We start from the raw sequence: 288,358 nt of genomic DNA, 5'->3' as shown, positions 1-288,358 counted from the left end.
TCTGTGCCCTCGTGGACAGGAGGAGTCTGTGAACACTGTACCAAGCTGACCTTACCTGCTCCTCGTCACGTCTTAGTAACCAGTGACCATACCGTATCTTGATGGCTCTACGTATTTGACGTCTGGTGGCAGCGAGGTGCGGTATTCATCACAGTTTCTATTTTTGAAAGCATTCTTTCTGCTCAGAATATATTATGTAGAGGAAGTTAAGACAAGCCACTTCCTAATGTATTGTTATTGCCCATATTGCTTCCTTTGCTGGCTGGATTAATTTTTCCATCACATTATACACTGCGTGTTTCTATGGTTACATCAGCAGATTTGCACCTATGACACTGACTGACCTGTTACATGTGCGCCTGGCAGCTGAAGGCTTCTGTGTTGGTCCCATGTTCATATGTGCCCGCACTGCTGAGAAAAATGATGTTTTAATTAGGGTTGTCCCGATACCGATACTAGTATCGGTATCGGGACCGATTCCGAGTTTTCTCGGCGGTACTCAGCCGCCGATACCCCGCCCCGATACATAAATAGAATACTATGGGCGTAACTATGGGCGGGGCCCGGTGCAGTCACTGTACTCTTACACCGGGCCCCGCCGCTCACCGAAGTATTTATAAACGTGAATCCTTATCCTGTTGTTAAGTTGAACTAACGCTGCCCTCTCCCATGTCCCCCCTGTATCCCCACAGCACTTACTTAAGCTTCCATAGCAGGCAGAGCAGACGGCAGCAGTAACGTCACTCACTGACGTCGCGCGTCTGCTCCGCCCACTTTATGAGTGAAGCAGGCGGAGCAGGCGCGCGACGTCAGTGAGTGACGTTACTGGTGCCGTCCGCTCTGCCTGCTATGGAAGCTTAAGTAAGTGCTGTGGAGATACAGGGGAACATGGGAGAGCGCAGCGTTAGTTCAACTTAACAACAGGATAAGGATTCACGTTTATAAATACTTCGGTGAGCGGCGGGGCCCGGTGTATTGGGGGACACTGTTATGAGGGGGATCTGTGGATGACATATAGCAGTGTCATCCACAGATCCTCCCCATAACAGTTCCATCCACAGATCCCCTATAACAGCACCATCCACAGATCCCCCACCAAATAACAATGCCATCCTCAGATATCCCACCCCATAGCAGTACCATCCACAGATCCCCATAACAGTGCCATCCACAGATCCCCCATAACAGTGCCATCCACAGATCCCCCATAACAGTGCCATCCACAGATCCCCCATAACAGTGCCATCCACAGATCCCCCATAACAGCACCATCCACAGATCCCCATAACAGTGCCATCCACAGATCCCCCATAACAGTGCCATCCACAGATCCCCCATAACAGTGCCATCCACAGATCCCCATAACAGTGCCATCCACAGATCCCCCATAACAGCACCATCCACAGATCCCCATAACAGCGCCATCCACAGATCCCCCATAACAGTGCCATCCACAGATCCCCCATAACAGTGCCATCCACAGATCCCCATAACAGTGCCATCCACAGATCCCCCATAACAGTGCCATCCACAGATCCCCCATAACAGTGCCATCCACAGATCCCCATAACAGTGCCATCCACAGATCCCCTATAACAGTGCCATCCACAGATCCCCCACATGACAGTGCGTCATCCACAGATCCCCCAAAACGGTCACATGACATTTAAAAAAAGTATCGGTATTCGGTATCGGTGACTACTTGAAAAAAAGTATCGGTACTTGTACTCGGTCCTAAAAAAGTGGTATCGGGACAACCCTAGTTTTAATATATGCAAATGAGCCTCTAAGAGCAACGGGGGCGTTACTGTTACACCTAGAGGCTCCGCTCTCTTTGCAACTGCCATGCCCTTTGCACTTTGATTGACAGCCAGGCAGTGAAAATGTCATCATGCTTGGCCTTGTCAATCAAAGTGGAGAGGGTAGGGCAGTTGCAGAAAGAGCATATCCTCTTGGAGATTCATTTGCATATAGTAAACCAGCATTTTTCTCAGCAATGCGGACACATATGAACATGGGACCAACACAGATGTCTTCAGCTGCCAAGTCCACATATAACAGGTCAGCCAGTGTCATAGGTACAAATCTGCTGACAAATGCCCTTTATTTCATTGATTTCCACTGTTTCTTTTGGTAGTCCTGTTGCTTTTATTCAAGACATCTACTTTGTACGGGGTTTGCCTATATTTTCTTTTTAACATGCAGGGTGTGGGGATTTGCTCTGGTAGACAGGGTGTGGGAACGCGGTACAGAGGCAAATTACCAGTTCTTAAATCAAACTTCCGTGTTTATTCACACATAAAGCAAAAACAAAACTTCACTTTGCAGTCACACACAATGGAAAGTCCACATAGCAAAAATCACCTTGTTGGCAGTTCTGCCTCGAGCAGTCCATAGAAGGCTTTTAGGGGGCCCGTTTCCCTTACAGACGGGTCTCAGCCCTCCAGCACAGCACAAGCCTCAGATCCCAGCACACACAACTCCTGAGCATCAATGTCAGACTGAGGTAATCCTCACCTGGCAGTGCTGGCTGGTTTTTAAGCCTGGCAAAACCCAACCTGGAACATGGGGAGTAGTCACCCACCCAGAACTTTGACTACTCCCAGTAAGAGCTGTCCCGAATGGATCAGCTATACAGCCATACTAAGTATTAAAGAGGACCTTTCACCTGTATAAACTATATGAACCGAGTATGCTGCCATATATAGCGGCGCCCGGGGATCTCACTGCACCTACTATTATCCCCGGGCGCCGCTCCGTTCTCCCGTTATAGGCTCCGGTACCTTTGCTCCTTAAGTTATAGTAGGCGGGTCTTCCCTTGTCCTGTGGGCGTCTCCTTCTCCTAGGCTGCAGCGCTGGCCAATCTCAGCGCACAGCTCACAGCCTGAGAGGTTTTTTTCTCCCAGACTGTGAGCTGTGCGCTGCGATTGGCCAGCGCTGCAGCCTAGGAGAAGGAGACGCCCACAGGACAAGGGAAGACCCGCCTACTATAACTTAAGGAGCAAAGGTACCGGAGCCTATAACGGGAGAACGGAGCGGCGCCCGGGGATAATAGTAGGTGCAGTGAGATCCCCGGGCGCCGCTCTATATGGCAGCATACTCAGTTCACATAGTTTATACAGGTGAAAGGTCCTCTTTAAGGTGTCAAACAGCAACTGCTGCTGACACATAAAATATGGCTCTTACTCCACCGAGACCAGGAACCTCGGTGACACGTACCTTACATAATACATAAGGCTGAAAAAATACATTTGTCCATCCAGTTCGGCCTGTCATCCTGCAAGGTAGAAGCGAATTTTCCCCACTTTAGGGGAGTAAAAAATTCCTTTGCGACTCCAATCAGGCAATCAGAATAACTCCCTGGATCAACGACCCCTCTCTAGTAGCTATAGCCTGTAATATTATTACGCTCCAGAAATACATCCAGGCCCCTCTTGAATTCCTTTATTGTACTCACCATCACCACCTCCTCAGGCAGAGAGCTCCATAGTCTAACTGCTCTTACCGTAAAGAATCCTCTTCTATGTTTGTGTACAAACCTTCTTTCCTCCAGACGCAGAGGATGTCCCCTCGTCACAGTCACAGTCCTGGGGATAAATAGATGATGGGAGAGATCTCTGTACTGACCCCTGATATATTTATACATAGTAATTAGATCTCCCCTCAGTCGTCTTTTTTCTAAAGTGAATAACCCTAATTTTGATAATCTTTCAAGGTACTGTAGTTGCCCCATTCCAGTTATTACTTTAGTTGCCCTCCTCTGGACCCTCTCCAGCTCTGCTATGTCTGCTTTGTTCACAGGAGCCCAGAACTGTACACAGTACTCCATGTGTGGTCTGACTAGCAATTTGTAAAGTGGTAGGACCATGTTCTTATCACGGGCATCTATGCCCCTTTTGATGCAACCCATTATCTTATTGGCCTTGGCAGCAGCTGCCTGACACTGGTTTTTGCAGCTTAGTTTGCTGTTTATTAAAATTCCTAGATCCTTTTCCATGTCAGTGTTACCAAGTGTTTTACCATTTAGTATGTATGGGTGACTTGCATTATACCTTCCCATGTGCATAACTTTACATTTGTCAGTGTTAAACCTCATCTGCCACTTATCTGCCCAAGCCTCCAATCTATCCAGATCCCTCTGTAGTAGTATACTGTCCTCTTCAGTGTAAATTACTTTATACAGTTTAGTGTCATCTGCGAAAATTTATATTTTACTATGCCAGCCTTCTACAAGATCATTAATAAATATATTGAAGAGAATAGGGCCCAATACTGACCCCTGAGGTACCCCACTAGTGACAGTGACCCAATCTGAGTGTGTACCACTAATAATCACCCTCTGTTTTCTATCCCTCAGCCAGTTACTTACCCACATACAGACGTTTTCTCCCAGTTCGAGCATTCTCATTTTATATACTAACCTTTTATGTGGTACAGTGTCAAATGCTTTGGAGAAGTCCAGATATACGACATCCATTGATTCGCCGCTGTCAAGTCTAGAACTTACCTCCTCATACCTTCTTGATGATTCCTTGTACCTTCTTACATAAATCCCCCCTTTGTTCAACCCTGAGGGGGTGAACACATGCCATACAGTATACTCGGGACAGGGCATCCGCGTTTCCCTGCAACCGGCCTGCCCTGTGTTCCAGGGAGAACTTAAAGTTTTGTAAGGACAGGAACCACCTGGTGACTCGGGCATTTCTCTCTTTGGCCTGGCTCATCCACTTGAGAGGGGAGTGGTCAGTCACCAGGCGGAATGTTCTCCCCAAAAAATAATAGCAGAGAGATTTGAGTGCCCACTTGATAGCCAGGCACTCTCTCTCCACTATACTGTACCTGGTCTCGGCTGGGGTGAGCCTGCGGCTTAGGAAGACAACTGGATGCTCCTCCCCGTTGACTTCCTGAGACAGTACAGCACTAAGGCCTACTTCGGAGGCGTCTGTCTGCACTATGAATTCCCGCTTGAAGTCGGGCGTCACCAAAACCGGGGACCCACACAGGGCCGACTTGAAAGCGGAGAAAACCTCTTCCGCCCGGACATTCCAGTGAACCATCACTGACTTGCGTCCCTTCAATAACCCTATCAATGCAGTGGCTACAGTAGCAAAGTGGGGAATAAATCTCATGTAATAGCCTATCATACCTAGGAATAACTTTACTTGTTTAGTATTCAGTAGATAACAGGTCGGCACTACCTTTCAAAGTTTGCGGTGCACGTGTCAGTGGAATGGCGTCCAATCAAACAATGTAGTGAGAAGACCGGCACTTCGCAAGAGTTTCAATCAAGAATGCGATTTATTGGTCACATATTATTCCATAGTGACACGTTTCAGCACTAATGTGCTTTCATGTATAATGTGTATAATTACTCCTTATTCTCAGGTTAAACTGCTTAACAGTCAACATACTGGTAGGAGAGAAATCATCCACCTGATCCACAATCAACTGAGAGGCAGCTTCGTTGCCACCAAACTGAGCTTTTAAACGTAAGTTACGGAAAAAATGATGCAAGTCCGTGTCCAAGGTGAACGTATCGAAGCTACCGGTCGGGCTAAAGGATAAGCCCTTTTTCAATACTGTAGATTCATCTGGGCAGGACTGAGGCTCTTAGATGATAAATTCAATACTAAGTTTTGTCCCGTACCTGTGACCGTGTTTTCCTCGGAGCGCCTGCCTCGCCGAGGATGCCTAAAAAAGGCCCCTGGGAACCATTTGAAGCCTCGCTGCCAGAGCCAGATGATACTGAACCTGTTTGGAGGTATCTTGGACGTAACGTAGGAGTTGCAGTACCGGAAGCGTCCTGCCATCTGTAAACCCGATGTGACGTATAGTCCTCTATATCCCTGAGGTATTTCGATCTTTTGGTTTGCTCGATTTTGCTTCTTAATTCGGTACATTGTTTCTCCAGATTTTCTTGAAGAATCGTATATTCGTCGGACTTCAAGTTGTCTCTCAGTTGTTCTTTCGCCGCTGCAATATTCGCATTACATTCATTAATCGAAATGGATAAATGTTCGAGTGTGAGAACTATAAGATCCGATAAACACTTATTGAGAATATTCGCAAAGCGAGTGCAGTAATCCACTTTATCGCAAAAAAGAGTAGGTCTTAAGTTAACTCGCAGACCCCGTGGTATCTTTTGAGTGCGATGGTATTCAGCCAATGTGGCAGCATGTAATTCAAGCGAAACAAGGTGTCTTGCCTCCTTAATCAGGCTCCTGCTCTTTAGTTCGCTTGAAGAAATCTTCAAAAAATCGGAAGGAGCGATGATTTTAGACACAATATCTCGTGCCTCATCTTCTGTATAGGCAAAGGTACTCATCTAATGTTCGGATGGTATAGGTGTGCTCATTCCCGAAGCCAAATAGATTTCATTAGATAACAGGTCGGCACTACCTTTCGAAGTTTGCGGTGCACGTGTCAGTGGAATGGCGTCCAATTAAAAAATGTGGTAAGAAGACCGGCACTTCGCAAGAGTTTCAATCAAGAATGCGATTTATTACTGACCGAAATAGTTTATTGGCCTTCTCTAGTAGTCATCCAGCATCTATCAAGGAATCAATTCCGTATTCTCAATACCAGAGAGTGAAACGCATTGTCAGTTATAAAGACATGTGTCAAAAAAGATTAGATGATATGACTCATAAATTTAGAGAGAGAGGTTACCCCCCTCGAGTTATTGAGGACACAGCGAGATAAAATTGAGAACACACAGGTTGATAGAAATAAGAAAGAGACAAGGATCCCTCTAGTGATTAAGTACCATCCATGGTCCCAAAGTTTGAGGACCATTGTTAATCAACATTGGCATATACTATCTAAATCTTACCCACAGATAGGTGAGTTTCAGAGACCACCTATGATATGTTACAAACGTGCGGACAACATTAGAGACAAAATTGTTTGGGCAGATGTGGGAAGTAATAAAATAGAAAGAGGTCAGAGTACCTTGTCAGTACCTAGACAGGGCACGTTTCCCTGTCTTAACTGTGTGAATTGCTCCAGTGTTATCAAGGGTCCATGTTTCTCTCATCCCCATTCAGGTGAAAGAATTTCGATAAGGGGTACATTCACGTGTGATAGTAGATTTGTGATTTACATTCTTAAATGTCCATGTGGATTATTATATGTGGGGGAAACCTCCATGAGAATGAAGGACAGATGCACAAATCTACTATCAGAAAAGGAAATTTATTGCTTCCAATACCCTTTCATTTCCACGAAAAAAAACATAACATTTCACAGTTACGGTATCAGATTATTGAGGGAGTGTCGTTACCCCGTCGTGGGGGCGACAGAAATAAAATGTTACTTAAAAGAGAGGCCTACTGGATCCATCGTGAATACAATGTGTCTTGCTTCCTATAACGTATCCTGCCCACATAAAGTTTATAAATGTATTTTTTGCTTTTTCTCTAGCGGGATTGATTACTTTACGTATTGGATTACATCCGATTATAAAATTTCGATGATATGGCTACGATCGTCAATGAGGGGGAGGAGCTTTACTGATGACGTCAGTTCTCTTGTATTTAATTTGTCTATTTAAAGTCTGTAAGTGATGTTTGTTTGTAGTCTGATGAAAGCACATTAGTGCTGAAACGCGTCACTATGGAATAATATGTGACCAATAAATCGCATTCTTGATTGAAACTCTTGCGAAGTGCCGGTCTTCTTACTACATACTTTACTTGTTTAGTAGTGACAGGTCGGGGCCAATTTCTTATTGCCTCTATTTTGTTTACTTGTGGTTTGATCACTCCACACCCAATGACATACCCCAGGTATTTAGTCTCCTCTAACACTATCGCACATTTTATTGGGTTAGCGGTTAGTCCCACCTTCCGAAGGGAGTCCACTACAGCTTGCACTTTGGGTAGGTGACTGTCACGATCAGTGTGGGGGAAAAACACCATACTAAACACAGGAGGGAAGGGGAACAGTAACTGGGCCTGGAAACTATGGAAGAAACAGGTCACCTCCTAAACAACCCTAATCCCTAAATAGAACTTGAAGGTAGGAATATTCATATGCTGTATAACTAGGCCCTTATATCCCTATAAGGCCCTGGAATGAGGTTAGGACCAGAGACAACCCATTCCTCCCCAGATGGACGAATGGAAGTCTCTGTGTCAGGCCCAGATACAAAGAACAGGGAATATAACAAACACAAAACAATAAGAACAAACAAGACTTATCTGAAAGCAGAAAACTGGCAACTCCAGAAGAACTAAAGAGTACAACTGACCAGCTAGTTAGAAGGCAGGAAGAAAATCTATAAACTGCACCTCCAAGAGTGAGAAGCGGCTACTTATGGGAAAAGTAGTTTACCAACAAGCAAAACCTGAAGCAAGGGGTGTGGCATTCACCAAAACACAGACACAATAAGATCCACAGTGAACTTGTCAATTTAACCCACGAGTTGCCAGTCTCTCCGATCTTCTGGTACCTGCCACGGGAACGTCCGTGACAGTGACTTTCCCAATTGGTACTGTGGATGACAATATCGTCCAGTTAAGCCGAAGCGTACCGACGATGTGGATGCAGCACAATGTCCATAAGCTGTTGAAAACTGGCGGGGGCACCATGCAGACCAAAGGGTAGCACCTTGTACTGGTACAGCCCTTCAGGTGTGATGAAGGCAGTTTTCTCTTTGGCAGCCTCCATTAAGGGCACCTGCCAGTACCCCTTTGTGAGGTCCAAAACAGAAAAATACCGGGCTTGTCCGAACCTCTCGATAAGCTCATCCACCAGGGGCATGGCATACGCATCGAATTTGGAAATTTCGTTCAGTTTACGAAAATCGTTACAGAACCGGAGTGTCCCGTCCGGCTTAGGTATTAGCACTATAGGACTAGCCCACTCATTTTTAAACTCCTCAATGACGTCTAGACTCAAAATCATCTGCACTTCCTTTGCGATGGCTTGTCGCCAAGCCTCGGGAACCCGGTATAGTTTAAGCCGGACTTTCGTCTGAGGCTCAGTGACAATGTCATGCCGAATTGTGGAAGTGTGTCCAGGGAGATCCAAAAACACATCTGTGTTCCAGCTAATAAACTCCCTGGCCTTCTGAGCCTGCTTAGAGGAGAGGCTGTCAGAAATTCTTACTGTGGCAGCCGCTTCCCTTGCTTCAGACAGAGGGGCCGAAACCGCTTCCCCTAGAAAACCTGGCCGCGGGCTGTCTTCAGTACAGGTTTCCCTATCTTTCCACGGTTTGAGTATATTCACATGGTACACCTGCTCCGGCTTTCGCCTCCCTGGCTGGTGTACCTTGTAATTTACCTCTCCCATTTTTTCAAGTACCTCGTAGGGCCCCTGCCACCTGGCCAGGAACTTACTGTCCATGGTCGGCACCAGAACCAAAACCCGATCACCTGGGTTAAAGATCTGGACCCAAGCCTGCCGATTATAGATCCGACTCTGGGCTCGCTGAGCGGCCTCCATATGCTCCCTGACAAGAGGCAAAACGGTCTCTATCCGCTGTTGCATCTTGGTAACATACTCAAGGACACTTCTATGCGGAGTGGATTGCTGTTCCCACGCCTCTTTGGCTACGTCCAACAAACCGTTAGGATGTCTGCCATATAGCAATTCAAAGGGCGAGAACCCAGTAGAGGACTGGGGCACGTCTCGCACAGCGAACATGAGATAGGGCAGAAGAAGTTCCCAGTCCTTCCCATCTTTAGACACCACCCTTTTTAACATGGTTTTTAATGTTTTATTAAACCTTTCAACCAGACGTCCATAACTGTTTGATATGCAGCAACTTACAGAGCTCCCTCATGATCTTAGACATTAAAGGGGACCCCTGGTCAGTCAGAACCTCTTTAGGTAGCCCCACTTGGGAAAACATTTCCATTAGCTCCTTGGCTATCAGTTTAGCCGATGTATGTCGCAGTGGCACCGCCTCCGGGTACCGAGTGGCATAATCTAGGATGACCAGGATGTGTTGGTGTCCTCTAGCGGATTTCGGTACTGGGCCTACGAGGTCCATCGTGATTCGCTCAAACAGTACCTCGATGATTGGGAGAGGTACCAAGGGACTGCGGAAAAGGTGCTGGGGGCTAGTTGCCTGGCAGGTCAGGCAAGACTTACAGAATTCGTCCACCTCTCTAAACACACTGGGCCAGTAAAACCGTTGTAGTATCCGTTCCTGTGTTTTCTGCATTCCTAGATGCCCCCCGAGAACATGTTGGTGGGCTAACTCTATCACAAGTTTGCGATAAGCCTGGGGAACCACTAATTGTTCAATATGTTCACCCCGCAGTTGCTTTACCCGATACAACATATCCTGATAAACCACAAAACGGGGAAACACCGACTCTGCCCCTGGTTGTTGTGGTTCACAATCTACTATTAATACATTTCCCCAAGCTCAGGATAGGGTTTGGTCTCGGTGTTGTGCAGTACCAAAATTATCCCCAGAGACATTAAGGTCGGCCAGCTCAGGCCCCGGCGGCAACTCCTCTACATCTCCCACCATTACATCCAGTGCGGTTGTCCCCCCTCTTCCACCGAAGTGGCGGTCACCCCTACCGCTGGCCCTTCAGCCTCGGGTCCCCAGGGTTCTGGCCTCCCCCTGGAGCCAGGCCATTCTGCTGGGGTTACCCCTGTCTCATACGTATCAGTCACTCTTGTAGCAGGCCATAGTGCCGGGAAGTCTCTCCCTATTATAAGTTCATAGTGTGAATTTGGGGCAACTGCCACATCGTGAGTCCACCTGCCGGCCCCTGTGGTTAGAGACACCAAGGCGGTCAGATAGTCTTTTAAGTCTCCATGAATGCACATGACCCCTACTTACCGGCCAGTATACTCTGTGGACCTTACCAGGGGAGCCCTTACTAGGGACATTAGACTCCCTGAGTCCAGCAGAGCTTCCGCTGGAGTGTCTTCCATTTCCACCCGGCACAAGTGGTTTAGAGTTTCTGGAGTACCTGCTGCACACAGCTTTCTGGCATATGACGACTGATGGTAGCCATAGTTAGTATCCATGGGTTCCACCTGATGTGGACAGTTAGCTCTTACATGGACAGGCTCCTGACACCACCAGCAGACTATCGGAGCCAGGTTCGTAGGGGGTACATCCCGGGTGGGTTTGGTTGGTACAAGTCGCCGGGTCTGGGATGGTGATTCTTAGTAGCCTCGTAGCACTCCACCAGGTCCACCATTTCCAGGGCATTGCCAGGAGACACCTGGCCGATCCAGTGCTGGAGAGGAGTTGGCAGAGCCCTCTAGAACATATCAGCCAATAGTCTATCCAGCATAGCCGTGGGACTCAAAACATCAGATTGTAGCCACTTTTTCAAGAGGTGGAATAAGTCATAATACTGGGGTCTCGCAGGCTCCGCCGGCTTAAACCCCAATTGATGTACCCGCTGGTCCCGGACCAACACATTCACCCCCAGTCTTGCCAGAATCTCACCCTTTACTTTTTGGTAGTCTGCCGCTTGATCATCTGGCAAGTCGAAATACACTCGCTGGGAATCGGATGCCAGGAACGGAGCGACGACCTCAGCCCACTGGTCTCAGGGTAGCTTCTCCCTGATGGCCACTTTTTTATACATCGCCAGGTAGGTTCTGATGTCGTCTGCAGGGATCATCTTAGGAATCGCGGCACGGACTGCTTTCCGGGCATTGTGGACTTTCGGGGTTGCTCCTGCTGTCTGCAAAGCCATCACATGTTGTAGCAGCAACTGGTTGTTCTGCTGCTGCTTATTAGCCTCGCGTTGGTGCAGGTTTGTCTCTCGCTGCAGATTAGCCTCCATGAGGGCCTTCACAACAGACTCCACTTTATTGTGGGGCACTGGTTGTAATACAGCTGTTTTAATGTACGACATGCAACCGTGCCTTGAAAAATGCAGAACCCAAAAATATCAGCGTTCACGCCAGCCTCACTGCTCTTGCCCACATCCTCCAGGGTGTGCGGACGCAGTACAGAGGCAATTTACTAGTTCTTAAATCAAACTTCCGTGTTTATTCACACATAAAGCAAAAACAAAACGTCACTTTGCAGTCTTGGTGTTAGTTCACACACAATGGAAGGTCCACATAGCAAAAATCACCTTGTTGGCAGTTCTGCCTCCAGCAGTCCATAGCAGGCTTTTAGGGGGCCTGTTTCTCTTACAGACGGGTCTCAGCCCTCCAGCACGGCACAAGCCTCAGATCCCAGCACACACACCTCCTGAGCTCCACTGTCAGACTGAGGTAATCCTCACCTGGCAGTGCTGGCTGGTTTCTAGGCCTAGCAAAACCCGGCCTGGAACATAAGGAGTAGTCACCCACCCAGAACTTGGACTACTCCCAGTAAGAGCCATACTAAGCATTAAGGTGTCAAACAGCAACTGCTGCTGACACATAAAAACCATCTCTTACTCCACCGAGGCCAGGAACCTCGGTGACACGTACCTATCATCCACGATGATTCCTTGTACCTTCTTACAAGGGGTAACCTAAATATGTGTAGTCCCTTACTATCCCAGGTGCCTTCCTACCGGACACTGAGACAAAATTACACAGTTTTACTTACAGACAGTATATGGTGTCCCAAGCGTAGCTGTCAGACCCACAAGTGAGCACTCCAAGGATTTTGTTGCAGAAATTTCCACAACTGAAACTCAATTGCATTCATGTGAATGGTGCAGGAAGCACATGGATTTCTGCAAGCCCCATTCAGGTGGATGGATCGGAAAATTCTACAAAACCCGCAGTGTTTGAAGGCACCAAATACTGTCTGCTTTTTCTTCTGCAGATGCAGCTCATTGATCAGCAGACTAGTCACCAGGAGATGGACCAGGGCTTCGGAACCTATCCCTCCCAAATCCCTCTCCAGGACCCTTTCTCTGGTTTTCTCAACCAGCCAGCTCTTAGAAAGTCTCAGCGTTCCATTCCCATCTACAAATTCCCTGGAGCCTAAGACAAATATGACGAGATTCCAGGGGAAATGTGCTTTCTCTCAATTACATTACCTGTCTTCCCCGCCCATGCCACGCCCCCCCTTTTTTAAACCTGCATAAGCGGGGAGAAGTCGTAAATCCTTTCCGCCACAAATACGTCTAATTTAGGTAAATTTCTGTTTGATAAATGACCCTCTCTGTGTTTACGACTTTTTAACTGCAACTTTTTAACAACTTGTGGAATCTCTCGGATTTTAAGCCGCCTTCGCCACTTTCTTTAAAGGGGGGAGTGACAAGGGCGGGAAGGGAAATGGGCAGCCACACTGACAAATTTATCTTCATTTACGCCAGTTGGCATAAATGAAGCCAGAAATGTATGGCATCTCTCAGCTGACTTATATGTCTGTGTAAGTGCACAGAGTGCAAGAGGATGCATCAAATTTATGAAGAGGCATGCACCTCTTCTTAAATTAGGTACATACTCCAGTGTCCCAGGGGATATCAAGAAATCGCCCAGGGGATATCAAGAAATGTTGATAAATCTCCCCAAGGAGTCCAGATCTCCTTTTTTCTCCTACTGTTCGCTATTCCCCCACTGTCAGCGATCAAAGCTGCGCTGAAATAGACGAAAATAATGGAGAAGACTGACTGGGCATGCTCAGCAGTCCTGACAATGTATTTTAGCACAGCTTTAAGTGCTGACAGCGGGGGGAAGGGGGGCAGTATGGAAAGAAAAAACTGTGATCTAGAATCCTTACCTGCCGCAGTATTCATGTAGTACTGCAGATTGTAGTCCAGATCATGGTGACACGTTCCCTTTAAAGCAGAGCTGTTACCATAAAATGCAATGCAATCTGCAGGCAGCATGCTATATAGCAGGAGGAGCTGAGCAAACTGATCTATAGTTTTGTGGAAAAGGATTCAGTACATAATTCAAAAAACTGGACATTTCTGAGATTTTTATGAAGTAATTGCAAACCATAGAAACATATTTTAACAACAAAAGTATCAAATGTGGTTGAAAGAAACCTTAAGAATTAATTAGATTCACAAAACAGTTAAAGAATTATCTCCTGACATATTCAGCCATACCAGATTTCCCAAATTTGGCTTGGTCACTCAGGGGTTAATGTTTAATAAGATGTGATGCGTGGATAGTTATTTCCCACATTTTGGACATGAAAATATTTTTCTGTGTAAGTACTTTGATGGCCAAATAGAGCGGACTATTGGCTAAAACACTTTCCACATACCGGATTCTTTCTGAGAATTATTTGATGGTAAACAAGAGTTGATTTATGAGTAAAACATTTCTCATGATCTAGGCATCAATATGGTTTCTCCCCCGTGTGAATTCCCTTATGTTTCTCAAAATGAGACTTACTCCTAAAACATTTCCCACATTCTGAACCGAAAATTACTTCTCACCTGTGTGACTAATGAAATGGATACCAAGACTTGCTTTCTTGTTGAACGATTTCCCACATTCAGAACATGAATATGGCTTCTCTCCTGTGTGAATTCTCTGATGTGTAACCCGATGTGATTTAGCTATAAAACACTTTCTACATTCTAAACATGAAAATGGCTGCTCTCCTGTATGAATTCTCTGATGTGTAACATGTTGCGATTTGTACTAATTTCTGGCCGTGAAAATGACCTTTTCCTTGTGTGAATTATATTATGTCTAACAAGATATGAGTTTCGGTTAAAAGACTTCCCACATTCTGAACATGAAAATGGCTTTTCCTCTGTGTAAATTCTCTGATGTGTAACACGATGTGATATAATTGTAAAACCTTTTCCACATTCTGACCATGAATATAGCTTCTCCCCTCTGTGAGTTCTCTCATGCTTAAGAAAATATGATTTCTAGCTAAAACTTTTTCAACATTCTGAACACAAATATGGCTTCTTCCCTGTGTGAATTCTCTGATGTGTAAAAAAAATCTGATTTATGATTAAAACATTTTCCACATACTGAGCATGAATATGGCTTCTCCCCTGTGTGAATAAGCTCATGTGTAACAAGATATGATTTATGATTAAAACGTATCCCACATTCTGAACGTGAATACTGCTTCTCCCCTGAGTGAATTCTTTCATGAGCTACAAGATTTGACATTTTGTTAAAACATTTTCCACATTGTGAACATGGGAAAGACTTCTTCCCTGTTTGAGTTCTTTGATGTTCACCTCTTCTGTGACATTTATTTTGCTTAACAGTCTGGGATGAATCAGAAGATTGGAACTGATCCAAAGGATCAGATGATGGATCTTTGCAGTGAAAGGTCAATAGTACATCTGAAATAATGACATGCTCTTCATATGTATCTTGCTTGATACCATGATTATCTGCTTTAAAATGTTACGATATCAGATGTTCCTCTAAGTTCCTGGTACAGTCATCTGCCAAATATAAAACAGATTTTTTGTATTTTTAAATAGTATAACCCTAACATTATATTGATATCTTATAACATTCTTATATAAAAAGTCCACACACATTACAAGGTATGGTGAAAAATTCAATGTTGAACTGACTAACAATGCTGGGAAAGAAGATCACTAGCTACCAGTAGACCAGTAGCCATGACCAGTAGATCATAATGTGAGGTCACTAGGCTGTTCTATTGTATTTTCCACTCTTGTGTTGAAGCATCTTCATAAGTTTATCTTTCTATAGGCCTACCACCACTGTTTTCTAGTTAAATGCTTAGTGGAGAATCATGAAGGGACCAGATATGCAGCATAGTACCCTCTGTCTACCCCACATATCCAACATAGTTCTGAAGCAGTAGAAGACCATAGGGTGAATTCGCATAGGACAGTAATACCAACGTGAGATAATCTTGTAATTCTTCTTTACCTGCGCTGCCATGGACATACATTGGGAAAAGATGCATAACTTCAGGATGTGAGCACGTTGAAAAGTAATACCTAGGTCTCGTTCCCATTGTTGAAAGAACAAAGCCCTGTTCCTGTCCTATTCAATAACAACTGGTACATTTATGATAGACAACGGGGTACAGTTGAAGGTCATAGAGCAATTTATCAAGCTCAAGTTGGAAGGATATAAGGATTCTGGAAATGTACTACTGATGAATGAGCTGAATTGCTGACATTCCAGAAAGGAGAGTTTCTGGTCAGGGTTCTGAGCTTTCTAGGTATGTATTGATAGCAAAGCACCTCCAACCATGACCTGTCTGAGTGGTGAAAGAGAAGACCTTTCTCGTATCAAGTAAAAATTTGCAGACACACCCAGCTAGAATACTGGGTTGTGGAACCAAGGACTAGAGGGTCTAGAGACCCTACAGGGAAATTTCCAAGTGCGCCAATGCCCAGGAGGCCACCCAAGACCTCGACAAAAATTAATTAACGCTGGGAGCATCAGGTACTTAAGTACTTGGCTGGTGGCCACACATGCCCTCCCGAATACAATTATATTTGAATACTGCAGCAGGGTATGGGAGCCATGGCTCTGTGTCCTGCTCTTCATCCTCATATGATACAGGCCATTATATGAGGCAGTGTACAAATGGGGCTGAAGAGGCTTTTGGCCTGTACCGAAGAAGGCGGCTTGAAAATGGACTGGTCATTTTATTTTTTCTTCTGTCCTTGGCTACTTGGGGCGCATACCACTGGGGGCACTATAGTGGTCCCTGCTAGGGGCAGTCCTGGCAGCATGCTGAAGGTCTCTGTGCTGTGTCCTGCATCTCACCTCCTAAGCTCTACAATTAGAGAAAACTGGAAGACATAACGTTGCAGTAATTGATGGCCACTGTGTAAAAGAGTTGTTTTTTTTTTAATAACATACTGATTAGTGCTTTTCCCTTTAATTATTATACAGTAAGGTCCATAAATATTGGGACATCAACACAATTCTAACATTTTCGGCTCTATACACCACCATAAACAAACCGCCTCGGAGGTAGATTGCCATGTAGGGGAAGTATCACCTAAAACTATACTTTGAACACCTTCCCACTTACATAAAATATAACTTTTATTAATTACTTTAAAAAAAAATGAGCTCAGATCAAGCCCAAACCCAGAGGGTCATAGATACAAGTACAAATGGTACATTTATTATCTCAGGACAGTAACATTGATTGATTGTTTTACTGAAATTACTCACGATTTGTTGAAGTCTCAGCCTTTTGATGCAGCTGTACGACTCCTGAGAATTCCAGATGAGAATCTCTGGTAGGTGGAATCTTCAAAACACAGGTAAGGGGCCAGGAAAAAAAGATATACCTATATTCTCCCTATATGTCCCTCCCTAAGCCTCAGCCCAGGGACACCCCTTAAATGTAGGGGATCCCTGTCCTCGTGCCTAGTCTAAAAGGCGTTTCCCCAGTCACTAATACAGAGACCGGTTCATCAGGGGATTGAGAAACAAAATAACTACTTAACTGGAGTCTCTGGATAAAGACTCTCACAGTGGTGCCTACAATCAGGACCCACTGGGAGACTTGAGCTAGGATGAAGGCTTCTTAGATGTCAGGTGTCTCAATGTGCATTCAACATTGGAGCCTTATATATCACACACCTCTACTTCCCCTGCTCTTATTAGCTGCATGTCGTCCATAACCTATCCCATAGTCGCTGTAGGGCTCCAATCAGTTAAAAGGTTAACATCCTCATTCATAGTTAGGCATTGGAGACTTTTAGGTATTAATCAGGTGCATTCAAGAGCCTAAAAGCTCACAGAACGCCGCTGTGGAACGCATATGTGTTCCACAGAGCGGAAGCGTTCAACTCCTCATCCGTGCGTTCCAAAGCCATCAGGCCGGAAGTGTAGGTGCCGGATGTGTCTTTTGGAACGCAAATGCGTTCCAAGGACCGGTGTTCTGCCGAAAGTCGATAGTTTGCCGAAAGTCTATAGCGGAAGTCACGTGGCGCGCTGCGCAAGCGCACAAGCGTACTTCAGCGAAGCATTCCTGCAGCACCGCGCGTGCGCACACTTAAGGGTCTAGATTTCTTAAAGTGACAGTCATCTCCATTAAAATACAGCTCCATTAATCTACATTAATTTGTACCCTCGCGGGCTCGCTTCGCTCGCCACGCATCGGGCTCGGCCTCGCTGCGCTAGGCATTTAGTAAAACTAACTCTATGCCGCCATTGATAGTAAAGAAGGAAATAGATAGTAAAGAAAGAGATGGATAGTCTCTTTCTTTACTATCCATTTCCTTCTTTACTATCAATGGCGGCACAGAGTTAGTTTTACTAAATGCCGAGCGCAGCGAGGCCGAGCCCGATGCGTGGCGAGCGTACAAATTAATGTAGATGCTGTATTTTACTGGAGGTGACTGTCACTTTAAGACGATGATTCGGATGATTTGTGGAAGTGCACTTGCGCAGCGCACCACGTCACTTCCGCTATAGACTTTCGGCAAGCTATAGAGATCTGGCAGAACACCGGCCTGATGGCTTTGGAACGCACGGATGTGAGGAGTTGAACGCTTCTGCTCTGTGGAACACATATGCGTTCTACAGCGGCGTTCTGTGAGCTTTTAGGCTCTTGAATGCACCTGATTACATATTTAAAAGTCTCCAATGCATAACTATGAATGGGGATGTTAACCTTTTGACTGATTGGAGCCCTACAGCGACTATGGGATAGGTTATGGACGACATGCAGCTAATAACAGCAGGGGAAGTAGAGGGGTGGGATTAGAGGGGGTGTGTGATATATAAGGCGCCAATGTTGAATGAACATTGAGACACCTGACATCTAAGAAGCTTTCATCCTAGCTCAATGTCATGGTCTTACCTTCTTGCTGTTCTCCTTCGTTTGACATGTGCTGGCGGCCATCTTGGTTTCTGGGTTTCTTGTAGCCTCCCACCCTGCGGCTTCTCCTTCCCAGCTCATATTTATAGCCTAGCTCATATTTATAGGAGGTCTGTGGCTTCAGTTCCTTGCTTGGTCCTCCTGTGTTCACATGCTTCTAGACTGCTGCTGCTTCTGGTTCCTGATCCTGGTTTCGTCCGACTACCCTGCTGGTTCCTGATCCTGGTTTCGTCTGACTACCCTGCTGGTTCCTGATCCTGGCTTCGTCTGACTACCCTGCTGGTTCCTGATCCTGGCCTCGTCTGACTACCCTTCTGGTTCCTGACCTCTGGCTTCGCAAAGACTCTGCTTCGGTTTCGCCATCCGCTTGGACTTTTGCGTTACAGCTTCATTTTCAATAAAGCCTTCTTATTTTCACTTATCTCTTGTTGTACGTCTGGTTCATGGTTCCGTGACATTAGGACCAAGCCATGAATTCTGACGGTACAGGGCCATCCTCGCTACCCACGCTGGTTGCCAGACTTGATCAGCAGGATCACCTGTTGGGTCGGTTCGCTGTGGCGTTGCAAACCCTGCTTGAACGCACGGCTCATTTCGCTCCCGTTGCCGATGGGTCGTTTGTCGCTCCTGGGCCCGCTCCTACTGCCGCTCCGGTTGTTGCGCCAGAGTCTACCCCGACACCTGTTGTTGCACCTGCGGTGTTTCGGGGTATGACCGGTTCTGCCCCTCTTCCACAGCGCTTTGGGGGAGAGCCAACTCAGTGCCGAGGTTTCCTTAACCAGGTGGGCATTTATTTCGAGTTGCTGCCACATGCCTTTCCTACTGAGAGATCAAAGGTGGGCTTCTTGATCTCGCTGCTCTCGGACAAGGCCTTGGCCTGGGCCAGCCCTTTATGGGAGAACAACAATCCGGTGGTTGCCGAGTTTTCCGGTTTTGTTGCTTCTCTTCGGAAGGTATTCGATGTGCCGGCTCGTGCTGCCTCTGCTGCGAAGCTCCTTATGTCCATCAGACAGGGTTCACGATACGTAGCTGAATACGCCATTGAGTTTCGTACCCTGGCAGCAGAGGTGGGCCGGAATAATGAGGCTCTGGTCGCTGCTTTCTCTCATGGTCTCTCGGATGCCTTGAAGGATGAGGTTGCAACTAAGGACCTACCAGTGGAGCTCGAGTCTCTTATTTCTTTCCTGATTTTGATTGACACCAGACTCAGGGAGAGACCTTCCTTTAAGGAGAGCCTGCGGAGGTTTTCTAACAGATTGGCGCCTACGTTTGCTGTCCCACCCGTGCCTCCCTCTCCTCCCACGCCTCCTGGGGATGACTTGTCTGGGGGTGAACCCATGCAGCTGGGGTTTGCTCGCCTGTCCGAGGGGGAGAGGGTACTCCGGAGACGCGAGGGCCGATGCATGTACTGTGGTCTCGGAGGGCATTTTCGGTTGGCATGTCCGAACCGTCCAGGAAACGCTCGCACCTGAGATCCTGTCGGGGGCAGATCTTGGGTGGAGTCTCCTCGTCCCCGGTTTCCCGTGTTGACAAACCACTGATCACTGTTGTCCTCTCCTGGGTCGGGGGCTCGGTGACGACCCAGGCGTTGGTGGACTCTGGTGCTGGTGGTTTGTTCATTGATAATGTGTTCGCTGCCGCCAATTCCATTCCTCTGCAGGCTCGAGGTTCCCCACTGGCTCTTGAGGCGATAGATGGCAGACCCCTTCTGCCGCCACACGTGACTCATGAGACCCTTCCAGTGGGGATAGCCATTGGTGCCGTTCACAGAGAGTCGGTCTGCCTCCAGGTTATTTCGTCTCCACACTACTCGGTGGTCTTGGGGTACCCCTGGCTCCGGAAGCATAATCCGACTTTCGATTGGAGATCGGCCGAGATCCTCTCGTGGTCACCGCAGTGTGGGGCTAGTTGCATCCATGGGTCTGTCAAGTTGCTGTGTACTTCCTCGGACTCTCTGTTGCCTCCTGAATACGAGGAGTACCGGGATGTATTCGATAATGTGCGCGCGGTTGCCCTACCTCCGCACCGCCCATACGATTGTGCCATAGAGTTACAATCTGGTGCCGTTCCTCCTCGTGGCAAAGTCTATCCACTGTCGGTAGCGGAGAATGAGGCCATGGAGGAGTACGTGAGGGAGGCGCTTTCACGCGGACACATTCGCAAATCCTCGTCTCCGGCAGGGGCTGGATTTTTCTTTGTGAAAAAGAAGGGCGGTGAGTTGAGGCCTTGCATCGATTACAGGGGTCTCAATCGCATCACGATCAAGAACGCTTACCCGATACCCTTGATTTCCGAGCTGTTCGATCGCCTTAAAGGGGCCACGGTCTTTACCAAACTCGACCTGAGGGCGGCATATAACCTGGTAAGGATCAAGGCGGGCGATGAGTGGAAGACCGCGTTTAACACCAGGACCGGTCATTATGAATCCTTGGTTATGCCCTTTGGCTTGTGCAATGCGCCCGCAGTCTTTCAGGAATTCATCAACGATGTTTTCCGTGACCTGTTGCAGCAGTGTGTGGTGGTCTATTTGGATGACATCTTGGTATATTCTGAATCCATGGAGGCCCACATTCTGGATGTCAGACGAGTGTTGCAACGGTTACGAGAGAACAAGCTGTTCGGTAAGCTTGAGAAATGCGAATTTCACAGATCCCAGGTAACCTTCTTAGGTTACATCATTTCCGCTGAGGGGTTCTCCATGGATCCTGAGAAGGTTTCGGCTGTCTTACAGTGGCCCCAGCCCAGTGGTCTTCGTTCCCTGCAGCGCTTTTTGGGCTTCACCAATTATTATCGGAAGTTCATCAGGGACTTTTCCATGCTAGCCAAGCCTCTCACGGATCTGACCAGGAAGGGCAGTAATTCCCAGGTCTGGCCGCTCGAGGCCATCCGAGCTTTTGAGGCTCTAAAGTCCGCCTTTGTGTCGGCTCCGACTCTGTCGCATCCCAACCCTGGGTTGCCCTTTGTCCTCGAGGTGGACGCGTCTGAGACGGGAGTAGGCGCCCTTCTGTCTCAGTGTAGAACACCAGAGGGTCCTCTGCTTCCTTGTGGGTTTTACTCCCGGAAACTGTCTTCCGCGGAGTGCAACTATCAGATTGGTGACAGGGAGTTATTGGCCATCGTGCAGGCCCTTAAAGAATGGAGGCACTTGCTCGAGAGTTCGGTGGTTCCGGTCCTCATCCTGACGGACCACAAGAATCTGACCTACCTTTCTGAGGCCAAGAGATTGACACCACGTCAGGCCAGATGGGCTCTGTTCTTGTCACGTTTTAATTACGTGGTCTCCTACCTACCCGGTTCCAAGAACATCAGGGCGGATGCCTTATCACGGCAGTACTCCGAGCTGTCCAGGGAGGAGTCGATTCCGACTTCGGTCATACCTCCGAATCAGATCTTGGCCGCCATTCGCACCAGCCTGACCTCTCCCCTGGGTGAGCAGATTTTGGCGGCTCAATCTGGTGCTCCCTCTGGGAGACCCAACGGCAGATGTTTTGTGCCTGAGGAGTTGCGCACTCGGTTGTTGCGAACCTACCATAACTCCAAGACCGCGGGGCATCCTGGAAAGAATCAGCTGTCCTGGGCTGTTTCACGTCTGTTCTGGTGGCCTTCCCTACGTTCCGACATCGCCGCATATGTAGCGGCATGCTCCGTTTGTGCCCAGAGTAAGTCCCCTCGGCACCTTCCGTTGGGCCTTCTGCAACCCATAGCCACCGGGGAGCGCCCATGGTCACACCTGGGGATGGATTTCATTGTGGACCTCCCTGCATCCCGAGGCCATACGGTCATTCTCATGATTGTGGATCGGTTTTCCAAAATGTGCCACTGTGTTCCTCTCAAGAAGTTACCCTCTGCACAAGAGTTGGCCACGATTTTTGCCAGGGAGGTCTTCCGGTTGCACGGTTTGCCCAAGGAGATTGTGTCGGATCGGGGGAGTCAGTTTGTGTCCAGGTTCTGGCGCGCCTTTTGCTCCCAGTTGGGGATTCATCTCTCCTTCTCCTCGGCCTACCACCCTCAGTCCAATGGGGCCGCAGAACGATCCAATCAGGCCTTGGAGCAATTCCTTCGTTGCTATGTCTCCGATCACCAAGACAATTGGGTTGACCTCCTGCCTTGGGCTGAGTTTGCCAGGAACACGGCGGTGAACTCTTCCTCTGGGACGTCTCCCTTCATGGCCAATTATGGGTTCCAACCTGCCGTGTTACCGGAGGTATTCTCTCCCCAGGATATTCCGGCTGTGGAGGATCACCTTTCCGTTCTACGTGCTTCTTGGGTACTGATCCAGAAGTCCCTTGAGGTCTCTGCGCAGCGCCAGAGACTCCAGGCTGATCGCAGACGAGCGCCTGCTCCTTCCTACCAGGTCGGAGACCGTGTATGGTTGTCCACCCGCAACCTCAACCTTCGAGTGCCCACTCCCAAGCTGGCGCCTCGCTTTGTTGGTCCCTTCCGAGTGCTTCGCAGGGTTAACCCGGTAGCCTATGCCCTTGCGCTTCCTCCTGGCATGCGGATCTCCAACGTGTTTCATGTCTCCCTGTTGAAGCCACTGGTGTGTAATCGTTTCACTTCCTCGGTTCCTCGGCCTCGTCCGGTCCAAGTGGGTAATCGTAAGGAGTATGAGGTGAGCAATATCCTGGACTCACGCCTGGTCCGCGGTCGGGTGCAGTTTTTGGTCCATTGGCGTGGTTATGGTCCAGAGGAGCGTTCCTGGGTTCCCTCCGCAGATGTCCATGCTCCTGCCTTGCTCCGAGCCTTCCACGCACGCTTCCCTCAGAAACCGTTCTTTACTCCGCGGAGGAGGGGCCCTTGAGGGGGAGGTACTGTCATGGTCTTACCTTCTTGCTGTTCTCCTTCGTTTGACATGTGCTGGCGGCCATCTTGGTTTCTGGGTTTCTTGTAGCCTCCCACCCTGCGGCTTCTCCTTCCCACTGGGAGGAGCTGGATGCCTAGCTCATATTTATAGGAGGTCTGTGGCTTCAGTTCCTTGCTTGGTCCTCCTGTGTTCACATGCTTCTAGACTGCTGCTGCTTCTGGTTCCTGATCCTGGTTTCGTCCGACTACCCTGCTGGTTCCTGATCCTGGTTTCGTCCGACTACCCTGCTGGTTCCTGATCCTGGCTTCGTCTGACTACCCTGCTGGTTCCTGATCCTGGCCTCGTCTGACTACCCTTCTGGTTCCTGACCTCTGGCTTCGCAAAGACTCTGCTTCGGTTTCGCCATCCGCTTGGACTTTTGCGTTACAGCTTCATTTTCAATAAAGCCTTCTTATTTTCACTTATCTCTTGTTGTACGTCTGGTTCATGGTTCCGTGACACTCAAGTCTCCCAGTGGGTCCTGATTGTAGGCACCACTGTGAGAGTCTTTATCCAGAGACTCCAGTTAAGTAGTTATTTTGTTTCTCAATCCCCTGACGAACCGGTCTCTGTATTAGTGACTGGGGAAACGCCACGTCGGGATTTTTTGTTCTTGTATAGATTTATCACTATCATGTGGCTTTGCCTTTCTGTGGTACACTGGTAGTAAATCACTCAGCAGGTTTTATTAGCCTATTTGCCCCATGTTGTGCCTGTTTTATGTGGTTATATAGGGTAAAACAGGGATTTTTAGACTAGGCACGAGGACAGGGAACCCCTACATTTAAGGGGTGTCCCTGGGCTGAGGCTTAGGGAGGGACATATAGAGAGAATATAGGTATATATGTTTTTCCTGGCCCCTTACCTGTGTTTTGAAGATTCCACCTACCAGAGATTCTCATCTGGAATTCTCAGGAGTCGTACAGCTGCATCAAAAGGCTGAGACTTCAACAAATCGTGAGCAATCTCAGTAAAACAATCAATCAATGTTACTGTCCTGAGATAATAAATGTACCATTTGTACTTGTATCTATGACCCTCTGGGTTTGGGCTTGATCTGAGCTCATTTTTTTTAAAAAAAAGTAATTAATAAAAGCTCTATACACCACCACAATGGATTTGAAATGAAACAAACAAGATGTGCTTTACCTGCAGACTGTCAGCTTTAATTTGAGGGTATTTACATCCAAATCAGGTGAACGGTGTAGGAATTACAACAGTTTGCATATGTGCCTCCCACTTGTTAAGGAACCAAAAGTAATGGGACAATTGGCTTCTCAGCTGTTCCATGGCCAGGTGTGTGTTATTCCCTCATTATCCCAATTACAATGAGCAGATAAAAGGTCCAGAGTTCATTTCAAGTGTGCTATTTCCATTTGGAATCTGTTGCTGTCAACTCTCAAGATGAGATCCAAAGAGCTGTCACTATCAGTGAAGCAAGCCATCATTAGGCTGAAAAAACAAAACAAACCCATCAGAGAGATACCAAAAACATTAGGTGTGGCCAAAACAACTGTTTGGAACATTCTTAAAAAGAAGGAACGCATTGGTGAGCTCAGCAACTTCAAAAGACCCGGAAGACCACGGAAAACAACTGTGGTGGATGACCGAAGAATTCTTTCCCTGGTGAAGAAAACACCCTTCACAACAGTTGGCCAGATCAAGAACACTCTCCAGGAGGTAGGTGTATGTGTGTCAAAGTCAACAATCAAGAAAAGACTTCACCAAAGTGAATACAGAGGGTTCACCACAAGATGTAAACCATTGGTGAGCCTCAAAAACAGAAAGGCCAGATTAGAGTTTGCCAAATGACATCTAAAAAAGCCTTCACAGTTCTGGAACAACATCCTATGGACAGATGAGACCAAGATGAACTTGTACCAGAGTAATGGGAAGAGAAGAGTATGGAGAAGGAAAGGAACTGCTCATGATCCTAAGCATACCACCTCATCAGTGAAGCATGGTGGTGGTAGTGTCATGGCGTGGGCATGTATAGCTGCCAATGGAACTGATTCTCTTGTATTTATTGACGATGTGACTGCTGACAAAAGTAGCGGGATGAATTCTGAAGTGTTTCGGGCAATATTATCTCATATTCAGCCAAATGCTTAAGAACTCATTGCACGGCGCTTCACAGTGCAGATGGACAATGACACAAAGCATACTGCAAAAGCAACCAAAGAGTTTTTTAAGGGAAAGAAGTGGAATGTTCTGCAATGGCCAAGTCAATCCCCTGACCTGAATCCGATTGAGCATGCATTTCACTTGCTGAAGACAATACTGAAGGGAAAATGCCCCAAGAACAAGCAGGAACTGAAGACAGTTGCAGTAGAGGCCTGGCAGAGCATCACAAGGGATGAAACCCAGCGTCTGGTGATGTCTATGCGTTCCAGACTTCAGGCCGTAATTGACTGCAAAGGATTTGCAACCAAGTATTAAAAAGTGAAAGTTTGATTTATGATTATTATTCTGTCCCATTACTTTTGGTTCCTTAACAAGTGGCAGGCACATATGCAAACTGTTGTAATTCCTACACCGTTCACCTGATTTGGATGTAAATACCCTCAAATTAAAGCTGACAGTCTGCAGTGAAAGCACATCTTGTTCGTTTCATTTCAAATCCATTGTGTTGGTGTATTGAGACAAAAATGTTAGAATTGTGTCGATGTCCCAATATTTATGGTCCTGGCTGTATTAAATGGTGGCATTCGAAAGTAAAACTTGTCCCACAAAAACACAAGGCCTCATAATTAGTGTTTGGCGAGCATGCTCTGCCGAACACTAATTTTACTCGAGCACACCGCGATGCTTGAGACTCCTCCACACCGCGTTTGTTGGCTGCTACGCAGCCAATAAACGTGCACAGAGGTACTGGCACTCATTGTAATGCCGTAGCCATGTTGGTTACTGGCATTACAGGGATTGGCTGGCCGGAACGTGTCATCGGGTGCTATATAGCACCCGATTACACATGTTCGGCTCAGTCTTAGTCAGGGAGAGCTGTGCCGAAGACGGGAAAGATAGTGTAGGGAGGGAAATAGGAATAATTTTATTGAAAAAACTTGTTAGAGACCCAAAAGTCCTTTTAAGGACTATAGTTGTATCTGGCTGCAATATATATTATTAGCGCAACCTGCGATAAATTGCGTGCAATTGTTAGTGCCGCTTCTGATAGTGACACAACCTCTGCTACATCTTTTATTTTACATTTGCGCAGGCTAAATATCTGTGACATTCAGCGCAATTGTTTGGCCGCTGGTGACAGCGACATTACCAGCGCTACATCTCCTGTATAACGTTTGCACATCCTAAAATTATCTGTGACATTCAGTGTACTTTTTTCATAGACGCTGCGGACAGCGACATTATCTGTGTTACATCTCCTGTTTATCGTGTGCGCATCCTAAACATATCTGTGACATTCTGTGTACTTTATTTGCGCATACACTTACAAAGCCTGAGCTACTGTATGTGTGACATACTTGCAAGCATATATACCATTTAATATGCGCAAGGCGAGCAGTAAGGGACGGGGAAGTGGTCATGCTGCTGATGGTGCACACAGAGGCCGTGGCCCTGCGCGTGGTGAAACTGTTCCTGCTGCCAGAGCACAACAAACACACCTAGCGTTATGTCCCAGTTTGCAGGGCGGTGCAGGACACCACTCTCAAAGTCAGACCAGTGCGACCAGGTGGTCGGTTGGATTGCAGCAGATAATGCTTCCAGTCGGTTAAGCACCACCCTGTCTTCCGCCAAGTCCAGTCTCAGTAGCCAAGAGTCTGGTCAACAAAATCCTCACCCTGATACTCCTTCCACCCACCATGGAGAGTCTTGGCAAACAAGTCATCCCACACTCGGATATTCGGAGGAGCTCTTTTTTTATCGCCATTCCTTGATTTGGGCCTCTCGACAAGCCCGCTTGAAGAGGGACATGAGGAGATATTGTGCCCTGATTCCCAAACTCCAGAGCATCCACAGTCACAAGAAGATGACGGTGGGGAACGGCAATTAGTGTTTCACAAGGTGGATGATGATAATGAGACACAGTTGCCAATAAGTCAACCGCAATTAGTGTCTTAAGAGGTTCATGATGAGGATGAGACACAGTTGTCAATAACTGAGGTTGTTAGGTCAACAAGTCAGGAGAATAACCAGAGTGAAGAAGTGGAAGAGGAGGTGGTGGACGATGAAGTCACTGACCCAACCTGGGAAGGTGGCAAGCCGAGCGAGGACAGCAGTACAGAGGGGGAGGGATCCGCAGCACCACAACAGGCTGGAAGAGGCAGTGTTGTGGCAAAAGGGAGAAGGCGGGCCACACCAAACAGGACCGCAACTGTTCCCCGGAGCATCCACTTGTGGCAATCTCCCTTGCCAAGGGGTAGGTGTTCCGCAGTCTGGCGCTTTTTTGAGGAAAGTGCGGACGATAAAAAAAATTGTCATTTGCATCCTGGGCTGTATCAAAATGAGAAGGGGCATGAACACTAGCAACCTTACCACCACCAGCATGATCCGCCACATGGCATCAAAGCACCCTAACAGGTGGGCCGAACGCCTGGGTCCACAACCAATGTCCGCGGGTCACACCACTGCTTCCTCTTCCCCTATGTTACATGCTGGCCAATCCCCTGTTCAAGACGCAGGCCCGGAAGCCTCCCACCATGCACCTGGACCTTCGCAAACACCATCAGCTAGCATCCACTTCTGTGTCCCAGCGCAGTGTACAGATGTCTATACTCCAGGCCTTTGAATAAAAGCGCAAATACCCAGCCACCCACCCACAGACCATAGCACTAAATGCGCACCTTTCCAAATGGCTGGCCCTGGAAATGTTCCCATTTAGGCTTGTGGACACTGAGGCTTTCTGCAGCCTGATGGCGGTGGCCTTCCCGCGTTACTCTCTCCCCAGCCGCCAATATTTTTCATGATGTGCAGTCCCAGCCTTACACCAGCATGTGTCCCGTAACATCACCCGTGCCCTGACCAACGCAGTTATTGGGATGGTCCACTTAACGACTGACACATGGACAAGTGCTTTTGGCCAGGGACGCTACATTTACCTGACGGCACACTGGGTGAACGTTGTGGAGGCCGGGAGCGAGTCGTACCCTGGGATGGCACAGGTGCTACCGATGCCAAGGATTGCGGGCCCTACTTCCATCAGGGTTTCTGCCACCACCTACATACCTACATTAGTGGCTGCAACCACCCCCTTCTCCTCCTCCTCCACTTCCACCTCTGAATTATCATCTTGCAGGATCAGTAAGCCATCAGTCAGTAGCTGGAAGCAGTGCAGCACTGCAGTGGGGAAGCGGCAAAAGACCGTGCTTAAACTGATCTGCTTAGGTGACAAACAGCACATCGCCACAGAGCTGTGGCAGGGGATAAGGGACCAGACTGAGCTGTGGCTCTTGCCACTCAACCTAGAACCAGGCATGGTTGTGTCTGATAATGGCCGTAACTTGGTGACGGCTTTGGAGCTCGGCAAGCTCACACACATACCATCCTAGCCCTTGTGTTCAACCTAGTGGTTAAGCGGTTTCTCAAAATCTACCCCAATTTGCCTGAGCTACTGGTGAAGGTGTGCCGCGTGTGTGCCTTTCCGCAAGTCATTGACATCTTCTGCCAGTCTGGCAAAGCTGCAGCAGCGCTTGCAATTGCCAGCTCACTGACTGTTGTGCAATGTGAGCATGCGCTGGAACTCCACATGTTGGCCAGGCTTTGTGAGAAGAAGAGGGCAGTAGTGGAATACCAACTGCAACATGGTCGTCGCCTTTCCAGTCAGCTACCGCTCTTCACAAGCGACGAGTGGGCATTGATGTCTGACCTCTGCAAGGTTTTACGCAACTTTGAGGAATGAACACAGATGGTAAGTGGCGATAACGTTATTATCAGCATAACCATCCCACTTCTGTGTCTACTCAAACTCTCGCTGCTTACAATTAAGGCGGATCCTTTGCATGTGGAAGAGGTGGAAATGGGGGAAAACAGTACACAGGGTGATAGCCAGACCACCCTCAGTTCGTCTTCTCAGCACGAATTGGATGATGAGGAGGAGGAGGAGCAGGAGACGGTTGCCTCCTCTACGGAGGGTAGTAAACATGGAAGTTTTATTCCATCTGTTCAGCGTGGATGGGTAGAAGAGGAGGATAAGGATGAGGAGATTGAGAGTCATCCTCCTGATGAGGACAGCGAAGTCTTGTCTGTTGGGACTCTGGCACACATGGCTGACTTTATGTTAGGCTGCCTTTCCCGTGACCCTTGCGTTGTACGCATTTTGGCCAACACCGATTACTGGTTGTTCACCCTTCTCGATTCCCGCTACAAAGAAAACTTCTCATCTGTCATTCCTGTGGTGGAGAGGATGAGCAAAATGGTGCAATACCAGAAGGTCCTTGTGGAAAAATTGCTCCAAAAATTTCCAGCTGACAACGCTGGCGGCAGAGTACGTATTTCCTTGGCAACCGAGGAGGGGAGGGGAACACACAGCAGTTCCAACAGAGGCAGGGCAACACTCGCCAAAGCCTGGGACAGTTTTATGACACCCCGCCAGCACCCTCAACCTGATGCCTAGTGTCACAAGGAGGGAAACATTTTGGAAGATGGTGAAGGAGTATGTAGCAGACCGTGTCAGCGTCCTCAATGATCCCTCAGTGCCTTCCAACTACTGGGTGTCCAAGCTGGACACGTGGCATGAACTGGCGCTCTACGCCTTGGAGGTGCTGGCCTGCCCTGCCTCCAGCGTTTTGACAGAGCGGGTATTTAGTGCTGCTGGGGACATAATAACTGATATGCGCATCCGCCTGTCAACTGAAAATGCTGACCGGTTGACTCTTATAAAAATGAACAAGGCCTGGATTGCCCCTGACTTCTTTACTCCACCAGAGCAAAGCGGCTGAACAGAAAGGCACTCTAAATGTGGCTTTAATGGTGTATTGAAAACACTGTATTCCCATGCACCCCATCCACCATTAAAATGGTATATGGTTCAATCTCCGTTTTCTCGTCCTCCTCCTCCATAATAGCAACATGCTTATTAGGCTGCCCTCGCTCCTAATATTTTAGAGGGTCAGCTCAGCAGCGGGTTCTCACCCACAATGTTTTAGAGGGTCACCAGCAGGCCCTCACCCATAATGTTTTTGAGGGTCACCAGGAAGCCCTCTACCATAATGTTTTAGAGGGTAAGCTCACCTGCAGACCCTCACCCCTAAATTTTTAGATGGTCAACTCAGCAGTAAGCCCTCGCCCACAAAATGTTTTAGATGGTCAGCTCGGCAGCAGGCCCTTGCCCATAATGTTTTAGATGGTCAGCTCGGCAGCAGGCCCTCGCCCACAAAATCTTTTAGATGGTCAGCTCGGCAGCAGGCCCTCACCCCTAATGTTTTACATGGTCAGATCAGCAGCAGGCCCTCGCTCTAATGTGTTAGAGGGTCACCAGCAGGCCCTTGCTCCTAATGTTTTTGAGGTCACCAGCAGGCCATCAATCATAATTTTTCAAGGGTGTGTATGATGCCCTCCTTTATGTGTAATAAATGGTGTATTGGAGTGCCGGTTCCTTGTAATTTTTGGTAGCCCTTTCCCTTAGTGCATAGGCTTTATGAGTGTAGGAGTCCCACTACCTGAACAATTGTACTACAATGTGAATGAGGCCCTCCTTTATGTGATATACAGGTTGTATCGGAGTGCCTCTTCCTTGTAATTTTTTGCACTTTATATACAAGTAAATATACAGGAAAGAATGTTTCCTAACAATTTTTCCTCTAAAATCGATTTTATCTCAGTTTTTTTGCGTATTATTGTCAGTCGGTAAAAGTGGCGTACTACTCGGATAACATCGTTCCCAACAGCGACCTCGGAGTCCAAGGTGCATCCAGACACCATTTCAGTGGTGTTTCCATCAATTTCTGACCTTTTCCTATGAACCAGACACCCTCCCCTCTTCAGAGCAGGGTTCTCCCATTGATTTCCATTGTGCTCGGTAGAGCACCCGAGCATCCCGAGGTGTTCTATTCGAGCACCCGAGCACTTTGGTGCTCGACCAACACTAGTGGTTACTACTCACCTGTAGTGATGGACGAACATCTGCCGGGACAGTTCGCGAACGCGATCGCACGAACGCGATCAAATGTCCGCGAACCGCAAGTTTGCGGCGGGTCCCATTCATTTTAATGGCAGGCGAACCTGAAAAACCTTCAGCTCATATTTGCAGCCAAGAAATAATTACTAGAAGTGCACAAATAGTCCCACAACATGGACAGTGACATACCAGATGTATTATTCAAATTTGCGATCTCCATTCATTTATTTTTTTCAATGCAAAATATCGGCAATATCATTTTCACGCGCATGCGCAAATGCACTATAAAGTACCCAAATGCACTATAAAGAAAGTATATTGGTATATAACACCCCTCTTCAATCAGTTTTTTGGGAGGTGACTGGTATATCACACCAGTAGAAATTATTTGTTCCAATAACGCTTGTCCCTCTATATACATGCAGTATCGCAGCAGAACCGCACACAACTGCCGCACAATACAAATGCACCTTAATATACTGTCTAACATAGAAAGTATATTATAACATTGTACAAGGAAGACAATCCATTAGAATATACATAAAGATAAAACGTAACCTTTAATAATGTTACTATGAGGGTCCATTCACACGTCCGTAAGTGTTTTGCGGATCCACAAAACACGGACACCAGCAATGTGTATTCCGCAATTTTAGGACCGCACATCGCCGGCACTATAATAGAAAATGCCTAATCTTGTCTGCAATTGCGGACAAGAATAGGACATGTTCTATTTTTTTGAGGAAACGGAAGCACGGATGCGGATCCACAAATGCGGATGCGGACAGCACATTCCGGCCCCCTTGAAAATGAATGGGTCTGCACCCGTTACGCAAAATTGCGGAACGGATGCAGACCCATTTTGCGGATGTGTGAATGGAAAAGATATCCCTCAAAATGAAAATAAATTAAATTATTAAAGTTAAGCAAAAAGCATAAAAATGGCCCTAGTAAGCCCCTAGCCCCTAGGCCCCTGACATCCAGGTGATCACTCTATAGATCTATGTGTTTTTGACTCATTATAAAAGTATATTATAAGTATATCGCACCCCTCTGTGTATCACACATATCGATAGCACACCTATACCAGTCCTTAAAAGGACTTTTGTGGCCCTATTAGCTAGCGATTTGTGTCCCTAACAGCCTGTCCCTGCTCCACACAGCAACCTCTCCCTCCACTGGCAAAACACTGAATGTAAAATGGCGGCCAGATCAGGTTTATTTATAAGGTAGGGGGTATGTCCGTGTGCTGAAACGTCTCAATTGGCTGTCCTGTACCACCTGATGGATGTGTAATGGGTCAAAGTTCTTCACAATGTAAAAGAATTTGGCCGGCGCGAATATCTCCATATGTTCGCATGTTCAGCGAATCGCGAGCGCGCAAAGTTCGCCGCAAATCGACCACCGGGCGAACCGCAAGGCCATCTCTACTCACCTGGGCGGTTATCTGTAGGAATGTCCTCTATACTCTGCTCATCACCCCTCACATATGAGACCTTATCTCCATCTACCTGATCATCCTGTGGGACACTGTGATGTTCTTCTGACCCATCCTGAGGAAGAGGAGGACTGGGACATCTCTCCGGTGTTCTTATCTCTTCCATAACTGTAGGAAACACATCCAGTGACTGAATTCATTCCTTACATACAGATAATCAGAGGACGTGTATATATAGTTATGTCTATTACCTGGTGATGAGAGGGGCCGGTGATCCTCCATCATGACATCCTTGTACAGATCTTTGTGTCTGCAGCGTACTCAAGTTAGGTGTAGAAATGTTCCTGGGTGTTGTAGTGCAATAGACACTAACCTGAGACGGCTGACTCTCTGCAAGGGCAGGTGATGATGAGAAATGTTCGTGACGCCAGTGCCAATTAAACGGTGGCACGCCGTTTGCTGATAGCAGGAATAACTGAGGAACCACATGATGTTAAAGCAGAACTCAAACTTTAGTAGTCATCATATAGGGACAATAACGGAAACGCAGTTCCTTTGCAGACAGTAGATTTTCAATACAGTTGATGCAGGCAATATATGTATAGCAAGGTGACTTCAGAGTGTTAAACACAGGACTTGTAGTACAGGCAGCTTGCACTCTATTCCTGACTGATCCTGGAACATAGAAAATCTTCTCCAAGGCCCAATACCCTAGCTCTGGCGTATATCCTTGGTTTTATCTTTATCAAGTACCTCCTCTGTTGTCTTGAGTACCTCTTGCTTTTCTTAACATGCCTCTGTCTCTCTCTCAGGTTCCTCAGGCTCTTTAACTGAGGTGTTCCTGCTTCTGCATAGGTGAACTCAGGAGGGGAACCTTCTCTTTGAATCTGGAACCCGGTTACAGGGACAGCAATACCCTCTCCTGGTCTGCAGGCTTCCGGCCTGGACTTGACTCTGACATAGTCTAGTCTCCAACTACAACTCTAGACTGACTTTCCTTTCCCTGACTGGGCCTTATATAAACTAGGGCTCCCTAGCTCCCTCTAGTGACTAAGAGCTGGAATGACACCCCTAGCAGGCCTGTACATGCAAGTTTCACAGTAACAGGGAAATACATAGCATTACACTACATGACATTTTATAAAGATGACATATACCAACTTCCCCATAAATAAGGGGGGACGACAGCACACCAAGTGACCCTTTTGTAGTGACGGGCATTACAGTCCCCCGTACACTACATGTCCTTCTAAATACTCCCACTCCTCCATGGAGAAATAGACGGATATCCACTCAGCGGATCCTATGTTGTAGAAACCAGAATGGAGAGAAGATGAGACAATGTAAAATCCTACAAAATCCCATGTAAAATACAATTACTGGAGGTAATAAGAGGAGACATCGGAGGAGAAAATAAAGTGTAGAGCTTTAAGTTCTAGTGAAGGCAGTTCCTCCATGTTTCAGGACAAAGTATGTCCCCCTTCACATGACCCTATAGTCAATTACAGATAGTAGCGGTGATGTCAGTATAAAGCTGTAATCTGATAGATGATGTCATAGATCCAGAGCTCAGACTACCCTCGTCCTATCAAATAGGATTCAAGATTTAACACCAAATAGAGAAAGAGATCGTCTTGTGGCTATTAATATAAAGAACTCAAGGAGCAAAGTTAGCAGTCTTCAATTCATATACATCTCACCACAATAGTCTCTTCCACATGTTTAAAGGGAGTCTGTCACCACATTTGAGCCTATTAGACAGATCCAATAGCGTTATATGTGCCACCCAGAAGTTTAAAACGGTACCTTTGTTGCATATACCGGAGTCTTGTTTCAGCCAAAAATGAACTTTGTAGGTTCTGTAAATGCGCCCTCTCAAGTGCCCAGGGCGGCGTCTCAATCTTCCGAGCCCAAGACCGGACCTCCCCAACGGCTCATAACCCCGCCCTCCGTGTGCCTCTGCCCGCCCGTTTGCGCTCCTCCTCTCTCCTGCGGCGCAGTGGAAAAGGAGAGAGGAGGAGCGTAAACGGGCGGGCAGAGGCACACGGAGGGCGGGGTTATGAGCCGTTGGGGAGGTCCGGTCTTGGGCTCGGAAGATTGAGACGCCGCCCTGGGCACTTGAGAGGGCGCATTTACAGAACCTACAAAGTTCATTTTTGGCTGAAACAAGACTCCGGTATATGCAACAAAGGTACCGTTTTAAACTTCTGGGTGGCACATATAACGCTATTGGATCTGTCTAATAGGCTCAAATGTGGTGACAGACTCCCTTTAAGAAAGATACTTGCTCTCATCTTCGACCCCTTCCTGTAATTCTTCTGTCTCAAGTACAACCGAGATACTTCTACTGTTATCAAGCTGCAAGAGAATCTGCATTTTTAAGACTGAGGGAAGTTTGGGCTGAACAGCGTTTTTCTTAATTACATTGACCCGTGGATTAGCAGATGGAAGAATGATCATGGAGTGGTGGGATGTGTAAAGGGCATAGAGTGTCGACCGACTGTATCAACTAAACAGTTTGACTTTAGGCTAGTCCTTCTCCTGGTGATTACCTGATTTTCCCCCCTACATAGGGATCTCGCCTTCACTGCAGGGGACTCACCAGCTGCTACCTCTTGGAATAGTCCCGGTGTAGTTAGCTGCTCACCCACCGGGCTCAGAGACACTGACGCGAAGCACCAAATGGTCAGGCAATACTTATAGGTGGTAAACAGGCAGAGGTCAAGGCAGGCAGATTTCATGCAATTCCATGAAACAAATCCGAGGTCAGGGTTGGCAGCAAAGGGTCAGTGTGGTAGACAGGCTAAGGTCAGGGCAGGCAGGAGAGTATCAGAGTCGATTAACAGCAGTGGCGTACCTCCAATAGAGGCAGACCACGCAGCTGCTATGGGGCCCCTGGGGGAAGGGGGCCCGCAGTGGAGGATAGGCCCCGCCCACTAATTACACTTGTATGGCTACCTGAGAAAGTAAGAGGTGGAGAAGGACCTTTGGTGATGTCATCAACCATGTGACCAGTGCAGGAAGCCAATGAATAGCAGAGCAGCAGAAGTCTAAAGGACCTTTGGTGATGTCATCATGTGACCAGTGCAGAGGACTGGTGAAAGACCTGTGGCATATCCCTGTGAGGGGGCGGAGCTTCTGTGTGGTGCCTGAAGGAGAGGTTAGTGGTGTTCTGGGATAACATAACATCCTAGAAAAGCTGGGAGTTGTAGTTTTGTCGTATTATATGTTTCTCAATGTAATTTAAACGTATGCCCTAGTACAGGCTGGTAATGCTGGGAGTTGTAGTTCTCTCCTCTTATACCCTCTCTTTGGAATGTATACTGATGAGCCATAATAAGTCTGGCCATACTGGGGGTTATAGTTATTTCTTTTTAAAGCTCTTACCTGGTACAACTAGATGATGTCCTATAATCTGGACATGCTGAGAGTTGTAGTTCTCTTTTCTTAGGCTGGATTCTCATCACCGTTTAGTTTTCCGTTTTGCATGCAGGACTTTTTTCTGTCTAAAATAACGGATCTCCGACAGAAATGGCATAAATGGATGCGGAATGTGCAGAACTGACGCTTGAAATACAGGATCCGTTTTTTTTCCTTTATTTTTCTGTTTATCTGACGGATCAGAAGAACTGAAAACTAAACGGTGATATGAACCCGGCCTCTGTGTGATATCTACTTGTATCTGATCATAACAGCCTGGACATGCTGGAAATTGTAGTTCTCTCCACTTTCACCTCTCCCTGTGTTGCTCCCTAATTTCCAATAATAATCTGGTGATGATGAGACTTGTAGTTCCCTTGTCACTATTATAATGTTCTGCAGCAGCTGAGGTGTGTATTACTTGTTCACTTCTGTGCTGGTGACGGTCGCTGTTCTGCCGTCATAGGAGCACAACAACGAAAATCACCGCAGTTCCGGATCTGGCACTTCATGGACGACAACACCTGACGGATCCCGCTGACTATGATGAGATCTGTCAGGTTTCCATCTTCCAGGCTATAAAATTGTGTCCAGCATTTATGACCTGATCCACGAATGAGGCCCCAACACAGATGTGAACGAAGCTTTATATGTTCTGCAGCAGCTGAGGTATGCATTAGGAGGTTCTGACAGTTCATAAGGCAAGGGGGGCTATGGTGGCACTGGTATACTATTATGCCAGCACCACCATAGCACCCCCTGTGTGCTGCTTATAGTGGACAGTGCCCTCAGACAATGAATGGGGACAATCAAAAGCGGGTTTTTTCCCGGTATTGAGACCCTATGACGGATCTCAATATCGGAAAATAGAAACGCAAGTGTGAAAGTAGCTCCTAATGTCTACACGGCTGCAACTGCTGGGGGTATGGCAGGGGAGAAGCCAGGGCAGGTGGTGGGATGGGCCAGTGGACGGAGTTAGTGGGGCCCCATTAAGATTCTTGCTATGGGGCCCAAGGATTTCTATGTACGCCCCTGATTAACAGGCAGATATTCGGTACATGGTTAGACAATCACCAGTTAATCTAGTAAACTAGGAGCCTAAGCTCAGGCAAGGAGTGAGAAGGCAACCTAGGATTTATAGCAGAAACTGAATAGCAATTAGCAGCCGTGCAATGCACACAGGACAAGGAGAGGAGGGGAGTGGTGGTGATGGCAAAAATGGGAGTAGTAGTTCAATGAATAATGTTCTTAATAGAAGTAGCGGGGCAGCAATAGATACAGGCTTCCGATGTAAGAAGATTTATTCAGAGTGACCACTTTTGGTTTCAGTGCCTAGAGTTCTCTGTATTGTCGAAGAGCTTCAACATAATGTCACAACATACAATCTTGTAGATTATCACAGGGCACAATGATCATGAGTGATAAAGAGACTGAAGGAACCCTGAGAACGGCGCTGGAGATGATTTTTTGGACAGTTGGCAATCCAGTCACACAGAGAGTGTAAAATTCCTAACCCACTGGTTCCCAACCAGATATACTGAGAACCCTGGAGGTCTGTGACATCTACTCAGGGGTCCATCATAGATGGTGCTGTTTCATTGAGAACGGGTAGGATTTGGGTATACTGTAGAAATCCAGCTTAAAATAGAAGCCGAGGCTGGTGGAAAGATGCTGAAGGTGGACAAATAGTTTAACAACTTCTCATCAGCCCTTAGTCCGATACCACACAGCGAACTGCACTTCTTATACCCCGAGGTGGCACCATCTTGTCTTCTTAATATCAGACTGGTTAGTCAGTAACTTGAGCATCTCCACAACATATACCAGTACTGGTGAGCCACCACTCTCTTTATAATGTTCTTTTCTTCACCATCTTGCCTTCTATATAACATACCAGAGGTTACATCATGGCTCCGATCCATCTTCTTCTAATAAAACCAAATTATTTTAGACCAAACACCGTGACAAGCAGCATCTTCTTCCATGGCAGCAGTTTCTTCAGAACGCAGGCCTCTACTTCAGTTTGGAGCTTTGTCTGGCAGACCGTACAACAGACTTAACTCTATGACAAACCTCTTTCTGGTGTAGATTTAAGCCATTTTCTACTCCACATCAAAAACTGGAGTGGAAAATGATTGGTCCAGTGGTCCACTTCCCTGTCCACGCCACCACGCCTTTTCTCTCCACTTTGGAATAGTGTCATGAGCAGGGAAAAGTTGCAAATTTTACTGCACAAACGGTGTCAAGAGATTAGTGAATGTCCCCGTCATCTTTTTCATACAGCTCATTCCTATCTCAGCTAAACGAGACTCCATATCCATACATTCTTGTAGTTTCTGTGACTTTTTCCCCCAAAATGCATGCTCCTGTGAGGGCGGTTTTGTTCCATACACTATTTTTCAAGAAAATGGCGTAAATGTCAAAAAGATTTGCCATTACGTGAGTTCCTCCAATCACAGGGACTTCATAAATATGGCGTTCACCTTCACTCCAGGAGACTGGCATAAATACAGAGAGTGCTATACGACGAGGATTGTAACCCCCATGATTGATGTAAAAAATGAAAATACTATGCAGCGGGCTGTTCCCGTGCCAGGGGTCTCTCCTACAGGTGTTATGTGAGTTTTTAGAGTTTTTGTCATGACGCCAGTTGCATTTCAACAATAAGGGACTAGGTCCCCCTATGTAGAAGTTGATGGTGGAACCCAGGTGTAGGAATGCCAGAGTGGTGTAAGGGTTGCCTATAGTGTCGCTTTAGGTGCGGCTTTTGCACTTGTCACGGTGCTCCTACCTGGATATCCGGAACCCACAGCATGGTCGTCCGCAGCAGTGATAATAGGGATAACAGTTGAGGGATTTTTAGAAATGATTGGAGTCCAGACTTTTATTGAAGTAGAAACAGCTTTACTTGGCAAAAACTTTAATCAGGAATCAATCTTCCAACTTTGTCTTGGTCATCAGCAGATTTTGGCTTATCTTCTGGCAGGCAAACACGTTCAGCTTTGCTACATCTGTACTCTTTCAGCTCTACTATGTTGGCTGGATTAAATAGGAACTTTTCCTTTCTGCTGTAGGCTGCAACCTAGCTTTCTTGTAGTCTGACTCTGTCTTTATCTTGAACTGTACCTTTGTCTTTATCTCTGTCTATATTCAGGGAATCTTTCATCCTGGCACTGAAGCTCTTTACTTCTTTGAGCATCTCCACAACATGCAGGGGCTGCTCTAGTCTATCTTCTGCAGACTCGTCCAGGAGGGACGAGGGCCTGCTGCTTCCCCATACAGGGGCTACTCTCAACTTCTCTAACACCTCCCTTTCTAGGGAGGGCTGGAATGGATAGAAGGTTCCACTCCAGTGACACTAGCTCTGCCAATACTGCCGCCATCTGCTGGTAAACCAGGCACATTAAATGGTAACATAACATTTGCAAGGAAAAATAGATATACACATTGTACAGGACATGGCAATAAATATGCAGGATGACACAAGGTACACCATTAGGGATAGCGATAGGGTAAAAAGAGTGGTAATGCCCCCTTGCGGGGCATTACACATCCATCACACAGTACATGACAATTTAACCTTAAACATCTCGACCTTCGCTTGCTTTCTGACTCTCTTCTGCCACTCTCTACCATTTGTTCCCTCCAAGACCCAGATACTGCCACCACCTTATATAACACCACAATAAGTACAGCTCTGGACATTGTTGCCCTTCTCACACACAACAAAACCCGAAAAATCAACAGACAACCCGGCACACCAACCTGACCAAAAAACTCAGACAAGCTTCCAGAGCTGCTGAGCGGCGATGGAAGAAATCGCACTCTAAGGATCACTTCACCACATACAAGCAATCCCTCCTCATTTTCAAATCCTCACTCGCTGATGCAAAACAGGCCTACTTCTCATCTCTTATATCTTCCCTGGCCCACAGCCCTAAACAACTTTTTAACACTTTTAATTTACTTCTCCGTCCCACCCTCTCCTCTCATCTCAGCTGAGGACTTTGCCACATACTTCAAACAAAAGATCGTCAATATCAGAGAAAGCTTCAGTGCGCAGTCCCCACAGACCCTCTACACAACTGCTCAGTCTTCTTCTCCCAAAACCCACTTCTCCACCATTACAGAAGAAGAACTCTCCACTCTACTATCCAGATCACATCTCACCACCTGTGCACTTGACCCAATCCCATCCCACCTCATCCCTAACCTCACCTCAGTGTTTATCTCAGTCCTAACTCATCTCTTTAACCTATCACTAACCTCTGGAGTTTTCCCCTCTGGTTTTAAACATGCTACCATTACACCCTTCCTCAAAAAGCCTTCACTTGACCCATCTTCTTTGTCCAGTTATCCCCCATATCACTTCTTCAATATGCCTCAAAGCTACTTGAGCAACATGTCCATTCTGAATTGTCCTCTCATTTCTCCTCCTTCTCCCTCTTTGACTGGCTACAATATGGCTTCCGACCCCACCACTCAACTGAGACTGCCCTTACCAAAGTCACCAACGATCTACTAACAGCCAAAACCAAAAAACATTACTCTGTCCTCGTTCTCCTTGACCTGTCCCCTGCCTTTGACACTGTCCACCACTCCCTTCTGTTACAAACTCTCTCATCTCTTGGCATCACTGACCTGGCCCTCTCCTGGATCCCATCATACCTCACAGACCGGACGTTTAGTGTCTCCCACTCTCACACCACCTCGTTGTCTCATTCCCTCTCTGTTGGTGTCCCGCAAGGCTCTGTCCTAGGACCCCTACTCTTCTCTATCTACACTTTCGGCCTGGGACAGCTCATAGAGTCCCATGGCTTTCAGTATCACTTTTATGCTGAGGACACACAAATCTACCTCTCTGGTGCAGACATCACCACCTTACTATCCAGAATCCCACAATGTCTATCTTCCATATCCTCCTTCTTCTCCTCTCGCTTTCTAAAACTTAACATGGATAAAACAGAATTCATCATCTTTCCCCCATCTTGCTCAACCCCCCCAACAGACCTATCTATCACGATCAATGGCTACACACTCTCCCTGGTCACCCAAGTCCGCTGCCTTGGAGCGACCTTGGATTCTGCCCTCTCCTTCCGACCGCACATCCAAAGCCTTCCCACCACCTGCCGCCTCCAAGTCAAAAACATCTCCCGCATCCGCAGTTTCCTCTACTTTGAGTCTGCAAAAATACTTGTACATGCCCTAATCATCTCCCGCCTAGACTACTGCAACACTCTCCTCTGTGGCCTTCCCTCTAGCACTCTCGCACCCCTCAAATCTATCCTCAACTCTGCTGCCCGACTAATCCACCTCTCACCCTGTTACTCCTCTGCCTCTCCCCTCTGCCAATCCCTTCACTGGCTCCCCATTGCCCAGCGAATTCAGTTCAAAATACTAACAACTACATACAAGGCTGTCCACAACCTGTTTCCTCCCTACATCTCTGAGCTACTTTCCCGATACTTCCCCACACGCAATCTCCGATCCTCACAAGACCTCCTTCTCTTCTCTCCTCTTATCACCTCTTCCGACAATCGCTTCCAAGATTTCTCCCGTGCATCCCCAACACTCTCGAACTAGCTACCCCAACATATCAGACTCTCACCTACAGTGGAATCCTTCAAAAGAAACCCGAAAACCCACCCCTTCAGACAAGCCTACAACCAGTGACCCTGCTACCTCCATACCGCCATGACCAACTTCACCCACACCTACTGTGTCCTTCTCCCATACCATGTAGATTGTAAGCCCTCACGGGCAGGACCCTCTCTCCTTCTGTACCAGTTTGTAACTTGTCTTGTTTATGATTAGTGCAATTGTCTGTATTATGTATGTGCACCCCTTATCATATGTACAGCGCTATGGAATGAATGGCGCTTTAATAATAAATAATAATAATATTCACTACTCCAATTACTCTGCGAGATTCTCTTCAGTCTGTCAGCTCAGGGGACGTGTCCTTTCTGCTGCAGCTTTCTCCCTAGAAATGCCAAAGCTTCTAACAGAACAGACTGCAGAAGAATATTATTTGCAGTTTATGGCATTTCACAGCTTTGCAAGCGCCCGATTGCCACAATTTCGCAGTGGGGGCTTGGAGGAAAGAGGGAGCCCCCTCTGTCTAACCGCACGTATCTTTGGTCACGACATGCGGATCCCGGACCCACTGAAGTCAGACAATTTGTGGTCTGCAAAACGAAAGTGGTTGTGTAAGTGCGCCCTTAGATGGAGGCAATCAGCGGCTTGTTGGATGCGGTCCTCTCAGTATACTGAGATTACCACTACGCTCGGGTGAGGGGCTGGAGCTACACACAGGAGCGGGGCCCCCCTCAGGGATATGTGGCCCCTTATATAACTCCATCTCACAGTATAGAAATAACTCCGCTATATAGCACATAGATAACGGCCCAATGCAGGATAAAAGTCCCTCCGCTGTACACTACAGAGAGAATCCTCCCAGGAGGTCTGTGCTCGGAGGACCCCTTTAGCGACCAGGTGGTGACTCTAGATCAGAGAGCTGGTAGTGGAGGGGTTAATAACGCCTCTGCCCCAGAAATCCTGACAGACAATGGCGGTGACGGTGACACATACCTGCACTGTGGTGAACAGAGAGGAGTGGCTCCTGGTATATGTGATGTCAAAGGAAAAGGTGGAGATCTGTGGTGTAATGGGCGGGGCCTCCCAGGTACACTATATGGTGAGGGGAATGTGTAAAGCCTAGAATGTATGGGCTCATGTGAAGTTTAGGTCACGTGATTTGGGGGCAAGGCTGAGATTCTCTCAGGAGCCCATATATTCTACCTGCAATCCCACATTGTATGGAGGGAGGGGAAAGACTAGTTGCTCCAGACGGCTGCTGTAAGAGGTAAAGGAACTTACATGATGTCATGACCATGTGATCTTGTGTGGGAGGAGTCAGGCTCCAGACTTTGCTGCTGGCAGAGCTAAAGGACCTTTTTATGATGTCATGACCATGTGAGCATATGTGGGAGGAGTCAGGTTTCAGGATGTGCTGCTAGAGAAGTAAAGGACCTGTGATGATCTTATGACTAGGGATGAGCGAGTCGACTTCGGATGAAACATCCGAAGTCGATTCGCATAAAACTTCGTTCTAATACTGTACGGAGCAGAAGCTTCATACGGTATTAGAATGTATTGGCTGTGATGAGCCGAAGTTATTGCTTTGTGAAGTCTCGTAAGACTTCGGGCAATAACTTCATAAATTAATTTGTACTGTAAAAAAACATTACCCGAACTCGGGTTCGGGTCCAAGTGGTACCTTTCTAGATTAACCAGGAAAAACATACTGTAGCTTCCAGAGCACAAAGGCTCCTTCTTCAGGCTTATTACGAATAGACGACTGAGAAACAGGCACAACACTTACAAGATGTTACAGCAAGACATGTACATGTAGGAAGGGGGGGGGGGGGGGTAATTAAGATAAAAGGTGGAGCAACAAGTGTCAGTAGAGACCACAGAGATTAGGGATTGGGAGTCCACCTGAGAGAAGTGTGAATTTTGTCTAAATAGTAGGTCATAAAACCAGGGCTGAGATTCATCCATCACTTAATGACTGGAATGTAGACATAATTTTACATTCCCAACTTCTCCTCTCTCTATTATTCTTCATATTCCCTTAGAGAGTTAAACTCTTTAAGTCATCCATGGAGTGTCCTCCTCCAGAGCAAAGGATTCCCACAGTTGTATCGGCCTTTACGGTTTATCTGGAATCAGGTTCATCCTGGATCGCAGTTTCTGTCCAGTCTCCCCAATATAAATGTCTCCATTAGGGTACCTTGTATAGAGGATCATCTACAGAAGCTTCCAGATGAAATTACACAGACTTGGGCCACAGATCCCTTGATCGACCGAAACGTTGGGACTTTTTGTGGACTGTTAAAATCACTGTAAAATCTGGACATAAACAAATGTAGAAAATGATGTGAATATGAATACTAATTAAAGCAACATTGAAAAAGTATTCTGGTGTGCCATAGATCTACCTATATATTGTATTTGTGAATAAGACTTGTGCAGGTCTTGCATTTTTGGAAGTTGCCTGTCTGTGATGGTGATGAGAAGACACTCCTGATAAGGAGATTCCTCAAGTGTGATGGTTGTACGTCAGAAGAAAATATTTCATTTAGTCTTTTTCCTTTATTGAATATGGGTTGGAGGTTCGCCACAATTTTCTTTAGGATGTTCCTTTGAGGGTTGTACATGACCACTAAAACCCTGTTGGTGTCCTTCTTACTCCAAGAGGATGCTCCTTGGACTCCTCGTGGCTCTATGTATTTGTTCTTCTATGACCAAGGGATGATATCGCTGTTGTAGGAATGTATTCCTCAGTGACAGTAGATGTTTTCTGTCCTCGCTATCTGAACAAATACAGATGTGTCGTAAGGCCTGGCTGTAAATGAAGGACTTTCTAATGTGTTTTGGATGAAAGCTGTCCCATCTAGGATATCTTACTGCTGCCAATACTGCAATATTCCCAAATTGTCAATAGCAGTGTTCAGTGTGTTTTTAGAATTGGAAGGACATTTACTTATGCCTCTGTCTTTAAATTACAGAAAACAGACTTGCAATTTTGCTATATCCATTCCATAATTCATGTGACTATGTACCAAACCCTTGACTTTTCATTCAGGAAAATCGTGAGTTTACATTAGGTCCCATAATAAAATGTCTGGAAAAAGAATGAGTGCAAAATTAAAGACCCGGACCATATCCTCCCAGAGCCTAAATGTGGGTAGTAGCAGGAGCAGCCATCCAGGCAGTACTAGTAGGCCACAGTCCTCCCTGGCTTCCAAAAGGTGCAATATTATCATTGAGGGGAAAGAGGATGAGACTGTAGATTGGATAGCTCACTCATCCTCTCAGTCACAGCAATATGATGGGGAGGTCACCTATGAGTCTGACACCATGCCTTGGAGCCAGGGGTCACAGCATTCCACCTGCTCCTCCTCCTTGCAGCCCCAGAGAAGTGGGAAAACAGAGGTTTCTGCAAGTTAGCCCAGCAAGAGTTTCCTCCTTCTCCCAATCTCCTTTGCGACAGCCAAGCCGCATCCACGGGCAATACAGTGTTTTTGTCATAGTCATCATCACTTACTGCTTATCCCACTCAGAAAACAACAATCTGCTGGTGCGCAAGCTTAACTCCCAGCTGAAGAAGTTTCTGGCAGTGAAGTCGGTGCCATACCATTTAGTAGATTCTGCTGATGGTGTGCACTCAGCCTTACTGGAAGATACCTAGCCGGCACTATTTCTCCCAAAAAGCTATTCCTGCCTTGTACTCTCACGTGGCAGAAAATGTAGGCCGCTCCTTGCAACTGTTGTTGTGTGGCAAAGTGCAATCCACGGTGGCCACCTGGAGCAGCTGTTATAGGCAGGGACAGTGCATGTCTTTCACGACCCACTGGGTCAATGTTTTTGCATCAACGGTGAGGCAGCACCCTCGTGACAAGGGCAGGTCCTTTTGACCCTCAACGATTGTGTCAGGCCGTCTCCCACACCTCACACTTATCCACCTCCTCCTCCATGGATGCTCGCCCGTCCACAACAGCAGCAGGCCACAGCTTTGCTCCCACTCCCTCTTCTTCCTATCACGTGTCGCGTCAAGATCTGATCAGCCTGGACGAGAGTAGCCACACCGACGAGCAGTTGCTAAAGTATATCAAGCAGCAAACATCCCGCTGGCTGTAATCCCGTCGATTCCAACTGGGCAGGGTGGCCAGTGACAATTGCCGCAACATCCTGGTCGCCCTGAATCTAGGGGAAATAACACATGCTCCCTCACGGTGCACATCATCAACCTATTGGTGCAGTGCTTTCTAAATAAGTACACTGGCTTGCACAAGGTGCTGACAATGTCCAAAAGACTGTCCCTCTTTTCAGCCAGTCTCACGTGGTTGGGAACGCTCTCCTGGACTTGCAGCGACAGAACAACCTGCCACTAAACAGTTTAATCCGTGACGTGCCAACTCGCTGGAATTCAACACTGCACATGCTCGAGCTCGAGCGTCTGCACGAACAGCGGAAAGCCGTGAACAATTTTGTCATGCAACAGTCTGCCTCAGCAGGGAGCATGTGGGGCTTCGAGGTCAGGCAGTGGCAGCTCATCAGAGACGCCTGTTGGGTGCTGAAGCCATTAAATTTACCAGTAGGGACAACTTCTGCATGAATGATCTCATCCCACTCATATTTATCTTAGAAAAGACGCTGACGCTCATGTAGCAGGGGACGATGGTGGAAGAAGAAAAGCTAACGCATCTTGCTTCCCCTCCTAGATATTGGGGACCAACAAGGAGAACGTACCATGGAAGACGATGAGGAGCTGCCACTGGAGGAGGATGATGATAATGACACTGGCCACGACAGTGTTCCCACATGAGGTATTATTTTAATCTACAGGAACAACCCTACCAGGCTTTATGACTGGTTTAATAGGATTGATTCTGCTGACGGGTACGATTCAAAACGGAGTCAATTTCAGACTCATTTGTCGTGTAAAGATCATCAGAATATGCAAGACTGTAGGTCATAGTTCCTCCATATTTCCAGTATCTTTGCCCACAGGTGGCGCTGTTGCTCTTTCACAAAATGCAGCTATAATCACAAGTGGCGGTTTTGCAGCATTTTTCGGAGTGAATTCCTACCCCACTAAAACTCTATGGTAAGATGCCTAGTTGCCACTATTGCTCCCTGTTATCAGCCCCTGCAGGTTGGTAGTATTATCTGTGCTTCCCTAGAATGACTAGACAACCTGTCCGCTGTGCACCGACTTTCCCACCTTTATATGGGAAGAGAAGTGGCTGCTGATGCTTCTCCTTCTGATCACGTTTAATAAAACATAGAAATTCCAGTAACGACAGCAATGAGTCAAAAAAAAAATTGTACTTCGCCCAGATTTGCAGATAATTTCCTCATCGGCTTCTCCTTTTTATGCTCTGCGCTTCATCATTATAAAAATACGTGAAAATATTTCAGATTTCTGCAGCTGCTACATTGGGAAGACGCTCCACTAGGTGGCAGCATTGTACAAAAAAAGCTATTTTTTGGAAAAAGTAAGTTTCCAGGAAAGCTGTCAGATAACCAATATGACTTTAGTAACAGCTTCTGGAGGGGATGTCACCCAACTTTCCCAGCAACCTGACTGGTAATAGTTATCGCATGGCTAGGCAGATTTTCCATTGGGATTGTACACTTGTCGAGCGGGGCCCTGGGGCAGGTGTCTGGCTGGAGGAATGCTGCAGAGCTGATGCTCCACACCCTTGTCATGCTGCAAGACATGAAGGACGGAGTCTCTTGTTGATGTTTCCTTGGGTCATGTGAAGCGCAAGCGAAGCTGAATATTGTAGGGCTTTTCATGTCCAGGTGTCGAGTGTCATCCGTGTTTAAACTGCAAGCACCCGCATTGAGAACTGCACCATAGAGTCAATGGGTTTATGCTCATGGATGAAGCGGTGGTTAGGGGGAGCAGTGGAGGAGGCACACATACATTACTTATCTAATTCTAAGTTACATCCTGTATTATTCTCCAGAGCTGCACTCACTATTCTGCTGGTGGGGTCACTGTGTACATACATTACTTATCCTGTAATGATCCTGAGTTACATCCTGTATTATACTCCAGAGCTGCACTCACTATTCTGCTGGTGCAGTCACTGTGTACATACATTACTTATCCTGTACTGATTCTGAGTTACATCCTGTAATATATTCCAGAGCTGCACTCACTATTCTGCTTATGGAGTCACTGTGTACATACATTACATTACTTATCCTGCACTGATCCTGAGTTACATCCTGTATTATACTCCAGAGCTGCACTCACTATTCTGCTGGTGCAGTCACTGTGTACATACATTACATTACTTATCCTGTACTGATCCTGAGTTACATCCTGTATTATACTTCAGAGCTGCACTCACTATTCTGCTGGTGGAGTCACTGTGTACATACATTACATTACTTATCCTGTACTGATCCTAAGTTACATCCTGTATTATACTTCAGAGCTGCACTCACTATTCTACTGGCGGAGTCACTGTGTACAGACATTACATTACTTATCCTGTACTGATCCTGAGTTTTACAGCAAGACACGGAGGCTCCTATTGCTATCTCCTTCTTTACTGTCCACCAATAGCAGCAAAGAAAAATTTACATAACATGACGTAACCATAGTAACATCACCCTCCCCTCACAGTCCATATAACAGACGGCTCCTCCTATAGATCCTCCTCTTTCTTTGCTGCTGCCACCAAGATAAGTACTCATTTTGGCAGCTCCTGTGTCTATATTTTGCATTATATTTTGTTTTGCTGTTATTTGTCACCTGCTGTTAGTTCACACTTCTGCTAGCGTTTATCTTACTGCGCTTTGCTTGGGACTAGTTCCCTGCACCCATTACTTGGCTGTTTTCATTTTCCTTATGCTTTTAGGTCCGCTTTGCCTCCCCATAGGTTCTGCTTCTTGCGGTCTGTGTCTGTACCCCATTAGAGTGTTTATTGCAGGTTTTTTCCGTCTTACCCCATCGGCGCTGCGGTTTCCCGCGCTCACCTCAGTCTTCCCTATGGCCGCGTGATCTCGCGAGATCCCGGCGGCCATATTGGTACTCCTTAGGCCGTCTCCCGTTTGTTCTCGCGGGATTTCGGCGGCCATTTTTTATTTTATTTTTTTCTGCGTTCTTCCCGCCGGGTCTCGCGGGACCTCGACGGAACTTCCTGTTTCTCCGCTTCTGTCCTGCGATCCAGTCGCCTGTATCGGCGCTCCTGCATATCGGGTGACTAACCATATATTCCTCACCTTAGCTCAGTGTAGCCATTATCTAGCATCCGGTATATATATATATATAGGGATAGTTTCTTATTACCTATCATGCCTCTATCCGATCCTACCCCTGAGGCCTCTGCACCTTCATCCCCTGTGAGGGATGCCCATATTGGAGTTGACACTCAGGCAGTAGCGTTGCAGCGCTCTGTCTCGGCCGCAATCACTACTGCAATGGACTCCATGTCCTCTGTGCTGTCTCAGACGATAGCACAGGCACTGGCTGGCCACCCTGTTTCAGGGTCTGTGCAGCCTGCGGTCCCCACAGCTCAGCAACCTCCTATGAATAGTCCTGTGTCACAGGAACAATTGACTGGTGCGCCTCCGGCCACCCTTGAACACGCGCATAGATCGCGTAAGAGAGCCTTTCCGCGCCAGGCAGACGGGCGCGGCCTTGGAAATGCGCTAGAGCGCAACAATTGAGCGATTCTGACGCCGAGATTGGGTCAGATGAGGAGGCCTTTGCTGATGCAAATGCTGATTCTGAGGAAGAAACACATGCGGGGCCCAGTTCCCCCCTCTGCCCCACTCCTTCCACTTCTTAAGTGAAGGATTCCTCTGCTAGGGCCACTCCGGCTTCCTCCCTTGTTGACCATTTGGGAGAACCCATGTATGACCCTAACGCCCTCCACCATCCCATATCGGCGGAGTGGTTGCCGACGGACCATGTTGGTAAATACTTGGAACATTGGGTCCGCCGCCCCCTTAGCAAGGAGGCACGAAATAAGATGAAGGCGGAATGCCCTAGGCCCATTGTACCGAATAAGGTATGTGACACCCCTGTGGTTGATCCCAAGGTCACACAATTCCTTGCCAAGACCGGCTGGAATCCCCGTAAGGGGTTAGACTCAGCTCTGCGTAGCTGTCAGGACAAGCTCCTAGATGTCTTTGGTCCTCTGGCCAAGTTGTTTGAGATGGCTGAGAATGCCAGATCTGAGGGGTCCCCTATTGACCCAGAGGAAATGAGAGGCTGGATACAACAAGCAATTTGCATCGCTGGTAACGCAAATTCCTCTCTAGCAATTGAGAGAAGAAAGGCAATTCTATTCAAAATAGACCCGAAACTGGCCAACCTGGCCCTGACTGAATCAGGCGCAGATGCTCAGGGGCATCTCTTTGGCGACTCCTTTATTAAGGATTTGAGTCGGTTCGTAGGAGCATTCACTGCCCTAGATAAGGCCCAATCTTCTATTAGGAGAGTGTTCCAGGGACGGGTCTCCACCAGGGCCGGCAGTATTAGGGGCCGTCTGTCCGGCCGTTCCAATTTTCAAGCCCGCAACGCGGGCAGAGGCTCCTTTCATCAACGCCCCGCATTCCAGGAACAGAGGTTTCCATCCCCGTTCTTCCCTGCCAGAGGTGGACAATGGCGTGGCAGACCCTACAGAGGAAATCAGTCCTCACGACGACATTTCGGTAAGTCCTCCCCCGATGGGGGCTTCTTTGGATCATTGCATAGGGGGCAGACTCCTGCATTTTTCCCCTGCTTGGGCGGCAATAACATCCGACCCTTGGATTTTATCCACTATAGAAGGCTTCCACGTGGAACTCGTGGGTTCACCAGACCAGATTCCACCCCCTCCCACCTCCCTGCTGTCTCGCCCCGACGCCTCGCTGGTAGACCTAGAACTCACTTCCCTCTACCACAAGCGGGCGATCGAGAGGGCACCACCAGGCATGACGGGTGTCATCAGCTCTATCTTTCTGGTCCAGAAGAAAGGGGGTCAGATGCGCCCTGTCATCAATTTGCGGGCTCTGAATGCGATTGTCCGCTATCGCCACTTCAAAATGGAGGGCATCCATCTAGTCCGAGATCTCCTTATGCCGAGCGATTGGTTTGTAAAACTAGACCTCAAGGACGCTTATTTAACAGTACCTGTGTCCGCCCCATCCAGGGACTTGCTGCGTTTCCTGTGGAGGGGAGAGATCTTGAGGTTCTCTTGCCTCCCTTTCGGTCTTTCCTCAGCACCGTGGTGCTTCACGAAACGAATGCGACCAGTGGTGGCCTGGCTCCGCAGTCGTGGAGTCCGCCTCATAATATACCTGGACGACATTCTTGTCATGCACCAGTCAGCCTCGACTCTGCTGATACATCTCCGCTGGACGACGGACCTTCTATCCCGTCTAGGTTTTCTCGTCAACCACGAGAAGTTGTGCTTGGAACCATCGCAGAGGATGGAGTTTTTGGGTTTTACCGTGGATTCGGTGTCCGAATCCCTCTCTCTACCCGCAACGAAGCTGCGTTCCATACGCAAGGAACTCAGACATGCCCTGTCTATGCCTCTGCTCTCCCTACGCCATTTGGCCAGGATCATCGGTCTTCTCGCCTCGTCGATCCAAGCAGTGTTTCCAGCCCCATTACACTACAGGGCCCTTCAGCGCTTGAAGATAGCACATCTCCGCTCTGGCGCTGCATTCGCAGATACTCTGACCCTGGACCCGGAATCTCGGGAAGAGATCGCTTGGTGGATCGACAACCTGGAAGCGTGGAACGACAAGGCGATATTCGGTTTACAACCCGATTTCACTGTCGAGTCGGACGCCAGTCTTCACGGTTGGGGTGCCCACTGCAACGGGATCTCCACGGGTGGCCGGTGGTCCACAGTAGAGGCACGACTGCATATCAACGCGTTGGAACTTCTTGCCGGTTCCTTTGCCATTCGGAGTTTCACCAACGGGATGGCTCGGGCGTGCATTCGTTTGAGGATGGACAATGTGTATGCAGTGCGATACATCAACCGGTTGGGAGGTACGCGCTCGGCTACCTTGGCTCGGTTAGCGAAAGATTTCTGGTCCTTTTGTCTCTCCAGGGACGTCATGGTTCAAGCGGAATACCTCCCGGGACTCCACAACAGTCGGGCGGATTGGGCTCTCGCTACCTTACGGACAGCAGCGATTGGATGCTAGCTCCAGAGACCTTTTCCGAGTTATCCAGGAATTGGGGTCCTTTTGCTATAGACCTATTTGCCTCACGTCTGAACACCCAGCTTCCACGGTTTTTCAGCTGGCGCCCGGATCCGGCGGCAGAGGCAGTGGACGCGTTCCTTCAATCCTGGTCCGGTCCGCTGATGTATGCATTCCCGCCATTTGCTATGATCCCGAGGATGATGTTACATGTTCGTCGTCATCTGGCCGAATTGGTAGTGGTGGTCCCCTTCTGGGGGACTCAGGCTTGGTTTCCGTCACTACTGGGTCTCCTGATAGATGTGCCGTTTCTTCTCCCGAATCGGATGGATCTCCTCCAGGACCCTCGAGGATTACACCACCCGCTCCTGTTGGACGGATCTCTACGTCTGATAGCCTGCCGGATCTCAGGACGCCTGGAGAAATCGGTAATATTTCAGAGGCAACTAGACGCCTTTTGGACAACGCATGGGCTCCCGGCACCAAAAAATCTTATCGGGCAGCCTGGCGATCTTGGTCTGGTTGGTGTGTGGAACGGGACTTGGATCCCGTTTCGGCCCCTGTGACCCATCTTTTAGACTTTCTTACTTCCCTTTTCGAAGCGGGTAAAGCTTATCGGACAATTAATTTGTTCAGATCCGCTATTTCGTCTACGCATCAGGGTTTTGATGGTGTCTCTGCGGGACAGCACCCTTCCGTATCGCGTTTGCTTCGCGGTTCCCGCATGTCTCGTCCTCCCCGTCCTCGCTTTACCACGACTTGGGACGTGTCTTTGGTTTTGTCCTTTTTATCCAACTGGCCAGGTAACCCGGATCTCACCTTACGGCAGTTGTCGGCCAAATTAGTGGTTCTTTTTTGCCTGATATCCTGTAAGCGGGTCTCTGATGTTCGGGCGCTTGATCACGACGCCAGATCATTTACTCCGGAAGGGGTCACCTTCAATATATCCAGACGTACTAAGACCAACATTAGGTCGGTCTCTTACCCATCGTTTCCAGCCTCACCGGTTCTTTGTCCGGTGGCTTGTTTGAAGGAGTATGAATCCCGGACGCGTACTTACCGGTTGTCTTCGGTTCCTCAGCTTTTCTTGTCCATTCGGCATCCGTTTGGTCCTGTGTCCAGCCCTACTTTGGCGCGCTGGATGAAGTGGATTATGTCGTTAGCAGGAATTGATACTTCCACATTTACAGCTCATTCCGCTAGAGGCGCATCAGCTACCGCCTTGGCTGTTTCGGGGGCACGATTGGAGGATATTCTACGTCTTGCGGACTGGTCTTCGGCATCGACATTCAGGGAGTATTATTTTAGACCGCCTCCACATTTGTTTTCTGCTGTGATTGCTCAACTTTAAAGTTAGCAATAGGAGCCTCCGTGTCTTGCTGTAAAACTAGGTGATTTTCCTAGTCTATGACGGAAAGTCATGGTTTTATTAAAGACACGGAGGCGAGTATTGCCCACCCTGGGATTCCCTCCCTTACAATGTATTTTCTGTGGTTTTCACTCTGATTTGCATGCTATGTCTGCATAGTCGGCTTAAGATGTTTATTATGGCAGGATCGCGTATGACTGGCGATGTATTCTTCTGCCCATTGCTTAATTTGTTTATCACTTTCAGGAGGAAGTTGATTCGCTACGGGCTTCAATTGCTCTGCTCCAGTTATAGCCATGTTGGCTTTCAAGGAAGAAAGATTCCAGTGATCTCAGCTGATGATGTTCGTTCGGATGTTCCGGTGGTTCCATGCTGGTCGTTTTCCCGATTCAAGGTTCTGGTTTCGTGTTCGGTGGTTCCGGTCATGGTGTCAGGCTCGTAAAGAAAGAGGAGGATCTATAGGAGGAGCCGTCTGTTATATGGACTGTGAGGGGAGGGTGATGTTACTATGGTTACGTCATGTTATGTAAATTTTTCTTTGCTGCTGTGTGGTGGACAGTAAAGAAGGAGATAGCAATACTCGCCTCCGTGTCTTTAATAAAATCATGACTTTCCGTCATAGACTAGGAAAATCACCTAGTTACATCCTGTATTATACTCCAGAGCTGCACTCACTATTCTGCTGGTGCAGTCACTGTGTACATACATTCCATTACTGATCCTGAGTTACATCCTGTATTATGCCCAGAACTGCACTCACTATTCTTCTGGTGGAGTCGCTGTGTACATACATTACTTATCCTGTACTGATCCTGAGTTACATCCTGTATTATACTCCAGAGCTGCACTCACTATTCTGCTGGTGTAGTTACTATGTACATACAGTCATGGCCAAAAGTTTTGAGAATGACACAACTTTTAATTTTCACAAAGTTTGCTGCTAAACTGCTTTTAGATCTTTGTTTCAGTTGTTTCTGTGATGTAGTGAAATATAATTACACGCACTTCATACGTTTCAAAGGCTTTTATCGACAATTACATGACATTTATGCAAAGAGTCAGTATTTGCCGTGTTGGCCCTTCTTTTTCAGGACCTCTGCAATTCGACTGGGCATGCTCTCAATCAACTTCTGGGCCAATTCCTGACTGATATCAACCCATTCTTTCATAATCACTTCTTGGAGTTTGTCAGAATTAGTGGGTTTTTGTTTGTCCACCCGCCGCTTGAGGATTGACCACAAGTTCTCAATGGGATTAAGATCTGGGGAGTTTCCAGGCCATGGACCCAAAATGTCAACGTTTTGGCCCCCGAGCCACTTAGTTATCACTTTTGCCTTATGGCACGGTGCTCCATCGTGCTGGAAAATGCATTGTTCTTCACCAAACTGTTGCTGGATTGTTGGAAGAAGTTGCTGTTGGAGGGTGTTTTGGTACCATTCTTTATTCATATCTGTGTTTTTGGGCAAAATTGTGAGTGAGCCCACTCCCTTGGATGAGAAGCAACCCCACACATGAATGGTCTCAGGATGCTTTACTGTTGGCATGGCACAGGACTGATAGTAGCGCTCACCTTTTCTTCTCAGGACAAGCCTTTTTCCAGGTGCCCCAAACAATCGGAAAGAGGCTTCATCGGAGAATATGACTTTGCCCCAGTCCTCAGCAGTCCATTCACCAAACTTTCTGCAGAAGATCAATCTGTCCCTGATGGTTTTTTTTGAGAGAAGAGGCTTCTTTGCTGCCCTTCTTGACACCAGGCCATCTTCCAAAAGCCTCACTGTGCGTGCAGATGCGCTCACACCTGCCTGCTGCCATTCCTGAGCAAGCTCTGCACTGGTGGCACTCCGATCCCGCAGCTGAATCCTCTTTAGGAGACGATCCTGGCGCTTGCTGGACTTTCTTGGACGCCCTGAAGCCTTCTTAACAAGAATTGATCCTCTTTCCTTGAAGTTCTTGATGATCCTATAAATTGTCGATTGAGGTGCAATCTTAGTAGCCACAATATCCTTGCCTGTGAAGCCATTTTTATGCAACGCAATGATGGCTGCACGCGTTTCTTTGCAGGTCACCGTGGTTAACAATGGAAGAACAATGATTTCAAGCATCACCCTCCTTTTAACATGTCAAGTCTGCCATTTTAACCCAATCAGCCTGACATAATGATCTCCAGCCTTGTGCTCGTCAACATTCTCACCTGAGTTAACAAGACGATTACTGAAATTATCTCAGCAGGTCCTTTAATGACAGCAATGAAATGCAGTGGAAAGGTTTTTTTTGGGATTAAGTAAATTTTCATGGCAAAGAAGGACTATGCAATTCATCTGATCACTCTTCATAACATTCTGGAGTATATGCAAATTGCTATTAGAAAAACTTAAGCAGCAACTTTTTTTCCAATATTTATGTAATTCTCAAAACTTTTGGCCACGACTGTACATTCCATTACTTATCCTGCACTGATCCTGAGTTACATCCTGTATTATGCTCCAGAGCGGCACTCACTATTCTGCTGGTGCAGTCACTGTGTACTTACATTACTTATCCAGTACTGATCCGGAATTACATCCTGTATTATACTCCAGAGCTGCACTCACTCTTCTGCTGGTGCAGTCACTGTGTACATACATTACATTACTTATTCTCTACTGATCCTGAGTTATATCCTGTATTATACTCAGGGCTGCCATCAGAAATTTTGGGGCCCCTAACACAGCTCTAGTCCTGCCCCCCCCCCCCCCCCCAGACGAAAGCTAATTTTGCCGCCCCCCTTGACTCAGCCCATTGACCACACCCTTTAATCCGCCCCTTTTTGTTGGCCACCTATTTAATGATTGTTTCATGCAACATTTTACTTGACCAGCTAATTTTAGATATTTTAGATATTCTTGGTGGTCATCTATGCCATTTTGGCCTCAAAACATTACATGGCCCCCTACACTACATTACATTATTGACAACTGTAAGTTTTTACCTTGACTGGTGGTGGCCTAGGTGTGTTTATCAGCAGGTCTGCTCCAGTCACTGTTATGGGGGGATCTATGGATGGCACTGTATGGGGGATCTGTGGATGGCACTGTTATGGGGGGGGGGATCTGTGGATGGCACTGTTATGGAGGGGGATCTGTGGATGGCACTGTTATGGAGGGGGATCTGTGGATGACACGGTTATGGGGGATCTGTGGATGACACGGTTATGGGGGATCTGTGGATGACACATACCGTATATAGCATCTTATGCTATATGTGTCATCCACAGATCCACCCCATGACAGTGTCATCCACAGATCCCCCTCCATAACAGTGTTCTGTGGATGACACTATTATGGGGGATCTGTGGATGACACTGTTATGGGGGGGATCTGTGGATGGCACTGTTATGGGGGGGATCTATGGATGACACTTATGGGGGGGATCTATGGATGACACTGTTATGGAGGGGGATCTGTGGATGACACTGTTATGGAGGAGGATCTGTGGATGACACTGTTATGGAGGGGGATCTGTGGATGACACTGTTATGGAGGGGGATCTGTGGATGACACATACCGTATAAAGCATCTTATGCTATGTGTCATCCACAGATCCCCCCCATAAGTGTCATCCACAGATCCCCCCCATAAGTGTCATCCACAGATCCCCCCCATAAGTGTCATCCACAGACCCCCCCATAACAGTGCCATCCACAGTATAGATCCCCCATAACAGTGTCATCCATGGATCCCCCTCCTATAACACTCCCCGCCGCTAACAGTAGAATACATTTATAAACTGTAATACGTATCCTGCAGACAGTAACTTTAAATCAGCGCTCATCTCTTTACTAACGGAAAATGCAAATGTGATCGCACACTACATCCAGCACTCTGCCCTCCATGCTGGATGAGACATTGGTTTATATTTTGGCCAAAGCATAGTAAGCCACTCACCGCGTCAAGGCCGTCTCATGAGTGGTCCCTAACTCTTGTTCCTACCTGTTCATGGGCCATGACAGCCACATAAAATCCAGGGAATGCAGGTCAGCATGCAAGCCAAGTACACTTTGCTTGTAACCCCGTCCGGTGCCATTACAGCTTTCATCGGATCCAGGGATGCAAGTACCAACATGCATGCTGAACCCACCATATACTTCTCCTGGAGCCAGATGGCTAATGGTAGGTTCTATACAAGCAGACTCAGTTTTATACTGACTTTAAAACCAGCCTCAAGGACAGATTAACTGGTCAGGTGTGCAATGACTCCAAGGAGATCGCCACGCCTCCATATATACTACAAAGAAAAAAAAAAACAGGCAGTGAGCACCGCCCGCACTGCTTGTTACCGGAGCTGAGTCAGTGTAAGATAATAAAGATATGAGCGCTGATTTAAAGTTAACACACTGACACAAAAAAAAAAAAGGCTGGGGACCGGCAGGGCCCCCCCCTGGGTCCGGGCCCCTTACTGGGGTATCGGCTTTACCCCCCTGATGGCGGCCCTGATTATACTCCAGAGCTGCACTCACTCTTCTGCTGGTGACATCACTGTACATACATTACATTACTTATCCTGTACTGATCCTGAGTTATATCCTGTATTATACTCCAGAGCTGCACTCACTATTCTGCCGGTGGATTCACTGTGTACATACATTACATTACTTATCCTGTACTGACCCTGAGTTCTTCAAATCCACATTTCTATCGCTCTGTATATTCTGGTACCCCCTTCCCCCCACTGCGCTTTATTTTACTTTGCCATCTTATCCCGCACTTTACACGTCTTCCTCGGTCACGCTACCTGTGATATAATCCCCTGAACTGATTTCGGAGCTTTTCTCTCCTCTTTGAATTCCCCGCTGCTTTAGTATCCAGCGCTGCTCGGTGTGAGTTACACAGGGCAGAGGTCACACAATGAGCAGAACTCGTAAACGTCTGATATAGAATATGCTTGAGTTCGTCGGCAGAATATTACGTTGGGCATGTAGAGTGAGTGACGAGCCAAGAAGATGATGAGAGTTATCTACAATATTAATGAAAGAGATGATAAGTACCATTCCTGCCAATAATCTGAGTCCTAGCAGACACAAGAACTTTAATGGAATGTTTCTCATATGAATTCTTCATAAAATCTTAATGTTCATGGTGGACTCCATGCTGAGATAGTTACTGGAATTTCTCTGGGCTGTTGCCTAGCAACAGTCCGTTATTTTGGGTGACCACTGCAGATCTCCATTATCCTGTGTGTTCTGCTGTTGACACTGAGATCCTCCAAGTCTCTTCTTGCCCACATGACCAGCCATTTAAAGGGTAAAAAAAAGTCTTAGGACTGATTGGGTTACACAAAATAAATCTGACTACTGACAACCCCTTTAATTTTGCTTTATTTTTTTTTATCGGGAACCTCAAAGCACCCTAGGTTTCAGTGATGTTCTGAAGTGTCTTGATGTCTCTGGATCCTGGAGAATTAATAGGCTGTATTCTCATGAATGTAAAGTGTCTTGGTGATGTCACTGGTTTATGCTGTATTAATTGGCTGTAGTGTCATGAATATGAAGTGTCTCGGTGATATCACTGGTTCCTGTGAAGTGTCTCAGTGATGTCACCGGTTCCTGGTGTATCAATAGGCTGTGTTCTCATGAATATAAAGTGTCTCAGTGATGTCACTGGTTTATGCTGTATTAATTGGCTGTAGTGTCATGAATATGAAGTGTCTCGGTGATATCACTGGTTCCTGTGAAGTGTCTCAGTGATGTCACCGGTTCCTGGCGTATTTCTAGACTGTTTTCTTATGAAGGTGAAATATCTTGGTGATGTCACTGGTGATGTCACTATATTCTCATGAACAAGAACGGTCTTGGTGATGTAACTGGTTCCTGGTGTATTAATAGGCTGTAGTCTCATGAATATGAAGTGTCTTAGTGATGTCACTGGTTCCTGGTGTATTAATAGGCTGTATTCTCATGAATATGAAGTGTCTTGGTGATGTAACTGGTTCCTGGTGTATTAATAGGCTGTAGTCTCATGAATATGAAGTGTCTTGGTGATGTAACTGGTTCCTGGTGTATTAATAGGCTGTGTTCTCATGAATATAAAGTGTCTCAGTGATGTCACTGGTTTATGCTGTATTAATTGGCTGTAGTGTCATGAATATGAAGTGTCTCATTGATGTCACTGGTTCCTGTGAAGTGTCTCATTGATGTCACTGGTTCCTGGCGTATTACTAGACTGTTTTCCTATGAAGATGAAATATCTTGGTCATGTCACTGGTGATGTCACTATATTCTCATGAACATGAACGGTCTTGGTGATGTAACTGGTTTATGCTGTATTAATAGGCTGTATTCTCATGAATATGAAGTGTCTCATTGATGTCACTGGTTCCTGGCGTATTACTAGACTGTTTTCCTATGAAGGTGAAATATCTTGGTCATGTCACTGGTGATGTCACTATATTCTCATGAACATGAACGGTCTTGGTGATGTCACTGGTTTATGCTGTATTAATAGGCTGTATTCTCATGAATATGAAGTGTCTCATTGATGTCACTGGTTCCTGGCGTATTACTAGACTGTTTTCCTATGAAGGTGAAATATCTTGGTCATGTCACTGGTGATGTCACTATATTCTCATGAACATGAACGGTCTTGGTGTGTCACTGGTTTATGCTGTATTAATAGGCTGTATTCTCATGAATATGAAGTGTCTTAGTGATGTCACTGGTTCCTGCTTTTTCATGAATGTTGCAGGGGGAGGTCAAGTTTGCCCATGTCATTCTTCTATGTACATCAGGATTGAATTCCCCTATAAGTCACACTGTCTCAGGATGGAGTTGAAAAATAACAATTGTCATCCGTTAAGCATGACTGCAGCAGACACAGAGGGGAATTGTTAACATGTGTAACCTCGGTGCACAACAACATCTGGTGCAAGGGGAGAAGGAGACTGAACCTTCGGCTTATTGCCTCTGACATCTACCCAGAGGACTCGTGATCAGTGCACACGGGCGTCCAGCTCGTGCTTTATACAGCGAAGCTCTATGTATCGGTGATGGAGGTCATTCAGAACTGATGCAAGCTGTAAGATCCAGGATGACCGGGCAGGGAAGGGAGCTGGGATTTTGGCTCGGTCTCGGCTTGGATCACTCTCGCTGCCGCTGGACGACCTTTCACTAAGTCAGAAGTAATATTCGTTATGTTCAGAGTAATCTCCACCAAATGAAACATCTCTCATCCAGAGGAAAACGACCACTGGCACGAAATGTGATCGCCCTGTGTAAACTATACTCTGCTCCTCTCTTTTATGTGGGAACCTCTTGCCTGGTAGCGCTGTTATTTTCTTCCCCCTCCAGTTTTACATACCACAGGGGTGTGCTGTATAGAAAGCTGAAAGACATGCACACTATGGAGGCTCCATTCACGCACTCCACTGTGAAATGGAGAAGTCTTTTTTTGTTGTGGCTCCATAATTCCTTGTGTGGTTAACTTTCAAAATTCAAAATCAGAGCTTCACGAGTGCTGCCAAATGCTGGGCCTATGCAACCTATATCTTTACTGCCCTGGTAGAAGTCCTGAGGCATTAAATGAACACAATCACTTCTCTAACACTTCTCTTCCAGCCCTGACCCATCCATCTAAAACCCTGCGCTTCTACTAACACCCATCACCGCTCATCCTAATACTCCAGAACTGGTCATGACCCATCCACCCAACACCCTTTACCTCTTCTCCTAATACCCCAGCACATCTGCGACCCACCCACCTAACACCCATCACAACTGCTCCTTACATCTCAGTTCCAGCCCTGATCCCTTAACCTAAGGCTCTGCACTTTTCCTCCTAACACCCATCACCACTGCTCCTTATACCCTTCACTTCTCCTCCTCACACCCCAAAACCGGTGCTGACTCACTTACCTCCCCTCCTAACATCTCATCACCTCTCCAAACACCTTAACACTAGTCATGACCCATACACCTACCACCCTGAACTTCTCCTCCAAACAACCATCACCTCTCCACATAATACTCTAGCACTGGTCATGACTCAAACACAAAACACCCTTCAACTCTCCTCCTTACATCCCAGCACCGGCTGTGACCCATCCACCCAACACCCTGCACCAGTCCTCATGCATCCACCTAACATCCGCCATCTCTACTCCTTTCACCTCCGCTATTGCCCCAGCACCAGTCCCAACCCATAAACAACCTTGCCTCTCCTCCAAACATCCAGGAACCAACACAACCTATCCACCCTATAGTTTTCACCTATCCTAATATCTGGCACAAATCTTGATCCATCCACCTTACACCCTTCACCTCTTCTGGTAACAGTCCTGACCCATCCACCTAACACCCTTTACCTCTCCTGATAACTCCTTAGCAGCAACCCTGACCCATCCATCCAACACGCTGCAACCTGCATTGACCTCCCTACTTGACGTCCTGTCACTAACCCTGATCTCCAAAATCATTAGACCACCTTGACATCTCTGCCTTTCTACCATGCCTGACTCAACCTTTGAAGATCCTGTATTGACTCCTCCTAACATCCATCCATCCTGCAAACATCTGACACCTTGTAACATCATGGCATGTCCCTTGGCATCTCCACCCAACAGCCTTCCTTACCCATCCTCCAAAGATACTGCCATCATCCCAACCAAACCATCCAATAATTCTTACCATCCCATCATTTCCATCTTTATACCAGACTCTACCACAGCTCCCATAATAGTCACCAACGCCACTCATCTACAAAGCCCTTCACCCAACTATTCATGGTCTGCATTAAAAAGTACAACCACTAGATATCTGACCTAACTCTCCTAACAGACAGAAGGTGGAATCAAGAAGATCATGGTCTACAAGAAATTCTATTTTTCAGAATAACTCAGCTTTACTGTCCACATTTTGGCAGGCAATGTACAGGTGTATCTTGCGCCCCTGTTGGGTTGAGTCCTTATTGCTTTGTGTAAATTCTCTGTGGTTCTGACTGCACTTGCTGGTTCTGGCCCAGTCTATGTGCACATTTCCATCAAGCCAAACATTGCAGTGGAAAATGAAGACGACGGCCAAATAATTTCCAAGTGAAGTTTATATTAGAGTTGGACCCGGGTCTCTGGCTTGTGTCCCCATGCTGAGAGTGCCAATGGCTCCAACTGATCCACTGGGGCCGGATGTGATTGTGGATGGCTGCCATGTATTGTCCCCCCAAGAAAGGACCCACCACCCTGCTTTCCAGGGTTTCTTCGAGGTCCATGATTAACCATGTGATGTCCGACGGCTGCATTTCATCTCCACGTTCACTGAGCTATAAAAAGCCTCCGGCAACGTAAGAGAGAAGGAAAAATTGATGGGAAGGTTTTGGCGCGGAATATAGGATTTTATTACACGACCTGGGATTTCTGGCTCTTTCATGCTGGAGCGGGAAGCCGGATTCTGAATTCCTTCCAGTGACTCTTCTGTAATGGAAGGTAAATCAGGGGTTACAGAGGAGGTGGGGGCGCCTCCACAGAGCAGAAGCTGGAGGGAACGTGGATCCAATAAACTGGACCCAGTAATTACTTTGAATAGCTTGGTCCCGGGGGGGCCCACGGGGGCGGCTGAAGTCTATGTATGAATAGATGCTTCTATTGGTCGAAAGATCCTATAATAGCCAGAGCGTTATAAGAAGGGACTTCTGCAGAGGGAGCAGGCCTTGGTGCAGCTCACCCACCTCAGATTCCATAGAGCATAACACAGTAAACCTTATTCTTCTGATTGTTGCCATATAGTCAGGACTATAGCCCCTCGTCTTTTACATGAAGCTGCAATGCCCAAGCTGGCCACCAGGGGTGCTCTTCTACTGCTCTATGAACACGGTTTTATTGCTTCATTCCGGGAGGCAGAATTCAAGGAGCTTATTCTGAGCTCCCTGTTTCACGAGTAGAATGCCAGAACGGCAGTGAAGACTGGTACGCGGGCAGAGACATAGCAAAGAGTTTGTGGAAGGATGAAAATCTCTGCTTGGGACAGGTGGCCTATGACGCAGGGTGCTTATCTCTGGCCGTAGTAGGACATGTGGCATATAAAGGCCCCCACTCTTGTGGCCAGTAGCACCTGTTCCTCCATATACACGGGGGGCGCAATGACTTCTGCGTCACCGTTTCGTCGCCTCGTTTCATTCTACCAGATTTATAGGGGGAACAGAGTATTATTCGTGTAACAGATACAGAGGTATCGGCTTGACCCCCCAACCCTTTCCCAGATGGTGCAGGTTCCTTTCCACCGCCATCTACCCCCTTGGTGTTTGGACTGAGGGTCGTTCCCCGGCCCCCTCCCCCTACTGACCTGGAATTGGCAGCGAGGCAGCGGCGGGCGCAATCTGCCCCTCATCTGGATCCGCTTAGTCAATGAAATCCAGATGTGGCAGATCGAGTGGCCTCTTTGTTTGGATCGGCCATGTCGGATCCACTTCAAATCTCTGCTTCCCCCCTTACCCCGGCACACCGCCGACCCCAGACCTCACTGTCACTCAAAATAAGAAAGGGGGGGGGGGCGCTACTTTCTAATCCAATTACCGCCTCCAGCTGCTGAATGAAGTACCCGAAGAGCTCACATCCAGCTTTCCCTAGACCCGAAATGGCTGATCGCTCACAGAACTGCTCATGAACCAGGGAGATCAGGATGAACAGAGCTGAAGTAGCCCTGCGAGATGGAACCGTAAAACAACCAGAACGTACGTGACGCTGCGCCGTTTGTTGCAGTGTCCCAGCCAGGACAGGAGGGCCGCTCACAGAGCACTGCCTGCGCTGCTACACTGTAACAAAACCTCAGGAGGCGGTCAAGAGCAAGTGAACATTTCCATTCAATGACGGCAAGTCGCAGAAGCTTGAGTCGGCTGCCGAAGCGCTGGCCCTGGCACCTGCGCTGCCAGGAAGTGTTGTCTGAGTAATCCGGTATCAGCTAAATGGGGCCACCTGCAAATTATTACACGGAAATGATGAAAACCGGCCGAACGTTTCCTGGCGGCTAATGAGAACGCGAAGCAGGAACAGATGTGATGATGGCGGACGAAAGGCGTGCGCTGCTCTGAGGTCACCTGCAGCTGTGTAAACAAAGGCGGCCATTGTGCCTTGCTGGTGTGGTAGTACATGCTGGGAGTTGTAGTTCCACAGTAGCTGGGAACTCTTTGTACACGAACATCTTCTCTTAAAGGGCCCCCATTACCTGCAGTTTACTGTTCCTTGTCTAGGTGTGAAATGATGCGTTCCATCATCCTCCGTGCCTCCCCGGACAATACCCGGATTATCCGCACAATATGATGAGAACAGCTGGAGCGCTGTTACAATGGCAGCTGCTTTCAGGTGCATTTCCAAAGTAACACCTGCTGGAAAATGCCGATACTTGTCTGAACAGCGCCGGCCTCCTCCTCCGCTCCTTCCCTGCCTGCATTGTAATGTATAAACTGCAGGGTCATTAAAGGAGAACGCCCCTTTAAATCAGATTACAGCACCCCCGACGGCAGAGTGAAGGTACTGCACCCATATGTATCATGAGAGAAGCCATGGCCAATGTATGAAATGCTTATTAAGGACGGTGACATCATAGACCTGGAGGCTCTGATGACATCAGCTGGTCCGTACGGAGCTAGAACGTTACATGTATGATGTCATATCCGGTGAGATCGACCTACATCTCCGAGAGGAGTCATTCATATACAGCAAGCAGAGGAGTCTGCCAGCCAGAAACATCCCCTTCACATCCAGGAAAAGGGGTGGGGGAGGGAGCAGAAGAGAGATTTCTGCTGCTGCTGATGTGTTTACCTCATTGTCTAGACTAGATGCAATTGTAACAAACCCTCAGCTGTAAGAAGTATTGGATAAAACCCACCCGGACCATGCAGGATCCACAGCAGATGGTGCCATTCTAGAGAAGGGGTTAATAATCCGGTGGGGCGCCCCTGGGGCTGATGTGATGCAGATGCCGGTCCTGTTTTCAAAATCTCTGCTTGCGTCTGTGAACAGAAGCATCCCGAGGTTGGAAACTCCTCAAGACCTAATACAGCAGAGGATCTGTTACAGCTGCAGATACTTTTCTAGGAACTCAATACAGCAACATGGTTCGTTACAATGTATCAGTGCAGATAAAATGGATCAGTCTGGAGGATCGGATACAACTGTAATAAACTGTAAGAAGCGTTAGGTCTGTGGAAGAGTCCGACCCCTAAATCTATATATATAAAAAAATATATAAGTTTCCATCCACTGACAGCAATCAGAGTTCTTGAAAAAATTGCAGCAATTAAAGTCAATGATATTAGAAGGTTGTAGATCTAGAGATTATACACGGATTACGCTTTAGGGTCATGGAGGGAAACCCAGAAGAAACCTTGGCGGATGGAAGGTGCTGCAGGGACCTGATGAAGGAGCAGCGGGCGCAGTTCCGGTGGTGCCCAGCAGGTGGCACTGTACGCTCATCACAGGCCTGTAATAAAACTGTTTGCTGCACTGACAACTGCAGTGAATTACAACATGACAAGAGCTTGTGTTTTGATCCCATCTCCGCTTAGTACAGGCGGGGGACGTGTTTACAGGAGAAGTGCTGACACGTCACGTCCACAAGACAGGAGCTCGGGGCGGGCATGCTGGGAGGTGTAGTCCTGAGCAGGATACAGACTACTTACTGACAGATCAAAGACCGCATGTCCTCTTAGGACAGTTGTCACCGACCTGCGGCTCTCCAGCCAAACTACAACTCCCAGCGTGTGATGTTACAAACCTTCAGAAGCATTACAGAAGTGAATCAGGACTTTTAATCAATGGCCTATCCTTAGGATTGATGGGGTCTGACCCCACTGATCGGTGGAGCGCCGAAGCCCCTTCAATGTGTATCCGGGCTCAGCACCTTACGTCAGGATGGGTTTTCAGCCTCAAGAATGTTCCCACTCAAAGACAGCAAGCAGAGATTTTGAAGACTGTGAAGAATAGACAAAGAAGCCGGCTGCGTGAACGTACAGTTCTCTGTCCAGCGACGACCAGATCATTGCTAAAATACATTTATTGAGCATTGGTTGTTTTCACAGTAACTCTGCTTGCTTTAGAGCACCCACTCATAGTCCTCATGTACTGTGTGTGCCCGCCAGCCACCGCCTCCGCCTGTGCCCCTCCTCATGGAGCCGCTCCAGTCCTGCAGTCACCGCTCTCTGCTCCCAGTAGTGAGGAGAAGTCTGGTCACGTGGAGGTTGGATTTCTGGTATATCGTCCTTCCCATAGGCATAAGACCCTAGAAGACAAAGAGCTGCTTAGAGGGGCCCCACCACATACTGCACGACAGGGTGCCCCATCATACTGCACCAGGGGTGCCCCATCATATACTGCACCAGGGGTGCCCCATCATATACTGCACCAGGGGTGCCCCATCATATACTGCACCAGGGGTGCCCCATCATATACTGCACCAGGGGTGCCCCATCATATACTGCACCAGGGGTGCCCCATCATACTGCACCAGGGGTGCCCCATCATATACTGCACCAGGGGTGCCCCATCATATACTGCACCAGGGGTGCCCCATCATATAATGCATTAGGGGTGCCCCATCATATACTGCACCAGGGGTGCCCCATCACATACTGCACCAGGGGTGCCCCAACATATACTGCACCAGGGGTGTCCCATCATATACTGTACCTGGAGTGCCCCACCATATACTGTACCAGGGGTGCCCCAACATATACTGCACCAGGGGTGTCCCATCATATACTGTACCTGGAGTGCCCCACCATATACTGCACCAGGGGTGCCCCATCATATACTGCACCAGGGGTGCCCCATCATATACTGCACCAGGGGTGCCCCATCATATACTGCACCAGGGGTGCCCCATTATATACTGCACCAGGGGTGCCCCATCATATACTGCACCAGGGGTACCCCATCATATACTGTACCTGGAGTGCCCTATCATATACTGCACTAGGGGTGCCTCACCATATACTGTAGCCGGAGTGCCCCACCATATAGTGTACCAGGGGTGCCCCATCATATACTGCACCAGGGGTGCCCCATCATATACTGCACCAGGGTGCCCCATCATATACTGCACCAGGGTGCCCCATCATACTGCACCAGGGGTGCCCCACCACATACTGCACGACAGGGGTGCCCCATCATATACTGCACCAGGGGTGCCCCATCATATACTGCACCAGGGGTGCCCCATCATATACTGCACCAGGGGTGCCCCATCATATACTGTACCTGGAGTGCCCTATCATATACTGCACTAGGGGTGCCTCACCATATACTGTAGCCAGAGTGCCCCACCATATACTGTACCTGGGGTGCCCCACCATATACTGTACCTGGAGTGCCCCATCATATACTGCACCAGTGGTGCCCCATCATATACTTCACTAGGGGTGCCCCGCCACCTACTGTGCCGGGGTGCCCCATGGACAAACTGCACCACGGGTGCCCTACCATATACTGCACCAGGGTGGTCCCACCACAAACCGCAGCAGGGTGGCCCCACCGTATACTGCACCATGAGGGCCCAACAAAATACTTCACCAGAGATGCCCCACCATATATTGCACTAGGGTGGCCCCACCACATACTGCACCATGGGGGCCCCATCATATACCGCACCAGTGGTGCTCCATCACATACTGCACCACAAGGGCTTCATCCTCATACTATACCACAAGCCCAACTATATACCGCCCAAGGGGTGCCCCACCACATACTGCACCAGAAGTGTGCCACCACATACAGCACCAGGGGTGCCCCACCATACACTCCACCATGGGGGCCCCACCACATATTGGACCACAGACGTTTCACCACACTGTAATCAGTGATAGCGTCCATCAGATACAGGGAGTAGCGGTAATGTGAAATACTGCTTCATGTGAACGGCAACAGAGCATTATAATACCTGTGGGGAAGCCTCAGCTAAAGTGATAATAATCTTCTCCCTCCGTCAGGTTCAGAGAGCGCAGATTGTCCTCAAACCCTCCTCCTGTCAGGTCCTGCGGAGGACAGAACATGGTCAGAGCCAGAACTGATACAATGCGACAGACCCACTCCTGTCCACATTACACTGTATACCTACAAGTTCTGCCCACTTTCTAATATAGTGTGCATTAATCCCTCGCTATTTACAAGAGCTCTGCTTTCTGTCAACGAATAGGAGCAGCCATCTTAAAACCTGTCCTGAGATAACGCTACTCACAGCTGATGGTTTGCTACAATGGTAGCCAGTCTAGACAGCAGCACACATCCTTTTCATCGTTTGTTACAATGTATCAGTGCGGTAACATGTATCAGCCTGGGGTCCAGCTGCCGGGTAACAGTTGTAGCAAACCCTCGGCTGTGAGAAATAATAAGTCAGGACCCAGTTTCAGGCTCTGGTTGTAAGCAAGTGTTTAAATTCACTGACTGCCAGCAGAGATCTTGAAACAGGCACACAAGACGGGTATTTTTTATTTATTTTTTTAAGTCCTTGAATCCTGCATCAGTTTTACTGGAGGGGTGCAGTACTAGTTGCGCTCGCTCTGGGTTGTCATGGCAGCATCATCTGCCCTCTCTCTTCAGACGTCCACTCTATCACCAGAATGAAGGTCACATGACAAAAAGTCCATACACAAAAGAGTTAACTTATACCGCTGCCATGGCAACCCCAGAGCAAGCAGAACACTTAGAAGAGGAAATCACAACAAGTTGAATATTAGAAGTTGCCTTTCATTTTTATGTGCCCCCCTCCTGCTCCCTCGCCTTCCCCGGCACGCAGAGCGGTTTTACAGCAGTTTTCTTCATCCCAGCACGTCCCCTTAAGTCATAAACACATCAAAGGTAGCGCCCCGCAGCAGCTCCCGAATCCCACCCCGGCTTTATAGGGTCTGGAGAGAACCTGATGAAAGGCAGCGGAGCTCCTAATGACTGCTGACTCCCCATGCCGGATTTAACCCTTCACAGGGGGAGGCTGCGGCACACGGCGGAGCGATCAAATCGCGATTTATATACTATAGGAGTAAGGGGGGCAGATAATATAACCCTAACCCAAATACCTATCCGTGTTTAATAGAGTAACTTGCAGGGTCTGACTACACAGGCTCTGTTTGTAGTCTGTAACCATGGAGACACATACGTGTATTTGGGAGCTGTATACACTAAAAACGGGCGAATTTTTTTTTTATTCCACTAATGGAAATGAAAGGTAAAAGCCGTCCGACTGTCACCTCCATGATTGCCGGCGCTGGTGTCTGAGGTCGGCCCCGGCAGGGGAGCGCTATTTTGAACTTTTCGGATCGGTATACATCATTGTGACCACATAAGGGGAGAGCGTGCGGAGAGCGTGGCCTCGCCTGGAGAGTAAAACGGCCCCACCCGACCGCAGTGTAAGATGTGGTGGGGTCTAGAAATAGCCTCACGCCCCGGCGCACTGATGAGGGGGTGCTGGGCGGACGCCCCGTCTCATCTGAGAATCTTTGTTGTGTTCACGTCCCTTCTGTGAAGTGTATTTATGGCGCTGGGGCGGCCGCCGCTTCCCGACCACATTTATCGTGGCCTCCATTATAATTAGACCCTCCAGCACCCTCATGGATTAACCCCTTGAGTAGCAGATGCTGCAGACCTGCCCCCTCTTCCTCTACAACTTCCCGTGACCCACGCCCCCGCAGCTATCACCTCGCTGTTGTCAGCAGCTTTGCACATTTCTCAGAATTACTCACCAGTTTGACGCAGATGATAAACGGAGGCTTGGCGTCAGTAAAGTGCAGCACCGGGATCCGGGGCTTTGGCAGCTTCTGTAAGAGAGAACGGCAGAGGCTGAATCTTCAGGTCTCAAAATGTAAAAAGTACACACCACCATGCTTTACACTGCAGCTATGTTCCTTAAAGGGGTTGTCTGGAATTTGTATGTTGATGGCCTATCCTCACTCAGGATAGGTCATCAATATCTGATCGGTGGGGGTCCCCCACCAATTAACTGTTTGAAAAGGTCAGGCCCTTTAACTTGAATGGCCATGTGACAGATGGATGGTGACGTCACTGGTCTAGGAAAGCAGCTGATCGGCAGCGGTGCCAGGAGTCGGACCCCCACTGAACAGATCTTGATGACCTATCTCTGGACAACCCCTTTAAAGGCAGACCTATAATCAGTGACTTCTAGGGGCTGTTCTGTCCATTGGAAACGGAGGTAGTCAGAAATTCACTTCCTGTCTCATCATAAGCTCAAGCAGATGGTTCTCTGTCCTCCATACTTTATACTGCAGCTCTGCTTGTATTTAAAAAACAAAAACAAAAAAACAACAAACCAGTCAATGAGGAGATGAAAATCACGTAATTGCTGCAAAGTGACTGATGCAAATGACAGGGGGCATTAACTGTCAGTGAATGCCCCACCCAGGGGGTCACATAATAACACTTGGGGGCGTCTTTCTCAGCTACCCCGGGCAGCTAGAGATGGGCGAGCTCTGCTCATCTGCGCTGTATTATATATACATTCTCGGTGTGATGTCATCCATCTTCTCGGTGACATAATCCAGATCCCGCTGTCTCATCCACCCCATTGATAAACGGCCAGAAAGGAGAAGAATCGACAGTGCAGAGAAGAGGCCTCCAGGAAATGTATGAATCCTCCAGTCACATCCAAAGCAAGAGGACGTTCTGCGTAGAGAAGGGCCCTGTGCTACTATCACTCCCATCAGTGCCGGACCCCAAGAGCTCACAATCTTTTCTCCCCAACCAAGGGTCTGATTAATCTACTGGGTGTCCAAGGTATGAAAGCTAATGAGATGAAGAGAAAACTCCACATATAATCTGGATTTGAAACCAGGACCCCAGCGCTGCCCCCGAGTTGTCATGTCATCTACCATGGTGTCAGGCACCTGAATCGGGCACAGGTAGAACACCCCCCCCCCCCCCCCCCACTTTGATGAAAATGGTACAAACCCCATATACAGAGAAGTCACCCCAAAGGCAGCCCTGCAAGGGAAAAGATCTCAGCAGCTACTTTTAACGACAGCGCAAACAGCAGCCCAGATCTCAGCTTCATGGACTGCTGCCTAATTACACAGGGTAAAAGTAGAGAATGTTGAGAGTTGTAGTACCATCAGGCCAGAGATACCTTTTGCTTCTCTCACCTCTGATTCCTCAAATGTGTAGAAGCCTTTGGAAATTTTCTTCGCATCAACGTCACAAAAGGCAACAACCTAAAAACATAAAAAATATATAAAAGATATACTTAAAAACATCACATTATACTGCTATGTCATCTCCTGACCTGCAGGTGTCACTGTGACTATCAGCCTCTGTAGAAAAAAAATAGTGGCAATGACTTATTACAATACTGATACCAGTACAGTTCTAAGCAATGTATGTACACAGTGACCAGCAGAATAGTGAGTGCAGCTCTAGAGTATAATACAGGATGTAACTCAGGATCAGTACAGGATAAGTAATGTATGTACACAGTGACCAGCAGAATAGTGAGTGCAGCTCTAGAGTATAATACAGGATGTAACTCAGGATCAGTACAGGATAAGTATGTATGTACACAGTGACTCCACCAGCAGAATAGTGAGTGCAGCTCTGGAGTATAATACAAGATGTAACTCAGGATCAGTACAGGATAAGTAATGTAATGTATGTACACAGTGACTCCACCAGCAGAATAGTGAGTGCAGCTCTGGAGTATAATACAGGATGTAACTCAGGATCAGTACAGGATAAGTAATGTATGTACACAGTGACTCCACCAGCAGAATAGTGAGTGCAGCTCTGGCGTATAATACAGGATGTAACTCAGGATCAGTACAGGATAAGTAATGTAATGTATGTACACAGTGACTCCACCAGCAGAATAGTGAGTGCAGCTCTGGAGTATAATACAGGATGTAACTCAGGATCAGTACAGATAAGTAATGTAATGTATGTACACAGTGACAGCACCAGCAGAATAGTGAGTGCAGCTCTGGAGTATAATACAGGATGTAACTCAGGATCAGTACAGGATAAGTAATGTAATGTATGTACACAGTGACTGCACCAGCAGAATAGTGAGTGCAGCTCTGGAGTATAATACAGGATGTAACTCAGGATCAGTACAGGATAAGTAATGTATGTACACAGTGACTGCACCAGCAGAATAGTGAGTGCAGCTCTGGAGTATAATACAAGATGTAACTCAGGATCAGTACAGGATAAGTAATGTAATATATGTACACAGTGACTCCACCAGCAGAATAGTGAGTGCAGCTCTGGAGTATAATACAGGAGGTAACTCAGGATCAGTACAGATAAGTAATGTATGTACACAGTGACTCCACCAGCAGAATAGTGAGTGCAGCTCTGGAGTACAATACAGGATGTAACTCAGGATCAGTACAGGATAAGTAATGTAATGTATGTACACAGTGACTGCACCAGCAGAATAGTGAGTGCAGCTCTGGAGTATAATACAGGATGTAACTCAGGATCAGTACAGGATAAGTAATGTAATGTATGTACACAGTGACTGCACCAGCAGAAGAGTGAGTGCAGCTCTGGAGTATAATACAGGAGGTAACTCAGGATCAGTACAGATAAGTAATGTATGTACACAGTGATATATTTTTATGGTTATTCTGTATATAAGATGGTTACAATCATGAATATTTTGAGGTGCCTCCTCCTCTGGATAACAAGCTTCTCTCGGCCTTGTAGTGACCTCTACAGAAGCCCAGGGCTGAGATGCTGTCACCTATTAAGTTGTCACCACTCCATAAACCCCACAGATCTGTCACATATCACATTCAGGGTTTAGATATTTGTCTGAGGTCACATTACAGAGGGACTGGAAATCTCCTGACAAGCAACATGGAGGCAGAGCTGTAAATCAGAACCAGTGACCTCAGAAAAGCTCCTGGAAAGCTGAGTGACAACACCATGACTTCAGATACAGCTGTAATAGACTACAGAATAAGACATTTCTGTGGCGGCAATGTTGAGTAGCAGAGCTGTTGCAGTAGCTGACACTGATGTACATGGTTAAAGAAGCTGGACCCTTTCTGAAGCCAGCCTGAGCACAGCAGTACTCCTTATGTGACCGCTGCGTGTTGGGTGGTCTCTCGGACAGATGATTGTCTCCCTCATCTTCATACAGCAATGGTGGGCATTGGTCTGCGGCTCTCCTGTGTCTGCAGCCTCCTCTTGTGTGTAATCTGTATATTTGTTTTCTCCACAGTCAATGGGCCTTGTGTCTGGCAGGAGTCCCGCACCCGGAGCACGTCAGCACCACCGCCGCATCCTCCTCTGCTACATGTTTATTTACTGTGTTACTTACTGACTGCAGGGAACATCTGTCCATGGAGTGTGGCCGAGCGGATGTATCTAAGTCATGTGTGATACTGTCTGCTGAGCTGTGTATCTAATCCTATCATGTGTGATACTGTCTGCTGAGCTGTGTATCTAATCCTCTCATGTGTGATACTGTCTGCTGAGCTGTGTATCTAATCCTATCCTGTGTGATACTGTCTGCTCAACTGTGTACCTAATACTATTGTGTGATACTGTCTGCTGAGCTGTGTATCTAATCCTATCATGTGTGATACTGCCTGCTGAGCTGTGTATCTAATCCTATCATGTGTGATACTGCCTGCTGAGCTTTGTATCTAATCCCATCATGTGCGATACTGTCTGCTGAGCTGTGTATCTAATCCTCTCATGTGTGATACTGTCTGCTGAGGCTGTGTATCTAATCCTATCCTGTGTGATACTGTCTGCTCAACTGTGTACCTAATACTATTGTGTGATACTGTCTGCTGAGCTGTGTATCTAATCCTATCATGTGTGATACTGTCTGCTGAGCTATGTATCTAATCCTATTATGTGTGATTCAGTCTGCTGAGCTGTGTATCTAATCCCATCATGTGTGATACAGTCTGCTGAGCTGTGTATCTAACCTGTCATGTGTGATACTGTCTGCTGAACTGCTTATCTAATCCTATGATGTGTCATACTGTCTGCTGAGCTGTGTATCTAAGCCTATCATGTGTGATACTGTCTGCTGGGCTGTGTGTCTAAGCCTATCATGTGTGATGCTGTCTGCTAGGCTGTGTATCTAAGCCTATCATGTGTGATGCTGTCTGCTCGGCTGTGTATCTAAGCCTATCATTTGTGATACTGTCTGCTGGGCTGTGTATCTAAGCCTATCATTTGTGATACTGTCTGCTGAGCTATGTATCTAAGCCTACCATGTGTGACACTGCCTGCGGAGCTGTGTATCTAATCCTATCATGTGTGATACTGTCTGCTGAGCTGTGTATCTAAGTCTATAATGTGTGGTACTGTCTGCTGAGTGGTATAGCTAATCCTCTCATGTGTGATACTGTCTGCTGAGCTGTGTATCTAAGCCTATCATATGTGATGCTGTCTGCTCGGCTGTGTATCTAAGCCTATAATGTGTGGTACTGTCTGCTGAGTGGTATAGCTAATCCTCTCATGTGTGATACTGTCTGCTGAGCTGTGTATCTAAGCCTATCATATGTGATGCTGTCTGCTCGGCTGTGTATCTAATCCTATCATGTGTGACACTGCCTGCGGAGCTGTGTATCTAAGCCTATAATGTGTGGTACTGTCTGCTGAGCCATGTATCTAATCCTATCATGTGTGATACTGCCTGCTGAGTTGTGTATCTAATCCTGCCACGTGTGATACAGACTCGCACAGCACTACGTAAACTGCCTTTCCTTGTACCATCAGATGTGACAGGTTGCCCTCCATTCAGATCGTGCCCGAGGGAGGTCAGATGGCAGAGAACAGGTCAGATGCGGAGTTACACATATAGACCTGTGGATCCTGCGGTTACTGTGCCGGCGTCCTCCGCTGCGCTGGTCGGTGCAGGGTCGGCACTGTAGGCTCCACAGGGGAGACGTGGGGGACACAGGGACACAATGTGACAAGGATCCGCTGAGCGGAACATCCGCTGATCCAATCCTTCCACATCATCTGCTTCCCTCTGCTTCCACCAGGGACTCGTCCGCGGCTCCTGCAGCCATGCAGCAGGTGTGCGGGAGGCCTGTAAAACGCCTTGTGCGCACACTGTCACCATGGAGACACTCGGCTAACAGTCTGGAAGACGACTTTGGAGAGGGAGGCTGATGTAATGTAAGCTCTTCCTCACCTGACCGGCATTGTCCGCGCTCCAGCAGCCCTGTTTCTGTCATCAGCCTCATTTCCTGGGGATATTCGCATTTTCGGATTTAATGTCAGGACTGAGGAGCGGAGCCAGAGCTGTACATGTCTAATCCGGCTGACTGAGCTGCACCTAAATACTGCGTACGGATTAACGCTTTGGGCACTGCTACATCGCTGCGACAAGGCTGTACATCCACCTACTGGAGACCGCCTGTGTGCTGATTGGACAGAGCAGTGCCATACGGGCCCTTCTTCACAAAACAGCGCCACACCAGCCCCTGGGTTGTGTCAGGAATTGCACCTCAGCTCCACTGAAATGAATAGGAATCGCTTGCAATACCGCACACAACCAGGTGTGGTGCCGTTTTCTTTTTTGGAGGAGCCATGAATTTCCAATCCTGTACAATACTGATATCAGTCAGGATAGGGGGATATCCCAAGGTATAAAATTAACCCCTCACTTACAGGATAGAGGGTAAGCTTTTGATTTGTGGAGGTTCTGACTGCTGGGATCCCCACCAATCACCAGAACGGGGGTCCTGAGTTCCCCCGATGAATGAAGCGGCAGTGGAGCGTGTATGCTGCCTCTCCATTCACTCCTTAGGGCACTGCTGCAAATTGATAAGCGCTGTAGTCTGCCATCTCTGGCGCCCCTTAGAGAATGACGGGAACGCATGCTCGACCATCGAGGGCGTGGATTGGTAGTGCGTACGATCAAGCTCCGAGTGTATGGAACAGCAAATGCTGAATGAATGGATTGGCATAGTACACATGCCTGGGCAGCGAGTGAATGGATCGGAAGTGCGCACGCTCAATCACTGAATGAATGGATTTGTTTGAGCGCTGAAGGAATAGATTGGCAGTAGTGTTGATCAAGCACCAGTGCTCGGGTCGAACACCTCGGGTGCTTGGCACAATGGAAGTCAATGGAGAACCCGAGCATTAAACCAGGCACCCCCTGCTCTGAGAGGGAGGGTGTCTGGTTCACAGGAAAAGGTCAGAAATTGATGGAAACACCACTGAAATGGTTCGGGAACAGCATGGGGAGGATGTCTGGATGCATCTTGGACTCCCAGGTCGCTGCTGGGAACGATGTTGTCCGAGTAGTACGCCACTTTTACAGACTGACAATAATACGCACAAAACCGAAGATAAAATCTATTTTAGAGGAAAAATTGTTAGGAAACATTCTTTCCTGTATATTTACTTATATATAAAGTGCAAGTGCTGCCAAAAATTACAAGGAAGAGGCACTCCGATACATCCTGTATATCACATAAAGGAGGGCCTCATTCACATTGTGGTACAATTGTTCAGGTAGTGGGACTCCTACACTCAAAAAGCCTATGCACTAAGGGAAAGGGCTGCCAAAAATTACAATACACCATTTATTATACATAAAGGAGGGCATCACACACACCCTTGAAAAAGTTGATTGATGGGCTGCTGGTGAGCCTATAAAACATTACGGACGAGGGCCTGCTGCAGAGCTGACCATCTAAAACATTAGGGGGTGAGGGCCTCTGCTGATCTAAGCATTGAAAAAATTATGGCGAGTGCCTTCTGGTGAGCTGACCCTCAAAAACATTATATGTGAGTGCCTTCTGGTGAGCTGACCCTGTAAAACATTATGGTTGAGGGCCTGCAGGTGAGCTGACCCTCTAAAAGATTGTAGGTGAGGGCCTGCTGGTTTGCTGACCCTCTAAAACATTACATGCGAGGGCCTACAGGTGAGTTGGCCCTCTAAAAGATTGTAGGTAAGGCCTGCTGGTGAGCTGACCCTCTACAACATTATGGGCGAGGGCAGACTAATAAGCATGTTGATATGATGGAAGAGGAGGAGGACCGAGAAAAGGAAGATTGAACCATATACCCTTTTTGTGGTGGAAGAGGTGCATGGGAATACAGTGTATTCAATACATTATAAATGCTACATTTAAGTGCCTTTATGTTCAGCTGCTTTCCTCTGGTGGAGTAGAGAAGTCAGGGGCAATCCAGGCCTTGTTCATTTTTATATGAGTCAAACTGTCAACATTTTCAGTTGACAGAGCGGATGCGCTTATCTGTTATTATGCCCCCAGTAGCACTAAATACCCGCTCTGACAAAACGCTGGTGGCTGGGCAGGCCAGCACCTCCAAGGCGTAGAGCGCCAGTTTGTGCCACGTGTCCAGCTTGGACACCCAGTAGTTGTAAGGCACTGAGGGATCATTGAAGACGCTGACACGGTCTGCTATGTACTCCTTCACCATCTTCCAAATTTTTCCCTCCTTGTGACACTAGGCCACGCATCAGAGTGGAGGGGTGCTGGCGGGGTGTCATGAAACTGTTCCAGGCTTTGGAGAGTGTTGCCCTGCCTCTGTTGGAACTGCTGTGTCTTCCCCTCGTCTCCCCTCCTCGGTTGCCCAGAGGAATACGTACTCTGCCACCAGCATTGTCAAGTGGAAATTTTTGGAGCAATTTTTCCACAAGGGACCTTCTGGTATTTGCACCATTTTGCTCGTCCTCGTCCACCACAGGAATGAGAGATAAGAAAGTTCTCTTTGTAGCGGGGGAACGAGAAGGGTGAACAACCAGTTAATCAGTGTTGTCCAAAATGCGTAAAACGAGTGGGTCACGGGAAGAGCAGCCTAACATAAAGTCAGCCATGTGTACAGAGTCCCAACAGCAAGACTTCGCTGAACGCTGAACAGATGGAATTAAACTTCCATGGGTACTACCCTCTGTAGCGGAGGCAACAGTCTCCTGCTCCTCCTCCTCATCATCCAATTTGCGCTGAGAAGACGACTGACGGTGGTCCTGCCTATCACCCTGTGTATGTCTTCCCTCCATTTCCACCTCTTCCACTGCAAAGCCCGCCGGCCTTATTGTGAGCAGCGAGCGTTTCAGTAGACACAGAAGTGGATGGTGACGCTGATTATAGCGTTTATCGCCGCTCACCATCTGTGTTGATTCCTCAAAGTATCTCAAGACCTCACAGAGGGTCCGACATCCATGCCCACTCCTCGCTTGTGAAGAGCGGAAGCTGACTGGAAAGGCGACGACCATGTTGCAGCTGGTATTCCACTTGCTGCCCTCTTGCTGCTCACAAAAGCCTGGCCACATGTGGGAACGTGGAGTTCCAGCCGCGTGCTCACGTCACACAACAGTCGGTGAGCTGCAATTGTAAGCGCTGCAGTGCTGATTGCCAGACCGGCGGAAGCGGGTCGATGACTTGCAAAAATGGCACACACGTGGCGCACCTTCACCAGTAGCTCAGGCAAATTGGGGTAGGTTTTGAGAAACCACTGAACCATTAAGTTGAAGACGTGGGCTAGGCATGGTATGTGTGTGAGCTTGCCGAGTTCCAAAGCCGCCACCAAGTTACGGCCATTATCAGACACAACTATGCCTGGTTCTAGGTGAGTGGTGAGAGCCACAGCTCAGTCTGGTCTCTTATCCCCTGCCACAGCTATGCGGCGGTGTGCTGTTTGTCACCTAAGCAGATCAGCTTAAGCACGGCCTGTTGACGCTTCCCCAATGCAGTGCTACACTGCTTCCAGCTACCGACTGATAGCTGACTGGTGCTGCAAGAGGATAATTCAGAGGTGGAAGTGGAGGCGGAGAAGTGGGAGTTGGAGCCGGTGGTGGCGGAAACCCTGATGGAATTAGGGCCCACAATCCTTGGAGTCAGTAGCACCTGTGCCATCCCAGGGTACGACTAGCTCCCGGCCTCCACAACGTTCACACCAGTGGGCCGTCAGGGAAATGTAGCGTCCCTGGCCGAAAGCACTTGTCCATGTGTCAGTGGTTAAGTGACCTTCCCAGTAACTGCGTTGGTCAGGGCACGGATGATGTTACAGGACACATGCAGGTGTAAGGCGGGCACGGCACACCGTGAAAAATAGTTGCGGCTGGGGACTGCATAACGAGGGATGGCCGCCGACATCAGGCTGGCGGAAGGCCTCAGTGTCCACAAGCCTAAATGGCAACATTTACAGGGGCCAGTAATTTGGAAAGTTGTGCATTTAGTGCTATGGTCTGTGGGTGGGTGGCTGGGTATTTGCACTTGCGTTCAAATGCCTGGGGTAAGGACATTTGTACGCTGCGCTGGGACACGGAAGTGGATGTGGTGGCTGATTGTGCTTGCGAAGGTCCAGGTGCAGGGAGGGAGGCATCCTGTCCCTGCACCTTCGACAGGGGGATTGGCCAGCGCGTAACACAGGGGAAGAGGAGCAGTGGTGTGACCCGCAGACACAGATTGTGGACCCAGGAGTTCGGCCCACCTGCTTGGATGCCATGTGGCAGATCATGCTGGTGGTGGTGAGGTTGCTAGTGTTCACCCCCTGCTCATTTGTGTATGGGCACAGGTTGCAAATGACAAATCTTTTGTCCTCCGCACTTTCCTTAAATAAGCGCCAGACTGCGGAACACCTACCCCTTGGCAATGGAGATCTCCACTAGGGTGTACCCCGGGGAACTGTTTGGTGTGGCCCGCCTTCTCCCTTTTGCCACCCCACTGCCTCTTCCAGCCTGTTGCGGTGCTGCGGGACCCCCCCCCCCTTACTGCTGTCCTCGCTCGGCTTGCCCCCTTTCTAAGTTGGGTCAGTGACTTCATCGTCCACCACCTCCTCTTCCACTTCCTCACTCTGCTCATTCTCCTGACTTTGTTGACCTAACAACAACCTCAGTTTATTGACAACTCTGTCTCATCCTCATCATCAACCTCTTGAGACACAAATTTCTGTTGTCTTATTGGCAACTGTGTCTCATCATCATCATCCACCTCGTGAAACACTAATTGCCGTCCCTTACTGTCATCTTCTTGTGACTGTGGATGCTCATGAGTTTGGGAATCAGGGCACAATATCTCCTCATGTCCCTCTTCAAAGCGGGCTTGGCGAGAGGCCCCAAATGAAGGAATGGTGCTGAAAAGAGCTCCTTGGAATATCCAAGTCTGGGATCACTTGTTTGGTAAGACTCACCATGGTGGGAGGAAGGAGGATCAGGGTGAGGATTCTGTTGACCAGACTCTTGGCTACTGAGACTGGACTTGGTGGAAGACGGGGTGGTGCTTAACCAACTGGAAGCATTATCTGCTGCAATCCAACCGACCACCTGGTCGCACTGGTCTGACTTTGAGAGTGTTGTCCTGCGCCGCCCCTGCAAACCGGGACATGAAGCTAGGTATCGTGGATGATTGTTTTTCTTGTGCTCTGGCAGCAGGCACAGTTTCAACGTGCCCAGGGCGACGGCTTCTGCGTGCACAGCATCATGGCCACTTCCCTGTCCCTTACTGCTCGTCATCTTCATATTAAATGTTATATATGCTTGAAAGTATGTCACACATACAGTAGCGTAGGATTTGTAAGTGTATGCGCAAAAAATAAAAAAAGGTATTTTGGATGTGGAAACGTCACACAGGAGAAATACCGCAGATAATGTTGATGATGTCAGCAACGGGTGATATAAAATTACAGGGAATGTCACAGGTATTTGGGATGTGGAAACGTTACACAGGAGAAATAGCGCAGATAATGTCGCTGATGTCACCAGAGGCTAATAAAAAATTACAGGGAATGTCACAGGTATTGGTATGTGGAAACGTCACACAGGAGATATACCGCAGATAATGTCAATGCTTTCACCAGTGGCTAATAAAAGAATTACAGGGAATGTCACAGGTATTTGGGATGTGGAAACGTTACACAGGAGAAATACTGCAGATAATGTCAATGCTGTCACCAGCAGCTAATAAAAAATTACAGGGAATGTCACAGGTATTTTGGATGTGGAAACGTTACACAGAAGAAATACTGCAGATAATGTCGCTGATGTCAGCAGCGGCTAAAATAAAATTACAAGGAATGTCACAGGTATTTGGGATGTGGAAACGTTACACAGGAGAAATGCTGCAGATAATGTCGCTGATGTCACCAGCAGCTAATATAAAATTACAGGGAATGTCACAGGTATTTGGGATGTGGAAACGTTACACAGGAGAAATACTGCAGATAATGTCGCTGATGTCACCAGCAGCTAATAAAAAATTACAGGGAATGTCACAGGTATTGGAATGTGGAAACGTTACACAGGAGATGTACCCCAGGTTATGTCACTGTCCGCAGCGGACACAGTCTACAGAAAAAGTACACTGGATGTTACAGATATTTAAGAGATCTAGCGCGATAATGTCGCTGTCTGCAGCGGCCTAACTATTGCACGCTATTTAGCACAGGATGCGCTAAAAATAGATATTGCTGCCACACACAACAGTCCTTAAAAGGACTTTTGGGTCTGTAAAGTTTTAGCAATTTAGCGCAGGTTGCGCTAAAAATATATTTGCTGCTGCCACACACAATAGTCCTTAAAGGACTTTTGGGTCTCTGGGTCTTTCAACTTAAAAACATTTTTTTGCACTCCCTACACTATCTTTGCCTTCTTCAGCACAGCTTTCCCTGACTAAGACTGAGCCGAACACGTGTCCATCGGGTGCTATATAGCACCCGATGGCGCGTTCTGGCCAGCCAATCACTGTAATGCCAGTGACCAACATGGCTATGGTATTACAGTTAAGGGCAGTACTTACCTGCACGTTTATTGGCTGTGTAGCAGCCAACAAACGTGCGGGGAGGAGACTCGAGCATTGCACATGTGGTATTCGCCGAATACCGCCATGTGCCGAGCATCAAGATGCTCGAGCCGAACTGTGTTCGGCCGAGCCTGCTCGATCAACACTAATTGGCAGCGCACGCTTGACTGCCGAGTGAATGGATCACACTCAAGTGTTCAATGAATGGATTAGCAGCATGCAGTGCACGCTCGGGCACTGATAAAGTGGATCGGTAGCGCACGTGCTCGAGGGCTGAATGAATGGATCAGCAGCATGCTCACTTGAAGGCTGAATGAATTGATCGCAGTGTGCACTCTCAGGCGCTAAGTGAATGAAGCGGCAGCACACACGTTCAACCGCCAAATGAATGGATCGGCAGTGGGTACACTCATCCTACGCTTCTTTCATTGGGAATACACAGTACCGCCATTCTCGGGATTGGTGGGGACTTTAATGATCAGTGCCCCACTAATCAGATATCCTGTGTATAGGGGATAAGTTTATATCTTGAAGCACAGCTATCACTCACACTGCAGCCCTGCCTACATTCAGCTGCTCGGCAGTGTAAACACTGGGGCCTGCCCACTTTCTAATACAGTTTACCTGAAGCCACTATTTAGTCAGGCATGTTGTAGCTATCTCCATGATGGCCGCCCCGTGAAGCCACATATCAACATCCTGTGCTGTGTCCCGCCAAAGACCCCTGTATATGGACACTCTCTATATACCGGGTGGCGCTCAAGCATTTGGTTTCCATCTCCGTCCGCAATGATGGGAGTTGCGTTACTGCTAAATGGAGGAGTCTGTTCAGCTTCAGCCTTTGAAATGTTAACAAAAACCCAAATCTACAAGTAAATCCCCGGCACAGCGCGGCACCATCTGCCCAGACGTCCTCCAGCTGCTCCTCCTGGTTCTCCATGGAAGCACATACCACCCCCCCCCCCCCCCCAGCTCCGCTCTGCTCTATGTATCCGATATGTCCTGCATCTAATAGATGACATAACTATTCCTTTAACCCTTCCCTAGCTCTTCCTCTTTTTACACGCCGGGTCACCTGTGATGGATATGATGGGCCCCATTCTTCGTACCCCTGAGATTTAGTAACGGATCACAGGGTTTTAGGCCAGAGGTAAAAATACACCAAGCTGCGATTTTAATTATAACTTTGCTGAAAGGCGCCTGGTGTCGCAGTCTCCAAGGTTTGCCAAAGCAAACGTTAGGAAAAGGTCAGCTGGGGGGAATGGTAAGATCTGTGCGGCGGTAATTGGAAGCAGACGGACTCAGTCAGGGGGATAAGACAGGTTACACCTATATATCATCTCCATCCAGCTCATGGTCTATGGATGGGGGCAATGGGGCCTGAACCAGGGGAAGGGGCAGCAAGAGCTAAGAGGAGCTGGAGTGATGAAGAAATATGAAAGGCAGGGGAGACAGAATAAGGGATATGAGAGGCAGGAGGGAAAGGACATATGAGAAGCAGGAGAGATGGGATATGGGGGACAGGAGAGATGGGGAACACAAGATATGAAAGGCAGGAGATAGAATATGGGACATAGTGGACAGGAGAGACAAAGCATCAAATGGAAGGCAGGGGAGACAATACTGGCTAAGAAAGGCAGGAAAGACAGAAAAGATGAGATTTCAGGGACCGGAGATATATTAAATGTATGGCAAGAGAGATAGAATGTGGAATATCAAGTGCATGGGCAAAAATACGGGAGAGACGGGACATGGGATATGAGGGGCAAGAGGAAAAAGGAAATGGGACACTTAGGGAGGGTAGAGACAAGAAAAGAGATATGAGTGGTAGGAGAGACAGGGCATTGGCTATGAGAGGCAGGGGAGACAGGACCTGGGATATGAAAACCAGTAGAGACAGGACCTGAAAGCCAAGAGAAACAGGTCATGGGATATAAAAGACAGAAGAGACAGGACAAGGAATATGAAAGGCAGGAGAAACAGAGCATTGGATATTAGAGGCAGGAGAGACAGAACATGGGACATAAAAGGCAGGAGAGACAGGACATTGCATATAAGAAACAAGACATGGGATATGAAAGGCAGGAGATACAGAGCATTGGATATACAAAGCAGGAGAGACAGGGTATGGTATATGAAAGGAGAGACTGAATTCGGGACATAAAAGTCAATAGAGACAGAACATTGGACATAATAGGCAGGAGAGTCATGATTATGGCATATGAAAGGCAGAAGAACAGGACATTGGACATAAGAAACAAGACATAGAATATGAAAGGCAAGAGAGACAAAACATTGGATACATGAAGCAGGAGAGACAGGGCATTGGATATGAAAGGCAGGAGAGAAAGAACACGAGGCACTTGCGTCAGAAGAGACAGGACATTGGATGTATGAGGCAGGAGAGACAGGACATTGGATGTATGAGGCAGGAGAGACAGGACATTGGATGTATGAGGCAGGAGAGACAGGACATTGGATGTATGAGGCAGGAGAGACAGGACATTGGATGTATGAGGCGGGAGAGACAGGACATTGGATGTATGAGGCAGGAGAGACAGGACATTGGATGTATGAGGCAGGAGAGACAGGACATTGGATGTATGAGGCAGGAGAGACAGGACATTGGATGTATGAGGCAGGAGAGACAGGACATTGGATGTATGAGGCAGGAGAGACAGGACATTGGATGTATGAGGCAGGAGAGACAGGACATTGGATGTATGAAGCAGGAGAGACAGGACATTGGATGTATGAGGCAGGAGAGACAGGACATTGGATGTATGAGGCAGGAGAGACAGGACATTGGATGTATGAGGCAGGAGAGACAGGACATTGGATGTATGAGGCGGGAGAGACAGGACATTGGATGTATGAGGCGGGAGAGACAGGACATTGGATGTATGAGGCAGGAGAGACAGGACATTGGATGTATGAGGCAGGAGAGACAGGACATTGGATGTATGAGGCAGGAGAGACAGGACATTGGATGTATGAGGCAGGAGAGACAGGACATTGGATGTATGAGGCGGGAGAGACAGGACATTGGATGTATGAGGCAGGAGAGACAGGACATTGGATGTATGAGGCAGGAGAGACAGGACATTGGATACATGAAGCAGGAGAGACAGGGCATTGGATATGAAAGGCAGGAGAGAAAGAACACGAGGCACTTGCGTCAGAAGAGACAGGACATTGGATGTATGAGGCAGGAGAGACATGACATTGGATGTATGAGGCAGGAGAGACAGGACATTGGATGTATGAGGCGGGAGAGACAGGACATTGGATGTATGAGGCGGGAGAGACAGGACATTGGATGTATGAGGCGGGAGAGACAGGACATTGGAGGTATGAGGCAGGAGAGACAGGACATTGGATGTATGAGGCAGGAGAGACAGGACATTGGATGTATGAGGCGGGAGAGACAGGACATTGGATGTATGAGGCGGGAGAGACAGGACATTGGATGTATGAGGCGGGAGAGACAGGACATTGGATGTATGAGGCGGGAGAGACAGGACAAGGAATATGAAAGGCAGGAGAAACAGAGCATTGGATATTAGAGGCAGGAGAGACAGAACATGGGACATAAAAGGCAGGAGAGACAGGACATTGCATATAAGAAACAAGACATGGGATATGAAAGGCAGGAGATACAGAGCATTGGATATACAAAGCAGGAGAGACAGGGTATGGTATATGAAAGGAGAGACTGAATTCGGGACATAAAAGTCAATAGAGACAGAACATTGGACATAATAGGCAGGAGAGTCATGATTATGGCATATGAAAGGCAGAAGAACAGGACATTGGACATAAGAAACAAGACATAGAATATGAAAGGCAAGAGAGACAAAACATTGGATACATGAAGCAGGAGAGACAGGGCATTGGATATGAAAGGCAGGAGAGAAAGAACACGAGGCACTTGCGTCAGAAGAGACAGGACATTGGATGTATGAGGCAGGAGAGACAGGACATTGGATGTATGAGGCAGGAGAGACAGGACATTGGATGTATGAGGCAGGAGAGACAGGACATTGGATGTATGAGGCAGGAGAGACAGGACATTGGATGTATGAGGCGGGAGAGACAGGACATTGGATGTATGAGGCAGGAGAGACAGGACATTGGATGTATGAGGCAGGAGAGACAGGACATTGGATGTATGAGGCAGGAGAGACAGGACATTGGATGTATGAGGCAGGAGAGACAGGACATTGGATGTATGAGGCAGGAGAGACAGGACATTGGATGTATGAGGCAGGAGAGACAGGACATTGGATGTATGAGGCAGGAGAGACAGGACATTGGATGTATGAAGCAGGAGAGACAGGACATTGGATGTATGAGGCAGGAGAGACAGGACATTGGATGTATGAGGCAGGAGAGACAGGACATTGGATGTATGAGGCAGGAGAGACAGGACATTGGATGTATGAGGCAGGAGAGACAGGACATTGGATGTATGAGGCAGGAGAGACAGGGCATTGGATACATGAAGCAGGAGAGACAGGGCATTGGATATGAAAGGCAGGAGAGAAAGAACACGAGGCACTTGCGTCAGAAGAGACAGGACATTGGATGTATGAGGCAGGAGAGACAGGACATTGGATGTATGAGGCAGGAGAGACAGGACATTGGATGTATGAGGCGGGAGAGACAGGACATTGGATGTATGAGGCGGGAGAGACAGGACATTGGAGGTATGAGGCAGGATATACAGGACATTGGATGTATGAGGCGGGAGAGACAGGACATTGGATGTATGAGGCAGGAGAGACAGGACATTGGATGTATGAGGCAGGAGAGACAGGACATTGGATGTATGAGGCGGGAGAGACAGGACATTGGATGTATGAGGCAGGAGGGATAGAACCCAGGGCAATTGGGGCAGAGGAGACGACATATGGGATATGAGGAGTGAGATCCACAGGATGTGTAATATGAGGGTCAGCAGCCCCGAAGAGATAAAAGTAAGGTAAAAAGTATTCACATTAGGAAATATGACAGGCAGTGATATGGACCCACGGCCCAGTACATACCTGAGCTCATACAGCGGCCTCCTGTGTGTGGTCTGCAGCCCGAGGACATAATTACTTTCATATGGCCCACATTTTGAAATATTATGAAAAGAACACAAGGAGCGGATGGATCTGTAATCCCCCCTCAGCACCATCTCCTCACATCTGCCCGACCCTGAGGACAGCCATATTTCTTCTATGTACAAGCCTCAGCTGTGTGAGGCTATCAGCGCCAGGAACATGGATCACCAAGTAGCCGCCATATGGTGCTGCTGAAAAACTACCGCTACCTAAGTAAATGAGATTACCTAGAGGTCACGTTTGTCCAGGTTCACACAGTAAAAGCAACAGGATTCTCTCCCAGAGGCACGGTATACTACATGAGTGTTTGGATCATTTAGAAAAACCTGGTCCCCCCCCCCCCAGCAGCACAGAGTACTTCAGCAGAGGGCTATACTTATTTTATAAGAGGTCAGAGATGGAGAGCTTCCTAGTGCAAGTGTAGTGCCCTAGAGCAGGGAGTACTTTGAAATTTGGACATTTGCCTATTTCCCTATGCAAAGTTAAAACTTCTTACTTACTTCTTTATTTCACCTAAAAGGGTTAACTTGCACTGTTTAATACTGTGTAACTGCATTTTATATGTATGTTGTGTTATATATCCTGTTCATTATCACTGGATTTACATGGCTCTGTGGAAAGGATTAATGAATACTGAGAGACTGTTAGGGCTTTGATTGAGAAGCTGGTAATTTTCCACAGCTGCCATAGGGTTTAAAGAAGAGCATGTTTTGGAGGGAAAAACCCAGACTTGTTTACCACCAAAAAGAAGACAGGCTGACCTTTTAGGCTACTTTCACACTGGCGTTTTGGCTTTCCGTTTGCGAGATCCGTTCAGGGATCTCACAAGCGGTCCAAAACAGATCAGTTTTGCCCTAATGCATTCTGAATGGAAAAGGATCCGCTCAGAATGCATCAGTTTGCCTCCGATCAGTCACCATTCTGCTCTGGAGGCGAATACCAGAACTCTGCTTGCAGCATTTTGCTGTCCGCCTGTCGAAGCAGAGCCAAACGGATCCGTCCTGACACACAATGTTTTCTCTGACACAATCTGGCACAATAGAAAACAGATCCGTCCCCTATTGACTTTCAATGGTGTTCAAGACGGATCCGTCATGGCTATAGAAGACATATTACAACAGGATCCGTTCATGACGGATGCATCGGTTGTATTATTGTAACGGAAGCGTTTTTGCAGATCCATGACGGATCCACAAAAAACACTAGTGTGAACGTAGCCTTAAATTTTTGGTTTTAGCTCTGTTGTTATGTCTGGAAACTTGTTTTTGTATGGAAAACCTGCTGTGTCATTGCCATTGAGTATCATTGAAGCTCTAATGTAAGTGTATAGCAGACGGGAGCTGAAACATTGTATCTGTTTGTGCTGAGTTTCTCCACTCCACCCCTCCTCCCACTAGAAGGTTCTAGTCTAGCAAAAACTGTATATAAGGAGAACAGTCAGAGCCCCTAGTGTGCTGCAGTTAGGGAACAGTGCTTGGAAGGGAGACTCATGGCAGCCTACTGAGTGACCAGAAGAAGACGCTGAGATGGGGACGCTGAGCCCCAGACCATGGGTCACTATCCCTGTGACCAAGGAGCCAGCCGGACTACTGAGCTACAGACCATGGGCCCTAGACCAGGATACCAGCCGTCTGAGAGAGAGAGGGACAGATAGCTCAGGCCTTTCTTCAGCATCAAACCCTTCTTCTGCCAGGGAGGAGACTCTGCCAGACTACTGAGTGACCAGAAGAAGATGCTGAGACAGAGATACGCTGCCACAGACCCTGGATCACCAGCCTTGGACCAGGGTACCAGCCTTCTGAAGAGAGAGAGGGACAGATAGCTCAGGCCTTTCCTCAGCATCAAACCCTTCTTCTGCCAGGGAGGAGACTGGAGAAGCCAGCCCTATGCCTCGCCTGTATTGTTTTGTACCTTAATTCCTCCAGTAAACATGCACACTGGTTTACTGCAGACCCTGACTCTCTGGACTTATTTCCCGTTGGAGTGCATTACGCCTTACCATCCCTTCCGGAGAGCAGCAACACGTGGTGACACTTCGACGGTGTCCGGGGGACCCAGCGTAGCGTTGGAGCCACCCCAAACCCGGCCTCCGCAGCACAGTGTATTTCAGGAGAAGAGTGTGCTGTTCATATGAGAGGTCACAGTCTGAGACTTACATAATGGAAGGAGCAGGGTCCCAACAGTAGCACAGAGTATTTCAGGAGAACAGTGTGCTGATCTAGTGGTAGGTTATAGACCAAGAGCTACATAGTGGAAGGAGCCGTATGCATGTTGGACTGAAGAAACAGAAACAGACAACAGGTACGCTCACCCAGACCATCAGCCCAGAACTCAATATGGCTGCTCAGGTAGATAAGAAGAAGCCGGACTGAGGGCGTAGCATAGGGGGAGGCGAACATGACAGGGGGTGGTTTAAGGAGACCCCTCCCTGGTCATGGTTAGGGATTGGTAGGTTTGAGTTGGTGGGAGGAGAACAAAGGGGTTAAGAGGGGATGCGTGGCAGGAGACAGGGGCCATTTTGTGCGTACTGACCGCCATCCAGACGCGCAATGGAGGTGCTGATATCGCAGCTTAGGGCAGCGGCGGCGGAGAAAGGCGAGGACTGGCTGCAGGGTCGGATCCAGGAGTTGCTGCAGGGGGTGGCAGAGGCGCCCGCTTTGCCTCTGCCTCAGACGTCCCGGCCGCGGCGGTCCGTTCCGCCGGCGCGCCTTAGTCAAGAGATGGCGCCCCCTAGGGCTCAGCGCCGAAAAAGGAGCCCCTCAAGGGACCCTTCACGCCTGGGGCAGTCTGTGCCTGTGCCTCCACGGACGCCCAGGCGTGGGAGGAATCCTGGCAAGCGGCGGAGCTCGGCTGCAGGCTGTGCCAGGCCTGCCCGGCGTGATGGACGGCGGTTGGAGGCGGGACCCGGTGCGGCAGGCCCAGTCCATGGAGCGGTGACTGGGGCCTCTCAGCGTGGGAGAGGTGGACAGAATGGCGGAGCTGCTGCAGGCCAGGAGGCAGCAGGCTCCCGGCGGTGATGTCCGGCAGTAGAGAGGGGGAGGGGCCGGCCCTCCTTGAAGAATTTGCCTCTAGCAGTGGATCTTCGTCCGGTGGAGGGGTGCGACGCCTGGAAGAAGATGCCCCTGGAGGATCTGCGCAGAGACCGGCTCTTCTGGATACAGGACCTGCGGCTGGTGGGGTCACAGCACCCACGCAGCCAGGTGAGACACCTTGGGGACCGTTAGTTCAGCTGGGGGCTAGTTTGGCTGGGGGTGGGGGAGCCCACCTTGATTTGAGCAGAGGTTTAGGTCAGTTACTGGGGGGTTTGGCGGGGCTGGCGGCTAGCTGGGGGGCTGGGGGCCTGTCACCGTTGCCTGTGTGGGGGGCGTCGGGGGGTCCCTGTGGGGTACAGAGTTGTGGGGGTACGGTTGCGGAGGTGCGGGCTGCTAGCGTGTCAGTGCAGACGCAGGCCGGTGGAGTGGTGGAGGGGGGGGGAGTCTCGGTTAGATGACCGGGCAAAAGGTGAAGTTTATGTTTGCTTTGAGGGGCCGCTGGGGGCCCATTTGAAGCAGGAGGTGAGGGATCGGATCTGGAAGGGGGAGTATGTGGATATTTTTTCGCTGCTCCCTCTTGAGAAGTTTAACCTGGATAGGGTGAGGAAGGATGAGGGGAAAAGGGAGGAGGAGGAGAAGAGGAGGCATAGGTTGATACCGCGGACGTTTGCGAACTGGTTGCAGGCTTTCGCGATATTGGCTAGTGTTATAGGGGAAAAGGAGCCGGAATGTTGTTCCGCTCTTTTTTGTTATCTGGACGCGATAGGGGAGGCCTATCGGGTGTATGGAGGGCTGGCCTGGCTGCGCTACGATGAGCAGTTTCGGCAGCGGAAGGCGGTGCGGCAGGGTATCCGGTGGGACCACAAGGATATCGCGCTGTGGTTAAAGGTTACGGCGCCGGTTAGGGGGGGTCAGTCCTTTCGAGGGGAGGTGGGGGGAGGAGGCCAGTCGGGTTTTGCGTCAGCATCCGCGAAAGGGCTGTGCTTCCTGTTTAATGAAGGGGGATGCAAGTTCGGGGCAAAGTGCAAGTTCAAGCACGAGTGCTCAACTTGCGGGGGGGCACATGGAGCGGCGAGGTGCTTTAAAGGGGGGAAGCATAGGGGAGGGGATAATTCTGGAAAAGGGGGTGACGCCGGTGCGGCTAGCAAGGATGGTCCCGTACCTCGATAGGTACCCGGATAGGGGAGCGGCGGAGTTGTTAAAAAATGGGTTTGCGTTTGGTTTTCGGATTCCGTTTGTTTCGTCTGAAGCGGTTTTGGTTAGGAAGAACTTGCGGTCGGCTAGGGAGCGCCCGGAGGTATACACACGGAAAAACTGGCAAAGGAGGTTAGGTTGGGTAGGATGGCGGGACCCTTTTTGGAGCCTCCTTTAGCGGCACTGCGTTTGTCGCCATTGGGGGTGGTTCCAAAGAAGGAGGCTAATAAATTCAGGCTGATTCACCATCTGTCCTTCCCTAAGGGAACGTCGGTCAATGATGGTATTGACCCGGCGATGTGTTCCGTGGTCTATACTTCATTTGATGCGGCAGTGGCATTGGTGAGGGGGTATGGGCAGGGAGCCTTAATGGCAAAGACAGACATTGAGGCGGCTTTTAGGCTGTTGCCAGTGCATCCAGATAGCTTGCATCTGTTGGGGTGTTTTTGGAATGGTTTTTTTTTCGTGGACCGTTGTTTACCAATGGGGTGCTCCTTATCGTGTGCTTATTTTGAGGCGTTTAGTTCTTTTTTAGAGTGGGCAGTTCGTGATGCGTCAGGGTGCGAGTCGGTTATCCATTATCTGGATGATTTCCTTTGTGTGGGTCCGGCTCAGTCCCGGGTGTGTTCAGTCTTGTTGAACACGTTGTTTGCGTTGTTTGAGGCGTTTGGGGTTCCGTTGGCGGGGGAAAAGACGGTGGGTCCGGTTACGGAATTGAGCTTCCTAGGGATAGTAATAGACTCTGGGAGGATGGAGTGCAGGTTGCCATTGGATAAGGTGGAGGACCTTAGGCAAGCAGTGGCGAGGGCGGGGAGATTGGAAAAAATCAAATTGAGGGATTTGCAGTCTCTTCTGGGGAAGCTCAACTTTGCATGCCGGGTTATGCCGATGGGGAGGATTTTCTGTAGGAGGTTGGCGGGGGCCACGGGGGGGGTTCAGGCCCCTCATCATTTTGTACGGTTGGGTCGGGAGTTGAAGGCTGATTTGCGAGTTTGGGGTATGTTTTTGGAACAATATAATGGGCGTTCTTTGTTCATGGAGGAGGTTAGTTCGTTTGATTTTGATTTGTTTTCTGATGCGGCGGGGGGTTGCGGTTTTGGGGTCTATCTGGGGGGCCAGTGGTGCGCGGGCAGGTGGCCGGACAGTTGGGTTAGTAAGGGATGGGTGCGTAACCTAGCGTTATTAGAGCTGTTTCCGATTGTCGTTGCGGTGTTGTTGTGGGGGGACCTGTTTCGTAATAGGACGGTTCGGTTCCACTGCGACAATTTGGGGGTAGTGCAAGCAATTAATAGTTTGTCGGCTTCTTCACCATTGGTTGTGCGGCTGCTAAAAAAATTGGTGTTGGAATGCCTGCTACTCAATGCGTGGGTCGTGGCGGTTCACGTGCCCGGTGTGGATAACTGTATTGCTGATGCCCTCTTTCGTTCGCAGTGGGACCGTTTTCGGCAGCTGGCTCCTGGAGCAGCGGAGGTGGGCTTGGAGTGTCCGGCGGGGATTTGGGAAATCCTGGAACCGCGGTGATGGGTTTGATTCGGTCATCCTTGGCGCCTGTGACATGGGATAAGTATGCTGGAGCTTGGCGGGGGTGGGAAGAGTGGAAGGTGAAGTTGGGTGTGGGGGAGCGGGAGGATCTTGAGATCCCCCTGTTGTTGTTTATTGGTCATTGTAGGGAGGAAGGATGGTCTGTCACCAAGATGAATGGTTGGATCGCGGGCGTGGCTTTTGGGTGTCGCTTGCGGGGTATGGTCGACATTACTAAGGCTTTTTTGGTGAGGAGGGCATTAAAGGGGTGGCGCAGGGATGGTACGGGTAAGGATTCTCGCCGCCCAGTGTCGTTTGTGATGTTGTTGCAGTTGGGTAGGACATTGGCGGATGTGTGCACATCGCCATGGGAGGTGCGTTTGTTTCGCTTAGCGTTTTCATTGGCATTTTTCGGGGCTTTGAGAGTGGGGGAGCTGGTCTGCCCGGCAACGGATAGGGTGGGGGGCCTGTTGTGTGATGATGTGGATGTTTTTCCGGACCGGATGGAGATAGTTTTGCGGCGGTCCAAGACTGATGTGGAGGGAAGAGGCAGGCGGCTGGTGTTGTTTAGTGTCCCGGAGTGTGGAATGTGTCCTGTTCGCTGTTGGCATGATTACGTTGTGAAAGGGGTAGGGTGGCCACCCCCCTGTTGGTGCATGCGGATGGGGCCTTTTTGTCTAGGTTCCAGTTCACGGCAGTTTTCAGACGGTGCTTGGTTCAGTTGGGCCTGGGGGATGCGGGTTATGCTAGTCATTCTTTTCGGATAGGTGCGGCGACAGAGGCTGCCAGGTGGGGTTTGGGGGAGGAGGTCATCAAGAAGATCGGGAGATGGGAGTCAGTGCGGTTCAGGTCTTATGTGCGCCTGGAAGGGCTTGGGGGGTGGTGACTTGTCGTGAAGGGAGTTGTTTAGGAGGTGGGGAGTCGGCCAATAGATTTTGGTTCTGTTATGTTTTTTCGTTTCTTTGCAGGTTCCGGTCCGGCGTTGGTTTGGGTGCTAGGGCACTCCTACGTTTTCTGGGGAGCTCTCCGGGCGGCAGTTCGGCCTGATGGCCAGCAGCTCGGTTTGGCGCGGGACGTGGCAGTGGTAAGGTGGATAGGCAGGCGGGGCATGATGTGGAAGGGTATGTTGCCGGAATTCCACCAGTTCGTGAAGCAGGATAGGGCTCCAGATGTGCTCGTATTGCATGTGGGGGGCAATGATTTGTGTGCGCGTCCTTCACGGGAGTTGGTGAGGGATGCTAAATTTGACCTGCTTAGATTGTGGTCCCTTTACCCGGGCATGGTGACGGTCTGGTCAGACATGGTGCCTCGTACGGTTTGGAGGGGGGCTCGCTCAGTTGAGGGTGTGAATAGGGCGAGGGTGAAGGCAAACAGGGCAATAGGGAGGTTTATGGTTCGGAATGGGGCTGTGGCGGTCAGGCATCATGAGTTGGAGAAGGGTGTTGGTGGCTATTGGCGCAGTGATGGGGTTCATTTGAATGCGCTGGGTATAGACATGTGGTGTTTAGCTTTGCAGGAAGGCATTGAGGTTGCAGTGCGGGTGTGGAGGGACGCCAAGGCTTAAGAGGTCAAGCCTTGGCTTCTGTGGCGGTGGGAGGTCCTTGGAGTCGGTGGGTTTATCAGAGGACGAGGATGGGAGGGCCCCACGGTGGGGGCTGGACTCCCATGGTTGCTTGGCGGCTGTGGCGGGATTGTTGGGGTGTGTCAACCGTGGTGCTTCCGAGCTAAGGTGCAACGGCTGGAGGTAAGGTTGGCCACCCCGGCATGGTTTCCAAGGTTTTCCGGGCTTCAAGGACCTCCCCCTGGGTTAGGTTAATGTGACAACTATATATGTATGTTTTGTTTAATAAAAGGCTGCTGTGGCCAATTTATCCATCCAGGTGTCGGTGTGTTATTTGAAGGGAGGAAGGTTGGAGGTGAAGTAGAGGAGGGATGGTGTGGAAAGCAGCCTGAAGAAGGGGTCGAGTGTAAGTAACCAGTACCCTGTCAAGAAGAAGCCGGACTGAGGGCGTAGCATAGGGGGAGGCGAACATGACAGGGGGTGGTTTAAGGAGACCCCTCCCTGGTCATGGTTAGGGATTGGTAGGTTTGAGTTGGTGGGAGGAGAACAAAGGGGTTAAGAGGGGATGCGTGGCAGGAGACAGGGGCCATTTTGTGCGTACTGACCCCCCGCCCACCCACCCTTGTTTTGGGGGGGGGGGAGAGAGGGGGCTGGGCCCCCCCCCCCTTTGGAAATAGCTGTTGGTATGGGTTGGGGTTGCGTGCTGTCTGCATATTGAGGGTTCTTTAAAAAAAAAAAAAAATTTGAATTAAAAAAAAAAAAAAAAAAGGAAAAGGGGGAAGGATAAAGAAGGGAAGAAGAAAAGGCGAAGAATGAAGAAGGAAGAAGAAGGAAGGTTATTGTCGCGGCGGCTTAGTTTGGCGGTGGGAGGTCCTTGGAGTCGGTGGGTTTATCAGAGGACGAGGATGGGAGGGCCCCACGGTGGGGGCTGGACTCCCATGGTTGCTTGGCGGCTGTGCCGGGATTGTTGGGGTGTGTCAACCGTGGTGCTTCCGAGCTAAGGTGCAACGGCTGGAGGTAAGGTTGGCCACCCCGGCATGGTTTCCAAGGTTTTCCGGGCTTCAAGGACCTCCCCCTGGGTTAGGTTAATGTGACAACTATATATGTATGTTTTGTTTAATAAAAGGCTGCTGTGGCCAATTTATCCATCCAGGTGTCGGTGTGTTATTTGAAGGGAGGAAGGTTGGAGGTGAAGTAGAGGAGGGATGGTGTGGAAAGCAGCCTGAAGAAGGGGTCGAGTGTAAGTAACCAGTACCCTGTCAAGGACAATCCTAACAAGGTAATAAGAAGAATGTATTTTGTGGAGTTGCCCTCCCTGAGGACGTGGTTCTGCGTACACTATATTGGGCCGGCTCTGACATCAGCCTCACCTTGTCTCTGTTTCTGGGGGTCAGGCTCCGATAAAACTTGCGTCCCTGTTTGCCGGCATTCCAGATGGTGAAGGACGACCAGTGATCAAGCACTCGCTCCTCGAGGAACTGCAGACGATTCTTCCAGATTGTCTCCCTAGAAAGAGGAACACAAGGGGCTTTACATAAAAAAAAAACGGTGAAGACCCCTAACTGCTCACCAATAAATTGTACACTGATGTACTGTGTAATATGTGATCGCTAGATAAGTAGTGTGTGGAGTCTGCTGTATATGTACTATGGGGGTCATTTACTATACTGACATATGCCTATATTAGGCGTATTTCAGGCGCAGATGGCAATCTGCGACTTCTCCCTGCTCACGCCAGGTCTAGAATTGTGGGCGTGATGGGGAAGGGGACGGGCCGCTGGTTTTAGCAAGCTGTCTCACATTTAGAAATGGCGCTGGATGCTCCGAAGTTATAAAGAGGTCGGCGCCTCTTCATGACTCCAGCGGATCCACCACCAGCACAGGGCCTTTATTAAGACCATTTCTAAAGTGCCAGTCTAAATAAATGTGCCCCTATGTATTGGTTGTACTAGATGGGTACTGTGCATGTGCTCTACTAGATGGGTACTGTGCATGTGCTCTACTAGATGGGTACTGTGCATGTGCTCTACTAGATGGGTACTGTGCATGTGCTCTACTAGATGGGTACTGTGCATGTGCTCTACTAGATGGGTACTGTGCATGTGCTCTACTAGATGGGTACTGTGCATGTGCTCTACTAGATGGGTACTGTGCATGTGCTCTACTAGATGGGTACTGTGCATGTGCTCTACTAGATGGGTACTGTGCATGTACTGCATATATTGTAGATGGGTACTATACATGTGCTGTATATATATACTAGATGGGTACTGTGCATGTACTGCATATATTGTAGATGGGTACTATACATGTTCTGTATATATAGTAGATGGGTACTGAGCATGTGCTGTATATATATAGTAGATGGGTACTATACATGTGCTGCATATATAGTAGATGGGTACTGTGCATGTGCTGTATATATATAGTAGATGGGTACTATACATGTGCTGTATATATATATAGTTGATGGGTACTGTATATGTGCTGTATATATATAGTAGATGGGTACTGTACATGTGCTGTATATATATAGTAGATGGGTACTATACATGTGCTGTATATATATATATAGTTGATGGGTACTGTATATGTGCTGTATATATATAGTAGATGGGTTCTGTACATGTGCTGTATATATATATAGTTGATGGGTACTGTATATGTGCTGTATATATATAGTTGATGGGTACTGTACATGTGCTGTATATATATAGTAGATGGGTACTATACATGTGCTGTATATATATATATAGTTGATGGGTACTGTATATGTGCTGTATATATATAGTAGATGGGTTCTGTACATGTGCTGTATATATAGTAGATGGGTACTGTACATGTGCTGTATATATATAGTAGATGGGTACTGTACATGTGCTGTATATATATAGTAGATGGGTACTGTACATGTGCTGTATATATAGTAGATGGGTACTATACATGTGCTGTATATATAGTAGATGGGTACTGTGCATGTGCTGTATATATAGTAGATGGGTACTATACATGTTCTGTATATATAGTAGATGGGTACTGTGCATGTGCTGTATATATAGTAGATGGGTACTATACATGTGCTGCATATATAGTAGATGGGTACTGTGCATGTGCTGTATATATAGTAGATGGGTACTATACATGTTCTGTATATATAGTAGATGGGTACTGAGCATGTGCTGTATATATATAGTAGATGGGTACTATACATGTGCTGCATATATAGTAGATGGGTACTGTGCATGTGCTGTATATATATAGTAGATGGGTACTATACATGTGCTGTATATATATATATAGTTGATGGGTACTGTATATGTGCTGTATATATATAGTAGATGGGTTCTGTACATGTGCTGTATATATATATAGTTGATGGGTACTGTATATGTGCTGTATATATATAGTTGATGGGTACTGTACATGTGCTGTATATATATAGTAGATGGGTACTATACATGTGCTGTATATATATATATAGTTGATGGGTACTGTATATGTGCTGTATATATATAGTAGATGGGTTCTGTACATGTGCTGTATATATAGTAGATGGGTACTGTACATGTGCTGTATATATATAGTAGATGGGTACTGTACATGTGCTGTATATATATAGTAGATGGGTACTGTACATGTGCTGTATATATAGTAGATGGGTACTATACATGTGCTGTATATATAGTAGATGGGTACTGTGCATGTGCTGTATATATAGTAGATGGGTACTATACATGTGCTGTATATATAGTAGATGGGTACTATACATGTGCTGTATATATAGTAGATGGGTACTGTACATGTGCTGCATATATAGTAGATGGGTACTGTACATGTGCTGTATATATATATATAGTTGATGGGTACTGTATATGTGCTGTATATATATAGTAGATGGGTACTGTACATGTGCTGTATATATAGTAGATGGGCACTGTACATGTGCTGTATATATAGTAGATGGGTACTATACATGTGCTGTATATATAGTAGATGGGTACTGTACATGTGCTGCATATATAGTAGATGGGTACTGTGCATGTGCTGTATATATAGTAGATGGGTACTATACATGTGCTGTATATATAGTAGATGGGTACTATACATGTGCTGTATATATAGTAGATGGGCACTGTACATGTGCTGTATATATAGTAGATGGGTACTGTACATGTGCTCTATATATAGTAGATCGGTACTGTACATGTGCTGCATATATAGTAGATGGGTACTGTACATGTGCTGTATATATATAGTAGATGGGTACTATACATGTGCTGTATATATAGTAGATGGGTACTATACATGTGCTGTATATATAGTAGATGGGTACTGTACATGTGCTGTATATATAGTAGATGGGTACTATACATGTGCTGTATATATAGTAGATGGGTACTATACATGTGCTGTATATATAGTAGATGGGTACTTTACATGTGCTGTATATATAGTAGATGGGTACTGTACATGTGCTGTATATATAGTAGATGGGTACTATACATGTGCTGTATATATAGTAGATGGGTACTATACATGTGCTGTATATATAGTAGATGGGTACTATACATGTGCTGTATATATAGTAGATGGGTACTGTGCATGTGCTCTATATATAGTAGATGGGTACTGAGCATGTGCTGCATATATAGTAGATGGGTACTGTGCATGTACTGTATATATAGTAGATGGGTACTATACATGTGCTGTATATATAGTAGATGGGTACTATACATGTTCTGTATATAGTAGATGGGTACTGAGCATGTGCTGTATATATAGTAGATGGGTACTATACATGTGCTGTATATAAAGTAGATGGGTACTGTGCATGTACTGCATATATAGTAGATGGGTACTGTTCATGTGCTGTATATATAGTAGATGGGTACTGTACATGTGCTGTATATAAAGTAGATGGGTACTGTGCATGTGCTGTATATATAGTAGATGGGTACTGTTCATGTGCTGTATATATAGTAGATGGGTACTGTACATGTGCTGTATATAAAGTAGATGGGTACTGTGCATGTGCTGTATATATAGTAGATGGGTACTGTTCATGTGCTGTATATATAGTAGATGGGTACTGTACATGTGCTGTATATAAAGTAGATGGGTACTGTACATGTGCTGTATATATAGTAGATGGGTACTGTGCATGTGCTGTATACAGTACAGACCAAAAGTTTGGACACACCTTCTCATTCAAAGAGTTTTCTTTATTTTCATGACTATGAAGGCATCAAAACTATGAATTAACACATGTGGAATTATATACATAACAAACAAGTGTGAAACAACTGAAAATATGTCATATTCTAGGTTCTTCAAAGTAGCCACCTTTTGCTTTGATTACTGCTTTGCACACTCTTGGCATTCTCTTGATGAGCTTCAAGAGGTAGTCCCCTGAAATGGTCTTCCAACAGTCTTGAAGGAGTTCCCAGAGATGCTGAGCACTTGTTGGCCCTTTTGCCTTCACTCTGCGGTCCAGCTCACCCCAAACCATCTCGATTGGGTTTAGGTCCGGTGACTGTGGAGGCCAGGTCATCTGGCGCAGCACCCCATCACTCTCCTTCATGGTCAAATAGCCCTTACTTTCAAAGTTTTCCCAATTTTTCGGCTGACTGACTGACCTTCATTTCTTAAAGTAATGATGGCCACTCGTTTTTCTTTACTTAGCTGCTTTTTTCTTGCCATAATACAAATTCTAACAGTCTATTCAGTAGGACTATCAGCTGTGTATCCACCTGACTTCTCCTCAACGCAACTGATGGTCCCAACCCCATTTATAAGGCAAGAAATCCCACTTATTAAACCTGACAGGGCACACCTGTGAAGTGAAAACCATTTCAGGGGACTACCTCTTGAAGCTCATCAAGAGAATGCCAAGAGTGTGCAAAGCAGTAATCAAAGCAAAAGGTGGCTACTTTGAAGAACCTAGAATATGACATATTTTCAGTTGTTTCACACTTGTTTGTTATGTATATAATTCCACATGTGTTAATTCATAGTTTTGATGCCTTCAGTGTGAATCTACAATTTTCATAGTCATGAAAATAAAGAAAACTCTTTGAATGAGAAGGTGTGTCCAAACTTTTGGTCTGTACTGTATATAGTAGATGGGTACTGTGCATGTACTGCATATATAGTAGATGGGTACTGTACATGTGCTGTATATATAGTAGATGGGTACTGTACATGTGCTGTATATATATAGTAGATGGGTACTGTACATGTGCTGTATATATAGTAGATGGGTACTGTGAATGTGCTGTGTATAAAGTAGATGGGTACTGTGCATGTGCTGTATATGTACTATATGGGTACTGTGTCTGTGCGGTATATGTACTGGATGGGTAGTGTGCATGTGCTGTATATATAGTAGATGGGTACTATACATGTGCTGTATATATAGTAGATGGGCACTGTACATGTGCTGTATATATAGTAGATGGGCACTGTACATGTGCTGTATATATAGTAGATGGGTACTGTGCATGTGCTGTATATGTGCTATATGGGTACTGTGCATGTGCTGTATATGTACTGGATGGGTACTGTGCATGTGCTGTATATATAGTAGATGGGTACTATACATGTGCTGTATATATAGTAGATGGGTACTGTGCATGTACTGCATATATAGTAGATGGGTACTGTGCATGTACTGCATATATAGTAGATGGCATGTATAGTATGGGTGCTGTTTATATACTATATTAGTAATGTGTGGGTGCTGTATATGTATATATGGGTGCAGTGGATGTATATATGGGTGTTGTATATGCATATGGGTGCGCTTTACATACAATATCTCAGTGCTGTGTGGTTGTGTGCAGGTATGAGGGTTGTCAATAAACTACACCGTCACGCAGGGTGTTGCCCCAGTCCTCTCATTATGTCTCAGGAACCTCTTCATAACTGATCCAGGGGACCCGGGCCCCATTATCAGGATGACAAGTGTCGTATGTACCACATCCTCTTCACTGTCACCGAAACATTCTCAAAACGAGAATTACTAGAAAACACAACCCCGGGGGCGTCCTTACGAGAGCGTGCACTGACAGAAGAGACACTCCGACTGCCGGTAGTCACCCAGGAAGTCATGACACGAGAGCCTCCCCTGCTGGAAACTTCCCTTCTACAGGTCTACGTCCTTCCAGACACAGCGCCACTCTAGTCCACAGGCTGTGCCCGGGATTGCAGCTCGTCCCCATTGACCTGAATGCTGCAATGCCAGATGCAGCCTTTTCGACGAGAGTGGCGCTGTTTCTAGAAATAGGCAGCCATGTTTTTCTCGTAACTGACTTTGATTGACCTATGAATGGTTCATCTGATGAAATTCCCACAGTAGTCGGAGTATCTCCCGCCCGCTGGGACCCTCCTAACAATAGCCTTGGTTCATCAGCCGCACAATGACCCCCGTTCACAGGTAGCTGCGGTTTCTCCATAATTTCAGGTTTATATAATTACTGTATAATATATGGGGAAGGGGGGGGGGGGGGCATCTCCGGCCACAAAGTTCACCTTGCAGTAGGTAAGATGGGAGCTGCAGGCACATACCCAGAATCCTCCGCTGCGGCATGTACGGTGCCAGGAACATAAATTTGCTACTATTCTCCTCACCCCCGGGCCTGGTACCTGTGATTCCAGTGCAGGGAAAGCCGGGGGAACAGGTTCCCATAGTCAGAGCCAGGACAGGTGCAGATGGAGGCGTATGAACTTGCCGCCTCGTAGCAGCGAGTACAGGGAAGACGCCTCGCTGCGCGCCTTTATTACACTGTGGGAACCTTCCGTTAATCTTCCAGGTAGCAGGAGGAAGTATGGCTGCCGGCCCACGCTGAGGATCTGTGCCAGGTCCAAGGAGGGCAAGCACTGTGTCAAAGTTGCGTAAAAGGGTGACCAAAATGAATATGACCACTCAATGTATATCAGTTGTATAGGTCACCAGCTCGGAGACTATAAGCGCCACCAGGACCGACACCGATTTTCTGGGAGTCGTTGTCACACTGTGCCGATATCTCCCTGAAGGAATCGGAGGAGTCCTGAGTCCTGCAGAAGAACGATGAAGGATTAAGCAAGGAAGATGGGGTTAACGACGGGTGGGCAGACGGGGAACCTTTTACGACATATGCTGGACATGATACATGTTATGTACTCAAAGTCCACCAAAGTCTAGTTGAGGCGCTCGCACAGCTTCACATGCCCAATCCTGTTGGTTCTCCAGAAATAAGCGGTGCCAGAAGAGGCCACCTCCACTGTATCAAGATTACACCGTCAGTTCGACAAGAGTGTTAAAAAGGGGAGTCATAGCTGTCACCGTGCACCCACCTGGGCGATCTGAGGCCCTATGTAAAAGGTCAGCAGGTGCTTGTAGAGTCCTTGAATCACAGGAGCAGGAGTGCCGCTGGATATCTATGGCAGTGAGATTCGGCTCCTCCTGGACGTATTGACAGGCAAGAAAGAAGATGCCTCTGGGAAGATCAGACGTTCTTGATCTCTCCTACAGAGGTTCTCCAGCATCTTGGGTATTGATCCAATCCAACACTGTGCTGATTATTTATGAGTTTCCAAAAAATTGGCCAATAAAACAGGGAAAAAACCTGCAGCTTCTACATAACCATGACAAGCAGCAGCCCCTAATTTTCATTCTAGGGGTTCATGTCCTGGATAACGTCACTGTTCTCATCAATTCTCTAAATAATCAGCAGTCCATGATGTCATTCTTCCTGTTGGTCTAGAGCAGGTGATGATGTCACTCTTCCTTGAGGTTTGTAGCAGGTGAGGACATCAACATTCTTAGGAGTTCTGCAGCAGGCGATAACCTCTTCACACCTGCAGGTGTACAGGACATCATAGTTTCTGCAGGTCCACAGTAGGTGATGACATCATCGTCAGAGTTTCGAAGCAGGTGATGTCATCATTTCTGGAGGTCGATGCAGGTGATGATGTCATTATTCCTGGAGTTGTGCAGCAAGTGAGAATGTCATTATTGGTGGAGGTCTACAGCACGTCATTGTTCCTCGAGATCTGTAGCAGGTGATGATGTCCTGCTTCCTCGGGGTCAACAGTAGGCGATGACATCATCATTAGTGGAGGCCTGCAACAGGTGATCAAGTCATCTCTCCTTGAGGTCTGCAGCAGGTGATGAAGTCATCCTTCCTTGAGGTCTGCAGCAGGTGATGACGTCATCGTCTCTTCAGGTCTGCGGCAGGTGATGAGGTCATTGTTTTTGGATCTCTGCAGCTGGTAATGACATCATTGGTCCTGTAGTTCTGCAGCAGGTGATGATGTCATCAGTCCTAGAGGTCTGTGGCAGTTGAACCAGTCACTGTGGCCCGGATCTCATTGCAGGTTCTTCATGGTATGAGAATTATTTGTTGCAGCCGGTGAAATTGTGTGACACGAGAAATATCGTCACTAAGCAAATATACAGTGGAGACAAACAGCAGTCACAGGACGCAAGCCCCACCATACTCCCATACAGCACATGGAAACCAGAAGCACTTGTGGGACTTGTAGTTCACCAGAAGCTTGCAAGTCACCAACATTTACAGCCTGGTTAAAAATATATTATATTATTACATTATATTACATTATAACGAATGGCTATTTAGGGATGTTGGGAGTTGTGGTCCAACACTGTGATATTTGTGGTCTGAAGAGAGTTTGTTATAACCTGCTGGGAGTTATGGTCTAATATAAAATGCTTATGCTGTGAGCTGTAGTCCAACACGCTGGGAGTTACTGTCCTAGAACATTTGCAGTGAATGCTGGAACTTGTAGTTCCACAAAAGTTCTGACCACTGTGTCCCAGCGCTAAGAACACATGCTGGTGAACACGTGGAGGTGCATGCTGGAACTTGTAGTCCTACAGAAGCAGAAGGCTCCTTGTGTTTGAGTGGCAGTGAATGAGTTAATGCACGAGGCAGAGTCATGTGACGCGGGGGTGCGTATAGCATGTGAAACTGCCCCCAGCACTGTTCTCCGAATATCCATCACAGATTACGGCTGAAGCTCATCTCCTGTGATTCGCTGGATTATGCCCTGACACGCCTGACGCTGCAGAACCGGGGTGAACCGCAACGTCACTTCAGCAGCCAATCAGGACGAGGTGCAGATGGTGGCATTTACCAAAACTGTCTCTGTTGCCCGTAGCAACCAATCAGAGCTCAGCTTTCATTTAACCAGGGCAGTTTAAGACATGAAAGCTGGGCTCTGATTGGTTGCTATGGGCAACAAAGGCAGTCTTGGTAAATGAGGCCTATGGGGGAGATTAATCAAAACTGATGCAAAGGAAAACTGGCTTAGTTACCCATAGCAACCAATCAGAGTCTACCTTTCATTTTCCATAGGAGCTCTGAAAATTGAAAGGTGGAGTCTGGTTGGTTGCTACAAGCAACTATGCCGGTTTTAATTTGCACCCACATTGAGAATTCTCCCCAGAAGAAGATGGGGAGAGGAGGTGGAGGCAAATTACCAGGGGAGCGTGTCACATTCTCTAATCCTATCCCAAGAAAGCAATATGGAAGCAGGGGGGCATCAATGCCGCTCAGGAGTCTGGGAAAGCTGGGTGACAACACCTGCAGGAGCGACAATGGAGGCCCCATTGGTGTTCACCCAGCTACACCATACAATGCTGTTCCATAATGACAGGTTTGGGTGTTGGGGTGGGGGGGGGGGGCGGTTACACCCAATGAAATAAGCTTTGGAAAAACATGGCTGGGCTGGTCCTCCCTGTCTCCGAGCAGGATGTTGTACTTGGCAGTAGAGAAGAGAGTCTTATATGGAGAGAGGATGAGGTGGAGGCATCTCCCGTAGGATCGGACGTGTGAAGCTGACGATGGCTGTGAGGCCGTACACGGCTACTGTCTGGATCCTGCTGGGACTGGAGGAAATGTACACCGAATAATATCCGATCAGAGCCGGTATATACACTGATCAGCCAGAACATTAAAACCTCAGATTGAGTAGGCCTCTGACCTGTTGGGGCGTGGACTCCACCTCTGAGGTGTCCTGTGGCACCTGAGAGCAGATTCTGGAAGTTGCTCGGTGCGGCCTCCATAGATCGGACTTGGTTTTCCAGCACATTCATGACGACTGGGCTTAGATCTGGAGAATTTGGAGACAATCATCACCTCAATCTCTTTGTCATGTTCCCAATTTCTGGACAGTTTCTGCACTGTGGTCAGGGCATTATCCTGCTGAAAGAGGGCACTGCCATTAGGGGGCACTACTGCCATGAAGGTGGGTAGGTGTCTGTACAGTGGTTAGGTAGGTGGTACGAGTCACATCCACATGATGCCAGGACTCAAGATTTCCAGGAGAACATTGCCCCTCACACTGCCTCTGCCGACTTGTCCTCTTCCCATAGTGCACCTGGTGCCATCTCCTCCCCAGGTAAGTGATGCACACGCACCCGGCCGCCCACATGATGTGATGTGATTCATCAGACCAGGCCGCCTTTTTCCAATAGTGCACCTGGTGCCATCTCTTCTCCATGTAAATGACACACACAAACCCATCTGTCCACGTATTGTAACCTGGTTTATCAGACCAGGCCGTCTTCTTCCCATAGTGCACCTGGTGCCATCTCCTCCACAGGTAAGTGACGCACATGTACCTGGCCATCCACATGATGTAACTTGATGCATTAGCCCAGACTGCCTTCTTCTCATAGTGCACCTGGTGGTCTCTTCCTCAGGTAAGTGACGCACATGCACCCGGCCGTCCACATGATGTAACATGATTCATCAGACCAGGCGCCTTCTTCCCACATTGCACCCGGTGCCATGTCCTGCCTAGGTAAGTGACGCACATGCACCCGGCCGTCCACATGATGTAACATGATTCATCAGACCAGGCCACCTTCTTCCCAGTGCAGCTGGTGCCATCTCCTCCCCAGGTAAGTGACGTACACGTACCCAGCTGTCCACATGATCTACATGATTCTTTGGACCATGCCGTTGGTCTGTAGGTTGCTTTGGTGCTGGGTGACATGGGTGCTCTGACTGCTCTGCAGCTACGCCACCCGATACATCACAAGCTGTGATGACCTATGTCTCTTGACCCCTTTCTATCAATGCCAGAAGTAAGGTTGTCAGCTAGCCTTCACTCCCCACACATCAAGGAGACTTGGGTGCCTATGACCCTGTCACCGGTTGTCCTTCCTTGTACCACTTATGGTAGGTAGGTACTGACCACTGCATACCGGACACACCCCACAAGACTAACCTAGTTGTCTATATGATTTGGCCCTTGTCTTGGTCCCTCAGATCCTTACGCTTGCCCATTTTTCCTGCTTCCACCACATCAACCTCAAGACCTGGTTGACGTCACAGATTGGTACATTAAACACTCACTCGGATACGGAGTGTGTGGCAGCGTGCTCATGGTAGCGGTACAGCAGGAGGCATTCATCTAGACGATGGACTCCGCCGCCTTTCCGAAGGTGATCGTAGAAGAAGAGCAGATCTTCTGGGGTCCCCTGAAAACAAGACAAAGAACATGTCACCCCGACCAGCAGAGTCATCAAGTACAGAGTGCTAACCACTGATGATGATGGGGGATGGTAATGATGAAGATGATGAGAGTGTGCGGCAGTTTACAAGATCCAGGATCAGTCGCCACAAAAGGGGTGAAAAGACAGCACCCCAATTTCATGAAAATTCCAGATTTTTTTCTCTTCACTATAACAGCTCTGCTTCTAGTCAGTGAATATGAACACAGGTGGGGGATTGCTACAACTGTATCCAGTCTGGCAACGCATACCTCTTACATTTGTTACAATGTATCAGTGCAGGGAAAGTGTCTGGGTCTGGAGTTCGGGAAGTTTAGCTCACAGAGGACTATCTAGGCTGAATACAAATGTAACAAAGATTCAGCTGTGAGAAGTAGTACGTCTGCATAGGTTTACTGCATCTGATGTAAGCAGGACTGTTCAGAAGCACTGACTGCAAGCAGAGATCTTGAAAATGGTGAAGGAAATTAGTATCACAAGGCTCACACAACCTCTTTAAGGAGACCGCTGGGCATGTGACAGTATGTCCACATGGCGGATTTTTGACAAGGCGTGTTTTCTGCGCCACCGTTTTTTCTGCTGTGTGAACACACCCTTATGTTGTCTCTGACCAATGGGCGGCGTACCGATCCACTTATCGCCATCTACAACTTTTTGGCCAATTATTCGATAACTTAAAAACGAATTAATCGCCAAACTGGAAATTCAGGAAGAAAAATCCAGCAGCCCCCCCACTCTTTTCCCAGGCTCAAAGGCTCCCTAAGACAATGTGAGGGTATAAGACGACCGTGGGCGCGCTCTGAACGCCAGGCGCCTCGTGTGGGAACCTCCTGTGTCGGTTTGTAAACCGTTTCTACAAACCTGATTCTTTCTTTCCCGTCTCTGATAAAACTCAAGTTACATTTCCTTGCTCTTGTGCCAAGAAAATAACAGCCCCCCCCCCCCTCTTGTGTCCCAGTAATTCCGTAACCACATCAGTAGGGATGGGATCCAGCTCCCGGAATACCCCGCATCATTCCCATACACGTTCTCTACTCCGGACAATCCCAACAGGGTCATGCAGGGACTGGACTGTACCACTGGCATATACCAGGGCAGATGTGCCTTTAAGGAGTCTTGGAAAACTGAGTGACAACCCTCTATGGGCGATGTAACGCTGGCCGTGCTGGTAGTCACCCAACTTTCCTAGAAGTGAAGACAATTCTGGAATTATCAACAAAAAAAAAAGGAGCTGCCCCTTTAACCGGTCTGGCTGTCTGAGACGACCCATCCCCCATTGCAGGCAGAGACGTGGCGACATGTGCCGGGCTGACCCCTGCGCGCCGTTTCCCAGGCTGCGTTACGGGGACCCTGTTATTCCTGGCCAACTGACAGGCCGTCCTTATCACGTCGGGGCGAGAGAATGGGACAGCGTACAAAGCTAAGGGTCAGGACAGCAATCGGCCCTCAACGACTTCCTCTCCTTATATAGAGATATCTAGACGCCGATACACCGTATCCTAACATGTCTGCGATCGCTAAGAGAAAGGGGGCATTCTAAGGGGTCACTCACTTTGGAGCCATCTTAGCGCTTTCTGAAAAAGTGAACGAAAGTCTAAATAAAAAACCCACCCTCCTCCAAGATCTAAAAGTGCAGTTCCAGTTGGAGCCCATATTAACATCACTGGTTCAAGAATCTTCCCTTAGTTACGCGGTGAAGAAATTTTATTTAAAAAGTTTTTCTAAACCCTTTTATTATCGTTTCAAATATCACTCCCCGCGGTGGGAGCGCAGATCTGACCGCCTCTCCCCCTGGGAGGAGCTTTCTCCTGTGCTCTTTGTCGCCCTCTACTGCTTTCTATATGAACTGCCACGACAAAACCAAATACAAACGATCTGTAAGAGTCAGGTCTTACCTGCCCGTCTTCAACGAACGGACCCACGCGGCAGAACCATTCTCTGGAGCAGCACCAGGTGGGCATGATGACAGTGGGCCCATGTGAGGTGAATACCTGTGAGGAACACAAGGAAGATCTACATTACAAGGCCGTTCAGGACTTTTGGAAAGTTGGGTGACAATGCCTGAGGAAACTCTACTGGCTATGGGAAAGCTGGGTGACTACTGGACCTGACTCTTCTCCAGTAAGGGTTGTCACCTAGCGTTTCCAGATTCCTGAATGGCAGGTGTCCTACTGAAATGTCCCCACTCTGATACAGATCTGCTGCCCAGGACTCTAGGAAAGCTGGGTGAGCGCCCCATGGTCCTTACAGACTCTTGTTGGAAAAGTGTCTCCCAAGCCTGTCATCGAGGCATCCGGGTGCAGGGGTTGAGGATGCAGGTGGGGGTGTCAGGTGTGCGCTGACCTACACCCTCTCCATTCATACACAGGCACAGCGTGGGAAAAGCTCCCCCAACGTCAAGAAGCTTCTCCCAGCCTGACAAATGTCCCGTCACTGCCGAAACGCGTCAAATATTGAACCTGTGTGTGGAATGTGCAAACAGAGTGTAAGAGTAGGAGTATGGTGACAGGACAATGTGGGAAAATGGCCTCCAGACAACGGCCATGAGAACATCCACCACTGATGAATGGTGGCTTGTGAAAACACAAGGGGGTGATGTAATGGACGTGATCTCAGCAAAGTTTGGCGCGTTTCATGGTGGCAATGGTGGTCTGGCACATTTCATCAGCTTAGCTGAAGGTGTTCATTGGGCTTTTTGAGGATTATATGGGAGTACGGGCAAAACTGACATGTTACATTGGAGTACTGGCGTAGGTGGCATGTTACATGGGTTAAGGGCACAGCTGACATGTTACATTGGAGTACTGGCGTAGGTGGCATGTTACATGGAGTAAGGGCATAGCTGGCATGTTACATGGGGTACAGGCATTGCTGACATGTTACATGGGGTAAGGGCATAGCTGACATGTTACATGGGGTAAGGGCATAGCTGACATGTTACATGGGGTAAGGGCATAGCTGGCATGTTACATGGGGTAAGGGCATGTTACATGGGGTAAGGGCATAGCTGGCATGTTACATGGGGTACGGGCATAGCTGGCATGTTACATGGGGTAAGGGCATAGCTGACATGTTACATGGGGTAAGGGCATAGCTGGCATGTTACATGGGGTACGGGCATAGCTGGCATGTTACATGGGGTACGGGCATAGCTGGCATGTTACATGGGGTAAGGCCATAGCTGACATGTTACATGGGGTAAGGGCATAGCTGGCATGTTACATGGGGTAAGGGCATAGCTGACATGTTACATGGGGTAAGGGCATAGCTGGCATGTTACATGGTGTAAGGGCATAGCTGACATGTTACATGGGCTAAGGGCATAGCTGACATGTTACATGGGGTAAGGGCATAGCTGACATGTTACATGGGGTAAGGGCATAGCTGGCATGTTACATGGGGTACGGGCATAGCTGGCATGTTACATGGGGTAAGGGCATAGCTGACATGTTACATGGGGTAAGGGCATAGCTGGCATGTTACATGGGGTAAGGGCATAGCTGACATGTTACATGGGGTAAGGGCATAGCTGGCATGTTACATGGGGTAAGGGCATAGCTGACATGTTACATGGGGTAAGGGCATGTTACATGGGGTAAGGGCATAGCTGGCATGTTACATGGGGTACGGGCATAGCTGGCATGTTACATGGGGTAAGGGCATAGCTGACATGTTACATGGGGTAAGGGCATAGCTGGCATGTTACGTGGGGTAAGGGCATAGCTGACATGTTACATGGGGTAAGGGCATAGCTGGCATGTTACATGGTGTAAGGGCATAGCTGACATGTTACATGGGGTAAGGGCATAGCTGGCATGTTACATGGGGTAAGGGCATAGCTGACACGTTACATGGGGTAAGGGCATAGCTGACACGTTACATGGGGTAAGGGCATAGCTGACACGTTACATGGGGTAAGGGCATAGCTGACACGTTACATGGGGTAAGGGCATAGCTGACACGTTACATGGGGTAAGGGCATAGCTGACACGTTACATGGGGTAAGGGCATAGCTGACACGTTACATGGGGTAAGGGCATAGCTGACACGTTACATGGGGTAAGGGCATAGCTGACACGTTACATGGGGTAAGGGCATAGCTGACACGTTACATGGGGTAAGGGCATAGCTGACACGTTACATGGGGTAAGGGCATAGCTGACATGTTACATGGGGTAAGGGCATAGCTGACATGTTACATGGGGTAAGGGCATAGCTGGCATGTTACATGGGGTAAGGGCATAGCTGGCATGTTACATGGGGTAAGGGCATAGCTGGCATGTTACATGGGGTAAGGGCATAGCTGACATGTTACATGGGGTAAGGGCATAGCTGACATGCTACATGGGGTAAGGGCATAGCTGACATGTTACATGGGGTAAGGGCATAGCTGACATGTTACATGGGGTAAGGGCATAGCTGACATGTTACATGGGGTAAGGGCATAGCTGACATGTTACATGGGGTAAGGGCATAGCTGACATGTTACATGGGGTAAGGGCATAGCTGACATGTTACATGGGGTAAGGGCATAGCTGGCATGTTACATGGGGTAAGGGCATAGCTGGCATGTTACATGGGGTAAGGGCATAGCTGGCATGTTACATGGGGTACAGGCATAGCTGGCATGTTACATGGGGTAAGGGCATAGCTGACATGTTACATGGGGTAAGGGCATAGCTGACATGTTACATGGGGTAAGGGCATAGCTGACATGTTACATGGGGTAAGGGCATAGCTGGCATGTTACATGGGGTAAGGGCATAGCTGGCATGTTACATGGGGTACAGGCATAGCTGGCATGTTACATGGGGTAAGGGCATAGCTGACATGTTACATGAGGTAAGGGCATAGCTGACATGTTACATGGGGTAAGGGCATAGCTGACATGTTACATGGGGTAAGGGCATAGCTGACATGTTACATGGGGTAAGGGCATAGCTGACATGTTACATGGGGTAAGGGCATAGCTGGCATGTTACATGGGCTCAGGGCATAGCTGGCATGTTACATGGGGTAAGGGCATAGCTGGCATGTTACATGGGGTAAGGGCATAGCTGGCATGTTACATAGGGTAAGGGCATAGCTGGCATGTTACATGGGGTAAGGGCATAGCTGACATGTTACATGGGGTAAGGGCATAGCTGGCATGTTACATGGGGTCAGGGCATAGCTGGCATGTTACATGGGTCAGGGCATAGCTGGCATGTTACATGGGGTAAGGGCATAGCTGGCATGTTACATGGGGTAAGGGCATAGCTGGCATGTTACATGGGGTAAGGGCATAGCTGGCATGTTACATGGGGTTATAGGCATAGCTGGCATGTTACATGGGGTTATAGGCATAGCTGGCATGCTTGATGGTGGCACAGGCTACCCATGGAGCTTCCATATGACTTTCCCCAGGTTGATGTCATGTACATTTCCTCTACAGAGGTACATGTCTATGGAGTATAAGCCTCATCATCCATCATACTGAGGAAGTAGTGGTAGTAGTGAGTAAATATTGAGGGTCGATGATAGAATCTCACGGAGAGTCATACAGAATGCACACATCTGTGCACACGTGTGACCTGCCGGCCCCATGTGCTCATGTACCAGACCCCGATCACTCCTTGAGGGGGTTAACCCTTCCCATACATGATCATCTCTCCCCTAGGGAGGCCACTCAGCTTTCCCAGAGTCCTGAATGGCCTACGCCGCTTTATTAGTGATAGGGGGTGAAGCCTGCCATTCAGGAGTCGGGAAAGCTGGGTAACAAGCTGTGAAGGCATGTACTGGCAGTCACTCAGCTTTCCCGGAAGCAGAACATGATAAGGTGATTTATAGACATTTATGTGACATTTAACGGTGGTGATAAAAATATGTGAAAAAACCGGAATAAAAGCTCAAGATGAGACTTGTCGCCCGGGCGGCAGGTTCCCCGTCACTGATCCGCCTGCGCACTAATCCTCTGGAGTAATTTGCCATTCTCCCCGGAGATTATCCCACACGTTCAGGAGCTTCGCCATCCTGCTGGGACTTGCTGCGTACAGGAGACTGGAGGCTGACACTTCATCATCACACCTGTATACAGCCGACCTGTCAGCACCGCTCCACCTGCACTGCTAGCGGAACCGACCCAGCAAATAATGCGCCAATTATTATTACCATCATGTAATGCCATCACGCTCCTGAAATACTCTGTGCTGCTGGGAGGACCCTGCTCCTTCCACTATGTAACTCTCAGTCAGTGACCTACTACAAGATCAGCACACTCCTTTCCTGAAATACTCTGTGCTGCTGGGAGGACCCTGCTCCTACTATTATGCAACCCTCAGTCTGTGACCTCCATAAGATAAGCACACCCGTCTCCTGAAATCATCTGTGCTGCTGGGAGGACCCTGCTCCTTCCACTATGTAAGGCCCCCTGCACACGAACGTGTGCGCCCCGTGGTCGTGCTGCAGTCCGCAATGCACGAACACAGCCCGTGGGCCAGCCACAGCGGATCGCTGACCCATTCACTTGAATGGGTCCGCGATCCGGCCGTTCCGCAAAAAGATAGGACATGTTCTATCTTTTTGCGGAACGGAAGTACGGGACGAAACCCCACGGAAGCACTCCGTAGTGTCCGTTCCGTGCTTCCGTTCCGGAGATGCGAAATGGTACGGATTTGCGGACCCATTCAAGTGAATGGGTTCGCATCCGTGATGCGGAATGCCCACGGAACGGCAGTCTTGTATTGTGGGTCCGCAATACGGCAACGGGAAACACACGTTCGTGTGCAGGGGGCCTAACTCTCAGTCTGTGACAGCACACTCCTCTCCTGAAATCATCTGTGCTGCTGGGAGGACCCTGCTCCTTCCACTATGTAACTCTCAGCCTATGACCTCCCACAAGATCAGCACACTCATCTCCTGAAATCCTCTGTGCAGCTGAGGACCCTGCTCCTTTCACTACGTAACTCATTGTCTGTGACCTCCATAATATCAGCATGCTCCTCTCCTGAAATACTCTGTGCTGCTGAGGCCCCTGCTCCTTCCACTATGTAACTCTCAGTCTGTGACAGCACACTCCTCTCCTGAAATACTCTGTATTGCTGAAGACCCCACCCCTTCCACTATGTAATTCTCAGCCTGTGGCCTCCATAACATCAGCGCACTCCTCTCCTGAAATACTTTGTGCTGCTGTGGTCCCTGCTCCTTCCACTATATAACGCTCCGTCTGTGAGCTCCTACAAGAATAGCCCACTCCTCTCCTGAAATCCTCTGTGCTGCTGAGGCCCCTGCTCCTTCCACTATGTAACTCTCAGTCTGTGACCTCCATAAGATCAGCACAACCATCTTCTGAAATCCTCTGTGCTGCTGGGAGGACCCTGCTTCTTCCACTATGTAACTCTTAGTCTGTGACAGCACACTCCTCTCCTGAAATACTCTGTGTTGCTGAAGACCCCACCCCTTCCACTATGTAATTCTCAGCCTGTGGCCTCCATAACATCAGCGCACTCCTCTCCTGAAATACTTTGTGCTGCTGGGGTCCCTGCTCCTTCCACTATGTAACGCTCCGTCTGTGAGCTCCTACAAGAATAGCCCACTCCTCTCCTGAAATACTCTGTGCTGCTGGGAGGACCCTGCTCTTTCCACTATGTAACTCTCAGTCTGTGACCTCCATAAGATCAGCACACACCTCTCCTGAATTACTCTGTGCTGCTGGGAGGACCCTGCTTCTTCCACTTTGTAATCTCAGTCTGGGGCATCCTACAAGAATAGCTCACTCCCTCCTGATATACTCTGTGCTGCTGGGAGGACCCTGCTCTTTCCACTATGTAACTCTCAGTCTGTGAGCTCCATAAGATCATCACACTCCTCTCCTGAAATACTCGGTGCTGCTGAGGACCCTGCTCCTTCCACTGTGTACCTTTTACCTCCCACATTCATGTCCTGAAATGCTCTGTGCTGCTGTAATCATTCCGGTCACCCGGATAGGGACTGTCCTGGGCTATGGGTATCAGTCTCGGTGATGAGTACAATGGATGCACATTGCTGCAGCATATGAAACGTGTTACACGCCGTTTCCAGCCTCTCCTGACGTGTCGTATGTTTGCGGTGCCAAAGTTTCCCCTTCCTCCCCGGATCTGGCGTCCTTATCAGCGACTGTGCTGATTTCATTGACAGAAAGCCTATATTATTCCAGCTGGGAGAGGAGGGGGCGCCCCTATACCACACCGGGGGGTGGACAGCGCTGGCGCATTACCAGTGTGTGGGCTAATCAGATCCATTTCACCTTCTCGTATGGGAAAGTTTGCTTTTTATCATGATCTCTGCTTGCTGTCAGTGAGTGGGAACAGTCCTATAGTCATCAAGAGGCAGAAAATCTTGCATAGACCTAACAGCATTCACAGCTGAGGATCTGCTACAATTGTATGTATATGACCCCGGCTGATACAGTTTACCTGCACTGACACATTGTAACGATCGCTCAGCGCAGGAGACGTGTGTCTATCCCATGGGCTGGATACAATTGTGTGTATATGACCCCGGCTGATACAGTTTACCTGCACTGACACATTGTAACGATCGCTCAGCGCAGGAGACGTGTGTCTATCCCATGGGCTGGATACAACTGTATGTATATTACCCCGGCTGACACAATTTACCTGCACTGACACATTGTAACGATTGCTCAGCGCTGGATACAACTGTAACAAACCCTGCACTGTGAGCAAGCCTAAATCAGGGCAGGTTGCCAGTAATGCTTGCATTCACTGACTGCAAGCAGAGATCTTGCCAATCAGGAGGCACAGTTTTTGGAAGCTCCCTGCTTATACATGGAGTATAATTAGTGGGGACCCCGCCGGTTTTTCGAGGGGCTCCTCTCTGCCTCCTGCTCTTGGCACGGTCTCAGGGCTCTGGGGCTGCAGGTGAAGGAGTCTCCGTGGATAGGGGGGCGCCCGGCCTACTTTTCCCACAGAGCTGGATTTTGGGGGGGGGGGGGGGGGGTCACAGTTGGGTTGTTGAGGCTTCCCAGCCTGAGGGAGCCGAGTGCCTTCCCCTCCTCCGCAGTTCCCTGCTTAATATTATTAGGAGAGGAGCTGGAAGCGTAGGTGGGAAGGATGCCACGATTAACCCTCACACCGCTGCCACGCCACTCTTAAAGGGGCAGAAGGAAAATTAGTACAAAGTCGTACAACTCAAGGCAGCTCCATAAGGCTGGTCATCCTACAGCTAAATCTGCATCGTCACGTCAAGTTCCTTATTCCCTACCTCTTGCTCTGCCTGTGTGTCAGTCTTCACTGTACTTCTGTCATTCTATTCAGGAACGCTCAGGATGTACAGAGCTATAGTCACTGATTAAGGAACTATAAAGAACGACTTACCTGCCTAAGCCCCTCACAGAGCCGACTGTTCTTCCCCTTTAAGGCTTTAGAAAACCATAGTATTTTCTCCTTATAAACAGCGAGAGACATTCTAATAAAAAGTGCCACCATATACCGCGGCCTTGCCCGGTGACTACACAGAAGCTCGAGGATTAATGTCAATACCTAAAGTATTCATTAACACACTCTATAAAAGAGGGGCCCAAAGTACAAAGTGCTCCGATCACGCAGGGGAGCCGCCTCGGGCACAAAAATAAACACACACCGGCCCTTTAAATGTGACCCCCACATCAGGAGCCTCCGCTGCCATCATCACATGCAGATCTGGTTTTGTACCTTTTAGGGCTCGTTCACACGAACATTTTTTGCGTTCCGTATACGGAACCATTCATTTCAATGGCTCCGCAAAAAAAAAAACGGAAAGTACTCCGTATGTCTTCCGTATCCGCTCCGTTTTTGCGGAACCATCTATTGAAAATGTTATGCCCAGACCAATTTTTTCTATGTAATTACTGTATACTGTATATGCCATACGGAAAAACGGAACAGAAAAAACGGAACGCAACCGGAAACACTACTAAAAAAAAAGGAAATGGAAAACGGATCCGGGAAAAACGGCCCGCAAAACACTGAAAAATACATACGGTCGTGTGAACGAGCCCTAAAACGTTCACAAATGACTTTTTACTTTGTGGAAATATTCTGGTGTTACAAAGCAGGCATCTTCACAGTGGTGGGGCCCCTAGGTGGCGCTAAGCACCACCAGAGGGCCCCATAAATGGCGAGGATTCATGGGTGAAGGGTTCTTCAATACTGGCTGTGATTTTAGGGCCACCAGACAGGCGCACAGTGACGCCTCCCAGGGACTGATAAGAGGTGTCTGTGACCTCAGCCCCCAAGTCACCGCGCTTCAGTCTATACACAGGCAGATAGGACTGGACGGGTAAATATTTGGAGCCCATCGATCACTGAGGGTCATTCAATCCTAATCTGTGCAAACGTGACATCTGACAGGAGGGTCACCGACGAAGCGTCCTCATCACATGAGTGACAGTCGGGACCAACAACTCGGTGTCCAAGTTACTGTATCAAATTATATAAAAACTGAAAGTAATGCACCTGTGTAACAGAGCTAAGGCCTCCTGCACACGACCGTATGGCTTTTTCAGTATTTTGCAATCTGGAAAAAATACGGATGACGTCCGTGTGCATTCCGTTATTTGCGGAACGGAACAGCTGGCCCCTGATAGAACAGTACTATCCTTGTCTGATATGCGGACAATAATAGGACATGTTCTATCTTTGAACGGAACGGAAAAATGGAAATACAGAAACGGAGTACATTCAGTTTTTTTTGGCGGACCCATTGAAATGAATGGTTCCGTATACGGAACGCAAAAGATGGAACGTAAATGGGAAAAGAAAAGTTTGTGTGCAAGAGGCCTATAACACATAGATAGATAGATAGATAGATAGATAGATAGATAATAGATAGATAGATAGATAATAGATAGATAGATAATAGATAGATAATAGATAGATAGATAGATAGATGATAGATAGATAGATAGATAGATAGATAGATAGATAGATAGATAGATATACGATAGATAATAGATAGATAGATAGATAGATAGATAATAGATAGATAGATAGATAGATAGATAGATAGATAGATAGATAGATAATAGATAGATAGATAGATAGATAGATGATAGATAGATAGATAGATAGACGATAGATATACGATAGATAATAGATAGATAGATAGATAGATAGATAGATAGATAGATAATAGATAGACGATAGATATACGATAGATAGATGATAGATAGATAGATAGATAGATAGATAGATAATAGATAGATAGATAATAGATAGATAATAGATAGATAGATAGATAGATAGATAATAGATAGATAGATAGATAGATAATAGATAGATAGAAGGATAGATAATAGATAGATAGATAATAGATAGATAATAGATAGATAGATAGATAGATAGATAGATAGATAGATAGATAGATAGATAGATAGATAGACAGATAGATATTTCAGGCGGCAGTGATCCGGCAGGGTACAGCCTGCTGGTTCTCGGTACGTTCCGGCATTACCGGAGGTTTGTAAGGCTCCGTCCGGCTCCTTTCACCATAATGGGGAGCGGCGGAGATCCGGCCACATTCTGGCAAATATGCTGAGAATCGTCCGGAAGAAAACTGCTGCGTGCACAGCCTGCCGGGTATCTAACACTGGTGCAATGAGCCTTAGGCCTCATGCACACGACCGTTGTGTGCATCTGCGGCCATTGTTCCATTTTTTTTTCGCGGACCCATTGAATTTCAATAGGTCCGTGGAAAAATCGGAAAATGCACCGTTTGGCTTCCGCGTCCGTGATCCGTTTTTCCAGTCCGTGAAAAAAATAGGACCTGTCCTATTTTTTTCACGGACAACAGTTCACAGACCCATTCAACTCAATGGGTCCGTGAAAAATCACGGATGCACACAAGATAGTCATCCGCGTCCGTGATCCGTGGCCGTTTTTCCTATCATTTTCAATGCAAACTTGACTTAGTTTTTTTTTTCACATCACTTTTCATGTCCGTGGATCCTCCAAAAATCAAGGAAGACCCACGGAAGAAAAAACGGTCACAGATCACGGAACAACGAAAATCCGTTTTGCGGACCGCAAAAAAAAAAAAAAAAACGGTCGTGTGCATGATGCCTTATGAAAAGTCTTGGTCAGATGGGTGGGGGTGCGGTGCAAATGGAGGCAGCAACTCCCCCAAATGTACAATGTGAAAAACAAAGTTACACAACACCTCAAAACAATATGAAAAAGGGGGTGGGGGGGGGTGTCATGTGCACCCGACCATGGCTGCCGTGTACAAGCAAGCAAGGACTACAAGTAGCAGCAGATGTACGGGGGGCCTGTGCGGCATGGAGAGGACTCTGCAGCAGAAAGTTCTGTGCCCACTTCAGGATACATAGTAACATGTGCTCAAATGATGGTCACCCGGACAGGAAGTGGAATGGTTGCTAGGCAACTTGGATTTCTATATCCTGGGCCTGTAAGCGTCTGGGGTTGGATTTGAGGCCAGTCATGTGCTGACATCTCTCCGTACATCTACCATCATTACAGTATCTTGTAGAACGTGTGTGGTCTCCTAGATTTAAGATTTCTCCAAAAACTCACAGGACCGGTCCGTCTGGATTAAGATGTAATCACTGCGATGAATTAACATTCACCGGAGGCTTTGAAGATCAGGTGAGGAGCTCAGAGGTGACAGCTCAGCATCGGATCATAGATAAAACCTCCTGGAAGCTTCTCATGTCCGGATATAGAATGACCAAGAGACCACAACGGACACCAGCCAGGAGAAGGTCGGCAACAGAAGGAGAACACTGACCATAGATAGATCAGACAGACAGACAGACAGACAGTATAGATTTAGTATATCTTAGACATATTACGAGATGTATCTTCTCCTTCGCTCTCACCAGTGTGGTCAGTCATGGTCAGTAGTGTGACCCCAGCGCCCTCCAGCCACAGTCAGACCTATAAATATTATATATGTTATGTTTCCCGCCCAACACTGAAAGCCACAGCATCCGGCTGATCTCCTGTCACAACACCCCAGAGCTGCAGCCACCCATCCACACCACCGCCCGCCCCACTATGGATACCCTCACACTAGTCTCTGATTACACAACAGTACTCATTTCAGCTGCAGCCACCCATCCATTCAGACCTCCACTGCCCACCCCCACTATGGATACCCTCACACTAGTCTCTGATTACACAACTGTACTCATTTCAGCTGCAGCCACCCACCCACACCACCGCCTGCCCCCACTATGGATACCCTCACACTCTGCATACACAACAGTACTTATTTCAGCTGCAGCCGCCCACCCACACCACCGCCCGCCCCCACTATGGATACCCTCACACTCTGCATACACAACAGTACTCATTTCAGCTGCAGCCACCCACCCACACCACCGCCTGCCCCCACTATGGATACCCTCACACTCTGCATACACAACAGTAGTCATTTCGGCCGCAGCCGCCCACCCCTACTATGGATACCCTCACACTCTGCATACACGACTGTGGTCATTTCAGCTGCAGCCACCCATCCAGACTATTTCAGCTGCACGCTCACATTGGGGTTTTAGTTCCTCATAGCCTATTGACCTCTGCTTGCTGTCAGTGAGTAAAAACATTCTTCTGTACATTCAGAGTCTGAAAACACGCCTCACTCACACAGCTTAGGGTTTGTGACAATGTATCAGTGTAGGTAAGAACTTCCTACACTGGTACATTGTATCAAACTGCAGCTGCGTGAACAGGACACTGTCAGGACAGGGTTGCAGGCTCCTGGCACTTTGGGAGCCAGGGTATCACAGCTGGAGAGTAGTGTGACCGTGCCGAGACATCCCACAGGTACAGTAGCTGTAATCTTCATACACACAGGCAATGCTGAGTAAACAGAGGCCTGCGCCGCTTATCCTTTGTCCTCAGGGTGAGCTTAAGACTTTTGTTACAGTCGGAGTTACATTACTAACTATAGATGAGGTTTACGAGGGACGAGCAAGGACAGGCCGTCAGTGACCTCCATTAAAGGACAAAGTCCCGAAACGCGTCGTAGCTTCTCTTATGGAAGCTGTAACAGAGTGCGTTTGTGACCATCCCCGGAAAGATGCTCTCTGAGATAATTCTGAGGGTCCTGCCATGGAACTGTAATAACTATGAAGGTCTCTACCTCATTTCAGAAATGTATGGGGTCATTTTAAAAGAAAAGTCCACCCTAATGGATATATCAAAAAGAGAAATTTGAAATGATCATCACTGTATTGCACAAGCTTGGATGCAGACTCCAAATGCGAGGAAGATCAGAGCAATGTCAAAGGGGTTAGGGTGACTGAAGTTTCTTTGGGAAACATGACCAAGGAGAACATGTGACGTGCGTAGGACCATACAAAACATCAGAATTCGGAGGTTGGAGAAAGGGAAGGTGCCTTAGTCTACCACAGTCTTGTATGGACAGACTTAGGCCAGACCTTGCTCACAATTGAAGATTTGGCCAGATGGAGGCCCTTAAGGAGCACTTACCATGGCAATCAATGTCACCACGGATCTCACCACACAAATAATCAATGTGTTCCAAGCGATGGAGTGTTGAGCAAGAGAAAAAGAAAAACAATATGTGGTGGCAAGCGATATCGTAATTAAAAACTTCAGAATAGTCCTCAACTGAAGCTTCCTTGTAAGCCATGTCCCATGAGAAGCTGTGAAACGCGTTTGGGGACCAACACAAATACAATCTGGAAAGAGTCGGGAGTCATTTGATAGTTCTCTGATCCATCAGAAATTTGCCAGGCTGTGCAAACATTGGTCAGATGTGAAGCAGGATGATGAGACTGAAGCTTCTTTGTGACCCATAACTCAGGAGAAGCTGTGAAACGCGTGTAGGAGGCCATAGAAACACAGTAGAGTGTAAGGCCACCAATATACATCAGGAAGCTGTATCCCAAGGCTATCTCTCTCAGTCCCGCATATGGATATCTGCATGGCAGAGCATGCAAGTGTTGTGAATAGGAAGTGGTAAGGACTGGCCTGTCCTTCTGAAATGAGTAGGTTCAGTCGACATTTACCTAATATTCATGGCCTTCCTAGCTACCCCTCCGTCCACAGGCACGGCCGAGTGTGCAAGTGTGCACAGAATAAGGTTGGTCTCTTATCTCCCTTGAGAACAAAAGTAAGGATACTTTTCCCTGACATCTGCCATTGTGGTAGAGCCAGGACACCTGATACACCCGTTGGCAGGTCCTACCAAGGTGGACAGGTTTGGCTGACATTCATCGAATGTGTGTTAACCTGTAGAGGGTTGGCCAGTCCAGCTAAAAATAACAAAATGGGTTGACTTTCAAATGTATATAGACAATTTTAGATCAAACCCAGACTGGCAGGACCGAAGCTCCTCAACGACATAGGAAAAGCAATGAAACGCGTGAGCTGCACCAAACCAACACAAAAATCTTCAAGAAATGGAAACTTGTCTCAGCCACCAGAGAGCGGCGTCTCCTTGTGTGGTCAGATACAGCTCTGCTCTCATCGTTCTCCAGAATGATTGCACTCGAAGCAGTCTTCAAAAATATCAAATCTCAACCGGGAGGAAGTCGTAGGACACTGGTCAAGAGGAAAACTTTCTGTTAAGTTCATACTAATAAAATAACTGCTGAAGATATCACATATCTTGGACTGAGGAAGTCTCCTTGTAAAATATGAAGAATATTACAAGATACCACCATGAAGAACCAGTGAAGCACATGTTGGGGGGGAAGGGGGGGATACATCGAATACCAGGTGATGTTGCAACCGTACCATTCAGGGAGCAGTAAGAGGACGCCAAATACTTTCCCAATGACTGGAGAGAACATCAACTTTCTGTCAGGATTGTTGCAAAATTCTGGGTTGCTGTTAATAATGTTCTTTGTATATTGTAGATTCCTTGATGAAAACCAGAGATTGTTTTATGAATGTTATTTCAGAGTAATGTTCCTGCGAAGTGACGGAAACAGTCTTGAAAGACAAGGGGAAAAAAAAGTAAAACACTATAAAAAAGTACAATCCAAATCACTATATACAAGAAGATGTGTAACGTACACCAGATGTACATATACAATGCAGTCAGAAAGTCTTCAGACCCTTGCACTTTTTTCACATTTTATGTTGCTCCTTGTGCTAAAGTGGAAAAAGTTCAAGTTTTTCCCCATCATTCCGCAAACAATATCCAATAACGAAAAAGTGGGAATAGAACTTTAGAAATGTTTACAAATTTATTGAAAAAGAAGGGCTAAAATTTCAACTGGACATAAGTATTCAAACCCTTTGCTCTGACACTTGACATTTAGCTCTGGGGCCTCCCATTTCTCTGGATCATCTCTGAGATGTTTCTACAACTTGATTGGAGTCACCGGTGGTAAATTCAGATGACTGGACATGATTTGGAAAGACACAGCCCTGTCTACATAAGGTCTCACAGCTGACAATGCATATCAGAGCCATAAGGAGGTGCCTGTAGAGCTCAGAGACAGGATTGTAAGGAGGCACAGATCTTGAGAAGGGGACAAAAACACTTCTGCTGCACTGGGAGTTTCCAAGAACACACTGTCCTTCATAATTCTTAAATGGAAGAAGTTTGAAACAACCAGGGCTCTTCCTAGAGATGTCCGCCCCGCCAAAGTAAGTAATCGGGGGAGAAGGACCTTAGTAAGAAAGGTGACCAAGAACCCAGATGGTCACTGAAGATCCTGTGTGTAGATGGGAGAAACTTACAGAAGGTCAACCATCACTGCAGCACTCCACCAATCTGATTATACCAGCATGGTCCATATGACTAGATACAAGAAGACATAGTGACTTGCAAAAGTATTCACCCCCCTTAACTTTTTTCGTATTTTGTTACATTACAGCCTTAAGTTCAATGTTTTCTTAATCTGAATTTCATGTGATGGATCAGAACACAATAGTCTAAGGCCCCTTGCAGACGAGCGTGTCCGGATTAGGTCCGGATGCGTCCCGATGCATCGCGGCAAACCCGCGCGAGTAGGAACGCAATTGCAGTCAGTTTTGACTGCAATTGCGTTCCGATGTTAAGTTTTTATCGCGCGGGTGCAATGTGTTTTGCACGCGTGTGATAAAAAACTGACTCTGGTGCCCAGACCCGAACTTCTTCACAGAAGTTCAGGTTTGGGTTAGTTGTAGTGTAGATTGTATTATTTCCCCTTATAACATGGTTATAAGGGAAAATAATAGCATTCTGAATACAGAATGCATAGTAAAATAAGGGTGGAGGGGTTAAAAAACTATAAAAAATAATTTAACTCACCTTAATCCACTTGTTCGCGCAGCCGGCATCTCTTCTGTCTTCTTTTGTGAAGAATAGGACCTTTGATGACATCACTACGCTCATCACATGGTCCGTCACATGATCCATCACTATGGTGATGGATCATGTGACGGACCATGTGATGAACGTAGTGACGTCATCAAAGGTCCTATTGCTCACAGAAGACAGACAGAAGAGATGCCGGCTGCGCGAACAAGTGGATTAAGGTGAATTAAATTATATTTTCTTTTTTTTAACCCCTCCAGCCCTATTGTACTATGTATTCTGTATTCAGAATCCTATTATTTTCCCTTATAACCATGTTATAAGGGGAAATAATAATGATCGGGTCCCCATCCCGATCATCACCAAGCAACTGTGCGTAAAAAACGCACCGCATCCGCACTTGCTTGCGGATGCTTGCGATTTTCACGCAACCCCATTCATTTCTATGGGGCCTGCGTTACGTGAAAAACGCACAAAGAGGAGCATGCTGCGATTTTCACGCAACGCACAAGTGATGAGTGAAAATCACTGCTCATGTGCACAGCCCCATAGAAATGATTGGGTCCGGATTCAGTGCGGCTGCAATGCGTTCACCTCACGCATTGCACCCGCGCGGAAATCTCGCCCGTGTGAAAGGGGACTAAGGGTACTTTCACAATAGCGTTTTTCTTTTCCGGTGTTGAGTTCCGTCACAGGAGCTCAATACCGGAAAAAAAAAATGATTGAGTTTTATCCTAATGCATTCTGAATGGAGAGCATTCCGTTCAGGATGCATCAGTTCAGTACCTCTTACGTTTTTTGGACGGAGAAAATACCGCAGCATGCTGCAGTTTTCTCTCCGGCCAAAAAGACTGAACACTTGCCGGAATGCCGAATCCGGACCTTTAAAAATGCAAAAAAATAATTCATACCGGATCCGTTTTTCCAGATGACACCAGAGAGACGGATCCGGTATTTCAATGCATTTGTCAGACAGATCCGCATCCGGATCCGTCTGACAAATACCATCCGTTTGCGTCCGGATTGCCGACGGAACTGCCTGCTGGAATCCTCTGCCGCAAGTGTGAAAGTACCCTAAGGTGGTGAAGTGAAATGAGAAAAATATATAAAACTATTGTTTAGAAATAGAAAACAGAAAATTGGCCTGTGCGTATTGTGACACAGTAAAGGGCATTGTAGTGCAGGCAGGTACTTTCCTCCCAGTGTGTGCTGCTGGACTCATTTGCAGCCAGGTGGGGTCAAACACCGGACTGGACCGCAACTGCCGGTCCGGGTTTTTGTTAACACCTAGCTGCCTTTAAAAGACAGCTGGGTTCAGAAGAAGGAATCTCTGTATTGAGATCTGAGGCTTGTGCCGGGGTGGAGGGATGAGACTCATGTGAGGGAAAACAGGCGGACTATAGCCTGCTGATGGACTCTGGTTGGCAGAACAGGCCGCATGGAGTGAACTGAAACCAATACTGCAATGTGACTTTTTCGCTTGAAAGTGTTTTTTTTTTGTTCTGTGAACTTTCTAACGTGTGAATAAACACTGAACTTTTGGTTTACAAACCGGTTGGTGCCTCTATTCTGCGTCCGCTTATCCGGTTTACCAGAACGAATCCCCACAGTATGTATTCACCCCCTTTGTAGGAAGCACATGTTCACCTGTGTGCAATCTAAGTGTCACATGATCTGTCATTACATATACACACCAGAGGCTGCAACACCTAAGCAGGAGGCATCACTGACCAAACACTGCCATGAAGACCAAGGAACTCTCCAAACAAGTAAGGGACAATGTTGTTAAGAAGTACAAGTCAGGGTTAGGTTATAAAAAAAAATATCCAGATCTTTGATGATCCCCAGGAGCACCATCTAATCTATCGTAACCAAATGGAACGAACATGGCACAACAGCAAACCTGCCAAGAGACGGCCGCCCACCAAAACTCACGGACCAGGCAAGGAGGGCATTAATCAGAGAGGCAGCACAGAGACCTAAGGTAACCCTGGAGGGGCTGCAGAGTTCCACAGCAGAGACTGGAGGATCTGTACATAGGACGACAATAAGCCGTACGCTCCATAGAGTTGGGCTTTATGGCAGAGTGGCCAGAAGAAAGCCATTACTTTCAGCTAAAAACAAAAAGGCACGTTGTGAGTTTGCGAAAAGCCATGTGGGAGACTCCCAAATGTATGGAGGAAGGTGCTCTGGTCTGATGAGACTAAAATTGAACTTTTCGGCCATCAAAGAAAACGCTATGTCTGGTGCAAACCCAACACATCACATCACCCAAAGAACACCATCCCCACAGTGAGACATGGTGGTGGCAGCATCATGCTGGGGGGATGGGACTGGGAAACTGGTCAGAGATGAGGGAAAGATGGATGGTGCTAAATACAGGGATATTCTTCAGCAGAACCTGTACCACTCTGTGCGTGATCTGAGGCTAGGACGGAGGTTCACCTTCCAGCAGGACAGTGACCCCAAACACACGGCTAAAGCAACACTTGAGGGGTTTAAGGGGAAACATGTAAATGTGTTGGAATGGCCGAGTCACAGCCCAGATCTCAATCCAATAGAAAATCTGTGGTCAGACTTAAAGATTGCTGTTCACAAGGCAAACCATCCAACTGGAAGGAGCTGGAGCAGTTTTGCAAGGAGGAATGAGCAAAGATCCCAATGGTAATATGTGGCAACTGCTCATAGAGACTTATCCAAAGGGACTTGGAGCTGTGATTGCCACAAAAGGTGGCTCTACAAAGTACTGACTTTAGGGGGGTGAATAGTTATGCACATTGACCTTTTCTGTTATTTTGTCCTATTTGTTGTTTGCTTCACAATAAAAAAAAAAAAAAACTCTTCAAAGTAGTCGGCCTGTTCTGTAAATGACACAATTCAACTCCTCAAACAATCCATGTTAATTCCAGGTTGTGAGGCACCAAAACAAGTCATGGGGGTTAATACTTTTGCAAGGCACTGTATAACTTATACCAGCTGTACATATATAATTATATACAGGAGATACCCAGGTTATACCAGCATGCTCCATATCACTGTATACAAGAAGATGTATAACTTATACCAGCTGTACATATATAATTATATACAGGAGATGCCCAGGTTATACCAGCATGGTCCATATCACTATATACAAGAAGATGTATAACTTATACCAGCTGTACATATATAATTATATACAGGAGATACCCAGGTTATATCAGCATGCTCCATATCACTGTATACAAGAAGATGTATAACTTATACCAGCTGTACATATATAATTATATACAGGAGATGCCCAGGTTATACCAGCCTGGTCCATATCACTATATACAAGAAGATGTATAACTTATACCAGCTGTACATATATAATTATATACAGGAGATACCCAGGTTATACCAGCATGCTCCATATCACTATATACAAGAAGATGTATACCTTATACCAGCTGTACATATATAATTATATACAGGAGATACCCAGGTTATATCAGCATGCTCCATATCACTGTATACAAGAAGATGTATAACTTATACCAGCTGTACATATATAATTATATACAGGAGATGCCCAGGTTATACCAGCATGGTCCATATCACTATATACAAGAAGATGTATAACTTATACCAGCTGTACATATATAATTATATACAGGAGATACCCAGGTTATACCAGCACGGTCCATATAACTATATACAAGAAGATGTATAACTTATACCAGCTGTACATATATAATTATATACAGGAGATACCCAGGTTATATCAGCATGGTCCATATCACTATATACAAGAAGATGTATAACTTATACCAGCTGTACATATATAATTATATACAGGAGATGACCGGGTTATACCAGCTGTACAGGGAGTGCAGAATTATTAGGCAAGTTGTATTTTTGAGGATTAAGTTTATTATTGAACAACCACCATGTTCTCAATGAACCCAAAAAACTCATTAATATCAAAGCTGAATATTTTTGGAAGTAGTTTTTAGTTTGTTTTTAGTTTTAGCTATTTTAGGGGGATATCTGTGTGTGCAGGTGACTATTACTGTGCATAATTATTAGGCAACTTAACAAAAAACAAATTTATACCCATTTCAATTATTTATTTTTACCAGTGAAACCAATATAACATCTCAACATTCACAAATATACATTTCTGACATTCAAAAACAAAACAAAAACAAATCAGTGACCAATATAGCCACCTTTCTTTGCAAGGACACTCAAAAGCCTGCCATCCATGGATTCTGTCAGTGTTTTGATCTGTTCACCATCAACATTGGGTGCAGCAGCAACCACAGCCTCCCAGACACTGTTCAGAGAGGTGTACTGTTTTCCCTCCTTGTAAATCTCACATTTGATGATGGACCACAGGTTCTCAATGGGGTTCAGATCAGGTGAACAAGGAGGCCATGTCATTAGATTTTCTTCTTTTATACCCTTTCTTGCCAGCCACGCTGTGGAGTACTTGGACGCGTGTGATGGAGCATTGTCCTGCATGAAAATCATGTTTTTCTTGAAGGATGCAGACTTCTTCCTGTACCACTGCTTGAAGAAGGTGTCTTCCAGAAACTGGCAGTAGGACTGGGAGTTGAGCTTGACTCCATCCTCAACCCGAAAGGCCCCACAAGCTCATCTTTGATGATACCAGCCCAAACCAGTACTCCACCTCCACCTTGCTGGCGTCTGAGTCGGACTGGAGCTCTCTGCCCTTTACCAATCCAGCCACGGGCCCATCCATCTGGCCCATCAAGACTCACTCTCATTTCATCAGTCCATAAAACCTTAGAAAAATCAGTCTTGAGATATTTCTTGGCCCAGTCTTGACGTTTCAGCTTGTGTGTCTTGTTCAGTGGTGGTCGTCTTTCAGCCTTTCTTACCTTGGCCATGTCTCTGAGTATTACACACCTTGTGCTTTTGGGCACTCCAGTGATATTGCAGCTCTGAAATATGGCCAAACTGGTGGCAAGTGGCATCTTGGCAGCTGCACGCTTGACTTTTCTCAGTTCATGGGCAGTTATTTTGCGCCTTGGTTTTTCCACACGCTTCTTGCGACCCTGTTGACTATTTTGAATGAAACGCTTGATTGTTCGATGATCACGCTTCAGAAGCTTTACAATTTTAAGAGTGCTGCATCCCTCTGCAAGATATCTCACTATTTTTGACTTTTCTGAGCCTGTCAAGTCCTTCTTTTGACCCATTTTGCCAAAGGAAAGGAAGTTGCCTAATAATTATGCACACCTAATATAGGGTGTTGATGTCATTAGACCACACCCCTTCTCATTACAGAGATGCACATCACCTAATATGCTTAATTGGTAGTAGGCTTTCGAGCCTATACAGCTTGGAGTAAGACAACATGCATAAAGAGGATGATGTGGGCAAAATACTCATTTGCCTAATAATTCTGCACGCAGTGTAATTATATACAGGAGATACCCAGGTTATACCAGCATGGTCCATATCACTATATACAAGAAGATGTATAACTTATACCTGCTGTACATATATAATTATATACAGGAGATACCCAGGTTATACCAGCTGTACATATATAATTATATACAGGAGATGCCGAGGTTATACCAGCATGCTCCATATCACTATATACAAGAAGATGTATAACTTATACCAGCTGTACATATATAATTATATACAGGAGATGCCCAGGTTATACCAGCATGGTCCATATCACTATATACAAGAAGATGTATAACTTATACCAGCTGTACATATATAATTATATACAGGAGATACCCAGGTTATACCAGCATGGTCCATATCACTATATACAAGAAGATGTATAACTTATACCAGCTGTACATATATAATTACATACAGGAGATACCCAGGTTATACCAACATGGTCCATATCACTATATACAAGAAGATGTATAACTTATACCAGCTGTACATATATAATTATATACAGGAGATACCCAGGTTATACCAGCATGCTCCATATCACTGTATACAAGAAGATGTATAACTTATACCAGCTGTACATATATAATTATATACAGGAGATACCCAGGTTATACAGCATGGTCCATATCACTATATACAAGAAGATGTATAACTTATACCAGCTGTACATATATAATTATATACAGAAGATACCCAGGTTATACCAGCATGCTCCATATCACTGTATACAAGAAGATGTATAACTTATACCAGCTGTACATATATAATTATATACAGGATATACCCAGGTTATACCAGCATGGTCCATATCACTATATACAAGAAGATGTATAACTTATACCAGCTGTACATATATAATTATATACAGAAGATACCCAGGTTATACCAGCATGCTCCATATCACTGTATACAAGAAGATGTATAACTTATACCAGCTGTACATATATAATTATATACAAGAGATACCCAGGTTATACCAGCATGGTCCATATCACTATATACAAGAAGATGTATAACTTATACCAGCTGTACATATATAATTATATACAGAAGATACCCAGGTTATACCAGCATGGTCCATATCACTATATACAAGAAGATGTATAACTTATACCAGCTGTACATATATAATTATATACAGGAGATACCCAGGTTATACCAGGATGCTCCATATCACTGTATACAAGAAGATGTATAACTTATACCAGCTGTACATATATAATTATATACAGGATATACCCAGGTTATACCAGCATGGTCCATATCATCATAAATAGAAGCTGTGTCCTAGGTTAGGTTACTATGTCCTTACGTCAGGTCTATTTCTCTTGCATTATTCTATATTATATTAGGAGAGGTAGAAATAATTGCGCAATTTAGGAGGCGCTCTGAGTTTGTCAAGGCCGAATCCTCTACATAACAGTCACAGATATGATTCTGAGCTGTGCAGTCTTGTCCTGCCAGAAGTGCAGGATGTAAACCATCTGTGATACACCATTAATCATCCCTCTCACAATTGCATAAAACTTCCCCAGATCACAATTTATTTTCACTTTCCATGGCAACAGGAAGAAAAACACCAATTATTTATGTAAAGATTACAGCGCAGTGTATGATGTATAGATATGTGCATATTTCCATCTTAATGGAGGGAGAAGTTTTGTCAGTGAGGTATGAGGCACAATGCACCTCTACTATTCTCATGAATGTGAAGTGTCTTTGTCATGTCACTGGTTCCTGGTAAATTAATCGGCAGTATTTGAAAGGATATAAAGTCTCTCAGTGATATCATTGGTTCCTGGTGTTTTAATAGGCTGTAATCGCATGATTATGCAGTATCTTGGTGATGTCACTGATTCATGGTGAATTAATAGGCTGTGTTCTAATGAATATGAAGTGTCTTGGTGATGTAACCGGTTCCTGGTGTATTAATAGGCTGTAGTCTCATGAATATGAAGTGTCTTAGTGATGTCACTGGTTCCTGGTGTATTAATAGGCTGTAGTCTCATGAATATGAAGTGTCTCAGTGATGTCACTGGTTCCTGGTGTATTAATAGGCTGTAGTCTCACGAATAGGAAGTGTCTTGGTGATGTCACTGGTTCCTGGTGTATTAATAGGCTGTAGTCTCATGAATATGAAGTGTCTCAGTGATGTCACTGGTTGCTGGTGTATTAATAGGCTGTAGTATTATGCATATGAAGTGTCTTGGTGATGTCACTGGTTCCTGCTGTATTAATAGGCTGTAGTCTCATGAATATAAAGTGTCTCAGTGATGTCAATGGTTCCTGCTGTATTAATAGGCTGTAGTCTCATGAATAGGAAGTGTATTGGTGATGTCACTGGTTCCTGCTGTATTAATAGGCTGTAGTCTAGTGAATATGAAGTGTCTCAGTGATGTCACTGGTTACTGGTGTATTAATAGGCTGTAGTCTAGTGAATATGAAGTGTCTTGGTGATGTAACTGGTTCCTGGTGTATTAATAGGCTGTAGTCTCATGAATATGAAGTGTCTCAGTGATGTCACTGGTTCCTGCTGTATTAATAGGCTGTAGTCTAGTGAATATGAAGTGTCTCAGTGATGTCACTGGTTACTGGTGTATTAATAGGCTGTAGTCTAGTGAATATGAAGTGTCTTGGTGATGTAACTGGTTCCTGGTGTATTAATAGGCTGTAGTCTCATGAATATGAAGTGTCTCAGTGATGTCACTGGTTCCTGCTGTATTAATAGGCTGTAGTCTCGTGAATATGAAGTGTCTCAGTGATGTCACTGGTTGCTGGTGTATTAATAGGCTGTAGTCTAGTGAATATGAAGTGTCTTGGTGATGTAACTGGTTCCTGGTGTATTAATAGGCTGTAGTCTCATGAATATGAAGTGTCTCAGTGATGTCACTGGTTCCTGCTGTATTAATAGGCTGTAGTCTCGTGAATATGAAGTGTCTCAGTGATGTCACTGGTTGCTGGTGTATTAATAGGCTGTAGTCTCATGAATATGAAGTGTCTCGGTGATGTCACTGGTTGCTGGTGTATTAATAGGCTGTAGTCTCATGAATATGAAGTGATTTGGTGATGTTTATGTTTTCTGGTGAATTGAGAGGCTGTATTTTCATGATGTATCTTGGGGATGTGACTGGTTCTTGGAGAATTGATAGTTTGCATTGGCGGTGAACTAACAATCAGTAATCAGGCCTATACCCCACTTCCACTGACGAAGCCACATAGTGGCGAAACATGTCGGGAGGGGTGTAATAGTGTAGCGTGCTATCTTTTAAACAGGAACAGTGTGAAGTTAAGGGAGCAATATCAGTGGCACATTGATATCGATCTACAGAGTGCAAGGGAGTTTGACCGAGTCTATCCCATCAAATATAGGGCAGCTTTAGTGAGTGGACAGTGACAACAGCTAGGAGCATACCATTGTGCAGTGGAGCATCCAGCAGTAACACCGTATTACAGGGGAGCACCCAGCAGTAAATTGAGCAGAGAACTCAGACTGCCATGAATGTTATCCCACAACAGGAAACATAGGAGATAGTTCTAGTTGGAGCTTGCACGTATTGATATATTGTAACACACGGTGAATTTTTCACTCATCAATCCCATACATACCAGATTAACAACTTCAAATACAAAGGTTGTTGATGTTTGACCGGTCACAAGTACCCGTTAAAATATAGCATATAAGAGGTTTACTCTATAGTATGCACCTGTATGTGCCCCAACAATGCACCCTATAGGCATAAGGGAATATCCCAATATCGCTGAGAGTCATTAGCGTATACAAATAACAGCCTATTATCACCTCACTGTACCCTGATAATTTTAAACAGTTTTTGTGTGTGTAAGTCTTTTAGCTGTATTAATAAAGATTAGTATATATATTTTTTTTTTGTTAAAATATTAGTTGGTGACCCCTACAGGGATTCCTTGGTCTAATAAGACCATAACAGATTTTCAAGTAATATCCCAAGGGTCTCTAATAAGGGACTTTGAATATTAACAATCAAGTAATGTCACTAATTCCTGGTAAATTGATAGAAAGTGTCTTGGTGATATCACTGGTTCCCCATATATTAAGGCCTCTTTCACACTTGCGTTGTCCGGATCCGTCGTGTACTCCATTTGCTGGAGGTGCCCGCCGGATCCGTAACACCGCAAGTGAACTGAAAGCATTTGAAGACGGATCCGTCTGCAAAATGCGTTCAGTGTTACTATGGCAGCCAGGACGCTATTAAAGTCCTGGTTGCCATAGTAGTAGTGGGGAGCGGGGGAGCAGTATACTTACCGTCCGTGCGGCTCCCGGGGCGCTCCAGAATGACGTCAGGGCGCCCCATGCGCATGGATGACGTGATGATGTCACTCTGAAGCGCCCCGGAAGCCGCACGGACAGTAAGTACACTGCTCCCCCGCTCCCCACTACACTTTACCATGGCAAACAGGACTTTAGCGTCCCGGCAGCCATGGTAACCATTCAGAAAAAGCTAAACGTCGGATCCGGTAATACGCCGAAACGACGTTTAGCTTAAGGCCGGATCCGGATTAATGCCTTTCAATGGGCATTAATTCCGGATCCGGCCTTGCGGCAAGTGTTTAGGATTTTTGACCAGAGCAAAAAGCGCAGCATGCTGCGGTATTTTCTCCGGCCAAAAAACGTTCCGGTCCTGAGCTGAAGACATCCTGATGCATCCTGAACGGATTTCTCTCCATTCAGAATGCATTAGGATAAAACTGATCAGGATTCTTCCGGCATAGAGCCCCGACGACGGAACTCTATGCCGGAAGAAAAGAACGCAAGTGTGAAAGAGCCCTTATAGGCTGTAGTCTCATGAATATGAAGTATTTTGGTGATATCATAGGTTCCAGGTACGTTAATGGGCTGTATTCCCATGGATATAAAGTGTTTTGGTGATGCCACTGGTTCCTGGTGTAATATTAATATGCTGTATTCTTAAGAATATGAAGATTTTCAGTGATATTTCTGGTACCTGATGTATTAATATACTGTAGTCTCATGAATATGAAGTGTCTTGCTGATGTCACTGGTTCCAGGTGTATTAATAGGCTGTATTCTCATGTATGAAGTGTTTCGGTAATGGCGCAGGTTCCTGATGTGTTAAAAGGCTGTATGTCACGGTCTCCTGCTTCTCCATACATCTCTAAGCGAAGTACTTGTTGCCTTCACTGTTTCTTATTATTTGGTGTGTGTTGTTTCTAGGCCTCAGGAAGACGCAGGTTCCTTCATTCTGGAAGCAACCAGCTGTCTCATCCCTGCTACGTATCCTAGGGCTCGTCAGTTTTAGCAGGGCTTCAGGTATCCGGTGTATGAGTATTTCCACCATCAGGATCTGCTCATACTGGCAGGAGTTAGGAAAAGGCCTAGGGATTAATAGAAGGTCACCATCTCTCTTCCTTCGCTTTTGAGGCCTAGATTGTTGTCTATTCGTTGTGGTGTGTATTTGGTGTTTTCCCTTCCACTTAACCTGTGACACTGTATTATCATGAATATGAGGCGTCTTGATGATGTCACTGGTTCTTGGTGTGTAGCTAGGCTGTATTCTCATGAAGTTTCTCAGTGATGTCACTGGTTTAAGGTGTATTAATAGGCTGTATATGAATATGAAGTATCTTGGTGGTGTTCCTGGTTTGTTGATATGCTGTATTCTTATGAAGTATCTCGACGATGTCACTGGCTCCTGGGATCTATAAACTCATGGATATGAAGTGTCATAGTAATATCACTAGTTCCACCAGTGCTGGCAGGGGAGAGGGCTACCAGTCGATGGATATTTTCTATTGCAGGAAATATTGCTTCAGTCTATACAATAACAGTCTATGTTGGTTGCAAAGGATGGAAACTCATAATTGCAGTCTATATGAAAAGGTGATATTTAATCCTGGACCTGATAAAGTGTTTAGAGCATCCAATGGAGAAAGTCCAGATTGTACAAGAACGCACATGTGAACTCACAACAAAGACTTCAATAGCTTCACAATCTCACGAGGAAGGAAAAAGAAGAGTTCAACAAAGACGACGACACATTTCCATACAAATCAAGTCAGGCGTTAGAAGAAACCTTTGTCTTATACATTCTGTTTTCTTCCTGTCCCATAATAAAATCACAAATAGCTCGAAAGGTGTGACATCTAGCGTGCTGCAGCTCGCTGCCACAACCAATCCCTGCACACAATAGGTCATGTAATACTGCGGATAGACATGAAGGAATCGGCAAGCGGAGGATAACACAGACCATGTGAAGTACAGCCAATCATAGTAAAACACTAAAGGAGACTGACACAATTATTATAGTAATCACTATCTTCCACATACATGTCACAAGAGACGATCAAAGTTATCTCTATCGCAATACTGCCTCCTATGTACAAGATTATAACTACTATAATACTGCCTCCTATGTACAAGAATATAACTACTATAATACTGCCTCCTATGTACAAGAATATAACTACTATAATACAGCTCCTATGTACAAGATTATAACTACTATAATACTGCCTCCTATGTACAAGAATATAACTACTATAATACAGCTCCTATGTACAAGAATATAACTACTATAATACTGCCTCTTATGTACAAGAATATAACTACTATAATACTGCCTCTTATGTACAAGAATATAACTACTATAATACTGCACCTATGTACAAGAATATAACTACTATAATACTGCTCCTATGTACAAGAATATAACTACTATAATACTGCCTCCTATGTACAAGAATATAACTACTATAATACTGCTCCTATGTACAAGTATATAACTACTATAATACTGCTCCTATGTACAAGATTATAACTACTATAATACTGCGTCCTATGTACAAGAATATAACTACTATAATACAGCTCCTATGTACAAGAATATAACTACTATAATACTGCCTCCTATGTACAAGAATATAACTACTATAATACTGCCTCCTATGTACAAGCATATAACTACTATAATACTGCTCCTATGTACAAGAATATAACTACTATAATACTGCTCCTATGTACAAGAATATAACTACTATACTACTGCCTTCTATGTACAAGACTATAACTACTATAATACTGCCTCCTATGTACAAGAATATAACTACTATAATACAGCTCCTATGTACAAGAATATAACTACTATAATACTGCCTCCTATGTACAAGAATATAACTACTATAATACTGCCTCCTATGTACAAGAATATAACTACTATAATACTGCTTCTATGTACCAGTATATAACTACTATAATACTGCCTCCTATGTACAAGATTATAACTACTATAATACTGCTCCTATTTACAAGAATATAACTACTATAATACTGCTCCTATGTACAAGAATATAACTACTATAATACTGCTCCTATGTACAAGAATATAACTACTATAATACTAACTCCTATGTACAAGAATATAACTACTATAATACTGCTCCTATGTACAAGAAAATAACTACTGTAATACTGCTCCTATGTACAAGAATATAACTACTATAATACTGCCTCCTATGTACAAGAATATAACTACTATAATACTGCCTCCAATGTACAAGAATATAACTACTATAATACTGCTCCTATGTACAAGAATATAACTACTATAATACTGCTCCTATGTACAAGAATATAACTACTATAATACTGCTCCTATGTACACGAATATAACTACTATAATACTGCTCTTATGTACAAGAATATAACTACTATAATACTGCTCCTATGTACAAGTATATATCTACTATAATACTGCCTCCTATGTACAAGAATATAACTACTATAATACTGCTCCTATGTACACGAATATAACTACTATAATACTGCCCCTATGTACAAGAATATAACTACTATAGGGCGGAGCCGAGCCACGCTGCTGAATGGCCGCACGAGCTTGAGCTCCTCCAGCATTCCGGCTCATTTGCCCTAAATTAAGCTATAATTTGCACTAATATGGGGAAGACTGGCAAGGACAAGTCCAGAGGCAGTTCAGAGACGACCCCACTACACTCTAAGCAGCCAGAAATGGAAAAGTTCCTCAGGAAAACTCCGAGGCTCGCGGTGCAGAGAGGCCCTAACATGGCGGCATCCATTACCCACGACTCCGATGCAGGAGACCTCTCGGACGCGGGAAGTGGCTCTGATATTTCAGACAGACGCCCACGCGACCCACCGCTTTCTGAACGGACCCTTAAGAGAGTCCTAGATTCAGCTCTCTCACCTCTCAAGCAAGGCTTATCTGACATTAAAGACGACTTGAAACACTTAGGCCAGAGAGTCGTTTCCCTGGAGTCTGCTCAAGAAGACATCATGGCGTACGAAAGTAAAACCGCAGATGTGTTAGCGACCCACAAGGCCTTATTGAATGAAGCATACCTGAAACTAGAAGACCAGGAGAACCGCAGTCGCAGGCGGAATATCCGCATACGGGGCCTACCGGAATCGCATGCGGTGGAGGCCTTGCCGTCGGTTGCGCGCGAAATATTTTCAAGCCTACTGGGCGCAGAGAGGGCGGCCGTAATAGTGATCGAGCGTATACACAGGGCACTACGCCCTAGACCGAAGCCGCAGGAACCACCGCGGGATGTGATCTGTGGCTTACTGAGCTTTGTCGACACTGCGGCCCTCCTACAGAAACAGCGGGAATCGGAAGCCTTGGAGTACGAACATGCACCGATCCAGATGTTTCAAGACCTGGCTCCGTCTACTTTGGCCAAACGGCGCCTGTTGCGGCCTCTTCTAGATGTCTTGAAGAAATCAGCGATTCCTTTCCGTTGGTTGTACCCTTTCGGGTTGGCGATTTCCAGAAATGGTAAATTACTTACCGTTCGTTCTCCTCAAGATCTGGCCTCTGTCTGGGAAGCGCTTGGAGTACCCCCTGTGGACATTCCTTCATGGCTCCCGGCCGACCAGGATGGCCCCCTACCAGCTCCCCCTCGTGTTGCTAACTGGCAGAAGGTGTCGGCTGGAAAGTCTGACCGTCTGGGAAGGGGTAGGATGGATAAGAGCCCCACCTGATCGCCATTTCCTAAACGCATGACGACCTAGGAAGAGTTTTCCTCTCCTGCTGTTCTATGTCCACTGATCTGTTTTACATGACAGGACGATAAGGAAACTCTCCTTTGTTTTTTCTGGACATTGCTCCTGTTGTTGCAGGTATCGTTACCCCTATGCAGGGCAGGGACCGGCAAGATTCCTGTGCTGGACATATTTTTGTTGGTCCATTGTTAGAGACCGCAAGGTGCTTTACTTGCCCCCTCGCCAGCTCAACCCTGTCCGAGCTGACGATAAGTGAAGCATTTACTTCTCTACAGATCTCATGTTTTCTGTGCTGGTTTATTACCGGTTTGTTATTTCACTGTTTTATTATTTTGTTGTGTTTTGTCTATCCCTCCTTTCTACCTTCCCTTTCTCTGCTCTGAACCACTGTGTGCTACTAAGCATTTCCATGGTTATTCTGTGTAGGCATCTGTGTGATTTATTAATGCAATGGCATCTATTGTAGTTGCTTCTTTAAATGTACATGGTTTGAACGAGCCATGCAAAAGGTCCCAGACTCTCTCCCTTCTTTTGAGGGACAAAGTTTCAGTGGCTTTCTTACAGGAGACTCACTTTAAATCGGGTAAGGTTCCTAACCTTCCCCCTAGGAGGTTTGCCCAATGGTTTCACAGTACCTATAGCACCGCCAGCAGGGGGGTTAGTGTGGCTGTGCACAGAAGCCTCCCCTTCAAACACTCTGCTACTGCTGTGGACCCAGAGGGCAGATACCTCTTTGTGAAAGGTGTTTTAGGTGAGTCTCCTGTGACTTTTGCCAATTTGTATGCCCCTAATAGAGGCCAAGTCCCATGGCTCGTTCAAACCTTAAGCCTTCTTTCCTCGTTCACAGAGGGATTGCTTGTTCTGGGGGGTGATTTCAACGTGGCCCTAGACCCTGCCATTGATACTTCCACAGGCAGACCTTCTGTTTCTTATAGGCTCCTGAGACGGTTGAAAATCTCTCTGAAGAAACTGAAGGTCTTAGATGTATGGCGCTCACTAAACCCCAACGGCCGGGATTTTTCCTATTATTCCCATGCCAAGACTTCCTTTCACAGGTTAGATTACTTATTCCTCTCTGAGTCACATCTGCGTAATGTCTCCGGAGCCCGTATAGGTCCCATTACACTTTCTGACCACGCTCCTGTTATCATCCACTTTTCCCTGTCTGACCCTCAGAAAAAGGAACGTCTATGGCGTCTAAATGACACTTTGATTTTGGACCCCGTTCACGCTTCTAAGATTAAAGCCTCCATCTCTGAGTTTTTTACGCTAAATGATACACCCGACTCCCCTCCCTCCCCTTCCATATTATGGGAATCTCATAAGGTAGTGTTAAGGGGGGAACTCATTGCCTTAGGGGCTTATGTGAAAAAACAGAGGACGCAGGCTTTAGATGCTCTATTGACAAAAATTGCCCGCCTTGAATCCTCGCACAAGGAATCACAGGCCCTTCATACCTTAGCAGAACTCACGGATGCTAGGACACATCTAAAAAATATGCTAAATGTCACTTCGGCAAAGCTGGTACTGCGTTCCAGGTTTAAGGCCTACGCCCATGGAAATAGAGGAAACAGATTGATGTCAGCCATAGTTAAGAAGCAATTCTCTGACTCCTTTGTTTCCTCTATTAAAGACCCGAACGGGAAGGTGCATAAATCCACCCCTGATATCGCCAAGGCTTTCTGCACCTTTTATGAGGCTCTGTATAACCTACCTCCCCCCAACGGGGACACCCCTGGTGTCCTCTCAGACGCCACGGACAAATTCCTACAGTCTCTGGACCTTCCTTCCATATCCCAAACAAAAGCGGCCCACTTAACTAGACCGGTTACTGACTCTGAAATCCATAAGGTGCTCAGGTCCATCCCCTCGGGTAAAAGCCCGGGCCCGGATGGGTTTCCCATTATTTACTACAAATCCTTCCAGGATATCCTTATCCCCCGTTTTAAGAATTTGTGCAATCACCTCCTCTCTGGAGGCTCCCTTGCCCCTCATTCCTTAATGGCGCACATTACAGTCTTACATAAGGAGAATAAGGACCCGACTTGCTGCAGTAATTATAGGCCGATCTCCTTGCTCAATACTGATGTGAAGTGGTGGGCGAAAATCTTAGCTACCAGACTTCAGGATGTACTTCCTGACATTGTCCATGGAGAGCAAGTGGGCTTTGTCCACGGCAGACAGGGGTCGGAAAACACGATTCGGCTTCTTCACCTTATTCACAGGGCCAAGAAATCTGTGAAACCTTTAGTGTTGGTGAGCACTGATGCGGAGAAGGCCTTCGACAGGGTCAGCTGGCAGTTTATGTCTCGGGCCCTGGCGAGGTTTGGTCTCTCTGATCAGTTTATTGCTGCCATTTACACCTTATACTCGGCCCCCTCTGCCGTGGTCAAAGTTAATGGTACGTTATCCCCTCCATTTCGCATCACTAATGGGACAAGGCAGGGGTGCCCCCTGTCTCCGGCATTATTTGTGTTGGTGATGGAGACTCTTCTGTGCAAGATTAGGGCGGACCCAGATATAAAGGGCCTCCAAGTGGGCGCCGGCACCCATGTTACTGCAGCATTTGCGGACGACCTTTTGGTTATAATATCTAACCCCAGAGAGGCCTTACCTAAGTTATTGAATATATTTGAGAACTTTGGGTTCGTATCTAATTTTAAAATTAATTATGGGAAGTCTATGGCACTTAATATTTCATGCTCCCAAGCTGTGATTAATACGCTTAAGCGCGACACTCCATTTGTTTGGGCATCCAGGGACATTACGTTCCTAGGGACACGTATATCGGCCAATATCCATGAGTTGGCCTCACTCAATTACACGCCGCTGCTTCAGTCAGTTCGTACCCACCTCCAGACCTTGAAACTACCTTTCGTATCGTGGGTTGGTAGGAAAAATTACCTTAAAACCTTTATCCTTCCCAAATTCCTATATCTGCTACAGGCCCTCCCTATTTGGCTACCAAACTCATATTTCGCAGAAGTACGCCGGGTGTTCACTCGCTTCCTCTGGAATGGCAAATCTCCTCGTATTGCCTATTCAGTCCTCACTAGGGATAAGAAGCTTGGAGGCTTTGGGATGCCAGATGTTAAGGTTTATTATACTGCAGTACAACTTTGTAGATGCGTAGCAGCTATGTCTCGTCAATCCAACTCCCCTTGCTCTCGCCTGGAGTCTGCGCTGCTCACTAACCAAGATCAGCTCACCCTGTGGGGTGTCCGAGCCTTTTCGGCTAACCATTATGCATCCTCCCTGGTCTGGAAGGGTATGCTGGTAGAGTGGTCTAAAATGGTCCAATCTCAAACATTCAACTTTCCTAACCCAGGTATGCCACTGCAACTGCTACAAAACTACCTCCATCCATCCATCTTAAGCCCCTCCGGTATTTGGCCTAGGCTCGCTGGCAAATTTCTGCGGGATGTCCTCTTACCGGATGGCAGCTTGAATTTGGATTTGTTGCTGGGCCTCCCCGAGGTCAAGACTGCGCCATTTTTCCATCTGGCTGACTTTAAGAGAGATATTACAGGGGGTGTTAGGTCCCTACCTGTTAACAGCTCTTTATCTTGGCTTGAAAAGAAGGTCATGGCCACTAAACCCGCCACTAGACCGCTGTCTCAGATGTATAAAGAAATACTCTCCTCACTCCCCCCGGAGCTCCGTTTTCTGACCTCCTGGGAGAGGGAGCTCTCTTTGTGCCTCACGGAGCCGGAAAGAGCCTTTATTTTGGCACATTCACATGGCTTTAACCGCTGTGTGAGGATTCAGGAGAACTCTTTCAAACTACTCAGTAGATGGTATAAGACGCCTGAGTTCTTACACAAGTTGAACCCGGAAGTTCCAGAAGCTTGTTGGAGATGCGGCTTGGAAATTGGTTCCCTGTCGCATATTTGGTGGTCTTGTCGGAAAATCCAGACATTTTGGAAATCAATTGAGCCATTGATCAACCAAATTTGCAATTCTAGGATAATTCTGGATGCTAAACTTATTTTGTTATGGTGCCCAAATACAACCCTCACCCCTGCTAAGGATAACCTCCCGACCATGTTGCTCACGGCAGCTAAGCTGCTTATTCCTTTTCTATGGAAAACTGACTCTCCCCCGACCACCCTAATGTGGATAGACAAGGTAGACCAGATCTACCGTTTTGAGGAGCTGGCACACTGGGAAACTAACTCACGTTCCCGCTTCTTAAAACTATGGTCTCCATGGAAAACTTACAGAAACTTTGCTTAGCAGAGCAGAATCTCCCATCTCCCTGTTCTCCCCGCTCCTTCCCCTCTTGTGTGTTCCCCCCCTTTGTCTCCCAACCCTTGACTGAATTTTATTTTATGTTTGATAATTGTGATTGTATATGATGTCTATGCATGATGTAAATGTGGGACTCATATTGTGATTCCTTGTCACTGTGATGTAGTCATGTATGGGCGTTTAGCCTCTGCTTTTTCTTTCAATAAAAAGAAATATGGTTAAGAATATAACTACTATAATACTGCCTCCTGTGTACAAGAATATAACTACTATAATACTGCTCCTATGTACAAGAATATAACTACTATAATACTGCCTCCTATGTACAAAAATATAACTACTATAATACTGGCTCCTATGTGCAAGAATATAACTACTATAATACTGCCTCCTATATACAAGAATATAACTACTATAATACTGCCTCCTATGTACAAGAATATAACTACTATAATACTGCCTCTTTTGTACAAGAATATAACTACTATAATACTGCCTCCTATGTACAAGAATATAACTACTATAATACTGCCTCCTGTGTACAAGAATATAACTACTATAATACTGCTCCTATGTACAAGAATATAACTACTAAAATACTGCACCTATGTACAAGAATATAACTACTATAATACTGCCTCCTATGTACAAGAATATGACTACTATAATACTGCTTCTATGTACAAGAATATAACTTCTATAATACTGCCTCCTATGTACAAAAATATAACTACTATAATACTACCTCCTATGTACAAGAATATACCTACTATAATACTGCCTCCTATGTACAAGAATATAACTACTATAATACTACCTCCTATGTACAAGAATATAACTACTATAATACTACTTCTGTGTACAGGAATATAACTACTATAATACTGCCTCCTATGTACAAGAATATAACTACTATAATACTGCTCCTATGTACAAGAATATAACTACTATAATACTGCCTCCTATGTACAAGAATATAACTACTATAATACTGCTCCTATGTACAAGAATATAACTACTATAATACTGCTCCTATGTACAAGAATATAAATACTATAATACTGCTCCTATGTACAAGAATATAACTACTATAATACTGCCTCCTATGTACAAGAATATAACTACTATAATACTGCCTCCTATGTACAAGAATATAACTACTATAATACTGCTCCTATGTACAAGAATATAACTACTATAATACTGCCTCCTATGTACAAGGATATAACTACTATATTACTGCCTCCTATGTACAAGAATATAACTACTATAATACTGCTCCTATGTACAAGAATATAACTACTATAATACTGCTCCTATGTACAAGAATATAACTACTATAATACTGCTCCTATGTATAAGAATATAACTACTATAATACTGCTCCTATGTACAAGGATATAACTACTATAATACTGCTCCTATGTACAAGAATATAAATACTATAATACTGCTCCTATGTACAGGAATATAAATACTATAATACTGCTCCTATGTACAAGAATATAACTACTATAATACTGCTCGTATGTACAAGAATATAACTACTATAATACTGCCTCCTATGTACTAGAATATAACTACTATAATACTGCTCCTATGTACAAGAATATAACTATTATAATACTGCCTCATATGTACAAGAATATAACTACTATAATACTGCCTCATATGTACAAGAATATAACTACTATAATACTGCTCCTATGTACAAGAATATATATACTATAATACTGCTCCTATGTACAATAATATAACAACTATAATACTGCTCCTATGTACAAGAATATAACTACTATAATACTGCTCCTATGTACAAGAATATAACTACTATAATACTGCTCCTATGTACAAGAATATAACTACTATAATACTGCTCCTATGTACAAGAATATAACTACTATAATACTACCTCCTATGTACAAGAATATAACTACTATAATACTGCTCCTATGTACAAGAATATAACTACTATAATACTACCTCCTATGTACAAGAATATAACTACTATAATACTGCCTTCTATTTACAAGAGTATAACTACTATAATACTGCTCCTATGTACAAGAATATAACTACTATAATACTGCCTCCTATGTACAAGAATATAACTACTATAATACTGCCTCCTATGTACAAGAATATAACTACTATAATACTGCTCCTATGTACAAGAATATAACTACTATAATACTGCTCCTATGTACAAGAATATAAATACTATAATACTGCTCCTATGTACAGGAATATAAATACTATAATACTTCTCCTATGTACTAGAATATATCTACTATAATACTGCCTCCTATGTACAAGAATATAACTACTATAATACTGCTCCTATGTACAAGAATATAACTACTATAATACTGCTCCTATGTACAAGAATATAACTACTATAATACTTCTCCTATGTACTAGAATATATCTACTATAATACTGCCTCCTATGTACAAGAATATAACTACTATAATACTGCTCCGATGTACAAGAATATAACTACTATAATACTGCCTCCTATGTACAAGAATATAACTACTATAATACTGCTCCTATGTACAAGAACATAACTACTATAATACTGCTCCTATGTACAAGAATATAACTACTATAATACTGCTCCTATGTACAAGAATATAACTACTATAATACTGCTCCTATGTACAAGAATATAACTACTATAATACTGCTCCTATGTACAAGAATATAACTACTATAATACTGCTCCTATGTACAAGAATATAACTACTATAATACTGCTCCTATGTACAAGAATATAACTACTATAATACTGCTCCTATGTACAAGTATATAACTACTATAATACTGCTCCTATGTACAAGAATATAACTACTATAATACTGCCTCCTATGTACAAGAATATAACTACTATAATACTGCCCCTATGTACAAGGATATAACTACTATAATACTGCTCCTATGTACAAGAATATAACTACTATAATACTGCCTCCTATGTACAAGAATATAACTACTATAATACTGCTCCTATGTACAACAATATAACTACTATAATACTGCTCCTATGTACAAGAATATAACTACTATAATACTGCTCCTATGTACAAGAATATAACTACTATAATACTGCTCCTATAGACAAGAATATAACTACTATAATTCTGCTCCTATGTACAAGAATATAACTACTATAATACTGCTCCTATGTACAAGTATATAACTACTATAATACTGCCTCCTATGTACAAGAATATAACTACTATAATACTGCTCCTATGTACAAGAATATAACTACTATAATACTGCTCCTATGTACAAGAACATAACTACTATAATACTGCTCCTATGTACAAGAATATAACTACTATAATACTGCTCCTATGTACAAGAATATAACTACTATAATACTGCTCCTATGTACAAGAATATAACTACTATAATACTGCTCCTATGTACAAGAATATAACTACTATAATACTGCTCCTATGTACAAGAATATAACTACTATAATACTGCTCCTATGTACAAGAATATAACTACTATAATACTGCTCCTATGTACAAGTATATAACTACTATAATACTGCTCCTATGTACAAGAATATAACTACTATAATACTGCCTCCTATGTACAAGAATATAACTACTATAATACTGCCCCTATGTACAAGGATATAACTACTATAATACTGCTCCTATGTACAAGAATATAACTACTATAATACTGCCTCCTATGTACAAGAATATAACTACTATAATACTGCTCCTATGTACAACAATATAACTACTATAATACTGCTCCTATGTACAAGAATATAACTACTATAATACTGCTCCTATGTACAAGAATATAACTACTATAATACTGCTCCTATAGACAAGAATATAACTACTATAATTCTGCTCCTATGTACAAGAATATAACTACTATAATACTGCTCCTATGTACAAGTATATAACTACTATAATACTGCCTCCTATGTACAAGAATATAACTACTATAATACTGCTCCTATGTACAAGAATATAACTACTATAATACTGCTCCTATGTACAAGAATATAACTACTATAATACTGCCTCCTATGTACAAGAATATAACTACTATAATACTGCCTCCTATGTACAAGAATATAACTACTATAATACTGCTCCTATGTACAAGAATATAACTACTATAATACTGCTCTTATGTACAAGAATATAACTATTATAATACTGCTCCTATGTACAAGAATATAACTACTATAATACTGGTCCTATGTACAAGAATATAACTACTATAATACTGCTCCTATGTACAAGAATATAACTACTATAATACTGCTCCTATGTACAAGAATATAACTACTATAATACTGCCCCCATGTACAAGAATATAACTACTATAATACTGCCCCCATATACAAGAATATAACTACTATAACACTGCTCCTATGTACAAGAATATAACTACTATAATACTGCTCCTATGTACAGGAATATAACTGCTATAATACTGCCTCCTATGTACAAGAATATAACTACTATAATACTGCCTTCTATTTACAAGAATATAACTATTATAATACTGCTCCTATGTACAAGAATATAACTACTATAATACTGCTCCTATGTACAAGAATATAACTACTATAATACTGCTCCTATGTACAAGACTATAACTACTATAATACTGCCCCTATGTACAAGAATATAACTACTATAATACCGCTCCTATGTACAAGAATATAACTACTATAATACTGCTCCTATGTACAAGAATATAACTACTATAATACTGCCTCCTATGTACAAGAATATAACTACTATAATACTGCCTCCTATGTACAAGAATATAACTACTATAATACTGCTCCTATGTACAAGAATATAACTATTATAATACTGCCTCCTATGTACAAGAATATAACTACTATAATACTGCTCCTATGTACAAGAATAGAACTACTATAATACTGCTCCTATGTACAAGAATATAACTACTATAATACCGCCCTGTGTCCAGAGATCGGTCCTTATCCTAGAAATTCATGGCTAATGACCCCTCAGAGGCTTCTACCATTATATCTTATCTATTACAGATAAGGTTACAGTGGATGACGGACGAGAGCAGCTGGAGCTGGAGATGTAGGTAACAGAAAATCCGGGTGAAATGCTGTAGAAATAGGACCTGGATCCACCTGGATTAATGGTCCCTCCAGACCTGGCGTCTTCAGAAGAGCGTTAATGGAGTCACGACCTGGCACGGCTCAGTCTTCGTGCCGGGCGCTCGGCCAAACCCACATCGGCACAAGTTTTCAGGGGTGGACTAATGGCTCCACAATCCTCCGGGCCGGGGAGTTTACTGACCAGTGACACCTTCTAGACGAGGGCTTCACGATGACTGTGCCAAGTGTGGAAGGATTCTCTACTGTTAGAGATGTAAACCCTGCGCACATGTATAGACACAGCCTGTGGGGAGAAGTAAAGGCCGTCTCCACTGACTTGGAAGAATTTACAGCCGCCAGCACTCAAAAGCGCCACCTGCAGGGGGAAGAAGGAACGGGAAGGATTCTTTCCACCTAGAGCAGTTCACTATACAAAGCACCCTACAAAACGTATTGACCCCCTTTTCCATCCTAATATTGAGCCTATAAAGCACAATAACAAGTTCCACACATGCTTGATTTACTTTACATGTTTCAATACGCCTCCATTTCCTAGATCTCTGCTTGCTGTTTGTGAACGGGATCCATTTGGTGGACCTCTAAAAGCGTCAACTGAAGATGTGTACGTCTATATTCAGTCTAGACATTCCGCAGCCTGACTGATACATTGTAGCAAACTCCCCGAAGGGAGCTTTGTGCTGCAATATGTGTGTAGCTCACAGAGGATGTTCTAGACCGGATACAACTGGTACAAACCTTCAGCTGTGAAAGGTATAAATACCCCACTGTTTCTGTTTGTCGCTACTTTCAAGACCTCTGCTTGCGGTGAGGAAATGGAAAGCAAGCAGTGTTATTGAATCCATACCACTAGCACCCGCCTTCCAGGACAGGAGTGTGAGAAGCTGCATGGGCGGCGGGCAGGCCCCTGCACATCACCTGCCTCTCAGGTGTCGCTCCCGCTAATTAGGGCGTGTCGCCCGTGTAATTGGACCCCCCTCAATCCGTGCATTGAAATTCTGCTGACAGGACCCTGATAAGATCGCGGTTCCCAGGTGTGATTTATGACCTCGCTCGTAGCGCAATCGCAGAACCCCCTTTGCTGGCACATTGTGCTGGAGACGCATCACTGGGCAGATCTCGCCGCGCAGGAAACGCCAGAACCTGGATCTCACACCCGCGAGCCATTCATTATCAGGGCAGAGGGCGCGAACAATGGACGGGCCGGGGGTTATCTGCCACCAGGCGCTCCCGTTAAGTTTCCCATGAGAACGCCACGCTGCGGGTGCGACTACCGCCAAACGCGGTCACAGGACTTATCTACAAGACCTGCCTTTCTAATACATCAATTCATCGCCTTTTTTTTTCCAGACCTCTGCTTGCTGTTAGCGAACAGCAGACAGGAACCAAAATCCTTCTCACAGCTGAGGCTTTGCTACAAGGGTATCCAGTGTAGACAATCCTATGTAGCAAACTGGTACATCTGTGGACTGGATGCAATTGTACCAAACCCTCAGCTGCGAGAAGCAATAGATCTGAGCAGTCTTGTTAGCTTCTGGGTAGAAAAAAAAGATTTCTATTTACTGACAGCAAGCAGAGATCAGCAAGTATATACTTTTGGCAAATAGTGATTAAAGACTCGCTGCCGGATACAACTGAAACAACTCTTCAGCTGTGGAAGGCAATGCACTGCTGAGGTTTTCAGCATTCAAATTTCCATTCAGTGACTGCAAGCACATATACTAGTGCTGATAAACATTCCTGTGCATGCCCGCCTGACACAGCTGCAGGGTCGTTACAAGAGCAAGGTCCGATAGCCCGGTATCGAACCCTCCAGCTGTGCGAACGGGATTACGTCGGGGCAAATCTGGGTCCACGCGAAAGAGCGTCCGCGCCTTTTATTGCGGCGCTTCACGGCAAAACGCGTGCGGTTTTCCAACGCCGCACACTAAAAAGGAAGATTCAGTCCCGTACGTTTCAATAGAAGTTTTTGGGCCCCCAGGGATCCCTTTTAAACCTAACATTTTACTTGTATCCGTCCTTCCGATAATCGGGAAAGGACATGAATCGTCCCATAGTAAATTGTATTTAAAGGGACAGTGCCTCAGTGAAACCCTTCCCGGCAGTCGAGTGGTTAACGAGCGCTGATGTTTAATTGGATTTTGTGACACTGGTCTCTGTAAACACATGACAGGACGGATTAATTAATCTCTGGCGATGGGCGGGGCTTCCCCCGGTTCACGTTACAGACCGCTAATGTATTTATCTTCAAATGATCTTAAAGTGTTTTGGTTTTACCAAGGATTTGATGAAAGCTGCCACTTAGCAGAACACGACACGCCAGCTGCCGCCGCCGATCCGGGCGGTACTAGTGAGCCGACTGACAACCAGAAAACACCCATTACTCTGACCGCCGATGGTCCGGAACATACATAAACCTACCGTATATACAGCATGGAATAATAGAATCAACACACCGCCATACAGTGTAATACCGCCACACACTGCCCTAATAACAGTATCTAATACCACCAAACACCAAGCAAGCAGTTATACCACCATATATTGTCCTAATAGTAGGGCCATAGAGTGTCACTATGATACAGCATATACTAATGTAATAGTGTTACCCCAAATAATGACACAGCAATATGAACTAGTAACAGAAACCAAGACGGCCAAAATGATAACAGGATCATATAGTGCCTGAATAATACCGCCTAAGGCTACTTTCACACTTGCGGCAGAGAGATCCGGCAAGCAGTTCCGTCGCCGGAACTGCCTGCCGGATCAGGCAAAATGTATGCTAACTGATGGCATTAGTAAGACTGATCAGGATCCTGATCAGTCTTAAAAATGCCTGATCAGTCGAAAAAATGCATTGAAATGCCGGATCCGTCTTTCCGGTGTCATCCGGCAAAAACGGATCCGGCATTTATTTTTTTCACCTTTTTTTCAGTCTGCGCATGCGCATACCGGAAGGACGGATCCGGCATTCCGGTATTCTGAATGCCGGATCCGGCACTAATTCATTCCTATGGGAAAAAATGCCTGATCCGGCATTCAGGCAAGTCTTCAGTTTTTTTAGCCGGAGATAAAACCGTAGCATGCTACGGTTTTCTCTTTTGCCTGATCAGTCAAAACGACTGAACTGAAGACATACTGATGCAAACTGAACGGATTACTCTCCATTCAGAATGCATGGGGATAAAACTGATCAGTTCTTTTCCGGTATAGAGCCCCTGTGACGGAACTCTATGCCGGAAAAGAACAACGCAAGTGTGAAAGTAGCCTAATACTGTCCGAATAATAGTTTCATTCAGCGCCCAAAAATACCACCTTTATACCAGCCATTAGTACTGTAATACAAATACTACCACATGCTATCCTAATAACAGGACAATACAGAGTCCAAATAATACCACCGCCCCCTGTCCTAATAACAAGACCATACGTTGCCCAAATAATACCCCAAAATCCTATCCGAATAACAGAACTATGTAGGGCTCAAATAATACCACCTTATACTACCCCAATAATAGTGTCATACAGTGTCCACATAATAACCCCTAAAAGCTATCCTAATAATATTCTCACGCAGTGCCCAAATAACAACCACAAATGCTGCCCTTGTAATAGTGTCATACAGTGCCCAAATAATACCCCCATACAATGGCAAAAAAAATTACCCTATCCTAATTAGAGTGCCATAGAGTGCCCAAATAAACCCCCCAAATCCTATCCCAATACTAGTGTTATACAGTGCCTAAATAATACCGCCAAATCCAAATCCTATTAACAGGGACACACAGTTTCCAAATAATACCCCCAAATCCTACTCTAATAATAGTACCATACAGTGCTCAAATAAAAACCTTACATCCTCCCCTAATAATAGTGTCATACAGTGCCCAAATAATACCCCCAAATTTAATCCTAATAATACTGTTATACAATAGCCAAATAATTACCCCTTTCCTAATAATAGCGCCATACAGTGCCCAAATAACCCCCCCAAATCCTACCCCAATACTAGTGTCATACAGTGCCTAAAAGTACCGCCAAATCCAATCCTAATAACAGGGTCACACAGTTTCCAAATAATACCCCCAAATCCTACTCTAATAATAGTGCCATACACTGCCCTAATTGAAACCTTAAATCTTACCTTAATTATAGTGCCACACAGTGCCCAAGTAAAACCCCCAAATCCTACCCGAATAATAGTGTCATACAGTGCCTAAATAATACCCCCAAATCCAATCCTAATAACAGGGACACACAGTTTCCAAATAATACCCCCAAATCCTATTCTAATAACAGGGTCATACACTGCTCAAATAATACCACTAAATTCTGTCCTTAGAACAGAACCATACCGTACCCACACATACCTGGGACTGGCCATGAGTTGCTTTATGTCTTATTCTCCAATCCCTTCCAGAGCTGCGTTTAGAATTACACCGTCTTGCTGCGCGCTCTCAGGCCTCCACATCTCACTGCTGCGCAGAGTATGTCCTATTGACATACTGTGTAAACCCCATTACAGGCAGCTGAATTGTGACTGCAGCTCTGGATGTGACTGGAGTATAAAACAGGACTACGTTGTCACGTTATATGCAGTGCAAAACCGGAGACGACTGTGCGGTAAAGTGTTTTTACGTTTCACAGGCCCTTCCCCAGCTCAAACCTGCTGCTTTCATTACGGACGCCTCGCAGCGTTTGGCAGCAGCGTGGGTGCAGCGCTCGCATCCCACTGCTGACTGAGCAGGTTCAAGAGTTCACGCCGCCAGCCAAAAAGTTTGTCTCCAGGGGTATCACTTTCCCGAAGAGAGGGGCCGCGGGTCTTGGCAGGCGGAGATGGGATCGGAAATCTCAGGGCCCAGGGCCTGGCATCAGGCGGCCAAGCTACGGGGACATCGTCTCTGCTTCTGAGGTCAATTACTGGGAATTCTGGTCGGAATACACTTCACTGCTTATTCTGAGCTTCCTGATTCATGAATAGAATGTCAGAGCCACAGTGAAGACTGACACACGTACTACAGTAGTAGAGAAGAAGAAAAAATATCACTCAGGCCTGTGCCATGAGTAGTGGTCACCAACCGTCTGTGTGTGTACGAGGGCAAGAAACTTAAAATCTCTCAATAGAACATCAGCAGTCTAAAAGGAGAATCTTAAAGGGGTTGTCGAGGATAAAAAATAAAATGTCTGCTTTCGTTCACAGACAGCGCCACAGGTTGTGTGCAGCATTGCAATTCAGCCCCATTCACTTCAAGCAGCAATACCAGACACAACCTATGGGGGGGGGGGGGGGGGGGGGGGGCGGTGGAGCTGTTTCTGGACTAAACCCCTTTAAGAAGTAATCTGTCCTCCCACTACTCCATGCACTGCAGTACAGTGTTAACATGCTCTTATTTAGCCAGGAAATGAGCTTTCTGGTTCAGGAATAGAATACCGACATGGCAGTGAAGACTGACACTTGCACAGGCAAAACAGAGGAAGAAAGGGAATATAAACATTTAGGCTTCTAGTATTTAAAGGCTTTGTGCGAGAGAGGGGAGGGGCACTTATTAAACGTGTTCCGGTCCCGATTCCGATGATTGATTTCATGTGTGCAGGGCGCAGTGAATAGCGCAATCCTTTTTCAGCCTATTTCCTTTCAGGGGAGGTTTTCCACCTGCACATCAGGGCGCAGTGAATGGCGTCTTTCTTCTCGCAGCCCCGTCGTTCCTGCCGCTCGGTTACATTAGACCCGGACACATGTTATCGCCTGATTGCTTTATCTGTACAGAAACTTGGCTCTGCGCTGCAGCAATTTGCTTAAAGCTGCAGTTGGTCGGGCTCCAGAATGTCCATCATTTGCTTAAAGGCCCGATGCTCCCCTGTGTCGCGTGCGCACTCCGCAATGTAAAGAAATAGGGGGCGCTCCGGGGGGTGAGGAATGACGATCCTCTTCCAGTGTCTATCTAATTAAGATAGGCGACAGGAGATGGGATCAGACTCGGCGGGGCGTTATATTAAAGGAGAGAGGCCTAGGTAAAGGACTTAAAGGGGCAGCTCCCCATTAAATGAATGCTCTTGAGTCATCTTCTGTCAAAATTCTACGCAATGGTTTGGCAGTTATGTTTGGGAAAGCTGGGTGACAACTAACATAGTCGTCACTATAGCTCCTCTGTAGTACGGGTTGTCACCCACTGTTGCTCTCTGGGCAGATTATTTGGGGTTGCCTTGTCACGCCATTAAGATAGATATATGTAAATAAGAAAACGACCCAAGGATTTAAAGAGCGTGTTATACTTACATCTGTACAAAGGCAAGTCAGCAGGCAATAAAAAGTGCACTTCCCCTTTAAGAAGAAATTCCACCTCCTAGTAGCTCTTCGCATTTCTAACACTGGGGTAAGGGTTTGTCCTCCTGCCCATAGAAGTGGTATTATCCACTATCAGAATCATTTATGGTATCCTCAGGGGCAGTCATTACCGCCTACTCAGCAGGAAGCTCCACCCGTGCTTAGAACCATGTGACTTTGACCCTTTCCAGAAAAGGATCCTGGTCCTAGATTGTCTGTAAATAGATGGAAGCTGCACTAAATAAACCGGTATAACGGACTGTTCTTAGCCATCCCCAAAGCGGTGTTACGGATTATGTCATTTTGTGTGCACTGGGGTAAGAGTTTGTCCTGGAAGTGGTATCATCCGCTATTAGAATCATTTATGGAATCCTCAGGGGCGGTCATTGCCGCCCACACTGCAGGAAGCCCCACCCATGCTTAGAACCATGTGACTTTGCCCCTTTCCAGAAGATCATGGTCCTAGATTGTCTGTACATAGATGGAAGCTGCACTAAATAACTCGCTATAACGTGCTGTTCGTAGCCGTCCCCGGAGCGGCGCTCTTCAGGCGGTGCCGCAGATTATGTCACTCCGTGTGCAGGATTTATCGCACACAATGGATGTTGTCACTCGCCGATGATGTCAGATGTTAACACGAGGATTAGCGGCGTGCTGGATACACCCGCGATTATCAGTGTAATAAACCTCCAAAGACTGTTATTACACCGCTATGATTAATACACAATTATACTGCTAGTACCTCACACACATCCCGTGGCTCCTCGCCCTATGTGGCCTAGTACTGAAAATTTAAAGGGGAAGCGCATCTATACTGACTGCTGAGACTGAAACACACAAGACACTAATACTCCTAAAGGGCATCCACATGACGGACAGCATGCCCCCTGCTGCCAACTCTTTCTATTAGATTTGGATGATGTCACCTCTTCTGGCGACCAACCTTGGGAAACATTTACAGATTTATCTAATAGCAGTGACGATCACAGTAATGGTCTAATCTACCCAATCTCATCTGAAGCCCAGGCTGATGGTTTGATTCCCCATGCTTTATACTGCATCTCTGTTCCATGAAAACCCGGTTATGATCAGGGGCTCTATCTTTGCTACATTGTCTGTCAAGCCTGAGGTAGTCTGGAATCCTCCTCCTGCCTTATCATGGGCCTATGGTGCTGCTCTATTCCTTCCCCATGCTTTATACTGCACTTCTGCTCCGCTGTGATCAGCTGTGCCATGTCTGTTGGAGTCTGAAATTTACTTCCAGTCTCATCAGCAGCTTTCCTTTAGCTGGTTTCAAATCCTTACAGGCATATTGAGTTGCTTTATCCCTTCCCCATGCTTTACACTACACTGCTGCTCCATCACAGATTAATTGCACTGACTAATGGGGTGTAAGGTAGTCTGAAAATTCACCTCTAAGGTTCTCCCTTAGTAAAGGTCTGGTTTTCAATTTCCAGGGGTCAAGAAGAACAGCTGCAAATTCACACAGGCACTTTACCTCCATGCTTTACACTGCAGCTCTACACTGAAAGCACTGCCATGATCAGGGTCGCCAGCTTATTTGCACTGTCTATTGGAGGCTGAGGTAGTCAGAAACCAGCCATGCTCCATCATAGTAAAGGGTCCTATGTATAGAGGAGGCTGGTGGGGGTGTAGTGTGGCGGTTTTGGCACCACATAGTGGCACCTGCTGTTGGTGGCGCAGTGTGACCGCAGCCTGTCATCAGATGCCGTTATTTACACTCCCACGATCGGCTCGTCCATCGTATAATCTAATTTCGGTGGTAAGTTCGGTCTGGCCAGATGGGTGCCTGTGTGATAAGAGGTGGTGATGGAGGTCACCTGCGGACGGCCGGACAAGTGCGGCGCTGTTCCCGGTCCTTGTTACATCGGTCCTTCATTGGCAGGCCATGACACTAGCTGTCAGTGGGCGAGAGAGCGAGGATTCCTGCACACATATGAAAGCCCCGCACAACAATCCCGTCCTGTCCTGACAAGTCGCCCTGAGAAGCTTCAGTCAACATGACACAATCAGCTTTGTTCACCTGTAAGGAGGTGGGGGGGGGGGGGGGGGGGGGGGGGGGCTGACGTGATATTTAAGACGGCCAATTGAACAAAATGACTTCTTGTCAGCCCTCAAATTAGCGGCTGCCAATCCGGGCGAGCAGACAGGTGCCGCGTACGGCGAACAATGGCAGGAATCGCTTGTTACTCCGAGCGCCGCGGACGTAATCGCTGTAATTAGTGGTAAAGCTGTGTTGTGGCTTCATCATTAGCTGCTCCTATCTATGAGGGATCCACAAACGTTCTCACAGAGTATCTGGAACAGTGTACATGAGCAGGAAACCCCTTACATACCGTGTACACCTCACATACAAGACCGTGGGGCCCAAGTACAAAAAGGTGATGGAGTAACCTTGTCTAGTGACAATGTAACCTCACATACGGTGTAGCCTCATGTGCAAGTAGTAGTAGTGACGGTGTAGCCTCATGTGCAAGTAGTAGTAGTGACAATGTAGCTTCATGTGCAAGTAGTAGTAGTGACAATGTAACCTCACATACGGTGTAGCCTCATGTGCAAGTAGTAGTAGAGATGGTGTAACCTCATGTACAAGTAGAAGTAGTGACTGTGTAGGTTCACGTGCAAGTAGTAGTAGTGACGCTGTAGCCTCACATACAAGTAATAGTGACGGTGTAACCTCATGTACAAGTAGTAGTAGTGACGGTGTAACCTCACATACAAGTAGTAGTAGTGACGGTGTAACCTCATGTACAAGTAGTAGTAGTGACAATGTAGCCTCACGTGAAAGTAGTAGTAGTGATGGTGTAACCTCACATACAAGTAGTAGTAGTAGTAGTGAAGGTGTAACCTCATGTGCAAGTAGTAGTAGTGACAATGTAGTCTCATGTGCAAGTAGTAGTGACGGTGTAAACTCACTTGCAAGTAGTAGTAGAGACGGTGTAACCTCACATACAAGTAGTAGTGACGGTGTAGCCTCACGAATAAGTATTAGTAGTGACGGTGTAACCTCATGTGCAAGTAGTAGTACTGATAATGTAGCCTCATGTGCAAGCAGTAGTAGTGACAATGTAGCCTCACGTGCAAGTAGTAGTAGTAGTAGTGACGGTGTAACCTCACGTGCAAGTAGTAGCGACGATGTAGCCTCACGTGCAAGTAGTAGTAGTGACGCTGTAACCTCATGTACAAATAGAAGTAGTGACAGTGGGACCTCATGTACAAGTAATGCTTTAACCTCATATAAAAGTAGTGATGGTGTGACCTTATGTACAAGCAGTAGTAGTGACGGTGTAGCCTCACGTACAAGTAATAGCAGTGACAGTGGGACCTCATGTACATGTAGTAGTAGAGATGGTGTAACCTCATATACAAATAGCCATAGTGACAGTGGGACTTCATCTGGTGGTGTGACCTCATGTATAAGCAGTAGCGGTGGTGGTGTGACCTCATGTACAAGCAGTAGCGGTGATGGTGTGACCTCATGTACAAGCAGTAGCGGTGATGGTGTGACCTCATGTACAAGCAGTAGCGGTGATGGTGTGACCTCATGTACAAGCAGTAGCGGTGATGGTGTGACCTCATGTACAAGCAGTAGCGGTGATGGTGTGACCTCACGTACAATCAGTAGAGGTGATGGTGTGACCTCACGTACAAGCAGTAGCGGTGATGGTGTGACCTCACGTACAAGCAGTAGCGGTGATGGTGTGACCTCACATACAAGCAGTAGAGGTGATGGTGTGACCTCACGTACAAGCAGTAGCGGTGGTGGTGTGACCTCACGTACAAGCAGTAGAGGTGATGGTGTGACCTCACATACAAGCAGTAGAGGTGATGGTGTGACCTCACGTACAAGCAGTAGCGGTGATGGTGTGACCTCATGTATAAGCAGTAGAGGTGATGGTGTCACCTCATGTACAAGCAGTAGTAGTGATGGTGTGACCTCACGTACAATCAGTAGCGGTGATGGTGTGACCTCACGTACAAGCAGTAGAGGTGATGGTGTGACCTCACGTACAAGCAGTAGAGGTGATGGTGTGACCTCACATACAAGCAGTAGAGGTGATGGTGTGACCTCACGTACAATCAGTAGCGGTGATGGTGTGACCTCATGTACAAGCAGTAGCGGTGATGGTGTGACCTCATGTACAATCAGTAGCGGTGATGGTGTGACCTCATGTACAAGCAGTAGCGGTGATGGTGTGACCTCATGTACAAGCAGTAGCGGTGATGGTGTGACCTCACGTACAAGCAGTAGCGGTGATGGTGTGACCTCACGTACAATCAGTAGCGGTGATGGTGTCACCTCATGTACAAGCAGTAGCGGTGATGGTGTGACCTCATGTACAAGCAGTAGCGGTGGTGGTGTGACCTCACGTACAAGCAGTAGCGGTGATGGTGTGACCTCACGTACAAGCAGTAGCGGTGATGGTGTGACCTCACGTACAAGCAGTAGAGGTGATGATGTGACCTCACGTACAAGCAGTAGAGGTGATGGTGTGACCTCATGTACAAGCAGTAGAGGTGATGGTGTGACCTCATGTACAAGCAGTAGAGGTGATGGTGTGACCTCACGTACAATCAGTAGTGGTGATGGTGTCACCTCATGTACAAGCAGTAGAGGTGATGGTGTGACCTCATGTACAAGCAGTAGAGGTGATGGTGTGACCTCATGTACAATCAGTAGCGGTGATGGTGTGACCTCATGTACAAGCAGTAATAGTGACAAGTCTCGTCTTTGTGGGTAACCCTGAAGTTAAGTCTCGTCCTCCCATATCCCCATCCCCTAGTGATATACGGGAGTCTGACAAGTCTCCTTGGATTCAGCAGATGCCACTGTCATGTGTCATCCCCCCCCAAACCTTTATCAATTGTGTTTAGATGACATCACTTTCTGGCAGGCGACAAAATAGAGAAACTGTCTGAATCTTGTGACAAACACAAGGCCCCGCAATCTGGTAATGAATTCAGGAGCATTGAGATTCCGCTCAGGGCTGCACACGTCTATTCTGCGCTTTGTGAGCCACCGGTACAGCAACCGGAAAAGCCATTCACTGGTCGGTCGGAAACAAAAGGCCGTGCTGGACGACTGGACGAGAAGTTTTTTTTTTTCCTTTTAGATAATTTATTTTTTTACCCCATCTTTGGTACAGATCCAAAAATCTATGAAGGATCGAGCTGGGGGAAGGGTGTGCCACGGGCATCCGGAAGGATGGTCCAGCCTTGTCCCATGGCAGATGCCTTGTCTAAACGTAGGTGGCACAAGCGTCCCTTCCAAAGGAGACACTTCTCCAGATTTAACCCTTCCCAGGTCAGATACGAAAATAAAATAATACTATAATAATTGAGCATGCTGGTATAACCTGGGTATCTCCTGTATATAATTATATATGTACAGCTGGTATAAGTTATACATCTTCTTGTATATAGTGATATGGACCGTGCTGGTATAACCTGGGTATCTCCTGTATATAATTATATATGTACAGCTGGTATAAGTTATACATCTTCTTGTATATAGTGATATGGACCATGCTGGTATAACCTGGGTATCTCCTGTATATAATTATATATGTACAGCTGGTATACGTTATAAATCTTCTTGTATATAGTGATATGGAGCATGCTGGTATAACCTGGGCATCTCCTGTATATAATTATATATGTACAGCTGGTATAACCTGGGTATCTCCTGTATATAATTATATATGTACAGCTGGTATAACCTGGGCATCTCCTGTATATAACTATATATGTACAGCTGGTATAAGTTATACATCTTCTTGTATATAGTGATATGGAGCATGCTGGTATAACCTGGGTATCCCCTGTATATAATTATATATGTACAGCTGGTATAAGTTATACATCTTCTTGTATATAGTGATATGGTCCATGCTGGTATAACCTGGGTATCTCCTGTATATAATTATATATGTACAGCAGGTATAAGTTATACATCTTCTTGTATACAGTGATATGGAGCATGCTGGTATAACCTGGGTATCTCCTGTATATAGTTATATATGTACAGCTGGTATAAGTTATACATCTTCTTGTATATAGTGATATGGGCCATGCTGGTATAACCTGGGTATCTCCTGTATATAATTATATATGTACAGCTGGTATAAGTTATACATCTTCTTGTATATAGTGATATGGACCGTGCTGGTATAACCTGGGCATCTCCTGTATATAATTATATATGTACACCTGCTATAAGTTGTACATCTTCTTGTATACAGTGATATTGACCATGCTGGTATAACCTGGGCATCTCCTGTATATAATTATATATGTACAGCTGGTATAAGTTATACATCTTCTTGTATATAGTGATATGGACCATGCTGGTAAAACCTGGGTATCTCCTGTATATAATTATATATGTACAGCTGGTATAAGTTATACATCTTCTTGTATACAGTGATATTGACCATGCTGGTATAACCTGGGCATCTCCTGTATATAATTATATATGTACAGCTGGTATAAGTTATACATCTTCTTGTATACAGTGATATGGACCATGCTGGTATAACCTGGGCATCTCCTGTATATAATTATATATGTACAGCTGGTATAAGTTATACATCTTCTTGTATACAGTGATATGGACCATGTTGGTATAACCTGGGTATCTCCTGTATATAATTATATATGTACAGCTGGTATAAGTTATACATCTTCTTGTATATAGTGATATGGACCATGCTGGTATAACCTGGGTATCTCCTGTATATAATTATATATGTACAGCTGGTATAAGTTATACATCTTCTTGTATACAGTGATATTGACCATGCTGGTATAACCTGGGCATCTCCTGTATATAATTATATATGTACAGCTGGTATAAGTTATACATCTTCTTGTATATAGTGATATGGACCATGCTGGTATAACCTGGGCATCTCCTGTATATAATTATATATGTACAGCTGGTATCAGTTATACATCTTCTTGTATACAGTGATATGGAGCATGCTGGTATAACCTGGGCATCTCCTATATATAATTATATATGTACAGCTGATATAAGTTATACATCTTCTTGTATATAGTGATATGGACCATGCTGGTATAACCTGGGTATCTCCTGTATATAATTATATATGTACAGCTGGTATAAGTTATACATCTTCTTGTATATAGTGATATGGAGCATGCTGGTATAACCTGGGTATCTCCTGTATATAATTATATATGTACAGCTGGTATAAGTTATACATCTTCTTGTATACAGTGATATGGAGCATGCTGGTATAACCTGGGCATCTCCTGTATATAATTATATATGTACAGCTGGTATAAGTTATACATCTTCTTGTATACAGTGATATGGAGCATGCTGGTATAACCTGGGTATCTCCTGTATATAATTATATATGTACAGCTGGTATAAGTTATACATCTTCTTGTATACAGTGATATGGAGCATGCTGGTATAACCTGGGCATCTCCTGTATATAATTATATATGTACAGCTGGTATAAGTTATACATCTTCTTGTATATAGTGATATGGACCATGCTGGTATAACCTGGGCATCTCCTGTATATAATTATATATGTACAGCTGGTATAAGTTATACATCTTCTTGTATACAGTGATATGGAGCATGCTGGTATAACCTGGGTATCTCCTGTATATAATTATATATGTACAGCTGGTATAAGTTATACATCTTCTTGTATACAGTGATATGGAGCATGCTGGTATAACCTGGGCATCTCCTGTATATAATTATATATGTACAGCTGGTATAAGTTATACATCTTCTTGTATATAGTGATATGGACCATGCTGGTATAACCTGGGTATCTCCTGTATATAATTATATATGTACAGCTGGTATAAGTTATACATCTTCTTGTATATAGTGATATGGAGCATGCTGGTATAACCTGGGCATCTCCTGTATATAATTATATATGTACAGCTGGTATAAGTTATACATCTTCCTGTATACAGTGATATGGGCCATACTGGTATAACCTGGGCATCTCCTGTATATAATTATATATGTACAGCTGGTATAAGTTATACATCTTATTGTATATAGTGATATGGACCATGCTGGTATAACCTGGGTATCTCCTGTATATAATTATATATGTACAGCTGGTATAAGTTATACATCTTCTTGTATACAGTGATATGGAGCATGCTGGTATAACCTGGGCATCTCCTGTATATAATTATATATGTACAGCTGGTATAAGTTATACATCTTCTTGTATACAGTGATATGGAGCATGCTGGTATAACCTGGGCATCTCCTGTATATAATTATATATGTACAGCTGGTATAAGGTATACATCTTCTTGTATATAGTGATATGGAGCATGCTGGTATAACCTGGGCATCTCCTGTATATAATTATATATGTACAGCTGGTATAAGTTATACATCTTCTTGTATACAGTGATATGGAGCATGCTGGTATAACCTGGGTATCTCCTGATCTGTATTCGCAGTGAGTTGGCAGTTGTATTGACGGCCGGTCCGCGGCGGTCACTGTGACACAGCAGCACATCGGATTTCACACGTTACGGAGCAGTGAGTGCACGGTGTGAAATAATCTAGATAAAACGATCACAGAACAATATGACGAGTGTTTGGACCTCGGCTGCGGCTCACACGCCACAAGACAAAGCCCGTATTCACAGACTGCACATCAATGTCAACTCTGGCGCTGGGAACGTAGGATTTGCTCTAATTTTAGGTATACAATCTAACCACCAAGAGCCATAATAATGTGTCACCGGGTAACTTTAGGCACAGAGCCGCTCCTCTCTTAAAGGGGCGCTCCACCGCCAAAAACTGATTGGACTTTTGATTTGCGCCTGTCAGTGAATAGACCCATTTCTCCTAAAGAAGCTTTGCTTATGTAGCTGAGAACTTGTTACAATGTATCAGGTCATCACTACCAGGGCAGTAAACATTGTTGCTGTGTCACCGAGGATCATCTGCACTGATACAATGTAACGAGCCATACAGGTGGCTGTAAAGAAGGCTTCTAATTTTCTGACAGCAAGAAGAGATCCTATAAATGGCGAGGGATTAAAATACACAGAACATTGGAAAGCTGAATCCTGCATTATAGAATGGTGTAAAAGTCTGGTAATAGGTGTTTCATCACTTTCTCATGTGGCCCCTGTGTCCCTTGGGGTCACTTAATCAATGGTGAGGTCAAGAAGCAAATAAGCACATGATCAGGACTGACGTGACTATGTACTGACCCCCCACAATCCGTATATACCCCTCCCCCACTGACATAACAAACAGTCACACTGAGTGTAGGGTCGTAACCTTACGTCCAAGTGTTTGTATCCCCGGGTCCCATCAGGACCGTCTGTGCCCTACTAATTGGCTGGAGCAATTAACCTTGTCCATAAACATCAGTTCTGTTTAGATGGATATGGAGGGCCTCTAACAATGGAGCATTGACTTTACTTTATGTATTGTCCCCTGTATATAAAGGGGTTATAGGCCTGTCTCTTTAAGGGAACACCATTTTGTTAAAATATCATAATAATTTTTTTTTTAAAAGTTCTCCCATACCCCCAGGACAGGCATCATGAGGTCTATAAAAGAAACCCTGTGACTGCAGATAGTGGTATGGTCCAGACCATTATCTGACCCCGCCCCCTCTGCGCTAAAGGTCACATGACTCAAATTGCAAGAGCTGCAGTCATAGCACATTATGATCTATTAGTATACTGCTAGCACATTCCCCATAAATATACAAGCCTCAAGCCAAAACCCAACTTGAAACCCAACCTCTACCCCAACCCTGAAGCCCAAACTGTGCCCCAACCCTGAAGCCCAACTATGACCCCAACCACTTAAGCCCAACCCCACAGTCCAACCTTGATGGCAACCCCAAAGACCCCAACCTTGACCCCAACGCCAAGGCCTAACCTCGACCCCAAACTCAAAGGCCCAACTCGACTCCAAACTCGAAGCCCAACCTCGACCGCCAACTCAAAGCCCAACTTCAACCCCAAACCCCAAGGCCCAACTCGACTGCAAACTCAAAGCCCAACCTCGACCGCCAACTCAAAGCCCAACTTCAACCCCAAGGCCCAACTCGACTGCAAACTCGAAGCCCAACCTCGACTGCCAACTTAAAGCCCAACTTCAACCCCAAACCCCAAGGCCCAACTCGACTCCAAACTCGAAGCCCAACCTCGACCGCCAACCCAAAGCCCAACTTCAACCCCAATCCGAAGCTCAATTTCGACCCCAATCTGAAGCTCATTTTCGACCCCAAACCAAACTTAAAAGGTCCTTCACTACCCTATTGGGGTTCCCATACCCAGGATCCCACAGAGCCCATAAGTAAAAGAACCGTCAAAAAGCAATCAACGTGGACAAGCCTTTTAAGTACAGACTGAACTAATTAAAAGCAGAGTGCCCTTTTCCTATTATGTACTATGTGAATGGTAGATGAGACGAAACGACCCAATGTTACCACCTCCACTGGGCCAACCACCAGTAATATAGGTCATTCAGAAAACTGGGTGCCAACCCTTGTGTGATTCGCAGTCATACTGTTCCTCATATTTCCATGGAATATACTGTACAGTATATGACTTGCCGTTCAGAAGTTTTGTAAAACTGGGTGCCAATCTTTCATAAACTTGATTTGGACTTTTGGAGAACATAGGGAAAGTTCTCCAGAACTTTTTGGTTTGTGTCCAGGATCTCAACCCAGGCCCTTGGCTAATTGTTTTCCATGTGAGGATAGAACTCAAATTAGTAATGGCCACACAAGAAACCCCCCTTCATGACTAAAGTATTCGTCACCACGAGATGATCCCGACTTGTCAACAGCTCGTGGAGAAAACAAGACATCAAGACAATGATCCCGGCAACTGACCCGGAAATATAGTCTCCCAGCTGCTGCCACACATCTCAACGGGGAACAGACGCACGTCAGGAAATACATATTTATATCAGGGGGAAAAGCCCCGAGCAAACACCTCAAAATTCTGGAGCAGAGCCCATGCGTCCCAGAAGATCAAAGAAAAGCAAGGCTGTGTACACAGTGTCAGTGAGCTGCCAGGAAAAGTAAAGCACATCGAGTCATGTCTTTTTTAAGATGAGCTGTCATCTATATAACTTTTTGCATAGGTTACATGTCTTACAGCGGGGTACAGTTTAGGCAACAGAAGGGGTTGTGTTCTCCCTATTCTTTAGGGACTCCTTCAACAACGGTAGGAGAGAAGCCGAGTCACAATAATTGGATCATAATGTCATACTCTGCTCTAATTTACCCCAATATGCTAATGTATTTTCTACCATGATAAGGTATGGAGATCCGAGAAGTAGTGACATCATCAAACACCTCGCCATACGGTTGACAGATGGAACTGGAGACAGGTGTAGCATCTCCAAGAGTTTCAACTTAATCCCAAGAGAAAGGGTCCTGATACACCATAATGAGGGCGGACTGGCATTTAAGGGCCCCAACCGGCCGATTATTGGGAACGAATGATCGTACAAACGCTTATTCCCGATAACTGGCCCCTGTAAATATGTCTGTGGTCAGCTGAGCAAACTGACTGGATCATTTATGTGAGCATGAAATGCTCGCTAGTCGGCCGCGAATGTAAGCAGGAGACAAGCTGCTCACATAAGGTAGAAGTACAGGGAATGAATGATCATAGTAACGATCGTTCATCCCCCATCCAGCTTCAATCGTCCTGTGTAAAGACATTTTAAGCAAGCGCTGATCGACTGGCTTTAAACTTTGATCATGCTCTTTATGGCCAGGGACCAGGACCTTTTAAAGGCGTTGTCTCATCCGGACATTTATGGCATATCCAAGGAGGTGGAACCCACTCCAGGCTCAGGAACGTGGCCTCCACATGACGTTCTCCAAAAATAGCCAACCATACTTGTGTGGTGTCCTCTTCAGGCCCCATTCTTGAGAGAGGAGCAAGTCCCAGAGGTGGGACCACACCTTTCAGATGGAACACCCCTTTAAAAACAGTCGATCAGCGCTCATTTAAAAACTTTTAGTGGGTGCCCATCTTCTGTCCCCTTGTTACTACGATCATTCATTCTCGATCAGATCAGCTGATAAACCGGTGTTCGACTGGTTTGTCGGCGCATCGTTGGCACATTCGCACAGTCCGGTTGTCAGGAACAAACATTCATCCCTGACAATTGGCCCCATCATCTGTAAAAGGGCCCTGCAGCCAATCAATTTGTCAACAAATGATGACATCCCTTATCCCATCGGTTCTGTGATGTCACTCATTACTAGTGAATGATAGAAACCCCTGATGAACAATGTTCCCTTTCATTGCTCTGGTAGATTTCTATCAAGCTCACAGGGCGTGTCCTTTCCGCTGCAGCTCAGGGGTCGTGTCCATGCCCTCCCTATCACAAATCGGGAGGCAGTTGAAAGCTGAAACTGAGCATGTGCGGCAGTCAGAGTAGGCGGGACAAAGAAATAAGAAAAGAAAAAACAGCAGGTGGCGCTATACAGATCGATTTTATTGAATATCTCAGTGGCTGTGCTAAATTTTTAATTACATGCACTTAGAAAAGTATTCTGATCCAAGTGCTGGTTTGAATTTTTTTTTGTCAGACAACCCCTTTAAGAGCAGTCAGATGTAAATGTTTGCCTTTTAAGGGGTTATCCTTTAGGCTAATCATGGAGGTGGGGGCAATGCTGCTGCAAGACGTGAGAAATTATCTGTTCTCCTCCAATGCCCCCGATTTATATAACACCACTGTCTGCCTCGTGTTCCTTTCCAAAATATTGGCGGCTCCAGGGACCGGCTGACACTGAGCAGAGCGCCGCGCAATCAGCGCTGCGACTGAGGGCACGATTCTGTTTCACTTTAATTACAATGTGACAATTACTGCAACGAAGGGGGGGCAAAAAGAAAACACCTCTCCGTGGCCCATAAATCATGTCAGAGGCCGAACAGGAAGCAGCACTAATGGTTCACATAAGTGGGAGGGGGGGGGGGGGCGCCATTACTTACACAATCAGCAACGAGTCCAAAAACATCTCAGTCTGCTAGTGAACAGGTCAATGGACACCAAATATACACAAGTGCTGTACTTAAAGGGCAACGCCACCCAGTACATATGTATATATGACTGCAACTGGCAGGGGCCTGGTGTCCTGGGACCATGATGCTTTGCTGTATGGCCCAGCATTTAGACTTTAAAAGTGTGCACTGGTAATGACAGGTGACAACCTATACTTAAAGGGCAACTCCACCCAATGCATATGTATTGCATATAAGACTGTAACGTGCAGGGGCATGGTGCCACCACCTAAGACCATGATGCTTTGCTGCCAGCCTCTGTATTGAGACACTGAAAGGGTGCAGTAGAAATGACAAGTGACAACCCACACTTAAAGGGCAACTCCACCCAATGCATATGTACTGCAAATAAGACTGTAACCTGCGGGGGCATGGTGCCACAATCTGGGACCATGATGCTTTGCTGCAAAGCTCGGCATTTAATCGTTGACTGGGTGCAATGAAAATGACAGCTGACAACCTATTGCAATCTACTGACAGCTGCCAATCTGAAAAAAGCAGAGCTACAGTGTAAAGCATGGGCGAACACAGCAGCATTCTGCGAAGACAGGAGGTAGACTTTGGAGTCCAATGCAGCGATTGGGTCATTACTCACAGCTGTGGTTAAATGGATCAGAGCTGCAGTATAAAGCATGAAGGCAGACTTCTAACTACCATGGACTCCAACAGACAATTCACAGTTAAATCACTGATCACAGCCATGTCGCAGCGCCATGCCTGTCTGTCATTTCCATTGAAGCGCATGTGGCCAAGCTGTAATACCAGACACAACCCGTGGTCAGAGGGGGCGCTGTTTTTTTTTTAGGGGGGGGGGGAGAAAGCGGCCATGCTTTTCTGTGACATATTTTATATAACTCTTATTCTTCAACTACTGCCCCCATCTGGCATAGATGCCCAATTCTGCATCCATCGTGCTCTGCAGTAATACAGTAATCCTCTGGGGTGCCCCAGCAGCGGTGAGGGGGTTAAGGAGAGCGCCCCCCTTACAGTAGCTGGGTTCTGTCCAGAGTCTGGTTTAACTGAACGCCTGTGAACACGTCACATTGTGCACACCGCCCCGTTCGTCAGGGGGTCTCCGTGGCGGCGCTATACGAGGTACGTTATCCAGAGGGGGCTCATGATAAAGAGACTGTTGTCTCAACTTTTTTTCCTTCGCGGGGTTAAGAAAACAGTCTTTTTTTTTTTTTTATTACATGGAGTCTTTCAATCCAGCATTTACAGCGCTGTAATCCGCCTCCTCCAGAGCAGCGCTCCGCAGCTGAAATCTACTGCAGCCTACGTGGACTTCCCTATGGGACGTTCAAAAAGTTTATACGGCTTCATTACTTCGCCCCCCCGGCCCGATCCGGCCTCATTCAGAAGCGCTTCACTCCTCCTGTCAAAAAAAAACTTTTAAAAAACTTTTTTCACCAACTGCAACTTGCTACTGTTATTTCCATTGTATGTTTTTCCATATCTCTGCTAGCGGTCAGTGAATGGAAGCATCTGTGTGGCCCCGCCCCCTCCCCTCACATGTCGAGGAATCTCTAGGTACTCCATAACATTATCTGAGAACTGACGGCGGTATTATCGCGGCATTGTACTATACTTGGCCACAGTACGATGGTTATGTTTGGCACAATATGGTATTGTTATGTGGACACTACATGACGGTATTCATTGGGAACACTGATATTTGGCCACTGTACTGTAATATTTTTGCACAGTATGGCACTATTATTTGGACACTTCATGGCGGTATTATTTTGCCATAGTATATTACAGGTATTGGCCACAGCGTGGTGGTATTTGACACAATTAGTTGTGTGGACATAACTATTTGAGCATTATGGCACTGTTATGTGGACACTTTATGAGGGTATTAATTTGCACCATAGGGCACCAATGTTTGGCCTCTGTACCAGAGTAATGTGGCACAGTATAACACCAATACTTGGCCATAGTATGGGAGTATTAGCTGTACATAGTCTGGCACTATTATTTGGACACCTCATGAGGGTATTAATTTGGCACAGTATAACACCGATATCTGGCCACTGTACGGGGATATTATTTGTGCATTGTCTGGCAGTATTATTTGATACCGCAAGAAGGCATTCATTTGGCACAGTATAACACCGATATCTGGCCATTGCATGGGAGGATTATTTGAGTACTACATGGCACTGTTATGAGCACTATATGGCTCTTTTACTTGGACACTGCCTGATGGAATCAGCTTGGTACAGTGCACTGTTCAGGAGTAGTACTTGTGCATAGTCTGGACACCTCATGTCGGTACTATTTTCGCATAGCATGGTAGAACTATTTGGCCACAGAACAGCGTTAATATTTGGCGCTACATTGTACTGTTTGAACACAACAGTTCGAACACTGCATGACGGTATTAATTTGGTACTGTATAACACTTATTTGGCTACTGTACAGGAGTAGTATTTGCGCACCTCATGTCCGTATTATTTCCGCATAGTACTATTATTTGGCCACAGAAAAGAGTTAATATATGGCGCTATATAGTACTGTTATTCGAACACTACGTGGCACTGTTATTTGGACACTGCATGACGGTATTAATTTGGCAGAGTATAACGCTGATATTTAGCCTCTGTAGGAGTATAATTGGCGCACACTTTGGTACTATTATTAGTACACTGCACCGTGTATTATGGTGTCATTATCTCAGCACCATATGGTACGGTTATGTCCATACAGTCATTGGGACCTCCATTTAAAACATACTGTGGATACCATCAGTGCCCGGTGGAATGGAGGGGTTTCACCAAATCTGCCAAGATCGTCGACAGCGCTGTATGTTGGTATTATTTCAGCACAGTATGGTGGTGGACGGTATCTGAGCACAATATGGTACCACTATTTGTGCCTGTAAGTGATATTATTTCAGCACAGTATGGCAGTACTATTAGTCCACTCCTACTATGGCAGTGGTATGGGACACAATATGGAACTAGTTTTAATCTCATATTTTGGAACAATTCTCTGCTTCGAAAAAAAATGGACCGTGGACGCCCAGACGAGGCCTTCACGGACCTTGATCCGGCCGTGCTGCCATATGTAATACAATATCCCGACCCGCCATGCGTCCTCCGGTCTCCAGTAGATGAAGCCTCCCTTCTCATGTAATCCTAATCTTCCAAACCTTCCATGAAGTCGTCTGATGTGTCACAGATCACTGCTAAAACAAGCAGAACCACGTCCCGGACACGACCCCGTTCTCAGGTCGCCACCGCAGGGCGTCGCACTGAGACACAAAGGCCGCATGATTGTGGACCAGGCCCGGAGTCATGTGTCGGGCCTGGGGAGTCATGGACCTCACTTTCTATGGATAAGTCGGTGACGTCTGAGGGAGAAATGAAGGAGGAAAGGCGTCCCCCGCTGAGATGTTGGGGTGACGAAAATGAGAAAATCTTCTGACCATCACATTTATTCGTCAACGTGAGGACTGACAGCTAAAGCCGTGTGTAGAGCGATTCACAGCCTGCCCGTGCACCGTACTGTGGCGACATGCCCAGGGGTGAGGCTTTCATGTGGCCGGACGAATACAGAAGAGTGAAACCACTTCTGAGCAGCGATCAATGTGAGCGTGACAAATTTTGCATGGCCTTCAAGTGCTGACTGCTGATTCCTAAATGCTGGGGGTTGTGAGCAACGTAAGCAGAAGGTAACATGTGCCAGGCAAGATGGAAGGATATGAGGAGGATCTGCCAGCAGCCAATGTGCTCCAAAACTGCGCCACACACCGTGCTCGGCACCCTGCGGGCAGCCACTGCACTTAGGACCGCTCGGGCAGCCGCCGTGCAGAGAACCCTGCCGGCAGCCACTGTGTACCAGCAACCTACGGGCAGCTAATGTACTCAGCACCCTGCGGGCAGCCAATGTACTCAGCACCCTGCGGGCAGCCAATGTACTCAGCACCCTGCCGGCAGCCACCGTGCACAGAACCCTGCCGGCAGCCACCGTGCACAGAACCCTGCCGGCAGCCACCGTGCACAGAACCCTGCCGGCAGCCACCGTGCACAGAACCCTGCCGGCAGCCACCGTGCTCAGCGCCCTGCGGGCAGCCAATGTACTCAGCACCCTGCGGGCAGCCAATGTACTCAGCAACCTACGGGCAGCCAATGTACTCAGCACCCTGCGGGCAGCCAATGTACTCAGCACCCTGCGGGCAGCCAATGTACTCAGCAACCTACGGGCAGCCAATGTACTCAGCACCCTGCGGGCAGCCAATGTACTCCGCACCCTGCGTGCAGCCACTGTGCACAGAACCCTGCCGGCAGCCACCGTACCCGGCAACCTACGGGCAGCCAATGTACTCAACACCCTGCGTGGGTGCAGGGTGCGGGAAGCCAATGTGCTCGGCACCCTGCGGGGAGCCAATGTACTCAGCACCCTGCGGGCAGCCAATGTACTCAACACCCTGCGTGGGTGCAGAGTGCGGGAAGCCAATGTGCTCGGCACCCTGCGGGGAGCCAATGTACTCAGCACCCTGCGTGCAGCCACTGTGCACAGAACCCTGCCGGCAGCCACTGTACCTAGCAACCTACGGGCAGCCAATGTACTCAGCAGCCTGCGGGCAGCCAATGTACTCAGCACCCTGCGGGCAGCCAATGTACTCAGCACCCTGCGGGCAGCCAATGTACTCAGCACCCTGCGGGCAGCCAATGTACTCAGCACCCTGCGGGCAGCCAATGTACTCAGCACCCTGCAACCTACGGGCAGCCAATGTACTCAGCACCCTGCAACCTACGGGCAGCCAATGTACTCGGCACCCTGCGTGCAGCCAATGTGCTCGACACCCTGCGGGGAGCCAATGTACTCCGCCACCGTACCCATCAAACTACTGGCAGCCAATGTACTCAACACCCTGCAGGCAGCCAATGTACTCAGCACCCTGCGTGCAGCCAATGTACTCAGCACCCTGCGTGCAGCCACCGTACCCGGCAAACTACGGGCAAGCCAATGTACTCGGCACCCTGCGGGCAGCCAATGTGTTCGGCACCCTGCGGGCAGCCAATGTGCTCGGCACCCTGCGGCCAGCCAATGTGCTCGGCACCCTGCGGCCAGCCAATGTACTCGGCACCCTGCGGGCAGCCAATGTACTCGGCACCCTGCGGGCAATGTCCTCACCAACCTGCATCTAGCGTCCTTGAACACTGGTTCCAAAGCAAGTGACCTGCGCTCGGCCGCATCTGGAGGTGACCTGCGCTCGGCCGCATCTGGAGGTGACCTGCGCTCGGCCGCATCTGGAGGTGACCTGCGCTCGGCCGTATCTGGAGGTGACCTGCGCTCGGACGTATCTGGAGGTGACCTGCGCTCGGACGTATCTGGAGGTGACCTGCGCTCGGCCGCATCTGGAGGTGAACTGCGCTCGGCCGTATCTGGAGGTGACCTGCGCTCGGCCACATCTGGAGGTGAACTGCGCTCGGCCGCATCTGGAGGTGAACTGCGCTCGGCCGCATCTGGAGGTGACCTGCGCTCGGCCGTATCTGGAGGTGACCTGCGCTCGGCCGTATCTGGAGGTGACCTGCGCTCGGACGTATCTGGAGGTGACCTGCGCTCGGCCGCATCTGGAGGTGAACTGCGCTCGGCCGTATCTGGAGGTGACCTGCGCTCGGCCACATCTGGAGGTGACCTGCGCTCGGCCGCATCTGGAGGTGACCTGCGCTCGGCCGCATCTGGAGGTGACCTGCGCTCGGCCGCATCTGGAGGTGACCTGCGCTCGGCCGTATCTGGAGGTGACCTGCGCTCGGCCGCATCTGGAGGTGACCTGCGCTCGGCCGCATCTGGAGGTGACCTGCGCTCGGCCGCATCTGGAGGTGACCTGCGCTCGGCCGCATCTGGAGGTGACCTGCGCTCGGCCGCATCTGGAGGTGACCTGCGCTCGGCCGTATCTGGAGGTGACCCGCGCTCGGCCGTATCTGGAGGTGACCCGCGCTCGGCTGTATCTGGAGGTGACCCGCGCTCGGCTGTATCTGGAGGTGACCCGCGCTCGGCTGTATCTGGAGGTGACCTGCGCTCGGCCGTATCTGGAGGTGACCCGCGCTCGGCTGTATCTGGAGGTGACCCGCGCTCGGCTGTATCTGGAGGTGACCCGCGCTCGGCTGTATCTGGAGGTGACCCGCGCTCGGCTGTATCTGGAGGTGACCTGCGCTCGGCCGTATCTGGAGGTGATCCAGGGGTCTTATAATTTGCAATAAACTGTATATAAAACGCAATTCTCAAAAATGGGGATATGAAATCCCCAGAAGAGGAAGAATATAAATAGCAGCCGGGGACTATGGTCATATCAGGGCAAGACAGTGGCCAGGGTGGGTGGGGCCCCAGAGCATGCTGGGGGCCCCACTAGTTATAGGAGATGTCCTCAATCTCATGTAAATAATATTCCTCGCATAACGTTAAGATCTGAAATTTTTTACTGCATTTTATGCTACCATTTCAAGACCTCTGTTTCCTGTCAGTGTATGGCAAGATACATGTTGGAGGAAACCCCTGTACTAATCTAACACTTCTCACAGCTGAGGGTTTGCGACAATGACATCCAGTCTACACAATCCTCTGTGAGCTGAACATCCTGTTATCCAGACTGATACACTGTAACAAACTATGGGGACGGGAGAGATTAGTGCTGCAGATGTGTTTACCTCACAGAGGATTGTCTACACTGGATACAACTGTAACAAACTCTCAGCTGTCAGAGGAAATGGTGTCAATGGAAATGTCTATTCGTTGATAGCAAGCAGAGAGCTTGAAACTTCTGTTCTGCGGATGAGAAGCAGCATGTTAATGTGGGATAACCCTTACACATTTCCGCCAGAGTCGGCGCTGATGACCACACATTGTGGTTGAGGTTATGCTCTGCGTGGGTCTGCGTGCAGCCATTTCTGCTCGTCTCCTGCCTCAGACCTGACCCATATCCTTCCTGCATCAGCCAATCACACATCCTATGTATGACATTATGACCACAGGATATGCGAACATGAACAATTCCAGTAATCTGGCATACAACTCTCATCATCCGGCACCGGACTGCAAGATGACCAAGAACAAAAACTGAGATTCGGCAACGACGAGACCCTCAGGGGTGGTACCTTTTTCATTTGATAATCCAGACGGCCCTGTACATACTCCTGACAATCAGTAAGCTACTCCTGTCCTAAGATAGCAAGGTCCTAGTAGCAACAAAAAAAGTACCAGTTCTCACAGCTGGGGCCCCTTTTTTCCCCCATGGGCCCCATATTGGTTACATACGTGGGGCCTATGGTACATACCACATTACCGGTCATGTTGTCTGTATGCGGAGAATTGCTTGGCTGGTGTATGCAGGGTAGATAATCTGGATTCCTACACTGACACATTGTAACAAACAATCAGCAAGATTTGGACCCTTTACATAGGGTTCATTAGACCGGATTCAACAATAAGTTTTTGTTCAGGATGGCTTTTCCACCTGTGAACAATATACCCATTCGCTGACAGCAAGCAGAGACGAGATCTTGAAATCCTGAAATACATCTACTTAAAAAGTTACAGAACTTTTCGTTATACAAGCCTCATTTACATAAACCTGGAAGACCCCTCTAATATTTTGGAGGACTTCTAGCCATAAGTCGTCACAGATTTCCGCAGGGCCGGATTTCGTTATTTTAGGGTTTTTCGGCCGTGCCACCTTGCAAGAAATGAAAAGTTCAACTCTTAACAAACAAGAATGAGTCACTGCCGAATCAGCAAAGACACACAAACACACAATTGTGTAAGGTGATGATTTTAGGTGGAGAAAGAACAACAGATTCTGCTTTGGTCGCCAGAAAAATTTGCAGTCGTTAGGAGCCTGGTAGCAGGTTTACTATTCCTGAATGTTCAAGGTCATGACCGAGGTTAAGAAAGGGCTTCTAGGCTGTGAGGTGGCGGAGAACAGGGGGGGTGATGCCTTTGCGAATAGTTATAGATTTCTTTTTGGGACCCTGCTAAAGGGGCGGGGCTCTGACAACTATTCTTGCAGCAACAAAATAAAAAAAATAAAAAAAATGCTGTGTCATAAGAGTGAACGTCCAGGTCCAAACTGGGCGGATGTCACAACCTGAAGACAAACTGGGAACTTAAAGCTTTGGCTAATTTAATCTGGACTACCCCTTTAAATATTGGAGTATGGCTCAGTGTGGGTGGTCCTATTACTAGGCCCACCCTCAAGGAGCAGGTAACACTTAAGGGAAGCCAGAATCACAGGTCTAGCCCCGGTACTTACCTAGATATAGCACAGTATCCAATTTGGATTACTGTACACATACAATAGCCCCCGAAAGAACGAATAGGGGGACATACTATTCTAGAGGTTAGTGCCCGGGATACAAGGGGCACTCTGCCCATTTGAAGGTTTTAATAATTATCAATAAAGATTTATTATTTTTAGTTTTTAGTATCCAGACAGGCAGTGATTTTTAGGATACTGACTGGCACCAATCAGATAGGGAACTTTTAGGCTGGAACTTTTTGGTTGGTGATGATCATGCAGGGCACTTTTTGACTGGCACCAATCATGCAGTGCACCCTTTGGTTGGCACCAAGCATTTAGGGCCCTTTCTCTGGCATTGATCATGTAGGGCATGCTTTGTTTGGCACCAATCATGTACAGCTCTCTTTGGTTGGCACAATCACGCAAGGCACACTAGGATGGTACTGATCATGCACGATACTCTTTAGCTGGCACTGAATATAAAGGGAAATCTGGTTGGCACTGATCACGCAGGACACTCTTTGACTGGCAAAAATCACGCAGGGCACTCTTGTTTGGCACTGATCATGCACGGTACTCTTTAGCTGGCACTGATTGGGAAAGGCACTCTGGTTGCACTAATCACGCAGGGCACTTTTTGGCTGGCACCAATCAGGTACAGCTCTTTTTGGTTGGCACTGATCATGCAGGGCACTTGGCTAGCACTGTTGGTGACACTCTGGCACTGTATGTAGGTGGCACACTCACCAGTCCTCTTTGAGGGCACTCTAGCAAAAAAAAAAATCTTCTACCTCACACCCCAGAGTCAGGCTCCACAGTGAGGTAGGTAGCACCAAATATAATTACCCAGAGTCGATGCGGGGTGAACATGAGGTGAAGCATCTAAAGGGTTAAAGCTGTGGCAGCCTCCGACCCCCATTGTCCTGAGTGCAGGAAGTTTTCCTTGTGATAACCGGAGATCCCCCACATCCTCAGCTTTCACTTTCACAATGTCGGACCACCGAGCAAACGCCAGAGGGTCAGCGCGCACCTGCACCTGGTTCAGGCCCTGGCACGGCGCCACCGCAAATAACAGGATGCCGGGGATTCCCACAATCCTCTCTGCCAACTTAACTGCACGGCTCCGAAATATAACAGCTCCAGTCAAAAGAAGCGATACACCAGCTCAGCGGACTGTATCACACACAACAGGATTAGATACACCAGCTCAGCAGACTGTATCACACACAACAGGATTAGATACACAGCTCAGCGGACTGTATCGCACACAACAGGATTAGATACACAGCTCAGCGGACTGTATCACACACAACAGGATTAGATACACAGCTCAGCGGACTGTATCACACACAACAGGATTAGATACATCGGCAGCAGCCATATGTCACATACAGACGGGTGAACGCAGCTGCCTCTAGGTCGGGTTCAGTATAAACACGGATGTGACACATAATCCGCATGTTGGGGGGATATCCTGACGATCAGACCCCTCTGGTACATGGCTAAGCAGAGGTAGAACGGACGCCTGTGGGGGCAGAGCTGAAGGGGTTAATCCTGCGCCTCACGTCACCCTCACCCTAGAGAACAAGAGGCTTCTGTCTGGAGTTTAGTCTTTATGTGAAGGAAATGATCTGATGGATTTATAGAGCGGCTACACTAAACTCTGCTCCACCTTCTGCTCCCCTCCTGCTGATAAATTATACCCCCCCCCCCCCAGTCTATAGGAAGTCACCAATGTATAGAAGAGCAGCAGCCAGAACATGTCACATGGTGACCATAACGACTGCCATGAGGTGCGCTGCCCATGATCAGACTGCTCCATACAATATAGCCTGCGGGCAAAAAGACACAGCGTGCTCCATGGTGCACCCTTCACATGGTGTTTGGTGCCTCATGGTCTTTGGTGTACTTCTTCACTAACATGCCTAAGTGTCCCTTCTTTTGTAGAATGTAATCTCTAGTCTTTGGTGCGCCTCTTCTCGTCCTCTTTGGTGCGCCTCTTCTCGTCCTCTTTGGTGCGCCTCTTCTCGTCCTCTTTGGTGCGCCTCTTCTCGTCCTCTTTGGTGCGCCTCTTCTCGTCCTCTTTGGTGCGCCTCTTCTCATCCTCTTTGGTGCGCCTCTTCTCATCCTCTTTGGTGCGCCTCTTCTCGTCCTCTTTGGTGCGCCTCTTCTCGTCCTCTTTGGTGCGCCTCTTCTCGTCCTCTTTGGTGCGCCTCTTCTCGTCCTCTTTGGTGCGCCTCTTCTCGTCCTCTTTGGTGCGCCTCTTCTCGTCCTCTTTGGTGCGCCTCTTCTCGTCGTCTTTGGTGCGCCTCTTCTCGTCGTCTTTGGTGCGCCTCTTCTCGTCGTCTTTGGTGCGCCTCTTCTCGTCGTCTTTGGTGCGCCTCTTCTCGTCGTCTTTGGTGCGCCTCTTCTCGTTGTCTTTGGTGCGCCTCTTCTCGTTGTCTTTGGTGCGCCTCTTCTCGTTGTCCTTGGTGCGCCTCTTCTCGTTGTCCTTGGTGCGCCTCTTCTCGTTGTCCTTGGTGCGCCTCTTCATGTAGTTTTGGTGCGCCTCTTCTCGTCGTCTTTGGTGCATCTCTTCTCGTTGTCCTTGGTGCAGCTCTTCATGTAGTTTTGGTGCACCTCTTCTCATAGTCTTTGATGTTCCTCTTCACATACTGTAGTCTTTGGTGTTCCTCTTCATGTAGTCTTTGGTCTACCTCTTCTCGTAGTCTTTGGTGCAGCCCTTCATGTACTTTTTGGTGCACCTCTTCATGTAGTCTTTGGTGTACCTTTTTGCTTCATCACTGGCATACCTCTTTGCTTGGTCACTGGTGTACCCCTTCAAGTGGGCACTTCACGTCCTTTGTCTTGAAATTGTGACAGTTCTTCTCCCACCTTGGTATACTTCGACATGTCATCCTTGGTGTCCCTCTTGTGCACATCTTGGCATCAGTCATATGATACATCATGCTCTCTTTGATCCTGGTTTTCATCTTAACCTCTGTGTTCTTTTTAAAGTACATCCTTTCTTCAGACGTTACACAACTGTTAACCAGTATACCGACCACTCCACATAAGTCTCTGCCAAACTAACTGACCTTGTAGGGTTTTCCCAAGGTGATTCCACCAGTCAACATCATCTTGGACTTTTCCAACTATGAAATTTTAAGCTGCATCTTGGAGTTGTGGCACTTCAAACAGGCACCACCTAGCAGACACGGAGTACTACATGAAAAAAAGTCTGATCATTGCCGGTAAAGATAGACCTCAGTCCCGCTAGGTCGGGTAGGTAGCAAGAGGGTGTGAAGGAGTAAGTTCAGAAGGTCTCATATAGATCAGAATCTCTCGTCTTGGACGTCCCACAAAGCTGTCCAGGAAAAGCTCCTCTAAATCTCCACCAGGATCATAGGGAACCCTATGGAGAAAATTCACCCTATTGGAGGATTATTCTAATGTGTATATGTTTCAACTACAGCCAGGATTTGGGTATGTCATGCTTCTCACTGATGGTGCCTCCTGCCTCACTGATGGTGCCTCCTGCCTCACTGATGGTGCCTCATGCCTCACATCCTTCAATACATTGAAGGCACCTCTGTAACGTTCTGCCCTTTGTCCTCCATTTCCACATTTCCTTCTTTATAAGTAGTTTCCTCATTCATTATGATTGTACAAGATCTGCTTCTTATAAACAAGATTAGCAGCAGATCCTGCAATCATCGTGTGGCCCCAGAAGCCATCTCTGCAGCTCCTTTGGACTCTGATACAAAGAGACGCCACTACTCTGCCTACAGGGTCTTCATCCAGCCTTTCATAGACACTGAATGACATATCCACCTGCTTACAGCTCTGCCGGTGATAGTGTCAGTCTTCACTGCAGCCTTAGTATTCTATTCAGGAACAATCCAGCTGGTAGTGGACTCCACTAGGAGCAAATGTGCTGTTTGGGATTCTAGGAAAGCTGGATGACGAGGGGAAGAAAATCCTGACGCCGACAGCAGCTTCGTTATAGCCGGTGAAATCACCATGCAGTGAAGGGGCTAGAAACTAGAAACCTGGCTTAGATACACCAACTAAGAGAGCATCACACATGAGCGGCTTAGATACACAATTGAGAATATCACACAAGAGGCTTAGATACACCAACTATCACAGGATCACAGACAACAGGCTTCGATATACCAACTATAAATATAACACAAGATGTTTAGATACACCAACACAGGATCATACACATGATGCTTAGATACACCAACTTAAAGTATCACACATGAAATGTTTAGACACCCTAACTAAAAGAAGAGGTTTAGATACAGTAAGTAGGAGAGTATCCCATATAAGAGACTTAGATACACCAAGTTGGAGAGCATCACAAATAAGAGGCGTAGATACACCAACTAAGACTGTATCACACTAACTAAAAGTATCACATATGAGAGGATTAGATACATCAACTAAGACAGGATCACACCAGCTCAGCAAACAGTATCACATGATAGGCTTAGATACACTGGCTTGGAAGAAAGTATCCCACAGGGTAAGTTAGCTACACCGCTCAGCAAACAGTATCACACATCATAGGCTTAGGTACCCCAGCTAACAGAGAGCTACACTTGATAGATTTAGATACATCAACCAAGAGTATCACATGAGACCTGGGATCAGCAGCCTGTATCACACATAACAAGCTTAGATACAAAAGGAAACAATATTTAGAGCTTATTACATAATGAAACAAGTAAGATTACATGATGGGGGGAGTAGTGCTGTGCGGTCACATGTGGAGGACAGACATGTGGGGGGCAGGGACTATTTGCTTGTATTGCGCCCCCCTCATCGTCAGCATCTGGATGTCACATGTGAGCGCTGGATAGACTGCGGCGGGGGCGGCGATGAGGAACGCTCAGTCCTCCATCACAGCTGTGGAGAAGCCCCCAGCGTTCCCAGTCCACTGAATGGAGATCTGCCCAGAAAAGCTTCTCAGACTCTCCATTCAGAAGCCTGGGAAAGCTGAGTGACGATCCCTATGGCAGCACGGCAGGCAACATGGTTCATCATCCTGCTTCACCAGTCACCCTGAAGGGCAGCGGTGCAACCGGGCGCCAATGTCACTGAAGAACTGGGCAGCTCCACCGGTCAGAAGCCTGGGAAAGCTGGATGACTGCCACAGATGCTGCAATGATGGGCTCAGCTTTCCTGAACAGCAAACCTGCTGACTGGTACAATTCAACATCAGCACCCGACAACCAGATCTTAGGAAAGCTGGGTGATCTGACTGCTGATTGTCAGCGTGTCATTATCCTGTACCCCGAGTGTCAGTGTTATTATCCTGTACCCCAAGTGTCAGCGTCATTATCCTGTACCCCAAGTGTCAGCGTCACTATCCTGTACCCCAAGTGTCAGCGTCATTATCCTGTACCCCAAGTGTCAGCGTGTCATTATCCTGTACCCCAAGTGTCAGTGTCATTATCCTGTACTCCAAGTGTCAGTGTGTCATTATCCTGTACCCCGAGTGTCAGTGTCATTATCCTGTACCCCAAGTGTCAGTGTCATTATCCTGTACCCCAAGTGTCAGTGTCATTATCCTGTACCCCAAGTGTCAGTGTCATTATCCTGTACTCCAAGTGTCAGTGTGTCATTATCCTGTACCCCAAGTATCAGTGTCATTATCCTGTACCCCAAGTGTCAGTGTCATTATCCTGTACCCCAAGTGTCAGTGTGTCATTATCCTGTACCCCAAGTGTCAGTGTCATTATCCTGTACCCCAAGTGTCAGTGTCATTATCCTGTACTCCAAGTGTCAGTGTGTCATTATCCTGTACCCCAAGTATCAGTGTCATTATCCTGTACCCCAAGTGTCAGTGTCATTATCCTGTACCCCAAGTGTCAGTGTGTCATTATCCTGTACCCCAAGTGTCAGTGTCATTATCCTGTACCCCAAGTGTCAGTGTCATTATCCTGTACCCCAAGTGTCAGTGTCATTATCCTGTACCCCAAGTGTCAGTGTCCTTATCCTGTACCCCAAGTGTCAGTGTCCTTATCCTGTACCCCAAGTGTCATCATCCTGTACCCCAAGTGTCAGTGTCATCATCCTGTACCCCAAGTGTCAGTGTCATCATCTTGTACCCCAAGTGTCAGTGTCATTATCCTGTACCCCAAGTGTCAGTGTCATTATCCTGTACCCCAAGTGTCAGTGTCATTATCCTGTACCCCAAGTGTCACTGTCATTATCCTGTACCCCAAGTGTCAGTGTCATTATCCTGTACCCCAAGTGTCAGTGTCATTATCCTGTACCCCAAGTGTCAGTGTGTCATTATCCTGTACCCCAAGTGTCAGTGTCATTATCCTGTACCCCAAGTGTCAGTGTCATTATCCTGTACCCCAAGTGTCAGTGTCATTATCCTGTACCCCAAGTGTCAGTGTCATTATCCTGTACCCCAAGTGTCATTATCCTGTACCCCAAGTGTCAGCGTGTCATTATCCTGTACCCCAAGTGTCATTATCCTGTACCCCAAGTGTCAGTGTCATTATCCTGTACCCCAAGTGTCATTATCCTGTACCCCAAGTGTCAGTGTGTAATTATCCTGTACCCCAAGTGTCAGTGTGTCTATATCTTGTACCCCAAGTGTCAGTATCTGGATACTGGAGATTTGTTATAATGGGCCTGGTAATCCGCAACTGGTAAGGGCCCCTCATACAGACCCCTGTACCCCACGCTCCGGGGTGTGGTCTATAAGGGTCAGTGAAGTGATAGCGGACTGATCACCGGGGGACTTTCCATTATCATGTAAGCTGATTAATAAGCCACAGTACAGTCCATTCCTTCCTCTTTCGGACAAACCAGCTGCAAAAACACTTCCCATTACCGAAAAAATAGAGGACTATGGGGCAACTCCGTGTATCGGAAGGCCGGAATATGACTTTATAATTTGTCACGCACATCAAGGGGGGTATTACAGCCGGAAACGATGTGAGTGATGACGCTGGTGGATGGATGACTCCCCCAGACCTCAGAGATACTGAACGCTCAGGATCAGTCACCGCCCATTTAAGCGCGGAGCCCTCAGTGCCGCTGATCGCAGCCATTTAACCTCGGGCTTAATAGGCGACCTTCGCCCTTCACAAGTAAAGTGCCTTCATCTAAGAAGTCTTCTGGCAGCTGACCACCCATCATCCACAGATGGAAGTAAATCCTTGTGATTTTCTATCACTCTCCATCTACAGATATCAGGCTCTGTTCATCCTGAGCCACCTGTTTCAGGAGTAAATATGCCTTGGGTGCTGTAGAGCCGTACACTTGGCTTTTCCAGAAACAGACAGAATAGGATCGGATACACAGACTGTTACTGAAGGGGTTAATGCATCCATTTTATTTATTTTTTCTTTGTTTATTTTATTGGGGGGGGGGGGGGGGTTCATGGATCACAAAAGTGACTCTGTTGCAGCGTGCGGCGCCCCCTCTTGTAGCGCTGTCACCCGGCCATGCTGACAGGAAGCAGTTACCGCCTTGCATCTCAATCGGCCCACGTGCAGCAGGCTGCGCCGGCCGACCACAGAGCCGCCTCTGTTCCCTTCCTAATTGTCACCATCTGCTCCGCAGATCCGAGGGGCTGGAATAAAAGAGCGTGCACACACACAGCCCCGTCCACGGACAGAGGCGCAGGAATCGCACGTGTCCGGAAAACTGCACGCTGGACCGTGACTGACCATGACCAGAGGTAGCACAGTGCAGTACTATGACCCGGCCCGAACCGCTACCGAAATATTCTGTACGGAAGAGCGAGAGAGTGCGGAGGATCCTGGTGAACAGGAGCGTGAAAAAAGTCTCATCTGAGCCAAATAATGCTGCCATACAGTGCCCACATGCTAAAGACAGGAATAATACTGCCATACAGTGCCCACATACTACAGACATGAATAATACTGCCATACAGTGCCCACATACTACAGACATGAATAATACCGCCATACAGTGCCCACATACTACAGACAGGAATAATACCGCCATACAGTGCCCACATACTACAGACATGAATAATACCGCCATACAGTGCCCACATACTACAGACATGAATAATACCGCCATACAGTGCCCACATACTACAGACATGAATAATACTGCCATACAGTGCCCACATACTACAGACATGAATAATACTGCCATACAGTGCCCACATACTACAGACATGAATAATACTGCCATACAGTGCCCACATACTACAGACATGAATAATACTGCCATACAGTGCCCACATACTACAGACATGAATAATACTGCCATACAGTGCCCACATACTACAGACATGAATAATACTGCCATACAGTGCCCACATACTACAGACATGAATAATACTGCCATACAGTGCCCACATACTACAGACATGAATAATACTGCCATACAGTGCCCACATACTACAGACATGAATAATACTGCCATACAGTGCCCACATACTACAGACATGAATAATACTGCCATACAGTGCCCACATACTACAAACATGAATAATACTGCCATACAGTGCCCACATACTACAGACATAAATACCACCATTCAGTGCCCACATACTACAGACAGGAATAATACTGCCATACAGTGCCCACATACTACAGACATGAATAATACCGCCATACAGTGCCCACATACTACAGACATGAATAATACTGCCATACAGTGCCCACATACTACAGACATGAATAATACCGCCATACAGTGCCCACATACTACAGACATGAATAATACTGCCATACAGTGCCCACATACTACAGACAGGAATAATACTGCCATACAGTGCCCACATACTACAGACATGAATAATGCTGCCATACAGTGCCCCTATACTACAGACATGAATAATGCTGCCATACAGTGCCCACATACTACAGACAGGAATAATGCTGCCATACAGTGCCCACATACTACAGACATGAATAATGCTGCCATACAGTGCCCACATACTACAGACAGGAATAATACTGCCATACAGTGCCCACATACTACAGACATGAATAATACCGCCATACAGTGCCCACATACTACAGACATGAATAATACCGCCATACAGTGCCCACATACATGAATAATACCGCCATACAGTGCCCACATACTACAGACATGAATAATACCGCCATACAGTGCCCACATACTACAGACATGAATAATACCGCCATACAGTGCCCACATACTAGACATGAATAATACCGCCATACAGTGCCCACATACTACAGACATGAATAATACCGCCATACAGTGCCTACATACTACAGACATGAATAATACCGCCATACAGTGCCCACATACTACAGACATGAATAATACCGCCATACAGTGCCCACATACTACAGACATGAATAATACCGCCATACAGTGCCTACATACTACAGACATGAATAATACCGCCATACAGTGCCCACATACTACAGACATGAATAATACCGCCATACAGTGCCCACATACTACAGACATGAATAATACCGCCATACAGTGCCCACATACTACAGACATGAATAATACCGCCATACAGTGCCCACATACTACAGACATGAATAATACCGCCATACAGTGCCCACATACTACAGACATGAATAATACCGCCATACAGTGCCCACAAACTACAGGCATGACTAATACGGACATACAGTGCCCACATACTAAATACATGATAAATACACCATGTAGTGCCCCCATAACAAGGACATGAATAGCAGGGGTATCTACTGTTATCTACTTAATCTTTTTTGGGTCATGGCCATCATGGAGGGGGGTGCACCTCTGTTATCAGGGTGGGGTGTCTTCATGGTTGTCCCCGACCTAGACCCTTTGTGAAGGGAAACGCACCGACCCCAGGAATGGGGGTTGTGGTGGGGTCCCCCCCCCATAAAGTATGAAAGCTAATGACGGACGATGATTATAACGAGGGGGGGTCAGGACTAGTCGCTGCGCCGCTCGCTGGGGGGTATGTGCAGGTGTTCCTGCCTCTCATAGGAATGTCTTTGGTCTCTTGTCATTTGTGTCCCCTGCTCCGCACACCCCGGGGCTGCGGCGGGAGGCGCCCCTTGTTCCCCAGCGCTCGCCACATTTCCTCTAACAAGATGAAAAGCCTCGCGCCTCATTTCTCCTGAACAGCCGAAATCTCTCTGTTTGCTTGATGAGATCGGGCCGCACGGATGGCTGAGCGCACCGCAGTGCGGGTCTATAGGCTTCCGCCTTCCTCGTGCATTGTCACCACCGTCTCGGGAGAACGCAGAGCGCCATTCACTGACGGTGCCGGCAGCAGAGGTGGAAAACCGACTCAGACTAAAGGGGTCCCAAGACCATCAGAGCTACAAGGGTATAGTCACACAGTCACAGAAATAACTGAACCTAGCCTAAACGGCACAATTGTTTCGAAATCTCAGTTTGCTGTCAGTGAATGGAAACAACCAATATTCATGTATTTACGGAGGGTCTCCATGGAGGTGCCATATGGTGACCCCTTTAAGGGGTCTGTACGCATGGCCTTCTTGTGTGTATAAGCTTTCACTGCTGAGGGTTTGCTACATTTGCGCCTGGACTCCAGACTAAAACATTTCCTCTGCAGTGATACATTGTAACAAACTATCAGAACGAAAGAGAGATGTCCTTCAGATTGTCAGACTGAATACAGTTGTCACAAGCTGTTTACATTCACTGACAGCAAGCAGAGACCTTGAAAACGGTGCGGAAGTGAAACACAGAGGCTATTGGCTGGTGACGCGGCCGTTTGTCAACATCTGTCGTGTGACATGGTGGGACGTAGAGGACCAGGGACTGTGATGTTCACCAGAGCGCAGCTCTGAAGGTCGATGGACTCTACTGGAGAAGTGTAATGGACTACGGCCAAGACCCCCCCCACCCAGAGAGTGGATAAGCGCCTTCATGTCCTCGTCTTAGCGTGGCGACCGTTGCGGTAAGGCGGCTCATCTAATCAGGAGACTCAAAGCCATTGGAGGGTTTCGTTCCTCAGATGGCGACCCTCAGACAAGAAGTCTCATTTCCTGATCTTAAGACGTCTCGGGTCTGGCACTTAAGTCCAGTCTGAAGAGGAGGAAGTATTAAGTGGACGCACTTCAGGCCGGCCGCTGGATTTACTGCGGATATTAATAAAGGTTAACCCCATAATGACCGGATTGGGGGTAGGAAGGAAGTATTTACAACTAGAAGCACATGTCTGGGCACAGGGGGGCGAAGCTCAGATGCCAGGAGGGTCAAAGTCAAGACTTTAGGTTACAAGAGTAAGAATTGAACAAGATGAGATCGTTTGACAACCATTAATACAAACCCCCCATCCTGCTGGCCCAAAAACCAAAGCCCCCCCCCCCCCCCCCCCCCCCCCCATCCTGCTGGCCTCATAACCAAAGCCCCTCATCCTGCTGGCCCCATAACCAAAGCCCCCCATCCTCCTGGCCCAAAAACCAAAGCCCCCCCCCCCCCATCCTGCTGGCCTCATAACCAAAGCTTCCAGCCTGCTGGTCTAATATCCAAAGCCCTACAGTCTGGTGACCCCATAAACAAAGCCTTCCAGCCTGCTGGACCCATAACCAAAGCTCTCTAGCCTGATAATCTCATAACCAAGGCACTCCAGCCTGCTGGCCTCATAACCAAAGCACTTCAGCCTATTGGACCCATAACCAAAGCATTTCAGCCTACTGGACCCATAACCAAAGCACTCCTGCCTGCTGGCCCCATAACCAAAGCACTCCTGCCTGCTGGCCCCATAACCAAAGCACTCTGGCCTGCTGGCCACATAACCAAAGCCCTCCAGCCTACTGGCCCCATAACCAAAGCCCTCCGGCCTGCTGGCCCCATAACCAAAGCACTCTGGCCTGCTGGCCCCATAACCAAAGCACTCTGGCCTGCTGGCCACATAACCAAAGCCCTCCAGCCTACTGGCCCCATAACCAAAGCCCTCCGGCCTGCTGGCCCCATAACCAAAGCACTCTGGCCTGCTGGCCCCATAACCAAAGCACTCTGGCCTGCTGGCCCCATAACCAAAGCCCTCCAGCCTACTGGCCTCATAGACAAACTATTCCAGCCCCTCAAGCCTGTTCTATCTAAGCAGTCCCACAGCCCTTCATCCTCCTAATCTAACATCCAAGGAGATGATTATTGATCCTCTGCTCTGCTGGACACATGACGATCCGTGAACATCTGGATCTCAAAGTCTTTCAAGACTTCGTAATTGTGGAAGGGACAGAGGAATTCATTCAGCGCGGACTCAGAGACGCTTGGCAGGGGCGCTCCCTCTCTGCCTGCTAATTAAAGGGGTGCAGTCATTAGCGAAGTCTCGCACGTCCAGAGCAGTGCTGACTGACAGCATATCCTTTGCGCGGAGTGTCCGGCCTGTCAGCAGTGAACTAGTTAATCTGCTGGCCCCATGCCACCCAAAGCAGGAATTGTTTTTGCCAAAAATCTTCTCCAGCTCACCCCTGGTGCCGAGCCGACTGAGGAGACCTTTCCAAGCCTGGCCTGTATGAGGAGGACGAGGGGTGCGATGCAGAGGGGGGTGAGCCTGAGCCCGGGACACCAGGAAGGACGAGGATGCTGGAGGTCACCTCGCCTCCCCAAAAAATAGAATAAAAAATTATCAAGAGGTCAGAGGTACCCCAAAACGGCACCAATAAAAACTGCAGCTTGCCCCCAAAAAAACAAGCCCCAACCCTATCCTGTCCGCATGGTCGCCCGCTGTGCTTCTGCTGATCCATCGGAGCCAATCTCAACACGCTGAGCTGCAGTATAAAGAATGGGGGAGCAGCAGAGCAACATTTGGAACCTCCGATTAGTGAGAAGGTGGATTTCAAGCTGCCCCAGATTCTATGGAAGTCATATATCGTAAATGGAGAGAAAAGCTGCAGTGTAAAGCAACGTGGTGACCAACAACATTCTAAGCTTTTGACAGGGTAATCTCAACACGCTGAGCTGCAGTATAAAGAATGGGGGAGCGGCAGATCAACATCCAGAACCTCTGATAAGCGAGAAGATGGATTTCAGGCTGCCTGAAAATGCAGAGAAAAGCTGCATTGTAAAGCAACGTGGAGATCAACAACATTCTAAGCTTTTGACAGGGTAATCTCAACATGCTGAGCTGCAGTATAAAGAATGGGGGAGCTGCAAAGCAACATCTGGAACCTCTGATAAGTGAGGAGGTGGATTTCAGGCTGCCTCAAAATCTATTGAAGTCATATATCGTAAATGGAGAGAAAAGCTGCAGTGTAAAGCAACGAGGTGACCAATAACATTCTAAGCTTTTGACAGGGTGAAGACAACATGCAAACTGCCTAAAAGGCCAATATAAAGTTGTAGAAGAACTGGGGAAACACGAGGCAGCGCCCCTAATGGAGGAGAGCTAAACTGCATGCATTTATCCAGAGCATTTCATGATGGTCTGGCCACTAGATGGCGTACGTCTATTGCTGTGCATGCACAGGACAGTAGATCTACATCTATAGCTGCCCAGGCTACAGAGAAGTCACTCTAAGCTGAGCTCGGTTGTGCGTGGATTTCAGTCCTCTGCATGCAGCCTGCAGTGTAAAGCAGGGCGGTCTTGCATGAATACAATTGTACACACATGTCATACGGTAGCAGTTAACCAGTTTACAAGGCTCGGGTGGGGCATTCTACATTTCAGAGATGTGGAGGGCCCCTTTACGAGAAGCGTGCAGACTCATCTTTGCCGTTTCCTGACATTTGAATTTTATCTGTGAGGTCAGAACCTCGTCTTATCTGCCAGCGATACCCAGCGCGGCGCGCTTCCCCCCCCACAAATACTGCGAGTTCCTGGCACACGCACCGCCACAGGGGTTTCACTATTAGTCAGCGATAAACTCGTGTTCCAGATGTAGGCAGGAGGTGCGGGGGCACAGCAGGGTCACAGAGCACGGTGAACCCCCCTTAAAGGGCAGTGCCACAACCATCTGACTGGTAAAAAGGGGCTGCGCTGCAATACCAAACACAGCCACCGGACTGGGGTGGCGCTGCTTCTGGTGCTCAAATCCTAGACAACTCCTTAAACTGCTAGCTGGTCGAGGGGTGTGAATAGCGAGTTACTTCCCACCGCGCCAACGAAGCCTCAAACATGATTGTTTGATCAATTTCAAAATCTCTGCTTGCTGCCAGTGAATGCAAACATCCCTGATTGCGCCCAGACTCCATACTGCTCGCAGCGGAGAGAGTTTGTGACAGTTGCATCCAGCCTTGGATGAGCTCAACCTATCGACAGCACAAATCTCCCCCACCGGGTCCTGATGGTTTGTTACAATGTATCAGTGCAGGTAAACGGTGTCAGTCATTGTACGGACTGTCAGGAAAGAACACAGCAAGCAGAGATTGTGGAAACGGTGAGGCATTAAAGCACAAGGTATACTGGGCAGTTGCAGATGGTATCACAGCCTGTGCCCGCGCCCCTGTGTGACCCGCCGGCCCCTCACCCGTATCCATCCTCCAGTCCACTAATCTGGGTAACCCGATACGCCCTATACATTAAATCTGCCCCCCGCCCGGGCATTATGGCGGAGACTGACGGCATTACCACTGCTTACCCTAGACGGACAGCGACACATGGGCCGGGGAGGAGGGGGCCGCACCCCCCGAGGAGGGACAGGAGCCGCTTCAAAGGCCGACCGCAAGCACCGCACCTGTCCCCGACCTGTAACGCTTAATCCGGGGACATTTACAGGGGATTGGGGGGAGCTGACAGCGGGGGAGGGAGGGTTGCAGGGTCGGGCGGGGGATTCCCATGGGCTACACTGACGGCGGGAAAGAGGGGAATTTCAGGGAAGAATTCTGATAGCAGCTCTGGGGGCGGCGGGGAAGGGGGGGCTGGGGAGCGATGATGTGGGGAAAACTGGACGCACATGAGCGCGGCGCAAGGAAAACACGGCTAATCTGGCACTGAGGTGACCCGGCGAATGCCGGATTATCAGGATCTCTGGATGCCAAATAATTGGATTTTCAGGATCCCAGATTATCGGAACTTCTCATTATCTGGAGACCAGATTATCGGAATGTCCGACTAGCACATTATTGGAAAGTCTGGAGAACAGATAATCAAAATGCTTGGATGCCGGACTATTGGATTTTCTGGATGGTGGATTATCAGAACGTCCTCAAATCAGATTATCAGAATTTTTGGATGATGGATTATCAGGTCTGGATACAGACTATCAGAATGTCCTCATGTCAGATTATCAGAATGTAGATACAAATCTATCAGAAGGTGTGGATGACAGATAATCTGAATTTCTGGATGCCAGACTATCAGAATTTCTGGATGACGGATTATCAGGTCTGGATACAAAATTATCAGAAGGTCTGGAAGACAGGTTATTAAAATTTCCGGAAACCAGATTATCAGACTGTCTGAATGCCCGATTACTGGAATCTCTGGATGCCAAATTATCAGAATTTCTGGATTATCAGAATGTTTGGATGCCAGATTATCTGAATTTCTCTATGCCAGATTATTGGAATTTCTGAAAGACAGGTTACCTGAATTTATTAGGTGCTGCAAAATCTTAATTTTCGGGTGCCAGATTTTCTTAACTTCAGGACGCCAGATTATCGAGCGCTGTGAATAGTGGATTATTGGAATTTCAATAAACTCCCCAATACACGGGGCTGGAACACAACATTTTGGCACCGTGCTTGTATCTTACAACGGTCGGATCAATGCTGCGGGCGTTCACAGGCGAGACCGCTATCCGCCCCACTCCATGACATGGCAGATGTGACGTTCGGGACCCCGGAGAAGCTGGGTGACAACCACTGTGGGGGCAGGAAAGGCGGCCATACTGACTGCTACTCAGCTTTCCCACAGTGAGAGGAAAGAGAGATGTTCTGAGGATGTAACGACCACACAGAGGGCTGTATAAACTGAAACACTGCAACAAACCCTCAGCTGGGAGAAGTAACAGGTCTGGAGAGGTTTCCTCTCTGGATGTAAAGAACACAGAGTATGGCGGTATGAAATGGTTTACCTGTGTGAGGAGCTGATCGGGCGTCAGGATGTTGATCCATCGGGTGTAGCGTTCTGTTGCGTCGGGCGGTTCACGTCTCACCCGACATCCAATGATCTGGAAAAAAAAGAGAAGAGGAAAAGAATCAAAAAGTGAACGGGCGTGAAAGTGGAAACATGCGGCGCTAAGTGTTTGCTGGTTCTTACTGGAAACTGTCAGCAAGTTGTGGTAACTTCCTATAATAATAAGAGAGTACAGAACCAGTGCAGACACTGAACAAGTACACAGTGACTCCACCAGCAGAATAGTGAGTGCAGCTCTGGAGTATAATACAGGATAAGTAATGTATGTACACAGTGACTCCACCAGCAGAATAGTGAGTGCAGCTCTGGAGTATAATACAGGATGTAACTCAGGGTCAGTACAGGATAAGTAATGTAATGTCTGTACACAGTGACTCCACCAGCAGAATAGTGAATGCAGCTCTGGAGTATAATACAGGATGTAACTGAGGATCAGTACAGGATAAGTAATGTAATGTCTGTACACAGTGACTGCACCAGCAGAATAGTGAGTGCAGCTCTGGAGTATAATACAGGATGTAACTCAGGATCAGTACAGGATAAGTAATGTAATGTCTGTACACAGTGACTCCACCAGCAGAATAGTGAATGCAGCTCTGGAGTATAATACAGGATGTAACTGAGGATCAGTACAGGATAAGTAATGTAATGTCTGTACACAGTGACTGCACCAGCAGAATAGTGAATGCAGCTCTGGAGTATAATACAGGATGTAACTGAGGATCAGTACAGGATAAGTAATGGAATGTATGTGCACAGTGACTGCACCAGCAGAATAGTGAGTGCAGCTCTGGAGTATAATACAGGATGTAACTCAGGATCAGTACAGGATAAGTAATGTAATGTCTGTACACAGTGACTCCACCAGCAGAATAGTGAATGCAGCTCTGGAGTATAATACAGGATGTAACTGAGGATCAGTACAGGATAAGTAATGTAATGTCTGTACACAGTGACTGCACCAGCAGAATAGTGAGTGCAGCTCTGGAGTATAATACAGGATGTAACTCAGGATCAGTACAGGATAAGTAATGTAATGTCTGTACACAGTGACTCCACCAGCAGAATAGTGAATGCAGCTCTGGAGTATAATACAGGATGTAACTGAGGATCAGTACAGGATAAGTAATGTAATGTAATGTATGTACACAGTGACTGCACCAGCAGAATAGTGAGTGCAGCTCTGGAGCATAATACAGGATGTAACTCAGGATCAGTACAGGATAAGTAATGTAATGTATGTACACAGTGACTCCACCAGCAGAATAGTGAGTGCAGCTCTGGAGTATAATACAGGATGTAACTCAGGATCAGTACAGGATAAGTAATGTATGTACACAGTGACTGCTCCAGCAGAATAGTGAGTGCAGCTCTGGAGTATAATACAGGATGTAACTCAGGATCAGTACAGGATAAGTAATGTATGTACACAGTGACTGCACCAGCAGAATAGTGAGTGCAGCTCTGGAGTATAATACAGGATGTAACTCAGGATCAGTACAGGATAAGTAATGTATGTACACAGTGACTGCACCAGCAGAATAGTGAGTGCAGCTCTGGAGTATAATACAGGATGTAACTCAGGATCAGTACAGGATAAGTAATGTATGTACACAGTGACTCCACCAGCAGAATAGTGAGTGCAGCTCTGGAGTATAATACAGGATGTAACTCAGGATCAGTACAGGATAAGTAATGTAATGTATGTACACAGTGACTCCACCAGCAGAATAGTGAGTGCAGCTCTGGAGTATAATACAGGATGTAACTCAGGATCAGTACAGGATAAGTAATGTAATGTATGTACACAGTGACTCCACCAGCAGAATAGTGAGTGCAGCTCTGGAGTATAATACAGGATGTAACTCAGGATCAGTACAGGATAAGTAATGTAATGTATGTACACAGTGACTCCGCCAGCAGAATAGTGAGTGCAGCTCTGGAGTATAATACAGGATGTAACTCAGGATCAGTACAGGATAAGTAATGTAATGTATGTGCACAGTGACTGCTCCAGCAGAATAGTGAGTGCAGCTCTGGAGTATAATACAGGATGTAACTCAGGATCAGTACAGGATAAGTAATGTATGTACACAGTGACTGCACCAGCAGAATAGTGAGTGCAGCTCTGGAGTATAATACAGGATGTAACTGAGGATCAGACAGGATAAGTAATGTAATGTATGTATACAGTGACTGCACCAGCAGAATAGTGAGTGCAGCTCTGGAGTATATTACAGGATATAACTCAGGATCAGTACAGGATAAGTAATGTAATGTATGTACACAGTGACTGCACCAGCAGAATAGTGAGTGCAGCTCTGGAGTATAATACAGGATGTAACTCAGGATCAGTGCAGGATAAGTAATGTAATGTATGTACACAGTGACTCCACCAGCAGAATAGTGAGCGCAGCTCTGGAGTTTAATACAGAATGTAACTCAGGATCAGTACAGGATATGTAATGTAATGTACACAGTGACTCCACCAGCAGAATAGTGAGTACAGCTCTGGAGTTTAATACAGAATGTAACTCAGGATCAGTACAGGATAAGTAATGTAAGAGTCTGTTGGAATGAGGCAGGACAGGTATGTATTATGTAGGCTGATGTAAGGGTTAATACAGAAGGCCCTCATGAAGTATTTGTGGTGTGGACAGGGCAATGAGTAATGACAAGGACGATGAGTTTCTGCCCAAGAATGTATGAAACGGCAGAAATCTCCCCCCAACTCTTACCCCAATAGGAAGAAAAAGTCATCTAAAATGTATGCTCCTGAAGGGTTCACTCAGGAATGTGAGAATATTATAATCCGGATTATTGGTGTACACCCCAGGGATCAATCATCCTGCCCCCCTGTACATGTTGTCATCTGCTACAATGTATCAGCGCAGAAAACGTGCATCAGTCTGGAGTCCGAGATGTCTAGGCCTCAGAGGACTGCCTAACTGAATGCAAACCCGCAGCTGGGAGAACTTAATCAGCCAGTACTGGTTCTAACTATTTGTTAACAGCAAGCAGAGGCACTGAAACCACTGAGTAACTGATTCACAAAGCTGCCAAACTTTTTATTCTATAACTATGAAGCTTTGGGTATATGAAAGGCGCTGGGGAGGGGGTCAAGCGTCCTGACATATGGGAAGTTACGTGACACTGCAGGGCAGCGCCGAATCTCCAGGGAGCCCCCTTTAAGTGAATAATGCGGCCCCCGGTGAAAGCTTCACACCCCCCCTCCATTACAGGGCTAATGGAATTAGGAGTGGGGGGTGACTGATGAATGAAGGCTACACGGCGCGGCGCTGCCACTCATCTGGAGGGAAGCCTGTGATATAAACACGCCAACACCTGCTCCGGGGTCACATCTGGGGGGCTCCTGTATGACGGTACACTATGGAGACGGAGAGACTCCACACTATACGGATTATCAGATGCCGGACTGAAGACATTTTACCAGTGACATTACTGGGATAGCTGCGGCGTCGGCTCTGAAATCCCAGGAATTTTTATTTGTCACTAGACGCTGATTATTGCCGCTTCCCCCACTTCCCGCTCATACAATGTGCAGCTAATTGAATTGTAATTAAATGAGGGGAATGCAGGACAGGTGTGAGGGGGGGATACAGCCCGGCAGGCGGCAAATACAACATGGTACACAGCAACAGAGCATGTGTGTGTGATGTGTACAGCGAACCCATGTGTCGGTACAGTATAAGTGTATGTACCATGTATACAGTGTATGTACACCGGTATGTATCATGTATACAGTGTATGTACACAGGTATGTATCATGTATACAGTGTATGTACACAGGTATGTATCATGTATACAGTGTATGTACACAGGTATGTATCATGTATACAGTGTATGTACACAGGTATGTATCATGTATACAGTGTATGTACACAGGCATGTATCATGTATACAGTGTATGTACACAGGTATGTATTATGTATACCGGTATGTATCATGTACACAGTGTATGTACACTGGTATGTATCATGTATACAGTGTATGTACACAGGTATGTATCATGTATACAGTGTATGTACACAGGTATGTATCATGTATACAGTGTATGTACACAGGCATGTATCATGTATACATTGTATGTACACAGGCATGTATCATGTATACAGTGTATGTACACAGGTATGTATCATGTATACATTGTATGTACACAGGTATGTATCATGTATACAGTGTATGTACACAGGTATGTATCATGTATACAGTGTATGTACACAGGTATGTATCATGTATACAGTGTGTGTACACAGGTATGTATCATGTATACAGTGTATGTACACAGGTATGTATCATGTATACAGTGTATGTACACAGGTATGTATCATGTATACAGTGTATGTACACAGGTATGTATCATGTATACAGTGTATGTACACAGGTATGTATCATGTATACAGTGTATGTACACAGGTATGTATCATGTATACAGTGTATGTACACAGGTATGTATCATGTATACAGTGTATGTACACAGGTATGTATCATGTATACAGTGTATGTACACAGGTATGTGTCATGTATACAGTGTATGTACACAGGTATGTGTCATGTATACAGTGTATGTACACAGGTATGTATCATGTATACATTGTATGTACACAGGTATGTATCATGTATACAGTGTGTGTACACAGGTATGTATCATGTATACAGTGTATGTACACAGGTATGTATCATGTATACAGTGTATGTACACAGGTATGTATCATGTATACAGTGTATGTACACAGGTATGGATCATGTATACAGTGTATGTACACAGGTATGTATCATGTATACAGTGTGTGTACACAGGTATGTATCATGTATACAGTGTGTGTACACAGGCATGTATCATGTATACAGTGTATGTACACAGGTATGGATCATGTACACAGTGTATGTACACAGGTATGTATCATGTATACAGTATGTACACAGGTATGTATCATGTATACAGTGTATGTACACAGGTATGTATCATGTATACAGTGTATGTACACCGGTATGTATCATGTATACAGTGTATGTACACAGGTATGTATCATGTATACAGTGTATGTACACAGGTATGTATCATGTATACAGTGTATGTACACAGGTATGTATCATGTATACAGTATGTACACAGGTATGTATCATGTATACAGTGTATGTACACAGGTATGTATCATGTATACAGTGTATGTACACAGGTATGTATCATGTACACAGTGTAGGAGTCCTGTACAGGTGTTATACATGGATGGGGTACGATACGTGACGTAAATGCAGCGCGGCAGCTCCCACCGGTTACACATAAAGGAGCAGTGTCCTAATATCTGCGCGTTTCCTTCCCATTTCTGGGTAATAGATTTCCTCTCCGCTCGTCTCCATACATGTATTAGCGGTGTATGATAGCACCGCCCCATACCCCAGCGCAGTACACCGGACCCTGCCAAGATCAGGGAATGTTTAGTTTCTGGGAAAGCTGGGTGACGATACATTACAGCTCCCGCAGAGGTCGTCACCCAGCTTTCCTACAGCCCTGAACTGCACATCGGCTCCATACTGTACAGGTTTATCAAACGGTCTGGGAAAGCTGGGTAACTACCTCTTTGGGAACGGTAAAGCCGGCCATCTCGGACACACACTACTTTCCCAGACTCCTGAACGACAAATCCCTCTAGAAGTTTAGGAATATTGCAGCCAGGGATGCAGCACTGTGTGGCCAGATACTCTTCCCATTCAGGGATCCGGGAAAGATGGGTGACCATCTCTTTGGAAACTTAAATGACGGCCATATTGGTTTCCACCCAACTTTCCAGGGAAGAGATGGACTTTTTTTTTTTTACATTTAAAGGTGAAGCGCTCCTTAAACTTCCATATAAGTAGGGGAAAGTAGGGAGGACGTGAATACTTTCCCATGGCTGGCGACAGAGATTGGGGGGGGGGGGGACAGGAGTAAATCACAGGGGCCCCGAGCTGTTGTGTACACCTAAATCTTGTAACCCAAGCCGCCCGGGGGGAAGGAAGGGGGGGGGGGGCGGTTAATGGCCGTCAGCGGGAGGAAACATTCTAGTTTTTATATTCAGCGGCTGAAAAACCCATCCCGATGAGAGTTTGTCACAATGTATCAGGCATCTCTCGCCCTGATACATTGTAACAAACCCAGCAGCTGTGTGAAAGTGAGAAGGATTTTCAGAAGACTGATCGGGCTGGATCCTCTCGTTACAAACCCTCAGCTGTGAGAAGTATTCAGTCTGTTGAGGTTTGCTGCCCCTGGGCGTAAATATTGGATCTGGCCATTCACTTACAGCAAGCACAGGTTTTGAAAATGGTGAGGAACTGCTTACTGCACGATGATTACATCTTTATAGGATGTATTCCTTTAAACAGTGCCGTCCACACAACCCAAGTTCGGTCTTGAGGTCACACTGCGCTCCTGCATAGGATGGCGCTGTGGCGATCATGTGACCAGTGCGCAGGGGCCACAGAGGGGATCCCGCTACCGGTAAAATGATGGGAAGGGTAGTACACTGAGAAACTCCCTCCTAAATGATCTTCTTGTCATTTCTACGTTCTCGTTTATAGCTTGTGCTTCTCACCATTTTCAATATCTCTGCTTGCTGCCAGCAACTAGAAACATTGTTTCTAAAAATGTATTCTCACAGCTGAGGGTTTGTTACAATTGTGTCCGGATCTAGACAATCATCTGTGCGCCACGCTGCCAGGCAGATACATGTTGCCTGCACTGACACACTGTAACAAAGTATCAGGGCAGGAGAGAGAGGTGTGCTGCTCTTGTGCCTAGCTCACAGAGGACTATCTAGACTGATACAAACCCCCAGCTGTGAGGAGTTTTAGGTCTGCGCAGGTCTTCTGCCCTTAGGTGTAAAGAAGAATGGTACTATTCACTGACAGAAAGAAGAGATCTTGAATTGACTGCCAAGTATAGGAGAAAAGCATTTGGCGTGTTAGAGGTACTAGAAATCAAATGTATAGAGCGTAGATTAGCCAGGATGGGGGCGATAGCCCAAGACAGCACAGAAGAGGCGTCACCCAGCTTTCCCAGGCTCCTGAATGACAAGAACAGGCAGAGGGGCCTATCAGGATCCCGGGAAAGCTGGGTGATTACCAGCTCACCTTGCCTGGCCACAGGTCAATAAGAAAAGCATGCAATACCTGCCAGTCTGGAGATCTGCATTGAGGAAGGAAGATAGATCACAGTACTTTCTGTTCCTGGGAAAGCTGGGTGACAAGCAAGACCCCCGAACAGCAAAAAACTGCTTCTCTATTCCACAATATGGAAAGCGGTGGATATAGCAATGCATAAAGGAGATAGATTTGCCATTCAGGAGCCTAGGAAAGCTGGGTGAAATCACTAAATGTCGTGTTTCCAGTATCGTATGCATGGTCTGCGTCATAATAATACCCACAGTTGTACCTGAACATGTTGGGTTTTTTTCTGGGGGGTGGTGCACAGATTTCTGCAAAAGTTCCCCCCCTTCTCCCAATATCATATCCCAATGTGGTTTATGTGGGGTGCACTAGTTTTTGTATACCCATTATATTCCAAAGTGCTTTCTGAGGGGGTCAAAGACTTTCACAACACCCTCCATATCATATGCCAATGTGTTCTTTTGGGTGGTGGGTGCACAGGCTTTGCACCCCTCCCCATATGGTTTTTGGGGGTACACATACATTTGCATACCCTATTATATGCCAAACTGCTTTCTGAAATAGTCAAAGACTTTTGCAACAGCCTTAAGATCAAATGCCAATGTGTTCTTTTTGGGGGCCAGTGCACAGGCTCGCTCCCTCCCTCCCCCCAAGAGGCACAAAGGTTTGCCTCTCCCATTATATCCCAAAGTGCTTTATGGAGGGGTCACAGACTTTCCCAACGCCATCGATATCCTGTCCCAATGTGTTGTTTTTGGGGGCAGGTGAACAGACTTTTCTACCCCACACCCGTTTCCCAATAGGGTTCTCGGGGTCGCACAGGCTTTCCGTGGGGGGTTCAAAGACTTTCGCAACACCCTCAGTATCACATCCCAATGCTTTACAAGCTTTTGTACCTTCTTCCCTATATGATTTTTGGGAAGCACAGACTTTCCCAATATATCTTTTTGAGGGGGGTCACAAACTTTTGCAACACCCTCAATATCATATCCCGATGTGGTTTTGGGGCTTTACCATGTCTTGTACCTGTTAGAGTATAATAATACACAACACAGTGGCGTACAGGCGGTGAGCGGCGGGTGACATCATGCCCCCGACACTGCGGACAATAGATTCTGCTGTGACAGAGTCGCACTGCATGAGAATGATGAGGCGATGCAATGTCACGCCAACAAATGGTGGCTCAGCCTGGCGACAAGCGCTCCTGAATGTTAAGTGGCTCTAATTAAAGACGAGGGGGCTCTGCCCAGCATTATAATTCTTTAATTAGGGAGGATTCTGCTCTGATTACCAGTGACGAAGCCCAATTTTCGATTCATCCATTGGGGGAGATGGGGGGTGATCAGAGCCGGTCGTGTTGAACAGACCCCGCTAAGCTGCTGGCATGGACCTCTGCCAGGAGGAGACGCGGTGCCAAGCACGGACTCTCCCACAGAGGAGACAACGACTTCTGCGAGAAGAGAAGGTGATTAATAAATTAAGTAGAGTGGCCTGTGAACCGAGCAAATGGTCACTTTTCTTAACGATTTTCTCCGGATAAGAGCTCGCTGTAAAGCGACAGCTGCGCCGTTGTCGTAATAGGGAGATCCGCCTTGACGGGCGCATAAATTACACATTCATGTCGGGGTGGAGTGGGGAGGTGTTCACCCAGGATTATCTTCAAGGCTCACGTTCTTAGTATGGGATGCCAAGAACATCCCCAGAAAGTATTCACCCCCAGGTTATACACCCTAGTTCAGCGCTGATCTCCATTTATTCAGTGGTAAAAAAAATAACAATAAAACGCCCAACTAAATTTACATTTTTTTACGACTCCTAAGACAACTGTCAAGCGACTGTAGCATGACGACACTACTTTAGTGGTGAAACAGTAGGATAAAATTTACACAGCTTTAAAATCGCTCTGCATGGGAGGGGCATATTTAGTGCCAAACAGATGATTGCACTTCATTGTGTAGAATTGTGGACGTGTTTTCCCAAAGCGAAATTCAGACTGAGATCTTTACATTGAAGATTACAAGCCATATACAGGGAAATCCTGGAGGAAAACCCGCTGCAGACTACAAGCAACATACAGGGAAATCCTAGAGGAAAAGCTCCTTTAGCCTACAAGCAACATCCAAGGAAATCCTGGAAGAAAACCTGCTGCAGACTACAAGCAACTTACAGGGAAACCCTGGGAGAAAACCTGCTGCAGACTACAAGCAACATACAGGAAAATCCTGGAGGAAAACCTGCTGCAGACTACAAGCAACATACAAGGAAATCCTGGAGGAAAACCTGCTGCAGACTACAAGCAATATACAGGGAAATCCTGGAGGAAAACCTGCTGCAGACTACAAGCAACATACAAGGAAATCCTGGAGGAAAACCTGCTGCAGACTACAAGCAACATACAAGGAAATACTGGAGGAAAACCTGCTGCAGACTACAAGCAACATACAAGGAAATCCTGGAGGAAAACCTGCTGCAGACTACAAGCAACATACAGGGACATCCTGGAGGAAAAGCTCCTTTAGCCTACAAGCAGCATCCAGGGAAATCCAGGAGAAAAACCTGCTGCAGACTGCAAGCAGCATCCAGGGATATCCAGGAGAAAAACCTGCTGCGTACTACAAGCAGCATCCAGGGAAATCCAGGAGAAAAACCTGCTGCGTACTACAAGCAGCATCCAGGGAAATCAAGGAGAAAAACCTGCTGCGTACTACAAGCAGCATCCAGGGAAATCCAGGAGAAAAACCTGCTGCATACTGCAAGCAACATCCAGGGAAATCCAGGAGAAAAACCTGCTGCATACTGCAAGCAACATCCAGGGAAATCCAGGAGAAAAACCTGCTGTGTACTACAAGCAGCATCCAGGGAAATCCAGGAGAAAAACCTGCTGCAGACTACTAGCAACATCCAGGGAAATCCTGGAGGAAAACCCGCTGCTGACTACCAGTATCTTACAGGGAAATCCTGGAGGAAAACCCGCTGCTGACTACCAGTATCTTACAGGGAAATCCAGGAGAAAAACCTGCTGCAGACTACAACCAGCATCCAGGGAAATCCAGGAGAAAAACCTGCTGCGTACTACAAGCAGCATCCAGGGAAATCCAGTAGAAAAACCTGCTGCGTACTACAAGCAGCATCCAGGGAAATCCAGGAGAAAAACCTGCTGCGTACTACAAGCAGCATCCAGGGAAATCCAGGAGAAAAACCTGCTGCGTACTACAAGCAGCATCCAGGGAAATCCAGGAGAAAAACCTGCTGCATACTGCAAGCAGCATCCAGGGAAATCCAGGAGAAAAACCTGCTGCGTACTACAAGCAGCATCCAGGGAAATCCAGGAGAAAAACCTGCTGCGTACTACAAGCAGCATCCAGGGAAATCCAGGAGAAAAACCTGCTGCGTACTACAAGCAGCATCCAGGGAAATCCAGGAGAAAAACCTGCTGCGTACTACAAGCAGCATCCAGGGAAATCCAGGAGAAAAACCTGCTGCGTACTACAAGCAGCATCCAGGGAAATCCAGGAGAAAAACCTGCTGCGTACTACAAGCAGCATCCAGGGAAATCCAGGAGGAAAACCCGCTGCTGACTACCAGTATCTTACAGGGAAATCCTGGAGGAAAACCTGCTGCTGACTACCAGTATCTTACAGGGAAATCCAGGAGAAAAACCTGCTGCAGACTACAAGCAGCATCCAGGGAAATCCAGGATAAAAACCTGCTGCGTACTACAAGCAGCATCCAGGGAAATCCAGGAGAAAAACCTGCTGCGTACTACAAGCAGCATCCAGGGAAATCCAGGAGAAAAACCTGCTGCGCACTACAAGCAGCATCCAGGGAAATCCAGGAGAAAAACCTGCTGCATACTGCAAGCAGCATCCAGGGAAATCCAGGAGAAAAACCTGCTGTGTACTACAAGCAGCATCCAGGGAAATCCAGGAGAAAAATCTGCTGCAGACTACTAGCAACATCCAGGGAAATCCAGGAGAAAAACCTGCTGCGTACTACAAGCAGCATCCAGGGAAATCCAGGAGAAAAACCTGCTGCATACTGCAAGCAGCATCCAGGGAAATCCAGGAGAAAAACCTGCTGTGTACTACAAGCAGCATCCAGGGAAATCCAGGAGAAAAACCTGCTGCAGACTACAAGCAACATCCAGGGAAATCCAGGAGAAAAACCTGCTGCAGACTACAAGCAACATCCAGGAAAATCCAGGAGAAAAACCTGCTGCATACTGCAAGCAACATCCAGGGAAATCCAGGAGAAAAACCTGCTGTGTACTACAAGCAGCATCCAGGGAAATCCAGGAGAAAAACCTGCTGCAGACTACTAGCAACATCCAGGGAAATCCAGGAGAAAAACCTGCTGTGTACTACAAGCAGCATCCAGGGAAATCCAGGAGAAAAACCTGCTGCAGACTACTAGCAACATCCAGGGAAATCCTGGAGGAAAACCCGCTGCTGACTACCAGTATCTTACAGGTAAATCCAGGAGAAAAACCTGCTGCAGACTACAAGCAGCATCCAGGGAAATCCAGGAGAAAAACCTGCTGCAGACTACTAGCAACATCCAGGGAAATCCAGGAGAAAAAACTGCTGCGTACTACAAGCAGCATCCAGGGAAATCCAGGAGAAAAAACTGCTGCGTACTACAAGCAGCATCCAGGGAAATCCAGGAGAAAAATCTGCTGCAGACTACAAGCAGCATCCAGGGAAATCCTGGAGGAAAACCCGCTGCTGACTACCAGTATCTAACAGGGAAATCGAGGAGAAAAACCTGCTGCGTACTGCAAGCAACATACAGGGAAATCCTGGAGGAAAACCCGCTGCAGATTACTAGCAACATACAGGGAAATCCTGGAGAAAAACCCGCTGCAGATTACAAGAAAATTACAGGGAAATCCTGGAGGAAACCCCGCTGCTGACTACCAGTATCTTACAGGGAAATCCTGGAAGAAAACCTTCTGCGTACTGCAAGCAACATCCAGGGAAATCCTGGATCTTTGCATTGTAAATGGACCTATGCTGAGATGTATTAAATCAAAAGGCACTGGAGGTCTAGTGCCTAGGATGGCACCTTGAGCTGCCATGTACTAGTGTGAAAAGTTATACATTTATATGTATGGATGTCAGGCCCAGGTGCCACATGAGTAGCTTAAGGCAAATACTGCCCTGCACCTACGGTGTGCCTTATAAAAAGGATAAAACAAACACAAAAGAACATTCTAGATATCAAGCTGAAAAAGCCTGCTGCAGACTACAAGAGAACTGGAACATGGGAGCTGTATTCTCAAGCAGGACTGTGATCCCAAACACAAGGCAAGATCAATTTAAGAGATTCGTTCTCACTAGGCCTGTTGTACAACATAAGTGATGGTAGACAGCAAAACAATCCAGCATAACAGGGAAACTCAGGTGAAACACCTGCTGCAGACTACAAGAGAACTAAAACATGGGAGATTTATTCTCCTTGCAAGGGTGGGACCACAAATACAAAATTAGATTGAGTTCAAATATTTGGTTCCGGTATCCTGCTACACAACATTAAACTAGGCGATGGTAGACAGCAAAACAGATGGGCGAAATATAGGAAAATGGTAAACCTGCTGCAGACTACAATAGAACTGGAACGTGGGAGATGTATTCTCAAGCAAGGCTGCAACCTCGAACATAAAGCAAGATCCATTTTAGAGATTCATTTCATTGATCAAGTTGCAAAACATAAAACTAAGTGATGGGCAGCACTGGGGGTCCTGGGTTTGATTACGACCTGTATGTTCGCCCTGTGTTTTTGGTTTCCTCCCACACTCCAAAGACCTACTGATAGGGAACTTAGATTGTGAGCCCCATTGGGGTCAGCTTGATGCTAATGTCTGTAAAGTGCTGAGGAATATAGTAGCGCTATATAAGTGCATAAAAGAAATAATAAAACAGATAAGCAGAATACAAGGAAATCCTGGAGAAAAACCTGCCGCTGAATACAAGAGAACTGGAACATGGGAGATGTATTATCAAGCAACTTCAAATATAAAGCGACATCATTTTAGAGATTCATTTAATTGATCCTGTTGTACAACATAAACCTAAGTGATGGTAGACAGTAAAACTAATAAGCAAAATACAAGTAAAACCTGCTGCAGACTACCAGTATCTTACAGGGAAATCCTGGAAGAAAACCTGCTGCGTACTGCAAGCAACATACAGGGAAATCCTGGGAGAAAACCTGCTACAGACTACAAGCAACATCCAGGGAAATCCTGGAGGAAAACCTGCAGCAGACTACAAGCAACTTACAGGGAAATCCTGGGAGAAAACCTGCTGCAGACTACAAGCAACTTACAGGGAAATCCTGGGAGAAAACATGCAGCAGACTACAAACAACATACAAGGAAATCCTGGGAGAAAACCTGCTGCAGACTACAAGCAACTTACAGGGAAATCCTGGAGGAAAACCTGCTGCAGACTACAAGCAACATACAAGGAAATCCTGGAAGAAAACCTGCTGCAGACTACAAGCAACATACAGGGAAATCCTAGGAGAAAACCTGCAGCAGACTACAAGCAACTTACAGGGAAATCCTGGAAGAAAACATGCAGCAGACTACAAGCAACTTACAGGGAAATCCTGGGAGAAAACCTGCTGCAGACTACCAGTATCTTACAAGGAAATCCTGGGAGAAAACCTGCTGCAGACCACAAGCAATATACAGGAAAATCCTGGAGGAAAACCTGCTGCAGACTACAAGCAACATACAGGAAAATCCTGGAGGAAAACCTGCTGCAGACTACAAGCAACATACAAGGAAATCCTGGAGGAAAACATGCTGCAGACTACAAGAAACTTATAGGGAAATCCTAAAGAAAAACCTGCTGCAGACTACAAGCAACATACAGGAAAATCCTGGAGGAAAACCTGCTGCAGACTACAAACAACATACAAGGAAATCCTGGAGGAAAACCTGCTGAAGACTACAAGCAACTTATAGGGAAATCCTAAAGAAAAATCTGCTACAGACTACAAGCAACATACAGGAAAATCCTGGAGGAAAACCTGCTGCAGACTACAAGCAACATACAGGAAAATCCTGGAGGAAAACCTGCTGCAGACTACAAGCAACATACAGGAAAATCCTGGAGGAAAACCTGCTGCAGACTACAAGCAACATACAGGAAAATCCTGGAGGAAAACCTGCTGCAGACTACAAGCAACATACAAGGAAATCCTGGAGGAAAACATGCTGCAGACTACAAGAAACTTATAGGGAAATCCTAAAGAAAAACCTGCTGCAGACTACAAGCAACTTACAGGAAAATCCTGGAAGAAAACCTGCTGCAGACTACAAGCAACTTACAGGGAAATCTTGGAAGAAAACCTGCAGCAGACTACAAGCAATATACAGGGAAATCCGGGAGGAAAACCTGCTGCAGACTACAAGCAACATACAAGGAAATCCTGGAGGAAAACCTGCTGCAGACTACAAGCAACTTACAGGGAAATCCTGGAAGAAAACCTGCTGCAGACTACAAGCAACTTACAGGGAAATCCTGGAAGAAAACCTGCTGCAGACTACAAGCAATATACAGGGAAATCCGGGAGGAAAACCTGCTGCAGAGTCCAGACTACAAGCAACATACAAGGAAATCCTGGAGGAAAACCTGCTGAAGACTACAAGCAACTTATAGGGAAATCCTAAAGAAAAATCTGCTACAGACTACAAGCAACATACAGGAAAATCCTGGAGGAAAACCTGCTGCAGACTACAAGCAACATACAGGAAAATCCTGGAGGAAAACCTGCTGCAGACTACAAGCAACATACAGGAAAATCCTGGAGGAAAACCTGCTGCAGACTACAAGCAACATACAGGAAAATCCTGGAGGAAAACCTGCTGCAGACTACAAGCAACATACAAGGAAATCCTGGAGGAAAACATGCTGCAGACTACAAGAAACTTATAGGGAAATCCTAAAGAAAAACCTGCTGCAGACTACAAGCAACTTACAGGAAAATCCTGGAGGAAAACCTGCTGCAGACTACAAGCAACTTACAGGGAAATCCTGGAGGAAAACCTGCTGCAGACTACAAGCAACTTACAGGGAAATCTTGGAAGAAAACCTGCAGCAGACTACAAGCAATATACAGGGAAATCCGGGAGGAAAACCTGCTGCAGACTACAAGCAACATACAAGGAAATCCTGGAGGAAAACCTGCTGCAGACTACAAGCAACTTACAGGGAAATCCTGGAAGAAAACCTGCTGCAGACTACAAGCAATATACAGGGAAATCCGGGAGGAAAACCTGCTGCAGAGTCCAGACTACAAGCAACATACAAGGAAATCCTGGAGGAAAACCTGCTGAAGACTACAAGAGAACTGGAACATGGAAGATGTTTTCTCCTTGAAGACTGTGACCCAAACTATAAAGCAAGATTGCTTTAAGAGTTTCTTTTTCACATGTTCTGTTGCAGAAGTGACCTGACTACAAGCGGCTGCACAGTAAAACTTCCCAAAGTATGGGAAGTTGTACTCAGCAATTTACCATACCTATCCAGAACCATTTCTAGGCCTCAGGATGAGAGAAGTAGTACTGTGCGGGAGACTCGTCACAGAAGAGACAGTCCAAACTTTCTCCAAAAGGGGAAGTCGTACTGTGCACCACATAGAAGTACATTTCAGGACTTGTACTGAGTAGTGGAAATCCCTCAGATCGCGCCCATGTTACATGACAATGCCGAATCCGCTGGACACTCTTTGATCCCCCGGAGAGAATGACTTCCCCTGGAAGCGTCCGGCACAGGGAGAGGAAGGGGAGACAGGGGGGCATATTTTCGTCTTAGCAGAATGTAAACAGAAGAAGGGCAGCGACTAATCTCATGGAGGGAGATCGAGGGATGTAGCAAAAGGCGTAACCGCAACACCTTTCCTGTCAGCCCAGAGATGAGCCGAAAATCTGGATCTGCGACAAGAAAAACATGAAGACCGCTATTCTCAAGTCTCCGGGTGAAGAGATGATTCCTTGGGAGGGGAAATCCCGCAAAAACAAACACAAACCTCCTTCATCTAATCGGGCCTGGGCCATGCAAGATGTCCCCTGCACGCAAACCAATTTACTTTAAAAAACTTCCATCGGTTCCTAATTTCTCTCCATAGTCCCTGTTGAACGCCAAGATCAATACACTCTTGGGGGTCATAACCCCCTTGGTTTTGGGGTGTCCACTATCCATCAGAACATGTCATGGTGGTGGGTGGCCTGATCTATCAAGGATCTTCTCATCAGTGGGGACAAAGAAAATTAAAAACGTGAAAACTGATTTCTAGAATCGTATTCCTAGGCTAAGATACGAAACAATTGAAGATACAGGCCCGAAGCCTGAGGCTGCACTACTCAGAGGTCCCGATGACAATATGTCCCCTTCTAAGTCAGGTCAAGAGCAGTAGACATTGACGGAGATGGTGACCTGGATCCACACCAGGTGCCTGTTGTCGTCAGACTCTCAGTACTGCAGCCTCAGGCTTTGGCCCCAATTGCCGACAATTGTCAGAATGTTATCGCCTGCACGTGTCACATATCACATGTCGTTCTTTACACCGCGCTGCGTGCTCTACAGCTGTAATTACACACAAATTTGTGCTACACCCAGGGCGCTACTCCCCAGGAGGAGTCTCATCATCCACTACAGGACGGAATCCACAACATTATTGTGTGACGTGCGTCACACAAAGCAATAACCAACACCACAAAAAGGTAAAAGAGTAATTCCACCTTAAAGGGCAAGTACCTTACTTCTACCCCCAGTAAAACGGAGCCAGGAGGTATCCCCGCTAAACGACCCTCTAATGCCGCTCCCATCTGTGAGCTATCTCAGCCACACTGAAGAGCCAAGAGAGGTCAAATGACTGAGTACCTCCTTAAAGGGGTTGTATAGGGTGAGAGAAACAATTCCAGAAACAGCACCACACCTGCCCATAGGTTGTGTCTGGTATTACAGCTCAGCTCCACCAAAGAGGATGGACGGGTCTGGCAATTTGTTAGAGAGCAGCCATGTTTTTCTCCTCCTGGACAGAGTCTAAGAGGCGGGGCTGTCACTGCTTCGAGCTTCATGACTGACGCTCAGAAGGACATAAGTCAGACCTGTCTCTTCCTGTCATTGTAAGCCCAGGAAAAATGGGGGGCGGAGCCTATTGGCGCCATTTTGTAATCTTTTCACAACTCGTTCCCTAAACCTCCTGACCACCTAAAACCGAAGCGACAGGTCTGCAGTGTAAACACGAGGGCATGCCCGGCCAGCCATTGTATTTATTCCAGACAGCGGCAGCGGCCGAGGCTTGTGTCATGTTCACCATCTGTAGGCCTCGCTCACCGACGCTCTCTAAAAGTAAAACTTTCATCACTGCCCACAGCAACCAATCACAGCTCAGCTTTCATTTTACTACAGCAGTTTCAGAACTGAAAACTGCGTTCTGATTGGTTGACAGCTCAGCTTTCATTTTACCACAGCAGTTTAGAAATAAAAGCTGCGTTCTGATTGGTTGACAGCTCAGCTTTCGTTTTACCACAGCAGTTTAGAAATAAAAGCTGCGTTTTGATTGGTTGACACCTCAGCTTTCGTTTTACCACAGCAGTTTAAGTAATGAAAGCTGTGTTCTTATTGGTTGCTATGGGCAACCAAAGGAGTTTTGATAAAAGAGGCCCTTCATAGGCGTGTAGGCAATGTTCATTTGGAATGAGAGGATAAGAAAAACACCAGCAAGATATTTAAAGGGGTTCTCCAGATGGGATCAGTTAGCTGCCCATGTGCAGCGCTTTCATTTATTAATATGGAAGCTATTCAGATTTGGTCACCGAAAGCCATGACGGCACAAGTACCGGCCGTGTGTATCCGCATGTGCTGGATTGATTAATAATGTCTGTTGCATAGGGACAGGAGAGGCTGCAATCGACTCTTACAATGGATTGGTCATGTCTGTTCTGTGCCCCCTCTGCACAATCGATTTGTAATGTCTGCTCTGAGCGATTGGTATACGTTGGCCACAATTTTTTGCTCCTTTATAGGGGTGATTCGTGATGTCTGTCCTATACGAAGGCGTATTATATTATACAAAGCCTCAGCTGCTGCACAACCTCTTTTAAAGGAAGAGGGGGAAATGTATGATCCCATACGTGAATCTTTTTCTACAGAAGGGGCGGCAGATAATCGGGTGGTGGCATAATTTCACGAATACCAATTCAATGACAGCGCTTCCTATGAAGGGTTAAAAACGCCGCAATCCAATTAGGGGCTGATTCCCACGCACAGGATCCCCACTTGCCAAGATTCCTACAGTGTAATTAGAGGCCGAGCAGCAAATTAACTTTTGTGCTGTATCCAAACGGCATTGTGAAGCGCTCAGGGCTCGGAATTAGCCTCCCGTGACAAGACGACCGTACATAGGGGACGCCACAGGAACACCACCGTACAGAGAGGGCTAGAGAGACAGCACGCAACAGTGAGAGTGCCATACAGAGAGAGAGAACAAGACAAAAGAGAGAGTGCAACAGAGAGCAAGTGGGAAGAGAAAGAAAGCGAGCAAAGGAAAGGACAAGTGCAACACAGAACAGGTGAAGAGGGAGAGCGAGCAACAGGGAGAAAGGGAGAGTGCAACAGAAAAAGAGAAAGAAAGCGAGCAACAGGGAGAAAGGGAGAGTGCAACAGAAAAAGAGAAAGAAAGCGAGCAACAGGGAGAAAGGGAGAGTGCAACAGAAAAAGAGAGAAAGCGAGCAACAGGGAGAAAGGGAGAGTGCAACAGAAAAAGAGAAAGAAAGCGAGCAACAGGGAGAAAGGGAGAGTGCAACAGAAAAAGAGAGAAAGCGAGCAACAGGGAGAAAGGGAGAGTGCAACAGAAATAGAGAGAAAGCGAGCAACAGGGAGAAAGGGAGAGTGCAACAGAAAAAGAGGGAGAGCGAGCAACAGGGAGAAAGAGAGAGTGCAAGAAAAAGGGAGAGAGCGAGCAAAAGAGAGAGTGCAAGAGAGAGGGAGAGAGGGAGAGCAAGCAACAGGGAGAGAGGGAGAGTGCAAAAGAAAAAGAGGAAGAGCGACCAACAGGGAGAAAGGGAGAGTGCAACAGAAAAAGAGAGAAAGCGAGCAACAGGGAGAAAGGGAGAGTGCAACAGAAAAAGAGAGAAAGCGAGCAACAGGGAGAAAGGGAGAGTGCAACAGAAAAAGAGAGAAAGTGAGCAACAGGGAGAGAGGGAGAGCGAGCAACAGGGAGAAAGGGAGAGTGCAACAGAGAAAGAGGGAGAGGAAGAAACAGGGAGAAAGGGAGAGTGCCATAGAGGGAGAGTAGGAGAGTGCAAGAGAGAAGGAGGGAGAGTGCGCAACAGAGAGAAAGGGGAGTGCAACAGAGAGAGGGAGAGCGAGCAATAATGAAGAGTGCACAATAAACAGGAAGAGCAAACAATATACAGGGAGAGCGAGCAAGAGAGCATGCAATAGAGAAAGAGGGAATAAACGGGGGCATGCAATAAACAGGGAGAGTGTGCAACAGAGAAAGAGGGAGCGCAAGAGAGGGAAAACAAGCAAAAGTGGGAGAGCGTGTAATAAGGGAAAAGAACGTGCAGTAGGGAAAGAGTAAGGGGGCATGCAACAGCGAGAGAGGCACCGAGCGTGCAACAGAAAGAGTGATTGCGTAACAGACACAGCAAACAAGCAGCAATAAGAGCAAGCACACAATAAAGAGAGCGAGCATGTAACAGGCAGATAATAAGCCTGCAACACAGAGACAGCAAGGACATGAAAGACAGCATAACCGAGCAATGAAGAGTGAGCGCACAACAGAGTGGACAACTGAGCAAGGGAGAGAGAGAGCATGTATGCGACAGAGAGCAAGTGCACAAGTCAAAGAGGAAGCGATCAACACTATGAACGAGCGCAAAACACAGACAAAGCAAGTGAAGAACTATCTCTGGGTCAATAAAAAGTGAAATCTCCATGTTAACACACAGGGTGGAGACAACGCACATCTAAGACTTAGGCCCCCTGCACACGAACGTGTGCACCCCGTGGTCGTGCTGCGGCCCGCAAAATGCGGGCCGCAATGCACGAACACAGTCCGTGGGGCAGCGGATCGCGGACCCATTCATTTTAATGGGTCCGCGATCCGGCCGTTCCGCAAAAAGATAGGACATGTTCTATCTTTTTGCGGAACGGAAGTACGGGACGAAACCCCACGGAAGAACTCCGTAGTGCTTCCGTAGGGTTCCGTTCCGTGCTTCCGTTCCGCACCTCCGGATTTGCGGACCGCAAATACGGCTTGCAATACGGCAACGGGAAGCACACGTTCGTGTGCAGGGGGCCTTACACTGAGAGTTACATCCATGCAGTCCCATTTCCTTTTGCCCTGCCTTGGTTAAGTGTGAGTCTTCACTGTAGTTTAGCCATTCTATTCATGAACCAGGAGGCTCAGGATGAACAGATCTATGGCTTTTGCCAAGAAAGCAGTGCTCTTGACTCTGCGCTACAGGGCACAGAAACATGGTGAGGGCGTTCCCCGGCAGAAGATACAGCAGTGGGCAACCGCCATGACGCAGTGGTTGTGCGTGGTTATATAACCAGTGCCGTCAATCGTCTGCGGCGTCTTTTGCTCCCAATATCTGATGACACAGTCCAATCAGTGACGAGCCCTCATACAGAACGCAGCGAAGCGTGGAAAGAAGAGAGGACAATGGCAGCAGAGATGCGGGTGCCTCCAAAACTGACTCAACCACATTCATTGCAGCTGATTAACCCCTGCAGTGCCACTTGTAGTGGAGATACCAGGATGACTACCATCATTAGTGGATATTCCCAAGATCATATGAACCCAAAACAAAGAGGAGATGCCACCCAGGTTACCACAGACTGCTTTTCTGTATGTGTCAGTCTTCACTGCAGTTCTGGCATTCTACTCCTGTATCGGGATGAACACAGACCTACAGAACTGGGGTCTTAATGAGGCTCTGAAATGAAGAATTTGATGGGTGTCTGTCCTCAGCCAAAGATAAATTTCCCAGCTATTCTCTCGCTGCCAAGCTGCGGTGGTCAGAGCGGAGTAACGCTCACGTCATGCAGTGCGACCACGCGCCATACCAAAGTGCTGGGAAACAGGCGCAGTATAAACAGTGGTTCCTGCGTGGGCGCGGGAAAAAACCAACATAGCCAAATCCGACTTCTTTACTCTATGATAACGCACGCGGACAGGCCAATCGAGGTGTGCGGAAAGCCGGTTACTGCAGCCATGAGCGGTTGTCTGCGGTGGACCCTATAGCGTAGATTACAAAGGTGAAAAACGCTTTTTAATATCTTACTTCTAGGCCAAGATCTGACCAATTGAAGTTACAGGCCTGAAGCCTGAGGCTGCACTACTGAGACAGTCTGACAATACGTCCTGATTTCTGTCAGACGCCATGGAGGTTTTGTTTGAGTCCACCTGAAGATCTACCTGCTGTCTACACGTGGTCATGGCGCTGGCGCGGCGTCTGGAGAGCTGAGGGTTGTGGGTAATTGCTTTTGCGGCCGATTTCACTTGTGAAGCCAACACAAAAATAACCCTGCGCCCTCTCTGTTCTCCGTCCAACCGGCACGGACTATGTCTGCGGGGTCAGGAATGCGGCGAGGCACCTCCTGCGCTGCACCTTGATGGAATGCGGACATTCAGGGCCTGTAAGTGAGCGGCTGCCCCCCACAGATGTTAGATACCGGACCAAACGTGTTCTGTCCCATTATAATGGGCGCAGAACACGCCGGTAACTATGGCAACTGGTACCATCAGAAAGCAAAAGAGCAAAGAGACTCCATATGGGAATACTCACAGTGTCCGGCAAGCGCTGCGCTGCCTCATACTGCAGCCGGACTCTTAATGGCATCATGACGTCATCCTGCAGGAAGAGAGAGAGATGTGATGTCATCAGTCACACGAGGAATGTTATACATTATATTACTTCATGATATATTATCTATGTTAGGCTACTTTCACACTTGCGGTAGCCTTTTGTGGCAGGATCCATGCTACCGCAAGTCCACCGTGCCGCCAGAAGTCCGCTTCGGCCCAATTCACTATAATGGGGACGGGCCCGGAGAGGCGGCCGGACAAAAAGCCGCAGCGTGCTGTCGTTTTATTCCAGCCACCTGTCGGCATGTTTGCTGTGCTGCAGCCGCATCTCCAGCCCGTCCCCATTATAGTGAATGAGGCCAGAGCGGACTTCCGGCAGCACCGTGGACTTGCGGTAGCACGATGCGGCAGGCTGTTCTCCCGCCGGAAAAGGCTACCGCAAGTGTGAAAGTAGCCTTATATATTATATTACCTATCATTGATATATTATTATACTAGCAGAAGGACCGAGCTTCGCACGGGTATATTTCATCTATTTAATTTAATGTTTGTGTGTGTCGTTAAAAAATATCGAAAGTCCCCCATAACAGTGACCTCCACAGTCCCCCATCCTTTAACACTGATCCCCCCCACAGTGCCCCGCCACTTTAAAATGAGACCTTCACAGCAGCCCGCCCCTTTAACAGTGAGTTTCACAGCACCCCACTCCCTTGACAGTGACCTCCTTAGGGGCCCGCCCCCTTAACAGTGACCTCCACAGAACCCCGCTGCCTTAACAGTGACCTCACAGTGCCCGCCCCCTTAACAGTGACCTCCACAGCACCCTGCCCCTTTAGTGTTGAATCTATTGCACCCTGCCCCTTTAATGCTAGGGCTACACGACGACATGTGTTGCGCGACATTTTGTCTCAACAATTTTTATAATGATAGGCTATTGTGTCGCACTGTGACATGCTGCGACTGCGACAAGATGGATTTTTCTGCGACTTTCGCATCGCAGTATGTCACATGTCATAGTGCAACACCATAGACTATCATTATAAAAATTGTTGCGCGACACATGTAGCAGTGTAGTTGTGCCATATGTTCCGTGCGACTTATTGTCGTCCTGTAGCCCTAGCCTAAAGCTGACCTACAGCAGTGAAGAAAAATGGCTGGGTTGTTATTGAAACCAGGAGTAAAACTGTGTGTATGTGGAGACTAAGGCCTCTTTCACACGGGCGAGTATTCCGCGCGGATGCAATGCGTGAGTTGAACGCATTGCACCCGCACTGAATACCGACCCATTCATTTCTATGGGGCTGTTCACATGAGCTGTGATTTTCACGCATCACTTGTGCGTTGCGTGAAAATCGCAGCATGCTCCATATTCTGCGTTTTTCACGCAACGCAGGCCCCATAGAAGTGAATGGGGTTGCGTGGAAATCGCAAGCATCCGCAAGCAAGTGCGGATGCGGTGCGATTTTCACGCATGGTTGCTAGGTGACAGTCTATAAACTGTATTATTTTCCCTTATAACATGGTTATAAGGGAAAATAATAGCATTCTGAATACAGAATGCTTAGTAGGTGATCAATTGAGGGTTAAAAAAAATAAAAAAATGAACTCACCTTCTCCTCTTGTTCGCGTAGTTCCCGGTCTCTTCTTTACTTCTTAAAAGATTAACTATCGGCTAGGACCTGTGGTGACGTCAGATCACATGCTCCAATCACATGGTCCATCACCACAGTGATGGACCATGTGATTGGAGCATGTGATCTGACGTCACCAAAGGTCCTTTAGCCCACAGCTCATCATTAAAGAAGTAAAGAAGAGACCGGGAACTACGCGATCAAGAGGAGAAGGTGAGTTCATTTTTTATATTTTTTTAACCCTCAATTGATCACCTACTAAGCATTCTGTATTCAGAATGCTATTATTTTCCCTTATAACCATGTTATAAGGGAAAATAATAACATCTACACAACACCTAACCCAAGCCCAAACTTCTGTGAAGAAGTTCGGGGTTTGGGTACCAAACATACGTGATTTTTCTCACGCGAGTGCAAAACGTATTACAATGTTTTGCACTCGCACGGAAAAATCGCGGGTGTTCCCGCAACGCCCGTGTGAAAGAGGCCTAAGGGCCTGCGAGCTTCTATTGGCTGATAAGGGACATGTGATCGTGTGTGTATGGCAGTTGGGATATGAAGAGAAAGACTTGCAGGCTTGTATTGGCTAATGTAGGTAATTTTTTGGGAATATCGCAGGAATGGTACGTCCTAGAGAGCTGAGACCCGGTCTAAAACCTTCCCGGACTCCCGAAGTACCTGTGTTCCAAATTTGGCGAAGATCGGTCCAGTCGTTTGGTAGCGCATAAAGAACAGACAGACAGACGTAGGGACAGACAGAAACTCATTGTGTACTGGCATGTTACCGCCACAGTATTCTTTTCCAGATAGTAAGTGATATGTGTACCAAGTTTAGTAGAAATTGATCGATGAGTTTGGAGTTGCAGAGCAATATGTGTGTAGCAAAAACAGTTGGAGCGTACAAACTCCATGCAGCTGCTGTGTAGGGGCGTATAACCCCCACAAGATTTCTTTCCAGGTAGCAAGGGATGTGTATACCAAGTTTCGTTGAAATCGATAGTTGCGTTTTTGAGTGATCGCGGAACATACTTGCAAACACACATATATACGTTCAAAAGATGAGGCAGCACTCCAGAAGTAAAGTGAAAAAATTGATAAAGACTGCATTGAGCGGTTGAAAAGTTGCAGAGGGGTCAATAAAGGATCCATTATTTTTTCACTTTACTTCTAGAGTGCTGCCTCATCTTTTGAACGTATATCTATCTGTTAGCCGTTGAGCCTGCGGCTGGGAGGATTTGGCACCCATGCTATTGGACTAGTGCTGCTGTGTAATTTTTTGTTTGCTATATATATATATATATATATATATATATATATATATATATATATACACACATATACATACACACACTAGCAGAAGGACGGCTTCGCACGTGTATATTTAATCTACTTAATTTAAGGTTTGTGTGTGTCATTAAGATATCGACAGTATCCCCCATAACAGTGACCTCCACAGTGGCCTGCCCCTTAACAGTAACATCCACAGTGAACGCCCCTTTTACAGTGACCTACACAGTGCCTGCCCCTTTAAGGCTAGGGCTACACAACATTTTGACGCACAACAATTTTTATAATGATAGGCTAAGGTGTGGCAGTGCAACATGTGTTGTGAGACATATTGTCAAGCCTTAAACCTTCCTGGACACCTGATGTACCTGTGTGCCAAATTTGGTGAAGATCAGTTCAATCGTTTGGTCGCGCATAAAGAACAGACAGACAGACGTTGGGACAGACTGAAACTCATTCTTATATATATATATATATATACACAGTACAGACCAAAGGTTTGGACACACCTTCTCATTCAAAGAGTTTTCTTTATTTTCATGACTATGAAGGCATCAAAACTATGAATTAACACATGTGGAATTATATACATAACAAACAAGTGTGATACAACTGAAAATATGTCATATTCTAGGTTCTTCTTTTGCTTTGATTACTGCTTTGCACACTCTTGGCATTCTCTTGATGAGCTTCAAGAGGTAGTCCCCTGAAATGGTCTTCCAACAGTCTTGAAGGAGTTCCCAGAGATGCTTAGCACTTGTTGGCCCTTTTGCCTTCACTCTGCGGTCCAGCTCACCCCAAACCATCTCGATTGGGTTCAGGTCCGGTGACTGTGGAGGCCAGGTCATCTGGCGAAGCACCCCATCACTCTCCTTCATGGTCAAATAGCCCTTACTTTCAAAGTTTTCCCAATTTTTCGGCTGACTGACTGACCTTCATTTCTTAAAGTAATGATTGCCACTCGTTTTTCTTTACTTAGCTGCTTTTTTCTTGCCATAATACAAATTCTAACAGTCTATTCAGTAGGACTATCAGCTGTGTATCCACCTGACTTCTCCTCAACGCAACTGATGGTCCCAACCCCATTTATAAGGCAAGAAATCCCACTTATTAAACCTGACAGGGCACACCTGTGAAGTGAAAACCATTTCAGGGGACTACCTCTTGAAGCTCATCAAGAGAATGCCAAGAGTGTGCAAAGCAGTAATCAAAGCAAAAGGTGGCTACTTTGAAGAACCTACAATATGACATATTTTCAGTTGTTTCACACTTGTTTGTTATGTATATAATTCCACGTGTTAATTCATAGTTTTGATGCCTTCAGTGTGAATCCACAATTTTCATAGTCATGAACATAAAGAAAACTCTTTGAATGAGAAGGTGTGTCCAAACTTTTGGTCTGTACTGTGTAATATATATATATATATAAGACTAGAAGAAGGGGCAGGAATAGATGCGGACAGCATCTTCCGATCCGCGGCTCCGGAAAAAAATAGAACATGTCCTATTCTTGTCCACAATTGCGGACAAGAATAGGCAGTTCTATGGGGGTGCCGGCCGGGTGTATTGTGGATCCGCGGACGTGTGAATGGACCCTAAAACTTTCCCGGACACCTGATGTACCTGTGGGCATAAAGAACAGACAGACAGAAACTCATTTTTATATATATAAGAGATATAGATTACTACAGTATATTATCTATGTTATAGTGCCTACATTATATCTTACCTATGTTATATATTACCATATTTTTCTGACTATAAGACGCACCCAGGATTTTAAGGAGGAAGACCTCAGATCAGACCCCTAAGCTCCATCAGCCTCAGACTGGACCCCTCCATCAGACATTAAAATAAACTTACCTCTCCTGCTCCGGACGGCGCTGTGACTCAATCACCGCCCCCTGGTCTTATTCTTGCCAGTGCTGCACTATGACCTGACATCACACAGGTTATAGTACGTGCCTACGTCCTAATGCTGTACGCAGTCAGGACAGAGTGCAGAGAGGGAAGAAGACGATGGAGGGAGAGTACAGCCATCGCAGCGCTTCCTTCCCTGCTTCTCATGCCTCCTGCATGCTGATGACCACTTCCGTAATGGAAGCTGTCATTAGCATTCAGACTATAAGACACGTTGCCACTTTTGCGTCTTATAGTCCGAAAAATACAGGTATATTACTTATATTACCTATGTTATATTATTATATTACTATATTACTTAGGTAATATATAATGTAGGTAATATAACATATGTTATCTCTTATATATAAAAATGTTTCTGTCTGGACGTCTGTCTGTCTGTTCTTTATGCGCGACCAAACGACTGAACCGATCTTCACCAAATTTGGCACACAAGTACATCAGGTGTCCGGGAAGGTTTTAGACCGGGGTCTCAGCTCTCTAGGAAGTACCGTTTCTGAGATATTCCCAAAAAATTACCTGCATTAGCCAATACAAGCCTGCAAGTCTTTCTCTTCAAATCCCAACTGACATACACACAGTTTTACTCCAGGTTTCCATAACAACCCAGCCATTTTTCTTCACTGCTGTAGGTCAGCTTTAGGCTAGGGCTACAGGACGACAATAAGTCGCACGACGCATAGGGCACAATTACACTGCTACATGCATCCATTTTGGATGGATTATTTGTGACTGTTGTGTCGAAGCATGTAGCAGTGAAACTCCACAGCCTCTCATTATGAAAGTTGTTGAGACAAAATTTGCGTGACACAAAAGGGGCGGGCACTGTGGTGATCACTGTTAAAGGGGCGGGCACTGTGGAGGTCACTGTGAGATGGGTGGGTACTGTGGAGGTCACTGTCAAGGGGGTAGGGTGCTATGAAACTCACTGTTAAAGGGGCGTGCTGCTGTAAAGGTCAAAGTTAAGGGGATGGGCTGCTGCGGAGTCCCATTTTAAAGTGGCGGGGCACTGTGGGGGGGTCAGTGCTAAGGGATGGGGGACTGTGGAGTTCACTGTTAAAGGGGCGGGGTGCTGTAGAAGTTACTGTTATGGAGGATACGGTCGATATCTTTTAATGATACACACAAACATTAAATGAAATAGATGAAATATACCCGTGCGAAGCCGGGTCATTGTGCTAGTATTATTATACGATAGTTGTAATATTTTATTACCTATGCTACACAATATAATGTATGCTATATATACACACTATATTAGTTGTTTTATTATTATTTATACTACACACATTATTATATTACCTATGTTATATATTACATATGGCATCTGAGTGTTGTCGCCGATCACAGACAATGCCTCCAGGTGTCTGGAAAGCACCTGGTGGCCTGGGCGCCCGGTCAGCTTCTGAGCAGGAGCCATCTTTAAACCCTGGACATGTACGGACCTCGTCCTTAAGGGGTTATATTACCTACCGTATGTTATTATTTCACCTATGTTATAGCAATGTTGTATTATTATTATATTATCTATGTTATATTAATATGCTATAGCAATATATTACTATTACCTATTTTGTTTCTGTATTTTAACCAGGTTATTTTATAAGGTTAGGTTTCTATTCTTTTTTATGCTTTTCTATGAAGAGACCTTATTCTGTATGTATACCTTTTTTTTTCACACTGGCACCTATGGCAATATATTTGGCGCTGGATGCCAACACAGTACGTGGGAAAATCCTACTAATGTACACAGCACCTCTGACCAACAGGACCTGAACAGAGGCAGGTACGGCTGTAATAAAGCTGTAAATCCACTGACAGCAGAGTTACTACCTTATCTGCGGACGATAACCGGGTGAATGATTACATTTTACAGTGGCCAGCTGTAAAATCAGCTGTGAGCAGCAGCTCCACGTGACGCTTATCGCAGTCATTGTAACATTATAATACCCAGCCCTGGCACCACAGGTGTTATTACACATGTTCGGGGGGGCGTTCCCCCCACGCTGGATCGCAGCACAGAGGTGAATCTCATAGATAAGAAGCATGAAAATGCAGAAGTGACAGCGGTGATTTGAGGAAGTGGTTGTGGTGCCGCCTTGTGCCCTGACTTCCATGCGACCTTGTGCAGGTTTACTGCAGGCTGGTAAACTAGCAGTGCTGCTTCTCTTAAAGAGACAGCGCATCAATTTTAGAATGACATGCACATTTAAAGGGGAACTCCACTGGGCGGGGTACAGTGTTGCATGCCGGATTCTTTTGTATCCTGAACAGCCCATCAACAGATCCAACCCAAGGCCTCATGCATGTAACCATAACTGATAATACAGGGCCCCATGCGTTTGCAAAATCTCTGCTTGCTGTCCGTGAACGGATTCATTCACATTCAGAATATCTGAACAAGTCTTAATATTTCACAGCTGAGGGCATGTCACAACTCTGCTCAGTTCAGACGATCCTCTCCCAAGAGCATCAAGCGGCACACATCTGTCCTGACAGTTTGTTACAATGTATCGGCGCAGGTAAACTATATCCAAACTGTTTCGCTCGCAAAGGATTGCCTCAACTGGATACAACTGTAGCAAACCCTCAGCTGTCACGTGCAGAAAGCTCTGATCACATCTGCACCGTGGTGTCGGTTTAGACTTTAGGCTACGTCTACACGACAACATTTGTCGCGCGACATTTTGTTGCGACAATTTTTATGGTGTCGCACTGCAACATGCTGCGACGCAACAGTCGCAGAAAAATCCATCTCGAATGGATTTTCTGCGACTGTTGCGTCGCAGTCGCAGCATGTTGCATGTTGCAGTGCGACACCATAGACTGCCATTATAAAAATTGTCGCGCGACATTAGTTGCAGTGTAGTTGTGCCCTGTCGTGCGACGACAAATGTCGTCGTGTAGACGTAGCCTTAAACTGAGACGCAGCGCTTAACCCGATTCCGCCCCGATCCGCTGAGCTGAGCCTCCAACGAAGATGTGAACGAGGATGTTACCATTCACTGACAGCAAGCAGAAATCTTGAAAATGGTAAGACATTAAAACCTGAAGCTTTATTCACCCCAAACCCTAATTAATATGGCGCTGGTTCTATAGAGATTGGACGCAAAGTACTACGGGCAGACTAGGTTAGGCAGGTTTGACGTGGAGGACAGGAGTCGCGGTCTGGATCCGGACGTCCTCTGTTACTCCTCCGGTCACAGCTGACTTGTAAACTTTCACAACCACTTCACTTTCACCAAACTTCCTCAGCAAAAAAAACAACAAAAAAAACAATCTGCACGAGCAGAGCGGGAAGAGCAGCTGATATGGGGGAGGGGGGTACACGGACCATCCGATGACATCACAAACCACAAGGTGAAAGGTTAAGTGACTGCTCGGCGCTGCCGCAAATCCAGCAGATGACATTTCATCTGTGCAAGATTCCCACTGTTACCGATAGTGACTGCTCAATGGTAGGGAAAGCTGGGTGGAAACCATATGGCCGCCATTACTGTATCGGGGCAGACAATAACCCAGCCTTCCCAGACTCCTGCGGGAGGAATCCTCAGGAAGTGTTCAACGCCCTGCTCTTCTACTATGAAGATCTGCCATTCAGGACTCTAGTAAGGCCCCCTGCACACGAACGTGTGCGCCCCGTGGTCGTGCTGCGGGCCGCAATGCACGAACACAGTCCATGGGGCAGCCACAGCGGATCGCTGACCCATTCACTTGACATGTTCTATCTTTTTGCGGAACGGAAGTACGGGACGAAACCCCACGGAAGCACTCCGTAGTGCTTCCGTAGGGTTCCGTTCCGTGCTTCCGTTCCGTACCATTCCGCATCTCCGGATTTGCGGACCCATTCAAGTGAATGGGTCCGCATCAGTGATGCGGAATGCCCACGGAACGGCACCTGTGTATTGCGGGTCCGCAATACGGCAACGGGAAGCACACGTTCGTGTGCAGGGGGCCTAAAGCTGAGTGATCAGCCGAGGTGTGTACTATGAGGTTCTGCAGCAGCTGAGGTGTGCATTATGAGGTTCTCCAGCAGCTGAGGTGTGCATTATGAGGTTCTCCAGCAGCTGAGGTGTGTATTATGAGGTTCTCCAGCAGCTGAGGTGTGTATTATGAGGTTCTGCAGCAGCTGAGGTGTGCATTATGAGGTTCTGCAGCAGCTGAGGTGTGTATTATGAGGTTCTGCAGCAGCTCAGGTGTGTATTATGAGGTTCTGCAGCAGCTGAGGTGTGTATTATAAGGTTCTCCAGCAGCTGAGGTGTGTATTACAAGGTTCTGCAGCAGCTGAGGTGTGTATTATGAGGTTCTCCAGCATCTGAGGTGTGTGTTATAAGGTTCTTCAGCAGCTGAGGTATGTATTATGAGGTTCTGCAGAAGCTGAGGAGTGTATTATAAGGTTCCCCAGCAGCTGAGGTGTGTATTATGAGGTTCTCCAGCATCTGAGGTGTGTGTTATAAGGTTCTCCAGCAGCTGAGGTATGTATTATGAGGTTCTGCAGCAGCTGAGGTGTTTATTACAAGGTTCTCCAGCAGCTGAGGTGTGTATTACAAGGTTCTGCAGCAGCTGAGGTGTGTATTATGAGGTTCTCCAGCATCTGAGGTGTGTGTTATAAGGTTCTCCAGCAGCTGAGGTATGTATTATGAGGTTCTGCAGCAGCTGAGGTGTTTATTACAAGGTTCTCCAGCAGCTGAGGTGTGTATTACAAGGTTCTGCAGCAGCTGAGGTGTGTATTATGAGGTTCTCCAGCATCTGATGTGTGTGTTATAAGGTTCTCCAGCAGCTGAGGTATGTATTATGAGGTTCTCCAGCAGCTGAGGAGTGTATTATAAGGTTCTCCAGCAGCTGAGGAGTGTATTATAAGGTTCTCCAGCAGCTGAGGAGTGTATTACAAGGTTCTGCAGCAGCTGAGGTGTGTATTATAAGGTTCTCTAGAAGCTGAGGTAGGAGGTTCTGCAGCAGCTGAGGTGTGTATTATGAGGTTCTGCAGCAGCTGAGGTGTGTATTATGAGGTTCTGTAGCAGCTGAGGTATTATGAGGTTCTGCAGCAGCTGAGGTATTATGAGGTTCTGCAGCAGCTGAGGTGTGTATCATGAGGTTCTGCAGCAGCTGAGGTGTGTATTATAAGGTTCTCTAGCAGCTGAGGTATGAGGTTCTGCAGCAGCTGAGGTGTGTATTATGATGCTCTGCAGCAGCTGAGGTGTGTATTATGAGGTTCTGTAGCAGCTGAGGTATTATGAGGTTCTGTAGCAGCTGAGGTGTGTATTATGAGGTTCTGTAGCAGCTGAGGTGTGTATTATGAGGTTCTGCAGCAGCTGAGGTATTATGAGGTTCTGCACACCCAAGCCGAGTCCTGTAATCTGCAGCCTTGTACCTGTCTACGGTCTCAGTGACCTGTAATATGGTTATAATTTACGGCGGCAGGGCGTGTACACATTAACCACTGGATTTCTGATGACTGCGCATCTTGATGCAAATGGAAGAAATCACCCCGCGCCGTGACAACCACGTGGGCGGCTCGCCCAGACCCTTGACCAAAACGAGTTGTGTTGATGCAAACAGCAATCAAAACATTCCCCACCACACCTAAAGAATGAGGGGGGAAGATGGAGGACTTGGATGGCCGCATCCTCCGGGGGGGGCATGATGGAGCCAGTGAGTCACAGCCCTGGCTCGGGAGCGGTGGGACAGGGAAAGTAATGAACCTCCCGGCCCCAGGATTACTCCTCTGGATCAAATCTGCAGATGTCTGAAAATCTCTGAGTCACAGAACGAATCGGGAGGAAGAGGGGAAAGCAGCGAGTCATACAACCAAGAGAGGGCGGGCAGCCATGCAAGAGGGTCTCCTACTCTATCCAGTGCTGTACACACCATAACCTAAAGGGGAACTTCACCTTAGGGTGCATTCTTGCACGTCAGCAAAAATTCAGCCACTCAGATGTAAAATCACCATTTTCAACATCTCTGCTTGCTGTGAACAAGAACATTCTTGAGCCCATCCAGGAAGTCGATACTACCCACAATCTCTCTCCGGTCCTCATAGTCTGTTAGGCTCCATTCACACATCCGCAATTCCATTCCGCATTTTGCGGAACGGAATTGCGGACCCATACATCTCTATGGGGCCGCACGACGTGCGGCCCCGATCCGGAATTGCAGACCCGCACTTCCGGGTCCGCAATTCCGATCCTGAAAAAAATAGAACATGTCCTATTCTTGTCCGCAATAGAGGACAAGAATAGGCATATTCTCTTCCTGCCGGCGATGTGCGGTCCGCAAAATGCGGAACGCACATTGCCGCTGTCCGTGTTTTGCGGATCCGCAAAACACACACGGATGTGTGAATGGACCCTTACAATGCATCAGTGCAGGTAAAAAATGTATCAGTCTGGAGTGCAGAGGTTTGCATCACAAAGGATTGTGCACAGAGGTCAGCTGTGAAGAAATTAGGTCAGGACAGGTTCTCAGACCCAGCGTGCAACCCAAATTCCATCAGTCAAATTCCAACATTATTATTAAAGCGCTATTCATTCCATGGCACTAGGCAGAGGAGTAACGGGGGGGGGGGGGGGAGGTGGATTAGACGGGCAACAGAGTTAAGGATAAATTGGAGGGGTGTGAGAGTGCCAGATGGAAGGCCACAGAGAAGAATGTTGCAGTAGTCTAGGAGGGAGATGATGATGTACAAACATTGTTGTAGACTCCTGGTTGAGGAATGCGCGGATGCGAGAGGTATTTTTGAGTTTGAGGCGGCAGGTGGTGGAAAGGGCTTGGATGTGCGGTCGGAAGGAGAGGGCAGAATCAAAGGTCACTCCAAGGCAGCGGACTTGGTTGACCGGGGAGAGTGTGCAGCCATTGATCGTGATGGATAGGTCTGTTGGGGGGGGAAGGAGCAAGATGGGGGAAGGATGATAAATTCTGTTTTATCCATGTTGAGTTTTAGAAAGCGAGAGGAGAAGAAGGAGGATATAGAACAGGGCCCTCCAGCTGTTGCAAAACTACAACTCCCAGCATGCCCTAATAGCTGTAGGCTGTGCAGGCATGCTGGGAATTGTAGTTTTGCAACAGCTGGCAGGCCACCGGTTAGGCATCCCCGATATAGAAGATAGGCATTTGACTGTGCAGCCCGACAGCCATGAGGAGAGGGAATTTTAGAAGAACAGAGTCATGGCTTGCCAAGGACAATGTGAGATTATTGCAAGGAGGACACCAAGCAGAGGAGGAAAGGGCTAGACAAATCCCATACTGCAGAGAGCACCTGTCTGGCCAGGTCAGGGAGCCTCAATTACCAAAGCAGGATGTCCACCTGTCCCCTATGGGGAGGCCTTAAAATTCCTCAACCACTAACCCCTGGAGCATCGGGAGCAGACTGGAACTGTAAACAAGTCATTTGCGCCACACTTTCATCTAAGGGCCACAGACTGGATTTGGAAGTAGGGCCAAATGATGATCACAAAGACCCACGGACTGATGACTGAAGAAAAAAAGTGATATTACTGCAGATAGAATACCAGGCAGAGGTGGAAAGAAACAAAGCCCTTGATGCAGAGAGCACATGTCCACCCAGATCAGGAGGCCTCATTTACCAGTGAAGAGGAGGACCATCTGCCCTCTGTGAGGAGTTCCTCAGAAGTCCTCAGACTAGATTTATAACTAAACTATGGTCAACAAAATGATGGTCACAAAAGACCTACAGACCGATGGTAAATAAAAAGTAATATTACTACAAACAGAAAACCAGGTAGAGGAAGAAAGATTTAAAGAGGTTTTCCGAGATTTTCATACTGATGACCTGAGGATGGGTCATCAGTATAAAAATCTCAAAAAGACCCTTTTAAGCAAAACCTCTGCTACAGAGAGCACCTGTCCTGCCAGGTTGGATATAAACTAGAGGTCCACCTGTACTCTACTGGGGAATCTTGAGACTCCTCAACCATTAAACCTCTCAGCCCTGTAAACTGACTGGATTTATAAACAAGTAATTTGCTCCACACTCTCAACTAAGGCCAACAGATTGGATTTGGAACTTGAGCCAAATAATGGCCACAAAGACCTACAGACACCAGGCAGAGGTGGAAAGAAACAGAGAGCACCTTTCTGCCCAGGTCTGGAGGCCTCACTTACCAGCCATGTATAAACTAGAGGTCCACCTGTCCTGTATGGGAATGTCTTATGTATAAACTAGAGGTCCACCTATCCTGTATGGAAATGTCTTGAGACCCCTTAAATATTAAAGCACTTACAGCCAAGGTTGCTGATAGATGATTGTAAAGATGCTCCATGCGAACATTGAAGGATCATGAACTAGGTTTGGAACTATATGGTCACAAGGACCCATAGACCAATGGCTGGGGGAAAAAAGTGATCTTACTGCAGACAGGAAACCAGGCAAAAGAGGAAAGAGTAAGGCTGGGTTCAGACCTGAGCGTATTCGATATGCGCTTTTTACAGGCGTTTTTATCGGGCGTTTTTAATGGGCGGAAACAAGCAAACGCCCATTTAGGTGCATTCCCGCTGAAGTCTATGGTTGGGAACGAGTGACAATACGCCCCAAAGAAGCTCCTGTACTTCTTGAGGCATAGGGCGTTTTACATCGCGTTCGTACGCGCTGTAAAACGCTCAGGTGAGAACCATGCCCATTGGGAAACATTGGTTTTTGCCTGTTGAGCGTTTTACAGCGCGTAGGAACGCGCTGTAAAACGCTCAGGTGAGAACCATGCCCATAGGGAAACATTGGTTTTGCCTGTTGAGCGTTTTACAGCGCGTAGGAACGCGCTGTAAAACGCTCAGGTCTGAACCCAGCCTTAGTGAAGCCATTGCTGTAATGTGCACCAGTCCGGCCATGTCAAGCAGTCTTCTTTAACAGTAAGTTATAAACTAGAGATCCACCTGTGCTCTATAGGGGAACCTTGAGACTCCTCAAACATTAAACCCCTCAAAGCCATGGGAGCTGATTGGAATTTAAAATTAGTCATCCCCTCCACATTCTCATTAGAGAACCCCAGACTTGATTTGTAACTGGGGCCAAATATGTAAGCTCACAAAGATTCATAGACCAGTGGCTGAGCAGGAAAGAGTTAGCAAAGCCCTTGCTGCAGAGAGCACCTGTCTGGCCATGTTAAACCTATTTATCAGTCAGGTTTAACCTTTAGGTCCTCCTGGGAAATCATGAGACTGCTCAAACATTGACCCCCACAGAACTGTGAAGGATCTGGAATTGTGAGTAGGGTATCTGCTCCACACTTTCATCTAATGGCCATACATAGGATTCAGTACCAGTACCCAATTTGTATGGCCACAAAGAACCGTGAACCTACCTCCCGATTGAAAGAGTGAACATAGCTGCCGCTACGTGTCCAAATTGCACCTCTAGTCATCAATCACAATCGGTCTACAGGACAAACCCTCATAGTCAACTTTACCTTCATCAAAATTGTTACTGGTCCCTAATGGAATGACCAATTCTATACTAGCCCAGGTGACTGGCACTCTTCAAGATATACAAGTTTCATTTTATATTGTACCAACAATTACACAGAAAGACATCTAAGAACCCTTGGGAGGAACCTCTCACTTGGAATGAAAGAAGATTACGCATGACCTTGACTTATTCCATGAGGTTTTATGCAGCTGTCCTTGGGTGGGAAGTTCTGGAGTATGATCCAGCAAAACTTCTCAAGGGAGTATGATTCATGTACCTTACGTCGTGACTGGGGCTTTCCGTGGTAATCTAACTTAATTAGTAAAAAAAAAAAAATTGGTATAGGGACCAGAACTTCATATGACACCAGGGAGTTCATCATCCAATCCCCTATACAACACATAGGGTACTATCTAGTCACCCAACTGTCCTTCAAGGACAATTACTGTACAGTAATATTTATATGGCTTAGAATGAAAAATTATTTGGCTGCACTTCTAGCACACAAGGGATAAGCAGACCTCCAATGGACCTCAAGGAATTCAAAGGACCTTACTTAACCATGAAAATCACCTATGAACCACCAGAAGGGACTATAAGGTCCCCCCTCAAATAAATAACTACTGTTTACAAGACCAGCAACCACAAGCCCACCTCAAGTAGACCAAAAGAATCTAGCCATGCCTGGCTCCCAACTGGAACACCACAGACTACCTCACAAGACCACCTGGGATTACATAGTTTGTACAGAACCAACAAAGCCCCAGCTCCCCCAAAAAATACAGATTGAAAGCCTACCACTGGAGCACCAGGGACTACAAGGCCCATCATCAACTGGATCACTACTCTGGAGAGGCCCCCTTCCCAAGTAAAAACTGCAAATTACAGGACCCTCACTGGACCAACTGGAATTATAAAGTTCATACTGAACCACTAAAATTAACAAAGACCCAGCCCCCTAATGGAATAATACAGAGTGCATTGCTACCACTGAAGTACCTGGGAAAACAAGGACCCACTGGACCACCAAGGATTAAAAGACCTATACTGAACCCACAGAATTTCTATTCCCCAGCGCACAACTGAAAACTGGTCCTCACTAGACGACCAGGGATTACAAGGCTCATTATGAACCACCAGTACAAGGCTCCAGCCCCACAGTAGAACGCATATTGCAAGATTAGCAATGGAATACCTGGGAAAACACAAAACTCATACTGAATGACTACAATCTACAAGGCCCCAGACGCCAAGTGGAACACTAAAGGTACAAGACCCATGGCTGACCATCTAAGAACACACGGGATACGACTCAGCCCCCAGGGACACACCAACAACGTAATACTATCGATTACAAGTTCACAAAATGTACCGTCAAGGGAGGCAAGCATAATATTCAATGACCAATGACTTCAAAGCCCCTTCCACATTGGATCACTATCGATAAAAGTTCCTACTAAACCACCAAGGTCAACACTGACCAATGAATGACTACCAAGCTGCCACCGGCACTGGCACACTAAACATTACAAGGCCATTATTCAACCAATAAAGATGAAAGAGTTAACACTGATTTACCAAGGACTATGAAGACCCAGCCAAAGCGCTATACATTACCATGTTCCCACGAGACCGCCAATGTTCCCACGAGACCACAAGGTCAAGACTGGGTAATCAGCACCTACAATACCCCCAAATGAAACGCTACAGAATACAATACCCCTCGCACACCAATCCTACAGTTGATCTAGATGTTTTGGAAATGGTGGCTTCTAACAATGCAGTGTGTGATCCAACCATAAATATGAAATGAATATATCATCATCAGTGTCCTACAAGGTTGTCCATCCTGCACCTAAAGCGTGTGATGAGTGGGGGTCACCTAGAAATATCGCCAGGGTTACTTTTTCCTGTACAGAGGATATCATGTCAAATGACTGTTGCCTATCAATGGCAGCTCCCACAAGACTAGACCGGTGGGGTATGACGCAAACACGGACCCAGAGGAGCGGGGGCTGCTCCCAACTGACCTTCCTATGCAAAAGGTGGTTGTGCAGCCGTGCTGAGAACAGACAGGAGAACATCCAGGAAACGGCGGCCAATTAGGGTTTTCAAGGCTGTTGATAAAGGGGAATGTGAACGAACAAACGGTCTGGGTCACCGCAGCTTCTAATGGGATAACTCTCAAGGCTGAGATAGGAGCTCAACAGTCGTCTCACCAAACAAGTCCAACTATTGTCTAACCACTCCAAGACGTAACTGCCTAACTCCGGGAATCGGCTATCACTTATTTCACAGTAAAGGCAATGCCGTATGGCCAAAATAAACACTACACATTTCTTAAATAGAATTTATATTCTTGTACATAGGAGCAATATTAGGGTACTTTCACACAAGCGGTTTTTGTTTTTTTTCCGGTATGGAGTTCCGTCCTAGGGGCTCTATACCGGAAAAAAAACTCATTAGTTTTATCCTAATGCATTCTGAATGCATTCAGTTTTATCCTAATGCTCTGTTCAGGATGCATCAGGATGTCTTCAGTTCAGTCCCTCTTACGTTTTTTGGATGGAGAAAATACCGCAGCATGCTGCAGTTTTCCCTCCGGCCAAAAATACGGAACACTTGCCAGAATGCCGGATCTGGATTAATTTACATTGAAGTGTATTAGTGCCGGATCCGGCATTAAGTGTTCCGGCAAAACGGATCCGGCTTTCCGGTCTGCGCATGCACAGACCTTTGAAAATTCTAAAGAAATTTATACCGGATCCGATTTTCCAGATGACACCGGAGAGAAGGATCCGGTATTTCAAATGCCATTAGTTTGCGTCTGGATTGCCGGAACCGGCTTGCAGTTGCGACGGCGGAGCTGCCTGCTGGAATCCTCTGCCGCAAGTGTGAAAGTACCCTTATAGCAGTTATATTCTTGTACATAAGAGGCAGTATTATAGTAGTTATATTCTTGTATATAGGAGCAGTATTATAGTAGTTATATTCTTTACATAGGAGGCAGTATTATAGTAGTTATATTCTTGTACATAAGAGGCAGTATTATAGTAGTTATATTCTTGTATAAAGGAGCAGTATTATAGCAGTTATATTCTTGTACATAAGAGGCAGTATTATAGTAGTTATATTCTTGTACATAGGAGGCAGTATTATAGTAGTTATATTCTTGTATATAGGAGCAGTATTATAGTAGTTATATTCTTTACATAGGAGGCAGTATTATAGTAGTTATATTCTTGTACATAGGAGGCAGTATTATAGTAGTTATATTCTTGTACATAGGAGCAGTATTATAGTAGTTATATTCTTGTACATAGGAGCAGTATTATAGTAGTTATATTCTTGTACATAGGAGCAGTATTATAGTAGTTATATTCTTGTACATAGGAGGCAGTATTATAGTAGATATATTCTTGTACATAGGAGCAGTATTATAGTAGTTATATTCTTGTACATAGGAGCAGTATTATAGTAGTTATATTCTTGTAGATAGGAGCAGTATTATAGTAGTTATATTCTTGTACATAGGAGGCAGTATTATAGTAGTTATATTCTTGTACATAGGAGGCAGTATTATAGTAGTTATACTATTGTACATAGGAGCAGTATTACAGTAGTTATATTCTTGTACATAGGAGCAGTATTATAGTAGTTATATTCTTGTACATAGGAGGCAGTATTATAGTAGTTATATTCTTGTATATAGGAGGCAGTATTATAGTAGTTATATTCTTGTACATAGGAGCAGTATTATAGTAGTTATATTCTTGTACATAGGAGCAGTATTATAGTAGTTATATTCTTGCACATAGGGGCAGTATTATAGTAGTTATATTCTTGTACATAGGAGCAGTATTATAGTAGTTATTTTCTTGTACACAGGAGCAGTATTATAGTAGTTATATTCTTGTATATAGGAGGCAGTATTATAGTAGTTATATTCTTGTACATTGGAGGCAGAATTATAGTAGTTATATTCTTGTACCTAGGAGGCAGTATTATAGTAGTTATATTCTTGTATATAGGAGCAGTATTATAGTAGTTATATTCTAGCACATAGGAGGCAGTATTATAGTAGTTATATTCTTGTACATAGGAGGCAGTATTATAGTAGTTATATTCTTGTACATAGGAGCAGTATTATAGTAGTTATATTCTTGTACATAGGAGCAGTATTATAGTAGTTATTTTCTTGTACACAGGAGCAGTATTATAGTAGTTATATTCTTGCACATAGGAGCAGTATTATAGTAGGTATATTCTTGTACATAGGATCAGTATTATAGTAGTTATATTCTTGTACATAGGAGCAGTATTATAGTAGTTATATTCTTGTACATTGGAGCAGTATTATAGTAGTTATATTCTTGTACATATGAGCAGTATTATAGTAGTTATATTCCTGTACATAGGAGCAGTATTATAGTAGTTATATTCTTGTACATAGGAGCAGTATTATAGTAGTTATTTTCTTGTACACAGGAGCAGTATTATAGTAGTTATATTCTTGTACACAGGAGCAGTATTATAGTAGTTATATTCTTGCACATAGGAGCAGTATTATAGTAGGTATATTCTTGTACATAGGATCAGTATTATAGTAGTTATATTCTTGTACATAGGAGCAGTATTATAGTAGTTATATTCTTGTACATTGGAGCAGTATTATAGTAGTTATATTCTTGTACATAGGAGCAGTATTATAGTAGTTATATTCTTGTATATAGGAGCAGTATTATAGTAGTTATATTCTTATACATAGGAGCAGTATTATAGTAGTTATATTCTTGTACATAGGAGTAGTATTATAGTAGTTATATTCTTATACATAGGAGCAGTATTATAGTAGTTATATTCTTGTACATAGGAGCAGTATTATAGTAGTTATATTCTTGTATATAGGAGCAGTATTATAGTAGTTATATTCTTATACATAGGAGCAGTATTATAGTAGTTATATTCCTGTACATAGGAGCAGTATTATAGTAGTTATATTCTTGTACATAGGAGCAGTATTATAGTAGTTATATTCTTGTACATTGGATGCAGTATTATAGTAGTTATTTTCTTGTACACAGGAGCAGTATTATAGTAGTTATTTTCACAGTGCATTACATTAATGAGTTATCACATTATTACTGATGATGTCAACAACAAAAGTATAATTAAAAAACAATTTCAACATTGCCAAAGAAAACATGAATGCTATGTGCCCCATTGTGCTTGAACTGAGAATTACGAATGAGAAGAAGCCAGATTTTTATGAAAACCTCCTAACAGGCAGTCCCACTGATGCCAGTCTGAAATGTGGTTTACAGATCTTTCAGGAGCCAAATAATCTAGAAGGATTCGGGGGGAGGGGCGGCACATTGACCTGGAGCAAAGAAAAGCATTGTTCTTCCACCGTTTGATGTTAACAAGTTTCAATATTGAATAATGGCTGTGAGTATAATTACAGCACAATGGTCATGTGTTCAAGAAAACCAGAGACCGGTCACTCAGGTGAAGAACCAGCTTCTTCCTCTTAGGACTTGGACTCTCAGGTGCAACGAATATAAGAATGGGGAAAGGGGCTACAGCCTGGGACAAAGCAGCAAGGACCAGAGCCGGGGACGTGGTAGGCAGCCAGGGACCGGGGGCCAGGGACTAGGATGTGAAGAGCAGGGGCAGGGGCCAGGATGAGGTCGGCAGGTTTGGGAGGCAAGATGGGGACGAGGTGTGCCAGGGACTGGGACATGGTGGGGGGCAGGGGCAACACAGCGATAAGGCAGAGGGGGGCTAGGGACAAGAAGGAGAGTGAGCAGGATGAGGCGGCAGGCAACCATGTCTAAAGCCCCCCCCCCCCCCCCAAAGAGTCAAATCTAACTCTGCTACATCCCCTTCAATGGGTCCTGCCATACAGAAGAGCAAACACTGACGAGGCCTGGATTGTCCTCACGGGACGTCCCCACTATCATCACATCTACACTCGGTGAACTCCGGAGGACGACCATCTGATTGCAACACAGCAGCAAAAACCAAATGAAAATGAAAGCAATAAAAAATAAAATAAAAAGTAAAATTCCATTGTCGGTTGCCAAACATAAAAAAAAAAAACTAATGAAAGCTTCCTGCCCAGCTCTGGACACGAGTCTGCAATAAACAGCCAGGCTCTCCACAGTCCTATTTAAAGGGCCGGTACGGAGGACACTGACCGGCCTGTGACACCGAGCCAGACTCTAGAGCTGCAGTGTCGGCCGGTATATATATGGTATATAGTCATGTATCTTCTGACATGACTATGACCCTCAGTTACTCCCACGTGAAGCTCCCAAACCTCTCATCGCTTCTTTTCTGCATAAAAAGTTTAGAAACTCTGTCAATCCTTCCCTTTCTTCATCTTCCACAGATTTTAAGCAATTTATCATGCTCTTCTCCAGTCACATCCAAAGAGAACCGAAAAAGTTTGCTGGTTGCCCTTAGAAACAGACAGCGGTTTAGCTCCGCCCTGCTGACAGTCATGTGACCCGTCAGCTGGCTATTTCCCTTCGCCCCATACCACCACTGCCTGATGGTGTCCTCTATGGCCTCATTTCACCAAGAAACCATAGTAGACATCACTGCTCGTGGCACATGCAAATGAGCCAAGGAGGCGGAGACATTGAGAAACAGCAGTCATGTCTGCCACGCGCAAATCCTGCCTCATCGGTCCTGATTGACATCCCTCTTTTTTTTTTTTATCGGAGCATGCGCAGTGAAGCAGGGTGTACTTGTCTGGTTTACAGAACAAGGCAAAAGCCAAGGCAAGCACACCCTGGGTCACTGCGCATGTGCCTTAGACCGGACAAGTACACCCTGGGTCACTGCGCATGTGCCTTAGACCGGACAAGTACACCCTGGGTCACTGCGCATGTGCCCTAGACTAAGCAATTACACCATGCCTCACTGCGCACACCTTGCCTCAGGCAAAGCAGCTACACCCTGCTATACTGTGCATGCGCCTTATGGCTCATGCACACAAACGTATTTTCTTTCAGTGTCTGTTCTTTTTTTGTTTGTGGAATTTAATTTCAATGGGTCCGCAAAAAAAAACAAAAAAAAACGGAAGTTACTCCGTGTGCATTCCGTTTTTTCCGTTCCACAAAAAGATAGAACATGTCCTATTATTGTCCGCATTACGGACAAGGATAGGACTGTTCTATTAGGGGCCGGCCGTTCCGTTGCGCAAAATACAGAATGCCCACGGATTTTTTTCTTGCAGACCGCAAAATACATACGGTCGTGTGCATGAGCCCCATACAAGCTGTCAGTGGAGTGCTTCCCTTTAACTGGAGGCCAGCTCCTGACCTGACTGGAGAAGAAGACGTCTTACAAGTGAGTGCGGGTAAAGGAGAAGTAAAGAGAATGATTTACAAAGCGACTGAAGATGTTCCGCAGATTCCAGACGCGGTATGCAGTAACTCGTCCTCCTCCTTTTCATGCCAATTCACACTTGGCTGCGAGCAGGAACTTTACTCATCTCGTCTTGTCTCACGATCCCGTCCTGAATTCTGCAGCAGCGCGGAAGATGCTGGAGGTGACCTATAGACTGCAGCCGTCACTCAGCTTTTCCAGACCCCTGAATCCCCCCCCCTAATCTGATCTGTCAGTGACTGCACGGCTAGGGACACTAACACGGAAAGAGATACATGGCGGCCTGTCTGGGAGAAAAGCAACAGTCTTGGTCACCCAGCTTTCCCAGGAGCGGATAAAGCTATATATAGGCGACTTGGAGACGTGTCCACTACAGCTCTGTCTCTGTTGGGTTGTGAACCAGCACACAGTGATGGCATCATCCCCTTGGGTTTTATAAACCCGATCCAGGCAGCAAGGTGCTGCCCGATCATTTAGGCTGGTTACTGGCAACCCACAACATGGGTCACCCAGTGCTTTTTTTGCACTCATTTCACCTCCACTGCATCAGCTCTGCTATACCAGTCTTCAGTACTCTGCTACACTAGACTCCTGTACTCAGCTACATCACCACACAGGTGTCCAGTACTCTGGTACATCAGCTCTACTACACCTGTGTCCTTTGCTCTGCTACATCAGTTATGCTAGTGCACTGTCTCCTGTACTTTACTGTGTCCACTCTTCTACACCAGCCTCCAGTAACTCTGCTACATCAGTTCTGCTACACCAGCCTTTCAACTCTACTACATCAGACTTCCAGTTCTGCCTCTGTGTGCAGCTCAAGATCTGCTATACAGAGCAAGCGGCTTATCAGAGCCAGGCCACCTCACCGCACACATCACATGTACAGACAAATTACACACACACATCACATGCACAAATATATATGTACACACACACATGACATGCATATACATATATATTACACATACACAAATTAGACACATACACACACATACTACATGCACACACAGATATATATTACATGCACACACACTACCCGCACATACATACATATTACATGCACACACTACACGCACATACATACATATTACATGCACACACACTACACGCACATACATATTACATGCACACACACTACACGCACATACATATTACATGCACACACACTACACGCACATACATATTACATGCACACACACTACCCGCACATACATATTACATGCACCCACACTACCCGCACATACATACATATTACATGCACACACACTACACGCACATACATATTACATGCACACACAGATATCAGATATATATTTCATGCACACATACTACCCGCACATACATACATATTACATGCACACATACTACACGCACATACATATTACATGCACACACAGATATCAGATATATATTTCATGCACACATACTACACGCACACACAGATATATATTTCATGCACACATACTACCCGCACATACAGATATATATTTCATGCACACATACTACCCGCACATACATACATATTACATGCACACATACTACCCGCACATACATACATATTACATGCACACATACTACCCGCACATACAGATATATATTTCATGCACACATACTACCCGCACATACAGATATATATTTCATGCACACATACTACCCGCACATACATACATATTACATGCACACATACTACCCGCACATACATACATATTACATGCACACATACTACCCGCACATACATACATATTACATGCACACATACTACCCGCACATACATATTACATGCACACATACTACCCGCACATACATACATATTACATGCACACATACTACCCGCACATACATACATATTACATGCACACATACTACCCGCACATACATACATATTACATGCACACATACTACCCGCACATACATACATATTACATGCACGCACACATTAAGGGCAGCGCAGTAGGAGGAAGGATGGAAACAGAAGTTGAGGATCTACTACTTTACGAGCGCACAGAACGCCTGCGGGCGCTGGCACCATGAAAGAGCGCAGCCGGCCAACACCAACAACCGTGCGCCCCGCGCCGGGAGCAGGAAGAGAGCTGTGGACAGTTATGCGGCAGTTCTCTTCATCTCTCCGGCCCGGGGCACTGGAGGCGGGGGCGTCGTTCCTCGGGTGCCACCAGGCGATGAGGAGGAGGTGACAATCTTCCCTTTCACGAGCAGCGGCCGCACAAATGACTTTCTATGTGAGAAAACCGTTCAGGAGGAAAAGCGCTGCCAAACCAAACAGCTCCCGGGCCGTGAGCGGAGTGCCAGCCCCAGAGCCAAAGCGCTCTGCCGGACCGCGTTCTGCTCGACTTGGAGGGGGGCAATGGGGCTGTACGGAAGATGGAGTGTAATGCGTGGCAGAGGGAACCAGAGCGAGCGGGATTCCCAATAGCTTCTATTACTCAGTAGTACAACGGACGTGACCTGCACCAGATTTATTAACATGGTCAAAACTTTTCACAGCTGAGGGTTTGTTACAACTGTATCCAATCTAGGCTGGGAGTCCACACAGTAACATTTTAGCTGCTTTGATACATTGTGGCAGAACAGAAGTGATGTTCAGCTCCCAGAAGACTGTCTAAATTGGATACAATTGTAACAAACCCCCAGCTGTGAGAAGTGTCATATCTGTAGGAAAGTTTTGGCCACTGGATAAAAATGAGACAGTTTCCAGTCAATGACATCAAGCAGAGATTATGGGAGTATTATGTGCCCTCTGCTGACGGCTGGATGGAAGCTCTCACATTCTGGTGGCGGTCGCCAGAGCTGCTCCCGATTACGTACTTGACCCTTTCAGGCCCCAGAACAAGAGAAAAGGAGCCGTCACAACCCAGAAGACGCGGACACAGCCCGGCAGCACTGGGAGCACACCGACACTTCTAGACACTCACCGCGGTATTTCACAACTTCCCACTGAAATAACACGTTTTATCCCTGATTTCCCACAGGGACAGGAGACACTGGACTGTCCGAGAGAGACAGATATGAGATAGAGAGAGAGAGAGAGATAGATATGAGAGAGATAGATATGAGAGAGAGAGAGATATGAGAGAGAGAGAGAGATACAGATATGAGAGAGAGATAGAGACAGATATGAGAGAGAGAGATGAGAGAGAGATATGAGAGAGAGACAGATATGAGATAGATAGATATGAGAGAGATAGATATGAGAGAGAGATAGATATGAGAGAGAGATAGATATGAGAGAGAGATAGATATGAGAGAGAGATAGATATGAGAGAGAGAGAGAGATATGAGAGAGACAGATATGAGAGAGACAGATATGAGAGAGACAGAGATATGAGAGAGACAGAGATATGAGAGAGAGATAGATATGAGAGAGAGAGAGACAGATATGAGAGAGAGAGAGAGAGAGAGAGAGATAGAGAGAGATATGAGAGAGAGAGATATAAGAGAGAGAGAGAGATATGAGATAGATAGATATGAGAGAGACAGATATGAGAGAGACAGATATGAGAGAGACAGATATGAGAGAGACAGAGATATGAGAGAGAGATAGATATGAGAGAGAGATAGATATGAGAGAGAGATAGATATGAGAGAGAGAGACAGATATGAGAGAGAGAGAGAGAGAGAGAGAGATATGAGAAAGAGATATGAGAGAGAGAGAGATAGAGACAGATATGAGAGAGAGATAAAGACAGATATGAGAGAGAGAGAGAGAGAGAGAGAGAGATATGAGAGAGAGAGAGATAGAGACAGATATGAGAGAGAGATAGAGACAGATATGAGAGAGAGATATGAGAGAGAGAGAGAGAGAGAGAGATATGAAAGAGAGAGAGACAGATATGAGAGAGAGATATGAGCGAGAGAGACAGATATGAGAGAGAGAGAGAGAGAGAGAGAGATAATACATAGATGATAGATATGAGATAGATAGAAGATAATAGATAGATGATAGATAGATAGATAATAGATAATAGATAGATAGATAGATAGATAGATATGGACCAAACTGCTACAACACCAGTCTATAATCCAGCTTGTCCTACACAGGGCAGCTCATTACAAGGTATACGGACAAACAAGGACATCTCTTATTGTCAGCAGCTGGAACATTCAGGGCCTGAACGCCTCAGCCTTCGGATGTAAGACGCACGATCTGGACTTTACCCAAAGACTAAAAAACATTGACATACAGATCCTCCTAGAAACATGGACTAAGACAGAGAATAAATCCCTGGTGCCCACGGATAGAGGGAGATCTCTGTCCCTGCTTTGAAAAACAAGGCGTCAAGCAGGGCCGGAGCTCGGGAGGAATATTAGTCTGGTATAAAGAGGAGCTCCATGAGCAGATCAGTCCAGTAAAGAGAGGAGACAGCCACATTTGGGTAAGGATAGCCCTCTCCGGCTGACGTCTACCTCTGTGCAGCATACATAGCTCCACCAGAGTCTCCATACTTCAATCCCGAAAGCTTTGAGATCCTACAGATGGAAGCCGCCCATTTCCAGGCCCTGGGCAAAGTTCTCATCTTTGGAGACCTCAATGCAAGAACAGGGAGGGAGAGAGACTACCTGACAACTGAAGGAAATGTCTATATATTCGGAGCAGACACTGACTGTGCACACAGAGAGGAACACCTATGACAGCACAGTAAATAAAAGTGGCAGAACATTGCTGAACTTATGTCAAAGCCTCGGACTTCATATCCTCAATGGCCACACCAAAGGAGACTCTATTGGTAGCTATACCCTAAACTTCCATGTAGGCAACAGTGTGGTAGACTATGCCATCACAGATATGGACCCCAAAAATGTTGGCTTCATAGTCACCCCACAGACACACCTGTCAGACCACAACCAACTGCTCCTATACGTTAAATCCACAAGTAAACCACCGGCACAAACATCACAGCAGACCGGCCTCTTTAGCCTACCTCCATCTTTTAAATGGTCCAAGATGTCAGCCCCAAAGTATATGGAGACCATAAACAACGCAGAGATCCAGGAGATGCTCCATAACTTCCATAGTACAGTGTATGAGCTGAACTCAGAAGGAGTAAATATCGCGGTAAGGGACTTTAATAATATACTTTACACCATGGCGGAAATGTCTGACCTCAAAAGATGCAACAAAAGGCCAAAAAAGAAACAACCCAACAATTGGCTCGACCGGGAGTGTAAAGATATAAGGAAGGCGCTAAGAATGGCCTCAAATAGGAAACACCAAGATCCAAACAACACCAGTCTGAGGGAAGCCTACAACGGCAATAGAAAAATATCCTCAGAAAGAAAAAGCAAGGCAAAATCTCAACCAAGCTCCTCCAACTCCAAGATGCTCTCCAGGACAACTCCTTCTGGGACAATGGAAGCACATGGACAAAGCCAGCAAGAACACCAACCTCCACATCCAAAACAGCAACATCTGGCTCCAGTACTTCAATGATCCTTACAAAGCCATCTCGAGGGAGGACCAAAGCCCAGAACAAAAATAAATCACGAAAAAACTGAAGGATATGGAAGAAAAAAAAAAAAATCTAAGATTTCCAAAACCCATTAGACACATCGAACACGCTGCAGGAGATAACAGAGAGGATTTCAGTGATAAAGAGTAAAAAAGCCAGGAGGCCGTGGAGGATGAGGCTCATTTCCTGCTGCGGTGCCCCAAATACTCATCAATGAGGGAGACTGACTTCAGGAGACTGTCTGATCTCTGCCCAGACTTCACCTCTATAGAGGAGGAAGAGAGACTCTCCATACTGCTGGGGGAAGTGGAGAACACAGCAGCCACAGCAGCACAATATATTACTGCCTGCCATAGACTGAGAGGAGCCTGATATACCATGGACTCCTATACCCCCACCCTGGATATGTCCCCATCCCCCAACCCTACCCAATTATTTTCCACTTGCTTTGGCAATGCTAAAATGTATTTAGTCCTGACAATAAAGTTGATTTGATTTGATTTAGATAGATAGATAGATAGATAGATAGATAGATAGATAGATAGATAGATAGATAGATAGAAGAAAGAGAGAGAGAGAGAGAGAGAGAGATATTAGATAGATGTAAGAAAGAGAGAGATATTAGATAGATGTAAGAAAGAGAGAGATAATAGATAGATAGATAGATAGATAGATAGATAGATAGATAGATAGATAGATAGATAGATAGATAGATAGGAGAAAGAGAGAGAGAGATGGATAGATATGAGAGAGAGAGATAGATAGATATAGATATTAGATAGATATTATATAGTTAGATAGATTTTAGATAATAGATATATACAGTGCATGAAAAAGTATTCATACCCCTTGAACTTTTCCACACTTGTTTCACGTTACACATACAAACTTAAATGTATTTTTATTGGGATTTTATGTGATAGACCAACACAAGTATGTGTGAGGTGAGAAGAAAATGATACATGGGTTTCAATGTTTTTAATAAATATAAATCTGGAAAGTGCAGCGTGCATTTGTATTCAGCCCCCTGTACTCTGATACCACTAAGTAAAATCCAGTGTGACCTACTGCCTTCAGAAGTCACCAACTCAGTAAATAGAGTCCACCTGTGTGTAATGTATTCTCAGTATAACTACAGCTGTTCTGTGAAGGGCACAGGTTTGTTAGAGAACATTAGTGATCAAACAGCATCATAAAAACCAAGGAACACACCAGACAGGTCAGGGATAAAGTTGTGGAGAAGTGTAAAGCAGGGTTAGGTTGTTAAAAAAAATATCCAAAGCCCTGAACATCTCACGGAGCAGTGTTCAATCTATCATCCGAAAATGGAAGGTGTATGGCACAACTGCAAACTTACCAAGACATGGCCGTCCACCTAAACTTTCAGCCCTGGAAAGGAGAGCACTAATTAGAGAAGCAGCCAAGAGGTCACTCTGAAGGAGCTGCAGAGATCCACAGCTCAGGTGGGGGAATCCATCCACAGGACAACTATTAGTCGTGGATGCCACAAATCTGGCCTTTATGGAAGATTGGAAAGAAGAAAGTCATTTTTGAAAGCAAGACATAAGTATCCTTTGTACTTTGCCACAAGCCATGTAGAGGGCACAGCAAATATGTGGAAGAAGGTTCTCTGGTCAGATGAGACCAAAGTCTTTTTGGCCTAAATGCAAAACGCTTTGTGTCGTGGAAAACGAACACTGCCCATCACCATGAACGCACCATCCCCACTGTGAAACATGGTGGTGGCAGCATCGTGCTGTGGGGAGGCTTTCCTTCGGCAGGGGCAGGGAAGCTGGTCAGAGTTGATGGGAAGATGGATGGAGCTAAATACAAGGCAATCCTGGAGGAAAACCTGGTAGAGACTGGGGCAGAGGTTCGCCTTTCAGCAGGACAACGACACTAAACATCCAGCCAGAGCTACAATGGAAGGGTTTAGATCAAAGCATCTTCATGTGTTAGACTGGCCCAGTCACAGTCCAGACCTCAATCCCATTCAGAATCTGTGCTGTTCACAGACGCTCTCCATCCAATCTGACTGAGCGTGAGCTCTTCTGCAAAGAAGAATGGGCAGAAATCTCAGATTCTAGCTGGTAGAGACATACCCCCAAAGACCTACATCTGTCATTTCAGCAAAAGGTGGTCCTACAAAGTATTGCCTCAGGGGCTGAACACAAAGGCACGCCACACTTTCCAGATTTTTATTTCTTAAACATTTTGAAAACTTTGTATCATTTTCTTCTCCCTTCACACAAAGTAGGACTTTTGTCCATAAAATCCCAATAAAATATATTTAATTTGTGGGTGTCATGTGAAAAAAAATGTGGAAGAGTTCAGGGGTGTGAATACTTTTTCAGACAGACAACAGATATACTGTAGAGAGGGATAGATAGATAGATAGATAGATAGATAGATAGATAGATAGATAGATAGATAGATAGATAGATAGATAGATAGATAGATAGATAGATAGATAGATAGATAGATATGAGATAGATAGATAGATATGAGATAGATAGATAGATAGATAGATAGATAGATAGATAGATAGATAGATAGATAGATAGATATTAGATGATAGATAGATAATAGATAGATATGAGATAGACAGATAGATAGATAGATAGATAGATAGATAGATAGATAGATAGATAGATAGATATGAGACAGATAGATGATAGATGATAGATAGAGAGATAGAGAGATAGAGAGATAGAGAGATAGAGAGATAGATAGATAGATAGATAGATAGATAGATAGATAGAGAGATAGATAGATAGATAGATAGATATGAGATAGATATGAGATAGATAGATATGAGATAGATAGATATGAGATAGATAGATATGAGATAGATAATAGATAGATAGATAATAGATAGATAGATATGGGATAGATAGATAGATAGATAGATAGATAGATAGATAGATAGATAGATAGATAGATAGATAGATAGATAGATAGATAATGTACTCACCGAATCCAAAAAGCACAAGTAGCGCCCACGGCTCTGCCCGATCGCTTGATTTTTGCATATCCAACTAAAAGAAGCAGAAAACATGATAATGTCGATTAGAAAACATGAGGAAGACGGACAGTGACGGGCGCCGCACATTTACAGGGTGCCCGGGTCTGTGGAAAGATGGGCGACCATATACTTCTAGAGGCTCTTGAAACACTGTCATTAGAGGAGGCTGAAAGCCATCCTGACCTAATGCTTCTCACAGCTGAGGGTTTGTTACACTGTATCCAGTCCGAAGCCTGGATTCCAGAGTGATACACTGTAACAAAACTACAAGAACCGGAGATTCGACCTGCTGAGCGCGGTGGAGATGGGTGACACGGGGCCAGCGCTGGTTAATGATGCACCAGACGTATGGGAAACACCAGGATCCTGAACACCCGGGAGCCGGATCGGGAACTGAGGTCACGGGGTCAGATAGGGGAGAGGCGCGGTCTACGTGGGACGGGCGTCTTATCTGCCAGCGCCCAGCGCCTATCACAGGTCAACATTTACCCAAGATAGCCCAGTGCCCCGGAGCTCTCCGGATCCACTGCGGCAAGACGGGGAATGGCGAGCAGTGATTACCAGGAAGGTTTATCAGAGGGACAAGACTGACCCCCCCCCATCCTCTCCATTTATTACTACAGGTTATTTGCTCTTATACTGTACTGTGCAGAGTTTATTCGCCTCTATGACGACCGGAGGGATAACAAAGGAAAACAAAAACGATATAAAAGTGTGCTTAAAAGGCATGTTCACCTCTTTATATATAGACATAAATTCACAATTCTGCTGGATGTCACTGGAAACCGTCAGCAAGCTTGTGGACAGACACTGCCCTAAATTCCCATTTTTGCTGGCTGTCCCTGGAAACTGTCAGCAAGCTCGTAGACTGACACTCCCCTAAAGTCATATTTCTGCTGGATGTCACTGGAAACCGTCAGCAAGCTGGTGGACAGACACTCCCCTAAAGTCATATATCTGCTGGATGTCACTGGAAACTGTCAGCAAGCTGGTGGACAGACACTGCCCTAAAGTCATATTTCTGCTGGATGTCCCTGGAAACTGTCAGCAAGCTCGTAGACTGACACTCCCCTAAATTCCCATTTCTGCTGGATGTCACTGGAAACTGTCAGCAAGCTGGTGGACAGACACTCCCCTAAAGTCATATTTCTGCTGGATGTCCCTGGAAACCGTCAGCAAGCTGGTGGACAGACACTGCCCTAAAGTCATATATCTGCTGGCTGTCCCTGGAAACTGTCAGCAAGCTGGTGGACAGACACTGCCCTAAATTCCCATTTCTGCTGGATGTCACTGGAAACTGTCAGCAAGCTGGTGGACAGACACTCCCCTAAAGTCATATTTCTGCTGGATGTCCCTGGAAACCGTCAGCAAGCTGGTGGACAGACACTGCCCTAAAGTCATATATCTGCTGGCTGTCCCTGGAAACTGTCAGCAAGCTCGTAGACAGACACTCCCCCAACTTCTTAGCTGAGCTCCTATAATGCAGGGCGGGCTGTACGCTTTTTCTACAGCAGATAACTGCACGGTGTCTGCGGTATAGAGGACGCTTCCCAGAATGCAAATCACCAGAGCAAACCTTGTGCAGACACTGAACAAGCAGGGACATTACAGCTCTGAAGCCTGGAAATTGTGAATGCGCCTCCAGAGTAGGAAAAAAGGCTTTAAAAAAGGTTGTAAAGCACTAGAAAACTGATGTCAACTAAAATCAGGTTGGTGGGGTCCGGCTCTCATCGCCAATTAAGAGGCCCTTAAGAAGGGAACTCCCTCTATAAATCCAGAACTCCCTAAAAAGTGAGAGTTTCTACACTAAAGAAAGACCCTTTAATCCGTCCTCAGTCATTTTAAACATTGACTACCTGTTGCCACCACTAGGGGGAGCTATTAAGCTTATGCCATACTGTTTATGCATTAAACTCTATTATAATGCAGTATGCAGAAATCTCACCAGCTCCCTCTAGTGGTGGCTGCAGGACTCCATAATTATATCAACTAACTGTCAATCGGCTGGGGATTTGGAGATCTGTATCAGCAAAAACACAAAAAAAAAAAGTAACAAAACCAGGTAAACTTAAATTAAAGGACGACGCACATTCCCTTTAAGTGAGTAATTTACAGATCACCCTACAGTTTGGGGGTGAGTCTGTGATGACATCACAACATCTGGACCGGATTACTCTGAGAGGGGTGTAATAATTCGGCTATTTTTAGCTGGCGCTGACACCTGAGGGTAAACGGTAGGAAACAGGATGCCCCCGACTGTTCACCAAAACGCCACCGAGCCCACCAGAATTCAGCAGGACCAGACCCCCCCCCCCCCCCGCTTCATTTCCTTCTGGGGATGTATATTTATTGAGGGGAACAGGATCAGAGGGATAAAGGAGGATATGAAAGGAGCGGATATGAGAAACACACTCAAAGCACATGCACAGCGTTTTTTTGGTCCACTGTATCAGTGTCAGTGCTGGGTGACTACAGAGAGAGACCACCCATCCAGACCCTGAACCATATGTATATTCTTCCCATTTCTACTGCTGTGTCAGTCTTTACCGCTCTGCCGGCATTCTATTTATAAACATAAATCGAGAAGGTAGGGGGGGGTGGGTTGTCCTGTGATTGCTGTCGTAAATAGACGTTCTAGACTCCCTAATCCGCTTTAGCGCCCATTTACGAAAACTTACGATTCACGCTGATTGAAAATTATAAAAAATAAATAAAATCGCACATCTCTAGAAAAAACGCGGCCAATTTTGGACTTCAAGTCAGAAAATAAACTTGACCCCCGGCCATGAGGAGACCTAGGTGTGCGCCAAAACCTGCGCCGTTTCCTGGTCACAAATCACGCCCCGACCTGGTAAACCACATCTACTTTTTAGATACAGCATAAAAAGTGACATTTTTGCGCAATTTGCGAATTTTTGCAAAGTTATTATCTACAAGTTGAAAGTTTTCTCAGCTTTTTTTAAATTTTTGCAACTTTTTTAACAATCTGTTAAATGTCTTTGTTCAACAATTTGTAGACTTTTGCAAATTTTCATAACGAAGTAAAAATTAGCAATTTTTTTATTTTTATTTACAATTTGTAAAATGTTACCATTTTTGTTCAGGAATATGCACGTTTTTGCAAATTTTGATTTCTTTTTAACAATTTGATCATTTTACAACAATTTGCAAGTTTTCGGTAACTTCCTTGTACGAGACTTTTTGCTGCCATTTTTTTTCTGCAATTTGTGACTGCTGTGACGCCGTTGCTCAATTCCCGATGTTCAACACCTCTACTTGCTGTCAGTGAATGAAAACAATGCAGACGACATCACAAAGTGGTGACCCCCCCCCCCCCCTCCCCTACAGGCCTCTCACAGCTGTGGGTTTGTTCCAATCGGATCCAACACATTCGCAGCACAAAGCCTTCCGCAGTGCTGCTGATGCGTTTTGGTGCAGTGTATCAGCGCAGGCAAAAAAAAAATGCATTAGCCTGGAGATTGTCTACACTGGACACAATTGTAGCAGAACTCCAGCTGCACGGGTTTTCGCTCGCCGACAGCAAGCGGAGATCTCGACAAAAGTGGGCAACTGACACGCAATGCTTATTAGAAACCTGCAGAACGTCTTGTTATGCAAGGATTGAGCCTGGAGGGGGGCGTTACAGGTGGGGGAGACCCAGGAGGCGGAAAGGGTTAAAGGATATTTCTATAGGGCGCCTCGTCTTCCTTCTGACATTCACATGATTGAGATCATATGATCACATGATCACGGAAGAGATCACATGATGAGGGGAAGGGGGGGGGGGTTATTATATACAGATAATGGTCTCTGAGATGAGCCGATACGGCGTGCGTTCGAGGTTACTGACAGGAAGGGAAGTAGAAGCTGCAGATCTAAGCCACAAACGTCCCCAAGGGCAGGACGGCCGGGGTCAGCCGAAGCCGCATGCATGGCAATTCCCTGCGCTGTTTTATGGCAGCCTGTCATTCCACACGCAGAATAATATTATGGAATTGTTATTTAGGAGATTCCCAAATAAGGGATCTCAGGTGTCAACATAAAAATGTTTTTTTTTTTAAAGGGACACGCCCCCATAAAAGCAGTAGCCCAAAAAGATCCAGCGCAGGTTCCCTTTAAGGCTCCTGTCCCGCTCTCTCCCCGCAGTTCCTACGATTCCCACCGACTCGGGAGTTTTGCCGATCTCAGTCCGTGGAGTTGTAAAATAAACTCAAACAAGGTTCAGAAATCAAATCCTGCACTTAGGAGCGAGCGGCTGAATGAGCGAGCGGGAATCGGCCTCAAACAGCAGGACACAAACTTGATAACCGCGGCGTCAGTCCAAGAGAGAGAACGTGGTTTCAATTTACAACTGTCTAATGAAAAAGAGATATCAAAAATTCACCGTTTCAAAAAGGGAAGAAAATTATGTAACAACGTGTAGAGATCAAGATTACAGAGCAAACAAAGAATGTCGACAGATTGCAGCTGTGAAGCATGCGAGATAGTGAGTGCAGCTCTGGAGTATAATATAGGAGGTAACTGAGGATCAGTACAGGATAAGTAATGTATGTACATAGTGACTCCACCAGCAGAATAGTGAGTGCAGCTCTGGAGTATAATACAGGAGGTAACTGAGGATCAGTACAGGATAAGTAATGTAATGTATGTACACAGTGACTGCACCAGCAGAATAGTGAGTGCAGCTCTGGAGTATATTACAGGAGGTAACTCAGGATCAGTACAGGATAAGTAATGTAATGTATGTACACAGTGACTGCACCAGCAGAATAGTGAGTGCAGCTCTGGAGTATAATATAGGAGGTAACTCAGGATCAGTACAGAATAAGTAATGTAATGTATGTACACAGTGACTGCACCAGCAGAATAGTGAGTGCAGCTCTGGAGTATAATATAGGAGGTAACTCAGGATCAGTACAGAATAAGTAATGTAATGTATGTACACAGTGACTCCACCAGCAGAATAGCGAGTGCAGCTCTGGAGTGTAATACAGGATATAACTCAGGATCAGTACAGGATAAGTAATGTATGTACACAGTGACTCCAGCAGCAGAATAGTGAGTGCAGCTCTGGAGTATAATACAGGATGTAACTCAGGATCAGTACAGGATAAGGCTACTTTCACACTAGCGTTCTGCTGTCCGCTCGTGAGCTCCGTTTGAAGGGGCTCACGAGCGGAGCAGAACGCTTCCGTCCAGCCCTGATGCAGTCTGAATGGATGCGGATCCGCTCAGACTGCATCAGTCTGGCGGCGTTCAGCCTCCGCTCCGCTCGCCTCCGCACGGCCAGGCGGACAGCTGAACGCTGCTTGCAGCGTTCGGGTGTCCGCCTGGCCGTGCGGAGGCGTGCGGATTCCGTCCAGACTTACAATGTAAGTCAATGGGAACGGATCCGCTTGAAGATGACACCATATGGCTCAATCTTCAAGCGGATCCGTCCCCCATTGACTTTACATTGAAAGTCTGAACGGATCCGCTCAGGCTACTTTCGCACTTAGAAATTTTTCTAAGTTATTAATGCAGACGGATCCGTACTGAACGGAGCCTCCGTCTGCATTAATATGATCGGATCCGTTCAGAACGGATCCGATCAAGCGCTAGTGTGAAAGTAGCCTAAGTAATGTAATGTATGTACACAGTGACTCCACCAGCAGAATAGTGAGTGCAGCTCTGGAGTATAATACAGGATGTAACTCAGGATCAGTACAGGATAAGTAATGTAATGTCTGTACACAGTGACTCCACCAGCAGAATAGTGAGTGCAGCTCTGGAGTATAATACAGGAGGTAACTCAGGATCAGTACAGGATAAGTAATGTAATGTATGTACACAGTGACTGCACCAGCAGAATAGTGAGTGCAGCTCTGGAGTATAATACAGGATGTAACTCAGGATCAGTACAGGATAAGTAATGTAATGTATGTACACAGTGACTCCACCAGCAGAATAGTGAGTGCAGCTCTGGAGTATAATACAGGATGTAACTCAGGATCAGTACAGGATAAGTAATGTAATGTATGTACACAGTGACTCCACCAGCAGAATAGTGAGTGCAGCTCTGGAGTATACTTCAGGATGTAACTCAGGATCAGTACAGGATAAGTAATGTAATGTATGTACACAGTGACTGCACCAGCAGAATAGTGAGTGCAGCTCTGGAGTATAATACAGGATAAGTAATGTATACAATATTACACGTTGTAGATACTTCTGATCCTAGGTTACGGTCTGTATAATAATATTTGGGGATTGCGCTGTGACCACATCTGGCGGTTCGGGCGGCGGTGACAGCTGTGTGTGAAATCCGACCTCTAAATAAATAGACGGGTTCTCTGTGCCTCCTCGCCCCTCAGCGCTCAGATATTCCGCTTAATTTTTTTTTCTTCTTCTTTTGCGGAAGGAAAAACAGTCGTGCGCCCCGTGCCAAACGGATTTGCATTCAGTGCGGCCCTATTACGATAGAAGGGGAAATGTGTTGCCATGGTAACGGGCTCAGTAATGCGAGTTCCATCAGATATTAAACATTCCACGCGCCGCTGGAATGAGGAGTGACCCCACATTTCTACCCGGCGACTCCTTCTTCACGCATACTTCAGTCCCAAATAAACACAAATCCCTGGTTAAGCAGTCTGAGATACCGCAGGAAGAATGCAGAGGACCGCGCGCGGGGGCGCGCCAAAAAGAGCAGGGATGGAAAAGGTATGGATTCAGATCTTTGGCGCCTGCAAAATCCCAAAAAATGGACCCCAAAAGGGGGCAAGAAGGAATCTCCTACCCATCTCCTAAATCCATGTAAAGAAAAGTATTTCACATGTTTGCTGTCAGTGAATGGAAACAGCCTTATTTATTAGAGGAGATGGGATCCCGTCCTGACCTGAGGTCTAGACCACCCTCTGTTAGGGGAACACTCCCGACTGATACATTGTATGAACGCAGGTAAAATGTAACCATGTATCAGGACAGGAGAGAGACGCCGACGCAACTGTAGCAAATGCTCAGCTGTGAGGACTATTAGGTCATGAGGGGGTTTTTTAGCCTCTGGATGTAAAGAAAACTGTGCCCCATCATTGACAGCAAGCAGGGATCTTAACAGAAACACAAAGATGAACTTTATACAAAATATTTTAAAGGGGTACTCTCACCTTTAAGGCATAGCACAGGTCTGAATATATCTGACAGATGGGGGTCCCTCCTCAGGGACCTAGGTGAAAACGGGTGACTTGAGGCAGGCAGGAAATGAATGGATGAATGAATCGCTGTCTCCATTCACTCCTACGCCAGTCACAATATGGCCACCTCTCCGTTCATTTTCTGCCTGGATGCGGGGTCCGGAGACCCCAGCGTGACATATGTGCCGGTGTCACTGGAGCACTCTTTAATTACAGATAAAAAGGGAGGTTTGGAGGAGGCCCACATACTGATCAGCCCCAGGTGTGCGGGGAGGCAGTGTCGGCTGAAACACAGGCCAGACTATTACAGACCGGCGCAGTCACGGGAATATCGGCACGGCCCCCCGCTTCTTCCCACTGGTGCCAAACACAGCTACACGGCAGCCAATGGCTGGAGCCGCTGCCCAGGACACGAGCGAGACCGCGCCATGAGTGTCCCTCCGGGCCGGGGCCGCACTCACCAGACCGAGTGCTCAGAATGGTCCTGTGTATTGTGTTACATCTGGCATCTCAATCGCAACAGCTGCAGTGTGTGTTATGTCTGTGTCTGCTGTCCACCCGCGACCCCTGCACATACAAACATAGATCCGCTAGCGCACGTAAGGGGTTAAAGTCATTACATTAACATCTATAGAAATGGTCTTCATACACAGTTCAGTCACTGTGTACATACATTACTTATCCTGTATTATACCCCAAAGCTGCACTCACTATTCTGCTGGTGGAGTCACTGTGTACATACATTACATTACTTATCCTGTACTGATCCTGAGTTACATCCTGTATTATACTCCAGAGCTGCACTCACTATTCTGCTGGTGCAGTCACTGTGCACATGCATTATATTACTTATCCTGTACTGATCCTGAGTTACATCCTGTATTATACTGCAGAGCTGCACTCACTATTCTGCTGGTGCAGTCACTGTGTACATACATTATATTACTTATCCTGTACTGATCCTGAGTTACATCCTGTATTATACTCCAGAGCTGAACTCACTATTCTGCTGGTGCAGTCACTGTGTACATACATTACATTACTTATCCTGTACTGATCCTGAGTTACATCCTGTATTATACTCCAGAGCTGCACTCACTATTCTGCTGGTGCAGTCACTGTGTACATACATTACTTATCCTGTACTGATCCTGAGTTACATCCTGTATTATACTCCAGAGCTGCACTCACTATTCTGCTGGTGCAGTCACTATGTACATACATTACATTACTTATCCTTTACTGATTCTGAGTTACATCCTGTATTATACTCCAGAGCTGCACTCACTATTCTGCTGGTGCAGTTACTGTGTACATACATTACATTACTTATCCTGTACTGATCCTGAGTTACATCCTGTATTATACTCCAGAGCTGCACTCACTATTCTGCTGGTGCAGTCACGGTGTACATACATTACTTATCCTGTACTGATCCTGAGTTACATCATGTCTTCTACTCCAGAGCTGCACTCACTATTCTGCTGGTGCAGTCACTGTGTACATACATTACTTATCCTGTACTGATCCTGAGTTAAATCCTGTAATATACTCCAGAGCTGCACTCACTATTCTGCTGGTGCAGTCACTGTGTACATATATTACATTACTTATCCTGTACTGATTCTGAGTTATATCCTGTATTATACTCCAGAGCTGCACTCACTATTCTGCTGGTGCAGTCACGGTGTACATACATTACTTATCCTGTACTGATCCTGAGTTACATCATGTCTTCTACTCCAGAGCTGCACTCACTATTCTGCTGGTGCAGTCACTGTGTACATACATTACTTATCCTGTACTGATCCTGAGTTAAATCCTGTAATATACTCCAGAGCTGTACTCACTATTCTGCTGGTGAAGTCACTGTGTACATACATTACATTACTTATCCTGCACATCCTGAGTTACATCCTGTATTATACTCCAGAGCTGCACTCACTATTCTGCTGGTGGAGTCATTACTAGCAGTTTTTGTGCAGACAGGTAATGCTGGGAAATTTTAGCTCTGAATCCTCCAGAATTTCATTAAAATAAAAGAGGATGTAGGTGAACCTTGTGTGACTGCTGAGGCATCAGGTGTCCCTTACCTCCCCGGGGTCGCTCGCTGTGGTGACTTCCCACAGTTACCCTAATGCCCCTCTCTTCCAGCTTTGGCTTCCATCTCTGTATAATACTTGCAGAGTCGTCCTAGGAGAAATAAAGTACAAAACTGAATCATAGGAGAACTAAAACTTCAGCGGCTTTACTATATACTTGTTCTCAGCATCTCTGCTACATGTCAGTGAATGGAAACTGAAATTGGAACATTTTCATTCCCTGATGGCAAGCAGAGATCTTGAAAAAGCTGAAGCACAAAGTCTGTTACAGAGTCGCAGACATCCTTCAATATCTCAGAGCCAAGCCAACCCCACCCTTAGGTGTCCAGGAAGCTGAGACTTGTGGAGCTGTTTGCTGGAGTCCTCAACCTGGAGAGTCAAACTACAAGTCCCAGCATGCTACAGGCAGGGAATGCTGGGGGTTCTGTTTCCGCAGGAGCTGTATCTCAGCTTCCTGGATGGCTGGGCGTGGCGGAGGGATATTGGGGCTGTGTGCAGTCACCCGATGTGAATGGCTTCTTACCGTGCTGCCGTCATTGTAAACGGAGACCTCCAGGACACCTCCAAAGTCCTGCTGGAATACGGACGTCAGGCACTCGTCCAGCCAGAGCGCCGCGTTGTAGACCGGAACGATGAGCGACTGCAGGAACATAACATGGAGGCAAGTGAGGAAAATCCCAAGAGGTAGTACAGACCCATATCTGATCATAGGGGTCCGACGCCCGCGATCCCGCCCCCTGCTGATCGTCTGGTTGAAGGGCTAGTGGCCACGCCTGGTACTGCAGCTCGCAGCAGGTCAGTTCCATTCACGTGAATGAGATTCAGCTGTAATACCGGGCACAGCCACTATCAATAGTAGGGCGCTGTGCCTGATAAACAACGGAGGGGACGCCACTCTTTGGGAGGGGGGGGGGGGGTTGGACCCCCACTAGTATAATACTGATGGCCCCTTATCAATATGGGACTCCTGGAGAAGCCAGTTTTCATTTTCTCGCCTTCCCGGAGCCGTAACTTTCTTATTTTTCCGTTCACATTGCTGTACGAGGACTTGTTTTTTGCGGGACAAGTTGGACTTTGTAAAGGCATCAGTTACTATTGCATATGATGTAGTGGGAAGCGGGGGAAAAATGTCAAACGGGATGGAATTGGAAAGAAAATGCAATTCCGCCACAGTGCTATGGGTTCCATTTTCACGGCGTTCCCTTCATTCTCCGGGTCTGTATGACACCGCACAGCGATACCACTTTTATAGAGTTTTTCTTGTGTTTAAATACTTTAAAAAATTACATTAAATTAAAAACATTTTATTTTTTCTTTGCATTGCCATATTCTGACCCCCAAAACTTTTTATCTTTACGTCTATGGAGCTGTGTGGCGGCTCATTTATTGCAGGTCGATCTGTACATTTTATTGTTACCAATTGTATCAATAAATGACTTTTTGATCACCGTTTATTCACTTTGTGAAGTGACAAAAAAACGGAGAAAAGGCACATTTTTATATTTTAATAGTTGAGGCATTTTGGGAGGCGGCTATGCTTATTATGTTTATTTTTATTTATATTATGGGGAAAGAGGAGCTTTTTTATTTTTTTAAAACTTTTTGACTTTCTTCACTCATTTTACTTCCTCCAGGGGACTTTAACATGCGCTTGTCTGATCGCTTCTCCCATAGACTGCAGTGATTTAACATTGCAGCCTATGGGAGATTCAATATGTTCTATAGGAACTCAGCTATGACTGACTCCCTCGGCCTCGGGCAGGGGATCTTTTTGGGCCCCAGGAGAGCAGTGTTCCCGAAATATCACCTCTCTGATACTGTGGTCAGAATGGACAACAACATCTAAGGGTTTAAAAGTCTGTGATAGGTGTTGTTGCCGATCATGAACTCTGCTACCGGATAGTGGAGCAAGGGCGACCGGGCAGGAGAGCAAACACAGGGCGACCGGGCAGGGGAGCAGGCACAGGGCGACCGGGCAGGGGAGCAAACACAGGGCGATCGGGCAGGGGAGCAGGCACAGGGCGATCGGGCAGGGGAGCAGGCACAGGGCGATCGGGCAGGGGAGCAGGCACAGGGCGACCGGGCAGGGGAGCAGGCACAGGGCGACCGGGCAGGGGAGCAGGCACAGGGCGACCGGGCAGGGGAGCAGGCACAGGGCGACCGGGCAGGGGAGCAGGCACAGGGCGACCGGGCAGGGGAGCAGGCACAGGGCGACCGGGCAGGGGAGCAGGCACAGGGCTAGTCAGCAGTGCAGGCAGAGAGTGACTGGGTAGAGGGGTTTTGGGCACAACAGCGGGCAGAGAAGGACAGGGCAGAGGAGCAGGGAATTGTGTGCAAATTGTCGCTTACATGTATCCCAGATTGACTCATTTGAATTTTTTCTATTGTTTTCTAGCTTGAACTGTTCCTGGGAAAGCTGGGTGACAATCAGTACAGCCGTCATCACAACATCCACAGAGGTTGTCAGCCAACTTTCCTGAATGTCAGACTAAACAGCAGACTTTAGGCATCAAATGAAGGGGCACATACCACGTCAGCGGGCGTCTCAGCCCTCGTGTCCTGGACGGGCAGAGGAACGAGCGGACTTCTCCCAGAATCCATCATCTGACTGCGAACAATACAGAAAGAGGTAAAGAGGGAAAAACTGTGTACTGTAAATATACAAATGTGTGTATGCCACTGTCACATATACACAGTATCACTCTGCAGTCTCCCCCCCGTCACATATACACAGTATCACTCTGCAGCCCCCCCGTCACATATACACAGTATCCCTCTGCAGTCTCCCCCCCGTCACATATACACAGTATCACTCTGCAGCCCCCCCCGTCACATATACACAGTATCACTCTGCAGCCCCCCCCCCGTCACATATACACAGTATCACTCTGCAGTCTCCCCCCCCCCCCCCCGTCACATATACACAGTATCACTCTGCAGCCCCCCCGTCACATATACATAGTATCACTCTGCAGCCCCCCCCGTCACATATACACAGTATCACTCTGCAGCCCCCCCCGTCACATATATACAGTATCACTCTGCAGTCACCCCCAATGTCACATATACACAGTATCACTCTGCAGTCTCCCCCCCGTCACATATACACAGTATCACTCTGCAGCCCCCCCGTCACATATACACAGTATCCCTCTGCAGTCTCCCCCCCGTCACATATACACAGTATCACTCTGCAGCCCCCCCCCGTCACATATACACAGTATCACTCTGCAGCCCCCCCCCCCCGTCACATATACACAGTATCACTCTGCAGTCTCCCCCCCCGTCACATATACACAGTATCACTCTGCAGTCTCCCCCCCCCCGTCACATATACACAGTATCACTCTGCAGTCTCCCCCCCGTCACATATACACAGTATCACTCTGCAGCCCCCCCGTCACATATACACAGTATCCCTCTGCAGTCCCCCCCCCGTCACATATACACAGTATCACTCTGCAGCCCCCCCCCCGTCACATATACACAGTATCACTCTGCAGCCCCCCCCCCCTGTCACATATACACAGTATCACTCTGCAGTCTCCCCCCCCGTCACATATACACAGTATCACTCTGCAGTCTCCCCCGTCACATATACACAGTATCACTCTGCAGTCTCCCCCGTCACATATACACAGTATCACTCTGCAGTCTCCCCCGTCACATATACACAGCATCACTCTGCAGTCTCCCCCCCCCCCCCACTGTCACATATACACAGTATCACTCTGCAGTCCCCCCCCCCACTGTCACATATACACAGTATCACTCTGCAGTTCCCCCCCCCCCCCCGTCACATATACACAGTATCACTCTGCAGTCCCCCGTCCCCCGTCACATATACACAGTATCACTCTGCAGTCTTCCCCTCGTGTCACATATACACAGTATCACTCTGCAGTCCCGTCCCCCCGTCACATATACACAGCATCACTCTGCAGTCTCCCCCCCCCCCCCGTCACATATACACAGTATCACTCTGCAGTCTCCCCCGTCACATATACACAGTATCACTCTGCAGTCTCCCCCGTCACATATACACAGTATCACTCTGCAGTCTCCCCCGTCACATATACACAGCATCACTCTGCAGTCTCCCCCCCCCCCCACTGTCACATATACACAGTATCACTCTGCAGTCCCCCCCCCCCACTGTCACATATACACAGTATCACTCTGCAGTCCCCCCGTCACATATACACAGTATCACTCTGCAGTCTCCCCCCCCCCACTGTCACATATACACAGTATCACTCTGCAGTCTCCCCCCCCCCCCTCGTGTCACATATACACAGTATCACTCTGCAGCCCCCCCGTCACATATACACAGTATCACTCTGCAGCCCCCCCACATATACACAGTATCACTCTGCAGCCCCCCCGTCACATATACACAGTATCACTCTGCAGTCACCCCCAATGTCACATATACATAGTATCAGTCTGTAGTCTTCCCCTCGTGTCACATATACACAGTATCACTGTGCAGCCCCCCCCCCGTCCCGTCACATATATACAGTATCACTCTGCAGTCACCCCCAATGTCACATATACACAGTATCACTCTGCAGTCTTCCCCTCGTGTCACATATACACAGTATCACTCTGCAGTCCCCCCCCCTTCACATATACACAGTATCACTCTGCAGCCCCCCCCCTTCACATATACACAGTGTCACTCTGCAGTCCCCCAATGTCACATATACACAGTATCACTCTGCAGCCCCCCTTCACATATACACAGTATCACTCTGCAGTCCCCCCCCCCTGTCACATATACACAGTATCACTCTGCAGTCTCCCCCCCCTGTCACATATACACAGTATCACTCTGCAGTCTCCCCCCCCTGTCACATATACACAGTATCACTCTGCAGTCGTCGTCCCCCCACCCATGTAATGGTTTGTCCCTCTTCCCATCACTCACCTAAAAGCCCCTGCAGCACCACGTGGTTTTACTCTCCAGCATGAACTCCCGCAATATCCGGGGCGGGTCTTTCCTGTGATTGGCTAGTCGCACTTACCTTCTCCTTTTTTATTGGCTGACCCGTATGTCCTTCATTCCTGTTAGCGCTGATCACAACATTGCCTCGAGAGTTCCGGGGTTAACCCTTTCGTTGCCGCACGTGGATCGTCTGTTAACTATTTCAGTGCAGCACAGGAGCTTTTCACTCTGCTGTGGACAGTTCTTCTACCACACTGCTGTATCTGAGCCTGCTGCGGTCCTGTAACCCCTCACTGAGCCCCCCTGGTGTCACTACTGGTATCCTGTATGGAACAATCCCTCCGTGTTTCACCCGTGTTTGGTCAATGTTTTCATTTTTTGTTCTCTGTGTCATCCATATTTCATGGAAGCTGCTCTGCTAAAGATTAATTTCCAGAGCATCTCCTACCGTTTGCGGTCCGTTTTTTGCGTTCCGTATACAGACCGTATATACGGAACCATTCATTTCAATGGATCCGCAAAAAAACGGAAGGTACTCCGTATGCCTTCCGTTTCTGTTTTTCCATTCCGTTCAAAGATAGAACATGTCCTATTATTGTCCGCATAACGGACAAGGATAGTACTGTTCTATCAGGGGCCACCGGTTCCGTTATGCAAAAAAACTGACGTCATCCGTATTTTTTGTGGATCCGTTTTTTGCGCACGGCCACGGGGGCCGTGGCCTTATTGCTGCCCGCATACAGCGGGTCTGTAATATGCGGGCACTGGCCGTGTGCTCCCCACATCACGGATGCGGACCCACTTGAATGGGTCCGCAATCCGGAGCTGTGGTGCGGAACGCAGGTACGGAAGCACTACGGGTCAGTCAGCTGCACCTATGTACACCCGAAAGCTCCCGCGACCTGCCCCTGTACCAGCGCATCCGGCGATGGATATGTCACTTATCGCCCGGACACGTCTCTCTTCCACCTCACGAGTCTGTGCAGTGCTGCTGCAGCCATGCTCTGCTACATCACCCCATGTGTGGACTTATGCAAATTAAAAACGCCTGTCTGGCCGCTAGCGCCTGGGGAGGGGGCCCTGGCCGCTAGAAGTTTCTAATTTGCATGGGTCGGTTAGTAGTAGACATAGGTCCGCACCTCAGGTGATCTAGCAGGTCTGGGGCGCAGCAGCAGCAGCACTGCTCGGCCAATAACTGACACATCCAGTTGCACCACATTCACACGACCGTAGTGTTTTGCGGATGCGCAAAACACGGATACCGGCCCACAGTTTGCAGACGGCCACCGCTACCATAGAAACTGCATACAAGGATTGGACATGCTCTATCTTTTATGCCGGGCTACGGATGCGGACAGCACGCGGTGTTCTGTCCGCATCTTTAAATGGATGGGTCTGCGCCCGTGCTACGGATGCGGACTAATTCATACGGTCGTGCGAAGGTAGCCCTAAACGGACCCATTCATTCCCATGGGGTCTTCTGTTTGTTAGTTTTTTTTGCGGACCCATTGAAATGAATGGTTCCGAATACGCTCCGCAAAAAAAAAAAAAGGGGCGATTTCAACCGTTTGTTGGGGTAAAAATCAAAGAACGAACCATCGTTTCTGGCGACCGATTACAGATTGCAATGGAAGAGAAGTCGGCCATCTTTGAAAGTGTCACCCCAGACGTATACGGAGTAAAAGGTGTACGGCGGTGTCCCCAAAATGATCACTGAGCGCCAGAGCTGATGAGGAGCTTGGTTGCCGTGTCCCCCCAGTGAGGTGTCATCTCATTAGAAGCACTGATTGTTCTTCACACAATGTCCTCACACATGGCGGCGCGTCCTGATAGTGCCGCCATTGTGTGCCGAGCGCCTGCCTGCTGTTTATTTACCGTCCTCGCAGTGACAATGGCTTCTGTGTGCGGAGGACGAGCTCAGGCTGTGGCAACAGCGAATGGAAAATTAATAGTTTATCAAAACACGGATGGACGGAACGCCGCTGCCGCCATCTTGGATTCTCCATTACTGTCACTGATTTAAGAGCCGACGATCATCTGATGAGAAAAGACTGGAGGCGAAAATGTTCATTTTATTACTAAAGATGGAGGAGATTATAGAGCAGATGACAATTATGTCACCTAGTATGTAACCACTACAACCCCCATCATTTCATCTTTACTGCCTGCTGAGCTGTGTATCTAATCCTATCATGTGCGATACTGTCTGCTGAGCTGTGTATCTAATCCTATCATGTGTGATACTGTCTGCTGAACTGTGTATCTAATCCTATCATGTGTGATACTGTCTGCTGAGCTGTGTATCTAATCCTATCATGTGTGATACTGTCTGCTGAACTATTGTATCCAGTCCTATCCTGTGTGATACTGCCTGCTGAGCTGTGTATCTAATCCTATCATGTGTGATACTGCCTGCTGAGCTGTGTATCTAATCCTATCATGTGTGATACTGACTGCTGAGCTGTGTATCTAATCCTATCATGTGTGATACTGTCTGCTGAGCTGGTGTATCTAATCCTATCATGTGTGATACTGTCTGCTGAGCGGTGTATCTAATCCTATCCTGTGTGATACTGCCTGCTGAGCTGTGTATCTAATCCTATCATGTGTGATACTGTCTTCTGAGCTGTGTATCTAAACCTATCCTGTGTGATACTGTCTGCTGAGCTGTGTATCTAATCCTATCATGTGTGATACTGTCTGCTGAGCGGTGTATCTAATCCTATCCTGTGTGATACTGTCTGCTGAGCTGTGTATCTAATCCTATCATGTGTGATACTGTCTGCTGAGCTGTGTATCTAATCCTGTCATGTGTGATACTGTCTGCTGAGCTATGTATCTAATCCTATCATGTGTGATACTGTCTGCTGAGCTGTGTATCTAATCCTATCCTGTGTGATACTGCCTGCTGAGCTGTGTATCTAATCCCATCATGTGTGATACTGTCTGCTGAGCTGTGTATCTAATCCTATCATGTGTGATACTGTCTGTTGAGCTATTGTATCCAATCCTATCATGTGTGATACTGTCTGTTGAGCTGTGTATCTAATCCTATCATGTGTGATACTGTCTTCTGAGCTGTGTATCTAAACCTATCATGTGTGATACTGAATGCTGAGCTGTGTATCTAATCCTATTCTGTGTGATACTGTCTGCTGAGCTGTGTATCTAATCCTATCCTGTGTGATACTATCTGCTGAGCTGTGTATCTAATCCTATCCTGTGTGATACTGACTGCTGAGCTGTGTATCTAATCCTATCATGTGTGATACTGTCTGCTGAGCTGTGTATCTAATCCTATCCTGTGTGATACCGACTGCTGAGCTGTGTATCTAATCCTATCATGTGTGATACTGCCTGCTGAGCTCTGTATCCAATCATGTGTGATACTGTCTGCTGAGCTTTGTATCTAATCATATCCTGTGTGATACTGTCTGCTGAGCTTTGTATCTAATCATATCCTGTGTGATACTGTCTGCTGAGCTGTGTATCCAATCATGTGTGATACAGTCTTCTGAGCTGTGTATCTAATCCTATCATGTGTGATACTGTCTGCTGAGCTGTGTATCTAATCCTATCCTGTGTGATACTGTCTGCTGAGCTGTGTATCTAATCCTATCCTGTGTGATACTGTCTCCTGAGCTATGTATCTAATCCTGTCATGTCTAATACTGTCTGCTGAGCTGTGTATCTAATCCGATTATAGGATCAGCAGACAGTATTACACATGATAGGATTAGATACACAGCTCAGCAGACAGTATCACACAGGATAGGATTAGATACACAGCTCAGCAGACTGTATCACACAGGATATGATTAGATACACAGCTCAGCAGACTGTATCACACAGGATAGGATTAGATACAGAGCTCAGCAGACAGTATCACACATGATAGGATTAGATACATGGCTCAGCAGACAGTATCACACAGGATAGGATTAGATACACAGCTCAGCAGACAGTATCACACATGCTAGGATTAGATACACAGCTCAGCAGACTGTATCACACCGGATAGGATTAGATACACAGCTCAGCAGACAGTATCACATAGGATTAGATACACAGCTCAGCAGACAGTATCACACAGGATAGGATTAGATACACAGCTCAGCAGACAGTATCACACAGGATAGGATTAGATACACAGCTCAGCAGACAGTATCACACATGATAGGATTAGATACACAGCTCAGCAGACAGTACCACACATGCTAGGATTGGATACACAGCTCAGCAGACAGTATCACACAGGATAGGATTAGATACACAGCTCAGCAGACAGTATCACACATGCTAGGATTGGATACACAGCTCAGCAGACAGTACCACACATGCTAGGATTGGATACACAGCTCAGCAGATAGGGCGACGGCAGTTCTCGGGGACCCTCCATACACAGTCGGAGCGTCTACCCTGCGCAGGTTACGGCTTACAACAAGCCGTCAGACAGACCTCCTCTAAACACAAGCAAACAACAGGATTCCTGTTTATATTCGGGGCTGTTCGGCTTGGACCACCTTGGAAGTGCTATATTATGGTCCACCCGGAGGACAGCGCCTTACACCATCCTGGTCACCGCGAAAACTTAGAATCCAAATAAAACGGGATGAGCGCGGCGTGAAATAATAAGGGACAGGCGCCTCCGAGCAGACCTCAATCTGAGAGATGGGGGCTCGTATTAACCCTTACTGCTTGCCATGCCAAAACAAAAATGGCTTCCCTTGGGACCCAAGGAACAGGGGAGTCTGAGGTCCATTTACCATAAAGGGTTTACTCCTCCACAGTGTGGAAAGTTACATTGTTTTCCATTCACTCCTGTAAATATCAGTGTTTTGTGCTGCCCTCAGGTCAGGAATGTTTGTTAAGTATACTGCCACGAGGCCTGCTGATTATATACTACGGTAACCACCCCCAGACATTCAGAAACTGAGCAGTCCTACGACATAATTATATTCTACTTGTGGTGAATGAGTACCCCCTCTGTGTACATCATAAGTACTATAATACTGCCCCCATGTACAAGAATATAAGTGATATAATACTGCTCCTATGTACAAGAATATAACTACTATACTACTGCCTCCTATGTACAAGAATATCACTACTATAATACTGCCTCCTATGTACAAGAATATAACTACTATAATACTGCCTCCTATGTACAAGAATATAACTACTATAATACTGCTCCTATGTACAAGAATATAACTACTATAATACTGCTCCTATGTACAAGAATATAACTATTATAATACTGCTCCTATGTACAAGAATACAGGGAGTGCAGAATTATTAGGCAAGTTGTATTTTTGAGGATTAATTTTATTATTGAACAACAACCATGTTCTCAATGAACCCAAAAAACTCATTAATATCAAAGCTGAATATTTTTGGAAGTAGTTTTTAGTTTGTTTTTAGTTTTAGCTATTTTAGGGGGATATCTGTGTGTGCAGGTGACTATTACTGTGCATAATTATTAGGCAACTTAACAAAAAACAAATATATACCCATTTCAATTATTTATTTTTACCAGTGAAACCAATATAACATCTCAACATTCACAAATATACATTTCTGACATTCAAAAACAAAACAAAAACAAATCAGTGACCAATATAGCCACCTTTCTTTGCAAGGACACTCAAAAGCCTGCCATCCATGATTCTGTCAGTGTTTTGATCTGTTCACCATCAACATTGCGTGCAGCAGCAACCACAGCCTCCCAGACACTGTTCAGAGAGGTGTACTGTTTTCCCTCCTTGTAAATCTCACATTTGATGATGGACCACAGGTTCTCAATGGGGTTCACATCAGGTGAACAAGGAGGCCATGTCATTAGATTTTCTTCTTTTATACCCATTCTTGCCAGCCACGCTGTGGAGTACTTGGACGCGTGTGATGGAGCATTGTCCTGCATGAAAATCATGTTTTTCTTGAAGGATGCAGACTTCTTCCTTTACCACTGCTTGAAGAAGGTGTCTTCCAGAAACTGGCAGTAGGACTGGGAGTTTAGCTTGACTCCATCCTCAACCCGAAAAGGCCCCACAAGCTCATCTTTGATGATACCAGCCCAAACTAGTACTCCACCTCCACCTTGCTGGCGTCTGAGTCGCACTGGAGCTCTCTGCCCTTTACCAATCCAGCCACGGGCCCATCCATCTGGCCCATCAAGACTCACTCTCATTTCATCAGTCCATAAAACCTTAGAAAAATCAGTCTTGAGATATTTCTTGGCCCAGTCTTGACGTTTCAGCTTGTGTGTCTTGTTCAGTGGTGGTCATCTTTCAGCCTTTCTTACCTTGGCCATGTCTCTGAGTATTGCAACACCTTGTGCTTTTGGGCACTCCAGTGATGTTGCAGCTCTGAAATATGGCCAAACTGGTGGCAAGTGGCATCTTGGCAGCTGCACGCTTGACTTTTCTCAGTTCATGGGCAGTTATTTTGCGCCTTGTTTTTCCACACGCTTCTTGCGACCCTGTTGACTATTATGAATGAAACGCTTGATTGTTCGATGATCACGCTTCAGAAGCTTTGCAATTTTAAGAGTGCTGCATCCCTCTGCAGGATATCTCACTATTTTTGACTTTTCTGATCCTGTCAAGTCCTTTTTTTGACCCATTTTGCCAAAGGAAAGGAAGTTGCCTAATAATTATGCACACCTAATATAGGGTGTTGATGTCATAGACCACACCCCTTCTCATTACAGAGATGCACATCACCTAATATGCTTAATTGGTAGTAGGCTTTCGAGCCTATACAGCTTGGAGTAAGACAACATGCATAAAGAGGATGATGTGTCAAAATACTCATTGCCTAATAATTCTGCACGCAGTGTATAACTACTATAATACTGCTCCTATGTACAAGAATATAACTACTATAATACTGCCTCCTATGTACAAGAATATGACTACTATAATACTGCCTCCTATGTACAAGAATATGACTACTATAATACTGCCTCCTATCTACAAGAATTAAACTACTATAATACTGCTCCTATGTAGAAGAGTATAACTACTATAATACTGCTCCTATGTACAAGAATATAACTACTATAATACTGCTCCTATGTACAAGAATATAACTACTATAATACTGCTCCTATGTACAAGAATATAACTACTATAATACTGCCTCCTATGTACAAGAATATAACTACTATAATACTGCCTCCTATGTACAAGAATATAATTACTATAATACTGCCTCCTATGTACAAGAATAAAACTACTATAATACTGCCTCCTATGTACAAGAATATAACTACTATAATACTGCTTCTATGTACAAGAATATAACCACTATAATACTGCTCCTATGTACAAGAATATAACTACTATAATACTGCTCCTATGTACAAGAATATAACTACTATAATACTGCTCCTATGTACAAGAATATAACTACTATAATACTGCCTCCAATGTACAAGAATATAACTACTATAATACTGCCTCCTATGTACAAGAATAAAACTACTATAATACTGCCTCCTATGTACAAGAATATAACTACTATAATACTGCTCCTATGTACAAGAATATAACTACTATAATACTGCTCCTATGTACAAGAATATAACTACTATAATACTGCCTCCTATGTACAAGAATATAACTACTATAATACTGCTCCTATGTACAAGAATATAACTACTATAATACTGCTCCTTTGTACAAGGATATAACTGCTATAATACTGCCTCCTATGTACAAGAATATAACTACTATAATACTGCCTCCTATGTAAAAGAATATAACTACTATAATGCTGCCTCCTATGTAAAAGAATATAACTACTATAATACTGCCTCCTATGTACAAGAATATAACTACTATAATACTGCTCCTATGTACAAGAATATAACTACTATAATACTGCTCCCTATGTACAATATAACTACTTATAATACTGCCTTCTATGTAAAAGAATATAACTGCAATAATACTGCCTTCTATGTACAAGAATATATCTACTATAATACTGCTCCTATGTACAAGAATATAACTACTATAATACTGCTTCCTATATACAAGGATATAACTACTATAATACTGCTCCTATGTACAAGAATATACCTACTATAATACTGCTCCTATGGTACAAGAATATAAATACTATAATACTGCTCCTATGTACAAGAATATATCTACTATAATACTGCCTCCTATATACAAGGATATAACTACTATAATACTGCTCCTATGTACAAGAATATACCTACTATAATACTGCTCCTATGTACAAGAATATAACTACTATAATACTGCTCCTATGTACAAGAATATATCTACTATAATACTGCCTCCTATATACAAGGATATAACTACTATAATACTGCTCCTATGTACAAGAATATACCTACTATAATACTGCTCCTATGTACAAGAATATAACTACTATAATACTGCCTCCTATGTACAAGAATATAACTACTATAATACTGCTCCTATGTTCAAGAGTATAACTACTATAATACTGCTCCTATGTACAAGAATCTAACTACTATAATACTACCTCCTATGTACAAGAATATAACTACTATAATACTGTCTCCTATGTACAAGAATATAACTACTATAATACTACTCCTGTGTACAAGAATATAACTACTATAATACTGCTCCTATGTACAAGAATATAACTACTATAATACTGCTCCTATGTACAGAATATAACTACTATAATACTGCTCCTATGTACAAGAATATAACTACTATAATACTGCTCCTATGTACAAGAATATAACTACTATAATACTGCTCCTATGTACAAGAATATAACTACTATAATACTGCTCCTATGTACAAGAATATAACTCCTATAATAGTGACTCATATGTACAAGAATATAACTACTATAATACTGCTCCTATGTACAAGAATATAACTACTATAATACTGCTCCTATGTACAAGAATATAACTACTATAATACTGATCCTATGTACAAGAATATAACTACTATAGAATGCTGCCCCCTATGAAACAGAAATTGAACCTGACTAAGGTAGAAGATTCTCCTGACTGTGCCCATAGGGTGTTGGATGCCGTTGCAGCGCTTTGTCTCCAGAGGTTGGTAACTGATACTCACTTCCACGTGGGGCCGGCCTAGTTCTTAGAAAATATATTAAGAAACTTCTTCTAATAACATTATGACAAGAGGCTATTCATGGAGATGAAAGGCTCTATCTGTTTCCATCACTGGCGTAACTGACATCTCACAAGGCAGGAAATTTAATGTTCAGCTCTCAGTGAGGCAAAGACCTCAGCGTTTTAAGGCCTCAGATCAGATAACAAAATTGTTCGTAATCGTTTTTCATGGGTTATTTGTAAGGGGCATCAGAAAAAAGGATTGAAAAGCAAACATAAAAACAATTTAACAAAAAATTAAAGGCGAACAAACCCAATTACACAAGGTGGAGATCTGAGACATCAAGCAGCGCCCTACCCAAGATGGCCTTACACATGTAGACTGCTGTGGACTTCTGAGGAACTGACCAACCATCTAATGTGTATGGTGGTGTCCTTAACTTTTAACTTTTGTGATTTTTTTTTAATGGTTCATTAGTGACTGGCCGTACAGTTCACAGATTTTCTGGTGGGACTCAGAGTGTTTCATAGGAAGCTAATGAAGCTATCAGAAAGTTTTTTAAATGTGGGGTGAAACCTGGAATTGATTGTACAAAATTGATTGTAGATGTTGCTCCAACTTATATTTCAACTACATAAAAACACGATCTCCAGAGCCACCATACCACCAATATGATACCACCCTGCCCTAACCAAATATACCGATATGGGAAGTTACGTATGATATCATTTACCCCTAAATGATAGGTCATCTTTGGATTTATATAATGTGGATGAATCTCGTGACCTGAGCTGGTCCATCATGACATTGAAGACCCTTCTGCTAACCTTAAGAGCCTTCAAAACCTCTTGCCAGAGCCACCGTATCACCTATATGAAAACACGCTGCCATATCCAAAAATACTTGAATGGGTGGTTAAGTGTGGTATCTTCTGCTCCTAATTGATAGGTTTATCGTTGGATATATAAAATGTGAATATATGACCTGATCTGGTCCATTGTGACGCTGATGAACTTTCTGCTAACCTTCAGAGCCTTCAAACTCTCTTCCCAAAGCCTCCATACCACTCATATACCACCCAGTCAATCCTAAAATACTGAAGTGGGCAGTTAAGTATGGTATCTTCTGCCCCTAAATGATGGGTCACCCTTGTATACACAATGTGGATTAATCTCGTGACCTGATCTTATCTATCGTGACACTAAAGAACCTTCTGCTAACCTTCAGAGCTTTCAAGACCTCTTGCCAGATCCACCATACATATGATAACTCCCTGTCCTATCTAAATATACTGAAATGGGCAGTTAAGGTATGGTATCTTCTGCCCCTAAATGATGGTCACCCTTGAATATGCACAACACAGATGAATCCCATAACCTGATCGGGTCCATCATGACACTGAAGAACCTTCTTCTAACCTCAAGCCCTCAAAACCTCTTGTCCCGGGGGAAATGATGGACAACTCTCCTGATTATATCTGCTCAAATTTCCTTCCAATCTATTGCGCCCCGTCACCCCTTCCCCCCTTCCATCCATCTTCTACAAGACAAATAACAGAGCACAAGTTCCATTCACCTGAGTAAACAGTGGTAAATGACGCCTTGTTTACGGAGAGGGGGGCACAAACGTTTAGGTAAAGCTTTATGTAGGGGCTAACCCAGTTTTGATTGTAATTATTAGGGTTGGCCTTTACACCAACTCAGTCAGAGACCATCATGGATCACAAATGAGTGATGGTCACACTTGTGGTTCTTTTCTGTCCTCGTTGTTGCACCCCTGCCCCCATCCAAATTTTGTGGCATAATTAGACCTAGTGAGCATGTCATCTATCACCCGTCAACTAAGAGTTTGCTAAACTTTTTCCGCCTGAGGGCTACCTAACTAATGGCATGGAAAGGTCATCAGCTCATGACTCGGGTACCCATCAAATTTAGCTTTTTCAAATGAAGTTCCTGGCACTAAAGATGGCATCAAAAAGTTGTCCTCTTTTTACTAAAATGATCTATACCTTGACGTGATAGGAGCCTAGAAAGTTCTTCGGCTGATTAGCCTTCTTTTTTGAGAATGTGATTGAAAATGTTTGAGTGTATGAAACGCGTAGAACATTTTCTGTTTTGAAGATCCTGCTCTTTATTTCGCTCCTAGATCCAACTTTCAAGGTGACACTTTATAGTAATGCACCCCATGATCTTTTTGCCCCCCCCCCCACCTTGTTATGTTCTTAGGTCTCATTTACATTGCGTAGAAAAATCGACATCAAATATCGGTATGTGCTGTTGAATATTTTTTTTACAATTTGTTTATGATGTTTTTTGTAATGTTGCTGAAACATGCTTGATTAAAATGCTTGATATGCAGATGTGCATAAAAAATATGGGAGTCATTTATTTAGACCGGTGTTTTAGACCCCGGTCTTAATAACCCCTGTATGTGGGGGTGGATCCGCCAAAGTTATTAAGAGGCGCCGGCCTCTACAAAACTTTGGCGCATCGAGCACCAGTCGAAATGTAAGACAACTTCCTACTTCCTAATGTCTTACATTTAGACCATTTTCTACATCTAAATCAGGTGTAGAAAATGTTGAATGAAACAGGCCTTCTGGCCCACCCCCTTCCCCACCACGCGCACTTTTTAGACCTGCCGTGAGCAGGGAAAAGTCGCAGATAGCGGCACAACTAACTGCTGCGCCGCCATCTGTGCCAGAAATACGCCTAATTTAGGTGTATTTCTGTTAAAAAATGACCCATGTGTAGATATATATATATATATATATATATATATATACAGAGGAAAAAAGCACCGGATGGTTGAATATCATCGATTTTTTCATCTTATTGGAGTGCCGTCCATTTTCTGGATTTTATATATATATATATATATATATATATACACATATATATATATATATATATATATATATATATATATATATATATATAATGAAAGAAGGAATAGAAATAAAACCATTAACACATTTGTGTTGGCAAAATTAACACACATCGATAATATGCAGGTGTTATTGAGCCCTTGTTCAGGAAATCAGACACTGAAATCAGTCTTCTCTTCTCAGTATTATCTTTGTGGTGTTTCTCTAGTCCAGGAATCCATTTTTCTGCACTTCAAGGATCTTTCCCTCCACACACAGTAAGTGCATTCCTGAACAGGCTGAAGTCCATAAGACAGGGCTGCGTGTTCTTTTCTTCCAGGGTTGAGTTGTAGAGAAGCAGAGAGTCTGCACTTTGAGTCGAGGAGTGTGCCAGGAGCTGGGAGGAGGCGGGGGGCTGCTGCGACCACAACTTTTGCGCCACGCCCCTGTTTTTACCACGCCTCTGTGGGCGGGGCCTGCGCGCTGAGTGCGCAGAGCTCAGCCTGGAGCCCTCAGTGTACAGAGAGCTGGCTGCGGAGGAGGCTGTGCTGCTGTGGCTTGTCTTCTGCTGGTCCCGAGTGATGGGGAGAGGAAGTTTGGGAGCTCCTGGCTAAAGTCTTGTCTTCTGCACTGTGCAATGTCCTGGCATTCTGCCCTGCTCCTGCCCTCCTGGATTACTGCCCCCTAGTGTGCTTTCTTGGATTTTTATTCTTGCCCTTGCTTTGCTTTGCCTTGACTTGCCACCATGCTAAGGAGGATCTTGCTGAGCGTCTTCATGGTGGTAGTCACAGCACAGGGGACCTCATTGCAATACTCCAGTGACATGTGCAATTGAAAGGAAGGTAAGAAAACATTTGGCACCCCCCCTCCCTTTAAATCCTTCCATTCAGCCCTCCTGCAGGGGGGTCCCAGCTGTAGACAGACCCTTGGTGTGAGGAGAGGGAGGTGGCACTTTATTCCTTTCATCCCCCCCCCATCAAAAGAAAGTTTGGCAATAAAATGAGAACTTGTAGAGAAGCGGAGGAACTTCTTCTACCACTGCTGATTCCCTCACCCCCCAAGAGCTTGCCATCTAAGATGACTTTGTAAAAAGTTTTTGGATAGTTTATAAATTGATGTCAACTTTTTTTTTTTTTTTTTTTATTACTGTGTGACGACTTATCTGCTGGGGTGAGCTATGATGTAACTTTTTAGCATTAGTGGGACCTATGGGGGCTGCACCCATCCTACAGGCGCAGTTCCTACCCGGACGAACCAGTCTATAAAGGAGGCCAGAGCTGCTTCTTCAGGTCTCCTTGAGGTTTACAACCTCCAGCTGATGGGAGGCGAAGGTTCAGCGCCTGTGTTTTCAGCTCAAAGTTGGAGGATTGTAAAAGACAGCTGATAATCAGATGTTTTCCCTGATATAATGGGGCTCCTTGTCCGCCCTCCGTCAAGTCGAAGAAAGCTGAATTATTTCCTCGAGCTGTCAATCTTTATTTCCTCGACCTGGCGGTGGATGGCATTTTCTGAGAAATGAGTCTTAGAACTTGTGACAGAAAGGAGTGTTGCTCTGCGGTGGCCCCATCTACACCAGGGGTGGTTTTTATTTTTGTTGTAGTTTTATTTCTATTTTTATTAGAAACTTCTGAAAAATGTTATAATATTTAGATTTTTTGGGCAGTTCGACGAAATCCCCATCCAACTAGATTGACCGTTCTTTTCAGGGGTCGCTGAGCACCAGAATTGGATTGGGGGGGGTTTAAGATTTAGAGGTGTGTAAACTTAATGTACCACAAAATATTTTTTTGGGGGTAAGTCATGTGCTAAGATGACGCTTTAAAAGTCATAAAATATCCATAATAAATAGAAAAAGGTTCAAATAAATCTGAAAAATAATAAATATGGAACTAAAAGACCTGGAAACGCTATATCGCTGATACGACCATTGCTTTTAACTTGTGTGACGTTGTCGAGGCGCGAGGCACTGCGGACCTCATTGGCGTGTTTACATCTCGTTTCCATCTGCCTCCACCTGAAAGATGCCAGCGGTGCGACTGCCTGTGCGTCGCGCTGAACCGTCTGTGCCGGTGACGTCACCGTCTCTTAGGATTCCCCTTTGGGTACATTTGGAATGACATGAAAAGACCTATAAAAATCTAAAAACAAAAAAAAAGAAATTGTGTTAACCCTTTTATGGTTTAAATCCTGATCAAGCTCTATTTGATTGCAAGCTCTTGGGGTTTCGAAACCGTTTTATTGTATCTATGTTATGTTTTTTGTTTTGTTTAAGTCTTGCCCCCTGTTTCTAATGGTCTCCCTCTTCTTCTTCCTTCTCCCCAGTGGACTGACCCACGAGAGCCACCGGAAGGACGTGGAACAGGTCTACCTGAGATGCTCGGAAGGTTCGGTGGAATGGCTTTACCCCCACGGGGGCGCTCATCGTCAACCTGCGCCCCAACACCTTCACCTCCAGCGTCCAGCACTTCACTGTTTGTATCAAACCTTTCGTAGGCTCCGAAGGAGCCAATATTTATTTGGAAAAAACTGGAGAACTGAAGCTTCTAGTGCGGGACGGGGACCACCAACCCCAAAAAGTCCACTGCTTTAGTCTGGATCAAGGAGGCTTGTTTATCGAAGCCACGCCCCAGTTGGACATTAGCCGCAAAATCACCGGCTTCCAGTATGAACTTATAAGCCAGAGGACACTCTCGATTTACATGCCATTTCTGGTAAGGAGAACAAAAAAAAAAATCTCAAAAAGCTTTTAGTCCCATTCCATTGCTTTTTTTTTACGGTCTGTTGTAATACTAAGGCCTGCCGCTAGGTGGCGCTGTGGGAAGCCAAAAAACCCAATATCAATGTTTTTGTTGCAAGAAACTTTTAAATGAAATTGTACAAAAAAATCTGATTTTATATATATAATTTTTTTTTTTTCTTTTCCTGTATTTTACCTTACAGGTTCTGTTTAGTTTGTGTGTGTTAGCATAGTTTTTACTGCTCCAACGCCCAACCTTGATTGACTGACTAATTTTGGTTCTGCAGAGGGTGTGAGCGTTGCGCTCGTAATACGGGAGCTAAGATTTGAACGTATAGAGGGTATGTTCAGGTGGAGGATTTTGGGGAGAAGGTTTCAGCGCAGATCCGGTCCGGCCGTATCTGGGCTGAGACCGCGCCTCATTGTTTTCAATGGGATCGCCCCAAGAGTTCACGCGGCCGAGGTTTTTTTTTGCCATGTCGTTTCCAGATTGTCCCATTCTTGGCGCACTGATCCCTTGCAAAGACGCAGCGGGAGTCTCCATTCAGTGGAGCTAAACCTAGAGCAGGTCCTCATGAAATTACCCCACCGCACAGCGGTTGGCGGTTGTGGGCGAAATCCTGCGTCTGAACATCTCAGAGGGTGTTTTTGCACTCCCGTAGAGCGTCACCTGATTACTCTCTTACAAATGGCGATGATGTCATAAGCCTGGCTTCCAACGCTAGCCTCCGATTGGCTGCAAGCTTATGACCGTCTCCATTAATCACCCGCTGATCCCCATTTAATTGCCCGTGATGCTGTTTACGGCGCGACCTACACCCAGTTTTTAAATACTATAATAGTAGTCATTTAGGCTCGTGGAGTGCGAGGTTAGCCCTCAGCAGGTTGATTATTACGGGCGATGAGTGAGGCGGCAGGACCTGTCGAGAACACCTGACTCACCCGACTGGTAGTGATTTACAGGATCTAAACATAACCAGCGGGGTGTGTGTCCCTGCTTGTGCGACACACCCTAGGTCAAAGACGTGGAGCGACATTTTAGTGAAGTGTGCTGGAATGACAACCCTGTGTTGGCATAGCTGCGCCGGACCTGTAAATACATATTCTTAAATTAACCTTTTCGGATTCCTATACATTAAATCTGTGCAGTCTTGCCTACTGGATTTTAGCTGTATCAACAGTGCCCCTAGTGGTCAGTTTGTGGTAGTGTCCAATATATTTGTATTTTATCCTGTGACCCCCCGAGGAGGGGTAAATGTTACTCAGTAACACCGCAAGACACGAATTATTAATCTTAAGATAATATAAATGACCTTTTTGACCTGGTCTCCCATCCCTCGGGGCAGTTCCTTCACGGGGGACACATATCGGTAATGCCTTACTGAATTACTTATTAACCTGATGGTGAAAAGTTTGCTTCTCCTTATTTCAACCCCCAGGAAATGGCTCAATTAAGGGTTTGCTTTGGTTTTTATGGTCCAGTAGAGTCAACAGAAATTAGCCTTCCCCCTCCCCCGCCTCTTCTCCTGTCTTGGCCCTCTTGCCTTGTAAGTGACAAAAAGTTTATTTAGCAACTTGACGCCTTGGCTGGAGGAGGAGATATTGTGAAGTGTGTGACCTGCAAAAAAAAGATAAAATAATTCTAAAAAATTCTAAAAGTTACGCATTTTAAGGTGTATATTTATAAAAAATAAAAAAAACAGATCAATAGCAGCCCCTACAGGCCCAGGCGTGTACTGCACCCTCTAATCCAAATAAATACATGTACTACCAGGGTTATAATAATACTTGTATGATTGGTGACCTACAGCAGACAGGATATAGTGGGAAGGAGGATCCTGCCCCCACAAGCTGACAATCTAATCTCTGAAACCTGGATCTGGGCGTTCCCTTGTTTTAATAACTCAGTGCCAATAGGTGACGACTTTGAAGTGTCTACGACTACAAGTACCAGCATGCCCTGTGTTGATCATCCAATTATTTTTTTTTTTTGTGGATTTTAATATAGGAGGTTGAGTCCAATCTTGACTGAATCTAATGATTGCTGCTGACAAGTGGCCAGCATGCCCCTTGTTGATTAGCCAATTATTTTGTGGGGGGGTTTTGTGGATTTAGTTTGTGTTTTCCTATTTTTTTTTTTTTTTTGTGTGTATTTTTAATATAGGATTATATTATATTTTATGTTTTGAGTCCCCCCCCCCCCCCCCCTTTGTATAGTAGTTTGAGTCTAATGTTGATTGAATCTAATTTAGATTCTTGCCGACAACTACAAAGGCCAGCATGCCCTGTGTTGATTGGCTTTATTTATTTTTATTTTTATTTTTGCTTTTTTTTTTGTTTGTAATATTCCTTTTTATTTTCATTGCCTCTTTAGTATAGGAGGTCGAGTCTAATCTTGATCGTGTCTAATGATCGTTGCCTCGGGCATGTTAGATATTGGAGCGGAACCTATTATGTATGTTTTGCATTTGGAGAGATCTGGAAGGAGCCGGTTGTCGTCGTCGCAACCTCCCTGATAAGAATCTTTTTGTATTTCCTTCCAGTTTCTGGCAAGTCATTAACTCTGACTGATGAGGAAAGAGACTTTACTGCGGTCTGTCCAGAGAGGGGGGAGATGGAATATATAGAATTTTCTACTTTTTTATTTATTTTAGTATATATATATTTTTTGGTGTCCGAGGAAGGGGGTTTGTATACAGAGTACACAGGTTTGTAATTACCACCATCAATGAGGGGGGATCTTTAGTGAATAGGTGCTAATCCCTTATTGTAAAGCCACGGTGGTGATTAATTATCATACAATTGTACATTCTTCTGCTTTCTTCAGGGGCATTGTCTGGACGGAAAGTGGATTTACCCTAAAATGCAATTGTAGTGTTAACGAGACCAAACACGAATTCAAATGGACGCCCCCACCCCCTATGTACTTTGGGTGTACTGATTATACCATCCTATAGTCCACAGTATTGGCTCATGCGCAGGAATAAAATCACTTTCCATAGAATACCATAATGGGTCCTAGTCGACTGTTGCCTAAATTTTCCCATTTCGGCAGGGCTTGGTCGAGTCTGTGGAGTCAATCAGACAATGGCGAGCAGACCATTTTATATATATATATATATATATAAAAATTTTTTTTTTCTTCTGGCCTTAATCTATGGTTTCTCTTGGCACGGAAGCTTGTGTAGATCTAATCCCATGTGCTCGGGTGACCAACGCCCCATGTTTTTTTGGGAGAGGGTGAGGATCACTTTGTGCACACAGATTATAAGAAAATGGCCCATTTCTTGACGACTGCTCACCGAATTGCTTGCTCTCTAGTTCTTCTTTTAGGATTTCAATAGACATAAGCGGTCAGGTGCTTGTAGGGGCCGCCGGGGGAGGGAAGGGGGGTTTTAAGCCACAAAACCCCTTTGGTGATGGAGGAATCTGTCAGCTTGCAGCCTCCTCTAATCCTCCTCCTCCTCCACTGTGTATTTTGACTTGTCTGGTCCTGGGTTGTGATTTCTCACCAGGGAGGTTCAATCGAAAGCTTCATCTCCAATCATGTCAAGATGAATCAGTGCGGTGTGCGGCCGAATGGCTTTGGGGCTGGTTGGCCCCTTCTTTTTGGCCGTTTCAGCATTCTCTTTTATTTAGACCAGCTATAGATGGGGAAAATGGGAGCGTTACCCCAACCTTGTGCTAGGTGAGCCCTACATTTTCTGTGACCTGATTAATGGTGTATCTGCAGATGTCTATTACTTATTGGATTCAATCTACCGGCATCCCCGCTTGTTCAGTGTCTGCAAAGCTTGATGTTGCTGTTTACAAGTGTCCCCTCTACACCAGGAACTGCACATCAGTCTGAGATAGGAAAAACCAACGTCTCCCTGCATTATAGCTCTCAATGGGTTTCCATTAGCAAGATAGTGAGTGCATGCTCTGGAGTATAATACAGGATGTAACTCAGGATCAGTACAGGATAAGTAATGTAATGTATGTACACAGTGACTCCACCAGCAGAATAGTGAGTGCAGCTCTGGAGTATAATACAGGATGTAACTCAGGATCAGTACAGGATAAGTAATGTAATGATGTACACAGTGTCTCCACCAGCAGAATAGTGAGTGCAGCTCTGGAGTATAATACAGGATGTAACTCAGGATCAGTACTGGATAATAATGTAATGTATGTACAGTGACTTCACCAGCAGAATAGTGAGTGCAGCTCTGGAGTATAATACAGGCTGTAACTCAGGATCAGTACAGGATAAGTAATGTAAGTACACAGTGACTGCACCAGCAGAATAGTGAGTGCAGCTCTGCAGTATATTACAGGATGTAACTCAGGATCAGTACAGGATTAGTAATGTAATGTATGTACACAGTGACTGCACCAGCAGAATAGTGATGCAGCTCTGCAGTATTATACAGGATGTAACTCAGGATCAGGTACAGGATAAGTAATGTAATGTATGTACACAGTGACTGCAGAAGCAGAATAGTGAGTGGCAGCTCTGCAGTATAATACAGGATGTAACTCAGGATCAGATAAGTAATGTAATGTATGTTACACAGTGACTGCACCAGCAGAATAGTGAGTGCAGCTCTGGAGTATAATACAGGATGTAACTCAGGATCAGTACAGGATAAGTAATGTAAGTACACAGTGACTCCACCAGCAGAATAGTGAAATAAACGGTAAAATTGTTGACCTTCCCTTTTAGTGGACGGTCCCTTTTTCTTATGAGAAGGGATAACCATTGCAGAGTCCTCTTCGACAACAAGTGTGGTCTACTGTCCGCATGTTTTTCTCGACAACCTGAGGATCAGAGGGTCGAGTCTCTTGTAGCAGCTGGAAGTTGCGAAAAATGCTGTAATTACATCTCCTGGGTCCGAGCAGCGATTACAGAGGCCATAGACGGGGCTGCGCGGAGGGGACGCTTCAGGTTACCTAAGGATACAGTGAGGATCTTTTTTTTTAAAGAATTTCCCTGTAGTTTTTGGGCAGCTGACCTGCACAATGCTGGTATTATGGGGCCGGTGGGTGAGCTCCGGGAGACGCAGTAAAGCTCCGCTCTTTTCAGTGCCCATGAATAGACTCTTGTTAGGGATAGACCCCCGAAAAGCGACTTCAGCCACTTCCAGGAAAAATTTGCATGCTGGCCATTCCGACGCAAACCTTTTTGTTCCAACTGTCCGTAGTGTCTTCCTGTCAGGGAAACAGTGGCTGTGACAGCGGTACAACGAGCCATCGGATAGGGCCGGAGTGAGGCAAACGTCCGACTGTCTGGTGCAACCGTGTGACTCTTATGCCTCATGCACATGACCTGTTTTTGTAAAAATACAAAATGACATCTGTGTTATATACATATATTTTTTTTTTTTTTTTTTTCGCTGACCCATTGATTTCGATGGGCCTGTGGTCCGCATCTTGCGGCCAAGAATAAGACCTCTTTGCAGAACGGACTTACGGATGCATAAAGCACACAGATCATCCACGTGCTTTCCGCTTCCGTATGTTTATTTCGTAAAAAGACAAAACTTGGACTCAAAATACAGACCCATTGAAATCAGTCCCCCTCCAAAAATTGAGATGCAACAACTGCATTTGGGGATTGCAAAATAAATGCAGTCGTGTATATGAGCCTTATCTGCTGGTTGACTTTTTGCCAGTTTTAGATCGAAATCAATGGGCCCCCAAAAAAAACTGATGTCCTCTGCGGATTGCAGAATAAATACAGTCGTCTGCATGAGGCCTTATCTGATGGTTGACTTGTGCCAGGGCGTTAGATTAAAGCCACTTGCACACGAACATTGTGCGCCCTTGGCCGTATACGGCGGGTCCGCAATACACAGGCACTGGCCCGTTGTGCACTCCGCATCATGGATGCGGACCCATTCACTTGAATTGGGTCCGCAATCGCAGAGATGCGGAACGGAAGCATGAATCTGAACCCCACAGATCAGGGTTTCTGTCCGTGCCTCTTGCACCGCCAAAAAAATAGAACTTGTTCTTTTTTTTTTTTTTTTTTCTTTTTTTTTTTGAGGTGCGGACGGATTCACGGACCCATACATTGTTGAATGGGTCTCGATCCGTCCTGGCTGCCAGCAAATTGCGGTCCCACAATGTTCGTGTGCAAGAGGCCTAAAAGTTCTGAGCAGTGCACTAAATATTCTGTGTGCCCTATTTCTGAGCAATACGTCCTTTTGGCTGTCGTGGACTGCGTTTTTTCCGATGCACAGAATGGCCGCCACACGTGACGGATGTTTTTTCTCTTGATTTGCCGCATGGTTACAGTTTAGAAGGGCAAGTGGATAATGGCACGCCTCGGGCCGTTCAGTTAGACCTCTATTGACACAGCCATCGATTCTGATCATTGCTCTAATTGAGCTTGACGTCCTCTGGGTTTAGGCACTTGTCATTTAATTGAGCAACAAACCTTGCAAGGGCGAGTCATGGCCTGCAGATTTTGATACCTGCTCTAGTCTGAAAAACGGTGAATCATAATATATTGGATGTTATCAGACTGCCTCGCCGCCCTCGGCCATTAATAAATTAGACTTTTTTTTTCAAAAATAAAACCACAGGGTTGTCAGAGGGTTACCCAGCAGGATCTGTGCTGCGTAATCCCGTCAGGGCCCCATGTTCTAAAGCGCTTCCATCGTCAGGTGACTGAAATAGTTTGCCTGATTTCACCAAGTAATCCCTGCGATTTACTGTGGGTGCTAATCTAGCGAGAATTTTCTTACAGTGCTCTTGGATATACAGGTGTCTGACTGTAAGAACCGAGTAATCTAACACTGCCAATGTAAATCATGGACTTAAAGGGCACCCGTGGGGCAGGGTCACCCCTGTTCAACCAGTCTTGCTGCGTGGTACTGTTGATCCTACTGAATTAAAATGATACCTGTCTTGTGAAAATCGGTTGAGGCGTTCCAGAGAAAAATGTGTTTTAGTAGTCTTTATGCACTTGAGGGCTTCAGTGCACTGGGAGGCGGGGCCTAGCTTTCTAGTGCTGGACACGCCCATCGCTTTACTGAATCTCTCATGTGTAAAGAATACGTTTCTTTTATTTCTCGGGAACGCTGTGACTGATTTTCGCAAGACAGATATCATTTTAATCAGCAGGACCAAACCTGTCAGGCAGTATGCATGGTCTTGTAGGGTTGATCCTGCTGACAGATGTCCTTTTAAAGGTCACCTTGATAACACAGCAAATATTCCTGTCCATGGCATAAAAAAAAATGGTCAAATACTGCAATTTTTGCATAATTCCTCTTTCACTGGGAGAGGCTTGCTCTTGCTCTATCTCCCCCTGCTGTGTAATGCACTTTGTATGAGCTTCCAAGAGGAGTGGGGGATGGGAAGTGACAACTGATTTGAGCAGATTTCCATCTTGGGAACCTGTTGTCACTATTTTATTTAAAGGGGTTTTCACCTGCAGGGAAAAAATATTGGTGGCAGTGGGCCTGAGAAGAACCCCCGCCGCCACCACTGCTGTTCCAACACTTACTGGTTTCCTGCTCAACACATGAGATGCCTAGAAATGCCCTCCTCAGCCGATCACTGGGTGATCCGTATGGAGACAGGAACAGAAGTTGAGAGCAGCTAGAGACCTGGGCAGCTGCAGAGGATCAGCGAGTCCACTTCCACCATTTTTCACACTGTTAGTCTCGTTCAGACAATTGAATCTGAATGTGTAGCAAAATGTTCAACTCGTCGTTGTAATTTTAAATATAATATGATTTTTTTTTTTTTTCCTGTTTATTTATATTTAATAATCTGATTTATTTAATTTTATGCCTTTTTGTCGGCTTGTCCAAGTAAATGTAAGTTTGTGTAACCAGACAATGCGACGCCTGTGTTCTCGCCCCGCGTGGCAAACATAACTTACATCAATCCGTCCTTTTTTTTTTTTCTACAAATCTTGTTGATTGTATGAGGCTCTGTCCCCAGAATTCCTCCTCCCCGATTTTTGCAGCGGCAGCAAATGTCGATGAAAGGACTTATTATTTCCCGTCCGCTTATCTTGTCCGTTTATTTTTCTTTCCAGATCCCTGCCGGCCGTGCAGCGACACAGAGGTTCTTCTAGCTGGTCTGCATTAGCGATTGTGGTGAGTATTTAGACTTTCTAGATTTTGTCTGCAGTTTAATAATAACTGCTTCCTATAAAGTGAGCAAGCAGAGCTGCAGTGTAAAGCATAAGGGACAGAAATTTCCTCTTTAAATCATATTAATTTTATAGGTTTTGTGTATGTTATCTGTGGATTAATGGATTTTTTTATTTTATTTTTAGTGGTCAAAGGTTCCATCTCGGAAGTGGCGGCCGACGCTGAGCAGCACGAGTCAATCATAAATATTTCAGTTGATAAACTTTATAGACATAAAGTCAAGATATTTTCAGCCCAGCAGAGAAGATCACGGTTGGGAAGGACATATTAAGACGCCGCTGGAGTGTGGCGTTAAAGCCGTTTGGGGACTTCTTATTCACCGGTCGTATGCACTTTGGGGAACCCCGACTTGATGTGCCCCCCGATATAGAGATTTCCAAAGGATCTATCATGAAGCAAAAAATAAGGGACTTAACCCTTGTGACATTGTCACAGACTGAAGGACGTCTCTGCCTCACCTGGAAAAAAATTAATAAATACGGATGGACTTTCCGAAGTTGGGACTGGCGGAGTCTGAGTACGGAAATGCTCTGAAGGATTTATAGTAGTGGTCAGGACTGTAGGAGGGGTGGGGCCCCGACACTGCCTGTCTGTCCCCCCCCCCCCTCCCCCAAACCAATGGACACTGTTACACTAACGTGTTGGAGGTACGAGCCACGCCGCACAAGACGGCCATTTTTAAGTCTTACTGAAAACTTAAATTATTTTGAAATTTTTATTTTCTTTAAAGGACTTGAGTCTTAAGGAGAAAAAAACTGCCTGTGCTATTGGTTGGACAGGCAAGGCGGGTGTAGAAAAAAAAAATGGCGCGAGAATGTGGACCTTTTTTTATAACATGCTTTGTAAAAAGCTCGATGTAAATTTTCTTGAGAATGTTTCTTATGAAAGAAATGACTGAAGAGATCTTTTGGTGGGGTTTTATTTTTTTTATTGTACAATCGTGGTCTGCCATTTTGCACAGGCTGCGAATTGTTGGGATATTTTTTTTTTTTTTTAGGTTCCAGTTAAATAAAATTGCCTTGGAATTTAGACTTGCGATTGGTCTTTCTTTGAATGTTTTGTGAAAAAATTTTAAGCCCCAAAAATTTACCCCCTCCCCATTTAAGATGCACGTGTATTGCAGCCTCTATTTGGGTTGCATACATATCGCTAGGATGTGGCCAACAATGTTAGATAGCTGTGGGTCCCACCTCTAGACCCGCTTCTGTCCCCCAAAGTGAAGGAGAGCACACAGAACTTCCCTAGTGGTTGATAGAGGGTTGCTGCGCATGCGTGGCTGCTCTCTGTTTCAGTTCTGGATTTAGGACCGCACCCGATCTGACATTGATGGCATATCCTAGTAAAGTATGTGCACTTCAAGGGGTAGGATCTTATGATCAGAAATGGAGAACTGCTGCATACATGGTTGGCCAGTTATTTGAATGAGTGATGAATACCACACTTCTCCTGTAGAGGCCACTGTAGGAGAAATGTATTCGGCCATCCGAAACTTTACCCCAGTGATCGCTGCATCGATCAACTGATCCTTAATAGATAAGGGCTGTCTGGTTTGGACCAATCACTTTAAGAGAAAATTGTAATTGGTGATCGGTCAGAAAGTTGCTTACCATTCTAAAAAAAATATGGAAAAGTCTATCACTTTCATAGACTTATTTAATAGACTGGATCAGGTTTAATTCTCCAATCAAAACTGATAATTTCTATCATTAATCTGGTGATATTAAATTAATTTTAGTAGTAAATATTTATATATGGGGCCTAATAAATCCTGTTAATTCTATTCAGAATTTACTTCCCATGGTGCCTCAGATTCAACACACATTTAATATTCTCTTTCCGGTGGGAGGATCTTTACCCAAGGACACAGAACGCAATAACATTTGTCGGTTTGACGAGAAATACATTTGAAAGAGATCTGTGATTTGATTGGTTCTTATAGGGAGCTCCTTCCCCTGAAGAATTATTTCAGTTTTCTATGTCGCATTTTTCAGATTTACTCGTTATGGACATATCAGATGGTGGGTTTGAGATCTTCTAACGTTCCTGGGGTGATCTAATGCCACAATAGGACAATTTCACAGTCAGCAGACTAGGTCTACTCTGAGCCCAACTAGAGGGCCACCCAAAGAGCAGCTCTTGCAGACCTAGAATTTTTGTGGACTACATGGATGGCTCATTGATTTTCATTGTGTGCCAACTAATGCTTCATTTCCATTCATAACTTCTTACTTTCCTTGGTAGCGTCCCTCAACCCACACTTGGGAGACCCATTGTACACAAGGTTTGCCTACAGTAGACCTTAAATGCCTTAGATAATCTTGTCCTAGTTTTGATCTAGCGTCCATTAGAGGTTCACTTTGATTCCTGACAGCAAGATGGCAGCCGAAAGCAGTGTAAAAATACCTTCCCCTTACCGATGCCTTCAAATCTCTGACATTTAATGGCTATAACAATTCTGCTTGGTTCACTGAGGCATGAGGCACACTGTGTCTCACTGTGGGACCAGCTTCTGGTGAATTTATGTGCAGGATTTGAGTTCAGAATTCAAAATGGCGTCCAGTACCAGCGTTGAGTAGGTCTAGGGAAAGGAAGACGGCGACTGTTTCCGCACAAGCTTGCGGCTTCGGGAAGTTCAGCCTCCTCGCTTTTTTCAGACGAGGGCAGTTCTTTAAATTCCAGTTAATCATTTTAATCCGCACTAAATCAATGAGAACAGATGAGAGAATTGAGAACTCGGGACGGGTTCTTCCTGTTAGTGATGTCAGCCGTGAAGAAAGACCCCATTGTCTGGTGACATCGCTCCAGAAATAACAGTCCAAATGCCAGGGAATGTGAGTGCGCGAGCGTGGCGTTGTGTGTGCTTTTTATTCTAATTGGATTGACGCGGAAAAAAAAAAAGTCCTTTGGGTGGAGAACGTTCCATTAGTTGGAGTTCATCATAATATCAATAGAAAGACTTGGTTCTTCTCGAAACCTAAGACTATGTGCGGTATGTCCAGACCTTGCAGGGGAATTGTGTGGGGTCACGGTGTGAGCAATAGGTGGGCCGAGGTAAATACAGATCTGGTTACTCAACGGTCATGTCGTCCCTGGGCAGGCTCGCATAAGTGATAAGGAGAATGGCACAAGGATTCTCTGGGGCACACTTTGTGTAAGGGACACTGGCCTGATGGTGGTTTGAGGTGACCTTGGTGGTCTCTATTAAAGTGGCAGTGGCAAGGTCTCTTGTAGTTGTGACGCCAGTACCTTTTGTATGGAGGTACGACCATTTACTATAGTGTTAATAGAGGAACTGAGTCTGAGGCAAGCAGGGTGAAACTCCAAAGGGAACTTTACTGAAGATGACTTTTGATAAAACGGTTTCATCCAAAGCATTTAACAGTCTCAATACAGAGATAAACCTGCTGCTAGTCTCTGCTGACAGGTGTAAGATGTTCTTTCTAGCTGTTAAGTAGTAGAAATTGTAGCCTTACTGATGTCTTCATCAATGGTCCTGGTAATCTGTTCAGGCTTGTGAAGTCGCCAAAGGCTGGAATATCCTTCACGGTGGAGTCCAAAGGTCCTAAGGCCCTCAGAAGAGGTGTCCAATACCCTTTGGGGGTCTCCTTACGGTAGTGGTCTCTGAATGAGTCAAGTACTTCAGCCAATCAGCTCAGGGCTGAGAGATGGCTGAGGGATGAGGATAACTGGATGCATACACTGCTAAACTGTGCTCAACTGCCACTCTAGACTCAACTGGCTAGGCCTGAGCTAAGCTATATATATATGGAGGTGTTATCTCCCCCTAGTGGTGAACTCTGTGGTAAATGAATGCTAATACACCTGTTAGCAGGGATTATGCATAAGGACACAATGCAATATACGAACAGGCTATATAAAAGGCATTATAAGTATAACAACTTTGCAGTAACCACGAGGGTAGTTGAACGCTGCATATGTTCAGATCACACAGATGATGAAATCTCAGTATACAGGAGATGTACAGAGGGAGGTGCCCACAGGCTCTGGTGGATTGCATATGTCTCCCTTCGAGACAATGCTTCTTTGCAGCTACTTGTATGTGGGATCTACTGTACTTCTGTATTAAAATCACCGGCATACAGAGGTACAGTAGAGGCTGAATGGACCTCTATGGCTCCATGCAAAAAAGAGGCATAATATAAGCCGTTGCAAGGACCTTTCTGCCATTTTTCCATCTCTTGCACTGACGTGCTCCACCAAGACAGAAGCAGTATCTAGCAGATATATACACTGCTCAAAAAAATAAAGGGAACACAAAAATAACACATCCTAGATCTGAATTAATAAAATATTCTTCTGAAATACTTTGTTCTTTACATAGTTGAATGTGCTGACAACAAAATCACACAAAAATAAAAAAATGGAAATAAAATTTCAACCCATGGAGGTCTGGATTTGGAGTCACCCTCAAATAAAAGTGGAAAAACACACTACAGGCTGATCCAACTTTGATGTAATGTCCTTAAAACAAGTCAAAATGAGGCTCAGTCGTGTGTGTGGCCTCCACGTGCCTGTATGACCTCTCTACAACGCCTGTGCATGCTCCTGATGAGGTGGCGGACGGTCTCCTGAGGGATCTCCTCCCAGACCTGGACTAAAGCATCTGCCAACTCCTGGACAGTCTGTGGTGCAACGTGACGTTGGTGGGATAGAGCGAGACATATGTCCCAATGTGCTCAATTGGATTCAGGTCGGGGAACGTGCGGGCCAGTCCCATAGCAACAATGTCTTCGTCTTGCAGAACTGCTGACACACTCCAGCCACATGAGGGTCTAGCATTGTCTTGCCTTAGAGGAACCCAGGCCACCGTCACCAGCATAGGGTCTCACAAGGGGTCTGAGGATCTCATCTCGGTACCTATGGCAGTCAGGCTAACCTCTGGCGAGCACATGGAGGGCGGAGCGGCCCTCCAAAGAAATGCCACCCCACACCAATTACTGACCCAATGCCAAACCGGTCATGCTGGAGGATGTTGCAGGCAGCAGAACGTTCTCCACTGCGCTCCAGACTCTGTCACGTCTGTCACAGGTGCTCAGTGTGAACCTGCTTTCATCTGTGAAGAGCATCAGGGGCGCCATGGCGAATTTGCCAATCTTGTGTTTCTCTGCAAATGCCAAACGTCCTGCACGGTGTTGGGCTGTAAGCACAACCCCCACCTGTGGACGTCGGGCCCTCATGGAGTCTGTTTCTGATCGTTTTGAGCAGACACATGCACATTTGTGGCCTGATGGAGGTCATTTTGCAGGGCTCTGGCAGTGCTCCTCCTGTTCCTCCTTGCACAAAGGCGGAGGTAGCGTCCTGCTGCTGGGTTGTTGCCCTCGCCTACGGCCTCCTCCACGTCTCCTGATGTACTGGCCTGTCTCCTGGTAGCGCCTCCATGCTCTGGACACTACGCTGACAGACACAGTCAAACCTTCTTGCCACAGCTCGCATTGATGTGCCATCCTGGATAAGCTGCACTACCTGAGCCACTTGTTTGGGTTGTAGACTCCGTCTCATGCTACCACTAGAGTGAAAAGCACCGCCAGCATTCAAAGTGACCAAAACATCAGCCAGGAAGCATAGAGAACTGAGAGAGTGGTCTGTGATCACCACCTGCAGAACCACTTCTTTATTTTGGGTGTCTTTGCTAATTGCCTATAGTTTCCACCTTTGTCTATCCATTTTGCACAACAGCATGTGAAATTGATTGTCACTCATGTTTGCTTCCTAAGTGACAGTTGATTTCACAGAAGTGTGTTGACTTGGAATTACATTGTGTTGTTTAAGTGTTCCCTTTATTTTTTGAGGCAGTGTATATGACAGTGGCTGTCTGTGGTGGCTCTCTGTAAAATACAAGTGTGAAATTCTAGCTGGGTGCATGAGTCCTTAAAGGGGTCTGCCCATCTTGCACTTTGGTGGGCATATCTCCAGAATGTGGCCCCCCAAAGCGAAGGAGAGTGCTCTCCCACTCATCTATGGGAGGTCCGAAAAGAACTGAGTGAGCTCGCGTCGGCTTTTTCCAGAACTCCCATAAAGTGACTTGGGAGCACATCGTGCATATGCGGCCACCTCTCTATTCACCTCTCTGGGAGTTCAACAAATAGCCGTGACCGCTATTTTCGACACTGCCCTAGAAGTGAACAGAGGATTAACTGTGCTTGCGCAGTGTGCCCTTGTACACTTTGGAGGCCTCAGTCTACAGATAGCTGCACCTTTCGTACACTGGAGGCATAACCCTAGCAAATATTCCACCAAAGTGCGAGATGGACAAAACCCTTTAAGGACTTTGACCAATTTGTTTTGTTTTCTACCATTTTTTTCTGGTTCTTTGCACTGATGAGCTCCACCATGACAGAAGCTGCTTTTTTTGCAAATGGTATATCAGTGGCTGTCCTGTACTATCAATGAAGGAGTTAAAGCCAAATGGACCTCGATGGCAACCCTATTATAGGTCCATGCAAAACAGAAGCATAATACAGCCTGGGGCTTAAGGACCTTAACTGATTCATTTTTTTCCTACCATATTTCCATGCTTTGCACAAGGACCTCCAACAAGACAAAGAAGCCTTTTGCAAATGTCTATGTAGGTGGGTGTTTGGGAGTCGAGGCCGAATGGCCTTCTGTGGCAGCCCTATTATAGCTTCTTAATTGAATGATTTTGTTTCCTACCATGTTTCCATCCTTTGCACTGATGAACTCCACCAAGGCAGAAGCAAAATTGTGCAAATGTGCATCTCAGTGGCTGTCCGTGTTCTAAATAGAAGAGCTGAGGCTGAATGGACCGTAAAGGCAGACCTATTATGAGTCCATGCAAAACAGAAGCGTAATATAGTTGAGTGCATAAGTCCTTAAGGACCTTGACCGATTGGTTTGCGTCCTACTATTTTCCCATACTTTGCACTGATGAGCTCCACCAAGACAGAAGCAGCAGATGCGTACATCAGTGCAGCTTGTACTGTTAACGGGAGGAGTTGTAGATTCAGGTCTTTCAGGAATGTGTAATTTTTGAGGACATGTGTCATAACTGGACCCTTCCCTTATGGCAATGATTAGACCCTCGTATGCCGATATACAGGGGTCCACATCTGGATTATTTTGCAATGCTT

The 288,358-nt window shown here is 46.2% G+C and overlaps 3 protein-coding genes across 3 annotated transcripts in view; 2 read left to right on the top strand and 1 right to left on the bottom strand.

The window, feature by feature from the left end:
- LOC121005812 (gastrula zinc finger protein XlCGF7.1-like) overlaps positions 1–46,859 on the top strand; it is a 66,368-nt gene extending 19,509 nt beyond the window's left edge. Inside the window, exon 4 of the mRNA XM_040438574.1 lies at positions 46,756–46,859. Coding sequence (XP_040294508.1) covers positions 46,756–46,859 — 104 coding nt within the window. The remainder of the gene's footprint in view (positions 1–46,755) is intronic.
- Positions 46,860–66,328: 19,469 nt separating this feature from the next.
- On the bottom strand, positions 66,329–258,449 carry B3GNTL1 (UDP-GlcNAc:betaGal beta-1,3-N-acetylglucosaminyltransferase like 1). Its single transcript, XM_040436051.1, is given in 15 exon segments — positions 66,329–66,807; positions 68,464–68,557; positions 70,259–70,333; positions 71,672–71,740; positions 96,060–96,195; positions 107,055–107,179; positions 109,108–109,203; positions 191,960–192,055; positions 214,004–214,069; positions 244,120–244,175; positions 244,178–244,183; positions 253,433–253,532; positions 253,965–254,081; positions 255,971–256,049; positions 258,372–258,449. Coding segments are annotated over 13 exon segments (1,098 nt in total). The 5' UTR covers positions 256,046–256,049; positions 258,372–258,449; the 3' UTR covers positions 66,329–66,807; positions 68,464–68,476.
- Positions 258,450–270,879: 12,430 nt separating this feature from the next.
- On the top strand, positions 270,880–282,278 carry METRNL (meteorin like, glial cell differentiation regulator). The gene is given in 11 exon segments (XM_040437641.1): positions 270,880–271,189; positions 271,292–271,301; positions 272,679–272,760; positions 272,762–273,044; positions 273,047–273,067; positions 281,132–281,172; positions 281,174–281,192; positions 281,375–281,484; positions 281,486–281,547; positions 281,549–281,598; positions 281,601–282,278. Coding segments are annotated over 11 exon segments (855 nt in total). The 5' UTR covers positions 270,880–271,101; the 3' UTR covers positions 281,690–282,278.
- The last annotated feature ends 6,080 nt before the right edge of the window (positions 282,279–288,358 follow it).

Source organism: Bufo bufo, chromosome 6, assembly GCF_905171765.1.
Source record: "Bufo bufo chromosome 6, aBufBuf1.1, whole genome shotgun sequence".
Classification (NCBI taxonomy): domain Eukaryota; kingdom Metazoa; phylum Chordata; class Amphibia; order Anura; family Bufonidae; genus Bufo; species Bufo bufo.
Note: the sequence above shows the minus strand (reverse complement) of the source record. Positions and strands in the feature narration are given on the sequence as shown.